The following is a 288358-nucleotide window of genomic DNA, read 5'->3' on the forward strand; positions in this document are numbered from 1 at the left end:
TCCACATAGGGTAGCCGGGCACAGAGTATGAACAGCTAATTCCTAAAGGCTATTGTGTTGTGCTTACATCACTCACTCACAGTAACCCGGCGCTCTACCACTAAAAATAACGACACTATACCAATTTAGGAAAATATGGGCTGTTTTTATAAAATTCTCTTTGTGGATTCTCCTGGTTTCTTAGCAATGTTTAGATTTTGTTCATAATATATCTCTGCAATTGATGGTTAGCACATTCACATTTAACTTCCAGAACTATTAAGATTTCATTATCACATTCTGTTTCAGAACCTTATTCTCCTTTAACAAGAATTCAGTTATTCCTTCAATTGCTTTAAATTCTGATCAGCCCTTTTCTGACTCAAATTACCACTTATCTGTGGATACACACCCACTTCAGTTCAGAAGAGCAGAAGCAAACAATCTTAAGCCCTGTGGAACATTTGACACTCCCCATACATTATGAATAGAGATTTCATTGGCAGTTATGGGCTGGCTTCACCCCTGAGCAGATGCAGATATACAGTAAACTCCAGCAACAGTACACATTGGTGCGCATTCCCTGTGAAGCTCTAACCACAGGTCTACTTGAGAAAGCGCCAGCATTTACACTGCGAATTACAGCTCACTTGCCCCAGGGTGACAGTCTTTTCCATCCAAGCTCCCCTGGTCTAGTTTTAAGTTTCCTTCTGGTTTTCACAGTAGGTTTCCTTCACTGATTTCCGAGGTGATACCTCCGCTTTATTATCCTTCCCCAGCCCCCCAGATCCCAGCTTACTTGCTGTGACTTGACTCGGGTTCAATGTTCTGGGGCAGCCGGCAAGCTACAATTGACGCGCTCACCTCCCTTCCCCAGCAAGGTCGTTTCACCTGACAGGGCCTGCGCTGGGAGAGAGACGCTTCCTTCAATCCACGCTGCAGAGTTCTCCTCTAGCCTCCAATGCGCCTGCTCCTCACCGTAGAGCAGCCGCGGGGTAATGAGGCTGCGCAGGAGAGGCGCGTCTGAGGCTCGGCGCCGCCCCCTCAGAGCAAACCTTCACGATCTCCACTGGGCCTGCGCCGCGGAGAGAACACTTCCTGTCAGCGCCTCACTTCAGCGAAGCCTCGGCTGTCACCGGCAGCCAACCCGCTACCAATCCAGTTCCCTCTCTTCTCCACCGGACAGAGTCTCCTCACCCTCTATCAACTATCTCCTCCTGTGGGGCTCCAGGATGCTGCGTGTCATGCTACCCTCTCACTTATGTCCCAGCCGACTCTCCGCAGTTCCGCACAGGCGTCAGGACCACAGGCAGCGTTTTACCTCACCGCCGGTAAGACGGGGCAGGCTTCCCGGGTTATCTTTCCCCAGGGACTCTATCACTGGGACGGACCCAGGGAGATGTTGGGGGTTTGGATTCTTGGACGGCCCGCCGGTCAGTCCACACTCCTGCAGGCCAGCGTTGCAGATGGAATTAAGTGGCTTGGGCCTCACAGTTACACCGCACAAGTGTGAAGAGGATAAGTTAAATTCTCCTTCCTTGATATTTTATAAACAACAGGACAAAGTCAAGGTGGAAGCGTGGCAGGGTCAGGTCTCGAAGTATGGGGCAGGGTAAGCAGAAGGGAAGCCACCACTGGGAGAAATCAACCCTAAGCGCCCTATCCCCCTGATACCTCAGCCTGAACTCCAGCTAGCCTCTGGTCACTTCTAAAATGGCCGCCCTGGTTCTGACCCTTATATAGGCTGGCCTCAGGCAACCAGAACCAGCTGGAAGGTTTTGGAGCTTTTCCCATACTCTCCTATGGCGCCAGTTCCTGAGGTAATCAGTTGTGGCAGTTACCAGCCACCATTTTGTGTGACTAAATTGTCACCCTAATAAGGGACACCTAGGCCTCAAACAATTATAGGGACAAGGAAGCACTTAACCCCTAGGACAACACCAAACATTTCCAGTGAACATAAAAAAAATGAAAAGTACTAGGAGGCAAAAAGGGACAAAATAAATAAATAATAGGAGGGACCACCCAAAGGGCTGTCAGGTCTAACATGAGGTATGAGCAGCTTGTTGCTCCATCGTGAATGGAGCGCTGTGTGTTCAGCATGCTCCTGGTAGGAGTAGAGGATGTGCGTGTCAACATTTGAAAAGGGGTCTTTACCTCTGGGATTAAATATTAACTAGTGGCTGTCCTAGTACAAACAAGTCTTGAGGCATGCTGATGGGAATAAGGCAAGCGCTCACAGATCAAAGAAGCCTTGTTGTGCACTGAGCAGCTCTAGTGCAAATTACCAAATGTATAGAAACTGAATTTGCCACAGTCCATAGCCATATTGAAGGTACCTTTCATCTAGCCATCACTTCAATTTAGACCAGCAGGAGATGAGAGGGTAAAATAGTGAAAGCTTTTGCCATTAACAAAAAGGTAGTGTCTTGGTCTTCATACTACAGAGCTCCAGAGACCACTAGTGTGTGCAGAAGAACATTGATGATTGGATGAAACTCATTGCAATTTGATCAAAGGGGCATATTGTTTTTCCCTCCCAAGTTGAATATTGATGGTTTAAGTGAGATACACTATGGAAAAATGAGGTAGTGCTATCAATCAATCAATCAGGGGTTTGTATAGCGCAGCTACTCACCCTCGCACTATTCCACACACACCCACACTCACCACTGCGGCATTCCTCTGAAAAGATCTCCGCCAAAGAGCCTGGGTAAGTGGAGCACAGCAGCGCCACCCCACGAGGAGCAATGCCCAATAATGAAGCATGACACTCTTATGGGTGTATGGGCACTTCTCTAAACAGGAGGAATCCCCCCCCCCTTTTTCTCTTCATATCCAACCATTAACCCATAAAAGAGTCAGGTCTCCTTGCACCTACACTTTATGCGACCAAATGGGCAAGCTACTTTATTAGGAACAGTTACCCTCCAGTGATAGCCTACAAGTTGATGTCAGGAGACAGTTCTTTGAGCAGGTGCCAAGCAGTATGTTGAAGCGCTGGGAATTGGCTGTAGCCAAGTGTGATTAAATGGTGTTGGCAGGGGAAGGGGAGCTTGTATCATTATCGTACTGCTGTGTTCCTCAGCAGTCTGGCATTTATACTTTTTTCTCTGGTTGCATTTGCCTTATCTTTGTCTACTGTGATGGCTGATTTAACTTCAGTAATTCATCTTCCAGACAGACACTACTTTGTAGCTGCTTGATAGCCTTTCCTGGCTTTTCCCCTGCCACCTAGAGTCAAACTAAGAGCTGGATATTCAATATTTCTAAGCGTAGACAACTGGGCCATGAGTAAAGGCTACTGAGGGAGTAGGACATAGTAAATAAAGGGTTGTAAACATATATATTTACTGTTGGGTGAACATTCAAGGAGGCATGATTGCAATGCTTCATATTTCACTTTTTGTTTAGTTTAATCCAAGTTTGGCCCTTAAAGGTTACACAAGCATTGATTTGGTGTAGAGTTCCCGGATCATCATTTGGGCTGGCAACTTTCATTACCTGCAGGATCTGGTCTTGGATTGGTCCAGAGTGGAAGGTAGCTCATTTGGGTAAATCTTCATTAATGTCCCAGGTTGTCCAGGACAACTCAATTTACTAGAACAATTGCTAACATTGGAAACTAAGGGACTCTCTTTGGCTCCATCATCTGGACTTGCCATAGAGGTGTGTGAATAAAACTTGTATGTTCTCTCAAGCGAGATATTTGGGTTGGTCATTATTGGAGCATGCTGCTTCGCAATGTGGCTGGGCCCCACGGGTGACATCCTGTCCATTCCTGCATAGGTGCTGGCAAGTGACCGCGGTGGCTGATGCAGAATCTGGTAGAGCAATTAGGAAATTGGGAATGAACTTGGAAGATAGTAAGGCTCTTTGGTTAAGCTGCTCGACGGCAGGAGGCCTTTAATGAAACCCTAAGATTTAGTAATACAACATACAGTGTGAACAAAGCTCTTGTGTGAAGAGTGACCCTCGCAGCTAATATAGTAAAAGTGCTGGAAAGAGAGCAAACTGGTGAGGTCCAGGTATATGTCAATATTTCAGAAAAAACCCTGCTAACTTGCATTCTGTACTGATTAATGGAACGGGGCGTCCTGGCGCTGTACTCATACCGCTGTGGAACCCTTCCTGGCTTTTCCCTGTGAAATGTCCATTCCTGGGCACCCCCAAAGTGAAGCCAGGCATCCCAGCGCTGTTGGGGCCGTTGTGGAGATTAAGCAAGCTATTGCCAGAGTTGCAGAGTGGGACCCATGATTAGAATAGGCACCGAGGCGAGAATTATCAGGTCCGGGGAAATTGAGCCCAAGACCCGCTGAAGCAGGAATTGAACCCTGGTCCCGGGCCAGACCTCTGCATCAGGGTCTGCCGCTCTAACCATTGAACCACACATCCCCACTGATGAAATAGGCTTGACTATAACATATGCACCAGGCAGCAACATAGGAAAGTTTTTAAAATGTGTAGAACCCTTGCTTGGTTTGTGAAGAGAGACAAAGGACACAAGCTCCATAATGGTGATCTGGGACAAGGATAGAATAGTTGTGTGGGACCATGGCGGGCCTAACAGAACTTTTAGACTTCCTAACTAGGAATTTATGCCCAACAGATACACCCTAAAGCTGACCACATAGTGGAACTTCTTGAAGAGGAGCAACTTCCTGAACCCTTTGATGACCTCAGACAAGTTGCAGCAACTCTGGTGAGCGTGGATATAAGGTAGGCGCTGGGCTAGATAGGTAAAGATGGGTGGAGACGTGCTGTCGGTTGAATTATGTAATAATTTATAAACTTGGAAGCTCCTACATTGCTGGTGATGTACAGTGTAAGTCTTAGTAGACAATAAGATGTTGTTAGGGATTATATTGAAGGTAATGAAAATGCTGGATTAGAAGATCAGACTGTGAGGCTTTTTACACCACTCACACTCGCCCAAGTTGGTGGCCGTGTTCTCTGTTGCCCCCTGGAGCCCAGTTCTTGGGCGCCAGGGAGGAGGCGCCCTGCTTTTGGAGCGGCAGGCGCACAGAGACATTTTTTGAGTTTCTAATGTAGTAGCCTAACTTTCTGCTCCCTCTTGATGTGCTGCACTGTGTCTCCATCTTGGGACTAAGAAAGGATTTAAATTTCGTTCTTGAACTGCACTCCATTCCTGAAAATACTGTAGAAAATTTGTGCCTCACCTACTATTATTATCTGTTTCTTACTAACCCAAGATGACGAAAAGGAACTTCCGGCTCATCGCCTCATTTTTTGTGACCTTAGCGCGAATATTTCCATTGCTACGCCTGTGTTGGTAATAGGCGATACCGATGTTAGCGACTGCTTTCAGTTGCTAACAGGATGGGTACACCCACTTTGCATGTCATTAGCGATAAATATCGCTGACATGCAAAGCAGGCCCCAAACCTCTCGCTATCGCCTACAAGCTGCCGTTAACTGCTGTTGGCGACAGCTTGCTAATAGGGCGATAGTATTATCGCCGCTTAGCGGCCGGCGAAAATTGCCTATCGCCCCCCTTGATAATATGACCCAGGGATCCTTGGGAGGCCACCTCTTTTTATATTTACCTGTATATTCACCACAGTCATAGTGAAGTAAACACGTATTCAAAGTGAAGAAAGATTAACCATGAACATCAGATTAGTAGAAGTTTACCTTATTGCAAAGTAGAGTGAAGAGATTAAACTCGAAACAATTTCTCAGACCTCATTTTAATAGTGATGCGGGGACAGGCGCTACATGTATCAAAGGTGAACACAGAAGGAGAAAATACATTTTGTAAATAGGGTTTTGTTCCAGTTTCCTGTTGAAGTTAAATAAACAAAGTAGAGCTTTACACTCAAAGGAAATAGTGTGGTCAGTTGTTATTGCTGTGCATCTTATCTTTGGAAAGAGTGTCTGTGTTTGTCTCGCATTAGATGAACATGTAGACTGGCCATAAATAGGTCACCTCTGCCACAATGTGTTCTTTCCGGTGTATCACCCACATACTCTTTAGGAGGTCCCTAAAGATTCATCTCGACTTGCGCTCAGTCATACTGCTGAGAGAGCGAGTTACCTTCTCCTGACATTCACAATGCAGCACACATATGTAAGAAAGAGGGAAGGGTTATGTTCAGATGCTCTGCCTGCAAAGTGCTAAAAGAGATTAAGGAATGTGTTGCAAAAAGCAGAGGTCCATTAAAGGACATTCCAGGTCTGGAACTGTCCTATGTCCCCGTGCCATGGATTCACACCGTACATGTAGTACAACATGCAGCTGCTAGACTGGTTTTGAAACTCCAACGTAGGTTATCAGAATCAGAAGCTCTGAAAACTCTTCATTGTCTCCCGCTACACAAGAGAATTCGATTCAAACTCTTGGTCAATACCTTCAGAGCTACCCGTCAAACTGGACCAGAATATCTCTCTAGGAGATTCACACCGTACACCACAGCGAGGACACTTAGATCTACATCTGCTAACCTCCTCAAATTGCCTGGCTTTAAACTTAAAACCAGGGGAGGGAAGACTGCTACAGTATTAGGTGTAACAGCTTGGAATCTTATGCCTAACAAACTGAGAACAATGGAATAAGTGATTAATCCTGCCTTGCCCTTATCTAGGCCCTAACTCCTCACTAGTTTTCCCGTTATCTGTATAGCGCCAGGGGGCTCCTTTGGGAGCGACAGTTTGGGCTCTATAAATGCCACATTTCATTTCATTACTAGTTAGTAAAGACTAGGATGGCAGGACTTCCCACCTCGTTGTATGGGTTTGGACTCTGTTAGAAGAGTCAAAGGAAGCTACATTTGCTTGGCTCAGGGAGTGACTCTGTCCCAGGCAGACACTACCAACTAAGGGCCCTTTAATGGGTGTTATGGGGATGCTAGCTCCTTGAACAACCCGTCTATCCAATTAGGCATAACTGCACTCCTACCAGACAACGCTACATATTACACCTGGTTATTACAAAGTCTCTTATCTTCAGTATTCCTCTAGAATGCTCTATTGCTGCCCGGAGGGACGTTGAAGACGCTATCATCATTCCCCCAGGTGCTTCAGACCTTGGTCAAGCTCTTCTTTCAGACCGCTGCGTCTTCACCAGAGGAAGCGGAGCTTGGCCTTCATAGCCTCGACCATCTCTGGGCTCAGGGGTTCCCTCTTCATATTCATACAATTCAGCATGGGCTTGTGCGTCTCCTGGAAGAGTTCGGTGCCAACAGCTGCTACCACTCGCCCATGCCAAGCGTCCAGATTTGGGCGGTCTTTGAAAATGTCCACTCCGGCTCCAACAGGCTGCAAGAAAAACAAAAAGGATTCAATTCTGGATCAAACCGCCCATAATGTGCATGGGACAAATGCAAAATTTGGTGGCGACTGGTGACTTTTCAAAGTAGTGAGGCGTAAAAGTGGGGTGAGTTAAACTGAATCCTGTTAACCTTAGAAATGCCAACAAACAGATGTTATTTTCAGCAATTTAAAAAATGTGTCATTTGGCGCTACTCAAATACCATACAATTGTTATAAATAGTGACAGTTTTCTACAAATACCTCACAAAAATGTACCCGCTTGAAATGTGTAGATGTTGGCAGATGTCTGAACATGTTTCTAAAATGATGTCCCTTTCTTTGTAAAAAAAATAAAACAATCACACAAGAGACACAGAATGAAGGCATACCAACAGGCAAGTGACGGGAGAAGGTGCAATTTAGGCTTAATTTATTTACTGACATACAAGTCTACAAATCCTGTAATGAATTAAACTACATACTTTTTAGACATAAGCCTCTTATGAGTTCGAAGAATCAGCATTTCCTACTTTGCCTTACTTGTTTAGCTTACTGAGCACTTACCATTGCAGTGTCTTCACGGGAACGCATGGTCCAAAATGTAGAACTGTGCCTTATCAAACTCCAACCCTGTCACAGCTGTGGTCTGAAATGACCTGACACCAGTGCTTTAAATGGAAAAAGAGAAGTGCTGGTACTCACCAAATTGATTGGGGTGAGCCTGGAAGGGGCGTGGCTGGGGGCGTGGCTTCAAGGCAGCCTTGTACACTATCGGCATTTTCTTCTTCAATGTAAAGTGCCCCAGTGCCCTTGGCCAAGTTCTTACACTCAAAGGAAATAGTGCAGGGTTTAATTGGTGTTTGTTGAAATTATATATATCGTGAACTTAGCCCGAGGGCATTAATGTGGGAAACAGAAGTTTTACACTAAAGCAGACTTTTTTTTATGGCACAAGGAGAGTTAAGTGATTTGCCCTGGGTCACAGGATGTTGAGAGCACATCAGCATTTCACCTGTGCCATAAAAACAAAAAGTATGCGTTCATGTAGAACTTGTGCTACTCATGTAAAGCACTTTAATGCACTCCTGCCAAGTTTGCGCCGTACATAAATGCAAAAAATGGACCAATGTGTCCTGCACACACGAGCTGAACTTGACCGAAGGGCGTGAGGCGCTCTGACAGACAATGGCGCTGCAACCTTTCCCTATAACTGACAGCGCGACAGTTCCAATGTCGAGAGCTCTAGTTAGCAAAAACACGGGTGTTTTCCTGTCCTGTCACGCTGTCAGGGTGTGAGCAGGGCCGGCCTGTTTTAACACCTCATTGTCCCTTTCTTCTCGCTCCTTTCACTGTCTCACCCCTCCTGACACACACACCAACAGACACACCACCGTGAGGCAGCTAAGCTATCGGTGATTTAGGTGAGCTGGGGAGGTGCATAGGCGTTTGGGTTCAGGGGGCAGTCACTGCTCATCCAGGGACTGACCGGTCTACTCAAAAAGGACCCCCTGCTGCCTCATTTCAGTCTCTATTAGCAAGGGGCCAAATGTCTCTCCGCCTAAGGCGCTAGCTTAACAAATGCGGGCTCTGAGTGTAGGGCTGCAGCCGCAAATTAGCGCCGGAATCCACTCGACACCAACTGTCACGCGCCCATAACCCAGAGACTGACCACAGCATACTAGGAGTGCCGGTACTGTCTTAACACAAGGAGAAGTCCCGGTACTCAATGGAAGAACACGGAGAAGTGCCGGTACTCAGTACCGGTGAGTAGCGGCCCATTTAAAGCACTGCCTGACACTGCCTCAAATACAGCAGATTTTTTTCTGTTTGTTACTTCATGCCACACTATTTAATATATCACGTATGTCTCCTTACACATGCCCTCTCAAACCGCTGACCCTTAGAATAATTTCTTCGGTTTACAAGCCTTTGTCCAGTCTACGGGCGTTCAAAGCCTCAGATTTGTCTGCTACATCATACCTGCTTGGCACACTCGAAACGAATAAATCCTGGCTCCTGGCACAGTAAGATGTGTCTGCCTGCACTAAACATATGCCCCTCACCTCTCAATGCCCGTGTGGCACTGGGAGGGCGCATCTCTTTACAGCAGGGAGTGCCAGGCCACAGATAGGCAAGGGGTGGGTGTCTCCAGGAAACAGGATCTCACAGAAAGGCTCTGTCTGCTGACTCAGCACCATTAGCCAACTTGCCGTCATCACCTTTTCTGCTGCTACTGGGCACACGAAGGGGGTATTAGGTGCCTTTTCATTAATTTTGAGTGACACAGACTTTCGGAGCTTGCATCCACCTTCAAATCACCAGGTGTGGGCCGTTCGAGATTACGTTGTCAAACAAACCGTGGACAAGAAAGCCTGGATATTGTTTGTCACGATAACAGCTCTAAGGAGTGGTGTCCCTTGCACCTTTGACAGAATTACGCATTGTTTGTTATTGCAGACGCACATCCAATAATTCCTTTCACAATTACAGCTGCTGAGGCAGCTGCTGCTAGGCTAACGAGTTCTATTCACTGCGGTACACAACTAAAACTCAGGCACAAAAAGTGCTCGATTAAAAAGGTGCTTATTTCTGTACACTGGCCCCTAAACCATAACGGAAGATTTGCAATTTTAATAATAAACCTCACAGAAATCTGAACCTTTCGCAGAAGCCAAAAGGTGTGTGATGGTTGTGGCTGTTCCACTCCAAGGCTGACATGGCCTGTATGTTTCGCCTGAAATCTGATGCCATTTGTTGTCTGGAGGTGCATGTTGCAGCATCCCTATGTGATTGTCACCTTATTTGTGCCTGTGATCATTTCCTGTATCCTCTCTAGGCCTGTGACCCCCGAGCAGACGCCACCCCTGGGCGCTCCTGTCCCTGAAGAGGTCACACACAGCGCCAACCGCCATCTAGGCGATATTCAGCCTAAATAAGAAAAATAATGTAAGGCTCCTTACATTTTATCTGCAGGTGGCATATGCCCCGGCCATAATATCGGCCACACTAGGGACGCTCCGAGCTTGACCCCAGGCATCTGTCCATCTGTGAGGAGGCCAGTCTAAGTGAACATTTACGGGCACCCCACTAAATTTTGCAAAGGACGGGAGTCATTGTTTTGTGTTGCACCACAATGCAGTATCTCAGACACAACAGTTCATACGTTAATTTGTTTTGTATAGAAACACAGCAAAAAAATAAACTGTTCAGTGTAATTTGCATCACCTCTAAAATTCAACTTAGGGCACGGGAGCCCGTTGGATCGCACACATTTTTATTTTCTTGTGTTTCCAAGCTTCTTTTTTAAGACAGGCTGAGGCTCTTCCTTTACAAGGGCTTTTTTACCAAGTCTTTGAACTTTGTCTCCTCAGTCATTAAAAAGAAATAAAAGACTATTTACCTGCCGGCCACTGCCTCTGTGCCCTTCTGCTCCTGTCTGCCTCCCGGCAGTCCATGGGCTGGTACACTGGTTCTCAGACTCCCCTACACCAATCCAGATGCTGCTCTCATGCTGGTAATACTATTACGACGAGATTGTTCTGAGCGGGCTGGTTTGGCTTTCGCTCAGAGCCTGTGCCTGTTCTCAACCCGACTGTGCAAAACAGCTCGGGTTTTTAGAGATTTATTGTAGAGGTTTGTTATTATGTGTTATGAAGGTTTGCATAATTTGGTTACAAGTGTTTATGCATGCTAAAGTGTCTGTTTAAATACATTTTGTTCCTTAGAACTTTCTCCCGTTTTCAGGTCATCTATCGTGGTATTTATTATTATACCTTGGTCAGGCGGTAAGGTCATGATTGGAGAGCAGTTAATTTAAGGTCCTTAGGGGGGCGGCGCCATTCTCGAATGGGGTCGCCCAAAGGGAGAGACAAGTGGTCTCTCATAGAACTCCAGGGGCAGGTACAGCCTGTTGGGTACATGGGTGCGGGGGAGACAGTCGCGCTTTCTCTAGGCTCTTTGGCCACCCGCACATGCACAATGACGCCAGTAAATGGCGCAGAGATGCAAGGGCCCCCTTTAATGGAGTTAATGGAGCGTACGGGGTAACCGGGGGACCAAAGTACCCTCACGGTAAGCGGGCCCTCTGCCCACGCGCACCTCTATGGGAGGGCGTGGTCAAATAGGGCGTACGGGGGTAACCGGCGAGGGGACATGCCCCCACAGTAAACGGGCACCCTGCGCATGCGCACTCCTTCGGGGGGCGTGGTTTAGTGATAAGGATCTGACACCAGTTATTGACCTTGCCTTAGGCCCAAATAGGTACGCAGAAAAGTAACAAATGAATAATGTGAATTGATATGTTAGTTTCGGATAGGAAATACCTTGTACTAGAAATATGTTAAGGTTAGCCATCTGAATACCTGTATATATCAATTGTAACATTTTCTGCGTAATTGTAATACTGTTTATTTCAATTTTTGATTTATTTTGTATATTTTAATAAATACGGCCGGGGGGTCGAAAGATACCCCGCCTTCCAAAGAAAGCCCTCTCATGTCCTGTTAATAATGTTATGTTGGTTAACGGAAGGGTGGGGGTCCTCCGGCAGTCCCTGGCCATATTAAGGGCGCATGTCGGTTTGGTTGTCCCAAGGCTTGCAGTTTTACAGTGCCTGTGCCCACCACTGATCTTCCCTGCTGCAGCTGCTGTCCATCCGGGTGGCCCCGCCCGCCCTACTCGGCTCGGCTGGAAGCCTGCAGGATGGAAAATAAAATGATAATACATTTTTTTTAGTATCCCTTTATGTTTCATGTTTGAATCTGCTGGTTCTCAGCCGGGGAGCGACGCTTTTATGCCTTAACGGAGGAGCCGCCAGTAGTAATAAAATGAGTATCATTGTGGTTGCAACAACTGCAATTGTTTAATCACTTAGGGACACCTTGTTGCAGGGTGAATTCTGGGTAATGGTAAATAATATTTTAATGATTACTATATTATGATTATTACGTTAATGACGATCATTAGTATATACATTATCATTATTAGTAAAATTATTATTGTGATTATTATTGTACAGTCAGATACAAAAATGTTTTCTATACATAGTCTAAATGCTATCTGCACTTGACTGTACTTACACATTTATGTCACTGCATTCTGACATTGTCCGCATAGACTAAAACCAGCCCATGCAACAGAACTCTACCGTAGCAAAACTCTCAGAACTATCCGGGATTAATGTCTCCCCAGGGACATCCTAAGGATTATGGGGGGGCCTGGGCAAAACATATTTTGGAGGCCCCTCTTCAGGACATCTTTGAATTTATGATACAATTTCAGCTCGCTCATGCCCAGTTGCTCTGGTCACTGACAGTCACAGGCACACTCATCCAAATTCCAAATGTGTTTACATCTAATATTCAGGGTTAGTGGCGTGTGTTTTCAATATTGTAGCACAGCATATGCATACTAATATTACTGCAAATAGTCTCTGTGACACTCTCCCATTTCTCATATGTGAGATCCTGTTTTGATCTAAAAAAAACTTTTTGTAAGGATGTTGCATAAAACACAAACATAACTTTTCTCTGCAAAATGTCTGTAATAGACTCCACACCCTCTTTAAAAATAAGGGAAAATAAGGGAAAATTGTATTTAAACCTATCTGTTTAAGAATTATTTACAGGAATCAGGGCAAGACTCTGCATAATAGAGCTTACTCAATCAGGTTGGGGCCCTGGGCGAGATGATGGTCAGAATGTTGCACATTGGCAAAACATTCACCCCCAATCACAGATCTGGGTTTAATCTATCGTTATTTTGCTCACCACGCCACCCCAGTTCAGACATGACCATATGCAAATTAGTCTTGACCCTGTGCCTCAGGGGAACAGTCCAGCCCGAACTGCCAAGCCATGTCTTCCCTGGACCGGAATCAAGCATCCTAGGACCGGTTTCTGGCGATCAGCCTTTATCAGCCAGGATAGCTTGACTCCAGTGGCGTAGTGAGCACGGGATCCACGTCTGGGCATACCCTACCCACATAGAGCGAACAGCAAAACACATAAGATGATGGACGGAATGTTGCAGAGCCCACTTTGCCCATGCCTTATAACGTCTCTATGTCTACCAATATGAGTTGAGTGTCCAGACTTCACAAAGGCTCCAGTGGAACTTTTGAAGTGGAAGTATTTCGCTCCAAACTTCTGGAAGTTGGGAGTGAAAAAAAGTAATTCTTATTCCTGGTGAGTGTTGTTAAGTGGGCCAAAATACAGTTTTCATCCATAGGCAGTAGTTTTTCTGCAATCCTACTTACCTGGTTGCTGATAATTTACACAGAAGATGTAACTTTCACCAGAAGACCGCTCATGAGAACGGGCATTAAGGGTAGGGTAGCATTTGAGATGTACACGTGGATCTCAGGGACCTGGACGTACCACTAGAACAATGCAGACAGAGGCTTTTGTAGACACCATTCTTTCAGTTATTCCCTACTTCATCTGTTTAGCTTCACAATAGGATGTAAAACATGTTAATAAGTCACTTATCCAGAGAGCTACTAGCCCCTTTTCGAGGGTTTAAATAATAAAATAAAACATAACCCACCTCACTTCCCTCTCACCTGCATGAGCTCCACGATGGCCATCAGGTCAGCCATGGAGATCTCGTCCCCAACGATGAAGGGCTTGTCCTGCAGGAACTTCTCCTCAAACTGGTCAAGGGTGGTGTGTAGATCCTTCAGGGCAGCTTCCATCTTCTCAGGGTCAGTTTCTTTACCAAAGAGGATGGGCATCATGGCCTGCAGAAAGAACAGAGCATCAGTGCTTGGGTAACTTCATCTGCTGGAGAGGGGAGTTCATCTGCTGAGAAGGTGGAAAGATGTATTATTGACTTATTTATTCCTCTTGAGACAAAAAATAAAAAAGTGTGGGCACAGAGCAGGATGAGATTGCTGATGAGGGAGGGCGGCCAAGGCCCTCTGGTGCTCAGAAATACAGGCTATACGTGTCTACTGCTAAGGAAGGAGGGCTACAAATTTGCTGAGGAGAATCAAGACTATCACCTATCGCTTCAGAGAAGCCACTGCTGCAGAGGAAGGAAGGCTACCACCCTCTGCTGTAGAGGAAAGAAGGCTACCACCCTCTGCTGCAGAGGAAGGAAGGCTACCACCCTCTGCTGCATAGGAACGAAGGCTCCCACCCTCTATTGCAGAGGAAGGAAGGCTACCACCTTCTCTTGCAGTGGAAGGAGGGTTGGAGCCCTTGGCTAAAGAAGAAGTGAGGCTACCACCTACTGATGCAGGAAATGGGTGGCTATCGCCCTCTGCTGTAGAGGATGAGCAGCTAGCACCTCCTTCTGCTGTCATTAAGCAGACATCCATGATAGTGGGTGCCCATAGCCAACCACACGCCTATCTTCCTTTCCCTTCAAGGCTCTCCAAGAAGTGCATTGTCTCTGCTGCACTTCTGTATGAAGCAGAGATATAACAAGGCACTCTATGAATGAGAAGGCTATAGTTCATGTACTCCGAGGCATCTGAGGACAACCTACCTTAAAATAGCCTGCAGGTGCTGCTGTGGTTCTCCACACTGGCCTCCTTAATACAGGGTGAGGGGGAAAAGGAGCGAAATATAAACCCTACTCTGAACACAATGAAGCATGAACCTGGTGCTGTGAGGAGACATGTTGCAGAAAAAGGAGTTGGAGCACAGTCATGATGAGTGCCAGGACACCTCAGGGTAACAGAGCGCTTTAAAAATCCCAGTAACATAACATAACATCACAAACGTTTAAGAAGACTTGAAATAACTATGTACCACGTTTGAAAGATTCTTTTCAGAAGAGCTCTCCAGACAGTAGTGTGTGCTGGAGGTGGTCTCAGCGGCCAAATGCAAGGACAACCATACAACCCCCTCTTCTGCTGTACTTGAGAGTCCTTATTGCATCAGGGCTCCAGGTAGCCAGGGCCCAAAGTCAATGCTAATTTTCACCTGGCAAACCTTTCTCATCACCCAAGTCATGGTGGGACCATACCACACAAGTATGTCCCATTGACCAACACCCTCCGTTGCTTACCTTGTAACAGAAGACCCTGGAGCTATGCATTCGCAAAGTGTTGTGCTGCCAGGACAGATACTCGTCCACACGAGCCCGCTTCTCCAGGTCTGCTGGATACCAGTGGTCCGGGGTGTCAAACTTGCGGGCAAGATAGAGAAGGATTGCAATGCTGCAAGGTGATGGCAAAGGGAAGTTAGATCCAAGGTGGACAAACACACGGGGCTGTAATATCCTACATTCAAAAGTCACAACATAGCAGCAGTAGAGCTGGACATTATTAACCACAGCGAAAACACATACTGGAGAACTGACGAGGAGTAGTATGGAGATCCCTGCTTATGTCAAGATGGATAACCATTCATTTGGACTATTCTTTTGGCAAATTAGGACTAATGTGATGTCAATTTTGGACTCACAATCTGTCCTGATTTAATTTAGTTAAAGTTAGGGGAAGTCTTTTTTCATAGATTTTATTAATAGTTTATAATTCACAATACATTAAAGTGGTGTTGTATTTACAGGCCATACATACAGATTATATATTCATTTGCAATGCGTACATAGCAGAGGGCAAGATGCATGGGATTCCCAGGAATATATCTGAATTTCATCATTCCACATATACATGTGAGCGTGCTGATGATATCTTATTGACCATTCTACATAGATAATGTGCCGTGGGTCTGTGCTGTGCAGGACAACCCTTGGTGTCAGTGTCTCGCATCCCAGTAAGTGTGATCGAGATCAGCCCGCATCATTTCATTATAGACCCCCACGGTTCCATCGCTAGCACTGGCCATCTCATTAGTCTTCATGGTCGATGGTTTTGTGTCTGGCCATGGTAGTCTATCTGTTTTTGATAGATTGTCTCAAAGGCAACCCCAGATATCTTTTGGGCGGCGTGAGCGCGGGAGAGGAGTTGCATCTACATCAATGTTATCATCACAGTACACTAGGACACAAAACCAGTTTTTGACTGTAAGAAGTGGATCACTTCCCAAAATAATATCTACCCTGCACTTGACCAAGAAGAATGCAATGGCATGATACGTCATCTCAATATGGTGGAACTTCTCTTACATATCCGAGCAGAACCATCAGTGGGGAAGGGGTGAAAGATCCGTTCATCATCTTAGACCATGACAAAGTTTTAATGAAAATTGTTACTTGGCCTAGGACATGACGCTGGGAGATGTATATATCTGGCCACTAGGTACTGAAATCAGGAATATTTTGGATCACCATCTATGCCAAATAACTTTAGTTCCAGTGGAGTATAGTACAACCTGTGGGTGTATCTAAGGCAGATGTCTGTGTTTGTGTCTGAGGGAGATTACCTTAATTTGCACACAGCAGTATGTCCTTTTTGCATCTATTAGTGGAACATCTAGGTCCCTGTTCCATTGTTGCATGGTTCCCTTTTCAACATTCGTTTTATAAAGCGCAAACTCGAGCTGAAGGTATCAGAGCGCTTTTCATGAGCGCCTGTTGTGTAACAGATGGAACATTCATTTTTTTAGACACAGGGAGATTCAGTGATTTGCCCAGAATCACAGGATGTTGAGTGTCCCTGCCGAGACACGAACCTAGTTCCCCGCTTCGAGGGCAAATGCTCTAGCCATTAAGCCACAACCTCTCCCCTACTTACAGTGCATGCATATCTCTTATATATAGAGACTGAAAGAAGTAAAAGTATGCCTCTCTTAAGTATTTATGAAGTAATAAGCTGTGTGCCTTTGTTTCCCCTCTATTGCATTTGCATTTAGGTGTGAGGCTCCAGACAGCTCCCAGCCAGGACACTCAAATAAAAAGAGGCCTAATGGCCTCTTAAAATCTGCCTTTGTTTTGGGCCCAACTGGAATTTTAAACAAGCATTGGAAATGCAATAGGTCTCGCATTAGAAAAGTTGTAGCTATTGGTCTTGTAAATGAAAAATGTTATTTATGTGTTGGTTTTTAAAATAGCTAAATTGATAGCTTTGTCATTTACAATGCCAATAGTTATAAATTTCGCGAATGTGACACCTATAGCATTTGTAATGCAACATGTTTTGTATTTACGTCACTTAGATGGCAGCTCTGGTCGTTAGGCCACATCTGCGGTTTACCTGCAGCACAGAGTACTACTACATTAAGTGGTGTGACAAGCAGAAGTAAAAGAACTCCAGTTTCTCTTGAAATCAGAAGCACGCTAAAGGGGGAAACAGTAGTGAAAGGACACGTGCTCGGTGTGTAAAATGTATTTAGGACTCGATGTGTATATATTTTTTTTTAAAAATCACAACATCTGTGCTTAATTCTCAGTTGTTTACATACAAAAAAGGAGCAAAACTGAGGGAAGTTGGGCTTCAATACTACACATTTTCCGTTACTTGGAAATTTTAGAATATGTAAAAATATAAGCCAGCTTGCCATTCCCTCTTCCCCGCAACCACGTATGTTATGAAAACTGCGACTGGTATAAAAAATCGGAGCATTCAGTGGAGGCTGGTAGGGGACAGGGGGTGGGGGGTGGGAGGGTGCTAGGAAAACAAGACGGAGGGAAGGAAGAGAAGGGGAGGGGGGAGGAGAAAAGCGACACGGCGGGCAGGGGATGGGGCGGAGCGGGAAGAGCCAAAATCACAGAAATGCAGCTTTCCAAAAGCAATAGACGAAGTGCTGCAGAACTGGAAGCTGCCGGAGCTGCACTCAATGCACATTAGGACTGGAAGGAGAAAAGCGTAACTTCTCACGAGCCCAGTTACTTTCACAGAACAATCGGAACATTCAGTGGAGGCTGGTAGGGGACGGGGGGTGGGGTGCTAGGAAAACAAGACGGAGGGAAGGGAGAGAAGGGGGGGAGGAGAAATGCGACACGGCGGGCAGGGGAGGGGGCGGAGCGGGGAGAGCGGCGATGAGGGTGTGAAGCAGCAGGGGCCTTTGAAGTGAAGCTAAGCTTCACTTCAAAGGTGTGGGAGGAGTGCTGCTGGGGAACAGATGGCGATTTGATGATGTGCACGCGCATTTTAGGTCAATGCGCTTGCCCATTGACCTAAAAGCGCACGGGCACAGCATCAAATCGCCAGTCTAGGTAAAGCTATTTAAGCCCCTATAGTCTCGCTCTGCTCAATGCGCATGCGCATTGAGAGGCGAGACCTAAAAAACAAAGCCCCCTTGCACGTTGCTGTTCAGAACGATATCAAACAACGTGCAGGTGCTGCTAAATGTGTCCCGGTGTCTGAAAATTATACCGGGGCAAGTTCAAAATATTTCTGTGTGGCCCAACTTCTTAACAGCTTCCGCCCTGTGAAAAGAGTTGGTACCCACGTGTACCCTCGACTTGTGCGCTGGGGCTACTGGCACTTATCTTTGGAGACCAGCACTTTTCCTCCTCAGGCATTTACGGAGTGCAAGAGAGAGAAAAGCACACAAAGTGGAAAGACGGAGTTGAAAAAAGATCGGGAAAACCGTCACAAAGGAAGACAGCAGGAAACTGCAAAAGTGAGATAAAGGGGCAGGAGTGTCTAGAAGTGGATTAACAAGGCTTGATGTGGACTTTGGCACCGCTGCTTTGGTATTTGGTGCGCCTGTGTCGCTATAGGCTGCTGAATAGAGCTTTGGGCACCAGCCCTTATTCTTCTGCAAATTAAGCATTGAGTTAGGAGTATAGGAATGTATTTCGTTGGGATGCATTAACCATTTCTTTGAATTGTGTGAGCGTAACCATTAACATGAAGGCTCCCCATTATTGTCAGTCCCAACCTCACAAGTTGTTGTTGTGCCTTTTACTTTGACGTGATCACTGGTCTGCGATTATTTATGAGGGGTAGTTCCAGTGCATAAAGGTGTTTGAAGCTGCTATGCGCGAATTAATGAAAAATGAAAACTGAGAAACCACATTGAAGGAAACCAAATCATGGAAAAACGTTATTAAAGGAAAGAAAATTTCAATGAAATGCAAGACAATCGAAAATTAAAGGAAATATTTTAAAGGAAGTATAATTGTAAGGAAAAATACAAAATGACATTAAACGTGGGTGGAGTTTAGGACTACTGGGAGGTTTTTGGATCCATGGATGGGTAATGTTTAGGTTGATGAGGATCAGGAATAATTGGATTTTGGGCATAGAAAAGGGTTTTAGTGTTTAGGGATGGGTAGAGTGTAGGGGTGGTAAGGGCTTTTTAGGATTCACGAATGAGTGGTGTTTAAGTGAGTGAGTTGTTTTCAGTTTTATGGGACGGGTGAAGTGCAAGGGTGTTGAGGGGTTTTAGAGTTCATGGGTGGACCGAGTTTAGGACTGGTGAAAGTTTTTAAGGTTGAATTATGGGTAGCGGCTGGGATGGTGTAGAGTTCTTAGGGTTCAGGATGGGGTGGAGTTTTGGGTGATTAAAGGTTTTAAGGATTTAAGGATGGGTGTAGTTTAGATATAGAAAGGGTTTTTTAGGGTTCAGGGATGCAGTTTAAGGTGACAAGGAGTTCTTATGGGTCATTGATGGCTGGTGCTTATAGGTGGTGACGTTTTTTTAGGGTTCGGGGATAGATGGAGTTTGTGTGTTCTGAGGTGTTTTAAAGGGTATGGGAAAGGCATAGAAAGGGTTTTTTAGAGTTCACTAATGGGTGGAATTAGGGGCAGTGAGTGATTTTATGGTTCAGGATGGTGCATTTTCGGGGTAGAAAGGGCTTTTAGGCTGCAGGGATATGTGTTATTTAGGTGTGGGGATGGGTTTAGGGGGCAGGAATTAATTACATTTAGGGGTTGTGAGGGGTCAGTGATGGATGGTGTTTATGAGTGATGATGGGTCAGCAAATTAAAGGATCAAAAGCAAGATATAAATATGAAATAATGTCCTCTGAAGTAAAGCACTGAAATAAAACTGTTTCTGAAAGTAAGGCGTGCAACCATTGCATTTACACTTAAAAAATAAGCATTCAAAGCCAAATTTGATCAAAAAGACATTCTATTACCGACTATAGTTCATTGCAAAATGCCAATAAAAATGTTATAAAAAAAAGACATTCTATGAATTGGTTTCTAGGAACAGGGAAAATGCATTGTAGTCTGACAATTTCCATTAAACAGGTTAGATTAAATGTTTTCTCAGTAATGGTATTCCATGAAATCATTTTCCTATGAAATTCCATACAACCCGTGCTCAGCATCCAGCGATGCCACGCCCCTGTACACCATCATGTTCACCTTTGTTATTGGATTGGTCATTGTCATGTTTAAAGGGCATGGAGAGACCAGTACAGTGTTGCTTTCTATTTGGGCCACTGGGGAATCAAATATACAAGTAGTATGCAACTGCACTCGCTCCACCCAGAAATAGTACTCCAAATCCAGCATGGGGAAGATCCCATTTTTGTATGGCAAGCACTTTCCACTTTAGTTGAGGTTGCTTCCCTAGCCTCACCAATTTGATTAGTAGGATTTTGCATAGTTGTTGAGAATGACCTAGGAAGTGGAATGGAAATATTCACAAAAAGGTCCAGTAATTTCTGCAGAACACTTATTTTGTGGAGCCACTCTTCCTGCCACCAATAAGAAGGCACTATCCAATGATCCATTTGCGTCCTTAATTTAAGTACTACTGGGTTGTAATTGTCTTGGTAGCCCATATTGATGTCAGACTTAGTGTCTTATGCATTTAGGAATGTAGAATTAAGCTGAGGTGATGGGTCCGTGGTGGTTCGGTTTGAGCTATGAATAACCGTTTAGGAATAATTGCTGATGTTTAGGGCTTTAAGCATAATTTGGGATTTTATGTGTATGGTTGATTTTACCTTAGGAGAGGAGGTGCTGGGTGTAGGCTTAGGTACTTTAGTTAGGGCTGTGGGCTGGGTTTACCTCGGCTTTTATATTGGATTTAGAGGTTAGCAGTAGATCTAGGCTTTGGAACTAGGGTAGATTTAAGGGCTGGGCTTGGCTTGGTGCTTGGAGTATGGTTTAGGAGTTAGTTAGGGATTCGTTTAGGCTTAGCAGTTTGATCAGTTGTTGACGTTAGGTTTAGCAGTTAGGTTTCGTCCTCGAATCAGTTGTTAGGTTTAGTCAGTTGGGTTTATTTTAGCACTTTGGTTTCATGGTTGGGGTTATGTTTAGGGTTAGATATTAGGAGTGGGGTTTAGAGTTTGGGTTAGTCCTCAAATAAAATCAATATGTCCAAACACATTGTAGATGAAAGGGGTCCATATTCACAGCCATTATAGAGACCCCTCTCTCTGCAGATGTAAAAGTTTAAAAAACTGCGGGTGAAACACTGTTCTAAGATGCAGTGTTCTACTGGTACTGGGAACATTTGGCAATACAGGAGATCTGCAATATTATGACGATGTTATCATTAACAAACATTTATTTTTTAACACATTTATCCAAGTACCTCATATTATGCATATGTATATATTTAAGACCATCTCTTACTTGATCAATGGGCCATTTTTTATCAACAGTGAAATGATGGGCAGCTCACCATACCCTAATTATTTATTTGTTTATTTATTTGAGAATTTTGTAGAGCCCGCAGCGGGCCCAACGGGGCGTCCCGGCGCTGAGAACTCTGAAAATAGAGGTCATAGGGTCAGATGTCCAGTTTTTAAGAGGAAAATAGATGCGTTTTCAGGGATTTGCGGAAAACTAATTCTGTCTGGCAGGTGCGTAAGGCTAGTGGAAGTTTGTTCCAGCGCTGAGAGGTACAGACCTCAAAGGTTTTTCCGCCTGCCCGAGATCGTTTAAATCGGGGGGTTTCCAGGAAATGGAGGGTATTGGACCGTAAAGCCCTGGAGTTGGCGTAGGGCCGAAGGGTGTTTTTGAGATGTGCCGATCCACTGCCTTTTGATGTTCGAAAGGCCAGTGTCATGGCCTTGAACACACATCTTTTAGCTATGGGCAGCCAATGCAATTTGCGGAGGTGAGGAGTAATATGGTGTCTGGCCGGAATTCTCTCCACCAACCGGGCGGCGGCGTTTTGGACCGTCTGGAGTTTATGGCAGAGGCCCGCTGTGATGCCAAGGTAGAGGGCATTGGCATAATCAAGGTGGGATATGATCAGTGCCTGGATCACAGTCTTACGGCAGTCCGCCGGCAGGTAGTTGATCAGGCGTTTTATGGTTCTAATCTTGGCGAAACAGGAGGTTGCAACTGTTTGTACCTGATTTTTAAAGCTAAGTTGAGTGTCCCAGCGGACTCTGAGATTTCTCACCGAGTCTTTAAGGGTGGGAGCTAGGCACAGGTCTTCTGGCCACCATATACTAGAATCCAGGGGGGAAGGTGTATTGAAAAAAAGGATCTCAGTTTTTCCGGCATTGAGCCGGAGGGAATTGGCAACCATCCAGCTCGAGATGTCCCTGAGACAAGATTTCAATGGATCAAAAGCTGAGGTGGAATGGGAGTCAAAAGTAAAGAGAAGCTGGATGTCGTCGGCGTAGGAAGTAGATTTGATCCCCGTCTGTGCAATCAGCTTGGCCAGGGGGGTGAAATACACATTGAAAAGGAGCGGGCTCAGGGAAGAGCCCTGTGGGACTCCCCATTTAAGCGGTCTGGCAGGAGAGGAAAATGGGGGAGTGAAGACCTGCTGTGTGCGGTCCGAAAGGTAGGATGAGAACCATTTCAGGATAACACCGCCCAACCCAAGGTCCTCCAGTCTTTCCAGCAGGATTTTGTGAGAGACGGTGTCGAATGCTGCCGATAGATCTAGCAGCACCAACACCGCCCTCGACCCTTGGTCAAGCGTCCACCTCACCGAGTCAGCCATTTCAATTAGGGCCGACTCGGTGCTGTGGCCCGATCTAAAACCGTGCTGGGAGTCGTGGAGAAGCCCATTGATTTCAATGTATTTTGACAACTGGGAGTGTACCAGTCTTTCCAAGATCTTAGCTGGGGCAGGCAAAAGAGAAATAGGCCTGTAGTTACTGGGGTTGTCTGGGTCCAAATTGGGTTTTTTGAGGATGGGGACTAAGGAGGCATGTTTCCATTTGGCAAGGAAACAGCCCGTTCTGAGGGAATCGTTCCAGATGAGATTAAGGTGAGGGTTGAGAAGGGATGCATGTTTTTTATATTGCTTGGCAGGCCAAGGGTCTTTGGGAGAGCCTGATTTGCATTTGATAAGTTCGGCCATAGAATCTGCTTCTGATATGTTATCAAATTCGAGTAGGGTGGGCTGCGGAAGCGAGGGGGTAATGAGTTCCTTTTTTCGCCCTACAGTGTTGAGGAGGGGGAAGGAGGAATAGATGGCCTCAATTTTATCCTCAAAGAATTTAGAAAGTTTGTCGCAAAGCGACTGAGAGGCGGGCTGAGTACGAGTCAGCGCAATGGGGTTTGTGAAGGATCACACAATGTTAAAAATTTCCCTAGGACCATTGCTGGCAAGTTTGATTCGGGATGCCAGAAAATCACGTTTGTGTTTTTCGATCATTCTCCGGTATTCTTTAAGGGCTGATTTATAAGTGGTTTTGCTGTCCAGGGAGAAGTTCTGTCTCCAGAGGCGTTCAAGGGATTTACAGGAGGCCTTTTTCTGCCGAAGCTCATCAGAGTACCAAGGTGCGGAGGGTGTCGCCCTGTAGGTTTTTGTGGGTTTGATAGGAGCTAGGGCGTCCAAGGCCTGAGTAATCCATGAGTCCAGGTGGTCAATCTGTATGTCCGGATCGGACGACAGACAGGGAAGAGAGTTTTTTAGATATCCCAGGAGCGATTCAGGGGTGATGCGGCTCCAGTTTCTGCCTGATGATTTAGGGATGATAGCGGGTCTGACGTGGCAGAGAATGTCGATCTCAAAAGGGATGAGGAAGTGGTCTGACCATATAACCGGGATGGGAGTTGTGACCCGGATAGATGGTAGGTTAGAGCAGATCAGATCTAAAGTGTGACCAGCTTTATGCGTAGGTAGGGTAATTATTTGGACTAACTTGCAGGCAGCTAGCGTCGAGATGAAATTGCTGCTGTCTGAGCAGGATTCGTTATGGACGTGGAGATTGATGTCTCCTAGGGCGGTGAAGTTGGCGTAGCGTGAGCTAAGCTGAGTGAGATAGTCCGCCAATGCCAGTAAGTGAGATACATTGGAATGAGGGGGGCGGTAGATAAGAATTCCAGAGCAAGAGGAGGTCGGGGAAATTTGAACATTGAAGGGGAGACCTTCAATACTGTCAATTTGATCAAATGGGGGGAGGGTAACCGTCCATTTGGTTTTATGAATTAACGCAACACCACCCCCAGATTTACCATTGGGTCTGTTTGCACAGATGATGTTATAGCCCTCCGGCAGTGCGAGGGTGATGGCGGGATTCATGGTGTCATTTAGCCATGTTTCGGTTAAGAAAAGCAGGTCCCAGTCGTTGTCCCGAAGGGACTGCCAGATGTCAATGGCGTGTTTACTCAGAGATCTGCAATTGATCAGGGCAGCTCGGAGGGTAAGGGAGGGTTGCGCTCCGCGCGAGGGGGGGGAGGAGTTCAGGGCGTGAGTCATCCTGATGGTGTAACCAGGAGCGGGAAGGGAAAAATTGCAGACAGTGCAGGCATGGGCAGGGCCTTGAGCGTCAGAGGAGGGGAAAAGGCAAATCGCGCACTGGGGGGGTTTCAGAGACAGCAGCTCATTTCGGGTGTAAGTAGCGGTGGTATGGCTGGTGAGTCGGGGATGTCTACCGGCCCCGTCCTGATCGCGGACGAGCGCAGACGAGCTTGCCTTAAGCGCGCCTTCGGCGCGCCCGCTGCGCTCGTCCGCTGCGCCTCCGGTACATGCACATTTTTATGAGGATGTGAAGGGGGGGGGGTGTGGCCTCGTAGTGGGCTTGGCCCAGTCAGGGCATGGGAGATGGCGGTTTGTGAGAGATCGCCGATTTTAGCCTTTCCAGTGCTCGTTTTGCTGGGGAAAGGGGTGCCTGCACACAGCAGTCGTGTGACAGGAAGGGTAAGTGCAAATTTTAAAAAAGAGTTTCCAAATTACAATTTTTAAAATAACAGTGCTACAAACACGATCTTTCAATCTGCTCCCGGCTGTGCCTCAGGAGTTTTGCAAAGTTGTCTGCGCGCTAGCGAATCAGCGCGCCTTTTAAGACATTCAGCAGGGGGGTGTGGCCTCGTAGTGGGCGTGGCCCAGTCAGGGCGTGGAAGATGGCGGGTTGTGCGAGATCGCCGATTTTAGCCTTTCCAGCGCTCGTTTTGCTGGGGAAAGGGGTGCCTGCACACAGCAGTCGTGTGACAGGAAGGGTAAGTGGAAATTTTAAAAAAGAGTTTCCAAATTACAATTTTTAAAATAACAGTGCTACAAACACGATCTTTCAATCTGCTCCCGGCTGTGCCTCAGGAGTTTTGCAAAGTTGTCTGCGCGCTAGCGAATCAGTGCGCCTTTTAAGACAATTAGCGGGGGGGCGTGGCCTCGTAGTGCGCGTGGCCCAGTCAGGGCGTGGGAGATGGCGGTTTGTGAGAGATCGCCGATTTTAGCCTTTCCAGCGCTCGTTTTGCTGGGGAAAGGGGTGCCTGCACACAGCAGTCGTGTGACAGGAAGGGTAAGTGCAAATTTTAAAAAAGAGTTTCCAAATTACAATTTTTAAAATAACAGTGCTACAAACACGATCTTTCAATCTGCTCCCGGCTGTGCCTCAGGAGTTTTGCAAAGTTGTCTGCGCGCTAGCGAATTAGCGCGCCTTTTAAGACATTCAGCTGGGGGGCGTGGCCTCGTAGTGGGCGTGGCCCAGTCACGGCGTGGGAGATGGCGGTTTGTGAGAGATCGCCGATTTTAGCCTTTCCAGCGCTCGTTTTGCTGGGGAAAGGGGTGCCTGCACACAGCAGTCGTGTGACAGGAAGGGTAAGTGCAAATTTTAAAAAAGAGTTTCCAAATTACAATTTTTAAAATAACAGTGCTACAAACACGATCTTTCAATCTGCTCCCAGCTGTGCCTCAGGAGTTTTGCAAAGTTGTCTGCGCGCTAGCGAATCAGCGCGCCTTTTAAGACATTCAGCGGGGGGCGTGGCCTCGTAGTGGGCGTGGCCCAGTCAGGGCGTGGGAGATGGCGGTTTGTGAGAGATCGCTGATTTTAGCCTTTCCAGCGCTCGTTTTGCTGGGGAAAGGGGTGCCTGCACACAGCAGTCGTGTGACAGGAAGGGTAAGGTATGGTGATGCCTTAAGAGATGCAAGACTTTGTCAATTAGAACCCTCACCTCTCTGCCAAAGTGAAGTCTCCATCCTTCAGGGCTGGCACGGTCCGCAGTGGATTCACACTCTTGAACTCTGCACTTAAATGTTCCCCTAGAAGAAAAAAAGAGTTTGCATGATACAAGTATAACTAAAGACCACATTGCAAGCCTGAGGACTGTCTGTCTAGGGTAGAAACATTGATAAATGGAGTAAAGTAGTATTATATATGTGAGCTACGACGCCTCCAGGAGATAATAAAGAAGATGTTGCAGGCGTATAATAAGCATCATTGCAGGAGCTCTTCTCCTTTATCTCCTGTATCTTCAGACGGTTCTGATTGGTCTGTTTCCTCTCTGTCACTTTTTGCTAGGGCAAACCCAGACTACAATGGGTACTCTGGTACCGTCAGTAATTGCTCATTCTAAATCCTCTAGGCAGTGCTGCAGCTGTGTTGTTCTGTAGGTAATTCTTCATTCTTAGTCGTCTAGCTAGTGCTGTAGCTGCTTCTCTGGTCCCAGTGGTAAATCCTCATTCTTAGTCCTCTTGGCAGTGCTGCTACCTGCTTCTCTGGTTTCATCGGTAATTCCTCATTCTAAGTCCTCTAGACAGTACTGCAACAGCTTCTCTAGTCGCAGTGGTAATTCCTCGTTCTAAGTCCTCTAGACAGTGCTGTAGCTGCTTCTCTGGTCTCAGTAGTAATTCATCATTCTATGTTCTACAGGCAGTGCTGCAGCTGCATCTTTGGTGCTGTCAGTATTTCCTCATTCTAAGTCCTCTAGACCGTGCTGCTATCTCTTTCTCTGGCCCTGTCGGTAATTCCTCATTCTAAGTCCTCTACACAGTGCTGCTACCTGCTTCTCTGGTCTCATCTGTAATTCCTTATTCTAAGTCCTCTAGACAGTACTGCAGCTGCTTCTCTGTTCCCAGTGGTAATTCCTCGTTGTACGTCCTCTGGGCAATGCTGCAGCGGTGTTTCTATTCACGCATCCACTACACTCCAAACCAAAAAACATTGGTAAATGACATTGTCATTTACAATGCCAATAGCTCTTACTCTAAAAAAATGTGAGACCCATTACATTGAAAATGCTTGTTCTTTTACTCATCACCTGTAGCACAGATTCTTCAATGTGTACTTCGGCCTCATTCACTCTCATGAGATCCTGGCTTGCCTTGGAGTTCTTGGCATAGTATCCCGTACATGTACTCACTCTATAAACTATTTTCCATGCTGGACAATCTTTATTGTTGGCCATGTGCCCTATACTGCCTCCTCAGTAAGACCTCCCTTGCAGCTTCTGTGTGCGTGGTGCACTTTGTGTCGATCTAACCACGTATACTGTCATATTGTCCTCACCATCCCTTCTTATCTGCTCCACACTTGCCATTCACTGTTCCATCTTTTTTTGCTATTGCTATGACTTCATTAAGTGTGAAAGCATCCTTTTCTCATAGTTCCTCTTTTATCTTCTCACTATTAGTCCTCAGCATAAATGGATCCCTTAATCTTTCTTCTGCATAAATTCCAAATTGGCATGATGCAGATGATTTCCTTAAATTTGTTATATAATCCTTCACTGGTTTTCTGCCTTTTTGTATCAGGTTTCCAAAATAGAATCTTTCAATTATGGTGTTGGCCTTAGGTCAGTAAGGTGAATCGCGCTTTCCGTCCATCAATTGTTTCTTTTGCCTATTTGCCCTAAGTGGGAAGGGTATGCCCAGACGTGGGTCCCGGGCTCACTACACCACTGGATTCAAGCTAGCCTGGCTGATGAAGGGTGATGCCCTGAAACCGGTCCCAGGATACTTGTTTCCGTTCCGCTTTGCTTACTTCATTTGCCCATTAATTATCACTGATTTATTTATTTTTGTATTATTTTTGTGTTTTTGACCTCACTGTTTTATTAATTGGGTGTATCCATTCTCTCTGTTGTGTAATGATTTATGTTGTTGTACCGACCATAATCTTGAATTGTAATTTTTAAATATATATATCAATATGAAGGAAAAAAAAAGATAAATGAATTCATAAAAAATATTTTTCTATATATATCAGTCTGGTCGTGTTTAATTTAATCATGATCATGTGTCACTTTACATGTTAATTTTGTAGTTCTCCTAGGCGTTGGTTATTGATGTATTATCAGTCACTACTGTTTTCACTTTTCCAAAATAATTATTGTCAGTCCCTACCAGTAGTGATTTAATATTAGTAGGGGTCCCCTGTTTTTTCAAAATTCCGTTCCAGGGAGGACCTGGCTTGGCATTTCGGGCTGGACTGTTACCACAAGGAACAGGGTCAAGACTGATTTGCATAGGCTCGGTCCAAACTAGGTTAGTGTGTGAGCAAAAGAATGATGGATTAAACCTATATCCTTGTGACTGGGGGTGAATGTTTGCATTGTCCAGCATTCCGTCCATCAATTGTTTCTTTTGCCTAGATCGTGCTTTCTAATACATATTTCATATTCATTTAGACCATGTTCTTACTCTGCAAATATTTCTGGCGGATTGTCAAGCTCTTCCTGTCCAGCAGGTCCCACAAAGTGTATCAGAAAAAGTTATATTCTCTTTATCTCACTCAGTCTCAAAGCACACACCCTTGCATAATATTATGAATTAGTTGAAACTGCTTGACTTGCTGGTCTGTTGTAACTTTCCAAGGCTAACAAATGAAACATTACACGTACAAATCTGCTGCATGTTTTGGCAGAAGTGCAAATGTTCTCATATTGTTATATTTTATATTGTTCTTTGTTACAGCCTGAAGTATGTGCATGAAAATGCTGTGCAAACAAATTAAATAATCAAATCTACTTTGAAATTAAATAATCAAATATACTTTTAGTTGTTATTAGTGGGGGCTGGTGAACTTTTACAGAGAGGTGAGTGTACATATGTTCCTGGAATCAGAGCAAGCGAGCAAGGCTAACACTGTAAAAAGGAGGGTTCAGGGTGAGGATTCTATCCTGCAAAAACATTTTGAAAATACAAGGCCAAATGTGATATTTTACTGTACAATTTTACGTAAAATGTTTAAAAAGCCAAAGGTGCTGAAGGAAAGATCCCAGTGCTTTTTGTGGCGTGCCAGGCAAGTGCTACTCCTTGCCAGGGTGTTGGAGTTCAACTTCCCCAAGACAACTGTGAAAAAATGGTGGCAAATAGTAAGTTTTTCAGCACAATTTTCCTTTAAAACCATGTAGAGAGCTGCATGTAATACAGGGAGTAAAAAATGGCAGCGCCACATCATAAGGCCGATCATTTATCAAATTACACATTTTCCAACTTGCTTCTTCACAATTGGAATTTGTCACAAGTATGAATGAATTTCTGCATGCAAGAGCTTTGCCAGAATACCTGGAACTAGCACTCCTAGAAGCACACCTTGAAGTCAGCTGCAACACAAATGCAGGTAAAATAGACGACAGGCAAGCTGACACAGTCCTGGTACATCAATAAAACAAAATACAATAATAGTAATCAATAGTCAGCAGTGGAATGCATTGTCAGTTACTGTTGGAAGACACCCAAGGTTCACAAACACCCTCAGAATAGTTATCAGTGCTCAAGAGGCTGTGCGTGGTGAAAGAAATAGTGATCACCCAGCTGCTAACAAACTCCCCCTGTGCCCTGTTTCTTCCAGCCTTTCTTGCTATTTAACCATGCCAAGGCTGAAGTACAGGTTTGTTTATTGCATCCATATGGTTATCATGGCACCCTGGCACCATGCAGGATTAGAAAGTGGGAAGATTGGTTGACTCCTCTCCTTAATTAAACCAATGGGTATGTTTGGGTGTTGGATTCTGAGAAGAAGTGAACGGTGATGATAGATAGAATATATATCACCACTGAAAGCTGAAGGCTGAGGCCTGGCTCTGGCTTAAATCAAGGTGCTGTTGAAACCTCAAGCCCATAACAAGCCGCGGTTTCAAGTGGATTCTGCCAATCACTCGCACTCTGCCCAGGATGTGGCATTATGGTTAGAGCTGCTGAGTTTGGAACTGGGGAGCCAGGTTTGAGTCTCAATGTCGGCTAAGCCTCCTGTGATTATGCATAAATCACTTAGGCCCAGATTTACTAAGGCTTGCGTTGCCCTTTTTTCACGCAAGGTGATGGAAGCGCAACGCACGTCTTTAAGTGAGATTTACTATGCCCCGCAGAGCCATCTTTAATGGCTCTGTATGGCATAGTAAATCTGGAGTAACGCAAGGCAGCGCAAGTTGCATTACTCTGCCCTGGGAAGGTGTTCCATGGGTGGAGTGTAGGTGTTCCAAAGCAACTACCAATGGTTTTTGTGCATTCTCAGATATATACAAACAATAGCAAACCCAGGAAGTCATCAAAATGCTATACCTTCCCAGGGGAGGTGTAATGAGGAGAAATATATTTACTTCTCATTTTTTCCTCATTCTACATGCACTGCATTGTGTAGCGCACCTACAAGTGGGTAAAAGCTTCAGAGGATTGTTTTTGTTTAGGAAGGTATCCCTTCCTGCACAAAAACAATCCATCCTACAGCGCAGGCACCCTTGCACCATGCTGCGAGGGTGCCTGCTTTGGCACTTGGTAGCCAATAGTGTGCTAGAACAGAGCGAAAGCAGAAATGAACCATATCGTACTAAATATTGCTCATTGCTGCCCTCTCCCTTTGATGCAGTGCAGCAAGTTGTCCTGCTGTGTTGTGCTGCCTCAAATAATAGTAAATCTGCCCCTGAATCTCCCTGTATTTTAAAAAAATATGTACCTTGTGTGATGTGAGTGGAGCCTTCCATGGGTTGAGTTTGCGCTACACAAAAACTACAGAAACAGGCACAAAGAGGTAAAAACAAAGGGTTAACATAAAAAGGAAAGACAAATAGATACCCATTTACTGGCTGATTTGTACTCAGAAAACCTTGATAAATCATGGCTTCCTTGCTCAAATTGTGTGATCCTAGGCACCTAATTTATTTGAGCAAAACTCTTTTATTTTTATTATCACATATGAAAACACTTTCAAATATGTGAGTTCAGAACACCAGTTATGCAAAAAACTGCTTGATTTTATAGGCAACTAGCTTACCCATCGCGCGTTGCTGCAATCTCCGAAGAAAGGAAATTCAGGGAAACTCGTTATGATAACATTCAATTTACATTGTGTCATTTTTATTGAAACGTATTCATTTTAATATGGAAAACATTTCAAAGTGTCGTTTTAATTCTATTTATTTATTCGAGTGCTTGTGGATACACGATTTTTTGTTTTTCCGTCTGGTGCGTACATCAGTATTCGAAAGATTATGAGGGCCCTGGGGGGCCGATATTTAACAAATGTTTATGCCAGAATCCTTCGCGGAGTGTACTCAACAACTTCCCAAAGTTTCCTGGCGATCGGATGAATGCTGTTTTAATTCTATTTATTTATTTGAGTGCTTGTGGATACACGATTTTTTGTTTTTCCGTCTTGTGCGTACATCAGTATTTGAAAGATTATGAGGGCCCTAGGGGGCCGATATTTGAAAAATATTTATGCCAGAAACCTTCGCGGGAGTGTACTCAACAACTTCCCAAAGTTTCATGGCGATCGATGAATGGTGTAGTAATGCATAAAGGACAAACAGACAGACAGACAGACAGACAGACATTCGTTTTTATATATATAGACTAGCTTACCCGTCGCGTGTTGCTCCGATCTCCGAAGAAAGGAAATTCAAGGAAACTCGTCATGATAACATTCAATTTACATTGTGTCATTTTTATTGAAACTTATTTATTTTAATATGGAAAACATTTCAAAGTGTTGTTTTAATTCTATTTATTTATTTCTTGTGCTTGTGGATACACGATTTTTTGTTTTTCCGTCTGGTGCGTACATCAATATTAGAAAGATTATGAGGGCCCTGGGGGGGCTGATATTTTTAAAAAATGTATGCCAGAAACCTTCGCGGGAGTGTACTCAACAACTTCCCAAAGTTTCCTGGAGATCGGATGAATGGTGTTTTAATTCTATTTATTCGAGTGCTTGTGGATACAAGTTTTTTTGTTTTTCCGTCTTGTGCGTACATCAGTATTCGAAAGATTATGAGGGCCCTGGGGGGCCGATATTTAAAACAATTTATTGGAGAAACCTTCGCGGGAGTGTACTCAACAACTTCCCAAAGTTTCAAGGCGATCGGATGAATGGTGTTTTAATTCTATTTATTTATTCGAGTGCTTGTGGATACACGATTTGTTGTTTTTCCGTCTGGTGCGAATATTCTGGGACACGTACAGGGGTTACATGTTTAAAAACTTATGATAAGTATTTCTCAGTGCAGTGCTATAATGTGTTAACGCCAAACTTCCACATGCTAATTAAATATACTTTTTTGAAATTTGAGGATACTTTATCATATTTACCTGATGTTTTGTTGTATGATTTACATAGCAAACTTTTTTAGGGCTCATTTAAAAAATGCTTATGAATAAAAATGCACTCACATTTGTTTTTCTTCCATTAACAGAGACACTACAGACTTGTAAATCCACTCACAGGCATACTTTCAAACACCCAAAAGTAAACTTACATAAATACATAGAAACACTTGCATGCACACTTTCAGAAACCCACACATTCTAGGGTTGGAACATACGTCATCTAACACTCTCTGAGCTGCATCTCCTGCTTGACTGGCTGGCCTACAAATCTTGAATTTTGCACCTCCTACTTTGGAAGTTGCCCATCATATTAAGCAGGGCCGGCTTTAGCGCTGGTGGCGCCCTGTGCGACAATCACTTTTGGCGCCCCCACGTCCCATGACCGCCTCCTCAGATTCTTTCACTACCACATGTAAAAGTGCCCCTCATCTCTACTATCATAGGATATTGCCAAGCGCCAAGCACAGCGCCCCCCTGAGGTCACAGTGACACCCTTCACAGGTCATCGCCCAGTGAGGCCGCACCAGTCGCATTGCCCTAAAGCCGGACCTGAGAGTAAGACAACTTTGAAGCTGACACTACAGCTTCTCTTTTTTATTCATATGCTCTCTGCCATATCAGAGGCTCTGATAGGGTTAGAGGCTGACCTTCCTTCGCTAACTCAGCTTCTGATAGGGCATATGAGCGTATGATAGACAAGCCCCACCAAAGCTCCATTCGCTGATGTGCTGCACAGCCAGAGGTTTGTGAAGCCAGTCAGCTATGGAATGAGCAGTGCTTAATTTGAGGCAGTGGTTTCTGGTGCTCAGAACCGGCACTTAATCATTCACTGGTGCTTTTCATGAGCACCAGTTAAGGACACATTAATTTGCAGGGAGATTAATTAATTTGCCCAGAATCACAGGATGTTGAGCTGACACCAAGGCTCGAACCTAGTTCCTCAGCTCCAAAATCGACAGCTCTGGCCATTACGTCACATTCTCTCCTCACTGTCAGAGTAGTTAGGTCTGTTTTAGGCGGAGCTAACAGGAGAAATGAGCTGGTGCAAGCTGCCTCCTGACGAGTCCCCCAGCACTTATTTGTTTACAAATTAATCACCGGGAATGTGAATGAGTGGAACCGGGCTGTAAAAGCCAACCCTCTCACACATGCACAACACCAATGGGCACGATGGAGCCCCTTCTGGCGCTAACATGATGTTGCAGCTTTTTACATGAGAACAAACGATGGTAAGATGGTTTGTTATCCTGTAAAATATGCCAGATATCGCTTGAGTATTTAGAGGAGGTGGATGATCTGTGAGGGGCATTGTCCTGGCGCCCCCATTGGTAAGCCACCTCTGGTTGTTATTTCCCCCAAAGAAAACATATTTAGGGCAAATTAATAGAGCATAGCCAAATAATTATACTGATCAACAGAGTGTGTCACATGAAAAGACCAAAGTGTGCTTAAGTGTGCACTTGCCAATAAATCTGAGCCTTCTTAATGGGTTTTGAATAAAACAAACAATTTTTGTATCAGTAATTGATGTAATAACATTGATAAGGCATATCTCAACCACAATGCTCTCAGATCATAAGAACCAGCAACGTGTGCTCATCTCCAATATGATAGTGAAATAGAACATGCTACGTGAAAGGCAATGGCATGAGGAGAGAAGGCGCGCATCAGCGTGCATAGGTGCTAAACATCCGGCAGTCACACCATAGGCAGTGGTGGGGCCAGGGGAACGGGCAGTGGTGGGGCTCCTCCATTAGGGCGGAGAAGTGTCGCGCCACAGCTTTCTCACAGTGCGAGAATCAGAAAACATAAAATGGTATTTTAAATACCATTTTATGTTTCTGATTCTCGCGCTGGGAGAAAGCAGAAAGTAGGGTATGCCTGATTGGGGGTGGGTGGGAATGTATGCCTGGTTGGGCGGTGGCTGGGTGGGCGGGTCGGGGAGGAGTGGCTTGCCGACCAAACCTGTCATGCGCACTCTACATTTTCTCTATGTAGGCTGCATGCAGCCTACATAGAGAAAATGGCCTCCCTACAGGCGCCAGGTGGTCGCTGTCCGCACCAATCAAAACGCTGCCATTGCAACATTGTGGTAGGCTTAAGGGAGGGGAGGGAGGATACATGCTTCTGGTTCCAGGAAACGGGACCTGGCCAGGAGCCGAGGGAGTGCGGGACACTCTAAGGTAAGTTAAAAAAAAATATATATATATTTAATCCCCCCCTCCCAGTGAAGCCCCGCGCGACTCCCCCTGCGACCCCATCTGCGAGTCATGCAAGCGGCAACTTGGTGTGAGTGATGGAAGTCCAGTGGGCATGTGGCTGCTACCAGGGACAGTCCAATCTGGGGAGGCCACGGAGATGTCCCTCTGCCTCAAAACAGATAAGAAGGGCTCCCAAATTTCCTTCGGGCGAGAGCGCACTGGCATCTATTCCTAAAACGTGAATAGTTGTTCCTGGCAGTACGCAACGGACTGTAGCCAGGTGACGATAGTGGTAGCGGGTTGTGAGCCCCAGTGTATGGCTACTCTACATTTGAAATACAAGGTGGGTGACCCAATAAACCCTTGCGAGCTTGGGCTGAAATACAGTACGATTAAGGTGCTTACAAGGGAATTTTGTTTAAAGTTATATTGCAGGTATTTGATCGCATATATATATTTATGTTTTAGATCAACTCTTTTAGAGACCTGATATTCTTGTAATTCGTCCTATAAGTGTGGACACAGTAAACAAAATACTTAAGAAAAAAAGCTACACGGATTTTCAATTTGTTATGACAGTGTCTTTTTATATACTTGTTTAAAAAAAGGGTACTGTTACATTGGGTAGAAAAGCAAATTCATCAAAAACAAATGGATAAGAAACAACTAAATTATCCTTCACATCCACTTGCGTTGTGGTCCACTCTGGAAATCTTAAATTACAACGAATCTTGCATAGGCCTAAAACAATGATTCAATTGTCTCTTTCATTAGAGTATATGAGATGTGGACTAAAAGTCGACGTTTCGGCCTTCTGGTTGTTATATCCTTAAGACCATCCTCAGGACAATACAATCTTTAGAGAGTAGAGACCCCCTGTGAAAGATACAATAATAATGTTGTTATCCTTCTACAATAACAAATAAAAAGTTTAAAAAACGTGTGCTAAATGTAGCTCTGAAACCAGTATTATTGTATCTTTCACAGGGGGTCTGAAGTTGAATAATGTTAATTTAACTACGAATCCCAGAATGCAATGCATGTCACATGTGTATAAAATAAGAAATGAAAAAGGGACTAATTTTCTAAATACTTGCCGTGATCAAGAACGCTCGGTTCGAAACGCATAGACGATCACAGTTGATGAAATAAAATCTTGAAAATTCCCCGAGTGGAGTGCCATAATTCTTTTTGAAACAATTGAACTGTGATATTCATGTTTACATGTTGGCTGGTGGGAGGAGCGGGTCCTCAGGGTCACACATGCCAAATGGTTGCTTTACATTTCCCACTATTGGCGCTACATCGATGATGTGTGTATTTTTTGGAATGGTACTGTAACAGAGGCTAGTACTTTTGTTAATGAAATCAACAACAATGAGTTAAACCTAAAATTCACGGTATCTATCAACAAGGATGTGGCAGAGTTTTTGGATGTGCAAATGTATGTGGAGAATGCTGAATTAAAAACTAAACTTTTCCGCAAAACAACTGCAGGAAACTCCATATTACATGCCCACAGTGCGCATCCGACTCACACTATCAACAGCATTCCATACGGCGAGTTCATTCGAATTCGGCGTATTTGTAGTGACACAATAGCAGCTAACGCATGTTTGGATTCCTCTGTAGAAAGATTTCTCAGAAGGGGGTACACTAGAAAAACATTGGAGCAGGCTCTTGTTAAGGCAAAATCTTTAGATCGTAAGATATTACTGGAACCTAAACCTGTTCCAGACGTACAAACGGAATGTACGATCAGACTAATAACCACTTTTAGTTCACAAGAAAGGGCTATCCGCCGTATTATCTGTTCCGAATGGCCAATTGTCCTTACTGACAATATCTTGAATCCAATGTTACCCACACTGCCATCTTTTACATTTAGACGAGCACCTTCAATGCGTGATGCCTTAGACAGAACAATGCCGGAAGTTCTACCGAAAAAACCATGGTTCTTTAAAACTAGCTTTTTTAAATGCACTTCGTGCCGAGCCTGCACTTTTGCCTGTAATTCTACATACTACACATCGGCTTTTAGTGACATAAGAATTCCTATAAAAGAACATCTGACGTGCAGGTCAGACTTTGCAGTTTACAAACTAAGATGTAGCTGCAATTTGGAATATATTGGCAGCACAAAACTTCCTGTGCATCAGCGTATACTACAGCATATACGCGCAATTGTGAACAGCAATAGCGACTATCCTGTCGCTAGACATTTTAAAGCTGTTCATAATAATCAGTTGAAAGACCTCGAGTACACTGTCCTATGTTCTGTACCAGTCCCCGGCCGGGGTGGTAATCCTGAATGTTTATTGAGACAAAAAGAAGCACATCTTATTCTTCTACTCGATACTAGAGCTCCCAACGGTCTTAACCTTATGGAAGATTTACATGTCTTCCTGTAATATATGGTATCCGAACTGTACATGTAAAGGATTGTTTCTTTTTGGTGTCTCATGAGATACTTTGAGTTTACCTTTGAATTACTCTCTAACGCATTGATTTACTTCTTAAATTTTGAATGTTCTAAAAATATACTGTAATCTAGAGTCTTATTACTATATAAAATATTGGCTACACTCAGGTTCTTTTTCTCTATGTCTCTCTGCTGCAGCTTTTTATTAATAGTTTTTAGATATTATTTAATTATTGATTTAGCACGCTCTAGTCATGTTATTCTTTTAAAATTATATTTTTTGTTTATATTTTAGGCCATATTTCACTACACGATTATCTACTGTCAACTAAACCTGTTGATTTCCGAAAGAAACAAATTCTCATTGGATTACATCTAAAAAGTTGTACCACAAAATGAATTACTTGATGGACTCTATTATGGACTTGATCTGAAATGATTATTTACTTTTTGCTCCTTTATATGACGATCACTATAATGCACTTTTAATTATGACACTTGTCGATTATTTTCAGTTTTTCATCTTTTGATATTTACAAAAGTTGCGAATTTGAATCATTAATCAATACATATGATCTAAAATGTACTAAGATAAATGACACTGGTCGGTTATTTTTTATCTTTTACACATTTTTGCATTATTGGTGATGAATTATGAACATTGTTCTTGATGAAATGAGCAAATTGTTTTTCATTAATTTAAGATTTTTGTAATTATGTTGAGATCAATATGGTATTTTACACAGTTGTACTTGTAATATGGCGCTTTCCATAGTCTTTTTTCTATTTTCACTATTGCACTTTTTTCTGTGTTTGAATCAACATCACCTGTGTACTGATTATAAAATGTGGTTAATCTACGGGGTGCGTTATGTGAACAAGCTCCTTCTGGGAGTGAAACGCGTCATGGACGACACCATGTCTGTTTATTTCATCTTTGTGAAATAAATATATACTTCACTGGATAATATCGTTGCTGCCTTTTTACATCTTCTTTGATTTTAGAAAAAAAAGTCACGTTAAGAGGTCCTTACCTGATCGTTCTTTCACCTCGGATTGGTGAAACAGGCACATTGTTTTATATATATATATATATATATATATATATATATATTTTTCACAAAGTTCCCAAAGCATTGAGAGAGAACACTACAGTGCTCCACCATCCGGCAATTAGATGCAGCTTGCTTCCTGCGCCAACTCTTTAACATATGCCAACGCGTTTCACGGTCTTGCGCCGCTTCTTCCTGGGCTGCTGAAATCACACAAACAGGCAAGCATTACCTTCATTTTCATTCAATTTATTCATGCTTGGCCACAATGGGCGTGTGCTGTCAAGTCTTTCATAGTAATGCATGATGGGACATTGAGTTCCCGAATGCGAGCAAATTCAAGTTCAATGTGCATTTCAATTTTTAAGCTTTGTAATAACCTTGAGTAGGTGTCGGGGCATAGATGCAAGTTTCATTAGCATTTCGAGCACTGTGCTTTCATGATCTCGATAAGTTCGAGTTCAAAGCCTCAGTCAGCTGGCTGAGGTGTATCACCAACTGACGATGGTTCCTCTCTCCACGGCAGGGATGCCGTGTAATTAAGTAACTCAATATCCCATCATGCATTACTATGTAAGACTTGACAGCACACGCCCATTGTGGCCAGGCATGAATAAATTGAATGAAAATGAAGATAATGCTTGCCTGTTTGTGTGATTTCAGCAGCCCAGGAAGAAGCGGCGCAAGACCGCGAAACGCGTTGGCATATGTTAAAGAGTTGGAGCAGGAAGCAAGCTGCATCTAATTGCCGGATGGTGGAGCACTGTAGTGTTCTCTCTCAATGCTTTGGGAACTTTGTGGAAAACTTAATTACACGGCATCCCTGCCGTGGAGAGAGGAACCATCGTCAGTTGGAGATACACCTCAGCCAGCTGACTGAGGCTTTGAAATCGAACTTATCGAGATCATGGAAGCACAGTGCTCGAAATGCTAATGAAACTTGCATCTATGCCCCAACACCTACTCAAGGTTATTACAAAGCTTAAAAATTGAAATGCACATTGAACTTGAATTTGCTCGCATTCGGGAACTCAATATCCAATCATGCATTACTATGTAAGACTTGACAGCACACGCCCATTGTGGCCAGGCATGAATAAATTGAATGAAAATGAAGATAATGCTTGCCTGTTTGTGTGATTTCAGCAGCCCAGGAAGAAGCGGCGCAAGACCGCGAAACGCGTTGGCATATGTTAAAGAGTTGGAGCAGGAAGCAAGCTGCATCTAATTGCCGGATGGTGGAGCACTGTAGTGTTCTCTCTCAATGCTTTGGGAACTTTGTGGAAAAAATAAATAAATATATATATATATATATATATATATATATATATATGTATATATATATATATATATATATATATATATATATATATATATATATATATATATATATTCACTGAAAAAACCATAGGTTATAGACCATATATAGTTAGGAATTAGCATTTGCAAAATCTTGAAAATTCACTGAAAAAACCATAGGTTATAGACCATATATAGTTAGGAATTAGCATTTACAAAACCTTGAAAATTCACTGAAAAAACCATAGGTTATAGACCATATATCGTTAGGAATTAGCATTTAAAAAACCTTATTTTACCCACACAAAACCATTGAAATTCCATATATAGTTAGTTGCACTAACTATATATCGCGCACCCGCAATCCACTGCTGATGATGTCACATATTACATCATTCATGACATGGTCAGTGACATCACTGATGACATCACTGATGACATCTCAAATGACATCACTGATGACATGACTGATAACAACATCCAGTGATTTGGTGTTTCTGTAAAGTTTAAATATGTCTTACATATTGAAGAATGAGTGGATGTGTAAGTGTCTGGACGAAGGATTTAGTAGGTGCATGACTGACTGTATGACTGAGTGATTAAATGTGTCTCACTGAGTGCATGGGTTAGTGACTAAACTGTCTTAATTTGTGCATCATTATGTCTGTTGTTCTGTAAACTGCTGCATGTGTCGATCAGTAGCTATATGAGTAACTATATGGGTTATTGATTGATTGCCCAAGTATTTGTATGGGAGACTGAGTGTGTGTGTGGCTGGCTGGGAGGTGTGTGACTCTGTGCAGATCAATGTGTACTTGTATCAATGATTGTATAAGAAGGTAAGTATGTGTTAGTATATGTTTGAAAATGTAAGGTGCTCTATGTTTAACTGTATAGACAAGAAAATGGAAGTGTCATTGATTCTTTACAGGACTGACTAGGTGTGTGAGTAACTCCATGGATGAGTGGCAGACTGTGAGTGTCTGTATAGGTGTATGAGTGCATATGATAGTGTTGTAAAGATGAGTGATTGTATGTATAAATGATTGTATGGGTGAATGAGTGAAGGTGTGTGTAGACGTAGGAATCAGTGAGTGCGTATGTAGTAACTAGTATTGGTGTGTCAATGGTTTCAAAAATTATACTCTGTATTTAACACTGGGTGAAACAGAGGTTATATTAAAATGTGAGGAGATGCATTGTATTGTCACATGAATGATATCATCAGTGATGTGGTCATTGATGTCAAATGAGATGTCATCAGTGATGTCATCAGTGATGTCATTTGAGATGTCATCAGTGATGTCATCAGTGATGTCACTGACCATGTCATGAATGATGTAATATGTGACATCATCAGCAGTGGATTGCGGGTGCGCGATATATAGTTAGTGCAACTAACTATATATGGAATTTCAATGGTTTTGTGTGGGTAAAATAAGGTTTTTTAAATGCTAATTCCTAACGATATATGGTCTATAACCTATGGTTTTTTCAGTGAATTTTCAAGGTTTTGTAAATGCTAATTCCTAACTATATATGGTCTATAACCTATGGTTTTTTCAGTGAATTTTCAAGGTTTTGTAAATGCTAATTCCTAACTATATATGGTCTATAACCTATGGTTTTTTCAGTGAATTTCAATGGTTTTTTAATAGCAAATATCATAAGCTGTCGAATGTCAAGTACGTGGTAAGTAAAAACATTTTCGTGTTTATGCACACTGATCTGCTTTGAATGCTGCCCCCCCCTCATTTCTATTAGGAGTACTCTCTCTTTGCAGATAGTGAAAGGTAGTTAACGCAGGCCTTTGCCCCCGTTGTAATACGTCGTGCCTGCTTCTCTCTCCATTTGATTGATTGTTATCCAAGCATTTACTGTTTTAGAATTGGTTCTCTTTGGTTCATTCTCTATTTACAAACAAACACAGAGTCGCAATACTCTGTTTAGTCTTTGCAGATAACGAAAAATCGTGTAAAAAAACAAAAGGAATCGAGCAAAATCAGTAGGCCACTAATGGGATCTCTTTTTGACCTCGCTAAAATAGAAACATTAGGAACAACCCCTCATGACAAATACGAAACTAGTGAGATGAACTGAACTCCACACCATGATGGCTGCAATACAGGTCGGCTCCGCCACCCACCCCGCCCAAAATAACGATAAAGAGCGGCTGCCATGATTGCTTGCGGAATGGCCACGACGGAGGTACGAAATGGTGGTGCTCTCATGCTAACCCCAGCTTCAGTCTGAAACATCCAGAAACACTGTAGACTACCAATTCGATCAGTTCCGGTAGCGCCCCAATGTAACCCGGTAGAGAAGAACTAGCCCTCCCCTCTTTGACTGATGGTTCTTGTTGCCTGTCCCTTCTGTTGTCATTTAACAGAACTATTTAGCCTGCTGAAAGGGGTTGTGTTCCGACCGCTGGTTGGTGGAGACATTTTGACTATATTCTGGACCTGCGTTGTCGCGTAATGCGTCATATGACGCGCCGCGTTAGCGCATCCGGAAGTCATCCGGGGCGCGACGCGCAGCGCGTAACGTAAGCATAACAGGTCATGTGACTTGTTAATAAAACTTTTCATTGGTTCATTTTACTTTTCTTATTCTAATGATGAAAGGCTTGGTCATATGACCTAAAAATTACGCTTTTTATTACTTCCGAACATTATTTTTTCTTAAATATATGTTATAATGTTCCAGGCTAATGTACTTTCCCGGAAAATTTACAACTGTCCTGCAAGTAAAATATATTCTTTTTTCGAGAAAAAGGGCGTTTCTTCGTCCCATGACGGAGCCGTTGAGCAAAAGAGGGTCGACCTGCTGTCTTAGTCGCCGATACGCCTGAATATGAGATTCTTATTGATCACTTTATGTTGCAGGAGTAGAAAACACAACAGCCCTTGACCATTTATCTTTACTGCGTTCCTGCGTATTATACCTTTTACCCTTCATGTAATTGGTCTGCTTTATTTCACTTGCCTTTTAATGATTCTAAAACAGTGACTATTATTAAAAACTTTACCAATGTATATACTACTACCATGTTTTCTTTTAAAAACCTTTATTGTGAAAATTTCATTATACAAATACGAGCCTATAACCACGTGGGCCGGCCACGGAGCAAACTGTAATCGTATATGATGAGTAGACATTTACACTGTAGAGGAACGTAACGGGCGGGCCATTAGGTTGCAAGAACTAAGGTGTCGAACAGTTGCGGAATCGGTGGACGTACATTTTATAATTAAAATACGACAGGGCCAGTTACAATAAAATTATCTAGATATACATTTGCGGGCAAGTATCATGGGTGACGTTAATTCGAACTTTCAATAGTACAGTAATCAATAACACATCAGAACTTAATATCAATAGGGATGTCGAAATACTCAATCAATTCTCGGCCCCGCCCGCCATGTGCTTCAAAACTGCATACGTATCTCGTGATTTCAAGGTTCTGCAACCAGTACACAACAAGGAGTTACGAGTCCCATTTATTCCGGCGCCATTTTGGGCGAGGACGGGCAGGTCCAGGATATAGTCAAAATGTCTCTACCAAACATCGACTATGATGATGTTCATATGCTGTATTTATAGAGTAACACTCATCTGTCCACATGAAATTAATTTGCCACAATCTAAACATGTCATTTTAATCTTTCCAAAGTTCTTCTAAATATTTGGGGCCGTTTCCCTTGCCTCTGATGCTGTCAGTGCCACTTCTTTGATGAATGTACTGGCAGGTCGGGGGTTCTCCTCCAAATCTCTCTTTTATGCAGCACTATAATTAATTGGTGCCACCTCTCCATATGACGATGCATGGTATAGTTACCATAACTATATTTTTTTTCGGTTCCTCTGGAGAGTACATCGTGGCAGATGAAGCGTATAACGTACCGGGCATTTACCTTTTTTTGCATGTAGAGGAAAGGAAAAAAAAATCGAGCGTCCGAGTTCTAAGGTGTCCCAGGGCCATTTTAGTGGACCAGGCCCAAATCCAAAGAACAGGCCGCCATTTTGAGAGTCCTGTTGCAGCCGCCTGTCGCTGTAGCATCAAGAGCGTCCGAAACTCAGCTGAATGGCAACTGAAACGGTAAAGGGGCGCCCCACTACAGCAGACGAGCCTCCACCTAGGAAGGCCCGTTCACGCCGCCTCCCCCCCCCTTCGGGCACCCCACGCCGTTATTCGGAGCAGTATTGTAGGATGGCCACACCAGTGCAGCAACTTGCTAGACACCACCTCGGTGGTAACCGAATCTCAGCGCCTTGTGGTGTCTTCTATTCAGAAAACATTGTTGTGCTGCCTTCGACCTATTCGCCGCAAGTGCGCACGCAACTCAGCTGCATAGCTTGCTAGACACCACCTCGGTGCTAACCGAATCTCAGCGCCTTGTGGTGTCTTCTATTCCAAAAATATTGTTGCGCTGCCTTTGGCCCCATTCGCACATCGGTCCGCTACTGACGCCATCTCACAGGCCAACGGGGCGCCCCACGCCGACTTTCAGCATTGTAGGATGGCCACACCAGTGCAACTTACTAGACACCACCTCGGTGCCATCCGGATCTTGGCATCTCAGCGCCTTGTGGTGTCTTCTATTCAGAAAATATTGTTGCGCTGCCTTTGGCCCCATTCGCACATCGGTCCGCTACTGACGCCATCTCACAGGCCAACGGGGCGCCCCACGCCGACTTTCAGCATTGTAGGATGGCCACACCAGTGCGGCAACTTGCTAGACATCACCTCGGTGGTAACCGAATCTCAGCGCCTTGTGGTGTCTTCTATTCAGAAAATATTGTTGCGCTGCCTTTGGCCCCATTCACACATCGGTCCGCTACTGACGCCATCTCACAGGCTAATGGGGCGCCCCACGCCGAGTTTCAGCATTGTAGGATGGCCACACCAGTACAGCAACTTGCTAGACATCACCTCGGTGCCATCCGGATCTTGGCATCTCAGCGCCTTGTGGTGTCTTCTAGTCAGAAAATATTGTTGCGCTGCCTTTGGCCCCATTCGCACATCGGTCCGCTACTGACACCATCTCACAGGCCAACAGGGCGCCCCACGCCGACTTTTACCATTGTAGGATGGCCACACCAGTGCCACAACTTGCTAGACACCACCTCGGTGCCATCCGGATCTTGGCATCTCAGCGCCTTGTGGTGTCTTCTATTCAGAAAATATTGTTGCGCTGCCTTTGGCCCCATTCGCACATCGGTCCGCTACTGACGCCATCTCACAGGCCAACGGGGCGCCCCACGCCGACTTTCAACATTGTAGGATGGCCACACCAGTGCGGCAACTTACTAGACACCACCTCGGTGCCATCCGGATCTTGGCGCGTTGTGCTGCCTTCGGCCTATTCGCACATCGGTCCGCTTCTGACGCGAACTCACAGGCCAACGGGGCGCCCCACGCCGACTTTCAGCATTGTAGGATGGCCACACCAGTGCTGCAACTTGCTGGACACCACCTCGGTGCCATCCGGATCTTGGCGCGTTGTGTTGCCTTCGGCCTATTCGCACATCGGTCCGCTACTGACGCCGCCTCACGTGCCAACGTATTTTCTCCGCATTTTATACCCTATGCCGCATAACAGGTCATGTGACTTGTTTATAAAACTTTCCATTGGTTCATTTTACTTTTGGTTTCCTAATGATGGAAGGCTTGATCATATGACCTAAAAATAACACTTTTCATTGGATGAAAACTTTTATTTTCCCCAAACGATGAAAGCCCCACCTTGTTTCTGGATGTTTCAGACTGAAGCTGGCGTCACCATGAAAGCACCACCATCTCGTGGCTCCGTCGTGGTCATTCCGCGAGCAATCATGGCAGCCGCTCCCCACCAGAAGCCTGCAGGAGTCGGGGGCCCCCAAAACTTTTGTTGAATCCTCAAGGCGGAGGGGACGCTTTCGAGAATGGGGTCCAAGACCTAGCAGACAAGCGTCTGATTTCCAAGGTGTCCCAGGGCCATTTCAGTGGACCAGGCCCAAAAAGGAAAGAGCCTGCCGCCATTTTGAGAGTCCTGTGACAGCCGCCTATCGCTGCACCGCAAGAGTGGGCGCAACTCAGCTGAATTGCGGCTTTTGACACAGTGGACCAAAAGCGGACGGAATGGCAACTGAAACGGTAAAGGGGCGCCCCACTACAACAGACGAGACTCCACCTGGAGAGGCCCGTTCACGCCGCCTCCCCCCCCCCGGGGCGCCCCACGCCGTTATTCGGAGCAGCATTGTAGAATACCAAAACCAGTGCGGCAACTTACTGGACATCACCTTGGTGCCATCGTTCTGCTGCCTTGGAACTATTCGCACAACAGTTTGCTACTGATGACCCACCCCCCGCGACGCCCCACGCCGGATGCCGAAATCAGTGCGGCACCCAGGCAACATCACCTGGGTGCCGTCCAGAAATCTGGACGTTGTGCTGCGTTGGGACTATTCGCACAGCCGACCGCTACTTCGTTGTTTTTCCCTAAAAATGTTTAAATGTTTTTACTGTTTTTGTTTTGTTGTATATATTTATAAGTTATTAAAGTTTTATAATCTTACTACTTTGTTGGAGTGCTATATATTTTTAATGTGACACATAATTGTAAAAACGTTGATGTACAAAGAGTCATCCCTGGAATCTTCCGCTTCAGGCTCGGTCCCCTCCCCAATCACAATACAGGATGGTTTTCAGATAGTAGGAACGCGTGTGCTGTGACGGATCTCATCGAGTGTGGGTCTTGATCTACTATAACTCCTTTGAAGAGGGGTGATTCTTTACAGCTGGGGCCATAAACTACATCTGCAGGGCTAGCTGATAGCCTAGGACCGGCCTGGACAATCGGACACAGAGGAAAAGGAGTGTAAGAGGGTGCGGTGGTGAATAGGGCGAAAGGGAGGTGTCGGACGGGCACAGGGTGTGATTCTCAGGGAAGAGCAGCGCAGATGGGGGGAGGTTTATTACCCATGCATAAGACAGAGAACGGGGGTGACCAGTGCCTGGGGGAGATGCTTGCGAGGGTGGGGAGCCATGCTAAGGATCGACAGCGTGCAGAGAGTGGGTCTGGTCAAGGCATCTAAAATGACTGCCGTGCACGACAAAAGTGTGGCATTTGAAAAAAGGCAAGATGGCGCAGACAATGTTTTTCAACACTTCCTGATTTCCTTCGAATCGAACGTTAACAGACGTTGGGGCATATTACCAAAGTTAAGCGATATTTATCCCTAACGATGCTTAGCAACGAATTTTTTACCGCTAAGCATCGTCAGAAATTATCGCAGATAAACCTTGCTATTATCAAGGTTTATCGCAAATGCGATAAAAAACGACCGCAATGCATTAATATCGCTGAAAACTCAGCGATATTCATGCATTACCGAGCTAATGCTCTTAGCCATGTTATCCACCTCCCATTGGATAACATGGCTAAGAACTGCTCAGGGCAGGTGGTAGCTTTTGGAGATATTCGCGCTTAGCGCGAATATCTCCAAAAGTTGGTAATAGGAGATAGCGATGTTAGCGACTGTTTCCAGTCGCTAACATCTTGGCATGCCCACTTTACATGTCATTAGTGATAAATATCACTGACATGCAAAGTGGGGCCCAAGATGGTCGCTATCTCCTACTAGCGGTCGCTAACTGGTGTTAGCAACAGCTAGGTAATACAGAGATAATTTTATCTCCGCGAAGCGGAGCGCTGTTACAGATATATATCTTTTTTTGAACGTTAATTTCTCAAAATCCACTGAAGCACATATATTGAGACCTAGCAAAGGCACATCGAGCTACCAGTCCCTACAATTTTGCCAAGTTTCGTGCAAATCCATTCAGCCGTTCGATTATTATTATTATTTTTTTTTTTGCCCCGCGGGGCCCTTTTAAAACCTCCACATCAAACCTAGGGGGTCAGGGAGGATCTACTATGCCCCCTTATGGTCATTTGCCCCTTCGCTTTGGACTCCTCTTGTCTCTCGATCCTACCGAGAGACAAGATGGCGGCCGCTACGGACTGTTTGGAATGTTTACAGACGCCGGAGAACCAATCAGCTTCGCAAAGCTCCGTTACGCGAAAAGTACGCGAAGCGGAGCGCTGTTACAGATATATATCTTTTTTTGAACGGTAATTTCTCAAAATCCACTGGAGCACATATATTGAGACCTAGCAAAGGCACATCGGGCTACCAGTCCCTACAATTTTGCCAAGTTTCGTGCAAATCCATTCAGCCGTTCGATTAATATTATTTTATTTTTTTGCCCCGCGGGGCCCTTTTAAAACCTCCACATCAAACCTAGAGGGTCAGGGAGGATCTACTATGCCCCCTTATGGTCATTTGCCCCTTCGCTTTGGCCTCCTCTTGTCTCTCGATCCTACCGAGAGACAAGATGGCGGCCGCTACGGACTGTTTGGAATGTTTACAGACGCCGGAGAACCAATCAGCTTCGCTTCACAAAGCTCCGTAACGCGTAAAGTCCGCGAACCGGAGCGCTGCCTGGTCCGCTGTTACAGATATATATCTTTTTTTGAACGTTAATTTCTCAAAATCCACTGGAGCACATATATTGAGACCTAGCAAAGGCACATCGGGCTACCAGTCCCTACAATTTTGCCAAGTTTCGTGCAAATCCATTCAGCCGGTCGGGCTAAAAGTGAGGCCAACCGCCCTATGGAAAACTCAATGTTAAAAACACGTTTTGGGACCCCCCTTTTTTCTCGGCCCCCCCTTGACGAACCCCCGCAAATTTTCAGGGGCTGCTCAGAAACAAAATGTTCCATTTTCCTGAAAATTTCAGCCAATTCCGTCCACAAACGCCAAAGTTATTAGACATAGAATTTTCAAAAATCCCATAGAGAAAAAATCCTAACTATATATTACCTACTGGGTGTCCGATTGTCCAGGCCGGTCCTAGGGTATCAGCTAGCCCTACAGATGTAGTTTATGGCCCCAGCTGTAAAGAATCACCCCTCTTCAAAGGAGTTATAGTAGATCAAGGCCCACACTCGATGAGATCCGTCACAGCACACGCGTTCCTATTATCTGAAAACCATCCTGTATTGTGATTGGGGAAGGGACCGAGCCTGAAGCGGAAGATTCCAGGGATGACTCTTTGTACATCAAAGTTTTTACAATTATGTGTCACATTAAAAATATATAGCACTCCAACAAAGTAGTAAGATTATAAAACTTTAATAACTTATAAATATATACAAGAAAACAAAAACAGTAATAACATATAAACATTTTTAGGGAAAAACAACGAAGTAGCGGTCGGCTGTGCGAATAGTCCCAACGCAGCACAACGTCCAGATTTATGGCGTGGGGCGTCGCGGGGGGTGGGTCATCAGTAGCAAACTGTTGTGCGAATAGTTCCAAGGCAGCAGAACGATGGCACCAAGGTGATGTCCAGTAAGTTGCCGCACTGGTTTTGGTATCCTACAATGCTGCTCCGAATAACGGCGTGGGGCGCCCCGGGGGAGGCGGCGTGAATGGGCCTCTCCAGGTGGAGTGTCATCTGTTGTAGTGGGGCGCCCCTTTACCGTTTCAGTTGCCATTCCGTCCGTTTTTGGTCCACTGTGTCAAAAGCCGCAATTCAGCTGAGTTGCGCCTACTCTTGCGGTGCAGCGATAGGCGGCTGTCACAGGACTCTCAAAATGGCGGCAGGCTCTTTCCTTTTTGGGCCTGGTCCACTGAAATGGCCCTGGGACACCTTGGAAATCGGACGCTTGTCTGCTAGGTCTTGGACCCCATTCTCGAAAGCGTCCCCTCCGCCTTGAAGATTTATGAAAAGTTTTGGGGGCCCCCGACTCCTGTAGGCTTCTGGTGGGGAGCGGTTGCCATGATTGCTCGCGGAATGACCACGACGGAGCTACGAGATGGTGGTGCTCTCATGCTGAAGCCAGCTTCAGTCTGAAACATCCAGAAACAAGGTGGGGCTTTCATCGTTTGGGAAAAAAAAAAGTTTTCATCCAATGAAAAGTGTTGTTTTTAGGTCATATGATCAAGCCTTCCATCATTAGGAAACCAAAAGTAAAATGAACCAATGAAAAGTTTTATAAACAAGTCACATGACCTGTTATGCGGCATAGGGTATAAAATGCGGAGAAAATACGTTGGCACGTGAGGCGGCGTCAGTAGCGGACCGATGTGCGAATAGGCCGAAGGCAATACAACGCGCCAAGATCCGGATGGCACCGAGGTGGTGTCCAGCAAGTTGCAGCACTGGTGTGGCCATCCTACAATGCTGAAAGTCGGCGTGGGGCGCCCCGTTGGCCTGTGAGTTTGCGTCAGTAGCGGACCGATGTGCGAATAGGCCGAAGGCAGCACAACGCGCCAAGATCCGGATGGCACCGAGGTGGTGTCTAGTAAGTTGCCGCACTGGTGTGGCCATCCTACAATGTTGAAAGTCGGCGTGGGGCGCCCCGTTGGCCTGTGAGATGGCGGCAGTAGCGGACCAATGTGCGAATGGGGCCAAAGGCAGCGCAACAATATTTTCGGAATAGAAGACACCACAAGGCGCTGAGATGCCAAGATCCGGATGGCACCGAGGTGGTGTCTAGCAAGTTGTGGCACTGGTGTGGCCATCCTACAATGGTAAAAGTCGGCGTGGGGCGCCCTGTTGGCCTGTGAGATGGTGTCAGTAGTGGACTGATGTGCGAATGGGGCCAAAGGCAGCGCAACAATATTTTCTGACTGACACCACAAGGCGCTGAGATGCCAAGATCCGGATGGCACCGAGGTGATGTCTAAGTTGCGGACCGATGTGCGAATGGGGTCAAAGGCAGCGCAACAATATTTTCTGTATGGAAGATACCACTAGGCGTTGAGATGCCAAGATCCGGATGGCACCGAGGTGATGTCTAGCAAGTTGCTGTACTGGTGTGGTCATCCTACAATGCTGAAAGTCAGCGTGGGGCGCCCCATTAGCCTGTGAGATGGCGTCAGTAGCGGACCGATGTGCGAATAGGCCGAAGGCAGCACAACGCGCCAAGATCCGGATGTCACCGTGGTGGTTTCATAGTTGAGAGGCACTTCATCTGCAGTGGGGTGCCGAGATCCGGATGGCACCGAGGTGATGTCTAGCAAGTTGCTGTACTGGTGTGGTCATCCTACAATGCTGAAAGTCGGCGTGGGGCGCCCCATTAGCCTGTGAGATGGCGTCAGTAGCGGACCGATGTGCGAATGGGGCCAAAGGCAGCGCAACAATATTTTCTGAAGAGAAGACAACAAAAGGCGCTGAGATTCCAAGATCCGGATGGCACCGAGGTGGTGTCTAGCAAGCTATGCAGTTGAGTTGTGTGCGCAAACGATGGATTTGGGCCCAGATCTTTGGACTGGGGTGAATGTGTGACATTGATCCACATTCTGTCCATCATTGTTGTGTTTGCAGTTACCGCTCTAAGTGTACTGGGGATGCTCAGACGTGAGTCCCAGGCACTCCACACCACTGGAATCAAGCTAGCCGGGCTGAAGAGAGGTGTTACCTCGAAACCGGGCCGGTCCTCGGATGCTTGTTTCCGTTCTGGGAAGGACACGGCTTTTGTAGTTCGGACTGGACTGTTCCCATGGGGCACAGGGTCAGCGCTGATTTGCATATCGCCATTGTCTAACCCAGGGTGGAGTGGAGTGGAAAAACGATGGATTTGGGCCCAGATCTTTGGACTGGGGTGAATGTGTGACATTGATCCACATTCTGTCCATCATTGTTGTGTTTGCAGTTACCGCTCTAAGTGTACTGGGGATGCTCAGACGTGAGTCCCAGGCACTCCACACCACTGGAATCAAGCTAGCCGGGCTGAAGAGAGGTGTTACCTCGAAACCGGGCTGGTCCTCGGATGCTTGTTTCCGTTCTGGGAAGGACATGGCTTTTGTAGTTCGGACTGGACTGTTCCCATGGGGCACAGGGTCAGCGCTGATTTGCATATCGCCATTGTCTAACCCAGGGTGGAGTGGAGTGGAAAAACGATGGATTTGGGCCCAGATCTTTGGACTGGGGTGAATGTGTGACATTGATCCACATTCTGTCCATCATTGTTGTGTTTGCAGTTACCGCTCTAAGTGTACTGGGGATGCTCAGACGTGAGTCCCAGGCACTCCACACCACTGGAATCAAGCTAGCCGGGCTGAAGAGAGGTGTTACCTCGAAACCGGGCCGGTCCTCGGATGCTTGTTTCCGTTCTGGGAAGGACATGGCTTTTGTAGTTCGGACTGGACTGTTCCCATGGGGCACAGGGTCAGCGCTGATTTGCATATCGCCATTGTCTAACCCAGGGTGGAGTGGAGTGGAAAAACGATGGATTTGGGCCCAGATCTTTGGACTGGGGTGAATGTGTGACATTGATCCACATTCTGTCCATCATTGTTGTGTTTGCAGTTACCGCTCTAAGTGTACTGGGGATGCTCAGACGTGAGTCCTAGGCACTCCACACCACTGGAATCAAGCTAGCCGGGCTGAAGAGAGGTGTTACCTCGAAACCGGGCCGGTCCTCGGATGCTTGTTTCCGTTCTGGGAAGGACATGGCTTTTGTAGTTCGGACTGGACTGTTCCCATGGGGCACAGGGTCAGCGCTGATTTGCATATCGCCATTGTCTAACCCAGGGTGGAGTGGAGTGGAAAAACGATGGATTTGGGCCCAGATCTTTGGACTGGGGTGAATGTGTGACATTGATCCACATTCTGTCCATCATTGTTGTGTTTGCAGTTACCGCTCTAAGTGTACTGGGGATGCTCAGACGTGAGTCCCAGGCACTCCACACCACTGGAATCAAGCTAGCCGGGCTGAAGAGAGGCGTTACCTCGAAACCGGGCCGGTCCTCGGATGCTTGTTTCCGTTCTGGGAAGGACATGGCTTTTGTAGTTCGGACTGGACTGTTCCCATGGGGCACAGGGTCAGCGCTTATCTGCATATCGCCATTGTCTAACCCAGGGTGGAGTGGAGTGGAGTGGAAAAACGATGGATTTGGGCCCAGATCTTTGGACTGGGGTGAATGTGTGACATTGATCCACATTCTGTCCATCATTGTTGTGTTTGCAGTTACCGCTCAAAGTGTACTGGGGATGCTCAGACGTGAGTCCCAGGCACTCCACACCACTGGAATCAAGCTAGCCGGGCTGAAGAGAGGTGTTACCTCGAAACCGGGCCGGTCCTCGGATGCTTGTTTCCGTTCTGGGAAGGACATGGCTTTTGTAGTTCGGACTGGACTGTTCCCATGGGGCACAGGGTCAGCGCTGATTTGCATATCGCCATTGTCTAACCCAGGGTGGAGTGGAGTGGAAAAACGATGGATTTGGGCCCAGATCTTTGGACTGGGGTGAATGTGTGACATTGATCCACATTCTGTCCATCATTGTTGTGTTTGCAGTTACCGCTCTAAGTGTACTGGGGATGCTCAGACGTAAGTCCCAGGCACTCCACACCACTGGAATCAAGCTAGCCGGGCTGAAGAGAGGTGTTACCTCGAAACCGGGCCGGTCCTCGGATGCTTGTTTCCGTTCTGGGAAGGACATGGCTTTTGTAGTTCGGACTGGACTGTTCCCATGGGGCACAGGGTCAGCGCTGATTTGCATATCGCCATTGTCTAACCCAGGGTGGAGTGGAGTGGAAAAACGATGGATTTGGGCCCAGATCTTTGGACTGGGGTGAATGTGTGACATTGATCCACATTCTGTCCATCATTGTTGTGTTTGCAGTTACCGCTCTAAGTGTACTGGGGATGCTCAGACGTGAGTCCCAGGCACTCCACACCACTGGAATCAAGCTAGCCGGGCTGAAGAGAGGTGTTACCTCGAAACCGGGCCGGTCCTCGGATGCTTGTTTCCGTTCTGGGAAGGACATGGCTTTTGTAGTTCGGACTGGACTGTTCCGATGGGGCACAGGGTCAGCGCTGATTTGCATATCGCCATTGTCTAACCCAGGGTGGAGTGGAGTGGAAAAACGATGGATTTGGGCCCAGATCTTTGGACTGGGGTGAATGTGTGACATTGATCCACATTCTGTCCATCATTGTTGTGTTTGCAGTTACCGCTCTAAGTGTACTGGGGATGCTCAGACGTGAGTCCCAGGCACTCCACACCACTGGAATCAAGCTAGCCGGGCTGAAGAGAGGTGTTACCTCGAAACCGGGCCGGTCCTCGGATGCTTGTTTCCGTTCTGGGAAGGACATGGCTTTTGTAGTTCGGACTGGACTGTTCCCATGGGGCACAGGGTCAGCGCTGATTTGCATATCGCCATTGTCTAACCCAGGGTGGAGTGGAGTGGAAAAACGATGGATTTGGGCCCAGATCTTTGGACTGGGGTGAATGTGTGACATTGATCCACATTCTGTCCATCATTGTTGTGTTTGCAGTTACCGCTCTAAGTGTACTGGGGATGCTCAGACGTGAGTCCCAGGCACTCCACACCACTGGAATCAAGCTAGCCGGGCTGAAGAGAGGTGTTACCTCGAAACCGGGCCGGTCCTCGGATGCTTGTTTCCGTTCTGGGAAGGACATGGCTTTTGTAGTTCGGACTGGACTGTTCCCATGGGGCACAGGGTCAGCGCTGATTTGCATATCGCCATTGTCTAACCCAGGGTGGAGTGGAGTGGAAAAACGATGGATTTGGGCCCAGATCTTTGGACTGGGGTGAATGTGTGACATTGATCCACATTCTGTCCATCATTGTTGTGTTTGCAGTTACCGCTCTAAGTGTACTGGGGATGCTCAGACGTGAGTCCCAGGCACTCCACACCACTGGAATCAAGCTAGCCGGGCTGAAGAGAGGTGTTACCTCGAAACCGGGCCGGTCCTCGGATGCTTGTTTCCGTTCTGGGAAGGACATGGCTTTTGTAGTTCGGACTGGACTGTTCCCATGGGGCACAGGGTCAGCGCTGATTTGCATATCGCCATTGTCTAACCCAGGGTGGAGTGGAGTGGAAAAATGATGGATTTGGGCCCAGATCTTTGGACTGGGGTGAATGTGTGACATTGATCCACATTCTGTCCATCATTGTTGTGTTTGCAGTTACCGCTCTAAGTGTACTGGGGATGCTCAGACGTGAGTCCCAGGCACTCCACACCACTGGAATCAAGCTAGCCGGGCTGAAGAGAGGTGTTACCTCGAAACCGGGCCGGTCCTCGGATGCTTGTTTCCGTTCTGGGAAGGACATGGCTTTTGTAGTTCGGACTGGACTGTTCCCATGGGGCACAGGGTCAGCGCTGATTTGCATATCGCCATTGTCTAACCCAGGGTGGAGTGGAGTGGAAAAACGATGGATTTGGGCCCAGATCTTTGGACTGGGGTGAATGTGTGACATTGATCCACATTCTGTCCATCATTGTTGTGTTTGCAGAATAGGTCGAAGGCAGCATAACAATGTTTTCTGAATAGAAGACACCACAAGGCGTTGAGATTCGGTTACCACCGCTGTGATGTCTAGCAAGTTGCCGCACTGGTGTGGCCATCCTACAATACTGCTCCGAATAACGGCGTGGGGTGCCCGAAGGGGGGGGGGGGAGGCGGCGTGAACGGGCCTTCCTAGGTGGAGGCTCGTCTGCTGTAGTGGGGCGCCCCTTTACCGTTTCAGTTGCCATTCAGCTGAGTTTCGGCTGCTCTTGATGCTACAGCGACAGGCGGCTGCAACAGGACTCTCAAAATGGCGGCCTGTTCTTTGGATTTGGGCCTGGTCCACTAAAATGGCCCTGGGACACCTTAGAACTCGGACGCTCGATTTTTTTTTTCCTTTCCTGTACATGCAAAAAAAGGTAAATGCCCGGTACGTTACACGCTTCATCTACCACGATGAACTCTCCAGAGGAACCGAAAAAAAATATAGTTATGGTAACTATACCATGCATCGTCATATGGAGAGGTGGCACCAATTAATTATAGTGCTGCATAAAAGAGAGATTTGGAGGAGAACCCCTGACCTGCTAGTACATTCATCAAAGAAGTGGCACTGACAGCATCAGAGGCAAGGGAAACGGTCCCAAATATTTAGAAGAACTTTGGAAAGATTAAAATGACATGTTTAGATTGTGGCAAATTAATTTCATGTGGACAGATGAGTGTTACTCTAATAAATACAGCATATGAACATCATCATAGTCGATGGTTGGTAGAGACATTTTGACTATATCCTGGACCTGCCCGTCCTCGCCCAAAATGGCGCCAGAATAAATGGGACTCGTAACTCCTTGTTGTGTACTGGTTGCAGAACCTTGAAATCACGAGATACGTATGCAGTTTTGAAGCACATGGCGGGCGGGGACGAGAATTGATTGAATATTTCGACATCCCTATTGATATTAAGTTCTGATGTGTTATTGATTACTGTACTATTGAAAGTTCGAATTAACGTCACCCATGGTACTTGCCCGCAAATGTATATCTAGATAATTTTATTGTAACTGGCCCTGTCGTATTTTAATTATAAAATGTACGTCCACCGATTCCGTAACTGTTAGACACCTTAGTTCTTGCAACCTAATGGCCCGCCCGTTACGTTCCTCTACAGTGTAAATGTCTACTCATCATATACGATTACAGTTTGCTCCGTGGCCGGCCCACGTGGTTATAGGCTCGTATTTGTATAATGAAATTTTCACAATAAAGGTTTTTAAAAGAAAACATGGTAGTAGTATATACATTGGTAAAGTTTTTAATAATAGTCACTGTTTTAGAATCATTAAAAGGCAAGTGAAATAAAGCAGACCAATTACATGAAGGGTAAAAGGTATAATACGAAGGAACGCAGTAAAGATAAATGGTCAAGGGCTGTTGTGTTTTCTATTCCTGCAACATAAAGTGATCGATAAGAATCTCATATTCAGGCGTATCGGCGACTAAGACAGCAGGTCGACCCTCTTTTGCTCAACGGCTCCGTCATGGGACGAAGAAACACTCTTTTTCTCGAAAAAAGAAAATATTTTACTTGCAGGACAGTTGTAAATTTTCCGGGAAAGTACATTAGCCTGGAACATTATAACATATATTTAAGAAAAAATAATGTTCGGAAGTAATAAAAAGCGTAATTTTTAGGTCATATGACCAAGCCTTTCATCATTAGAATAAGAAAAGTAAAATGAACCAATGAAAAGTTTTATTAACAAGTCACATGACTTGTTATGCTTACGTTACGCGCTGCGCGCCCCGGATGACTTCCGGATGCGCTAACGCGGCGCGTCATATGACGCATTCCGCGACAACGCAGGTCCAGAATATAGTCAAAATGTCTCCACCAACCAGCGGTCGGAACACAACCCCTTTCAGCAGGCTAAATAGTTCTGTTAAATGACAACAGAAGGGACAGGCAACAAGAACCATCAGTCAAAGAGGGGAGGGCTAGTTCTTCTCTACCGGGTTACATTGGGGCGCTACCGGAACTGATCGAATTGGTAGTCTACAGTGTTTCTGGATGTTTCAGACTGAAGCTGGGGTTAGCATGAGAGCAGTACCATTTCGTAGCTCCGTCGTGGCCATTCCGCAACCAATCATGGCAGCCGCTCTTTATCGTTATTTTGGGCGGGGTGGGTGGCGGAGCCGAGCTGTTTTGCAGCCATCATTGTGTGGAGTTCAGTTCATTTCACTAGTTTTGTATTTGTCATGAGGGGTTGTTCCTAATGTTTCTATTTTAGCGAGGTCAAAAAGAGATCCCGTTAGTGGCCTACTGATTTTGCTCGATTCCTTTTCTTTTTTTTTTACACGATTTTTCGTTATCTGCAAAGACTAAACAGAGTATTACGACTCTGTGTTTGTTTGTAAATAGAGAATGAACCAAAGAGAACCAATTCTAAAACAGTAAATACTTGGATAACAATCAATCAAATGGAGAGAGAAGCAGGCACGACGTATTACAACGGGGGCAAAGGCCTGCGTTAACTACCCTTAACTATGTGCAAAGAGAGAGTACTCCTAATAGAAATGAGGGGGGGGGGCACCATTCAAAGCAGATCAGTGTGCATAAACACGAAAATGTTTTCACTTACCACGTACTTGACATTTGACAGCTTATGATATTTGCTATTAAAAAACCATTGAAATTCACTGAAAAAACCATAGGTTATAGATCATATATAGTTAGGAATTAGCATTTACAAAACCTTGAAAATTCACTGAAAAAACCATAGGTTATAGACCATATATAGGTAGGAATTAGCATTTAAAAAACCTTATTTTACTCACACAAAACCATTGAAATTCCATATATAGTTAGTTGCACTAACTATATATCGCGCACCCGCAATCCACTGCTGATGATGTCACATATTACATCATTCATGACATGGTCAGTGACATCACTGATGACATCACTGATGACATCTCAAATGACATCACTGGTGACATCACTGATGACATCTCATTTGACATCAATGACCACATCACTGATGATATCATTCATGTGACAATACAATGCATCTCCTCATATTTTAATATAACCTCTGTTTCACCCAGTGTTAAATACAGAGTATAATTTTTGAAACCATTGACACACCAATACTAGTTACTACATATGTACTCACTGATTCCTACGTCTACACACACATTCACTCATTCACCCATACAATCATTCATACATACAATCACTCATCTTTACAACACTATCATATGCACTCATACACCTATACAGACACTCACACTCTGCCACTCATCCATGGAGTTACTCACACACCTAGTCAGTCCTGTAAAGAATCAATCACACTTCCATTTTCTTGTCTATACAGTTAAACATAGAGCACCTTATATTTTCAAACATATACTAACACATACTTACCTTGTTATACAATCATTGATATAAGTACACATTGATCTGCACAGAGTCACACACCTCCCAGCCAGCCACACACACACTCAGTCTCCCATACAAATACTTGGACAATCAATCAATAACCCATATAGTTACTCATATAGCTATTGATCAACACATGCAACAGTTTACAGAACAACAGACATAATGATGCACAAATTAAGACAGTTTAGTCACTAACCCATGCACTCAGTGAGACACATTTAATCACTCACTCATACAGTCAGTCATGCACCTACTAAATCCTTCGTCCAGACACTTATACATCCACTCATTCTTCAATATGTAAGACATATTTAAACTTTACAGAAACATAAAATCACTGGATGTTGTTATCAGTGATGTCATCAGTGATGTCATTTGAGATGTCATCAGTGATGTCATCAGTGATGTCACTGACCATGTCATGAATGATGTAATATGTGACATCATCAGCAGTGGATTGCGGGTGCGCGATATATAGTTAGTGCAACTAACTATATATGGAATTTCAATGGTTTTGTGTGAGTAAAATAAGGTTTTTTAAATGCTAATTCCTAACTATATATGGTCTATAACCTATGGTTTTTTCAGTGAATATATATATATATGTAGTTATAAAACTATACTGCCTTTTGGATCACCTTTATTTGTATGCTTCGTACACTATTGAGTAGAAATTGACTGAGTTGACTGTCAGATCCTATGGGCTAACTAAATGAAATAGTGCACACCTTTACCCTTGTGTTAAAGACATTTTTGCCCTTAACACCAAGTCGTGCGTGAGGGTGAAGGTTGGAAATGGCCAAAAGGTGGCAGAAGATAGAGACCTCAATGGAACTCTGAAACAAGGGAGCTCAGTGACCCCACTAATGTTCAGCTGCTACACTGCCAACAATTGGGGAGAGGAGTTGGCCTAACGGCTAGGGTAGTTGACCTCGAATCTGGGGAACTGGGTTCAAGTCTCGGCAATGACGCTGAACAGCCTGTGATTCTGGGAAAATCACTTAATCTCCCCGTGCCTAACAAACAAGTGAGTGATTCTGGGCAAATCACTTAATCTCCCTGTGCCGAACAAACAAGTGAATGTGTCCTCATGTAATGCAACTGGTGCTATGTAAAGCGCTCCGATACCTTCTGGTCAAGTTAGCACTATATAACATTTGGTTAAATTTTTTTTTTTTAAAAAGGTGAGGGCTAGTCTAGAGCAAAGTCTTATTCCCTAAAAGAACATCTCCCCCCATGGAAACGCCTAGAGTCCAACCCCAAGTGTAGGCTCTGCGACAATCCAAAGGAGGACGTTCTGCACTTGTTATGTAGCTGCAAAGCTTTAGATAGAGCCTGCAGGGGCCAACTAACACAGCTCTGTAACCAAAGTGGTGTGCGAACTCACAGACAAGCTCTGCTGATCAGCTTTAAGGGAGAAGATATCCAACTAGCCTGCAGACTAGTGCGCTTCATGAAAACAGTTAACACGACCCAAAATCCAGCGGCTAGTGACTGAACTTGATTTAAAAAGATCTGCTTTCGCACTTTAAGATAATTCTCTTTTGATTACCAAAGACTCAGTAAATGCTGAAAGGCTTTTTTATACAAATGCACTGTACTGTACCAGTTTGCACAGTTCTTTCTTCTTCATTTTTAACTTTTCTACTGCTTTTATCCGTTTTTGTAAAACTCTTAATCATGTATCTCTTTCATTTTTTTTTTTTAAAGAGTAATTGTAAAGATTTTTATTAATTGTGCAATTAAGTTTATTATTATTATTATTCCCTAACATTGACCCACAAAAGGGACAGATACTCCACTGTGCGGACGACTTGGTCATATTAGATCAGACAGAAATTGGCCTGCAGCAGGCCTTGGATCAATTAAACAAATATAACCTATGTAACTAACTGGTGGCACAGGTTTCAAAGCAAAGGATACAGTCTTTGGGAAGTACAAGAGAAATTCAAAGAAAACATGACACTTTGCCCAGTTTACCTTGGGTACAATCCATAACAGAGCTATTTAGGTGATTGATTACCAGAGACAGTTAAAGCACAAACTTATTAACCCACATCAAGGAAAAGCAAACACTTTAATTCTTGCACTGTTGTTGCAATATTAAACGTGATAACATCAAAGAGCCTGATTCACAAAGGTAGACTTACACTTTTGTGTAATTTTACGATTTTCTGCAATTCACAATGCAATTTTATGAGTAGTATATTTACTTTTTTTTATTTCAAGTGAATTTTATTGAGAAAGAGTTTTATATACAAGGTACAGTATACAGGAGTACAGTATAGGTCGCCCGAGGGGGGAAAAAGCTTGACAACATTATATGCCGGTTGGGTTACATACGGCCTTTTGTGAGAGCATGCGTGCTACATTCGTATACTCGGTGTGAGGCGTTATCAGTGGCCTGTGTATGTACCCCCAGGTGACGGGGAAAGGAAAGTGGGAAAAAGAGAAAGTGAGAAAGCGGGAGGAACACATTGTTCGAGTGTCGATGGAGTTGGCCAGGCTTTTCCGCCTGTGGTGTGTGTGGGTGTGTTATCCCCCTTGGATGACAACCTAGGGGGGCTTGTGTGAGGACAGGTAGTTGTTTAGGGGTAGTATATTTACGACTGCCTATCATTTTTATGTGTGGAGTTTCTGCCACGAGTGAGGAAAGGCCGCAGTCGCACAGATACTACTTGAAAAATTCCTTTGTGACTTGCAAAAAATCATAAACTTATACAAAAGTGTAACTTTACCATTGTGAATCAGGCCCAAAGTTTTTACCCACAATATCTTATGCACATCAGGAGATTCCCACCAAATTGGCAAACATTTTAGAAGAGCTCATCTGCCTCCATTTACTTGTCGAACTTAGATACATCCGGAATGTTGGCTGTTGATTCATGATTTAGGAAATAGAGGGCTTAATAGGGGTGCTTACAATTGACTCGCCGCACTCAGACATGTCTAGAATTTTTGATGTTTGTTCAAGATTTAGCATGTAAATCTGCTTTCATTAAATCTCATCCGTTTGTGATGTACCCAAAACTGGATTCTCCAAAAACATATTTTCACAAGGGATTCTAGGTCCAATAATAACCCTAGAATTACGTATCATGTCACTGCTAGCAAAGACCTAAAGATTACTATGATTACATAAAATCACACATGTGGATGGGTCACACACTGCTTTAAAGAATAAGTTAGAGAGGAATCTACATACCATATCCTGGGCTGCAGATCTAGACAACTTTGAGTCATCAAGCAATGTAGAATGAATTGAGAGAATCAATAAGCAGGGCCTGCAGAAAGAATATGCTGGGGGTGGGCTTCATGGTTTTTCCCAGATGGGCGAAAACAGTCCAGAACGGGAGGCAGGGGACATACCTACCCTATTGCGTGAGCAGAGACAGAGGTCTCAACCGACCACCAAGACAACGCATAGCCCACAGATCTCGAAGGCATGCTGAGACGTGGGGAATCCACCCGCAGTGAGTACAACAACCGCACTAAGGGGGAGAAGCTGAGGGGGCGAGCCACCCGTCGGGTACAGCACCACCAGGCTTGAAGAATACAGCCTGTCTGCACGAGGCCCTGGCGGAGCACGCACCGCACAGCGAGGGAGGCGATTCTGTGCCTCAACAGAGCCCCTCACACCAGCGCAGACTGAGTGCACAGGGCAGTTCCAGAGGGGAAGAAGAACTACCAGAGAGACGCATAGAAATGTGCGTCCAGACATCCCCGCTCACGACACCAGTCCCATTCCCACCCAAACCTGGGGATCCCTCAATGAAGTGGGAGGACTGGAGGGAATACTTTATGAACTATCTGGAGGCCCTAGAGGATGAGAATGGGGTGGCATTTCCCAGCAAGAGAAGGAAGAGAATATTACTTTATAACCTAGGCCCGGAAGGCATCAGAGTTTCCCAGAATCTGGTCCCCACACTGCGACAAGAAGCAGATGACAAGGTGTACCAACACGCGATCGACGATCTGAACAACCACTATAGACCGGCGGTGTGCACATCCATAGACAGGTACAACTTCCAACAGAGAAAACAAGCAGTGGGAGAGTCCATAGATGAATACGTAGCAGCAGTAAAGAAATTAGCAGTCACGTGTAAGTTTGGCACCTTACACGATGAATTCATCAAAGACCAAATAGTCATGCACACCACAAACATGGCAATCCAAGACAAACTGTGGGTAAATGGTGATGCGACCCTGAAGGGAGTCATAGCCATGGTAAAGAAAGCAAAACCATCCAAAAGGTGTACAGAGGCGGCAAAAAGGGAAACAGTTGCGAGGCCCATGGTTAACAAGGTTTCCGAAGCAGAACCACCGGAGAGGGGCAAAGCAGCAGCTGGGGACATGAAGACACAGGCCAAGTGGACACTCAGACCAGCACAAGAAAAGAAACCCATCAATCAGTGCAAGAATGCGTGCTTTAGGTGCAGCAGCCTATCCCACGCGGCCTACGACAAACGTTGCCCGGCCTTCCGCGTCAAATGATTGTTCTGTGGAATTGTGGGGCACTTTGAGAAAGTATGTCGCCGCAAGCAGAAGAGACCGACAGTCAAGTACGTTGCACAGGAGTCAGGAGCGGAAGGAGATGGTGAAGAAGAAGAGGAAAGCGTGTTGTTCGTAGAAGAACACATTCTGGGAATCGACTGCCCCGCTCCAAGAAACCACAATGTGACCTATTCATAGGTGGAGTACCGTCTAAGATGGTGGCGGATTCAGGGTCCCCTTATACCATAATACAATGTACGGTATGGGATGAACGCTTCAAACACCGCCTAGGACCTCACCTGGAAACTCCAGATATTCGACCAGTCACATTCACTGGAGAGCCCATCCCTATGGTTGGATATCGTGTCCTGAAATTAGAATTTAAGGATCGCAGAGCAGAATGCAAGTTATACATGGCTGAGAAAGGTCCTTCAGTTCTAGGATGGGTAGACCAAGGCAACCTAGGCATACAGCTGAACCCAGGGGGCACCATTCAAGTTGTGATGACCAGCCCGGAATAACAGCCTGACATCACCAGAATGAAGGAAGACTTTCCCACAGTGTTCGGTGGGAGAGTTGATAAATTGACAAAATTTACGCACAAGATTGACCTCAAGGCCGACGCCAAACCGGTGTGCCACAAAGTGAGAAATATACCGTTGCCAATCAGAGAAGTGGTGCAACAGGAATTACAGAGGCTGGAAGACAATGGCATCATTGAGCCGATTAATAGTGCTGAGTGGTTGGCCCCGCTGGTGGTGGCGATGAAACCCAATGGCAAGGTCCGCCTATGCGTAGACTTGAGGGAATTGGATAAGAACATAATAGTTGAAAAGTTCCCGCTACCCAGAATAGACGTAATGCTAGCAAATACGAATGGAATGAGATGATTTCCCACCTTCTAGCTAACCTCAGCATACCAACAAATAGCCCTACACCACACGTGCCGCCAGCTGACATCATTCATAATGCCGATCGGATGCTACCAGTTCCGCCGGATACCGTTTGGACTGGCATCGGTGGCAGCCGTTTTCCAGAAGCTTATGCACAAACTGTTCAAGAACGCGCATGGAGTACAGTACTTCCAAGATGACATCTTGGTGATGGGCAAGGATCAAGCAGACCACGACAGAAAGCTGTCTGAGGTACTGCATGTCTTGGAACTAAATGGGCTCATGGCAGAATGGGAGAAGTGCCGATTTGGAATGTCGTCTGCCACCTACTTGGGCCATGAGATTAGTGATCACGGCATCACGCCCAAACACGCCAACGTCAAAGCCGTATGTGAGGCACCTCCTCAGAAAAGCAAGGAAGAAGTAAGATCATTCTTAGGGATGGCCGAATTTTATAGTAAATTTGTACAGTACTTCGCCACAAAGACACACCACTTGCGCCAACTCCTATGAGACAAAACATCCTTCGGGTGGACGGAAGAGACACTAGAAGAGTTTCAGGGGATCAAGGAGGACATTAGCAAGGCAGTTCCTCTACAGGGGTTTGATCAGCAAGGGAAATCTATACTAACAACAGATGCAAGTGAAAAGGGACTGGTAGCAGTCCTAATGCAGGAGAGGAAGAACGGGGAAATGGCCACTATCAGCTTTGCGTCCAGGTCACTGTCACCCACGGCGCAGAAGTTCAGCGTAATAGAAAAAGAGATGTTAGCTGCAGTCTGGGCCATGGGGAAGTTCCGCCAATTCCTTTGGGGCACGAGATTCAAGCTCAAGACAGACCATAAGCCACTTGTCAAAGTACTTACGTCCAGTGGACATGCAAATGCTACCTCTGCACTACCCTGAAGAGGATGACGTCAGTGTTGCGTTCATGGAAGATCAAGAAAAAGTAATAAGCGGGCAAGAGTGGAAAAAAGCCTATGAGAATGATTCGGACATCACAGAGGTCAAGCGCTTCATATTGCAAGGATGGCCGAAAAAGAGTCACATGAAAGCAGAGCACAGGAAGTTCTTTGAGGTGCGGGATGAATTATCCATCGGAGACCAGGGGACCTTCCTATTTAGAGGAGATAAAGTAGTTCCCCCCACTTCCTTGGTGCTGCACTTACTTGCCATCCTACATGAAGGGCACTTAGGCATTGTGAAAATGAAGCTGAGAGCGAAACAGATGTACTGGTGGCCGGCAATGGATAGCCTGATTGAAAAGCATGTTCGGGAATGTGAACAGTGTAAAAATGTGGACAAGTCACAAACTTTGATGCGCCCTTCGTTGGGGAAGTTCGACAACCCATCTAATCCGTGGGAAGAGTTGTCAATAGACATCCTTGGTCCAGTGCTGGATGCACAGGGAGTACCGAAATATGTAGTGGTACTCATGGACAGGTATCCCAAGTGGCCAGAGATAGACATCCGAGAGTAAATGGACACAGAGATGGTACTGAAGTTCCTTACCGCCACCTTCCACTGGGAAGGTATTCCACGCTCCATTCTAAGTGACAATGGACCCCAATTCACGTCGGAACAACTACATGGGAAGAAACGGCATAAAGATTAAGCACACGTCAATATATCACCCGGAGGGCAATGGCTTAGCCGAAAGATTTAACCGAGTCATCATGGGTTCCATACAATCTGTGATAGGGGCAGGAAAGGACTGGGAAAAGGAAGTGAGGAGTACATTGTGGGCCTACAGGATCACCCCAACCTGCACAGGATACAGTCCTTTCCACTAAGGACAATCTTGCGTGGAAGGAACGTACCATCACGAGCAAATGGTCACCTGCGGTAGTTCACCACAATTTGGAAAGAGCACAGCAAATATATACAGAACATTTCAACAAAAGGCGTAATGTGAAGGAGACAGAGTTAGAGAGAGGAGAGTGGGTCACAGTCAAACTGGCCCAGTTGAGAAGAAAGGGGGACAGCAAGTTCAGTGCGCCCTTGCAAGTAAAGGACCACAGTATATTTAACAAGGGGACCCAATCAGGTAGCTTGGGACCTCGGGTGATTACTTATTTTAGAGAACTCCAGCTACCACGCTGTAAGGAACGGAAGACTTTACGCCTCCTCAACGTGACTCTATTGAGCTCATCGTATCTCAGCAGCCATTGCTCGCTGCTTAGAGTCCTACGTGCTCCAATTGATGCCATGATCGGCCGGTAGCACAGAAGATACTCGCATCCTCAAAGACAACGATCTATATCTCCCACACCAAGGTGATGTAATACCCAGGGTACTGTTGTCTTAGGGCATGTTACACAATGTGCCCTCCCTCCAGGCGTCCAATTCCAATCAGGCAATTATTCACTGTTTAGTCCTGAGGATGATCCTAATGTACTAGTTATAGAGCGCGCAGGTCACCCGACTATTATTTTACCATATACGTATCGGGCCCATAAACATTCTATTTACCATATTCATAAATCGGGTAACCTTACACTCTACTACCAGTAACCCTGTTCCTTCCTATTATATTTCCAGGGTACCCGACTTACCACTCCACTGCTACGGGTACCTAATGACCACAATGGATCAGGGAGCTAGCTGTAAAAGAAAGGCAGACACCAAAATACATATACTATATATTCTATTTGCACTCATATAATAACCAGAGACACTGGAAGTTTTAAAACCTTTATCTAAAGTTCATCAGTTTCATTAAGCATTAGGTTTACAGCAAATAAACTGTCAATAACTAAGATTATAAAGAGCACGTATCCATAGAGGAAATAAATCAGGCCTACCATTTAGAAAATCTAAAGGAAGGTAAAAACAGGGAACATGCTAGTAAGACTTTCAGAAATTTAGACTAGTCATGGAGTGACTAAAGGACGGGGAAAGATAAGGAACATACTAGAATGTATACCCTTCAAGGTGGACACAGTACGAGAATTTTGTCAGTCTAAGGAGACTCGAAAAGTAACATGTGACTATAGGGAAGGTAAAAGTGGAACACGCTAATATTTCAGTGCAGATTACTTTAATTTGCTAAAGGAGGGTAAAGAAAAGGAACATCTAAATATCCCGAACTGTATAAAGGAATGTACTTAAAGGATGGGGAAAAAATAGGAACATGCTAGAATAACAACGATAATATATGACCTTTTCATTTAGCAGTGTGAAATGGAAAACATGGAAAATCAATATGCAAGACCACGTTTTATTAAAGCAAAGGAAAGAATGAAAGATGCAGAATAGATTTCCCAGCTCTATATTTACCTAGAACGGTGTGAAGACCAACCCTGGCCACGGGTCAGTTAAGGACAGGAGAAACCCCAAGGAAGGACAGTCGCCAGTAGGTCAGCAGGTACGGAATGGACACCCCAGGACAGGACAGGAAAGCCAGATTAGGATCAGGACAGGACCACCAAGGAAAGACCAGCACCCGCAGTTCGGTAGCAACGCCTGTGCTACACCCTCTCTGCAGCTATCAGTCAGAACCCCGATTGGGTTATCGAATTTTCCAGCAAAGTGCTCCGCCAGCATTTAAGGTTTCAAAACCCCGCTTGGGTCTGTGGAAATTACGGACAGAGTGCTCCGCAGCTCTCTGTATCAGTCACCTATTGAGTGCGTTGGGTCAGTGACAGGTCAGCTAATCGGACAAGTCGGACAATTTCTCTAGCTAAACCTAGGCTAGTTATACTGTTTTCGGGTCAGTGTACCAGCCCCCAAATGTTGCAAGTGTAAGAATTCCCAATTACGATTGGTCCTCAAGTAGGATAGGTCAACACACCAACCAGAATTCATTTTCACAAGTCCTAATTTACATCTTTTGGGACCGCCTATTGAATTTGGGGTTCCCATGACTTGGGTCACAATATTACAATAGCGTATCTATGAATTATGATACATTTAGTACATGTCAGCTTCTTCTGCTAGGCGAAGGTGCATCTTCCCAGGCACATCTTGGCTGGGACCTCGGGTTGGCAAGTGTTCAATGCCATAGAGTTCATCCACTTGCAGAAGACTGTCATGCGCAGAAAGGCTGTTCAATATGGAGTATTCCCATCCCTCATGCCCACGGATTTCGATACATGAAAAGTAAGCGAAAATAAATTACAACACAGAAAATAAATGAATACACTGTATACCAGGAATCCCTATATGACTCCCCTTACTTTATACTAACTTATAGCATTAATATTAGAGCAAACGAACAGAATTGCAGAAAGTGGCAGGGCAAGCTTCGGCATGTGAGAACACAAAGCGGCCATCTTAAATCAAGTGCGCAAGCGCAAAGATTCCCACCAGAACTGCGAGTACGTCACGTCACGTGATTGTGACCAATGCATGTGCAGAAGAAAACCCCGCTAAGCAGCGGCCATTTTAGGGGCAAGCGTGTTAAGGTTAATAAACACATAGGCAAGCATCACTCGGATACCCAAAATGTCAGAATAAATGGGAAATTAGTAAGACAAACATGTTGGTTATATTTTATTATTGTTATTCGAGGTTCTTGAATACAAGCAAGACGCTTTACGTGCAAATTCTTGCTCCATCACTAGGAGCTAGGTATCGAAACGTCGTCGACATTTCAGACAGTACCGCAATTTATCCACTGTGAAAACTATATTGTGGTCACTGTTGGTTTGAGCTTACTTAAAAACTGTATTGTAGAGTAAGCCACCACTTGCTCCAACGTTGTTGCCTGCTACTTTGTTTTCCTCTTATTTTCCATTCTTTTCTCTTGTATGCTCGGTACAGGACTGTGCCCGCGTTTCACCCTCCTTGTTGCTTTCACTTTCCTCAAATCCTTTTGCATTTGCCCTAAATAAATGTTCCTCTGTCCGGCTGGACATTGGAAAGACCATACATAGTTCTCATTGAAGTCTATGTTGAAATGTCTTCACTACCTATTGTAGTAATGAAGAAACGGTGTGGGTAGTTTGAATACTTTAATCCATGAAGTAGAAACCTTCGGATGCCGTCAGCTTGTCAACACGGGACTCGGCTGCTATGTCAACATTCGATAGCATGCGCCGAGCTGTCAGAATGGACTATACCAAAGTGCTGGGGAGGAAAGGGGGAAATGGGGAAAGGGCGAGAGGAACATTCCAAGTTACAACACATCATCCTCCCTAGGGGAAAAGGAGGAGAGGGAAAAGGGAAAGAAGAAAAAAACCGGGAGGGCCGGGGTGGGGATAAGAAGGGAAACACCCCACCCATAATCCTGACCCATGGTCTTTCGCAGAAGACCCTCAGTAACTCAAAAATACTTTGTGTTCACATTGCAGATCACGATCTCATTATGTATTGTTTGTGCCAGTGAGGGGAGATCCTAGGTCTATCATTCTTTCTGTCTTGTCTGACCTCTCCATTGATGTTTCCACCCTCCATCCTTCTTGAGCCTGACCTAGCTTCTTCCCCCCCTGTGGGCACCACCCGATCATGGCTCCATAATCTTCCATCCTCCATGACCACTGTGTTCTTTTTTGGCATTCTGATGGTACTGGGGGCATAAAACTTGTCACCCCCTTTTCTTAGTCTCTCCGGTTTCCTGACGTAGACATTTTGTCCTCGCTGGAATTCTCTCTCCTTGACTCCCCACTTCTTGTCGTACCATTCCTTGTATTTCCATTGATTGGTTTCGATCCTCCTCTTGATCTCTTTTGGATCGGTCTCTTCTATTTGCTTTCTTCCCATCCAATTGGGGGTCAGCTTCGTTCCAGCTTTCCTCCCTCTCAGTAACTCGAATGGAGTGCATCCTGTAGTAGACTTTGGAGTGGTGTGGTATGCCCATAGCATGTCTCTTATGGCTTCCTCGATGTTCTCCCCCGCCTGATTGGCCAACTGCATGCACTCTTTCAACATGCGGTTTACTCTTTCCACCTTGCCATTTGCCTTGGGGCAATACAGTGGCGTGCGGATATGGGTTATGGAGCAGTCTTTCAGAAATTCCTTCATCTCTTCAGAGATCAGCTGCACCCCATTGTCCGTTACCAGTGTTAAAGGGATTCCTTCTCTCGAGAACACCTCTTTAAGGAATTCAATGATCGCCTTTGTGTTCACATTGTGGACAATCTTGCAGGTTATCCAGCTTGAATAGTAATCTACCAGAACCAGTAGGTACCAATCGTGGGGCCCTTTGCCATGGATGGGCCCGGCTATGTCGAAGCCTAACTTGTCCCATGGAACTTCAGGAACTTCCACCGGCGACAATGGTGCTCGTCTAGTGACTTTAGACTTGTCACTCAGGCTGCATGCGTAGCAGTCTCGCACTTTGTCCTCCATCTCACCGTCCATTGCTGGAAACCAGTAGTCCATACGTAGTTTAGCTTTGCTCAAACTACGGCCCAGGTGTCCTTCGTGCGCTAGTTCCACGATCTGGCTCCTTAACGCTTCCGGCGGGACCAGCTTCCCGGACTTGAGTATGAAATTTCCTTCAACTGATAGATCTTCCCGCACATTCCAGTACGGTTGGATCTCGGTCTCCATATCCTTGCACTTCTTTGGCCATCCTGTGAGGATATGTCTCTTCACCTTCTTCAGTACTTCATCTTGTTCCATCTGGGTTACCCATGCATTCTTTTCCACCGCAGCTAGACTCATCTCCAGGATTGAGTCACCATTCAACTCTTCGTCCTTCTCTCCTCCTGCTGGTGCTCTCGACAAAAAATCTGCAACCCTATTTTGTTGCCCTGGAATGTAAGTCACTCTGAAATTATAGGCTTGCAGTCCTACAGCCCATTTAGCTATGCGGGGCGTCATGCTTTCCACGTCCTTCTTAGTAAAAAGTGAGACCAGAGGTTTATGGTCAGTTTGAACTTCAAATGGAATACCCCAGATGAAAAACTTGTAGTGACGGATGGCCCAATAGACCGCAAGTGCCTCTTTTTCGATGGTCGAATAGTTTGTTTCTGATGAAGTGAGGGTTCTTGATGCAAAAGCCACCACTTTGACTTTACTCCCCTCTCTTTGCGCCAATGTCGCCCCGATTCCTCTGTTGCTGGCATCAGTCGAGATGATGGTGGCTCCATTCCGGTCGAATTTCCCAATAAACGGGGCTTCAATAATTGCCTTCTTTATGCTCTTCATGGACATCTCTTGTTCCTTCCCCCAAACAAAGACACTATCTTTCTTGATCAATTCTCTTAGGGGCTGCGACACCCTGGCAAAGTCCTTGATAAACTTAGCCATGTACTCAGCAAGTCCTAAGAACGATAGTACCTCCTCTTTGCCATTGGGTGTGGGAGCGTCTCTCACTGCTCTGACCAAGTCGTACTTAGGCTTGATGCCATCCTCCGATAAGGTGTGTCCAAGGTAGTCCACCGAGCTTACTCCTAGCTTGCACTTGCTTGGTTTGGTGGTGAACCCAACCTCTTTCAACTTCTCTAACACCTTCTTTGCCATCTCATTGTGTTCTCCATCGCTACCACCGTAGATCAGAATGTCGTCTTGGAAACAGATCGTGTTCCTGCAGTCTTTCAGCACATGTTGCATGACTCTTTGGAAGGCCGCGGCCGCTGACGCCAAACCAAATGGCATTCGCTGAAACTTGAAGTTGCCAAAAGGGGTGGTGAATGCCGTTAGGATTTGCGAATCAGGATGTAGCTTGATTTGGTAATATGCAGAGGACAGGTCTAAAACACTAAAGTACTTGGCCCCCTAGATCGTGCTTAACATTTCACTGATCCGGGGAAGGGGAAACCTGTCCACCAGGATATTTGCATTTAGATCTCTTAGGTCCACACAGAGTCTTATGCTGTTCCCTCTATCTTTTGCCGTGATCACAATTGGGGCCAACCATGCTGAACTCTCAATTTCAGTGATAACTCCTTGACTAACCAACCTTTGCAGTTCCTGCTGGAGGGGTTCTCTCATGCGCAACGGTATGGATCTTGTCTTGTGCACTACGGGTACTGCCCCCTCCTTTAGAATAATCCTGTGCATATAGTTCTTAAATACTCCCAACCTTTCGCTAAATACCTCCTTAAACTCCTCGGTGAGGTCCCCCGCTATGCCTACCGGGTTAATCAGTAACACCTGCTCTTTGTTGTTCGGGTCTAATTTCATTCCCAACTCCTTCTGGTGTTTCCAGCCCAATAGAGTCGAGCCACTAGTGGATACATACACTTTCCCCACTGTGTGCCTGTCCTTAAATGAGATTCTCATCGTCACCATGCCCTCTAATGGGATTCTCCCCTTGTTGTACCCCTTGGGACTGATATCAGCTTGCATCATTTTGACAGGATGGTTTGCAAATTTATCCTCAAACACACTTTTGTCCACCAATGTGAGGGTGACCATGAATCAGCATACATACTGAACTTTACACCATCAAGTAAAACATCACATTTGGGATAGATGTCATCATTATTTTCATCCTCATCCCCCACTTGGAAAATTAAGATTTCTCCCCCGCCTCTTCCTGGGGAGACTCCTCAATGGCGTGTACCGCTTTGCTAGGTGCCTTACACACCTTGGAGTAGTGCCCCCACCTGTTACACTTCCTACATTGTACATTTCTCACCGGGCACTTCCAATTGTTGGCCAAGTGATTGGGACTACCACATTTAAAACACACCATAGTACTGGTCTTACTGCGAATCATCTCTTTATTCTTGTCCCCTACTTTACAAATGGTTTCTCCCTCAGTGTGGGTCTTGTTTTCCGCCCTCTCTTTGTTTGTCCCCTCCTGTGGTTTCATTTCCCTCATACATCGCGCGGTGTGTTCTAGGCCCTTAGCTATGTTGATGGCCTCCTCTAAGTTAGGGTTCTTAGTGAGTAATTCCTCTTGTGTTTTGGTATCATTTGTGCATCTCACAAGTTGGTCTCTAATCAACGAGTCAGTGAGTTGCCCGAATTCACATGTTGCTGATAAACCTCTCAACACCGCTATGTAAGCACTCACCCTCTCCTCACTCTTCTGCCCCCTCTTAAAAAACCTATGTCTTTCCATCACTACATTTATTTTTTCTTTGAAGTGAGACTCCAACTCCCTTAATGTGCTCTCATAGACGTTGATACCCTCCCCTACTTCCTCTTGATCATCCTCCACCAAACTCCCTGTAATATCTTCATATATTTTCCTCCCATGTGTGCCTAAATTGTGGAGTTATATGTGTTGTTTCCGTATATTTGAATAATTGCTACCTCCTATGGCAATGAGATACAATTTAAATATGCCTTCTCACCTCTTCCAGGGAATAACTGGTTCTCCTAATTCATTCAGGAAAGGAGGAGGCTGACTCATACCTGCACCAGCCATTGCCATGTACTGCCTTTGAGTTCCTAATTCACCTTTCAAAGAGGAGGAAGTAGAGGAATACTAGGTGAATCTGGAGAGGTGTACTCAGAATAAAGTTTCAGTAAAACTACAATATACCCCCAACAGAAACACAGTTTCCTACATTACGATGTAATTTCAGCAAAACCCAATGTTGTTTCGGAAGCCCCCTTTCTTTTACTACTGATTCTAGTCAGAGTAACCAATAGAAGTGCAAGCCCCCTCCCCTTGTTGGCGGGAACTTCCTGTGGAGAAGTCTCTTTGGAAGTAGTTCCTGTCAGGACGGAGCTGCTTGAAGAAAGGATGACCCTTGGAGAGCTGCTGTGGTAAATACGTTGTGCTGACTCCTAATTTTCTTTACATTAGAAATGTTTTGCCTGGATTCCTGATAGAATGCTGTGGCTGCTCGGATTAGGGGAAAATACGTCGGAGGAACTGCTATTCCTTCGCCTGGGAGCCTGCTGGTTATTGCACATGCCCTGCGCAGCTGTTACTACCAAGGTGACGTGTCTCCAGAGTGAGCGCAGACCACAGATCTGAGCGCCTTGAGGTGACAGAAGTGCAGCGCATGTGTTGAAAATCAGTCAATAGATCCGCAAACAGCCCCTTTACTCGCCACTCAATAACGCCAAAATGCGCCACCTCAGTTTGTTTATAATCTTCCCTCGACGCCACTAATACATGACAAAATACCCCCTGTGCCCGACCTGACACACGAGTAAACCTCCTTCCACACAGATCCTTTAGTGCTTTCACGCAGCTCCTCTCATAGACTCGCTTTCTCCCGAGTCAACATGTACACGGTATCTCCTTCACAGTATTCCTATTCACTCCAATTATTCACGCGTCAGACCACTGCAGTAATATCACTTAGCTCTCATATGCTAATCACCGTGGACTCCGTGATTCTTCTGTTGACAAGTAATTAATTCACTCCAGGGGAACGGCATCCACTGTCCCTGGCACAGTCTCCTCACCTCGTCGCCATAAAATGTAGTAATGAAGAAACGGTGTGGGTAGTTTGAATACTTTAATCCATGAAATAGAAACCTTCGGATGCCGTCAGCTTGTCAACACGGGACTCGGCTGCTATGTCAACATTCGATAGCATGCGCCGAGCTGTCAGAATGGACTATACCAAAGTGCTGGGGAGGAAAGGGGGAAACGGGGAAAGGGCGAGAGGAGCATTCCAAGTTACAACACCTATTTTTAAGGTAAAGACCTTTGTTCTCTAAAATAAACTTGCAAGTAAAGGAAGTATACAACAGAGCCGCATTGCTGAGTGATGGGAAAATGTGGTCCCAGGATCGGATGTCCAAGTGCAACAAGATTCTGCAGTGGACTAAAGAGGAAGGCTCGCAGGCTGAACACCATCATGATCAACAAAACGACATTGTTCCATCGAGGGAACGTGAGATGAACTCTGGAGTAGGAGAGAGAGAAGAAAAGTTGGAAAAAGGGGATAGTCAAGTCGATCGAGAACATCCAGGAGGTCCAGGCGAAATACCTCGGAGGGAAAATCCCATGGGAGCTGGAAGAATGGGATTACGAACTCCTGGGGAAAGTACTGAGAGTCCCTCTGCTACCCCGGTGAGACGTGCCCGTGCTCGGAGAACTGTGGTAAGACCTGGGAAGTACAGAGACTATGAGATGAGCGAGGTGAATGAGATAGCAGGCAGATAGACTTTGAGACTTTCATCTCTGTTGTGTGTCAATCAATAAAGAGGGGAGATATGTAGTGATGCGCTCTAGTCGTTACACGGCTGCGTGATGACGTAGAGCGTAACCGCCATTTTCAGAGTGAGCGCTCAGCCCGTTTAGAGCGCGGACGTGTTCCCGGTGCTCTTCGAGAGTATTAGAATAAAAGTAATTACTTACCTTCAACCTGTGTAGAGCCAGTCATTTGGGGGAAACAGCAACATTACAAGAATGTTTATCAGAAGAGATCTCGAAGGAGTTGTGTTCAAAGACATTACCATGGACAATGGACCGGCACTGGGAGTGGATGAAGATATTTTGAGCGCCTTAATCTACTCTGTGAATATTTGTGCCTTCAGGAGTCAAAGCACAAATGTTGATCATGTAACCTTCTAGATTCAACAGCATTATTATATGGTGAAGAAGTCTGTTGAACCTGTTTATGTTATGACAGCTAGCATTGAATAGTGGTGTCTGTAATGCATCTGCAAGTTTCATAAAAAGCTTTTTAAAAAAAAAAAAAAAAAGAGGTCTGTCCATGTCATGAAATGGAATGGCAAGATCAAGACCAGAGTTCCCAGTAGCTCAGAAGTCCATAACAGCCTGGGGGAAAGAGCCAGAGGCATTTTTATAAGGAAATGGCAAAGCACTGCAGCAAATTTTACAGCGCCACGCTCCGCAATTTCCAAAACGCAGAGCTGCTCTGTATTTACAACAATGTGGCACACCCCTGTATTTTCCCTAGCTCTGGCGCTAAAATAGCTATCTAGCGCCAACACAGACACCCTTGCATAGTGCCAGGGTGTTTGCATTGCAGGGAATGGTTCTTTATGTGAAGGAAGGTGTCGCTTCCTGCACATAAACAATCAATATTGGCGATGTGTTACTTGTATGTGTGCTGCATTCTGCAGCACGCTTAAAAGTAGCAAATCGTCATAATTTAATGATTGTTTATGTGCAGGAAGCTCTTGAAAGCAAAAACACAGAGAAATAAAAGTATTTCTCCTCTTTGCGCCATTCTAATGCCTGCTATTGCATGCCGTTCATTTTTGGCGCTGCCTCAGATGTACAGATCCTTGTAAATGTGGGGCAGTGTCAAAAAGCAATGAGTGTTGCAGTAGAACACCCACAGCAACACCCATTGCACACCCCTTTCATGCAGATACCTGTGTGAAAGGATACCATATTTCTTAATCAGCGTTCCGCCACAAAATGTGGTTCAATGCCATCTTGTAAATATGGTGTAGGGCATTGCGCCTCCGGAACGTCGATAAAAAAGATGTTCCGGTGGCGCAATCCCCTTGTAAATATGTCCCCGGGTTCCTTTCAGGACAGACAGAAATCAAGTGAGAGCTTGAGTGACCCAAAGGTATTGAAGCACTGTACAAAAGCACCAGTTACAGTATACAAGGTCACGTTAATTGTTTTGTGTTTGGGTGCATCGAGATTCAGTGATGCTGACACCATCCCTGTTTATTCATTGCTTCCCGTCTACCTGACAAATGGGAGCATTTTGTTGTTGTTCCAATGTCCAGTTCTCCTATACCCAGGGGACAAGGACAGAGGATGGGGCTGGAGGCTTGCTGGTAAACAGATGGTGCAAGCAATATGTTCAATGGAAAACTCTGGAGAAGGGTGCCTGGTGAGTCGAGACCGGGGGAGGAGGGATGTGACACCTCTGCCATTGGAAAGTACTTCACTGCTTTTTTATTTTTCATAAGCTGATTAATACTTTAGTGATGCAGTCTTACACAGAATGTTATAGTGCTGTTGACATGCATCAAGGCACTTGTCTTTCTGTCTGTGTGTTAAAAAGTCTTGTAATGTGTCAATAAAGGTTTCCTGAATAACACTGCATGACCTAGTGTGTGGTAATTATATAAATTTTCAATCCCTGGCAGCACAGCACCCAGACAAATGTTGCCATGGATAAACACTTAGGGGCAGATCTACAAGAAACTAACGCAATGCGATGCAGCAATTCATTTTGCTGCGCCGCGCTGCGTTAGTTTAGAAGTACAGGGAGGCAACATATTTACAACAATATGTCACATCTCTGTGCTTCCCCCAGCGCTGGCGCATAAAACTGCTGCTATGCGTCGGCACAGGCATCCTTGCACCATGGTGCAAGGATGCCTGCGCTGCGTCATGGGGAGATTGTTTTTGTGCAGGAAGGGGCACCTTCCTGCACAAAAACAATCAATTGAGGTTATTTCTTCTTCCAATGTGTGAATGTGGCACGCATTGAAAGAGGAAAGAAACGAGGAGAAATGAAAACATTTCTGCTTGTTCCACCTTCCTATGCCACCGATAGGGTGGCGTAGCATTCTGTCGCATTTCCAGATTTATGATTTCTCGTAAATCTGGAAATGCATCAGTAGACATGGGTGTTGCGTGGGAACACCCATGTCCCGCCCCTTACATGCAAAGTGTTGCGTGAACAGGGGCGATATTTAAAAGCACAGGTTAAGTCACGCAGGGTGACTTTACCTGTGCTTGTAAATATCACTCAGTAGGCTGCACCACTGGTGCGTTACGCAACGTGATGCACTGGTGGCGCATGGGGCTTGTAAATCTGCCCCACATTAGGTCCCAAAGGCAGACCTATTGGCTAGGCCAGTGCTTGTTACCTCTGGAGGCCAGGTTCCTTAATCCTTTGAGAACCACCTCCAGAGTGTGGGAACAAGGGAGAGCAGAATCCAAGGTTTTAACCCTCTCCCAGGCAGATGTCAGACACCAGACATCTAATCCCCCATGTATGTGTCTTCTGCAAGCCAAGTAGTACTCTCAGGTGAGGAATGCCCTAAGATATAGGGTCAAATTTACAAGGGTTTATCGCCACAAGAACATCACTTTTTATGGCGTTCTGGTGGCAATAAGCCCTTCATCTTATTTAAAAGGCGGCATTATCGCCACCTTGTAATAAGGCACCTTTTGACGCAGCACTTAGCGTGAAAGGGATGGGCTATGGGTGTTGCAGTGGGCGTTCCGCCGCCACACCCATTGATTTTGAAGCTGCCTCCTATTTATAAGGGCGGTGTAAAAATGGTGCAGAGCCATAAATAAGACCAGGGAAAACTTGGCTGTAACCTGGTGAAACGAGGAGAAATTATTATTTTCTCTTTGTTTTTGCTGTGTCTATGTGTGCGGCATTACGCGGCACACATAGAAACAGCAAATCGCCATTAGTGATTGTTCATGTGCTGGAAGGTTTCCCTTCCTGCACATAAACAATCATTTTAAAATGACGAATTCCAACTTCTATGTGTGCTGCACAAAGCAGCACACATAGAAGTTACAAATCATCATTATAGATTGTTTATGTGTAGGAAGGGACACCTTCCTGTACATGAACAATAATTCCCTACAACGCAGACACCCTTGCACTATAGTCCAAGGGTGCCTGTGTTGACACCAGCAGAAATGCAGGGGTGTGCTGCATACTTGTGAATACTGCGCTTCCCTGCATTTTTATACTGACGAAGCGCTGCGTTAGCAATTTTGGAGCTAGACTGCGCTCTACAGTTTATTGTAAATATGCCCCTTAGTGAGAACTCAGCAGTGGTTGTTATAAGGCCTGGATTATCCTTACTAGGTTTCCTCACTGAACCATTCTCTATGTTTCCAAAATTCCTCTACCTCATGGCTTAAACTATCCCAGAAATCCCAACTCTAGTGGGTTTCTGAATAAGCAGGAGGTTGTCTCAGCTGCTGGCTCTTGTCCAGGCCACTCATGAACTTGCCTATTAAAACAAAGTACCTCTCTTTTCCCACTGGTGGAAAACCTACTCAAATTAGTTGTGCTCGCATCTCTACCCCATGTGAGAACAGAGTACTCTCACGGCCGGGCAGACCTTGGAGCGGGCCTATTTCTTGGAGTACCTAGGACAGGTATTTAGTGTGCCAGAGCATTGGGCCCATGTCTGAAGGTATTTCAAAGGGCAAGGGATAGATCAACTAGTGGTGAGCCTAACTCATGGGCATGACCACCGTTTGGGACATGGCACAATGTTGGCACCAATCTCGAATGTAGGTCAGATCAGGAGGGTTGCCTCCTGCTCTGGGGCTAGGGCTGACTGGAAAAGGTAGGCTGCGCTCTGAGACAGGATAGGTGAGAAAGGATGCATCCAGCTATGGGGCAAGAGCAGGCCACAAAAAGTGGGACCAGTTCTCAGGTTAGAGACAACCGAAAGGTGTGGTATCAGATCTAGGTGTACAGCAAATTACAAAGGTGGCTCCAGCTCTGAGACTAGAGTGTACCACAAAGGGGTGGTCAAGTTCTAGTTGTAGGTCTGATCACAAATGCTGGGCCCAGCTCTGGGAGTACAGAAGGCTACAAAGGGCGGGCCCACCTTTGTGGAGGGTGATTGGTGTGGGTACACCTGTGGGGAAAATAGCTAAAGAGGGTTACAATAGTAGGCCCATCTCAAGGGATGAGGGCTGTGGCATAACACATGGGAGGGCCCAGCTCTAAGGGTAATACATGGGGTGCTACACCATTGTTTTGCATATTCGATGCAGCGTAATACATGGCAGCACAAGGCACTGCATTGCATTACTCTGCTGCTGAAAAGTGACGCAAAGTCATGAAAAAGTCGACGTGTGTGGCTTTGTAAATATCACGTCAACACTTGTGTTGCTTTGTGTGGCGCAAGGACAACGCAAGTGCTTCCTAAATCTGAGCCAGACTCTCTCATCTTTGGAGTGATCCTAACATTGATGATCCCCTTCCTGTTACATGACCTACTACACTGGAAAGGTACAATAACGACTCGAAAAGCAAAAAATAAGGAATCTCGGGGCATATTGCCAAGCAATAGCGATAATTATCGCTATTGCTTGGTTAGAGACAAAATTTTACCGCTGAGCTGCGGCGATTTTTATCGCAGATCGCAAATGCGATAAAAAACGTCCGCAATTCATGAATATCGCTGAAAATTCAGCGATATTCATGCATTACCGAGCTAATGCTCTTAGCCATGTTATCCACCTCCCATTGGATAACATGGCTAAGAACTGCTCAGGGCAGGTGTTAGCTTTTGGAGATATTCGCGCTTAGCGCGAATATCTCCAAAAGTTGGTAATAGGAGATAGCGATGTTAGCGACTGTTTTCAGTCGCTAACATCTTGGCACGCCCACTTTGCATGTCATTAGTGATAAATATCACTGACATGCAAAGTGGGGCCCAAGATGGTCGCTATCTCCTACTAGCTGTCGCTAACTGGTGTTAGCGACAGCTAGGTAATAGGGAGATAATTTTATCTCCGCATTCTTGGCTTTTAAAGCCAAAAAAGCGGAGATAAACCCCCTTGATAATATGCCCCCTCATTCGGTACTGAGATGTCCTTTGCTGCAGAGATAAACTATAGTTAAAAACAGAAACAACCAACTTAATGGGTAGGTTCGCAAAGGTACAGAAAGGTTGCCACATTTTACAGGCCAACCACTTCATTGAGAATTAAAGAGTCATAAATTATCGATAACGGACTATTGCAACATCATCGATGTGGGCTTACAAAAACCTCAGAAGAAACCCAGAATCAGGCACCAGAAAGAGCATGAATCTTAAAAAACATACAAGCGCCCCATATGCGATGGTGCTTCCTGGCTTCAAGTACAGAAAAAGATTTAATTCAAGGTACTATAAGCCAAGGATTTCAGTTGAAAGGGTCCACTCTACCTGCAAAATAAGGCCCCCACCATACTAACGCACAAGGAATCGGAAGTCTGATTAGTGTCAAAGTACACCTAGATGAATTGAATTGAATTTGAATTTGTAAGGTGCAGAGCTACCCCAAGGGGTTTCCCGGCACTGGCCAGATGGGAGAGCAGAGAGCTAGCAGAAAGGTCTAAGAATTGAAGAGCCAAGTCTTCAAGTTTTTGCGGAATAAGCCATAAACGGTTTCCTCATGTAGTGAGACCGGTAAAGAGTTCCACAAGGTAGGTACTAAATAAGAGAAGGACTGACCGCGCATGTGGGAGAATTTGAATTTTGGGTGCGAGAACCTCATCTGATGGGTAGAGCGCAGAAGACGCAGGGGTTGGTAGCACTGAACTACCTTTTGTATATGGGGGCCACTCCAGTTTTGATTTTAAACATGTTGCAGAGGGCTTTACATTTTATACGATTCTCCACCGTCAGTCAATGATGGTGCGAAGCAAGTTAGAGACTGATGAAAATTTTGGCACCTGACAACACTTTTATCAGAATTTTCATGAATTAACCACTGAGAAAGATCTCTGAAATTACTGAGTGCTTGCCTTTGTAACAAACTAGACCAATCCTTATGAGGGTAACACCACCAGGCAACACCCATGGAACGCCCCTGTCACACCGTTTTCTGCATGAAGGGGGCACATATTTATAGGGTCATGAAAAGACGCGCAACTGGGCTTTACGTGGCCTTATAAATATGCCAGTGGCACATTGCGCCACGGAAAGTCATAAACAATGTTTTTACTTCGCAAGGTACACAAAATATAACAACTGAGAACCAAAATCCAATGGATTGGAATGGGGGGGGGGTGAATGTCCTAGTATACAGCACTGATGTAACCCGAGAAAGATTCAAGAAAACAAAGTCAATGGTAGGAGTCACAGCTGTGCTGATTCACTCTTGCAAAAGAAATCTGTCATATAATAAGTCTGTTCGTGAATATTACACAATCTATGGTGAACATGGTCTTGTTTTTGAGGCAGTAAGGGGGGAAATGCGTTGAGGTTTCAGTCTCTGTTATAATTAATAAGATAGACCATACTCAGGACAATGATTAGAGTATAATTTTTTTTGAAACCCAATGTTTCTAAATAAAAACAAAATAAGTATGTAATATCCACCTTATGACAAGGAGTGAGGGGTGCCTGCCAACAATGCAAACAGGGAAATCATGTGTGACGAAAATGCTGTGGTGTTTACAAAGTGAGTCAAAGTCAAGTGTGCTGAAAGATTACCAACCAAAAGAATGAGATTGTGTAACATGCACGACTAAATATGGAGTTTAGGTCAATTATGCTCTTTTAGCATGGCATACAAATAAAATATATATCACCCCTCCATAAAACTAAAGGAAGATGCTTATGTCAATTAGAAGCATGTCAGCAATGGACTTATAATGGACCAAAAATCGCTGTATGAAAAATTCTATTTTTAAATTTGCCACAAATCGTTATGCCAAGTTCCTATATATTAATCTATTTATTATCATTATCTGCATTCTTTTTAAAGCAAATTAATGTTTGTATAGTGCACAACATTTGTGATAGGGATTATATGCCTGTCACTATTGCACTAAGGTCTATTTAAATAAACTAATAAAAATTATTGAAACTAAACTAAATTCATCAAAAAAACCAGCAAAGTAATATGACAACTTACCCATAAGGAATGTTTAGAAAGGGAAATTAATACTGCAAAAAAAGAGAGAGTGAATACATCGGTGTGTATATGTGTGGGAAATAATACCGACTTCCCAGCCAAGGAGGAGGCATCACGGTTTATCTAAATTCAAGGTGAAATGTATCAACGTCAAGAATCCATGGAGAGATGCTCTAGAATCCCTGAAACAACGTACAACTGCAGCCATGTTTCGGGTTTCTATAAAATGGTGCGCACTAATCCTCTGTTGTTTAGACCACAACCATAAGGTTTAGGGCATGGCTATGTTGAAATAGTAATTCAGAGAACCATCACCAGAACACTGTGTCTGTGAATGCTTTTAAATAAAGTAATTGTTTTTTTTTAAATGCAGCTTGCTTGTCTTAAAGGAAAATGGGATGTGTTTAAAAAAAAATAAACGTCTTGCAAACTTTGTTTAGTCGTAATTAGTCAACCACTGCCTACTCTTAAAAACTTTTTTTCACCATTCACAAAGGGCTTGGGGTCCCATGGGGACACCCTCACGTTTGCAAATCAGTTACCACTACCTTTGTGTAGTCACTAAGGGCCAGATGTTGGAAGCGAAATACCGATCGCAAATGAAGAAATTCGCAGAATTTCAACGTTTGCGATTGCAAAAGAGCCCTGTGAAATGTAGAAAGGGAAAAAGCCAAGCGCAAATTAAGGAATCGATAAAAAAGAAGAGAAGTCAGTTAGCGATTCCTTATATTGCGAATTTGACCCACCGACTCCCAAATTGCGCCTTGCAATTTGCAAAATCGTAAAAAATCAAATCGCAATCCAATGTAAGAAAACTCGCAAATATCGATTTCTCTCAAAATCGCTATTTGCGAGTTGCAAATTACCACCAACTCGAAGCAGGTGGTAACCAGGTGCACTGCATGTAAACAACCCTCACAAAGCGTCTCACAAAGTTGCCTGTCACACTTCTTCAACACCTTCCTGGATGCCATGCTTCAAAGAATGCACCATTATATCCGGTTTCCCACCACACAAATGGAACTGCATAAGACCAAGATGGATTTCTATCAGATGGCCCAGTTCCCACATGTCATAGGGTGCATCAATGGGAAACATATTACAATCTGACCCACTCTGCTACTGAGTACATATATCGGAACAGGAAATCATATCATTAAATCAACGTTCAGGTTATTTGTGATGCGTCTCACATCATAACTGATATAGTAGCAAAATTCCCAAGGAGCACGCATGACTCCTACATCTTCAGGCAAGGTGGAATCTATACATGTCTGGCTGGGGATGAATTTGGAGAAGGATACCTGCTAGGTAAATGCATGTGAAACACCCTGATGTATACCTTGGATGTATCTGTTGGTACCTGTGATTGATGTTTCATCCTTTCCCACTTAGGTGACAGTACATATGCAGTGTGTGCATTCATACTCACCCCATTCCTCAACCCATCTACCCCAAGTGAGAGGAGATACAATGCTGCCCATAAGTCTACACGGAATGTGGTGGAGCAGACATTTGGACTCCTGAAGAGCAGGTTCCGCTGCCTCCACAAAAGTGGAGGTGCACTGCAGTACCGCCCCGAGATATGCTGCAAAATCATTGCTCCCTGTGCCATGCTACAAAACCTGGCCACAAAGAAGGGAACCCCAGTTGAAATCACAGATTCAGACTCAGAGGATGAGGAATGTCCACGGCCACTGAACAGCGCAGCAAGTGTTGTAGGGGCGGCAGATGGGAGACACAGACGTGCTGAGATCACACGCAACTATTTCTAAGTAAGTAATGACACAAAGCGGTTCATGACAATTGTTCATCTGTGTTTTATTGTCCTTACATCAGGCAATATGTATGCACACCACCTGACCATATTGGCCTCTTTCTGCCTTGAGTTGCCCAGTGTGGCATTACCACACTGCATGCACATTGTTATATCCACTCTCACTGGGTCACATGGGTTACCTCACCCATCAGCGAATGTCAGCAGTAGCATGGACTTATTTCCTGCGGCCACGCACAGCAGTGCTTAGCTCAGTGTGCATGCTTCCCTCCCTTGAGGACTGTTCTGGTGATGGCCCTTGCCTTGAACTATGCCGTCTCGGCTCAGCAACAGGTGGAGTTATGCTGATGCCCTCCTCACGGTCCCCACCATCCCCAGACCCTGTGGCAGCTATGTTGGCTGTCTAGAGCAGTACAACCGCAGTGGTGACTTGCACCAATCACCTAGCAACATCCTGGCTGCAGTGGGCCATTTCCAACTGAATGTCCACTGTGCGTCTGCTCAGGACAGATGTGGCATTGCATAAGCAGTTGACCGCCTTTGTGTGTCCCTCCATGCACTGTTTTTCCCTGCGTTCACTGTCCAATTTGCTGCACAACTACCTTAGTGCCTCAGTCATATCCCGCACGCCCTCAGCAACAGTGGTGTTCAGTCCATTGATGCCCTCCTTAATCTCCCTCATGTTCTTGTTCATGGACACCATCTGCTGTTGCATTAATCACATTGTCTTCCCTTGCAGCAGCTGCACCTTCACCATGGTGCCCTCAAGACCTGTGAAGACACTGGATTCATCACCCTACTCAGACGGACTGTGTGCCCTTGGTCTGCGTCAGAGACCACTGGTGTGACTTTGCTGCATTGGTGACTGTGTTTTAGGAGACTGTGCTGGCTCTTCAGGCATGGTCTGTGGAGCTCCTGTGCTCTCCTCCTCTGCCCCCTCCATCTCCTGTAGGGTTCCCACTGTGTACCTCCTAGGTCTGGAGTGTGGTGTTGGTGTGACATCTGTGGGTGTCTGGGACTCTTCCTCCTGGATATGTTGTTGTCCAGGTGCCTCATGTGTCTCCCTCTCTTCTGTCTAGGGCGCAGGTTCACCTGTGGATACAGAATGTCCATTTACTGACTTGCCTTGCAGCATTTGTGTTACATTAAATGACATGAGTTGCTTCACACTAACAGTGCTCCGCTTGGTTATTGACTGATTTGAGGCCCCTGCAATTGTGTTTGCAAATCTCACCGATATGCTATATGGGTTTTGGACGACATCTCCTATGATTCATTGCTGGTTGTTTGCAAAATATGGACTGGAGTGGAACTCTGACTTGCTCATGGGGGATGATTGGGGATTGGGGGGGGGGGGGGATTCAAGCCATGCTGGGCATGCATCTTACCTTGTCTGGTGCTGTCTCGGGCCGAGCCGTCCACGTCTCCTATGCCACTGATGGTCTCAGGCTGGAGGGAGGACTCCACTAAATCCTCCAGGGGTGAGGTTGCAGGCGCTGTGGATGGTGGCCACCTGTCTTCTTTGCTTGTTTCAGCCTGTCTGCTACCCTTTCCTTCGCCCTGGAGTGCAGGTCATACCAGTGCTTCTTCAGGTCATCGATGGAGCGCTGGGTGACACCAACGGCATTGATCTTGCCTTGTATTTCCAGCCAGATATTTCTCTTCTGGCATTCAGGGACATGCAGGAATTTCTTTCCAAATAACTGGCCATGTGTCTTCACCACCTCTTCAATTAGAACTGCCAACTCCTTCTCACTAAATATCTGCTTCCTTTTCCTCTCTGCAGGCTCCTTTCCCTTCTCCTGTGTGTCCTTCCTGTAAGTTGGTGTCTGCCTGAACACTCCTATGCAGCTCCTGGGTGAGTGCTCCTGCTCTCTGCCTCTCCCACAGCCTTATGCACTGAGAAACAGCATGGGTGTGGCCACTTCCTGTGTGTGATGTTATCAGGGTGCACCTGAATAACAGATTAGCAAATTTGCGATTTTTTTAAAATTGCGATTTCGCTAGATGGGGGTTTGCGTGTTTTAATGAATCGCTATTTTTTGCAATTTTTTTATCGACATGGCAGTTTGCGAGTTCTTAATAGCGATTCTGTAAAAATGCTAATTGTGTGTGCTTTCTTAAACTCGTTTAGCAAACCACAAAAAAAGTTTCTGAATCGTTAAATCGTTAACTGCATTTAGTGCATTTGAAAAAGGGTTTAAGTGTTCACTCAATCAATGATTTACCGAATCAGAGGGTTTGTGAACACTAAAACCCTTTGTATATCTACCTTCTAGTGAACAGTGAGGTGAAGCATTCCAGCTTAATGTGTTGCCACAAATGTGTTTCTCAGAATATTTGGGCCTTTTTAAGTCCCACAACATCCCATGTGTAACACTGCCACCTACCTCTACTATGAACATACATCTGTACCTCTCCTGATCACGGAACCACTACCTATACCAGCATCCCTACCCAATCCACCCCAGAATTTCTGCATATCTACACACACACACACACAGACACGCACTGATGGAGCGAGATAGAAAACAAAATTTTGTTTAAACTCGCAAAGTCACATTTCCATAACATGAATAAAATTATTAATGATTTGTGATATGTCGTGCTAATACAACTTAGATTAAACTTTACACGTGGGGGGACTAACATATGTGCTCATAAACGTGCATAAATGTTGCATCTTTTTGTTCGTACAAAATAATAAAATAATTTATTGTTTTCGTTTTTGTCATTACTAATTGCTGCAAACTTAAAAGAAGCATGTGCTTGTTTTGCTTTTCTTTGTCTGTGTGATGTCATTTCTACTATTCTAGGTGCATATGGGTCTCATGGAAAAACGGAGACTGGTAGATATAAACGCTGCTTTATTTGTTTGCAATGGCTAGGTAACATTTTGATTAATCGGGTGGGTTAATTAATTAGTAAACCATGGGGTGGATACAGAATCTACTTTATTTCTTACATTAATACCTTTCTTGTGTTTGTTTTATACTAGAAAACATAAGTTGCCTGCTTTTGGGCCTAGTCATTTGAACCGCAGAAAAAGAGCTGACATATAATTCTGCAGAAAGTCACGAGACGCCCATTCTGAATTAAAACGTTTATTGAAGCTGCATTCACAAAGCAAAAACTGATGAGCTGACATCATTCTGTCGGACATGGCCAAGGTCGAAAGTGAACATTTTGTCAGTCCTTAACTTGGCATCCGCGGAAGTTGTATTGAAAGTCTATGGACGCTGCGAGAATGACTTAATACATTTGTTGCAATCTCAGGAAGCTTCTGGCTTCACGTGGAAGAGACAATGGTCTTTATGAGACATGATTTAATGGAACTTTTTGAGAAACGGGTGACATGTCACTTGTCACTCTCAGCCAATGGGACGTCGAGGATTTCTGAAAACTTTCCTTTGCTAGTTTAGTTAGCGTAGAAAGGTATAAAAAGTCATACCCTTAGGGTTGGGCTGGCTGCTGCTTTCTGACTTTCCGATGAGGGTGATGTGCTACTGGACTTTGCGTGGAGCACGTAAGAATCCTCAAAGAACTTTACTTTAAATTCTATCTATTTAGCTTAGTTAGGGAATTAGGTTTTAGAAATGCTAAACTTTATATATTTTCTTTAAAATTGTTTCAATTGCTTAAATAGTAATTTTCTCATATTTCATTATAATCATGCTTGTATTATTGCTAATAAATTTCATTTATAAAACTTTCAACTTATATACCATAATTTAGTAAATAAAATCTTACTTTTGACAAACAAGCTGGTCTTGGTTATTCAGAAGTGTAGGTTACTATTAGCTAGATCACGTCGCCTATGGTGGTCATTTAAATGGTTGGGTTTTATTCTAATGACAATATTCTTTCTGCAAATGTATAAATATGTATATAGTTTGTAGATAATGTGTATATAGATTTATTCTGACCACCTGATTCAGTAGGCCCAAAATATATCAGGTTTATAAATGGGTCCATATTTAGTTTAGAATTTTGTTTATAGGTTATGAAGTTGGGTAGCATAGTTTATGATATATTTTCTATAGCCCGCTGGATCAATTCTCTGGTAGCAGAAATTGATGGTTGCTAAGAGGTAACCAAGGTAATATGTTGGTTGCTAGGGGTTACATTATGGTATGGAAATAGGATCGATGTTTTAACACATGTTAAGTTTGTTTTTCGTGCTATCTGTAAGCTATACCGGTATAGATTGTGTGGCGAGAAATTAGTCACGCAAGCCATCTGTTCTGTTTGTAGTGATATCGCCGAGTATCACAAGAGGTATCGCCGTGTACCATAGTGTTGTCGCCGAGCAGCACAGTTTTAGGGCTAGGTCTGAATCTTGTATAGTGAGGGTTTTCTAAGAAATCAAAGCAGCATGAGAATAGGGACAAAGCGCCTTCCATAAAACTCACTGCGATGAGAGTATTAGTTATATCCGAGCTTGAGTGAAGGGTAAAATTAACGTCGGTGCATGATTATCTATAAACAGGTTAGAGTCCTGTACGGGTACATGTTTCATATCTATAAACAGGTGAGAGCCCTGTACGGATAACGTCGTTATTTTGCTAACGGTGCATGATTTCTATAAACAGGTGAGAGTCCTGTACGGATTTCATGTGTGTTTGAAATTAGGGAATTTTCCGTGTAAAAGTGTGAGTTTGAATTGTATTTTATGTTCAAGTGGAACTCTTAGAACTTTCACTTCGCGGTGGGTTCAGAGCAAAGCGAGTTCATAATTATACTTGTTAGAAGGGTGGGGTAAGGTTACTCTACTGACAATTGAATATTATCCTTAGTGTGAATAGCGCCGTCTATTCCGAAGTGTGGATACTTGAATGTATGTAAACTATCCTAAATAGTGAAACGAACAGATGTTGTCTTTATAGTCATTGTTAAGAATTAATTTACACTGAAAAGTGCCCTTAAAATGGCGCTGTGAAAAGATTTTGTGAAGGAGGGGTAAGCGCCAGGAGTGAGAAGCGAGAAACCGCAGCTGCTGTGTACGTCACAGAGCCGCGCTGGGATTGGGTGACCTACGTCACAAGCTGTATTCTGATTGGCTCTTAAGTCTCTGACGGCCTGTGAGCTGATTGGTTATTCGGAAAAACTCCAAATTTATTGGTTGAGCAGAAAAGTGACGTAGCTCAACTGTCATTGGCTTGTTGGTGTGTTTCGCGCACGGATTGGTTGTTTTGCGGAACATCCCGGAAATATTTTACGAACGATTTTGTGAATTAAATTTAACTTTTAAAAATGAGTTATCATTTTAAACATGTTGAGAAAAAGACAACATTATTTCAGAAATTTAAGAATTTATTTTCACCTGACAAGAAAATCGAAACGCGAGGTGGTAAACTACTTCATAAGTATAAAACACCTGCAGCGTATATGGAAGGTGAATACGGATATCATACTGTCTTATGGTTCGACAGTTGGAAACGCTATACTAAAAACGACGGTGTTTTAGCTTGGCCTGATGATGGTTCATTTAATGTAAGAGTTTTAAGAAATTTACGAGAGAAAATGAATGCTCTTGTTCCAAAACCGAGACCAACTCAATTTGAAGCTTTAGTTGAGTGGGAAGACGAGATGTATCAGTTACAAAGAGAAGCTAGTGGAATTAAAAGACCTTCTAAAAATCCATCTTGGAAAAGAGAAACTCATGAAGATAGATTGCGAATGTGGAGACAGGGAAACATGAGTGAAGGATTGTATTTAATTCATGAAATGGTAATGGGTTCTCCTACAGGGAAATCTATGGAAAGTGAATCTGAGGATGCAGTTATGGAAGAAATATATACAACTACTAGAAAGAATCAGCCTAATCAGCCTTTGAGACCTCCTAGATCATGGTCTACTCCGGTGGTTTCTACTGAAACTTCACCGAGTGCACCTCCAATTAGTGAAGCTCCTAAACTTTATCCAAATAATTGTGAAATCACTGAAACTCCTAGAAGATCAGAATTCGAGAATGCTCGAAATGAAGGTAGACATTTTACAATGACTCCAAGAGCAAGGGAACCTCCAAAAGATTATGCAAGAGAGACAAGAAATGTTGAAGATGTTGATTATAATGAATATTTAAGATCTAAAGAAGAATTAATTAAAAGAATGACAAAAGGCATGGAAGCTGTCACAGTTCCAGTAACTATTGGTCCTGTTCAGCCTGTATTTGATCAAAAGAATACAAACAAAAATGGATTAACTATTCCTTTAAATACAGAAATTCAAAAGGCTGCTGAAAAATTTTATTCAGATTTAACAGAATTAAACACTTCTAAATCAAGAATGCCTGATTTAACTTTTAATGAGGATTTATCTCCAAAAACACCAATGGGTGCTATGTCAGATATAGGGAGTCCTGAAGTCAGAGTAACCACACCAAAACTTGATGTGGCCAAATTAAAAGCGAATATCGAAGAATTAATAATTGGAACAATTGGCCCAGATAGTTTAAATTACTATCGGGATGATGAACTACTATTCATTTGCAAAAGCATTCAGTGGAAAACGAAAAATAAATATGATCAATTAGAGGATCTAGCTGCAGAACTTGAAATCGATGTGAGTAAACAAAAGAATTTTGCAAAGCATTACAGATTAGACTTTTCAGAAAGTGACATTGAGAGTTTGAACTCAATGGGAAGAATAGTTCACATTAAAGATTTGATTGTCTATATCAAAAAGCTAGGAGAACTGAATAAATGGAGAGTAAAATGGACGAAAAAGAAGGAAGATGAAAGATTGGATAAATTGTCAAAACAATTTCCAATGAGAGAAGTTGCAGGTGGAGGATATGTTCATATCCCGTGGTCGAGACAGGACATTCTGTTATTTACAAATGACTTTCCAAAATTGAGGGAAAAACCAGTCGAGTGGTACAGGCAAGTTGATAGATTTATCAAAGTGTCAAAAGTTCTGTGGATTGATTTAGATGGATTTTTTGACATTGTAGTTCCATCTGATCTTTGGACAGAATGTAAAATATCTATTAGTTGGCCAAAAGCAGAACTTGAACGAATCAAAGAAACAGGCGCTCCAAATCCACTTGTAATGGATTTTTATGAGAAAGTAATTGTTTGGATGAAAAACAAAATTCCACCCAAAGAAGTTGATTGGGTTAAAATAGAAAGAACAGAACAGGAAACAAAAGAATCAGTTCATTCTTTTTATGAAAGACTATTGTTAATCTTTAAACAATACAGTGGTTATGAAAAATTAGATGAAAAAGACATGAGTCATTTTGTCTATAGATTTGTTTATGGACTAAAACCTGAAATTGGAGAAATGATCAGAACTAGTATTGTCGGATGGCAATCACTATCTGTAGATGATATTCTAAGAAAAGCAAAATATTGTAGCGATGAAATAGAAGTAAAACAGAAGAAGCTGAAGGAGAAAGCCATGTGGGCTCAGGTAAAAGTGGCTGAGCAACAGATTGCCAGCATGGGAAATAAGAACACTAATTTTGTTCAAACTGGAAATACAAACCAGATACAAGGAAAGTTTAAAGGTAATAATTTCCCAAAGAAATTTAGCCCAAAGATAGAAGAGCTGAAACAAAGATTACCTTGTTTTAATTGTGGCGAAATTGGACATTGGAGGGACGAGTGTCCTCATCCTCCTAAAAACTTAAAGAATCCCTTATTGAATCCACAGATGCAGAATGGTGTTAACCTGCAGCAACAGCTACAGATGCAACAGGGGTTAAACGAATTTAACATTCAGCGACAGTTACAACAACAGCAACAACAACAGGTGAATAATCGTCAAGACCAATTGCCACAACCACCTTTTCCGAATAGTGGGGGAGTTCAAAAATATAATCCAAACGTGGGATTTCAGGGAAGTGAACAGGTAATAAAACCACAAAAACAGCAAAAGCAGCAAAGGGTTCAAATGCAAAATGCTTCACAACAATTTTTATTAGCAGAAAGTCAAGACAGTGATTCTGATGATTATTGCTGACGGTGCCCGAGAGAGGAGGAAGAGTGTGTTGTTGGAGCCACTCTTGAGGTTGACCAGTCTGGTCCTTATGTAAACGGGAAAGTTAATGATGTAGACATCACTTTTCTAGTGGACACTGGTGCTACCCGTTCTACTGTTAGATCAGTGGAAATTGAAAACCTACCTCTCTCTGGGGATACCATCCAAGTTGTGGGAGTAAGTAATCAGCAAATTAAAACAGACTTAACTGATCCAGTACCAGTTGAAATTGGAAATTACAGAGACAAACACAGATTTGTGGTTTGTAATAGTAGTCCAGTAAATCTATTAGGCAGAGACATCCTATGTAAAATGAATTGCAGAATATATTGTTCTCCTGATGGAGTTGAGTTACAAACAATGGAGGAAGATGGTTTATACAGGATGACAATGATGATGATGGAAGCAGAAGAAACAAAATTGTTTCCTGCATTTGAAGAAAAGGATTTACCTGAAGAGCTAAAAGAAACAGTGAAATCTGAAATATGGGATTTTACTGGGAATGAGATGGGTCTAATGAAAAACGTAGATCCTGTAAAAATTGCATTGAAACAGGGAATAGAATTTCCAAACACTCCACAATATAAAATGAAAACAGAAACAATTGAAGGTATTACACCTATAATTGAAAAATTAATCAAGCAAGGTGTATTAAAGGAAATGAAGAGTAGCTCTTGTAATTCACCAATTATGGGAGTTAAAAAGTCTAACGGAACATTTAGGATCGTACAAGATTTGAGAAAGGTTAATCAAATTGTCATTCCATGTTGTCCTGTGGTTCCAAATCCAGCAGTAATTCTATTTCAGATTCCACATGATGCTGAATGGTACACAGTCATTGACCTTTGCAATGCATTCTTTACTGTTCCCTTACATCCAGACAGTTATGAAATCTTTGCTTTCAGATTCCAAGGTAAGACCCTTGGATGGACAAGAATCCCTCAGGGCTATACAGAAAGTCCTTCAATCTTTAATGAATTGTTAAAAAGATCATTAGAAGATTTAGACTTACCAGGTAGGTCTACGTTGGTGCAGTATATTGATGATTTGTTAATAGCTGCAAAGACAAAAGAAAATTGTGTAACAGACACAATAATTCTGTTAAATCGCCTTGCAGAAGAAGGACATAAAGTGTCCCCAGCAAAACTACAGTTTTGCAAACAAGAAGTAAAATATCTTGGTCACAGAATTGCAAAAGGAAAAAGACAAGTAACAATAGAGAGAATAAAAATGATTCAAGCAATGTTACCGCCAAGAACACAAAGACAGGTCAGAATGTTCCTGGGAATGGTAGGTTACTGTCGACAATGGATAAGTGGATTTTCGGTAATTGCAAAACCACTACAAAGATTGACAAAGTCAGATGTAAAAGATCCAATTATTCTCAATGATGCTGAGATGGAATCTTTTGAGAACCTGAAAAAGAGCTTATGCCAAGCTCCTGCTTTAGGTATGCCAAATTATGAGAAAGATTTTGAACTGTATTGCAGTGAGAGAGAAGGATGTGCATTATCTGTATTAATACAGAGACATGGAAATTTAAAGAAACCTATTGCATACTTCTCTGCAGTTCTTGATCCAATTGCAAAAGCATTACCAGGTTGTTTGAAAGCAGTTGCAGCTACAAGTATCAGCCTCGAACAAAGTGAAGGAATCATTATGGGATTTCCTGTGAAAGTTTTTGTGCCTCATTCAGTTGAAATATTACTGACAAGAGGTAAGACTCAACATTTAACAAGTAGCAGATTAACAAAGTATGAGAAAATCATACTGGGAGCAGATAATGTTTCGATTTCAAGATGTTTGAATCTGAATCCTTCTACATTACTGCCTGATTCTGAAATTGTTGATGACATTGAGACAGAACATGAATGTTTAGATGTCATGGAATTCTGCACTAAACCAAGAAAAGACATCAAAGACAGACCTTTGTCTGAATCGGATTTTGTCTACTTTGTAGATGGCTCATGCTTAAGATCCGAAGGAGGTGTCTTGAAAGCTTCATACTCAGTTTGTACAGTTGTAGATGTTGAAGAAGCATCATGTCTTGAAGGAGTTCGTTCAGCACAAGTGGCTGAATTGATTGCTTTAATTCGTGCATGTGAAATATCAAAGGATATAAGAGTTACCATCATTACTGATAGTCAGTATGGGTACGGAGTTGTGCATGATTATGGACAACTCTGGTCACAGAGAGGATACATGACATCAACAGGATCACCAATTAAAAATGCAGTTTTCATTAGAAGATTAATTGAAGCAATACAATTGCCAAAAGAAATTGCCATTGTCAAATGTGCAGCGCACACTAGAGGAACTGATTATATTTCCAAGGGAAATGCCTTCGCAGATGAAACAGCAAAGTACTGCGCAAGGAAAAATTATTCATACAATCGGGAGAGGAGTAAAGAAACTGATTCAAATTCATTAATGCTAACAACTGTTGTAGAAACATGGCATGAGATTAGAGATTTACAAAACGAAGCAGATGATGAAGAAAAAGACCTATGGTTAAGATCAGATTGTAGACCACGTGAAGAAGATGGAGTGTGGGTTTACAAAGATGGCAGAGTAGTCTTACCAAATTGCTTGATTGCTGACATGGCCAGATTATATCATGGTCCTGCACATCTAGGAAGAGATTCTATGGTCAGACTTTTTAGAGAAACATGGTTCAATACCAAATTTAGAACCATTGCTGAATCTTTTTGTCAAAGGTGTTTGTCATGCCAACAAATGAATCCAAACAGAAAATCAGTGGTGGGGACAGGAATAATTGGTCGAGAGGGTGGTCCCTTTACCAGGTTACAAATGGATTTCATTGAAATGCCCTTACACAACTGTTTGAAATATGTACTTGTAATTGTATGCTTATTCTCAAGATGGGTAGAGGCTTTCCCTACACGACATTGTGATTCAATTACAGTAGCAAAACTATTGCTCAGAGAAATCATCCCAAGGTACGGTTTTCCAGTCACTATTGAGAGTGATGGAGGAAGCCATTTTGATAACAAACTGATGAAGTTAATTTGTGAAGCTTTGAGCATTGAGCAGAAAATACACTGTGCATACAGACCAGAGGCATCAGGTGTAGTTGAACAAATAAATGGAACAATCAAAAACAGAATTGGAAAAATGTGTCTTGAAACAGGTATTAAGTGGACTGATGCTCTTCCACTTGTTTTGATGTCATTAAGAAGTACACCAGATAAAAAGACAGGTTTGAGTCCTCATGAAATTTTAATGGGAAGAGTTATGAGGCAAGCTTTTGTACCTGTAGGTAAACTGTTGAGCATAAATGACAGTGCAATTTTGGATTACTGTAAAAGGTTATCTGATATGGTAACTTCTGTGTCTAATCAGGTGGGAACTGAAGCTCAATCAAATGAAAAAGTTTTGACTCATGATCTGAGACCTGGCGATTGGGTCAGAACGAAAGTACATCGGAGAAGGAATTGTCTAGCTCCTAGATGGCAGAAACCTAGGCAAATAATCTTGATCACTACTAATGCTGTAAAGTGCAGAGGATTGAAACGTTGGATACATCCTAGTCATACTATTCCAGTACCAACTCCTGAGAGTTCTGATGTTGAAAGTGATACCACAGATGATTCTGATTCTGAAGCAGAAGACAGAACAGAAGGTGAAGTAATTCCAGATTCTGAAGATCGACAAGAAAGTCGACATCTGGAAACTGTGCCAGTGAATGGAAATCTGACAAGAAAAGACTTAGAAATAATTGAAATAGATTCTGAAGGTGAAGAGAATCTGTTAAAGGGAAAGATAACTGAGGATTCGGTTGTCTCTATTGAAGACAAAGAAGCTGAACCAAAAGAAGTTTCAGACCAGGAGAGTATCGAAAGGCAGAGAACAAACTCTGAAGTAAGGAACAAAAATCCGAAATCTGGGAAGTTAGAGGTAATTGAGGAAGAGGAGGAGAACGAATTACCGAGTACCAGTAATGGAAGACAAAGTGAAGTTCCTGAAAGAGTGAAATTGCCGAATAGAGAAGTTCCTGAGTCAATTGAAATTTCAGACTACGAAACTGAAGAAAGTGACGTGGAAGGTGGAAGTGAAAACGGAAAGAAAAGGACTTGGAAGTCAGAATCAAATAATTCTGAACCAAAGAAGAAGTACGTGAGAAAAGCAGACTACTGGCCAGGTGGAAGATTGAGAGTCAGATTGATCAAAAAGCCAATAGAACAAGTAGAGGAAATAAGTAGTCAAAAGAGTCCAGGAAAAGAAGTTGGAGTTGGAAGAAAAATTGAAGTGATATCGAGAAAAGGGAAGAGAATAATAAGACCAAACCAGAAATACAAGTCTCCTGAGTGGACTTACTTAGTAATTCCACCTGTTATTGACATATATGATAGTAGTGAAGAAGAAAACGAAATACAAGAAATTAGTGACAATGATTGAAGTACAGAATTATTAAATTGGCAAAAGGCTGAAGAAAATTTGTTAGTTGACACAAGGTCGAAGAAAAACTGTTTAGTTGAAGAAAACTTATGTATGACATAAGGTCGAAGAAATCTTGTTTAGGGTTATAAAAGAAAAATATATTTTAAAAGGGGGGTGTATATAAATTTTAACATTTATTTTTATTTTTGAGGCTAAAACTAACCTAAAAATGCCTTATGTTAAGGAGAGCACTTCAAAGTGTTCTGTTTTTAAAAGATGCTGTAAGATGACTCTGGTATGTCTGCTCATTTTAGTTCTGCTCTGGTTGGTACTAGCTGTGATTATCCCTTTAGAAATGAATAGAGAATTACACAAAGTTAACATAACAAGCAAAGCTCTGGTTAGCCAAACTAAACATAGTACAACTGCAAAAGTTATTGATCATCAGCCTAACATTCATCAAGATAAATCAATAGGTGATTTTTCAAGTAATACATTCACAAAGCTATTGAGTGAATATGTAAAGGTAATGGATGCAAAAGACTGCTATGTCTGTGTTAAGTTACCTGCTTCTGTTTCTGAGGGAGTAACATATAATATGCTTCCTCTCACTTATGCTGTAACATGTAGTGTATTAACTAGTTTATTTTATCAAACTGGTCGTTTAGAATATTACTATTCAAATTATGATGAAATTTTTGCTAATGTTAAGATTGACAATGCTTTAAATAAGCATAAGAAAGCAAAACAAATGAGAGAATATTTCCTTGTTACTAACGAACTCACTTACGAGTATGCTTACAAGAATAATCTAACATGTAAATTAAGTGCTGAAGGAAAGAAATTCTTGAATATGGTTGAGGAGAGAAGAGCAATTTATAAGAGAAATGAATTAGTCAAGCAGACTAAGTCAACCTTCTGGCAAAAAGAGGATGAGAAATTAAATGGCAAAATGCTTGAAAATATTGCAATTCACATAGACAAACCAGTTAGTGGAAAGCTTTGCATTAGAAGAGATAATACACTTTTTGATAATTATTTTGTAGGTGCAAGTAACTGTGAAGATACTTATCAGATTATGGGAGGTTGGGGATTTAAAGGTGGAAAAGATCCTATCTTTCCTGGGATTTATTTTGTTTGTGGTGACAAAGCCTACTACAACCTTCCAGACCATTGGTATGGAACTTGTTATGTGGGAATTGTTTTTCCTAAAGTGTTTCATGTTGACAGAGATTCAGAAGGATTGTTTAAAATTCATAATTATGTAAATAGAGCTAAAAGAGAAACTTTTACCGAAGTTCTGGGAGATATTTTTCAAGCTGTAATACCTTTTGTTGGTATAACCCTAAATGCAGGGAGAATCAGAAAATTGTCCACTATAGTTGATAGATTATCAACTGACACTGCTGATGGGTTTCAATTAGTGAATGTTGAAGTTATTGCAATTAGATCCATGGTAATTCAAGATCGTCTTGCTTTAGACATACTCCTAGCAAAAGAGGGAGGAGTCTGTGGCATTTTACATGTCCAACATTGCTGTACATATATACCTGATGAAAGTAAGAATATTGAAATGTATATTAAGAATATTACACAAATGCATTCAGAGATAATTCCTTTAGAAGAAGAAGATTTTACAGGGAAACTTTCAAAAAGGTTTCAAGCAATTAAAAACTGGTTTCATAATATCGGAAGTTCAATTCTTGGCAAGATTCTGGCACCTTTGATTATAATAATATTCATTTTTATTTTGACCAAATTAGGTTGCCTGTTACATAAAAGAAAGAAACAGTTGAAAGAAAAGAAAAGAATCTATAAACTCAGAAAAGAAGAAGAAAGGGAGATCGAATTACAGGAGTTACATAGAGAGCGTCATGTTAATTGCAAAGATTATGCAGAAACAGACTTTTAGGTTTACTGATACAAATGAATTTGAATCGATTTCTTAAAAATTTAATTTACCAAAATTTTGAGTGCTGGTGTGGTGATTTGTTAATCACCAGATGAGGGAGTTGATGGAGCGAGATAGAAAACAAAATTTTGTTTAAACTCGCAAAGTCACATTTCCATAACATGAATAAAATTATTAATGATTTGTGATATGTCGTGCTAATACAACTTAGATTAAACTTTACACGTGGGGGGACTAACATATGTGCTCATAAACGTGCATAAATGTTGCATCTTTTTGTTCGTACAAAATAATAAAATAATTTATTGTTTTCGTTTTTGTCATTACTAATTGCTGCAAACTTAAAAGAAGCATGTGCTTGTTTTGCTTTTCTTTGTCTGTGTGATGTCATTTCTACTATTCTAGGTGCATATGGGTCTCATGGAAAAACGGAGACTGGTAGATATAAACGCTGCTTTATTTGTTTGCAATGGCTAGGTAACATTTTGATTAATCGGGTGGGTTAATTAATTAGTAAACCATGGGGTGGATACAGAATCTACTTTATTTCTTACATTAATACTTTTCTTGTGTTTGTTTTATACTAGAAAACATAAGTTGCCTGCTTTTGGGCCTAGTCATTTGAACCGCAGAAAAAGAGCTGACATATAATTCTGCAGAAAGTCACGAGACGCCCATTCTGAATTAAAACGTTTATTGAAGCTGCATTCACAAAGCAAAAACTGATGAGCTGACATCATTCTGTCGGACATGGCCAAGGTCGAAAGTGAACATTTTGTCAGTCCTTAACTTGGCATCCGCGGAAGTTGTATTGAAAGTCTATGGACGCTGCGAGAATGACTTAATACATTTGTTGCAATCTCAGGAAGCTTCTGGCTTCACGTGGAAGAGACAATGGTCTTTATGAGACATGATTTAATGGAACTTTTTGAGAAACGGGTGACATGTCACTTGTCACTCTCAGCCAATGGGACGTCGAGGATTTCTGAAAACTTTCCTTTGCTAGTTTAGTTAGCGTAGAAAGGTATAAAAAGTCATACCCTTAGGGTTGGGCTGGCTGCTGCTTTCTGACTTTCCGATGAGGGTGATGTGCTACTGGACTTTGCGTGGAGCACGTAAGAATCCTCAAAGAACTTTACTTTAAATTCTATCTATTTAGCTTAGTTAGGGAATTAGGTTTTAGAAATGCTAAACTTTATATATTTTCTTTAAAATTGTTTCAATTGCTTAAATAGTAATTTTCTCATATTTCATTATAATCATGCTTGTATTATTGCTAATAAATTTCATTTATAAAACTTTCAACTTATATACCATAATTTAGTAAATAAAATCTTACTTTTGACAAACAAGCTGGTCTTGGTTATTCAGAAGTGTAGGTTACTATTAGCTAGATCACGTCGCCTATGGTGGTCATTTAAATGGTTGGGTTTTATTCTAATGACAATATTCTTTCTGCAAATGTATAAATATGTATATAGTTTGTAGATAATGTGTATATAGATTTATTCTGACCACCTGATTCAGTAGGCCCAAAATATATCAGGTTTATAAATGGGTCCATATTTAGTTTAGAATTTTGTTTATAGGTTATGAAGTTGGGTAGCATAGTTTATGATATATTTTCTATAGCCCGCTGGATCAGCACCTCTTACTCTGGGCTATACACGCAACTTCACCCCTAATATTTCTTTCACCTCTTTATCTTTACCTAACCTCATCATTACAACGGTTCCTGTACTTACAGCATCCCTTCTTATACTTGCCTGTGCACCCCCACACCCAGAACTATACAAGCCTATAAACCTGCAGTTAAACCAGGCGCTGCCCTTCTGTTCTTTATTGCTGCACCCCAACCTCTAGTTAAGCCAGCTATTGGAGTCCCTTCTATACATTATTGTAAGTCTACCTTTAGCCACGAATGCGCCCCAAATCCTATCTGCCACTATAAACCAACCTGTACCCACCAATATACCCCCAAATCATTTCTGCCTCTTCAACCATACCTTCACCCACTTCTGCACCCATAAATAAAATTTTCCATCGGAACTATACCCACCAGTACACATTCCCAATTTATTCCACTGTGTACCTTCCTGTCCATGCAAGGCACCTACAGATATGCTCACTGCAACCATACTTATACCAACCAATGCAACCCAAAATCACATCTGCCACTGGAACTCTACCTATACCCACCAACGCAACACACAATCACCTGTGCCTCTGGAATCCTACCAGAACTCACCAACGCAACCCAAAATCACTTCTGCCACTAGAATCCTACCCGTACTCACCAATGCAACACAAAATCACATCTGCCACTGGAACCCTACCTATACCCACCAACGCAACACGGAATCACCTGTGCCACTGGAATCCTACCTGTACTCACCAATGCAACCCGAAATCACATCTGCCACTGGAACTCTACCTATACCCACCAACACAACACAAAATCACCTGTGTCTCTCGAATACTACCTGTACTCACCAACGCAACACAAAATCACTTCTGCCACTAGAATCCTACCTGTACTCACCAATGCAACCAAAAATCACATCTGTCACTGGCACCCTACCTATACCCACCAACGCAACACAAAATCACCTGTGCCACTGGAATCCTACCTGTACTCACCAATGCAATCCAAAATCACTTCTGCCACTGGAATCCTACCTCAACTCACAAATGCAGCCCAAAATGACATCTGCCACTTGAACCATACCTATGCCCACCAATGCAGCTCACAATCACCTGTGCCACTAACCCTACCTATAGTCACCTATGCAGCCCAAAATTGCATCTGCCACTGCAACCCTTCCTTTTTTTTAATATTTTTTTTTATTTAAGCAACACCAGTTAAAACATATAAAAAATAGACATATATATCAGCGAACAAATATATACATTCATGATAAATGAATAAAGGCTTCAGTACTATACACAAATGCAGCATCAAAAGGAACCATAGGCAATCGAAGTAAACAATGAGTTTAAAATATTTTAGAGACAGATCATTCATTAAGAAACATCATTAAGAAACATATTTATACTGATGCGGTATTCTTACGGCCCTCTTGCATCACTAATCCAGGCCGCAATTGGTGACCAGATCTTATAGCCGCGCATTCTAGAATGTCTGCCTCTAGTGGAGTAGATGGTTTTTTCCTGGTTATACACTCCCTAAAACCTAACTAACCACATTTGAAAGGTTGGGGGATCAGCATCCTTCCAATTAGCTGCCAATAATATTCTATATACCGCTGTCCCAACAAATAGACATGATTCCTCCTCCAAGCTAAGCCCCAGAGTGCTATCATAGCCAAGAATAAAAGGTGTAGATGATTCTGCCACACTATGCCCAAATACCTCCTCCCAAAAGTCAGACAGCATCGTTTTAAGTGATGTTAATTTAACACAGTTGTAAAACATATGGGGCAAGGTAGCTGGCCCTGATCCACACCTGGGGCAGGAATCATTTATTCTTTTCCCCCATGCAAACAACTTGGCAGGGGTAAAATATAGATTAAAGATAGTTTTATGAAGCTGGGCTTTTAAGTTAGAGGATAGAAGTATTTTTGATGTTAAAGATAGACTCATATCGATGTCAATATTGGAATTAGCTAGTTTGGCAGCCCAGGACGACTTTGTATGTTCCAAATCATCAGGGAGTTTTTCAAGGAGCAAGCCATATACTGTTCCAATTCTAGTTGAATTCTTGACTATGATATCAAAAAATTTGAATTTTTTCAAGTATAATCCTTGGAGTCTTTAGGCTAAGAATAGTATTGGCCTGGATACATTTAAAATAATGACTATTAGGGATTTCAAAAGTTCTCTGTAAAGTCAAAAACCAAGAGTCTGACTCTCCCCAAAAAAGTCCCAAATTGTTCTTAAGCCCATACTTTACCATTTTTTAGCCATATCGTCATTCGCCTGTGAGGGTAGTAAAGAAGAATGCCAAAGAGGAGTATACTTGTTAAACTTCAGAATTGCCATGAATATAGAAACCTTCCTCCAAACTTTCCAAGCACTGGTGATTACCTTGAATTTAACTTTTTTGTAGTAGCTTGGCTCTAGTTGTTTCATTAAGAGCCCTTGAGCATTCTTTCCAACAGATAGCTCATATATGGAGGATATTTCTGTGTCCGATCTATTATCATTTAGGGCCGTAGTATTAAAAAGAGGTGCCATTTGATGGAGAAGAGCTGCCCAGTAATATAGCGTTATATTAGGGATTGCTAGGCCACCCTTATTTTGTGGTAGGGATAGATATTTCAGCGACCTCCTAATCGTGTGTTTTTATGATATTATTTTTTACAGTTAGTGGGTGGCTCGAAACAAATATAAAACCCTAGGGAGTACATTAATTTTTAAGAAGTTGCCCCTGCCGATAATTGATAAGTGTAAGCTATTAACTCTCCTAAGATCCTTTCCTATATTCCTAATTAGGGGTTCATAATTCAAATTGGTAATATTTTCAATCTTTGGGCTTAAGCATACCCCAAGGTACGTAGCCTTATCTGTTTTCCTGGGGTCATCAAAATCAATATTGTCAGTGCATAAGATAACCGTTTTATCTCTATTGAGAGATTAGCCAGAGTACCGAGCAAATTGCTGAGTAATCATCTATATTTCTAAAATTGCCTCTGTGGGGTTTGATGTTAATACCGCCACATCATCGGCCTACGCTAGTATTTTGGTTTCATATGTACCAACAATAACTGGGTTAATTTTCTGGGTCTGTAACAGTTTAATAATCAATGGATTGATGGATTGATGAATAGGGCAAACAATATCAGAGAACAGGGACATCCCTGTCTCGATCCTCTTGATATATTAATCGTGCAAGATTCTATGCCCATTAATTCCAGCCTAGCTTTCGGTTGTTGGAACATAGCTCTGATTGATTTAATAAGCCCGGGCCCAAATCTGTTTAGTTCAAGCACCTCCCGTAGAAACTCCCATGAAACCCGACCGAAGGCTTTTTCGGCGTCAAGGAGGATCATTGACATCTGGCCCCCTGTCCCGGACATGATATCAAAAAGCGAGATGACTCTCCGGGTATGATCCGTTGTACCCTTACCCGGGATGAAACCATGTTGCCAGGGGGAGACCAGATGTGCAATGACCCTCCCAAGCCGATTAGCCAAGATTGATGCGTAAAGCTTAGAATCAGAATTAATCAGGGATATTGGTCGCTATGAAGATGGATTCTCGACAGGTTTACCCTTTTTAGGAAAAATGATTACATTCGTCTCTTTCCAAGACTCTGGAGGGGTGTCACTTAATTGTATTCCAATGAAAAAATCCAGTAATAGGGATAATATTTGTGTTCTTAATATTTTATAGAGTTCTAGGGGGATTTTGTCGGGGCCTGCAGCTTTCCCCGAGGCTAACCCAGACAGGGCTAATTGTACCTCTGTAATATTAATTTCTTTTTCAAGATCTTCTCTAATTGTATCGCCTACGGCCTTATCCCATCCAGTATCTCCTCTAGATTCCCTTAGAGCTTTCTTAATTTCATCAGGGTCAGCTAAGGTGTCATTTTGATATAGCTTTTGGTAATATTGTTGAAATACTTCAGCAATAACATTTGGATTTGTGTATTCCTGGTCATCTATTTAAATAGAAGATATCGTATTATATGAGATCTTCTGCCGAGTGCGTAAAGCTAACTGCTTGCCCACCCTCTCACCATTTTCATACATACTGTTACGGTGCTACTGAAATGTCTCTGCTGCTTTCTAGGTCAGCCGGCTGTTTAGATCTGTTTTTAGGATCAATATACAGCACAACGTATGTTCCCCAGCCTTTCCCTGAGCTATCAGTAAGACATGTTCTTCTCCAGCTTTGGCCACATCTTGCATCAGTAGATGATTTTTAGTATCATGCTGTTTTTTTGCCCTAGCCACATAGCTGATTGTTTCCCCTCAAAGGGCAGCTTTAAAACAGTCCCAAACGCCCCCCCTAGATGCACTGTAGCGGTTCATGTCGAAATAGCTTTGTGCGAGTTTCTTATTAATTTTATATAATCTTTGTTTACCGAAAGCTTTCTATCATACGGCCAATTTGTGCAGTGTCTGGTAAAAGTGGTTACATATAATGTCAAAATTAGAGGATTATGGTCCGAGATTGTTTTCGGAAGTTTCATAACTTTCGCTTGGCCAACCAAATCACTTGGCACTAATATATAGTCTATTCTGACATATTTATTGTGAGGGTATGAAAAATATGTGTACCCGGGGTCAGGTTGATTTTTAACATCCCAAATATCTACCAGATCATAGCTATCTCTGAGTTGACTGATAGCTCTATATACCCTTGGTTTCCGTCCTGAATATCTATCGTGTTTGTTTCCTAAATGCAAGCCCTAAGGAAATATTTAAATTGCCGCAAAAAAACAACGATTTTGGCCATGAGGAGAGCTCTAATTCTAGATCCTCAAATATCTGTGGGTCATCTTGGTTCGAGCCATAAACCGAACGGATAGTTACGCCAGATGTCAATTCTATGATAACCCACCTTCCCAGAGTATCTACTGCTTTACGCTTAGCTAAACCTAAAAATGTTCAGGGGCGTAACACAGGCCCAGGCAGCCCCCGCGGTGCGGGGGATGCCTCTAGCTCCAAGGGGCCCCCTCGGCACTGCACTGTGGCCAGAGAGCTCCTGATTGAGCCCGGAGGGGGCCCCTCTGAGTACCGTGCAGGGAGGCCCCCTCACTCTTTGTTACGCCAGTGAAAATGTTTTGGCTAAAATAGCTACCCCGCGAGTGTTTGATGTTTGTGTTGTGCAGGTAAGAGTATTATAGCCCCCAACCCTTAATAAATCTTTTTTTTCCCCAAGGCAAGTGTGTCTCTTGTAGACAGATTATATCCGGAGGTTTTTGTTTAATTATTTCACCAAAGCGAGCCCTCTTACCCCGAGCAAATTGTTATCTTCCCCATTCCAGATTACTACATAGTTCCAAGGCTCCTGCCAACCTAATCTTAGAACCCTTATAAACTTTCAAAATACATCTTGCCTTTTGTTTTCCATTTATCAGTATTACCAATTTCATTATATCAGTATTCTTACTGAAGCCACTGCAACCCTTCCTACACTCACCAATGCAGCCCAAAATCACAGCTGCCACTGGAACCATCTCTATACCCACCGATGCATCCCAAAATTCACCTCCTGTACTGGAACCCTTTATGTAATCAGCACTGCACCCCAAAATCACTTCTGCCAATGGAAACCTCCCTATACTCACCTACACAGAACATAATCACTGCGGCCACTGCAACCTTAACCTTCACTTGCTCCCACAATCACCTCTGCCACTGCAACTCTACCCTTCACTTGCTCCCAAAATCACTTCTGCCACTGCAACTCCACCCTTCACTTGCTCCCATAATCACCTCTGCCACTGCAACTCCACCCTTCACTTGCTCCAATAATCACCTCTGCCACTGCAACCCTACCCTTCACTTGCTCCCACAATCACCCCTGCCACTGCAACTTCACCCTTCACTTGCTCCAATAATCACTTCTGCCACTGCAACTCCACCCTTCACTTGCTCCCATAATCACCTCTGCCACTGCAACTCCACCCTTCACTTGCTCCAATAATCACCTCTGCCACTGCAACCCTACCCTTCACTTGCTCCCACAATCACCCCTGCCACGGCAACTTCACCCTTCACTTGCTCCTATAATCACCTCTGCCACTGCAACTCCACCCTTCACTTGCTCCCATAATCACCTCTGCCACTGCAACTCCACCCTTCACTTGCTCCAATAATCACCTCTGCCACTGCAACCCTACCCTTCACTTGCTCCCACATTCACCCCTGCCACGGCAACTTCACCCTTCACTTGCTCCAAGAATCACCTCTGCCACTGCAACTCCACCCTTCACTTGCAATGCTCCCACAATCACCTCTGCCACTGCAACTCCACCCTTCACTTGCTCCAATAATCACCTCTGCCACTGCAACCCTACCCTTCACTTGCTCCCACAATCACCTCTGCCACTGACACTCCACCCTTCACTTGCTCCCACAATCACCTCTGCCACTGCAACTCCACCCTTCACTTGCTCCAATAATCACCCGTGCCACTGCAACCCTACCCTTCACTTGCTCCCACAATCACCTCTGCCACTGCAAGCCTATCTATTGCTATAATCGCGCCCATCCTAGCAACCGTCTCTCTACCCATACCCACCCAGTGACATTGTAAGAATTCTGGGGGCCTAGGGACAAACATATTTTGGGGGCCCCTGTTCAGAACAGCTCTGAATTTAGGATACACTTCAACTCTTTCATGCCCTCTGTGGTCGGGTCCGAATTCTAAATGTGTTTACATCTAATATTCAGGAATCGTGAGGTGTGTTTTCAATATTGTAACAGAGCAGCAGTTCACTAATAATACTGCAAATAATCTCTGTGACACCCTGCCATTTCTCAAATGTGAGGTTCTGGTTTGATATAAAAAAAAAACGTCTTTTATGGATGTTGCAAGGAAGAAACACATTTTTCAAAAAAAATTCTGTAAATAGATTCTCCCACATTACAAATAAATTAAAGGAGAACCTTAATGAAAAGCATATGCTTAGGCATTATTCAAGGTAAGGCAGGGTAAGGACTCTCTTCAGAACTGGCACTAACTGGGGGCCCTCCTGAAAAGCTGGGGCTCTGGGCCAGAGCCCATTTTGCCCATGCCTTAAAACGTTTCTGTACCCACAATTGAACCCCAACAACTACACCTCCATTTACATCACTGGCAACCCTTCTGTGGCTGCCTTATCTCCAGCTATGCTCATTGCAGCCACACCTGTGCCTGTCACTCCAACTCTATTTATACCTAACAATGCACACCAAAATCATATCCGCTACTGCTACCTTAACTTCATACATCACTGCAACCCTGCCCACACTGTGCAGTGCAGAGCAGTCTCACCAGAGATCACCTGGAACCCACACTGGTAAACAATTCGCGCTGCAGGCCCCAGAGGCGCGCGCCAGCTGCTCCCTCGCAGGCCTCGGGGACCGGCTGTTTCCAGTCAAGCGATGCGCGTGTGCGCGTGCTGTTTGTTCATCCACGCGCACCTGCAATCCAGGAACAGGACAAAACCACCCGTCATCTAAGAGGGGGGTTCCAAACGGAGGCCCCATGCCCACCTTTATCCCACAGTGTGCCAAACACAGCGTCTAGGGCAATGAAATGAGAAAATATGAACCAGGTGAGTGGCCGGGGCTGGTGTATGGCAAGGCAGTGCCAGGCAGGCTCTAGAATGCTACAAGCGGGGGTGGTGCTGGACTACCCCAAAAAGTAGTAGGTCTGGCCCCATTGCCAGTGGAGGGGCGTCAAATGTTTCTTTGCCCAGGGTGCCAGAAGTCACTTCTTTTGGAAGCACAACTTACCTATAGGTTTCTTTACATTAGCAAACCTTCTTATGACCCCCATTGGTCGTCTAAAGAAAATGTCATTCCGCAGACTGTGAGCCAGGAGGGACCCCAAATTGAAGGAATTCTGTACCCGCGTTCCCATGCAAGTGATTTGAAGGACACAAGGGTGCTCTGATGCAGGTGGCATTGTGGTCATATTTCCCTGTGTTTTTACTCATAACACCTAAAGAGGGAATAGCTTGCAGTGCACACCTATGCTGTTTATCATTCTGAGTGGGGGAACATCTGCTACATCATACAGAGGGGAGTGGCCAGAAAAATACTCCGTTACACATTGTCCCCGTGGACAATAAATGATGGATCAAAGGGAGTGATCTCAATGTATCCTATGAAAGATAGTAAATATTGTTGGCGTAAGAAAACTTTGTAAAGAAATGGTGCAAAATAATACATTTTACAACCTGTTTTTGAAGGAATTTGGTTAAAAACTGCATATACCTGTAGTGACATCTGTCTTTCATTCTTTACTTCTTTCTATTTTTTGTTTTATTTTTATTTTATCCTGTCCTGTACATCTCTCTTGCTTTCTGGTATTCTTTTTACTTCTTCCCTTTCTATCTTTCATTCCGTCTGTTCATCCTTCTTTCGTTCCACCTCTCGTTGTTGCTGTCTTTCTGTCCTTCCTCAGATTCCTATTTCATTTTCTTTCCTTCTTTCCATCCTTCTTCCAATTCATTATTTTCTTGCTCCTTCCTTTATCATTCTCTTGCCCTTCCTTCTCCTCTTCATTCCATCCATTTTGTACTCCTTTCATTTGTTAATTATTTTTCTTCTTTCCTTACATCATACTTCCTTCTGTCCCCTATTTTTTTTTTCTACTGCAGCATTCTATTTTCAACCTCTCCTTCTTTCTTTCCCGCCTTCAATTTTTCATTTTATTTGCTCCGTCCATCTTTTCTTCCTGCTGCCCTTCATTCCTATTGGACTTGGTCCTTTCTGTAGGTCATCCCTAAACTTTTTTTCGTTCATCCTCCTGTTTTCTGAACCTGTTTTTGTTGGCTTTTAGGACTCTGTGCACTTTAACACTGCTGACCAGTTCTAAAGTGCTTATGCTCTTCCTTAAAACATAGTAGGATTGGCTTTACCCAAGTGATATATTTAATTTACGTGTAAGTCCCTAGTCCCTGCAATTGAAATGCTACTAGTGGGCCACAGCACTGATAGTGCCACCCACACAAGTAGCTCTTTAAACGTGTCTCAGACCTGGCAATGCAGCTTGTGTGTGTACAATTTTAAACTACCAAGTCAACCTGGCAAAATAACTTTTTTTGCCAGTCCTGACCCTTCCTTTTTAATACATACACGTTACCCCTAAAGTAGGCTCTAAACAGCCCACATGGCAGGGTGCAATGTATTTAAAAGGTAGGACCGGTACTTTTAAGTTTTACATGTCCTGGTAGTGAAAACTTGTAAATTCATTTTTTGCCACGGCAAGGCCTACCTCTCTCATAGGATAACAACAGAGTTACCTAATTACATTTAATAAGATATGATTTCCAAATGGGAACAGGTAACCAGTTCATGTTTAGTGTCTTTGAAATTGTAATGAAAAATCATAACTTATGGTGAATTTGGATTTTAAATTACAATTTTGAAAATGCCACTTTTCCAAAGTTGGCAGTTTCCTGCCCAAGCCGTTTAGTGACTGTAGCCTGTCCCTGGGTCACATTACTGGATGTAGTTAACAGTTGAACTTTGTGAATTCCTCTTAGGCAGCCACACACACACAATGGGGAGCTTAAGTGTGTCTGAATGGGCCATCACTGGCAGTATGGGAGAGAGGAGCTGGGCCTATCCCCACGTACACTTGAATAGGCTGTGTCTGCCTCCACACAAAAAGCTACATACCTCCTATAATTAGTCTGTAGCCAGAGAGGCAGGGCACCTGTACACTTTAAAGACATGCCTCTAGAAACTTCTCCCCACTTCAAAGTACAACAGGGTATAAATATTGGACCTCAGACAAAAACTCTTCAGTACACTTCTGGACCTGTGGATACTCTGCCAGGAAAGGATGACTGCTGTGCTGCTGAAAGGACTGCCAGTCTGCTGGACTGCGGCTCTGAAGGAACTGCAGACCTGCTGTGCTGACCTGCTACCCATGAAAGTGGTAACACTTTGTTTCAAGGTGTCCGCCTTGATTGATAAATAATGGGGCTGAACCAGCGGTAAACTGGTGTGTACCATTTGCTTATTAAAAACAAAATCTAATGATAACTTCCCATGTCACATGAAACAATGAAGTGCAGAACAAGAGAACAGGTTGACACCATGAGGTTTTTGTAAATATGTTTAATCTAAGACTTGACTTCTGCCATGTGACAGTTGAGAGAAGGTGGCTTTTACGGTAACTGCTTGCACCATTTCAGCGACTAGGATGTGAGGTCTTCTTGATTAATCCAGCCCGCCTCAAGGTTAAATCCAAGGGAAGGACATGGACATTTTTGTCAGAAATAAAAGCTCAAGAATTTTTTTAAAGAGATTTTGGTCGGGGCTGGCCCAGACTGATGTATATGGATGCTTCCTGTATTTGAATTCCCCCCCTTCTTTTTTCTCTCTGTACTTGAGGTGATGGTGATCGTATATGTATTTTGAAAAAGGGGTATTTTGAGTGGGTTTCTTTATCTGGCTTCTCTGTAGGAATCAATGGAGGGATGGGACGGCTGGGCTGGAGCCGAGGGGGCAAGGGTAGTATGGTACTAGGTGGCATCACCAGGGTCATTGCTGAGCCGTTTGCTCTTGGTAAGGGATTGGATAGGGAGGACTAGGGTGAGGCACAGGGTTTGGTTGGAAGAGTTTTTGGGAGGGATATTTGAAGGGGGGTGGGCTTCCAAGCAGCTCAAAGGATTTCTGTATCTAGTAAGGTTTAGAGCAGGCCATGGTTTACACAGAAAACAGATGAGTAAATTGAGAATAGCCTCAGTTAATAGTTGTAATTTAAATAACCCTCAGAAGAAGCAAAGGGTGAACGTACACTTACAATATTTAAAAGCAGATATTGTGTGCATGCAGGAAACCCACAGAGGCACACATGGCAGAGTACTTCCTGCTCCTGTATTCCACCACCACAGAAGAACACATGGCAGAGTACTCCCTGATCCTGCATTACACCACCACAGAGGAACACATGGAGGAGTGCTCTCTGCTCGTGCATTCCACCACCACAGAGACACACACAGTAGGGTACTCCCGGGTGGGGCGGAGGCCCCTGGAGCTCAGGAAGGTGGAACAGAGCCGGAGGCCGCCAAATCCCTGCCAGTGGCCGCCACGCAAATATGTATCCATCCTCAGAGGATTATTATATTAAGGATATATTTTGGCGTGGCGGCCACTGGGGTTTGGCGGCCCTGTGCAGGTGCACAGCTTGCACATGCCTAAGGCCGCCCCTGCCCTGGGGGTCTGCAATGCTCACTCAGGGTCCGCGACTCTTTAGGAAACTTTATAACACTGGCAGATTAATAAAGTATATATAAATAAAGAAGCAAAAGTAAAATGGAAACAATAAAAAGTTATGAAATGTGAAGGTATTCGAAATTGAAGTCTAAAAATGAAGTTGATATCCATGTTTTGATTCTTGAGAGCAGCACAACTACAGTAAACAGAGTCTAGTATGGAGGATAGGTGGTCCGTGGCCTCAATTGAAATGCTGACATGAAAGAGAGCATGCATTTGGGGCAAAAAGCACACAGTAAAAAGCCCTGGTCTAGCATATGCTGTCATCTTGTAGAACAAAATACCAAATTTAGCAAAGCTCCAACCTTACTATCAAAATCTATACTGGTTTGTGAATTAAATAACATGTTTCATCATTTGTGAGTTTATTTGATGAGGACCTGTTTCTGTATTTGTGTGTATTGTTTTGAGGTTAAAATCGTAGAACTTCCTTTTGCCTGTGTCCCTGGGTTCCTGTAATTATACAGTGTGGGTCCCTGCATCTGAATAATGATTCAGTGGGGGTCCACAGCTGTCAAAAGGTTAAGAACCGCTGTTCTATATCATCTATCTCCTCCTCAAGTAGTTATTGCCGAGAGGTAGTGCAACAAACACTGATACCTAACAAGTTGAAAAGTTGTTCTTCTGGCTGGCTTACTTACAGTGCAGATCGGTGTGCGATTGATTGGTTTTATGAGGAACAACTGAGGAGAGTTGTAACTGGTTGGTAGTTTGATAAGGAGTAGCTGAGGAGGGTTGTGATTTGTTGGTGACTTGATCAGGAGTAGCTGAGAAGGGTTATGGTTGGTTGGTAGTTTGATCAGGAGTAGCTGAGGAGAGTTGTGATTTGTTGGTGGCTTGATCAGGAGTAGCTGAGGAGGGTTGTGATTGGTTGGTAGTTTGATAAGGAGTAGCTGAGGAGGGTTGTGATTTGTTTGTGGCTTGATCAGAAGTAGCTGAGGAGGGTTGTGATTAGTTTGATCAGGAGTAGCTGAGGAGGGTTGTGATTGGTTGGTAGTTTGATCAGGAGTAGCTGAGGAGGGTTGTGCTTGGTTGGTAGTTTGATAAGGAGTAGCTGAGGAGAGTTGTGATTTGTTGGTGACTTGATCAGAAGTAGCTGAGAAGGGTTATGATTGGTTGGTAGTTTGATCAGGAGTAGCTGAGGAGAGTTGTGATTTGTTGGTGGCTTGATCAGGAGTAGCTGAGGAGGGTTGTGATTGGTTGGTAGTTTGATAAGGAGTAGCTGAGGAGGGTTGTGATTTGTTTGTGGCTTGATCAGAAGTAGCTGAGGAGGGTTGTGATTAGTTTGATCAGGAGTAGCTGAGAAGGGTTGTGATTGGTTGGTAGTTTGATCAGGAGTAGCTGAGGAGGGTTGTGCTTGGTTGGTAGTTTGATAAGGAGTAGCTGAGGAGAGTTGTGATTTGTTGGTGGCTTGATCATGAGTAGCTGAGGAGGGTTGTGATTGGTTGGTAGTTTGATAAGGAATAGCTGAGGAGGGGTGTGATTTGTTTGTGGCTTGATCGGGAGTAGTTGAGGAGGTTTGTGATTGGTTGGTAGTTTGATCAGGAGTAGCTGAGGGGGGTTGTGATTGGTTGGTAGTTTGATAAGGAGTAGCTGGGGAGGGTTGTGATTTGTTAGTGGCTTGATCAGGAGTAGCTGAGGAGGGTTGTGATTGGTTGGTAGTTTGATCAGGAGTAGCTGCGCAGAGTTGTGATTGGTTGGTGGCTTGATAAGGAGTAGCTGAGAAGGGTTGTGATTGGTTGGTAGTTTGATCGGGAGTAGCTGAGAAGGGTTGTGATTGGTTGGTAGTTTGATAAGGAGTAGCTGAGGAGAGTTGTGATTTGTTGGTAGTTTGATAAGGCATAGCTGAGGAGGGTTGTGATTTGTTGGTGGCTTGAGCAGGAGTAGCTGAGGAGGGTTGTGATTGGTCGGTAGTTTGATCAGGAGTAGCTGTGCAGGATTGTGATTGGTTGGTAGTTTGATAAGGAGTAGCTGAGGAGAGTTGTGATTTGTTGGTGGCTTAATCAGGAGTAGCCGAGGAGGGTTCTGATTTGTTGGTGGCTTGATCAGGAGTAGCTGAGGAGGGTTGTGATTAGTTTGATAAGGAGTAACTGAGGAGGGTTGTGATTGGTTGGTAGTTTGATCTGGAGTAGCTGAGGAGGGTTGTGATTGGTTGGTAGTTTGATAAGGAGTAGCTGGGGAGGGTTGAGATTTGTGGTGGCTTGATCAGGAGTAGCTGAGGAGATTTGTGATTGGTTGGTAGTTTAATCAGGAGTAGCTGAGGAGGGCTGTGATTTGTTGTTAGTTTGATCAGGAGTAGCCGAGGAGGGTTGTCATTGGTTAGTTGTTTGATAAGGCGTAGCTGAGGAGGGTTGTGATTTGTTGGTGGCTTGAGCACGAGTAGCTGAGGAGGGTTGGTATTGGTTGGTAGTTTGATAAGGAGTAGCTGAGGAGAGTTGTGATTTGTTGGTGGCTTTATCAGGAGTAGCTGAGGAGGGTGGATTGTGATTGGTTGGTAGGTGTAGGAAGGTGGATATCTGACTATATGGTTACCCCAACTTTTTTGCCTAGTGTTTAGCTGGTTTTCGACTTAGTTGGTCTGGGATCCTGCTAATCAGGGCCCCAGGCTATCTGCTCTCACTGTAAAATGGACTCCATGGACTTTAGGTACATCTCTAATTGTATGTTGGGTCACCTTTGTAAGCCCCTGTATAGTGTACCATAGGTACCCTGGGCATAGGTGCATCCAAGGCCTACCAGGGGCTGCAGCATGAATTATGCCACCCCTGGCTGGCCATCCAAATTGAAACAACTGGCTGATCACTCAGCTGGGGCAAGGTTGTGTAAGCACCCCTTGCGTAGGTATAGTATTCCTATACCTACCATTATATATAGACACATATATACCTATAAGTCACTCCTATGGCAGGCCTTAACAATGCTGGAGGCAGGGTGCTTGGTTTTATGTTAGATGGTGCTCTAGCATGAGCTGAGCCTGTCTGCAGCTTTCGGAACCATGTCCTTATAGCTGTTCTATGATATAGCCATACCATATACTCTTAAGTGCATTATAATTAGGGCTCCTGGTTTTATGGTATTTATTTTTTCTACATTTCCGTCTGTATTTATCCATATTTATTTTTAGCAATTTTTTTCTGTATTTATCCATTTCTATTTTGTGTTTTCTGTATAAATGACGCTGCCATGGGTATTTTTCCACATTTATTTGACTGATAAATGTATACTCGCATTTAAATGTCCAAAAGGCTTCAGTAGTATACAGTGCAATAGCGCTATCTGAAAACACTTGCATTGTAGAATAGCATCAATAACTGTAGATCTGCACTTAATTACGCTTCATTAGGAAAACTATTGTCTTTCTCATCTCCCCTACCTCTCAATCTATACACCTACTGACCTGGTACTCATGATTTACAGTAGAAAAAAAGATCCAAAGAAGACATATTTTCCGTATTTTTCTGTATTTAAAAATAAATACAGACAGGAAAAAATTGTTTTCTGTCTGTATTTATCTGAGGATATCGAAACTCCTGAGGCGGAAGCCGGGAGAGATGTTTGTGTTTTAAAACTGTACTTTGTTGAATTATTGCTCTTACCTGACCTTTTAATCTTTGCTGGGCACTTCTCCCCTAAGCCCTGTTGGATATTCCCTCGCAGCGGATGCAAGCGCTGACGCGGGTAGGTGAAATTGATTGCCGCCATCACTCCCCAAGCCCTCAGGCCACGCCCACTCACGCGAGGCCACGCCCCTTTTTAGAAAAAATCATAAAAGCCACGCTGAATACTAGCTCGCGCCAGAGGATATCGAAACTCCTGAGGCGGAAGCCGGGAGAGATGTTTGTGTTTTAAAACTGTACTTTGTTGAATTATTGCTCTTACCTGACCTTTTAATCTTTGCTGGGCACTTCTCCCCTAAGACCTGTTGGATATTCCCTCGCAGCGGATGCAAGCGCTGACGCGGGTAGGTGAAATTGATTGCCGCCATCACTCCCCAAGCCCTCAGGCCACGCCCACTCACGTGAGGCCACGTCCCTTTTTAGAAAAAACTCATAAAAGCCGCGCTGAATACTAGCTCGTGCCAGAGGATATCGAAACTCCTGAGGCGGAAGCCGGGAGAGATGTTTGTGTTTTAAAACTGTACTTTGTTGAATTATTGCTCTTACCTGACCTTTTAATCTTTGCTGGGCATTTCTCCCCTAAGCCCTGTTGGATATTCCCTCGCAGCGGATGCAAGCGCTGGCGCGGGTAGGTGAAATTGATTGCCGCCATCACTCCCCAAGCCCTCAGGCCACGCCCACTCACGTGAGGCCACGCCCCTTTTTAAAAGAAAAAACTCATAAAAGTCGCGCTGAATACTAGCTCGCGCCAGAGGATATCGAAACTCCTGAGGCGGAAGCCGGGAGAGATGTTTGTGTTTTAAAACTGTACTTTGATGAATTATTGCTCTTACCTGACCTTTTAATCTTTGCTGGGCACTTCTCCCCTAAGCCCTGTTGGATATTCCCTCGCAGCGGATGCAAGCGCTGACGCGGGTAGGTGAAATTGATTGCCGCCATCACTCCCCAAGCCCTCAGGCCACGCCCACTCACGTGAGGCCACGCCCCTACTCTCGCCCCATAACAATGTGCAACCCTCGGACGCGCAGCGGGCGCGCCTAAGGCGAGCCCGTCTGCGCCCGTCCACGGCCGAACGGGGCCAGGGGCACAGCACTATGCCCATTTTGCCTCTTATTCCCCTGAGACACTGTGCACCTACCAAGGCCCTTGGGATCTGAAGCAAGCAACACTGGACCTTATCGTCGAGGCCGGAATCTCAAGTCCTCTCCCTTTCCCCTCTCTACCATCTAACCTACCCTCATTAGTTCGACCTCCCGATCGTATTGACTCTTCCACCTCCCAAATAACCGACACATTGATCATTTCTGTCTTTTTGTTGAACACTGGGTCAGCAGTAAAACACCACCTTGATCTGTTTATCCTTTTGGACACTCAGAAACCTAAATTACTGTTCCTCACGGAAACCTGGTTTTGCCAGGACTCCCTGCCCAACTTGCTTGCGGCTTTGCCCTCTTCCTATTATGCTCTCCGGGCAGATCGCCCTCCCGGCAAAGCAGGAGGGAGAGAGGCTTTGATCATTCGTTCTGATTTACATTTCCAATTATTATCCCATCCTCCCATCTCAGGGGTGGACTATCTAGTCGCACGCTCTAACTCCTTTCAGACACCAATTACATGTGTTCTGATGTATCGCCCTCCTAACAATATGTCACATTTCCTCCCAGCCTTCCAGGACCTGCTTGCTACACTAGCCGTGAACAACTCAGCGGTCCTGGTACTTGGAGACTTCAACTTTTGGCCATCAGATCCGGCTGAAGATGCCCCCTCCAGAGATTTTACGTAATCACTTCTCAGACTAAATTTCATTTCTCACATTCACACCCCTACCCACGTCCAGGGTCATACCCTGGACCAACTTTGGTCCCCTAACATTCCTATTCATGCCCCTATTGTTACCCCTTGCCTGTGGTCTGACCACCATCTGATTTCCTTCTCTTTGGATTTAAGTCTGACCACAAAACCTCCCCTGCCCAAAAACACCTGGGCTCGTAACTGGGGCAAAGTTGATATTCCAGCACTCTGCTCCTCCTTACTAGCTTCTAGTCCAGCCTTGGAGGAACATACCACACTGCCTTGGGCAGAAACCCTAAATAAATGGCTGACTAACGCCTGTGATCAACTGGCCACCTTAAGACGCATCAGGGTAAGACGTGCTCACGACGTTAACAAATGGTTCAGCCCAGAACTTAAGAAGAAAAAACTGGCTGTCCGCCGTGCCGAACGTGCTTGGAGACGCACCTACGGCTCTGCCTCTAAACTATTGTACTCCTCTACTCAGGCAGAGTACAAAAAAGCCATCTTAGACGCCAAAACCTCTTATTTTTCGAATAAGATTCTCCGGGCAGAGAACCAACCCAGAGAAATCTTCGCTACAGTCTTCGAACTGGCCTCTTCAGACAGGACCACATCCAAGCCGGCACCCTCCCAGCTCTTGTGCGACTCGTTGAACAACTTCTTTATTAATAAAATCACAGACATCAAGGCCAACATTCCCTCTCCCTCCCCAGCATTCCTAACCCCCGATCCCCCACCCAACACTTGTCACCTCGACCACATAGCCCCGCTGTCTAAAGAAATCTTTCTCCCTCTGCTTTCTTGCGTCAAGTCGGGATCTCCCTCCGACCCTTGCCCGGCCCACATCTTGCGAGACATCTTTTTAACTTGTCCTTCCCCTCCCCTCACTTTTCTTAATGAGACTCTTAAGTCAGGTACCGTCCCTGCGTGCCACAAAGAAAGCCACCATCATCCCTATTCTAAAAAAACCAGGCGCAGATCCTACAGCGCCTGCAAATTTTCACCCGATTTCTCTTCTTCCTTACCTAGCCAAAGTCCTCGAACGCCACGTTACTAAAGTCCTCAGTTCTTTCAGAGGACAGCGGCTATCTTGCACCTTGCCAAGCCGGGTTTCGCCCTCTCCATTCCACTGAAAAAGTGGTGGCATCTGTCTTAGACACACTTAGGGAGGGGCAAGACACGAATCTCCCCCAGGCACTGGTTGTGCTTGATTTGTCGGCCGCCTTCGACACGGTGAACCATACCATCCTTCTCTCCCGTGTCGAGGCGGCAGGCATTGGAGGCTCTGCCTTAGCCTGGTTAAGATCATTTTTGAGCGATCGCTCACAGGTGGTCAATCGGGCGAACTTTTCCTCCCAGCCCGCAAAGTTCAATGTGGCGTCCCCCAGGGATCTTCTCTTTCCCCCCTTCTTTTTAATTTATATGTCTTTCCGCTCTTCTTTGCACTGGAGAGGATGGAGGTCACGGTGTTTAATTACGCCGATGACCTCCAGCTCATCTTTAACCTCTCCGATTCCCCTGACTCTATTTATAATTTTCAATCAGTGATGGTCTTTGTCAGGGATTGGATGAGCTTTAACCATCTTAAGCTCAACCCTGACAAGACCGAGCTTCTTCTCACTGGTGGCAAACTTAACCCCTGGTCTCCCACTTTCTGGCCCCCCTCTCTTGGTCCCTCCCCTTCTCCTTCTCTCTCTGTTAAGACCCTGGGGATCACTCTTAACCATCAACTCACTTTACACTCCCAGATCAGCACAGTGGTTTCTTCTTGTTTTTTTATCTTGCGCACTATTCGGAAGATCTCACGGTTCTTTTCTTTCTCAGCCCTTAAATTGATCATGACGGCTTTGGTCCTCTCCCGTTTAGATTATGGGAATGTCCTGTACAATGGCGCCCCTGCATACTCCATCCGACGGCTTCAACTGGTGCAGAACCAAGCCGCCCGCCTGGTACATGGTTTACCCAAATCACACCACACCACTCCCCTTTTAAGATCCCTCCACTGGCTCCCTATTAGAGAAAGGGCCTTTTTTAAGATTGGATGCATGACGTTTCAGGCCCTTGCGGGAACAGCTCCCTCTTTTATTAGGTCTAAAATCGTACCCTACATCCCCAGTAGACAATTGCGTTCTTCTTCTCTGTCCCTTTTGGTGGTGCCCAGGTTTAAGAAGAGCAGAATGGGAGGTTCTAAGTTCTCCACTCTGGCTCCGCAATTTTGGAACTCTCTACCTCTCCAAATGAGATCAACACCATCTTACCTGGAGTTCCGCCGCACCCTAAAAACCCATTTTTTCTCGCAGGCTTTTAAAATCTAAATCCTTCCCTTTCACTCAGGAACCATTCTTTCTCCTCAATAGCGCCATGAAACCGCCTGGTGTACGTGCGCTCAATAAAAACGTTCAAATTCAAATTCAAATTCAAATCTGTGAAAATCAGTAAAAACGGAAAACTGGGAGCCCTAATTATAATCCTCGCGGTTATTGCTAACTTTGGTTTGGCTTTATCAAAACATGTCGTGTAAGGTGTCATACGCTTTGGAATACCACCTCTGGAAATTCCACCCTTCTAGAGGGAGAAGACATTTAGTTGTAGCTTTACCCGGTTAAAGTTAAACAGAGCCTCAGCATCACAAAATGGATGGTGCTGCCACAGACACAAGTCTGACCTCCTGCAGCTGGGAGCCCTTCCAGCGAGGGAGGCCTGGACAATAGGTTTCCTGCCTTGGGAGGTGCTAGCACCTCCCCAGACAGGCTATAGTGTATTGGGGCAGTGTGGGTTGAAAGGAATGAGACACTGCCTGGGGCACACAAGGTGCTCCATGCATAGCTCGGTTCAAACCAGTTGCTGGGGCACTCCAGCCCCAGCTCTGGCACGAAACTGGATAACGGGTAAGGGGTGTAACCACCCCCTTCCCTGGTCCCACTCATAGGAGGGACCTAGCGGGTAAACCACCCCCTTTAATTCGAATAAAGCTAGAAGCTGAGTCTAGAGACTTTAGATTATCCTGAACTGAAACTCAGGAACGAAACTCTGGACCTTCGGCATTCTACTGCAACTAGAAGACTGGAGAATCTCCATTGTGGTCAAGGAGTGACCACCCTGTGCAAACAGGCACCACCAGTAACTTGCCGGTTTGCTTCGTTGCTGCTCCCGACAGAACCCTACGACCTACCGACGCAGTCTCTGGACTTCCAGACTTCGCTGACCCGACCCATATCCACAGCAAAGCTGAGACCCGTGGCGGACACGAGACATGTGGGACGGACATTCTGCAGTACCTGCTTTTTGCTAACTGTGCAGCTTCTGAGGTGTCCTCGAAGTTGTGCATTGACCCTGAGAAGTCAAATCCCCGAGCAGTAAGTGCACCGAAGCTCGGCCCTCCACACTCCACGAGTGCCGCGTGGGGCCTGTGCCTGCATTTCTCCTCGACGCGTCTTTGCGGTTGCTAGCCCGTTGGCTAGTGGCCTTCTTGAAGACTCTATTTTGAATCAACACTGCTTGCCTGGTTGCTCTGGGCTTGCTCCCGCTTTCCTGCAAGAGGGAAGCCCCTCAGACCTTGCTGATCTGAACAGAAGCCGATCTTCACATCCTGCGTGGGTTGCCTTTGCCAAGGCTTGTTGACTCTAATCCGGAAGCCAACACCGCCAACAGCGGGATCGTTTGTGGGACAGTCCGTATCCAGCTCCTGGTCATCGTCGATGCCTCCTGGTCTACGTGGCTGCAGAGACAAGCTTCACAACATCACCTGATCGCATCTCGACATCGCCTGGTTCCTTCCTGGTTCCTTCCCGGTCACTGGCTAGTGACCCAGACTCTGTCCCCTCTGCTTTTAGGGTCTTCACTTCCTCGATTCACCCTTGGATCCCCCCGGACATCTTCCTCCTGGTCACCTGAAGCATCTTCTTGCAGCTCTCAATAGAATTCGACAACGAAACCCGACGTAACTTGACACCTATGCACTCAGCTTCCCTGGGTGAGGTAACTCGAGTTCTCCGGTGCTCCCGTGGGTAATAACTATCCAAGTGTCCTACTTTAACTGGGTTTTCCCGTAGTCCACCCAGAAGGTCCGAAATCAACTAGTTTCTAAACTTTACGTTCCCAGTGAAAGTCTATGAGAACCCGCGTGTGTGTTTAGACACTGCACACGCATCCTGTGGGACTCCTGCTTCCTAACCTTCGGGTACTCTGTGTAGCCCCACCGATTTCCAAGGCCCTAGGCCTGTTCACCTGTCCTGAAGTGGTTCTTATACCACTTCTTTAGTATATGGTTTACGAGGCACCAAGGGCAGAATTGTATTTGTGCAACTTAACGTATGCTTAACGTTACTTGTGCTGTATCTCGAACTCTGACCTCATAAAGAGTGCAGAGGGGTTTTGTTAGAAATAAATACATATATATTTTATATATACCTTGTTTGGTGTCCTTTCATCTGGTATTCAAGGGGTTATTATTGGTAAAACAATTGGCTTCACATGCTCTCTGAAGTGTTAGCCTAAGACTGCTTTGTCCATGTTACCACTAGGATAGCTGGTCTATAAGGTTGACTTTACAACCATCACCATAAGGGTTGTTTGGACTGATACAGGGTGCCTACTAGAATAGTGTACATCACATATCAGGCCAACTTCTCACATTGGTGGCAGCGGTGGGATAAGAGCTTGCTGATTGTTTTACCATAATATCTTGAGATATTTGAAAGATCACATTAAGGTACCTATAGGTACATATAATTCAAGTCTTAAATACTTAAGTTCTACTGAACTTAGTTGTTGTAGAGGAAAGGGCCTAGCACACCCTGACTACAACTCCTAGAGAGGTTTAGTAGGTAACACTTAGTGTAGGTAGGTGCACACACCACACCTCACTAGATCATGTCTCTGAGAGCAGAACCAAGTGGATCCCTCCCAGTGGAGGTATATCCTTTAAGGATACCTTCCAGATATGATACCCTAACTTCCCATGATTTAAGACACTTGTGCACATCTAGAAAGTTAAAACAGGGTTCCAACCCTACCCTCAGACACCTGATTGAGCTCATGGAAGAATATGATGCTCTGAAGGCCTCTAGCACAGTTCTGTCAGTTAATACAGATGAGGGACAGCCCTCAGCAGAGGATTTCCCTGATACTAATCTTATTGATGAAGAGGATGTAGAAGAGGAGGACTCTGAGGAGGATGCTGATAGCCAGGTCAAAGTGGGAGTACTTAGCCAGGCCAACCTAAGCCTACATGGGGCTGGAGGGGGCATAGCCTCATACAGACCCCCAAGCAAGCTTAACACTGAGCCCAGGAGGAGGAGATCCCTATCCAGGGAATCTCACCACTCTGGTGCCTCATTAGGGTCAGATGTTGTTAGGAGAATGTCTTCCCCTGAGAGAAAAGAACATCAGGCCAGAATGAGAGAAGTCAATCTGAGGATTGAGAGGCAAGAACTTGCAATCGCCAAAGAGAGACTTGCTCTTGCAAGAGAGCAAAAGTAAAGTGGATTAGATTCCACTGGTGGCAGCAATATCCCTAAGGATAAAGATAGGTCCTATGATACTAGAAACCTAAGCAAGATTGTCCCACCCTACAAAGTTGGGTATGACATCCACAAATGGATAACTGCTTTGGAGAGAGCTTGCAAAGTACAGCAGGTACCCCAAAGTCAGTGGGCAGCAATCTTATGGCTCTCCTTTTCAGAAAAAGGTAGAGACAAGCTCCTCACAGTTAGTGATGAGGATGCTAACAACTACACAGTCCTGAAGAGTGCTCTGATTGATGGGTTTGGCTTAACCACTGAACAGTATAGGTTGCTGTTCAGGGATACCCAGAAGACACGGACTCAGGACTGGAGTGATTTTGTAGATTGTACTACTAAGGCTCTGGATGGCTGGGTATTGGGCAGCAAAGTACATGACTATACAGGACTGTATAATTTGATTATGAGGTAGCAGATCCTTAGTAATTGTCAAAACCAGCTTCTACACCAGCACCTGGTGGACTCTGATCTGACCTCTTCCCAAGAATTGGGTAAGAAGGCAGAGAAATGGGTCAGAACCCGGATTAAGCCTAAAAATCAGGGTGGTGACCAGAAGAAAGATTCTACCAAGCCTCAAGAGAAATGTGGGGATACATCTAAGGACAAATCCACTACACCGCCCCAAAAATCCTCTGAGGGGGATGGGTCCCAAACTCCTTCCTCTAATGTCAAGAAACCTTATTGCCATGTATGTAAACAACCTGGTCATTGGAAAACTGACAGCAGTTGCCCAAAAGCCAGCAATAAGGAAAACATTCCTCCAAGTACTATTCCAACACCTCCTGTTACTACTAGTAGTAATCCCCCAGGTGGTGGGAGTGCTCCCAAGAATTTGGCTGGGTTTACTTGGGGAACTCAGGTGGACTCTGGCCTAACCAGGTCCCCTACCATAGCTACTCTTGTCTGTGAGAATGGCATGGGGTTTGCCAACTTCACTGCTTGTCCCAACACTTTGGGCAAGTACAGACAGGAGCCCCTCATCAATGGTCAGAAAGTTGACGCCTATAGAGACACAGGGGCTAGCATCACTGTGGTGACTGAAAGCCTAGTCCCCTCAGGACAACTTTTACCTGGGTTCACATACCAGGTGGTCAATATTGATGGAGTGCAGAAAGATCATCCCATGGCAGTAGTACATCTCAGCTGGGGAGGTGTCACTGGCCCCAAGAGAGTGGCAGTGTCTACAAACTTGCCTGTAGATTGTCTACTGGGAAATGATCTAGAGATATCAGCTTGGGCTGAGGTAGAAAAAGAAACCATTCCAAAATGGTAGATCCTCCTGGAAAGGTTAGTGGGGCTGTGATGGCCACAGCCCCAGTTCAAGATTTCCTCCCTGAAAAGGTTGGTAGGGCTGTGATGGTCTCAGCCCAATCTCAAGCAGACTACTTCCCTGAACAGGTTGACAGGGCTGTGCTGGTCACAGCCCACACCCAAACCAAGTTCCTTCCTGAAAAGGTTGGTGGGGCTGTGATGGTCACAGCCCAAACTCAAACAGATGTTTGTGTTGCGAAGCCTGAAACTATGGATTACTCCACACAGACAGAGAGTATTGGGGAGGAAGAAAAGTCTCCCTCCCACCAGACATTAGGTGAGAGTCAGCCTCCTTGGGGAACTGTCCCTACCCCTTGTGAAGGAACTGCCCCAGAGGTAGTCAGGCCTAGCCTAGCAGAGCCCCAGGTGTCAGTGGACCCTTCCAAGGTGGGACCCAGTCTGGAGCAGGTAACCTGCCCCTCTCTAGCCTGCCTCAGTCAGCCCAGAGCTGTAGAGATCAGGGAGGCCAGTGTACCCCAAAGGGCCCCCTGTCCACAGGAACCCCCCCCCCCATCAGCAGATAAGGAGCACCAAAGCTAGCAGCCCTAGCAAGGTGAAAATTCCAAAACCTCCTGAGGGATCTCCCTTACTCTTAGTTAGGAACCTCCCCCAGATGGACTCTGTTGGGCACAGCCAAACCTGGGACCTGGTGGCCCCAAACCTGACCTGTCCCTCCAGTAAGCCAACAAAAGGGACCCAGCCTCCAGCTGTAGGTAGCCAGAGGTTGACCCTGAGAGCACAGTGCAACTCAGTCATGGAAAGAAAGGCACACATGGTGGAGAGTGATTGGAGGAAGCTGAGCCCCACATTAGAGGAGCCTCACTTCAGTACTCCATCCCAACACCAGCCTTTTACTTTGCCAAAACACACCACAGGTAGAGATTCCCTATGGTGGAGACCCTCTGATACCCCTAGGGTGACGGATTGCTTAGTGGACCATGAGACAGGGGGTAACCATGCTAGTGCAGGTACTTCCTTATATGGCCACTTAGGAAATATAGGCTTATCTCCTTTCGTTGGGGGGGGGGGGGGTTGTAGGAAGGTGGATATCTGACTATATGGTTACCCCAACTCTTTTGCCTAGTGTTTAGCTGGTTTTCGACTTAGTTGGTCTGGGATCCTGCTAATCGGGCCCCAGGCTATCTGCTCTCGTTGAAAATGGACTCCATGTACTTTAGGTACATCTCTAATTGGATGTTGGGTCACCTTTGTGAGCCCCTGTTTAGTGTACCATAGTTACCCAGGGCAATGGTGCATCCAAGGCCTACCAGGGGCTGCAGCATGAAATATGCCACCCCTGGCTGGCCATCCAAATTGACACAACAGGCTGATCACTCAGCTGGGGCAAGGTTGTGTAAGCACCCCTTGCTTAGGTATAGTATTCCTGTACCTAACATTATATATAGACACATATATACCTATAAGTCACTCCTATGGCAGGCCTTAACAATCCTGGAGGCAGAGTGCTTGGTTTTATGTGAGATGGTGCTCTAGCATGAGCTGAGCCTGTCTGCAGCTTTCGAAACCATGTCCTTATAGCTGTTCTATGATATAGCCATACCATATACTCTTAAGTGCATTATAATCCTCGCGGTTATTGCTAACTTTGGTTTGGCTTTATCAAAACATGTTGTGTAAGGTGTCATACGCTTTGGAATACAACCCCCCCCCCCCCCGCCAGTTCTGTGGCGGCGGGGGTAGCATTCCACCCTTCTAAAGGGAGAAGACATGTAGTTGTAGCTTTACCCGGTTAAGGTTAAACAGAGCCTCAGCATCACAAAATGGATGCTGCTGCCACAGACATAAGTCTGACCTCCTGCAGCTGGGAGCCCTTCCAGCGAGGGAGGCCTGGACAATAGGTGTCCTGCCTTGGGAGGTGCTAGCACCTCCCCAGACAGGCTATAGTGTATTGGGGCAAGGTGGGTTGAAAGGAATGAGACACTGCCTGGGGTGCTCCATGCATAGTCCGGTTCAAGCCAGTGCTGGGGCACTCCAGTCCCAGCTTTGGCACGAAACTGGACAAAGGGAAAGGGGTGTAATCACCCCTTCCCTGGTCCCACCCATAGGAGGGACCTAGCAGGTAATCCAGCCCCTTTAATTCGTATAAAGCTAGGAGCTGAGTCTAGAGACTTTAGATTATCCTGAACTGAAACTCTGAAACGAAACTCTGGAACTTCGACATTCTACTGCAACTAGAAGACTGAAGAATCTCCCTTGTGGTCAAGGAGTGACCACCCTGTGTAAACAGGCACCACCAGTAACTTGCCGGTTTGCTTCGTTGCCGCTCCCGACGGAACCTGACAACCTAGCGACGTAGTCTCTTTTCTTCCAGACTTCTCTGACCCCGACCCACATCCACAGCAAAGCTGAGACCCGTGGCAGACACGAGAGACATGGGACCGGACATCCTGCAGTACCTGCTTTTTGCTAACTGTGCAGTTTCTGAGGCATCCTCGAAGTTGTGCATTGGACCTTGAGAAGTCCAAACCCCGAGCAGTAAGTGCACCGAAGCTAAGCCCTACACTCTCCATGAGTGCCATGTGGGGCCTGTGCCTGCATTTCTCCTCGACGCGTCTTTACGGTTGCTAGCCCGTTTGCTAGTGGCCCTCTTGAAGAATCCATTTTGAATCAACACTGCCTGCCTGGTTGCTCTGGGCTTGCTCCCGCTTTCCTGCGAAAGGGAAGCCCCTCAGACCTTGCTGGTTTGAACAGAAGCCGATCTTCACATCCTGCGTGGGTTGCCTTTGCCAAGGCTTGTTGACTGCAATCCGAAAGCCGACACCGCCAACAGCGAGATCCTCTGTGGCACAGTCCGTATCTAGCTCCTGGTCATCGTCGACACCTCCTGGCCCATGTGGCTGCAGAGACAAGCTTCATGACATCACCTGATTGCATCTTGACATCACCTGGTTCCATCCTGGTTCATTCCCGGTCACTGGCTAGTGACCCAGACACTGTCCCCTCTGCTTTCAGGTTCTTCACTTCCTCGATCCACCCTTGGATCCACCCGGACATCTTCCTCCTGGTCGCCTGCAGCATCTTCTTTCAGCTCTCCATAGGATTCGACGACGAAACCAGACGCAACTTTAAACCTATGCACCCGGCTTCCCTGGGTGAGGTAACTCGAGCTCTCCAGTGCTCCCGTGGGTAATAACTATCTAAGTGTCCTACTTTAACTGGATTTTCCCGTAGTCCACCCCGAAGGTCTGAAATCAACTAGTTTCTAAACTTTACGTTCCCATTGAAAGTCTATGAGAACCCCTGTGTGTGTTTAGACACTGCACACGCATCCTGTGGGACTCCTGCTTCCTAACCTTCGGTTACTCTGTGTAACCCCACCGATTTCCAAGGCCCTAGGCCTGTTCACCTGTCCTGAAGTGGTTCTTATACCACTTCTTTAGTATATGGTTTATGAGGCCCCTAGTACAGAATTGTATTTGTGCAACTTAACGTATGCTTATTAAGTTACTTGTGCTGTATCTCGAACTCTGACCTCATAAAGAGTGCAGAGGGGTTGTGTTAGAAATAAATACATATATATTTTATATATACCTTGTGTGGTGTCCTTTCATCTGGTATTCAAGGGGTTATTATTGGTAAAACAATTGGCTTCACATGCTCTCTGAATTGTTAGCCTAAGACTGCTTTGTCCATGCTACCACTAGGATAGCTGGTCTATAAGGTTGACTTTACAACCATTACCATGAGGGTTGTTTGGACTGATACAGGGTGCCCACTAGAATAGTGGACATCACATATCAGGCCAACTTCTCACTGTAGTTTGATAAGGAGTAGCTGAGGAGAGTTGTGATTTGTTGGTGGCTTGATCAGGAGTAGCTGAGGAGGGTTGTGATTAGTTTGATCAGGAGTAGCCTAGGAGGATTGTGATTGGTTGGTAGTTTGATCAGGAGTAGCTGAGGAGGGTTGTGATTGGTTGGTAGTTTGATAAGGAGTAGCTGGGAAGGGTTGTGATTTGTTGGTGGCTTGATCAGGAGTAGCTGAGGAGGGTTGAGATTGGTTGGAAGTTTGATCAGGAGTAGCTGAGGAGGGTTGTGAATGGTTGTTAGTTTGATAAGGAGTAGCTGAGGAGAGTTGTGATTTGTTGGTGGCTTGATCAGGAGTAGCTGAGGAGGGTTGTGATTGGTTGGTAGTTTGATCAGGAGTAGCTGAGGAGGGTTGTGATTGGTTGGTAGTTTGATCAGGAGTAGCTGTGGAGGGTTGTGATTGGTTGATAGTTTCATAAGGAGTAGCTGAGGAGGGTTGTGATTTGTTGGTGGCTTGATCAGGAGTAGCTGAGGAGGGTTGTGATTGGTTGGTAGTTTGATCGGGAGTAGCTGAGGAGGGCTGTGATTTGTTGTTGGCTTGATCAGCAGTAGCTGAGGAAGGTTGTGATTTGATGGGGACATACCTGAAAGCTGCATTGGGTGTTTGCTGTGTCGAGGAGCTCCAGCGAGTCCCGCTGATCCGGGGACCAACCCTTGTGCGCCCGCTGCTACCGCTCGCCGCACCCGCTTCGCAGGTGCCGCTTCGCGGCTCAAAGAGGGTGGAGGCTGTTTTCTGGCGTTGGCGCTCCAGCAGGGACTCAAAGATCCAGGAGTCCCTGCTCTTACAGGTGCGCTAGGACGCGCCCACCACCAGCCACGCCCCCCGCCTGTAACACTCTCCTATTTCACGCTGTGTCTGGCGCTCCGCGGGACGCGAGCGGGACGCCGAGCGAAGCCCGGGCAAAGGGCGGGCCCTCTACGGCCCTCATCGGCCTGAGGAGGCTGGGCTGGGCCAGAGGTCCTGGTTCCTGATCCCCGTAAGTTGCACTCTACTTTATTCCTGTCCCCGTTTATCCTTTCTAACTTATGATGGCAACTGCTGCTACTAGTCCTGTCTTAGTGGGAGCAGAAAAAAATGTGGCGATGTTAAACCGTACTTTGGATGATTACTTCCTGAAACCAGCCCCCGAGGGAAACAAGGAGCTGCTGTTAGCAGAGAGGAGGGCAGATCGCCGTCGTTCAATAGAACGCATAAAAAACAGAACTTTCTCGGAACCCACAATGTCAGTTACTTTGGATGACGATCTGATTATTAGCTCAGCAGACAACTCAACACTATTAGCTAGTGTGCCCTTACTCCTGCAAGACTGTTTAGCCCCAGCAGTGTCACCTACTCTCAGTCAACAGGACTTATTACCTGTGTTGAATGTTCACAGTAACACTCCTAAGAACTTGATCTCACCCACAATCAGATCCGGCAAAGTTGTAAGAGGTAAATGTTTGCGGCCAGTGTCCCTCAAAATAATTGGGCCCCCACCGCCTAAAAGGAGACGGAAAACAATATCAGTAAATAAGCCCAAACTAAGCCACTCAGAGTTTGGCAATAAAGCAAAGATTGACTCTATAACGTCTTTCTCCGCCCCCAATAACTTTATCTCAAGCAACCATAGAACCAGACACTGCCTGTACCCAAATGGAAAAAGACTTACAACCAGCCTCCTCTAAGTCTCTTTTGGACAATATTGAGCTGATTGTACGCACTTACACACTTGCATTGGCTGAAAGATTTAAAGGGCTGGAGTTAAGGTTGGGTAAAATAGAGGAGGACCTGATCAAGCGAGGGAATTCAGTCCAGTCAAAAGGGCTTACAAAAGTGCAACAACAAAAAGTTGTCATAACAACGCACCCTCCCATTAAAAATGTTGTTGTCCCTACACCTCCAATACCTCTTAACGCCAACAGCCAGGCGGCTGTAGCAACCCCAGCTGCCCCTAACTGGCTACATGCGGCCACGATAATATCTGACGGCATCAGCTCAAATAAATCTCTGCCTATAGAACCGTTACTGGTTCAGGGAAGATCAACTGTTGCAGGCACAGACAGTAACGCTGCCCCCACAGTTAACGCCCTGACTAGAGAACCTAGCTCCCTTCCGGATAGACACCCGAGATCCGTTGTGAATGTGATCAACCGGGGGAGAGGGGAACAAACTAGGGTACCACCAATGGAACTTCCACCAGAAGCGTTGCCGTATGTGGTTGTACTTACTGGGGTCCCGGAGCTGATGACAGGAAAAAGAGAGGGCTTTTTTCAATTAAAAAACAAAATAACGCACTGGCTTTCGCTGTACAGACCTAAACCTAACCTAGTAAATGGTGAAATAGTTCATGTACGGCGCATGTCTTGGCTGGGGGGCAGAGTAAAGGATATAGGGGGAGACATTGTGGTCATAAACTTCAGGGATATAAAAGCTGTACAACATATACTGAATTGGCCTTATGCCAATGAGAACAGTTGCATTGTACCACGTCCTCTGACGTATTTTTACCCCAGATCTGCTGTACTTCCCCCTCAATACTCAATTAACGGTACCTATTTTCCCTCCCAGTCACTAACTTTGGAGTCCGCTTTGAACCCCGCATATATGCCCTATTTAGCTCCGCCACCTGCAATGCAGGGGTGGAATACGATACCATTAACCCATAAAATAGATGCAAAGGGTAGCATGTCACATTTGATGCCATTTACTCCTCTAGAGCTTTATAACAGATTTGAGGCCTTTAGTGGTCTTGAGGAATGCGACTGATGTTTAAAGTGTGTAGAGGGAGCTTGGGAGGGTGAAATTGTTCCCTGTGTCACAACGTTACAGGAAGAGAAGGGTACCAGCTGCGATGTAACAGAAATACACACTGCTGTAACACATGCTGATATGAATGATGGTTCACCTGCTGTTTCACTTACAATGTCTTATAGATCGAACGCGGTGTCTCCACCATCTTTACCTGCTATTGTGTTTAATAATGGTGCTCTAGTAAATGATGTTATTAAGGATACATGCACGAAAAATTGCCATGACGATCTTCCTAGCACATCATTTGTACCTTTGGACCCCTCACCTGTAGATACCAACTCTTCTGTCTTGTATGGGGTTCATGCTCTGACTCGAGAGCCATTAGTTTCGGCTGCAGCAAGCACTGTGGACACGGGGATCACTCACCCTGAAACACCAACCCCAACTCCCGTACCATCTATCAGTGAAAGTCTCACATGTCCAGCATTAGCCGACTGCGTGAATTTAATTTCATGGAATATAGCTGGCCTGGCCGACAAGTTATGTGACCCAGCCTGGCTAACATTTATTAAAAAAATTTCCATTGTATGCCTTCAAGAGACGTGGTTGGAGGATAGAAACATCCATATAGAAGGTTACTTAAGCTTCATCATCCCAGCAGTTGCCTCGACCAGGGGCAGAGCAAAGGGGGGATTGGCCACCTTTATAAACTCGGGATTGCTCTGCAATATCAGCACATATCATACTGATAATTTAAACATTCAGATGCTCGATTTAAAAAATGGTAAGAAAGCCCTGACTCTGGTCAACTTCTATAACGCTAGTGGCTCTGGTGGCTGTGACATTATATTGCTAACAGACCTATTGAGAAAAAACATACACACTACATCCCGGAACCTGTTGATAGTAGGTGACTTCAATGTTCACCCTTGTGGTAACCCAGGCTCCACCCCAATGGGCTCCTTGGGATGCAATAGCGTCGAAGGTTTTCACTTTTCTCACACTAGGGGTGGTAAGAGCCTAAACGATTTAGTAAACGGGAATAACCTAACAGTAGCTATGTCTATGGTTCCTGACACAAAAATCTTTGATATTCCGACTTTTAAAGGACATGGTCAGGGATCTTTTATAGATCACATACTCCTATCCTCAGATCTTGTACAACGGGTCCTGCAATTTACCATTCTCCTCAGTGTATACAGTGATCACAACCCCCTATCTATTGGCATGGGTGGGCTTTTGTTCACCAAACGACCGCCTGGTATTGGTCGAGGCACGCTGAGTTGTATAAATGGTAGACGTCGTATCAAATGGACATTGATAAATCAAGATAGTTTATATTTTAATATAAACAGTGCATGTGAGGAGGAGTTGATAGCATGCTCATCTCTTGATTCATCCCCTATGAATATTTTGTCAGGGTTTGCGGGTATGGCTTCTAAAATTGGCGAAATGCTATCTGCACCAATAAAGGGGCAAAGTAGAAAGCAGGTCAAATGGTTTGACCACAACTGCTCAAAGGCAAGTAGAGATCTGAAGAATGCTTTAAAAACTAATCCTAGACATCCCGACCTGATAAAAAGTCTTCGTGTGTCTTATAGGAAAGCTTTAGCCGTAAGAAAAAAGGAAATTAAGGCTAACACTATAGAATCCCTCCTTGATCCTACAGTGCTGGGGAATAGTAGTAAGTTTTGGCAAATTATCAACAAACCATTGTTTGATAATCCAAACGACACAGCTTTAGGTACAAGTATCTCAGAAGGAGAGTGGGTGTCTCACTTCAGTACAATTTTTAAGATTAATGAGCTCAGGGCAGAAAACGCCTTTTTAATATCACCTGTAAACCAATTATGCTTTACAGTAAATGAGGTTGTAAGGGGGATCCAGGGTCTAACCAGTAATAAGGCCCCGGGCCCGGATGGTTTACCACCGGACCTGTTTAAGTCTAGCACCTCTTTTTGGGCTCCCGTCCTCACGGCTGTAATAAATGCAGCTGCTACAACGGGGTGCCCAAAAACATGGGGCCTATCGACCATAGTCCCCGTTTTTAAAAAGGGCGATCGCAGCAGTCCATTATGTTACAGACCGATATCCTTAATAAATTCAGTAGTTAAAGTGGTAGGGGGGGTAATACTTAACAGGTTATCTACATGGGCAAAAGACAATAGTATCTTGTCTCCCATACAATATGGGTTCAGGCCTGGCCATTCGACCATCACGCAATGTCTGAACCTATATCTGATTTTAAGTAAATACACCCTGGCTAGACAAGGTACTGTCTATATGGCATTTATGGACCTGTCGTCCGCCTTTGATTGTGTGGACAGAAGCTTATTATGGGCCTCTTTGCTGAGAATGGGTGTGGAGAGGAATCTTGTCAACTTCCTAGCCGACATGCACTCGGATACCAATGCCAACGTCCGTTACACTCAAGACCTTAAAGTAACGGACGAATTCAGAATAAATCGGGGAGTTCGACAGGGCTGTATTCTGGCCCCATTCCTCTTCAACATGTACATAAACGAACTGGAGGAATTTCTTTTAAATACAGAAGCAGACTACCCCCGTGTTGAACACAAGGGGGTGCCTGTGCTCCTTTATGCAGACGATGCAGTACTTATATCTAGGACAGCAATCGGTCTCCAAAAATTATTAAATTCCTTCTTTAAGTTTATGGAGTTACGTGGCCTTAGCATAAATAATTCCAAGTCCTACGTCATGAAAACAGGAATGGGCACCCGGAAAACTGACTCCTTTAGTATAAATGGGGAGAAAATTCCCGTAACCAACTCTTTCTCATATCTTGGGGTCCTCTTAGACCATAAATTAATGTGGGGCCCCGCAATATCCAAAAAGAAGGGCGAAGTAACAAGGGTCAATGCGGCCATTCTTGGCTTTGGGAGAAAAATTGGAAATTGCCCCACGGCCGCACTACTCAAACTTTATCAGGCAAAAAGTGTTGCTGTTGCCTGTTATGGTAGCGAGCTCTGGGGCTACCGTAGGATGAAAGACCTAGAGGTCGCAGAAAACAACGTCCTGAAAAAGATACTGAGGTTGCCAAGGGGTACCGGGACCTTCTCCGTACATGAGGAGTTGGGGGTTCCATATCTAAGCGACAGAATAGCAGTCAACCCGGTTTTGTGCTGGCTGAATTGTTGGCTTAACACCGACATTCCGCTTACACATGCCTTGTTGAAAGATGTCTTTTCCCTAGATGGTAGGCTTAAAATTCCGTGGGTGAAATATATAAGGGATTGTCTGTTGGCAATAGGCCGTTCTGATTTGTTTCACGACCCTAACCTAATTACAAAACCCGATGTTGTCTTAGTAAAAAACGCCATACTACTGGCAAGATGTACCGATAGAGAAGAGGCGGAGATACAGAAGGGTAGTGTTAGGAAACATTTATTACTCAAAACCTGCCCACAAATGGAGCCTTATTTGACATGGCCTATGACCAGTTATGAACGGTTTCTGTTAATAAGGTTCCGTTTTGATTTATATCATCTTTTACTGGCGGTACCAAGTGGGGCACAACGGGGAGAAGTGTTGCCAGCTTGTGGCTGCGACAGTAAGTCTCCTCAAGATCTGGCACACTTTCTTTTTATCTGCCCTTATTACTCTATCCCACGGAATTTATACCTTAAACCATGTCTTAAAAAACTGAATTTTTTACAAATTAAGCCCGCACTTTATTACCTACAACTACAGAATTGTGATTGTACCATATTTGTCTGTAACTTTTTTTAAAAAGCTATCTGTTTTAGGAAAAGTATGGACGGATAATTATGCTGTGAATATTTTAGGTGTTTTTTAACCAATATAGTAATTTATGTTTTTAAACTTATAATGCTCATGCTCATAGCACCCGCTGTACCTTCTTTTTTTTGTACTGTATCCTGTGTCCTTTATTTGCCATATGAAATGTATTGTTTGGAAATGCTTTTAAAATGTGTATTTATGAATTGTACTTTTATGACTGTTTGTTTTACAGTCGAATAAAGACTTTTGAAATTGATGGTGGCTTGATCAGGAGTAGCTGTGGAGGGTTGTGACTGGTTGGTAGTTTGATCAGGAGTAGCTGAGGAGGGTTGTGATTGGTTGGTAGTTTGATAAGGAGTAGTTGAGGAGGGTTGTGATTGGTTGGTAGTTTGATAAGGAGTAGCTGAGGAGGGTTGTGATTTGTTTGTGGCTTGATCAGGAGTAGCTGAGGAGGATTGTGATTGCTTGGTAGCTTGATAAGAAGTAGCTGGGAAGGGGTGTGGTGCATAATTGTCATCTCTCCCCACCCACCCTCTCCAGGTCTGGTAGGCTGATAGGTGTGTAAAGTATGCTTTTACTATTGGATTTCTGCTGGTTGTCGTCATATTGAAACCTACATGCATCTATTTTAAATGATGTTACACCTCATATGCTGCCAGCGTGTATTTTCATGTTTCTTTTTCAATTTTTTTTTAGCAACTTGCTTATGACTGTGGATCTTGTTATGGTGCCAACTCTAGGTCGGGGAGCTGTTGCCACACTTTTGTTTCCTTTGTCCTGGTAGTGTTATTCTTTGCCCCCCTTGGTTTATTTGTGTATGCATTGTAAGTACAATGGTAGCCTTTGTGTGGTACATGGCTTACTTCAAGGCTGGGTGAATGCAGCTTTGAGAACGGATGGCCCGTAATACTTCATGAGTATCCTTCGTAACTTGAGCCTCACGTGCTTTTGTAGGTATGTGAATGGATTTGATGATGCTTCCTGCTCCCCTCCTTGAGTTTCTCCTTTCCTTACTGACTCTAGAGAAGATATTCCCCATTTTAGAAGCCCTCCTCCTAACCACTCCCATATTTACACGTTACGAGTGAGCTTTTGTATTCAGATCTTTTAATAATGAAAATGTATTTCTGAGTGGACCTTGGTCCATTGCTATGACGAGTGCTGTGAACACACTCTTAATGTGTTATTCCGCATTCTCGCAAATGGTTTTGTGACCTGTCCTAAGGTCTTGGTTTCCTGTATCTATAATAGAAGGTAGAAAACTACAGGTACCGGGATGAAAATTTAAAAAGACGGCACTGCATTAGATGTGACCATCTGTTGCATTTGGGAACATGAGTTACACAATGTGACAGAGGATATGAATGGTTCTGAACCTCTGTGTGTCCCTAATTCAGCCATCACATCTCCTTGAAATGGAAACAGAGTGCAAAAGTGTATAAGATGCAAGCATCGGATCACAGAGTGTATTAGATATGAGCTCCCCTATAATATAATGTAATGTAAGGTGGATTTGTAGAGCGCTGCTTGTCACCCTTGAGTGTATCCAGGCGCCTTCGTACTTGAATGATATTTACTTAGTAAGATAGAATCCTAGAAGTCAACTTTTAAGGAATGACAGGCTCAAACCAATTATGAATTAAAGATATGTAGGACATCTAGGCAGTAGGGATAGCCTTGTAGTATGAAAGCATTTGCCATGATGTATTTTACCCCCGCACCTTCTCTACTCCTTTACGTATATTACAATGTAGATTCCACCATGACCATCTGATCACATCAGGTGACCTCTTAGATTCTTCCATATGATCTTCTTGAGCTCTGTCTTCCTTCTAGAACCAGGTGGTCTCTCTGATCCCTTCTAAGTGGTCATGTTGATCTCTGCTCCCACATCTCACCTTCCAGATCCCTGCCCCTTGTGATCTCTTTGATCCCCCTTGGTGTATTTAGAAACAGAAACAAATAATTGCCCGTGCCTGAACTGCAGAATGTTCCTGGGCTTCACTCCCAGCTTCCCAACTTGGCCAACGTTTGTGATTCTGGGCAAATCATTAACCTTAACTGCAACTTTGTTAAAGCAAATATAGGAATCCATACATGAATCAATCCAGACTTTGCACTGTAAACAAGTTTCAATTTACACATCTATTAACATACTATTGTTATCAACTAATTGCCTAGCATGCATCAACTCTCTCTTAGTTCACCAATGGCTACACCACCCCATTACATCCTACATCGTTATAATATTTATGTTTAACAATTGTGACCTGTACTAGAAGTTTCTCGATTAAATAATGTGGTTGAATATTAGAACATTCGAATGTCCAGAGCTCATTGAAGACAATGGAGTAGTTCTGGGCTTATAATGGCTGTTAGAAGCCTGGAGTTCCAACATTCCAATGTTGGTTTTCCTGTTTCTTCCTTTTTAATTTAGAATACTCTACCCTTAGTGGGTGGAATCTTCTACTAGCTTTAGACTATGGGATGTTAAAGGAGCTCACCTTGTTTTAGGTCCGCGCCAGCGGCAAGGGCCCAGTAGCGGCTCGCACAGGTCAGAGCAAAGGCGCAGGATGGTGGAATGCAACACACCACGGGATAAGTAATATTAAATAAACAAAACCACTTACTTTGCGATCGATCATTGCGGCATCAGTGATTAGCACAAAGTAAGTGGTTTTATTTATTTAATATTACTTATTAATAATAATAATAATAAAGTCCACATTTGTAAAGCGCACAATCACCCGTAAGGGTCTCTAGGCGCTGGGGGCTGTCGGGAAGATTAAGCGAGCTATTGCCCAGAGTCACATGGTGCTGGGCTAACCTACTGCCGGAGCCGGGGATCGAACCGTGGTCCCCAGATTCCAGCTTCAGTCGCCCTGGCCGCGGCGCCACACCTCTCCCTTATTCCACCATCCCCCACCCCACACCCTGCCCACATCACCACTCTTAACTGTGCAAGCCGCCAGTGCAAGGGCCTTTAACAACTGGTACAGCCCTCGACAGCTGGCTATTTGGCTATATAAACCTGAGACAGATGTACATGAACCGACTTTTAATTGCTAATAATATCGTGGTTTCTGCTGCTCAGGTCTTCCGGTGGCTCGGTTGGTACCCAAGCCCGGGCCAGGCTCTCCCTGGAGGGCTGCCCCTATCGCTATCCACTCTGCCTCACTCACCTTTAGAAAGCTCCACCAGCTTGAGCTCGAAGTCGATGTTGTTCTTCTTGGCGAAGATGTAGACGCCGCGGCAGGGCTGGGACGCCAGGTCCAGGTACAGCTGCAGCATCCTGGGGGGTGAGGAACTCCTGAGCGGAAAGGAGCTGGGAGAAGTGTGCGCGCGTGTGGGGGCGGGAGGGCACCTTGTGGAGGTAGAGAAGAGACCCCCTGCGGCGAGAGAAGCCGGTGAAGGATGGATAGGACACAGAAGGGGAGGAGAGAATCCCTGGGAGAGAGGCTCCAAAGGGAGGACGGGAAGAGGCAAAGGGGCGAGTAGAAAAGGATGGAGACAGAGGAGAGGTGACAATAGCCCGGTGGAGAGATGCCTGAGGAGGAGAGAGATGGCTAGAGCCTGGGAGAGGAGAGAAGGGCAGGAGACGAGAGCCGGGAGACCGCCGCGGAGCAGAGTGCAGTGTTGTGCAGTAGCAGCACACCCTCACACATACACCTCCAGAGCAGAGTGAGGTGTGAGGCGAGGGAAGCTGACAATGGTGCCCTGATCGAGGCCACGCCCCCGCATTCACCGCACCCACACACGGATGCATTGTATGCCCATCCGCGCTTCCTCCTCGGCCCCGCCCCATCACTCATAGTTTGTTTGTTTTCTAAACCTGAAGCCTCGGCACAGCACTTGAGCTGCGCCCCTGCAATGCCACCCTCTCAACACTGCACTCCCAGCAATGCACCCCTCACCCAGCGCTGCGCTTGTCCATTAGCGGTGCCACTGCACCCTTGAACTGGCGCTGCGTCGTGCACCTAGCAACACCGCTGTCCCTCAACACTGCACCCCCGCAGGACTGCACCCATGGTACAGCACTGCGCCTGCCCCCCTAGCAGTACCGGTCACCTCTCACTACTGCACATCCTCCTGAACTGCACCCTTGACCCGGCACTGCAGCGGTCTCCCAGCACTGCCACCCTCTCAACACTGCACACCTAGAACTGACCCCTCACCCAGCGCTGCAACTGTCCACTAGCGGTACAACTGCACCCTTGAACTGGCGCTGCGTCGTGTACCTAGCAACACCGCTGACTCTCACACTGCACACCCGAAGCACTGCACCCTTAGCACAGCACTGGCTGCGCCTGCCCCCTAGCAGTAGCGCTCACTTCTCACCACTGCACATCCTCCTGAACTGCACCATTGACCCAGCGCTGCAGCGGTGCCCCCGAAATGTAATTCTACTCTCAACACAGCAAGCCCCTCCACACTTGACCCAGTGCTGTACCTGATCCCCTGCAACGCCACCCTCTAACACTGCATATTCCCCGAAACTGCATAAGTATCCCAGCAAAATCACCACTCTCAAAACTGCACATCCTTCTGAACTGCACCCATAACCCAGCCCCCAGCAATGGACACTACGCACCCCTCAAAATGCGCCCTTGACCCAACCCTCACCTGCTCCCCTTAAATGCCACCCGCCTTTAAACCCTGCACACCTCTCAGCTCTGTACACTTGACCCACCACTGCACCTGGCTCAAGCACTGCCTCCTCTAACACTGCACACCCCCCAGAACAGCACCCTTGACCCAGCACTTCAATTGTCCACTAGCACTGCCCCCCCTAACACTGGACATCATCCTAAACAGCACCATTGGCCTAGCACTGCTGCGGTTTCCCAGCACTGCCGCACTCTCAACACTGCACATCCCCAGAACTTGTCCCGGTACTGCAGCGGTCTCCCAGCACGGCCACCCTCTCAACACTGTTGTTCCACAGAACTTGTCAGTCCCAGCACTGAAACTGTCCACTAGCACTGCCTCCCCCTAATACTGCATATCCCCAGAACAACACCCTTAAACCAGCCCCCAGCAATACAGTACTTTCTCAACACTGCACACCTCTCAAAATGCGCTCTTGACCCAACCCTCACCTGGTCCCCTTTAATGTCACCCGCCTTTAAAGCCTGCACACCCCTCAGCTCTGTACACTTGACCCACCACTGCACCTGCACCAAGCACTGCCACCCTAGCACTGCAGATCCCCCAGAACAGCTCCCTTTTACCCAGCACTGCCACGGTCTCCCAGCACTGCCACCCTCTCAACACTGCACATCCTCTTAAACAACACCCTTATTCCAGCTCTGCAATTGTCCACCAGCACTGCCCCCCTAACACTGCACAGCCCCCAGAACTGCGCAAGTGACCCAGTTTTTCAGCCTGACAATGGATGCCCGTGTAAACAGGTTACATTAATTACATTTCATCCTCGGTCTAGCAATAAATGTTTGATCTTCAAAGCGTTTTCATGGACCGTGTTTCATGCACTGTCTGTTTCTTTGGTGACGCAGCTGTCTCACTGTATCTGAGAGGCCTGCTAGCTTGATGTGTTTTTTTTCTTTAGTTTTACTTCAAAACTTCCGTTTCCTTGTCGAATGTGGGAAGTGGGCGGGCCCAGCATAGACGGAACAGTGTGGGAGGCCCAACCTCAGCTCCATCCGGAAACAGGTTGAAATGACTTCCGTTATTCTTTGGAGATTGCTAGGATGACTAGACTACCTGCATGCAAGGGAGATGCTGGGCCATATTTAATATTATTTCGCGGAACGCAGCAAGACACCTTCCTGCGCTGTACTGTGTGAAAGGGGGACGACAGGAATGTGCTACATCTATCACAATATAGCGCATTGCTGCTCTCTGCCTGCGCTGGGGCACAAACTGCTGCCTAGCGCCAACGCAGGCACCCTTGCACCATGGTGAAAGAGTAGTGACTGCGTTACAGACAGGATTGTTTTTGTGCAGGAAGAGGTACCTTCCTGTGCAAAAAAATCATTTAAGGGGCAAATTTGTTTGGGATTTGGCATAGGGCAGCGCAGAAAGTTACCTTGCTGCGCTGCCCTACGTCAAAGTGAAAAGGCAGGAATGCACCGTATTTATCCACTACGGTGCATTCCTGTCCATTTCTCTAGCGCTGGCGCTGGTTTGGCAGCCTAGCACCTTGTTAGCTGTCTCCAACGGTTCCCAGGCAGCCATCAGCCATAGGTTACTGATGAGCCTTGGCCTGTTCACAACTAACCACAACTCTCTGTGGAATTTCTGAGAGCCCTCAAGGCCCAATTTTTCTAACATCCCAGCCTGAAGTTTTCTTGCTGTTGTTCTACTGGTGCCCACTTTCTTTCCTCACTTCAGTCCTGATGAAGACCCCACGCCGAAGGCGCAAAGTTGGCTGTTCTATTTAGGGGTCGAAACATGTAATGTAATGTAAATTCACACTTATATAGCGCTACTACCGCTCCAAGGAGCATCTTGGCGCTCAACACCCAACCCCGCTGGAAAAGGTTGGTGGACAGAAGGCAACTTCAAACGCATTACAAGCTTTACACTAGTGCCCTGCAGGCCACATCGGAGAGTGAGAAGATCCATGTCTTCAAAGATTTCCTAAATTCACTCTCCTTAACTATACGCCAAAGCTGAGCTGGCAATTTATTCCAGGCTCTCGAGCCTAGTACAGAAAGAGATTTCCCCCCTTTAGTGGCCAATCTAAATCTGGGAGTTACCAGAAGATTTTGATTGGCGGACCTCAAGCAGCGTGCTGGCAAATAGCGTTTAAAGCCATTTAACAAATATCTCGGTCCTTGTGACTGAAAGGCTCTAAAGGTGATAACAAGGACCTTGAATAGGACACACTTATGGATGGGTAGCCAGTGTAGAATCTTAAGCGCAGCCGAGGCAGATGACCTTCTCGGCCAGTGAAGTACCAGACGGGCAGCAGCATGCTGGACCATCTGCAGCCTGTGAAGCACTACTTTGTTGGTACCTGCATAAAGGCTGTTGCAGTAGTCCAGTCTAGATGTTATCAATGCTACTGCCACTGTCTTCCTGGCTGCAAGAGGAAGAAGGTCCAAAAACTTCCTCAATGATTTGATGATCTGGAAGCATGAGCTAGCCACGCCTACCGCTTGCTGCTTAAATGATAATTGGGCATCAAATTTGATGCCGAGATTTCGGGCAGAGGAAATAGTGTTAGGGGGGGCTTCCGCATCCTCAGGCCACCATTGTTTAGGGGAAAACAGATTTTGAGATCCAAAGGGTAATATTTCTGTCTTCCCTGAGTTACATTTGAGGTGATTGTTATTCATCCACTCAAATGTAGCCGTGAGACAGTTCTTCAGGTTTTCCTCAGCCCCAGGCAGCTCCCTATCCAGCACCAGGATCAGCTGCGTATCGTCAGCGTACGATATGACATTAATCTGGTAAGAGGCGATTAGCTCAATCAGGGGTACCATATAAAGATTAAAAAGTACAGGGCTCAGACTAGAGCCCTGTGGGACCCCTGAGCTGATGACTTTTTCTTCAGATTTGAAGTCGCCTAGTACTAAAACCTGACGTCTCTGGGAGAGGAAATTTGTAAGCCATGCCAGCACCACTCCTCCTATACCTGCGTTATCCAAACGGTCAACCAAGATAGAGTGTGAGACCGTATCGAAGGCCGCCGATAGATCGAGTAAAATCAAGACGGCCTTCTTCCCTTGGTCCAATGCCATTCGTAAAGTCTCTGCCATAAACAAAAGGGCAGATTCAGTCTAATGTTTGGATCGAAACCCTGATTGATTGGAGTGCAGGATGTTATTCTCCTCAAGAAAACTCGTAAGTTGATTATTAACAAATTTCTCCGTCAGCTTAAACACCGCAGGGAGTAGGGAAATGGGACGCAGGTTGGACAGAGTGGTTGGATCTGGTAGGGCTTTTTTCTGAATTGGCATAACCGCTGCATGCTTCCAGTCACCTGGGATTACTGCCGTGGCCAATGAAGAATTAATAATACTGTTAACGGTTGGGTTTATCTCCTCAACCAGAGTCCGCAAGATCATAGGCGGACAGGGATCAAATGGAGATCCAGATTTTATTGCTAAAATGGCCTGATGTGAGTCCTCCAGGGAGATGGGCGTAAATGAGTCGAAGCGAGGGATGTTAGTTGTCACAGAGCCTGTCCTCATTATTTCCACATTTGTCGGAGTAGGTAGCATAGAAGGGAAATCCTTAACAATGTCAGAGATTTTCTTCTCAAAATAATTAGCTATGGCATTGCAAAGCGGGAGGGAGGGGGGAATTTTCTGAGAGAGTGCTGTGGGGTTGGTGAAGCTATTAACTATCTTAAAGATCTCTTTCTGTCCCTTGTCAGAAGAAGAAATGACCTCTGAATAGTATGTTTTTTTTGCCAGCTTAATTGCGGCATGGTAATTCCTACGTGCAGATTTATATATATCTCACGGGCAGCCGCCTCGTAATTTCTTCGCCACCTTCGCTCAAGTGATCTCACTACACCTAACTCAGTTTTTAAAGCTAATGAAAACCATGGGGCACTCTTTCTATTTTTAATGCAGCTTGAGTTTTTATGCTTCTTCATTGTGTCCAAAGACGACCCAAATGTTGCCAGCCACTCACAGTATTGCTGATTATCTGTTAGAGTGTGACCTGTTAATGCGGGTTTACTAACTCTTAATTTCACCAAAAGATCAGGCCGTGTGAAGGCGTTTATCCAATCCGGTTTACGGCTGACAGAGCTTGTTTTCGTGCATTTCACCGGGGCCTTCTGTTTTACAAGGAGATCAAATGGAATGAGTTTATGGTCTGACCAAGTTAAAGTGTATGGGGGTTTAACCATCAGGCCATCAGAGTTAGAACAAATGCAGTCCAAAACATGGCCTGCTGTATGAGTGGGTTCCAGCGTTAGCAGAGTAAGACCAAGTATATTAATAATGTCCATAAAACCACTGGTGCCTGATTCCTTAGGGGAATCTAGATGGAGATTAAGATCTCCCATCACCGTGCAACGAGCGAACCTAAGTGTAAGTTCGCTCAGCGCATCTCCAATGCTTTCCAAAAAATCAGTGGGTGGACCAGGTGGGCGATAAATCAAAGCACCAGAGAAAGAGAAGGAATCATGGATGGCAAGGCAGAAGGCCATAGCCTCAGCTCCTTTAATGTCTGGCAGCTCAAACGTAGTGCATTTAATTGCGCTGCGATGAATGATTGCCAGACCACCTCCCCGTTGTAGAGGTCTATCTAATCGCTGAATTGAAAAAGTATGTGGGAGAGCCACTGCTAGGTCCGGGTTGCACCATGGACGAAGCCAGGTTTCCGTAACAAATAGCCAGTCTAGGTCCATTTCTATAATCAGGTCATGGATGTGCTGTGCATTTTTGCACATCGACCTGGCGTTATTAAGTCCCCCTCGTAGTACAGTTGAATGAGTATCGACATGGGGGCCCAACGCAGAAATAAACTTCATCTTGCAGTGAAGGCAACAAACTGAGCCGTCCCACGTATCTGGGAATAGGGTATTGTGGCAAAAAGAGGAGCACTTATCAAAGGAGCCTAACCACTCCCTGGACTTAACTAAATTATTGACCCCAGGAACAGCGTACCTTGCCTCCACCGCAGCCTCATCCCGGACGAGCGCAGACGGGCAGGACTCTGGCTTGACTCCGGCGTGAGTCCGGCGCACCCGCTGCGCCTTACCGCTGCGCGTCCTCATGGCAGGTTTAAGTAGGGCAATGGTCAGCCCGCCTGAAGACTAGGGCGCTCACCAAAATGGCGCCGCGATACGGTCCTGCCTACCCCCAAGATGGCTGAAAGGAGTGTGTAGCAGTAAGTAACCCGCTAAAACAGCGGTGAGGTTACTGATTATGGTGCAAGTAAGCGCTATGTGTGCTAATTAAAATAGAAGGCTGAAAAACGATTTATTAAAATAAAGTACAACAAGTTTTTTTTAAAACGCGCGTGCTAACGCGATTTGACTAGGCTAAAAGCGCTTCATGCAAAACACAGCGCTGCGTTACAGAAATGATACCTTTGTCCAGGGTCGCCAGTGTCTTTGCTTTAGTGTCAAACATAGATGACAGAGAATGTATATCTGCATCTAGTTAATATTGTTATGATTTGTAATTCATGTAGATACCATATATCTGGCCGGATAGGTTGTTTTTATTGAATTTTGATGTATATATGTGCACTACTGTCCCTTCTCACATCACCTTTCACAAATCCCTCCCATGCACTTATCATTCCACCCTGTGTGCACCTGTCTTTCTTAAAAAAAAAAATCGAAATGTGAAATACATTGTATCTTATGTTTTGATCTATGTCAATAGTGTGATAAAAATAAAATCACATCCATTTTTGGTTTAATCTAGTGGTGGTGCCCGACTATGTTTAGATAACGTAGACCATTTTCTGTTTTTCTTTATGCATCATAATTAGTTACCACTGTGACATTACCTTTTGTACCACAATTTACCCGGGTCCAGTGGCCTTTCGGGTTACCCCATTGATCCATAACTCTTAGCACCAACGCATGCACCCTTGCACTCTGGTGCAAGGGTGCCTGTGTTGTCGGCAGGATAAGTGCAGGAAGGGCACCTTCCAGCACAGAAACAATCAATTGAGGCGTGTTCCTCTTTCTATGTGTATTGCATTTTGCAGCACACATAGAAAGAGGAATAAACAAGGAGAAATAAAGTTATTTCTCCTCGTTAAGGTTTTGGCGCAACTCCAGGTTTACATGGTTTTGTAAATCTGGGGAAGCGTCAACAGCCATTGGTGTTGCGTGGGAACACACACGGCAATGCCCATGGAACGCCTCCCTAGCGCAGACTAAGGTCATGCAGTGATTTGCGCTGCCTTGCCTTACTCCATATCTATGTAGCTATTCAAAGCTAAGCATAGTGGCTTTGTGTGCCCTCATAAATATGATTGTTGTGTGTTTCCTTTAGGGCCCACTCAGTTTGCTCGTATTTTAGTTTGTTTGCGCATTTAGGCTGCTTTGCCCTGCACACGTTACGCTTGGAACGTTTATCTTTGTGCCACAACATTATTTTAGAAAAGCACTGCACATATTTTTGTTATTTTTTTCAGACTGTATGAACATCTTGTACAAAAACATGTGCAGTGCTTTTCTAAAATAATGTTGTGGCACAAAGATAAACGTGCCAAGCGGAACATGTGAAAGACAAAGCAACCTAAACGTGCAAACAAACTAAAATACGAGCAAACTGAATGGACCCTAAAGGAAACACTAATTTATTTGGTTGTTTGCCCTGCCGGAGCATCATAAAAAGTGACGATATGGCTGTGCAAGAGGCTCATAAACATGCCCCTAAGAATTGTTTCCTCTTTCTATGTATGCTGCAGCACAAGTAGAAAGTGTAAAAAATGAGGAGAAATAAAGATATTTCTTCTTGTTACGCCTCCCCTGGTAAGGTGTAGCATTCTGATGCATTTCCAAGTCTACCAGCATTAGTAAATCGAGGAATGCCTCAGAATCTATTGGTGGATGTGCGGGAACCCTCACAGAACTCTGACTTGCGTTACTCCACATTTACCAAGCCATGCGGGGCCACGCAAGATAGCCTTGAATGGCTTGATAAATCTCATTGTAGGTTTTGAGTTGCTATGCGCCCCCTTGTGTAGCACAAGGGCAACACGAAACCTTGATAAATATGTCCCTAAATTTCTAAGCAACTCGGCTTCTGAGCTAGGGCCAGCAGTTTTGGCACATTTTCAATAAAAACAAGCATTGGCAAAGTCAATGACAATGGTCTTGAAATGTTGGTGCAAGGATTACATATTTTAGTTTTCTTTGTTGGAAGCATTCCACCACTCAAATATAGAGCCAATGCTTTCAATAAAATAATGAATCATTGGTACGAGTTTAAAAGAACAGTACTGGTTTTAAGTAACATGCAAGTGAGGTTAGAACAGGTATAGAAACTGTGTTTAGTTTTAATGCTCATAACATGAAAATAAAGGCCCATATTTCTCATTCTTTCATGCAGCACAGTGCAGAAAGACAACTTGCTAAGCTGTGCAGAGTGAAAGTAATAGGGCAGGAATGTGCCACATCTATCAAGTTTCGGCACATTCCTGTCCTCTGCCTGCACTGGTGCCAAGTCAGGCACCCTTGCGTCATTGTTTTGGAGGAGAAAGGGACACCCTCCTGCACAAAAACAATCTGTAGAGTCCGATTACTCTTTCAAAGTGTGCTGCAAAATACAGCAAACTTAGAAAGAGGAAACAACAAGTAGAAATAAAGATATTTATCCTTGTTGCTCTTCTGGTGGGAAAGCGTACAATTCTGACGCATTCCCAGGTCTACCAGTACTGGTAAATCTGAGAATGCCTCAGAATACATCAGTGAGTGCATGGGAACGTCCACGCTCCACACCTGTAACCCCCCTACCACATAGTGTACCTCAAGATAGCGACTTACACTGCCCTGCATTACTCCAGATGTACCAAGCCAGCAGGGTCATGCAAGGTGGCCCTGGAGGGTTGGTAAATCTCTTCTAGGTTTTGTGTCACAAGGATGACATATAACTTCGATAAATATGACCGATAACTGTTATTGGCACAAAGATAAATGACTGTAGTCTTTGAAGTACTGCAACCTGAAGACATAGTTTAAACACACAAAGGTGACTAAAAATAGAAAAGTATAAAGAATAGAAACAAAATAATACCCAACAACGTAAACTATTGGCCTACCAGCAGTGGCGGCTGGCATGTATGGAGAGTGGTGAGGCAGGTGGGAAAATAAAAATAAATAAGTATAAAAATAATGACACTTATCTTCCTGGCGCAAAATCCTCTTCGCTCGGGTCTACTCCAGGCAGGCAGGTTCCAACTTGGAACCCAGGAAACTGCAGTAACCAACGTTGGCATTGCTCTCATGCAGCAAGAGAAAAGTACCCGGATCTGTTGTGCTACAGGGATACTGAATGCGCTCATAGCTACCATACACTGTGCCTTCAACACACCCTTGAGTTTAAACCATTGCCGTAGTATTTTATTCTGGCCCTCGTTTGATCTTTACCATTATGAGCATCGGCTTAAAAGTCCTGCTTGTAAAGTGATTTTAGATAAAACAAGCATTTGCAATGCAATAGGTCTCGCATTAGGAAAGTTTGAGCTATTGGTATTGTAAATGACTAATATTTTATTTATGTGTTGGTTTTGAAAATAGCGAAATTACTAGCTTTGTCATTCACAATGCCAATACTTTTAACTTTCGCAAATGTGACACCTATAGCATTTGTAATGCAATATGTGTTGTATTTACGTGACTTAAATGTATTGATATTACAAATAACAATGTCTTAATTTTTTAATAATTAATATTTAAATAAAAGTTATTGTGATTTATAATGGCAATAGCTTAAACTTTTGTAAATAACTTTTGTGAAGAAAAATAAGGCAGAGAAAGATAGGATATGAAAATAGAAGAAATAAATGAGGATAAATAGATATAGAAAGGAGCAAAAGAAAGGCAGTGAAGGAAAAAGATACATTAGAAGAAAATTAAAGGAAGAAAAAACGAAACAGTGAAATGAATGAATGAAAGAAGAAAAAAGAATGACAGAACGGCATAAAGAGACAAATAAGGAAATCAGAATTGAGAAAGAGGAAAGAAGGCAAGAGAAAAAAGACAACAAGAAAAGGATGTGGTGTAAGGCAAGAAGAAAATGAGAGGTACAAAGGCAAAGAGAGAAGAAGTTAAAATAAAATGGGAAAGAAAAAAAGGATATATTATATTTTGGGAGTTATTAATGTTTTGAGTAGATGTTGTTTCTTGCAGTTATTGTAATGATTTAAATACATCTGTTATATGTATGTGTTAAACAACATCCTATATAGAAGACACGGCTATGATCTAAATATCAAAAGATGATGCAGATATTGAAAATACCACTAGTTACATTAATCACCGATATAAGAATATTGATACATTAAAATAGCGTAATAGGTTATTGTTGTTGGATAGCTAGGAATGTAATTAAAATAAGAATGAACCTGGGCTAAAAGCATAAAAAGTCAACAGTTTGTAAATGTCAGTGTCTTTTACTCTGCATCATGTTTGAAACTGCGGAAAGTGAGAGGTGTCTGCCTTATAGTGTAGAGTCTGCAGCAATTATGACGGTTTTGTCATAAACAGCTTTGCATTTAAAATATACAAGTCCAGACCAGCAGTGCGCAACAACTTTTAACTCCTTACAGAGTCAATAGATTTCACGCTAACAATTTTTTTAAAAGGTCAAAAGAAAAGCCGAGCGCAAACATTTCCTGAGCCTATTATATATTGGGGTACTTTGCACATCGAGGTTGAATGATAGGGTAAAAATGCGTGAGCTAAGTAGTACTATGCACAAAGTGGAACGAAAGTGTCTATTGTATTGTCTATGTCCTTTTCCCATTCAACAGACACGTAATGGGTGTGAAAAGTGTGGTGTGGTGAACGTAACCCCAATGATCGGATTGCGACACAAGTATAACTCATGTTACATGAAATGACAAGTTTCACATAAATACGTTCACCATTACATTTTCTTACACAGACCAAAGAAATTAAATCTCAAATACTGATTATCCACGACAGATTAACAAAATACACATGTCAGTTAATACGTCCCTATTAATACACATTTGCGGGGGGGGGGGGTTGTGTTGGGGCGCGCGGCCGCTGCCCTGTTCGGATTTCACGGTTTGCTGGCCTGGGGGCAGAACGGCTGGTGGGGGTGCTGAGGGCGGCAGGGTGCGTGCCGCAGTGAGTGCATGGGGATAGGGTTCGCGTGTCCGTAGGGTCGGGTTGTCTTTGGGAGGGGGAGGGGGGGATGAAGCAGCGGTGGAGTAGCGCGCTTAGGAGGCGCTCCTTGCTCCGGCAGGCTGCAGGCATTGTGCGGGGGCCTCCGGTTGTTTCGGCGTGTCGGGGGTGGGAGGTGTTGCAGGGGTGGCCTTGGGGGGTCCCGGCTTCCGCTTGCGGTTTGCGGGCTGCGCGGTTTTGCAAGGACGCTATTTTGGACCTTGTAACATAGATGATGCAGGCCTTTCTTCAACATTCTCGGCACAAACGCCTCAAATAATTGTCCCAGCTTCCGCTTGCAGTTTGCGGGCTGCGCGGGGCCGCGCGCTCTCCGGCGGAACACAGAACAGAAACAGAAAGCAGCCCGGGCTGAGTGAGAGGGCGGGGGCTGCCCGCGCATGCGCGTTCCGAGCCCCGGCGCCAAAGCGGAGTGCGGCATCTGAAGTCCCGGATCCCAGGGGGGGGCTCGGGTGAAGACCAGCGCTGCGGAGGAGACACGGAACACGCCGAAAGAGCCCGGTGAGTGGTGGGTGGGGGGGGTGTACTCGCGTGTGTCTGTGTGTGTTCGAGTGTGTCTGTGCGTGTGTGTCTGTGTGCGCGTGGGTCTGTTTAAGGGGGAGTGCGTGTGTGTCTGCAGTGTGTGTGTGTCTGTCTGTGTATGTGCGCATGCGTCAGTGTAGCGCGCGCACCGCGATGCACGTTACAAGCAGCCAAGACGCCAAAGCGCGCCCACGAGGTCAAATCTCCAGCAGGAGAAGCGCGTGTCAGTCTGCTGTCCACATTCCCTCAAAAGTGATAACATAAGCTGTCTCGCTATAGACAGCAAAAGCTTCGCTTTTGCTTTCGTCTAGGCTCGACCTAAAAAGCCAGGACTAGCCGTTTGGTGAGGGAGGCTTTCACTGCTGCCTCCCAAGCAGTCCCTGTTTTGTCTAAGCCATGCCTGTCCGATTCCATGTGCAAGTACTGCATGCAGTCCTAGCTTTTTATTAATATTTTGGTACCTTTCATCCTTTTCATTTCAGTCCAAGTTCAAGACTTCAGGTACCAGAATGCAAAGAAAACACCCTGACTGGATAGGATCCTCACACATGGAACTGGTTAACGCGAAAGCTCTGGAGACCTGAGTCATTTATACTGCAGGGTGCACAGGGGCGTAGCTTCAGGGGGGTGTATTGGGTGTCACCCCCCTAAAAAATGTATTCTGTTGTAAATAGTTGGCTATAAGTGCTTTCACTCGGGTATGGCGAAGTGTCCTATTTCATCTGGAATTTTTACATGCCCACCCCAACAAAAACACACACTTGCAGTGCACACTCTCTCTCGTCTCTGTTCTGAAGGCCCTAGAAAAATGTTGATTAGTTTTAAAATATTGAGGCATATTTACAAGCCCCTTGCACCGCCGCAATGTCACTTTTCCCCGTATTAAAAGTGGCGCACCGGCGGCGCAAGGGGCTTCTAAATAAGCCCGGTTTTGTTTTAAGATGCCCTAACTATATGGCCTCCTCTCTGTTTCCACTGCCTCTTACGCCTCCATTTCCCGTTTCTCATATATTGTGTTTTATCAAGATATCCCATCGTGATGATTGTTGGGAAGTCTGCAGCTCTCCTCCCATTCACCAATGTTATTGACCAAGCTACGTCCCCGTGGGTGCATTTCTGGTACTCTTTACGGCAATTCCTGTGCTTGGGTCAATTGAATACACTACTGGGGATAATACTTAATACTAAGAGAGATGTTTCACTGTGTCACGAAGTAGCATTTGAGGTGTTACGCATAAACCATAACAATGTCCCACTTAAACACAATGCAAACATAAGTAGGCTGGAAACCTGTTGGTCTGTTAGTATTGTAGTGTATATTTATGCACACTTGCCACACAAAAATGCAGGTGCACAAAATGCGAATTTTACGAGTGTTTTTCACAAAAGCTTAAGTGAAAGAGAGAAAGTCAACGAGGGGGCAAGACGGAAGATATAGTGTGCACTATAAAAGTGATCATTGCTACAAGGATCAAGATATTACTTTAAATATGTGTTGTACTTTCTATTGTCACCTATAGAGGTTGGAACTGATGGTCACAGACCAAACCACCAACCCATGAAGACTGGAACCTGCCAATATATGGGACAATAGAGAAGTAGAAAAGGAGAAGATCCTTGTCTTACACCACTCCATAGCTTTGGTGGAAATGTTCACCAGACTAGTTGCAAATGGTTTATAGTGGATTTAGATGCAGGCCCGAAGGTTTTTGCGCATCTGGTCTGCAGTAGTGGAGAGAAGTCAAATTGATTCTGGCTGCAATATAGAGCTGAGTATTAGTGTCGGTAAGAAATTGGATTAATATTCGAGGTGGTCACTGTCCACTTAAAGGAATGATCACAGCTCTTGTCAGTGTTTATCCTCAAAGTCACACAATTAACTTGAGGCCAACCCCTGGTAGCTTTGGCACAGAGCAGACAGGGTTAACTTATGCAAAGTATGTATTTATATAGTCCCAAAACTGATTGAATTACTGCTAAAGGATTATAAGATTGTGATCATTGTAAACACGTTTTGCAAAGATGACTTTTAAATGAATTTTTATGTGCATAGTAACTTTTTAACTTGTTTTAAAAATTTGTCTGTATGATTGACTATGGTTCTGTAGCATACTTTTATGATTTTAAAACAATCGAATAAAGTGTTTCTGACTTGACTTGACTTGACTAGTCCCAAAACTGAAATAAAGTAAAAATGCAAAACGATAAAAACCCCAAATCAGATTAGAGAAACACAGTAAAATGTTATAAACAAAATCACACCAGAATGATATACATCCAATAAGGGGACCGGAGATATGAGTTTTAAGGATTTATGGGAAAATATTTCCCACTCTTTAATTCGGAAGCGCAGTCCAATGGCCAAACCTTTGATGGCCCTTTCTCCATCGGGCCTTTGGAGGAGTGTATCAGCGATGGAGCCAGAGTAGGCTCCGTCACCGACATACGGTCTGCCCGACTGTAAATCAGGCTGGCGAACCTTACGTTTTTCAGAGAGGGTACTCCATCACGACGGCATACATCCAATAAGCAAGGGTGCCTGTGTTGGCGCATAGACACCCAATTGAGCGCCAGCGCAAGGAAAGAGGACAGTAATGCGCCGTATCTGATAGATATGGCGCTTTCCAGGCCCTTTTCTTTTGCCGTAAGGCAGCGCATCAGGAAGACTTGCGGCGCTGCCCTATGGCAAAATATTGTAAATGTGGCACATCGTCTGCCAAAAACCCTTGAATCTGGTGGAAGCACACATCCTGGCGGGCCCACAGGGCTAATTTGGCAGAAGCATACATCCCGGCGGGTGCACAGCGCTAAAAGGCAATGCAAATGTCATTTATGCGCTATACAAAAGGTGTTAATGGTGGCGCTGACCGGTTATCAAATAACAAGAAATAAGAAATAGGTGGCGTGAGAGGAGTGGTAAATTTGTGCAATGCAAACCCTTGACTCACATATTCCATATAAAGGGCTATGTAGTAGAAAGAGCTGCCCGTTTTATACAAAAATAGAGAAAATATCACAAAATGTGTATATTATCCAAATCTAAAATCTAAACCTAACATCTAAAATACACAGAGTTTTTATATCTTTTTTAAAGTTTTTGCTGGGTCTTCAAATGCTCAACTTTCCATCTGTCACTCTTGAGCTTTCCCCATGCATCCCTTACTTGCCTTATTATACCCCAGCTACCGTTGCCTTTTAATTGACTACTTCTCAATCTATTGTACTTTTCCCTTAAATAGTTGCATTTTATTTCTGGTACACAGACATAATATCGACTCCAAAATATCGTTTGGAGAAAATATCGACAGGACAGAATATCGACAGCCAAAATATCGTTTTTAAGGTAAGTGAAGTAATATCGTTTTTAAGGTAAGTGAAGTAATATCGTTTTTATTTTTAGGGTTCAGGGTCAGTTTTGGGTTTTTGGGTAAAGGGGTATTTTTAGGGTTCAGGGTCAGTTTTGGGTTTTTGGGTAAAGGGGTATTTTTAGGGTTCAGGGTCAGTTTTGGGTTTTTGGGTAAAGGGGTATTTTTAGGGTTCAGGGTCAGTTTTCAGTTTTTGGGTAAAGGGGTATTTTTAGGGTTTAGGGTCAGTTTTCAGTTTTTGGGTAAAGGGGTAGTTTTAGGGTTCAGGGTCAGTTTTCAGTTTTTGGGTAAAGGGGTATTTTTAGGGTTCAGGGTCAGTTTTCAGTTTTTGGGTATTATTTTATTATATTTGATTACTATATATATATATGTTTAATAAATATGAAATAAAAAAATATTTATTTAACTTTCATTAATTATTTAATTATTATAAGTTAATTTAAGTAATTTAAAGTATATTTTAGTAATTAATTATTAATATTAATTTAATTTAACACTGTTTTTAGTAAATACGATATTTTTTACAACTATATTTTTGTAAACGATATTTTGTACTCGATATTTTTGTACTTACCTGTTTGTACATACAAACTCGATATTTTTGCTGTAGATATTTTTTCCTCGATATTTTGGGTAGTCGATATTTTGGTAGTCGATATTCTTTCAGTGATCCTTTATTTCTATCTATCTTGCCCAAATATTTTGATTTAGCTTTAAATTAGAATATCAAAAACAGTTCAGTTTTTTCAATTTCATTTAATTTCTTCTTGGTTTTTTGGCTTATTTGGACTAGATACCAACCTTACTTTCATTTCTTCTAATGGAAGAGAGTTCGATTCCCACTGAAGATAGTAACCAGGCAACTAACTCCATGATTCTTAGAAGGCACTTAGCAAATCAGGGCCTTTTGGGAATTGGAGTGTCTGTTCGCTTTAATTTAACCCACTAAGCTACATCAGAAGAACAACCACTGCATTTAGCACCTACATTAAAAGAATGTCAACTTTCAGTGCGAACACCACAAATAAAGACATTCTGCGTTATCTGGTTCATTTTGTTTTTAGGCCATTATTGACCTAAATAAATATAATCTGCTGTAGCTTCTGCTCAATAAAAGTAATTTTTCTAAAGTGTTAACCACCAGTCTCCTTTCTTAGATGGCACTGGTCTTTGGAGCGTGAGGATTTGGGATCCAGGACAGAAAAACAGTAGGCGCAAGACGCAGGAGCCACCATCACCTGGGACCACAGCCGCTCCCAGCTGCACATTACCCACGCTAACAAGGCTTCCATGTCAAGGAACTGTCTCTAGGGGAAATGTCACCACCTGCGGCCCAGATGTTTAGAGGTTGTTATGATGGAAATTCTCCGCCTGCACCTGCTCTGCCAGGTTTCTTGCCAACTTTCACATTTGTAAATGTATTTTAATGCAGCGGAAACGATTACAGGGCATCTATATGCAGATGAAACTACCAGTGCAAGAGAGGCTACTAATACATTTGAGAAAGCAAACAAATCAAGGGTCAGATTTACAAGAAAGTGACGCATCTGTAAAGATGTGTCACTTTCCCTGCACCACCCTGAGAAACCCTTGCGCCACCATGGGAGCGCCGTATTTACAATACGACGCACAAAGGCGAAATGATTGATATATGCATCAGAAATTCTGATGCATCTGTTGGCCCAAAAGTCACACATTGCTGGAGTTGTGTCGCAAGCACGACACAACTCCAGCAATGTATTTTGAGGCCTATACTTATTGCACTGTGTCAATCCTTACGCCTGCTTCAAGCCGGCATAAGGTTTTGACGCAGTGGCGTCCTAGAAGTGACGCAGTGAAATCTTGTAGATTTCACTGCGTCACTTTTACGAGGCTTTCCTGCGTGGGAACGCCCACCCTTCATACAATATACCTGGCACAGGTATAATGTCATGCAGGGCTTTACAACGGGACGCATCTCCCTAGATAGGTCGCGCTGTAATTTGGCCATATTCTTTTACGCCGCCGCTGCATCACAAAAGTGACGCAACAGCGGCGTAAAAGTGTTGAAAGGGGCTTGTAAATCTGCCCCCAAGAATGCTAGGTAGCAAGACGGTGGAACAAAGGGTTGTATGGGTGGGGCCGGGCTCCCAGTGTGCACAGAATAATACAGTGATTGGTCAGGTTTCCCCTTCAGCCAGTTCCTACGCTTGTGCAGGAACTGTACCAGCATCCAAGAATATATGAATGCAGAACATCTTAAGAATACGTTTTTGGTTACAGGGGACCCTAGACACAGCCATGCCTCCTACAGTTAAGAGCAGTGGGGTGGTGGGGCCGAGTGGGGTGGGGAGGAGGGGGGTTCGCAAGACGACGACGATGAGGGAAAAATAATTAGTTACCTGCACGGACCACGGCTGCTTAGACGACTTATTAGAGATTCATACAAAAAGGCAAAGTACTACAACAGGGAAATATTATTTCAAAATAAACCCAAGACAAGTGAAGAAAGACTGGTTTGTGGTACCCGACACTCCAACCTCAATAACAAAATCAGACAGATCATAGGATCACAGTGGCATATTTTAAATACCGGAGCCCACACAACAACTAATACTTCCCAAACCAGTATATGTGTTCAGATGCAATCGTAATTTGAGAAACTCGTTGGTTAAAGCAGCCTGTGAGGAGGAAGCATGGTTTCTTGTAATCATAAATGTGGTAGCTGCCATGCCTCTGCCAATGCCATTGTATTAGACACTTTAACTTGGGGAAAAAGGAAAACTGAACTCTCTGAAATGACCTGTTAAAAAATTAATGGAAAAGCACGTTCTTGTTCCTTCTTGATCATTTACTGTTGTAGATTCACAAATTCTGTCGATGGATGAGGGCATTGGGCAGTCCCCTACCTAACTAGCTCTGCATGGAGATGCCCTATAGCATGGAAGGGAGTAAAGCAGACGTAAGATAGCTAGTAAGCAGTTCGACATCGATTCCTTTGGGCCCTTGCAGCTCACTTAATAGTGCAGGACCCCGCAGTTTGTTGTGCCCAATTATCTGATAAATAACGAAGATGCTGTCAGAACATTAATCCTGCTATCGTTGCCTGTATTTATGTCTGGTGCCGCCACCCAATAATTATTTTGCTAGAGAGGGTGGCAGTGGCGGTTGGTGACATTTGAAAGTGGTAGGGCATAACATTTGGGACGAGTGTCCAACGAGCATAGCGAGCGAGCCCAACTGTCATAAGGAGGGCTGGAGAGGGGTCTCCCCACGAGAAATTTTTGAAAAAAAAGAGTGGGCAAAAGGTGCATTTTCAAGCATCTATGCAAAGCTCTCCTTCACTTGAGTTTGCGCCATATAAAACTGTTAAAAGTAAAAAAGGCAAGAGACCATTAAGTACACTGGGCATCGGGGAAACTGGCAGAACAAACTGGCCTGCCAGGCTACACCTATCGCGTCATATCGTCTGCGTGGTCCTCACTACTCATCCTTAACATCTTTACAACTAAACCCTCATCTGAGCTATCGCAGGTGTAACGTGAAGACGTAAAACCAGGATTCCTCAAAGGAATAGGACAAGGGGTCGGAATAAGTGAACAATACCTCTTATTCGACTAAGGGGCTTATGGAGGCAGCGCATGGAGCTGCACAAAAAGAAGGTGCCCCCTAACTAAAATACATTAGAGGGGCGATAAAATCACTTCTGCTGCATACAAATCTGCATTATTTCCACGACTCAGTGGCATTAATTTTATCCACGATCGAGGGAGAAAGATTGAGCTGGCTTTTTACAGAGGAGGATCAAATTATGCGGCAGGGTTGACTAAATTATGCAGCAAGGAAAAGCAGAGTGTGTAGCATAATGCTGCACATTTTGCGATCATATTTTGCCATTTTTACACTTGTCTGCATGGGAACAGGTCTCACCTTTTTAGGACCAGTTTAACACCCAACAATAGTAATGAGCAACAGAAAGGTAATCAGTCAACCTATGCGAAGGGCGCTGCGTGGCAGCACGTGTTGCCCTGTTTTTAGTAACTTGATTCTTATGAGCTCGAAATTTGTTTTCAATCTGCAGATTATGCCGCAAATGATAGCTAATGTGGCAAATCAAATTATATGGACAACCTGGCAGCCAAAAAATAGCATAATTTTAGTGACCCAGACAATAGGCCAATCCGACCCTGAACAATGAGAGCAGCAATTCAAGGCATTCGTATTCCTGTGCTATACGTTTCTTACTCTTTTTATGTCAATGATTTGCTTTTGCATTGGAGTTACACACCTCTGTTTGATTCCCCTGCGTGCCCAGAGGCTAGTGCTGCCTCTGCAAACATTGGATATTTCTCAGCATCACAGAAGTGGGAGCCATGGTCAGCCTGGAGGCTGCAACTGCCAAAGATACCCACCTATTACCAACTAACTCTGAGCCAGTGTACAAGCTGCTCCCCTGCTGTTTGTCAGTAAGCAGCATCTGAGCAGGCCAAGGATTGGCTGGGTCAGGCGAACCCAGCGCTCCATAGGAGACTCGGGGGCTGTTGCTTTAATCCCCTGGGCTCCTAATATTGTGCAAAAAGGAGAGGGTTCAAGTGTGCATGTCCGGCTGGGCACAGCAAGGCATCTGTCCATTCAGACTTGTGCACTTCACTCTAAGACCCAGCTGTCACTCTGAACCTGTGTAAAATAAGCCCCATCCCCCACACATCCACCCTCACTCATGCTGAAAGGAAACCCGTTGAGCTGCAATAAAACAAGGAGTGCACTGCTGCGGCTAGTAAAAAAAACAACAATATTGAATCAAAACATTTATGGAACCTAGGTGCAACAAAATATACGGGGACAGCGCCCCTACACCTAAATAAAGAAACCGCCCCTGGAGGGTGGGTTAGTTTTCCATCAGTATAGGCTAAGAGGCTCCACTTTGTTAAGACAGCAACAATGTTCTTTTCCCCCTTAATTTGGGGGAGGGTGCGAAAAGGTAAGGCTGCCACTGGGACCAGACATTGGGTAGACTAGGCCCCCTACTAAAGAAACCACTTGTCGACCCCAGCGACCTCAAAAACTATCGACCGATCTCCATGCTACCCTACAAGCCAAAGTACTCGAGAAAGTAATCAACCAACAGCTCACGGACTAGCTTGAACAAAACCACCTACTCAATGTCTCACATTCATGATTCTGTGCTAATTACAGCACTGAGACAGCGCTGATCACTTCCACAGACAACATTAGAACTCTTCTTGACTGCGGAGAAACTCGGCCGCTCAGCTGTGTTCAAGACAGTCTCCCACCACACCCTCCTCAACAAACTCCCCACAGTCAGAATACAGCAAAACGTCTGCAAGTGGATCCCCTCATTCCTTAGAAGACGCACACAGAGCATGTGACTGCGTCCCTTCACCTCTGCACCCAAAGAGGTTATATGTGGTATACCCCAAGTATCATTCCTTAGCCCCACCCTGTTTAACATCTACATGACTCCCCTCGCAGTCATCTTCAGATCCCATGGACTCAAAATAATCTCCTACGCAGAAGACACTCAACTAGTCGTCTCGCTCACCAAGGACCCCTCCAATGCCAAAACCAACTTTTGCAATGCAATGACCAATGTAGACAAATAGATAAGGAACAACTGCCTCAAACTCAACTCCATTAAACAGAAGCACTGACTTTCAGGAAGAACTCCCCTGCATGCGACCACAGCTGGTGGCCAGCAGAACTCGGGCCAACACCCACACTGACAGACCATGCAAGCAACCTGGGCATCATCCTCGACAGCCAACTGACCATGAAACGACAAGTAAATGCAGTCACCTCCTCTTGCTTCCACACACTTCACATGCTCGGCAGAATCTTCAGATGGATCCCAGTCAACACCAGAATGATTGTCACTCAAGCTCTCTTCACCTGCCGCCTCGACTACAGCAACACTCTCTATGCAGATATTTACACCAAGACTCCAGACCACACAGAACACTGCAGCCAGACTCATCTTGGACCTCAGCAAACAAACCCACATCCCCCCCACCTCAGAAACCTCCACTGGCTCCCCATGCAGAAGAGATGCCAGTTCAAGATCCTTGCGCACGCCTACAAAGCTCTACCTGACTAAGGACCATCCCACCTCAACCATGGGCTGAACTTGCATCTGCCCACAAGACACCTTTGCTCCGCCTCTCTCACCCTTGCACACACACCCTGCATCTGTCGCAGCCAATGCTTGGGCTGCTTCTTCTCCTACATCGCTGCCAAGACCTGGAACAACCTGCGCCTTCTCCTCCGAACAGCACCCTCCCTGGCTGACTTTAGAACGAAACTCATGACCTGGCTTTTCGTTGGAGACTTAGCACCCTCAGTGTCCAGATACCCCTAGGCGGGACAGTGGTGCGCTCTACAAATGCTGATTGATTGATTGGTGAGCTATGAAGCCAGGGAGCTGGGGGGTAGGGCCCAGCTTTACCATCCTTGTCCTGGATGAGGGGGGGGCAATAAGGGTCCATAAAGCATGTGTAGCTCCTATCTGACTGTATGAGGTGTAGAATCCAGATTGGTTGTTGAAGGTCTGAATCGACCATTTCCCCCTGGAATGCACTCCATTTTTAGATTTGGCATTAGACTAAACCTTTTGATTTTACTAAAATTCTCTATATCTGATACACTTATAGAGGCTTTCAGCAGCCCTCTTCGTTCACTGGCCCGTCAGTGAGCCATTCCCATTTTCCTTTCTCCCACTACAGACAACAGCAATTGGTGAGCCCACTTAAGCCATTAAGATAACTTCACTGCAAGGGAGAACATTCTTCTCTTTCACAAAGAGCACCTCTACAGAAAATTATTACCCTTCAATGCCAGGATCTGCTATGGCAACGCATGCTTTTTTGAAGACCAAAATGTTTTTTTTTATTTTCACCCAATTTATTTTTTAATTGGAGAGAGCCTGTAGCTTCAACACAATAACGTTTAATAAAAGCTGTAAGGGAAAAAAACAACAATTGAAAAACCCAAAGATTGGAAGCCAGTGCCAGAGCCATTGGCTTTGCCAGTGCTTGTTTACAATCGGAGTGCAACATGCACCCATCTGTGTATTTCTCGCCTGCCTAGAGAAAGGAGTTCTGCCTGCATTGGGGAATGGTGACACTCTTCATTGACAACTATCACCAAGGTTAGAGGCACGAGGCATGAGGTTTCTTTTCATGGACCACTGGGCACTGCTGCCACCCACCAACCCCAGGTATGGGAGGCCCTCTCCTGTACGCACAGCCTGCACACTTCTTTGGTCGCACCTCGGTGGAGTTAGGGAACCACACCATGCTCTTAGCCCTTCATTCCATTCAGGAAGTCTGAGGAGTACTAAAGGACTACAAAACCAATGAAATTCCCTCCCCACTAAGGAACTTCCCAGACTGATATATTTTCCAGAAACATGCCTAAATACCTGCCCAGTTCTCCTTTTCAAGGCCTCAATAGTTCAATAATTAAAAATTCTTGCGGATTTTCCCCAATACAAAAAGTACAATAATTGACATGTTTATGCCTGTCCTTTTTAATTTTTTTTTATTTTATTTTAATTCCAGACTTCCAGACACATGATAAATATTTTTTAAAAAATGCTCCTAAAATGGAGCTCTGTGCATCAATAACAAAGTACAAGAATTAAATTAAATACAAATATTACATAACAAGAGAGTTAAAGCATCAAAGAAAAATTAAAATAAAATTATAAGTATCCTCTATATATAACGTGGGGATTAGATAGTCTAGATAACCCCAAGTCAGAACATGCAAGCAATTGCCTTCCATCACTCATCAAGATACCCCAATGATATATACTATCATTTAAATCCACCATACGTCTTGTGATACAAATCATAGATCCATATGTATTTCCATAATAATGCCCTCAATTGTTCATATGAGCTAAAAAAAGGTCCCAAATCATAAGCCCCAATTTCCGTTTCCTTACCCCCTTTAAAGTCTATAAACTATATTCCAAACTGGCTATTCTATACATTTTCGCCCTGCAAACCTCAAACCTTGGAGGTTCAGGACATAACCAATCCCCCGCTATACATAAGCGGTCTACAGTCATTGCTACAAATAAAAGCAATCTATGTTTATACATACACCCCCCCCTTTGAAACAGACTGGCCCATCCCTAAAAGCATCAGGGCAGGAGTAATGCGGACGGGATCCCCTAAGATATTGGATAAAAACTGTTCCATATTTTGTAAAAACAAGTTCAATTTAACACAACTGAAAAAAATATGTCCTATGTCCGCATTTGCTGCAGCACAGCGAAAACAATTACCGTTGTAACGACTGCCCCATTTTTTCATCCGCGCGGGTGTGTAGTATAATCTAAATAAAGTTTTAAAAAATTGTACTTTTAAGTTAGCTGACATAATGACTTGGTTAGATCTAATAAGTGCTTAATCAATTGAAATATCAGATTCATTTTCTCCCGAAATTTCCACCCATTGTAGCATATGCCTTTCCAAATCATCCTTTTTGCCAGAGCTTAAAATTTTGTATAGCCCTCCAATTTTGCTCTGAGACTTTAAAGCCTCCATCAAGGGATTAGAAATTAAATTCAATTTTCGTTTTACTAGGAAATCCCTAAATTGTAAAAACTTGAAAAACTGTGACTGTGGTAGTTTATGAGCCTGTAATAAAATCTCAAACTGTTTAATGGCTTCCCTATGATCGTACAAATCCCCTAATAACCTAATGCCTCTTCCTTGCCAAATCCTCGCCATCCTATCCCCAAAAATGGATGGGAGCAATTTTACCGCATTCATTGGGGTATAATACGAAAGAACTCCTAAATGAATCAATTGATGCACTTTCTTCCATGCTTTACTAGCTGCTGCTACAGTCTTGAACCTGGTTCTTTTAAAATAGCTCCATTCTATCTCCCTAAATAAACTCCGGTTAGCTTCCCTTCCTAGGGTTAAATGGTAAATAGAGCTTCTAAGGCTTGATGTTGTTGTATTGCCCTCATCCCCTCCAAGCAATAAAGTGCTTATTCTTTGAAGAAAACAAGCATAGTAATATAAAACAAAATCAGGCACCCCTAGCCCACCCCTGTCCTTGGATAATGTCATTAACCTCATAGCTCTCTGCGGCTTACCAGGGGTCCATATGAATCTAGAGCACAAAGCCTGTAGCTTCTGGAGTTGAGCTGGTAGTATTTCTAATGGCAATGCTCTAAAAAGATATAGTACCCTTGGCAATATGTTCATTTTTAATATATTTGTTCAGCCAATTAGGGTGAAATGCAGCCTCCCCCACCTCTCCAAAGAGTCTGCAATGTTTCTATATAGTGATCCCCAGTTTGCCTCCACTACCTCAGACATAACTGCCCTTATCTTAACTCTCAGGTAAGTTGCTTCTGCAACAACTCTTGGGTCATTAACTCTCACCGTCTCAGAACATACAAGCTGTGTTTTCATGGCATTTAGCTTGAAGCCAGACAAAAGACCAAATTTCTTAGCTAGCCGTTCAATCTCTATCAAGGTGGAGGCAGGGTCTTCCGATGTTATTGCAATTTCGTCAGCAAATGCAAAAACTATGTGGGGGATATTGCGTACAAAAAAGGGTTTAATAACCTTGCTACTAGAAAGCAATAAAATAAAAGGATTAATATATAATGCAAAAAGCAGGGGAGAACAGGGGCACCCCTGTCTTGTGCCTCTGGTAATCTGTACTATTTCTGAAGTTGTGCCCATGGATACTATTCTCGCTATCGGTGACTCATATAAAACTTGCAGTGCCATCAAAAAATGTCTACGAAATCCCATACTCTCCATTAGTAGCTAGAAATATTTCCATTCCACGCGATCAAACGCTTTTTCTGGGGCAAGCAGAATCAGCCCCATATTGCGTTTCTCTACCTCAGCGATATCAAATAAGGTAATAACTTTGTTTATGTGCGCCACCGTTCCTCGGCCGGGAATAAAGTCGTGTTGGTCAGGGAATACTAGAGAAGCTATTACTTTAGAAAGACGATTAGCCAAGATCTTGGAATATATTTTCCCGTCACAATTTAAAAGTGAAATGGGTCGATATGACCCCGGGAGTTCAGCCTCTTTACCCTTCTTACTGAAGACTACAATGATAGCCTCATTCCATGACTTTGGCGCTAGTCCGGTTTGAGCTGCCCTAAATGTATCCAACATCGCCTCTTTTAGCTCCTCAAAAACACTTTGTAGATCTCCCCTGGTAGTTGGTCAGGGCCCGATGCTTTCCCCATTGCCAACGTTTTTACTGCATTGGTTAACTCGTCCAGTGATATCGGGGCGTCCAACAAGTCAGCCGCTAGCGGTTCTAGTTTAACCAGCTCCCCTAATGCAGTAAAATGAATTCCTCCATGGCACTTTGCTCCGTTGTATATAGATTAGAGTAAAATTCATGAAGGATGGGCAAAATTTCTTTGGGATCCGTCTTTAAAACCCCAGAGTTGTCTTTCAAAGCTGGTATATTGCGACTAGCTTCGTTCATACGTAGCTTTAAAGCTAAAGATCGTCCTACTGCTTCCCCATACTCATGACAAATTTTCCGCTGTGCCAGATATTTTCTCGCATTCTCACTATCCCATACTCCCAACATTTTTGCCCTTTTCTTTTCCACCTCAACCTCTAAAATATCTATATTACCCCGGGTGGCTATCCCCCACGTGAACTTCTCCTCGGCGGCCTGTAATTCCTGGTAAAGCAACTCCACCTCTAATTTTAGTTTTTTTTGCCGAGCGAGCCCAAAACTTAAACCCTCTCCCCTAAAGCAGGCTTTGAAAGTATCCCATACAATGTTGATGTGGGCAGTGTCCCTGTTGTTAGTAAAAAATTCCTTTAACCACCTTGTCATATATGCTATAAACTCGTCGTACAGACACAATTTTCAGTCAAATATGAGTTTCCTTACAGTACCCTGTGCCCCCCATCCAGGTAATCTTAAAACAATAGGTGAATGATCTGATGCAATTTTCGGATAAATCTGGATTTTAACTTTAGCTAAGTAGGGCACGTCCATAAAAAAATAATCCAACCTCACTTTCTTTTTATGGGGGTGAGAATAAAAGGTGTATCCAGGGAACAGAGTGCTCCAAACATCCGCCAAGCCATAATTCTTTAGTAAATTAAGGAGCGCCCGATATACCTGTGGTTTCCGGCCTTTGTAGCCCTTTACCCCCCCAGCAATATCCTAGCCGGTTAAGTTGATATTCATATCCCCGCAGATAATTAAGGGGGTATCCCAAGTTGCAAGCTCCATATGGAGCTCTTCCAAAATTACAGGCTCATCTAAATTGGAACCATAAATATTACATATAGTAAAGTTCCCCTGTCGCCCCACACATTCAGCTATAGCCCATCAGCCGGTTTTGTCTGTTAATTTCCGCCACACAGTGACCAAGTTCTTTTTCACTAAAATAGCAACCCCACCAATTGTTCCTGCTTGTTGAGAGGAAACTAGGACAGAAAAACCCAATTCTGCTAGCACCTGATGCTTATTCCATGGGAGGTGGGTTTCTTGAATACGCACCATATCCGGGGACACATAACGTAACTCAGCCGCTATTCTTCTCAGTTTGTTGAAATTATTTAACCCTGAAACATTTAAGGAGCATATTCGAATGTCTCTAGCAGCAGCCATATGTCTCAAATGAATTTCCCCACCAAATTTTAGCACAAATTAACATGGCTACTGCCACACAAAAACCTTCTGTCCCACTGCATACCATGCTTTTTATTAACTCTCTTTTCAATATATTATCATTTTTGACTGAAAGTGTGAATTTTTTTCCTTTAAACCCACCACCAAAAACCCCCCTAGCACCCATTCCCCCCAGATCCCCCCATCCCCTCTGTCCCTCCCCACCCTTCCCAATAACGAGGCGTTAGGACTTATGGTCCTGTAGATGTCAGCTGACAGTTTCCTCATACCCACCCACAAGACCTCTACTACACTCATCAATACAAAGGGAAAGAAAACCTCCTCCCTAACTGGAGGGCTATATATGAACGAGAGATACTTCATTTACCCCAAAAATTCAACAGAATAGTAGCAAACCTAATACACAAGGAAAATTTGAAAAAACTCAAGCGATAGCTTACACATAACTCTTGGGCTAAACCAGGGGCGTAACACAGGCCCCTGCAGCCCCCGCGGTGCGGGGGCCCTCACCCTCCACCCTCCAGGGGGCCCCGTCAGCACCGCACTTCAGCTGGGGGGCTCTAGATTGAGCCCGGAGGGGGCCCCTTCACGTACCCTGCAGGGGGACCCCCTCAAGGTTTGTTACGCCACTGGGCTAAACTAACCTATTGACACATTTTGTTGCCCAAATCAATCCACTATAGAGCCAAACAAGCTTCCCCATATTCAGCCCAAAAAACTATATTTCTAAATCTTATTCAAAAATTCCTTGGCCAGCCCTACATTGGTAAAGAATTTTGTGCATCCTTTATGTATAATCTTCGGTTTTGCAGGGTTCAGAAGATACGCTTGTGCTCCCTTGGCCTGTAACGGGGTGATTAATTGTCGGAGCTGCCAGCGATTTTCCATAGTGAATTTACAAAAGTCAGGGGTGACAAAAAATTCAAAGCCTGGGCCAGGTCACCGCTTATCTGGTCTTGCAAGTTTGAAAACGTCCTCCCGAGCTAAAAAACTATTGAAGGAGATTAGTAATACCCTAGGTCTGCCCAAGTTTTTATCAGCTGATTTACCGGTTGAATGTCCCCCCGCATATTTAATGGGAAGCGGTGTGCACTTTCGATCTCCCTGTCCCAATCCCATGTGGTTAACTCCGGGAAGGCACTATTAAACAGTTCTACTACAAACTTGAGTGGATCCTGACCCTCTTTGCCTTCAGGGACTTGGAGAACCCTCAAGTTATTACGGCGAGCCCTGTTTTCAAAATCAGAGTGTCCTCCTTTATGCCCTGCAATGCCTCTGTCACTCCTATCTGTTGCTCGACCAAACCTTCAAGGTTGGAGATGCGGGTCTCAGACTCATTAAACCTGTTTACAGAGTCTGCCTGTGACTTTGCAATCCTCCGCACTGAATTCTGGAGCTTACGGCATAAGGTTTGTACCCTCTGACTCTCCTCCCTTGTCTCATCGCGCAGCGACATTATAGACTTGTAGATCAGGGCCAGTGAGATATCACTATTTGCTACCATAGGGGAGTCGTCCTGAGATTGACATGCCGGGCCATCTTCACCTGTGGGGACTGAGGATTCAATCGCAAAATTACAGACGGTAGATGGACTGTCCTCCGTAATATCCGTAGAGTCGTCGAAACACAGGCTACTTGTTGGGCTTCCTCCTTCCATACTCATTTGCTGAGCATATTGTGCAGCTAAATCTTCACAAGATGAGGGTAAGGATGTTTCCGACATTGTATAAAAGTCCCCTGACTCGCCATCCTGTTGTAAAAGCAACTCTTCATCCCCTCCACTGGCTCCTATTGCCGGGGATACACTATTCCCATCAAGAGGGTTCTCCCCAATTTGTTGAGTCTCACCAGTATTAGATTTAGGATTAGATTTAGGATTAGATTTAGTATTAGGGGAGGGCACCTCTGTTACTCCTTTTACAAGTCCCCCCTTCGATTTGTCCTTCCCTAATGCAGCGGCTGCAAAGATTGAAGGGATCACTATATTTTTATCTGCCCCCACTCCCATTGCGTTTGGCTGCACTCCCTTTGTTTTTACTGAATCCGGGGGTACTTTAGAGTTTTTGCCAGTTGGCTGCCCAGGGACAATTACAGTCTTGTTTACCTCACTGGGGGCGCCACTCTCCCCCTGTTTCTCAGGAATCCGCGGCCTCCGCCTTGTAACTTTGGGCGGCATGATGACAGCTTCTCTTAGCTTTCTCCGATGTAACTGAAAAACACCTATCCGCCTGCCTGCATACCACCACACAGCGCTCTGGGCCAGGTGTGCTGTTTGTCAAGAGCTCTTCACTCCAAAAGCTGCTCACCGACGACGATCCGCGACTCTCTGCACTGCTTGCTCCAGCACAGCAGCACACCCGCACCATTCCCCCGCCAGATCCCAGGTCTTAGGCTCCCGACCAGGTGTGTCAACAGCCGCTCGCCGGGAGTCCACTCTTTCAGTTTTCTCCAAGCTTTCCAAGCTTCTCGACTCTCTTGGTTCCCTCCGCCGAGACCACGCCGCACTCCCAATCAGGTGCGGCGGTCCGCCATACCTCCGGCAAACACCAGCGCCAAACTCCAAATGTGAGATCCTGCCGACCGCTGCAACCAAGACCCGCGTACTCCTGATGACCACGGCTCAATATCAGCGTGGGTCTCACCAAGACCTCACGTGTTGCTGTAGAGGCCGTAGTACCCGACACTTCGCCTCTCTCGCCGCGTCTCTCATCTCGACTTCACGGGCTTGCAGGTGAGTTGAGGAGCGGTCAGCCTACACGTCCACTCGCGTGGGCGCCATCTTGCCCCCCGAAATGTTTATGCCTGTCTGAAGTGGTTTGGTAAGCTTTACTTGGGTGTTTTTATTTAGAAAACCAATTTTAAAAAATGGATAAAAAGAGTACACAAATGGCACAGCATGACCATTGGTTCACCTTTATTCCCCGTGTTCAGGGACAAGGATACTCAAGAAAACATCTTCATATTTCTGTGTCCGGTGCTTCTCGGGAAAACAGGTTTATGCATATGACCTTCTTTCACCATCCATGCAGGCGATCCTCCAGGAAGTGCGCCAGGGTTTCACAAACATGGCAGATAAGATGGATACCCTATCCACATGCATGAATGCGATAGCCCATAAAATGGTTTCTGTTCACTCTCCTGCCCTGTGTCTGAGACCCCGTCACTTCCTCTGAGCCTGTGTCCAGCTGTCAGGAAGGGCTGCGTCTGCCCCTGGCTCCAAGGATAAATCCACCCTGGTGCCATAGGCCACTCTCACTTGAACCTTCTCTGTGCCGCCCTTAACCCCTCTCACTTCTGATCTGATGTTCAGGAGGAGGAAAGTCCACCAGTCTGTGCCTAGGAGTTTCTCCTTCTTCCTGACATCATTCAGAACCCCCCCCCCCCCATTTTCAAGTGTATTATAGTTGCTGGCTCACTCCCATCTATGTGGCTGGTTCCTCTGCTTCCTGGGTGCAGTACATACTTGTACTTTGAACAGAGAGATCATTGCAGGGCAGATGCATTGGTGACTGTAGCCTCTCAAATAAACAAGCATTGTAAATGCAATAGGTCTCGGATTCATTTGAGTTAGAGCTAATGGCATTGTAAATGGCAATGTCTTTTAGCCATGTGTTATGGAGTGTATGCATGTGGTGGGTAGTGGAATTATGTGGGTAGGATTGGAATTGTAGTAATGGTGGCATGCTGCGCTTTAGATGAATATGTTTAAAAGTAAAGTGCACAATACTGCGATTGCTACAATAGTTAATTGTGGATGCGTTAACAATTGATGTGTGCACTGATGGCTGGTGGTGTGTGTGCTTGTAGAAATTTTGCACTGATGGCTGGTGATGTGTGTGCCTGGTGGAAGCGTGCACTGCAGGCTGGAGGTGTGTGTGCTTGGTAGAAGCGTGCACTGACGGCTGGTGGTATGTGTGCCTGGTAAAAGGGTGCACAGACGGCTGGTGGTGTGTGTGCCTGGTAAAAGCATGCACTGACGGCTGGTGGTGTGTGTGCCTGGTGAAAGCGTGCACTGACGGCTGGTGTTGTGTGTGCTTGGTGAAAGTGTGCACTGATGGCTGGTGGTGTGTGTGTGTTTGGTGAAAGCATGCACTGACGACTGGTGGTGTGTGCCTGGTGGAAGCCTGCACTGACGGCTGGTGGTGTTTGTGCCCGGTGAAAGCGTGCACTGACGGTTGGTGGTGTTTGTGCCCGGTGAACGCGTGCACTGATGGCTGGTGGTGTTTGTGCCCGGTGAAAGCGTGCACTGACGGCTGGTGGTGTGTGTGTGTGTGGTTGTGTGTGGTTGCGTGTGTGGTGGTGAGTGTGTGGTGGTGAGTGTGTGGTGGTGAGAGTGTGGTGTGAGTGTGTGTGTGGTGGTGTGTGTGTTTGTGTGTGGTGTGTGTGTGTGGTGTGTGCGTGGTCTAATGTGTGTGGTCTTATGTGTGTGGTGTTGTGTGTGTGTGTGGTGGACTTAGTTCGAGTTTTCTTCCCCTGCACACTCACACACCGCCCCTACACACTCACACACTGCTCACCCTACACACTCACACAATGTTCACCCTGCACACTGACACACTGCTCATCATGCACACTGACACACTGCTCATCATGCACACTCACACACTGCTCACCCTGCACACTCACATACTGCTCACCCTGCACACTCACACACTGCTCACCCTGCACACTCACACACTGTTCACCCTGCACACTCACACACTGCTCACCCTACACACACACACACACACACATTGCTCACCCTACACACTCTCCCCCTGCTCACCCTGCACACTCACATAATGCTCACCCTACACACTCACAAACTGCTCACCCTACACACTCACACAATGTTCACCCTGCACACTCACACACTGCTCACCCTACACACTCACACAATGTTCACCCTGGACGCTCACACACTGTTAACCCTGCATACTCACACACTGCTCACCCTGCATGCTCACACACTGCTCACACTGCACACTCACACACTCCTCACCCTACACACTCACACACTGCTCACCCTACGTAATGCGAAAAGACCTAGCTCTGCCCTTTGGCCTGTGTTGTATTCGTACAGTAGATCGTGAGTAGTTGCGCTTGATTGGTTGGGGGCAGGGCGTCCCCTCCTTGCTGCTCCCCTCACAGAGGGCTGGCTGCCTCCATGAAGCTCCCAAGACACGTGTTCAGCTGTTCTTTGTTTTAGCTCCTGTGTGTCAGTGCACTGTGTAAGCGCACAAGCATACCCTGCTCTCTCTGGAACACTCACACTGCTGAGTCTCTCTCACTCTGCAGTCACTCTCACTCTGCAGTCACTCTCACTCTGCAGTCACTCTCACCCATGCTGTCACTCTCACTCTGCTGTCACCCATGCTGTCACTCTCACTCTGCTGTCACTCATGCTGTCACTCTCACTCTACTGTCACTCATGCTGTCACTCTCACTCTGCAGTCAATCTCACTCTGCAGTCACTCTCACTCATGCAGTCACTCTCACTCTGCACTCATGCTGTCACTCTCACTCTGCTGTCACTCATGCTGTCACTCTCACTCTACTGTCACTCATGCTGTCACTCTCACTCTGCAGTCAATCTCACTCTGCAGTCACTCTCACTCATGCTGTCACTCTCACTCTGCTGTCACTCTCACTCTGCTGTCACTCATGCTGTCACTCTCACTCTGCAGTCACTCTCACTCTGCAGTCACTCTCGCTCTGCAGTCACTCATGCTGTCACTCTCACTCATGCTGTCACTCTCACTCATACTGTCACTCTCACTCTGCTGTCACTCATTCTGTCACTCTCACTGTACTGTCACTCATGCAGTCACTCTCACTCTGAAGTCACTCTGCAGTCACTCTGCAGTCACTCTCACTCAGCAGTCACTCTCACTCTGCAGTCACTCATGCTGTCACTCAATGCTGTCACTCTCACTCTACTGTCACTCATGTTGTCACTCTCACTCTACTGTCACTCATGCTGTCACTCTCACTCTACTGTCACTCATGCTGTCACTCTCACTCTGCAGTCACTCTCGCTCTGCAGTCACTCATACTGTCACTCTCACTCATGCTGTCACTCTCACTCATGCTGTCACTCTCACTCTACTGTCAGTCATGCTGTCACTCTCACTCTGCAGTCACTCTGCAGTCACTCTGCAATCACTCTCACTCTGCAGTCACTCTCGCTCGGCAGTCACTCATGCTGTCACTCTCACTCTGCTGTCACTCATGCTGTCACTCTCACTCTACTGTCACTCATGCTGTCACTCTCACTCTGCTGTCACTCTCACTCTGCTGTCACTCATACTGTCACTCTCACTCTACTGTCACTCATGATGTCACTCTCACTCTGCAGGCACTCTCACTCTGCAGTCACTCTCGGTCTGCAGTCACTCATGCTGTCACTCTCACTCATGCTGTCACTCTCACTCATGCTGTCCCTCTCACTCTGCTGTCACTCATGCTGTCACTCTCACTCTACTGTCACTCATGCTGTCATTCTCACTCTGCAGTCACTCTGCAGTCACGCTGCAGTCACTTTCACTCTGCAGTCACTCTCACTCTGCAGTCACTCTGCAGTCACTTTCACTCTGCAGTCACTCTGCAGTCACTCTCACTCTGCAATCATTCTCACTCTTTACACCCCACGGACAGTAAGCGACAGGCAAGGACAGGAGAGGAGACCAGATCAGTGGCATGCCTTTACACTCCCATGCAGTAGGGTGCAGGAACGGACTGTGCAGTAGCGGAGTGCACACAACATCAGCATGTCTTTAAATGCCTGCGAACAGTAAGGATACCCACGAGGGGGACACCTACCCACACAGCGACAGTGAGGGGCCCCACTGAGCGTACAGGTGCAGAGGATCACAGCTCATCCTCACAGCCCCGCGAACTTGGCTTCGCCCCAGCTCTGCCCTAGATTCCTGCTCCCAGCGCACACGGAGCGCAAGGGAGGCGCGCGGCATATTAATGCACCGTAGGTTCAGCAAAACCAGGACATCACAGACTAGACCTGCCCCCATGGGAGGCACGCGGATCAGAAGTCAAGGCACAGCTGGAAGAGGCGAGAAATCACCCGAGGGAAGAGTTTAGCAAAACATCGTGGTGGGGTGATTGCACATAAAAAGGCACTGGATAAACATGATTATAGAAGATGCAGACATCATAGTGAGGGCAGAGAAGTGCGCAGGGTTGTGTACAAGATAGCACATTCACCATAAATAACTGTGCACAAAGTGTGGGAGCGTGATAGCCAAATCCACAGCTCAGGCTTGTTCACGAATTGTTCAAGTTAACTTTAATTCCCAATATAAATGCGAACAAAGCCACGCCCCAAGGAGGTGAGAAACCACCCAGTGTCTCCCAAATACACGCATACACACTTCTTTTAGAACATCATCGGGTCCGGGTACACGGGTGAATTCAAACTGCAGAAACCAAAAGTATTTCATACAGGGGTGAATCAAATTTAGGCAAGGCGCGAGTCCACTTTAATGCTGCTGCATGCTTTATCCATGGGCCATGGGCAGACCTTAGCGTTCGGTCTCCAGCTTTTCACCCAGGGACTAACGTGAAACGACCATGGCGGCTCCGGGCTGAAAGCGAGTCAGGGAAACCAAAGGCTGCCACAGAGGGCACTGCAATTAGATGAATCCCGGGTTCACGGCAGGCGCTGCTGGAGAGAAGAGCAAATTCTCCAATATACAAGAAGTACCGGTTTATGTGGTTCAATGCTGGACCAGTCTTTATCTAATGAGACAAGCAGCAGTGAAAGCGATCGCTTTCGCAGTTGCAATTGTAAAAAAAAAACGGCGAGTGGCGAACGCGCCACTGCCAGCATACGTCTTCAATGAAGATATATGGCCTTTGGTGCGCATAACAGACACCTATAGCCCATGGGCGGAGCTACGCGACCACCCATGGTCTATTGCGTGTTCTGTTTCAAAAGTACAAGCACGCAAAAGCCAATGAAAATGGACCTACGAAATAACACGTACGAGCTGCGTGGAATTTCTAGGTCCATTTTCTAAACCCCCGGGAAAATGACTCCTGCTGCGCGACACTGCTTGCGCAGTGTACGCTAGGCCCGAGACCTAAAAACCCTTCACAGACCCCGCCTCTTCTGTCAATTCCCAGAAATGTTGCGCTGCTTGAAGGCCTCGATTTAAGCACTTAGGGGCATATTACCAAGGCAGGCGAAATGAAATTATCGCCGCTTTTGCGGCCATTTTTTGGCCGCAAAGTGGCGATAATTTCATCGCCCTATTAGCAAGCTGTCGCTAACATCAGTTAGCGACAGCTTTTAGGTGATAGCGAGCAGTTTGGGGCCCGCTTTGCATATCGCTAATGACATGCAAAGTGGGCGTACCCAATCTGTTAGCAACTGAAAGCAGTCGCTAACATCGCTATCTCCTATTATCAACGCAGGCGTAGCAACAAAAAAATTCACGATAAACGCGAATATCGCTGAAAACTAACGCCTGCTCAGACCAGTTTTTAGCATGTATATCCAATGGGAGGTGGATATTCAGTCCCTATTAGCGATAATGCCTGAATATCGCTGGATTTACAGCGATATTCCAGAATTTTGCCACTATCGCCGGATATTTTATCGCTTTGGAGATAAACATTGCTAATAGCACGTTATCTCTGCGATAAAATATCACTAGTTGTTGATAATATGCCCCTAAATGCTTTATTTCATTTGTCAATTCTCCTTACGCTTTCTCACTTTCTTAATGTGTTTCAAAGTCCCATAAATAAGAGCCTGTTGCAGAGTCATTTCATGGACATCAGTTAGGGAGAGCAACGGGTAGCAGGTGCTACCCGTGCCTTGCTTGACCTCGGTACGCCTGGCACATCCCTTGCTAGCCTGGGGGACAGCAGCAGGAACACAACTCAAACAGGTTTAAGAATCATGTTTACTCTTTGTAGTTTGCACTTCTTTCCCTTTAGCTACTAAGCAGCCAACAGAAAGGCACAAAGACTTCCAGGGGTCACAGCTGTGTGATGTTATTGGAGGGGTCAAAGGCCGGGGGATGTCAGATTCGCTCCCCCTGTTATTTTGATCAATTGGCATCCATGGTCCTGCTGGTCTTCACCCCATTCGTAGTCGCCCAACCAGTGCATTTACACTGAGATGAACTGACCTTACCCTTGACCTTGACATTGTCTCCTTCATTTTTGTGGCATCTCCAGGATTTCTGCATGGAGGGGCAGCTGCGGCAAGGGAGCGACACATTTTGTTCTCTCCATCCTTCATTTTTGTACCAGGAAAAAAGACTGGGTCTGTAGTCCCTATGGGTTTGGGAAAATGGATGCTCGGATCCTCCTGATTGCTTGTTTTCCTCCAAAAAGAATGGTAGCCAAGATTTTACTTCTGTTGAAACTGATTTATTTATTTATTTACAAAATCTTATAGAGCACATTGCTACCCAACCGGAGGGCTTCCCAGCGCTAATAGGAAACGTGAGGAATGACATGCTGTTCAAGTAAAGAAATGAGTTTTTGGTTGCTTTCTGAAACTGAGCAAATTGTTATTGGCTGTTAGGCCAAGTGGGAGGGAGTTCCAAAGCTTGAGTGCCAGATAAGCAAAGTATCACCCTCCGCAGGGGCACTTGGTGGCTCACGAGCGGAATGGCCGCCATGGTGTGAGGCTCCCGCAGCCTCGTGCAGACATCCTGTAATTATCCTCGTGCCAAAGCTGAAAATCGCCCGGAATGCAGCGACAAGTGTAGCCCAAAGGTTGGAGCATCAGCGCTCCAAGTTTGAGAACGCTCCGGTGCGGACTGTCGATGCTGCAGCTGTTTGTCTGGACGGCCGAGACGGGGCATTGAGCGGCCTGGAGCTGTCCAACGGTGCTGATCACCACGCAAGCACTGCGGCTCCCACGTGGCAGCTGGGCCGCACTGGTGTTACGGAGGCGGCGGGGGAGCGGTGAGTGTATTCCCAACAGCACTGCTGCTTGCGTGCCCACATTGAGGCGAAGGGCCTGAAGTGTAGCGCTAAATCCTCCAAGAACTGTAGGGAGGAGGCAAAGCAGATTACAGGCCTGAATCGGCGCACGAGTGGCGGATCGGCCATAGTTGGAGGCAACATAACGAGCGCACATTGCGGATTGCACTGAGCTTGGTGCGGAGTGCGGAGTGAGACACGCAGGGGCAGACACCACCTCAGACAGCGTCAATAGCGGGAAAAACAACGTAAATACTGCCTCAAACCACGGAAATACTGCAGTACACCCGAGTGGAAGGGCCGCAGTGGAGTTATTGAGAACTTGGGGGAAGGCGGTGCGCGAAGTCAGGGAGTGCGTGTTACCGATCTCCCAGCTGCTATGTACTCCTGATGTAAATTCCTCTCACTGGTTAATGGAGACCCTAAGGTGAGGTACTAGCCATCAGAGGAATAACTGCATCCGTGAAATCTAGGCAGGCACACAAGTTGCATATTGACTCACTGCTCTCACGTTTGGCATAGTTTCAGTGACTTGCGATCCACATTCTTTCCAACTGCGTCGCTCAGCATGGGTAGAACAGATGCGCGCCAGCCGCACCTTAACTTTATGGCGAAGAAAGGCACGCGTCTACAGACAACAGGGACTGATATTGGCGCAGAAGGCCCGTCGCAAGTTTTGCAGTCCATACCGTGTAACGATATGCAGGCGATCCTCCAGGAAGTCCACCAGGGTTTTGCAAACATGGCAGATAAGATGGATATCCTATCACACGCATGAATGCGATAGCCCATAAAATGGATAAACAGGAGGAGCGTATAAAAGATGCAGAACACAGCATATCAGAGACTGAAGACAGTGCAACCCGTATCCAAACCACAGTAACTCAGATGGAAAAGTTGCTAAAAGTAATAGCCGCAAAGAATGAGGACATTGAAGCGCACAGTCGGAGGAACAACATTTGCATGCTAGGAATCCCGGAGAGTGCCAATACTGGCAAAATGGAGGAGTACATTGAAAAGTTATTGTTGGAAGTGGAAGTGGTAGGTGCGGAATTGCTATCTCCTAATTTCATCGTTGAGAGGGCCCCTTGGACTGAAACCTCCTCCTGGAAGTACCCATAGGCCCATCATTGCACGCTTATTGAATTATAGGGACAGGGATGTGGCCCTAATGGTGGCGAGAGAGAAGAAGCAGCTACACTTTGAGGGAGTACCTTTCACTACGTATCCGGATTTTACCACCCACGTGCAAGAGGAGCGATGTAAATTCCTTCCTGTGAAGTAAAAGTAAAGACAGGCCCAAATTGATTATGCTCTCTTGTACCCTGCACGCCTTCGAGTTACCTACCAGGGTAATCAGATGTTCTATACCAAGCCTCATCAGATGAGGAATTCCTAAAACACCTTAAGATGGATTAAACCCAGATCTGTTGACTGGGTGTGAGTGTTTGATTGACTCAGATGCTCCGTCCATCACCACCCCCTTTTGTACCGCTTTTGGCCGCCATAAGTGTGGCAGGGTATGCTCAGACGCGAGTCCCTTGCTCACTTTGCCACTGGATTCAAGCAAGCCGGGCTGAAGACGGCTGGAATGCCAGAAACCGGTCCTCCGAAGTTTGTTTCCGGTCCAGGGAAGGCATGGCTTGGCAGTTCGGGCTGGACTGTTCCCATGAGGCACAGGGTCAGACTGATTTGCATATAGCCATGTCTGAACTGGGGTGGCAGAGTGGGCTAAAGAACGGTGATGGATTAAACCCAGATCTTTTGACTGGGTGTGAGTGTTTGATTGACTCAGATGCTCCGTCCATCACCACCCCCTTTTGTACCGCTTTTGGCCGCCATAAGTGTGGCAGGGTATGCTCAGACGTGAGTCCCTTGCTCACTTTGCCACTGGATTCAAGCAAGCCGGGCTGAAGACGGCTGGAATGCCAGAAACCGGTCCTCGGAAGCTTGTTTCCGGTCCAGGGAAGGCATGGCTTGGCAGTTCGGGCTGGACTGTTCCCATGAGGCACAGGGTCAGTCTGATTTGCATATAGCCATGTCTGAACTGGGGTGGCAGAGTGGGCTAAAGAACGGTGATGGATTAAACCCAGATCTTTTGACTGGGTGTGAGTGTTTGATTGACTCAGATGCTCCGTCCATCACCACCCCCTTTTGTACCGCTTTTGGCCGCCATAAGTGTGGCAGGGTATGCTCAGACGTGAGTCCCTTGCTCACTTTGCCACTGGATTCAAGCAAGCCGGGCTGAAGACGGCTGGAATGCCAGAAACCGGTCCTCGGAAGCTTGTTTCCGGTCCAGGGAAGGCATGGCTTGGCAGTTCGGGCTGGACTGTTCCCATGAGGCACAGGGTCAGTCTGATTTGCATATAGCCATGTCTGAACTGGGGTGGTAGAGTGGGCTAAAGAACGGTGATGGATTAAACCCAGATCTTTTGACTGGGTGTGAGTGTTTGATTGACTCAGATGCTCCGTCCATCACCACGCCCTTTTGTACCGCTTTTGGCCGCCATAAGTGTGGCAGGGTATGTTCAGACGTGAGTCCCTTGCTCACTTTGCCACTGGATTCAAGCAAGCCGGGCTGAAGACGGCTGGAATGCCAGAAACCGGTCCTCGGAAGCTTGTTTCCGGTCCAGGGAAGGCATGGCTTGGTAGTTCGGGCTGGACTGTTCCCATGAGGCACAGGGTCAGACTGATTTGCATATAGCCATGTCTGAACTGGGGTGGCAGAGTGGGCTAAAGAACGGTGATGGATTAAACCCAGATCTTTTGACTGGGTGTGAGTGTTTGATTGACTCAGATGCTCCGTCCATCACCACCCCCTTTTGTACCGCTAAAACACCTTAAGAAGCACAGGGCAGCATCTTCCTCACAGCCGGACTCACCGAGATCACACTCACCGGCTTCAGAGTGATGACTACTTGAGCAGCTGCATAGCCCATATGAAATTGGCCAATAAGAATAGACATTGCACTGTGAAGACGAGGGAACTGCCTCCCATATATGGCTTCATACTGTTGGGGCGAATGATGGCAAGGATAAGAGTTCTTACTCATAGGGGACATGTAGATTGGAAAAGACCAGGCACCCTCGAGGCCCACTAAGGGACATGCTTGATGACACAGGCATTCCCCGAACGGCAATGGGTACCACTGGACCACCTAGCAGTATTCCCCCCTACGGGTGATTCCCCTCTTGTTTAAACACGCTCTGGTTGTTGATCGGGAAAAGTTACAAGAATGGTTTGTTTAATGGGCACTAGGGACGGGGGGATGAGTTGGACGGCATCGGCATAATTGGGATGCTTCAGTGGGTGGGGGAGGGTAGTGTGTGGATTGACAAATATGTTTACAGGTATCTTTTATGGTATGGATTTTTTAAATGTGACTCTCTTGCTGTTCGAATATCGTTCTATGTAGCTCTACCTTGTTTCAGTTATTACAATGCACAAGAGTATGGTGGACATGGTGGATAACAAGCAACTGACTATCATGTCCTGGAATGTTAGGGGCCTGGGGGATCCGTGAAAGCGCAGGCAGATATTGTCATAATTTGACCGTCAGCAGATAAGTATAGCATTGCTTCAGGAAACCCATATAGACCCAAGGTCCATGGGTGTGCTCGCTGGCAAATGGGCGGACAGCAGTTTTTTTTTGTCATACTCCTCCTATGCCCGCGGCACAGCCATTCTGATAAAGAAACAAACGTCCTTTGCATTGGCGGGTGTAATGACAGACCCCCAGGGACGATATGTAATAATATGGGGCCAATTGGGCAGAGATTCCGTTACAATAGCTAACTGCTACGGCCCTAATATCTACACACCTGACTTCTTTAATAACATCTGGGCAAGATTGCGGGTGTAGGGTCCACACATATAATATGGGGTGGGGACTTCAATGTAGCCCTTAACCCGACCTTGGATAGGTCTCATACTGCAGCACATCACTATACCAACTTGCAAGTAACAGTGCATGGTATACTGGAGGAGGGGGGATTGATAGGTAGTTTGGGTTATACACACACCCTGGTAAAGGAGGGCACGCACTTTACGGCACATGCAGGGACGTGGGCACGGTTGGATTATTGTCTGCTCTCCACTAGGACAGGCTATACGGAAGGTGCTTCATTCTCCCAGAACCTTTTCTGATCACTGCCCCGTGAAGCTTGTGCTCACACTTTCGGGATATGACACACCCAGATCGAGCTGGAGGCTGCAACCTACTGTCCTATTAGACACGGTCTTTCACACTGAACTGGGGGAAGAGATTTAAGATTTTTTTGTGCTAAATAAAGGTTCAGTGGAAAGTGTGGAAACGATATGGCAGGCCTTCAAGGTCACAATAAGAGGGTTTTGTATATCAAAACGTTTTGGAGTGCTCAGGGATATTCAAACAAGGCTCAGGCAACTGAAGCGGGACTTGAGGGCGCTTGAGGTGCGGATGAGTGATGGGGAAACAGGCCAAGTGCAGGCTAACTTCCAAGAGAAATTGTCAGAATATGAGGAAACTGCAGCGCGAGAGGTGATATTCAGGGGAAGATACTGGGTGGCCCACAGATACGGGGAGGGCGAGCGGCCAGGTAGAGCGTTGGCCAAAGTACGCCCATGCTTTTCCTCACACATTTTGGAAATCACAGGACCGGGGGAGGTAGTGAATCAAGACACAAGTGACATACTCAAAGCGTTCACCTCACACTATAGCACGTTGTACACCATGCAGCGCAGCGGTTCTCTAGATATGGATGACTTCTTGGGAGATGTTGCGCTTGGGTGGTTAAGCGACACACAGAGAAAATTCTTGTGCCTTCCGTTCGAACTGGACGAAATCAGAGAAGCAATAATGCAGCTGAAAAATGGGAAGGCACCTGGGCTAGACGGCATACCCGCCGAATTCTTTAAACACTACATTGACATTATGGCCCCAGTTCTGAAGGAGATATACGAGGAATCCTTAGAACAGGAAGTGCTCCCCCCTCAATGAGGGAAGTGCTAATCACATCCCTTCGGAAGCCGGGTAAACGCCCGAGTCGTGAGACTCTTACAGACCGCTTTCACTTATAAATTGCGATACGAAAATACTGTAAAAAATCTTGGCTAATAGGTTGACCCTTTTAATGGACAAACGTATTCTCCCTGACCAATCGGGATTCGTCCCAGGCAGAGCCACAACTCACAACCTTTGAACCTTGTTCTCTCTACTTCAGAATGTGGCGTCTGAATTCCCACTAACTGCATTTTTTTTGGATGCCACTAAGGCGTTTGATTCTGTGGAGTGGGAATATTTATTCAGCGTCTTACAGCGCATGGGTTTTCCCCTTCTGTTTATCTCCTGTATTAGGTTGTTATATGAGCAGCCTACTGCCAAGATGTTGTTTAATGGTAATCTCTCTCCAGTGCTTTCCATTCCGAGAGGCACACGGCAGGGTTGCCCGCTATCTCCACTACTTTTCACTCTAGCGTTGGAACCGCCGGCATCCAGACTCTGTCAACATTACCGTGAGAGCGTGTTCCGCTGCTGTTTGTGTCAAATCCTGATATCCCTATACGCAGACGACATTACGTTGTATGTTAGAGACCCACAACAAAATGTAAACCCTATATTACGGGAATTTCTCGTCTTTGGTGGCTTTCAGGGATTGGTATCAATTGGGGGAACCCTCGTTTTTCCCTTTAACACCTGTGGTCGCCAAATTTACACTAGACTTCCCACTGGACTGGTGTGACACTGACTTGAGCTACCTAGGTATGCAGCTTGCCAGGGACAGAACACTGTTGTACGTCTCAACTATGGTACAGCCATCACAAAACTTGCATACAATGTTACTCGCTGGATATCGTTGCCCCTCTCGCTCGCAGGCCGCGTGTCCCTCATCAAAATGGTTGTTCTCCCGCAATGTTTATATTTATTCATGAATATACCTTATAATCCTGGCCCACATTTCTTTAAAACTCTACGTCCTGAGCTGCTACGACTTCTGTGAGGAGGTAAGCAGCCGCAGCTCAAGTGGTCTAAACTCACAAGGCCCTATGCTCAGGGAGGTTTTGACATACCTGACTTTGAAGTTTATTTTCTCAGTGCACAGGCCCACTATGCATAATTTTGGGTTAACCCCCCAAGATACATGCCGCAGGTCGCTATGGAGGACTGGCTTGCGGACCCTCTCCCACTGACCGGTCTTATACACGCCACAGCTCGTACGCGTGCGACACCAACCACCACGGTCACAAGTAAGGTGGATGCATGGAATCGAATTATGGGCCTCCTTGATGCTCCCCTGTTGTACTCCTCGAGGTTGCCACTGTCTTATCATCCCAGCATACCGCTGCTGCAGGAAAAAGGCTTTCACAAGTTGTGCCAAAAGGTTAATGTCGCTACATGGGGTGATTTGTTTCATGACGGTGTATTCCGCTCATCGGACCACTTTTTCATGAGGTTCAGCCCTCACCTCTGGATTTTTTCTTATACGTTAGATTACAACAGGGGATACGTTCAGTCGTCCCTGATTTCCCGCAGGAGCTTATGAATCTTGTACCCCTGCACCTCATGCTGGGATCTGTGGATGGCAAGCATCTAGTGTCTGGATTATATAATAACATACGTATGCAGCAAGTGGGTGCTCCTAGCCCAGCCCAAGCGCATTGGGCTGCAGAACTAGGGAGGAAGTCACTGATGAGAAATGGACATACTGTTGTCTCAAGACCTCAGGGATTTCTGCTAGTTGTAGATTGCGTGTAATAAACTATGCATTTTTACACCGCCTGTACTACTCTCCGGTTAAAATGTTCAGATATCAGCTGTCTGATAATGATTGTTGTGAGAGGTGTAGGAGGCCAGCAGCTGGATTTCTCCACTTAGCATGGGAATGTCCAAAGGTACAGGAGTTTTGGGAGCAGATCCATGTGGCGCTTGAGAAAATGACAAATAGCACATTAGCAAGGGATCCCTTGGTGGCGCTCTTAAGTTACACTGCACAGATACCCAAAACACATTGCAAATTCCTAGCTGTATCTTTTTTAAACGCAGAGTTGCGTGACGATGGGGCTCGGGGAGAGCTCCAAAGTTCAAAGACTGGTAGTGAAGAGGAAGGAAGAGATAGTGAAAAGGGAAAAGAGAGAGAAAGAGGTTGAACAAGGAGTGAGCAGAGAGATTAAGTGAGAGTTCACTTTGTACTTGCACGTCAGAGCTTTCAATACCCACATTATACTTTGCTGGGTCAGCTGAGAGGGAGAGTCCACACGTTGCAGATATCTTTGCTTCAGGGTCTTGCAGAAAGGTTACAGTGGACAGTTTGTGCTGGTCTCGTATAGTTCTGCACGTTTAGACAACAAAAACTATGGGATTGGTGTCCAGACTGATTCCAAACACCCCCACAGGATATGTTCGCCTGTAGACCAGCTAGCTCACAGTGCCACTATAAGCCCCCACAACCTTACCAAGGAGCGAATGGTTTCTGGCAACTAATAAAATATGACAACCCTGTCCCCTCAGGGATCGTAGAAACAGTACAGTCCTTTTTGCTCAGTCACTCATGCTCACTTTGTCTCAGAGAGATATACAGAATAAACTATGGGGACGTTTTCAATAAATATTTATTGAACCAGCGTCATTCTAGCTTAAAATACGTGTGCTGCAACAACCATGAGACAGAAACAGATATATACGGTTATAAACACCAACAGAGTAAATAAAAGGTAGAATTCTACCATAGTGCTAAAACATTGAATATATGCAGGTATATAAATATATGACATTAGTAATACGTGCCCCTACGATGCAATGCTAACTAGATGTACCTAAGTGTACCTAGCATGTATGTAGATGTATAGCTAAGAATCCCCCTAGGAAAGGGCCAACCCCATTACCTGATGTGAGAGAGCATAGGACCCAGTCTTGGTCTCCAGGTGAACACCCCGCGAGGGATGTCAGACCACTGCGTGCTGGAGTATCTGCATGTAGGTACTGCAGCGTCCCGTGTCAGCATGGAAGTCTTTCTCCTCTGGTTTTCTCAGCCAATATGTGGTGCTTATATTCCCAAAGGTATCCTCAGGGGTTCTATCTAGATGCATCATGGTATTGTGGACATGTCGGCCAAAAGATGGCGATCGTGATGAACCTTATACAGAGTTATTATGAAGAAGTTGGTAATCCTGCTGTGATACTGAGAATCCTCATGCATAATAAATGAGGCTAGTTTTCAGAGAAAACCACACAACATTTATGCAGCACCTAACTAGGGAAAAGGTTAGCACCAAACCCGGTATGTGGAACAATGGTAGGATGAATATAGGTAAAAGGTTGTGTAACTACCTAGACCTAAATTTGGGTACATTGGGGTTCATAGCACTGGGAACAACATTCCCAAACTTTCTGACTTTTACCAAAACAGATTCCAACATTTTGTCTAAAACAACCACTCCTGAACAGTTAACCCTGACTTTTAGTAGCCTCAGACTGCAAAAGTAATAGACTGTCTCCAATGGTGTGAAGTGAGAAGAGGGACCGGCAGCTAGAGAAGAAACAAGCCCTCTTTGCAGGGTGGCTGTTACCTGACACAAATGTAAATGTATGCAATTAGTTAATCAGCAAGTCTAAAAGCTGCTGGCTTATGTGTGAAGTACACTTATAGGGCGAGCCTGGCAAAGAGTTCAAGAATTTACAGGGGCTTACAGACTGCCATTGCTTACTTTTGGTTGCCTTTATTGTCAGTCTCATTTGCTTGCCTCTATTTCAATGTCCCAACTTGTCCATCTTGTATATTTTCCTCATTTGCAGCATAGCATGCTTATCATTTATCTTATTGGCTGGCTTCTACCCTTCCACTGATCACTTTTAGCAAACTTTTTTCCTTTGAGGATGAGTATTCCATGAGAGTGCGTGTTTTTTTCACTCCTACCTTCCTGCCTCTATGTGCTTGTCCCAAATTCCCATCCCTATGAGATGTTTCACTCTTGTGAACTTCTCATCCACCCTGCTCGCACTGTGTTGTTCTCACCCTCGTGTGCATTTCTTCCCCTGCTTTTGATGCTATCATTTTTGCGTGCTTCTCGCTTTTTTCTTTGCTTCTCCCCCTGTGCTCCGTGTTCTTCTCTCCCCTGTACCCTAGCGCTGTGTTCTTCACTCCTTCTTTGTTTCTCCTCCAATTCCAGTGTTGCTCACTGCTGTGTGTGATGCTTACCCTTCCTCATTCCCATTCTCGCCTCCATTTTGACAACCACCTGCATCCCCAAAAAATGTGGCATACATTTGCAGATTACAGCCTTTCATGAAGCTTTCCTTGATTAGTATAAGGTGATGAATTATGGGAGAGCTTTGTGGAAATAGGCCTTTTATAAGCTAAATAATTACAAAAAGGGGGTGGTGATGGACAGAGTATCTGAGTTAATCAGAACACTCCTACCCAGTCAACAGATCAGGGCTTGATCCATCACCGTTTTTTAGCTCACTGCACCATCCCAGTTCAGAACCTGGCTATATGCAAATTAGTCTGTCCCTGGCCCAGTGCATCATGGGAACAGGGCAGACCAAACTACCAAGCCAATTCTTCACTGGAAAGGAAACAAGCTTCCGGGGACTGGTTTCTGGCATTACAGCCGTCTTCGGCCCGGCTTGCTTGAATCCTGATGGTGCAATGAGCAAGGGACTCATGTCTGAGCATACCCTTCCACACTCATGGTGGCCAAAATAATTACAAAAAGGGGGTGGTGATGGACAGAGTATCTGAGTTAATCAGAACACTCCTACCCAGTCAACAGATCAGGGCTTGATCCATCACCGTTTTTTAGCTCACTGCACCATCCCAGTTCAGAACCTGGCTATATGCAAATTAGTCTGTCCCTGGCCCAGTGCATCATGGGAACAGGGCAGACCAAACTACCAAGCAAATTCTTCACTGGAAAGGAAACAAGCTTCCGGGGACCGGTTTCTGGCATTACAGCCGTCTTCGGCCCGGCTTGCTTGAATCCTGATGGTGCAATGAGCAAGGGACTCATGTCTGAGCATACCCTTCCACACTCATGGTGGCCAAAATAATTACAAAAAGGGGGTGGTGATGGACAGAGTATCTGAGTTAATCAGAACACTCCTACCCAGTCAACAGATCAGGGCTTGATCCATCACCGTTTTTTAGCTCACTGCACCATCCCAGTTCAGAAGCTGGCTATATGCAAATTAGTCTGTCCCTGGCCAAGTGCATCATGGGAACAGGGCAGACCAAACTACCAAGCCAATTCTTGACTGGAAAGGAAACAAGCTTCCGGGGACCGGTTTCTGGCATTACAGCCGTCTTCGGCCCGGCTTGCTTGAATCCTGATGGTGCAATGAGCAAGGGACTCATGTCTGAGCATACCCTTCCACACTCATGGTGGCCAAAATAATTACAAAAAGGGGGTGGTGATGGACAGAGTATCTGAGTTAATCAGAACACTCCTACCCAGTCAACAGATCAGGGCTTGATCCATCACCGTTTTTTAGCTCACTGCACCATCCCAGTTCAGAACCTGGCTATATGCAAATTAGTCTGTCCCTGGCCCACTGCATCATGGGAACAGGGCAGACCAAACTACCAAGCCAATTCTTCACTGGAAAGGAAACAAGCTTCCGGGGACCGGTTTCTGGCATTACAGCCGTCTTCGGCCCGGCTTGCTTGAATCCTGATGGTGCAATGAGCAAGGGACTCATGTCTGAGCATACCCTTCCACACTCATGGTGGCCAAAATAATTACAAAAAGGGGGTGGTGATGGACAGAGTATCTGAGTTAATCAGAACACTCCTACCCAGTCAACAGATCAGGGCTTGATCCATCACCGTTTTTTAGCTCACTGCACCATCCCAGTTCAGAACCTGGCTATATGCAAATTAGTCTGTCCCTGGCCCAGTGCATCATGGGAACAGGGCAGACCAAACTACCAAGCTAATTCTTCACTGGAAAGGAAACAAGCTTCCGGGGCCCGGTTTCTGGCATTACAGCCGTCTTCGGCCCGGCTTGCTTGAATCCTGATGGTGCAATGAGCAAGGGACTCATGTCTGAGCATACCCTTCCACACTCATGGTGGCCAAAATAATTACAAAAAGGGGGTGGTGATGGACAGAGTATCTGAGTTAATCAGAACACTCCTACCCAGTCAACAGATCAGGGCTTGATCCATCACCGTTTTTTAGCTCACTGCACCATCCCAGTTCAGAACCTGGCTATACGCAAATTAGTCTGTCCCTGGCCCAGTGCATCATGGGAACAGGGCAGACCAAACTACCAAACCAATTCTTCACTGGAAAGGAAACAAGCTTCCGGGGACCGGTTTCTGGCATTACAGCCGTCTTCGGCCCGGCTTGCTTGAATCCTGATGGTGCAATGAGCAAGGGACTCGTGTCTGAGTCATACCCTTCCACACTCATGGTGGCCAAAATAATTACAAAAAGGGGGTGGTGATGGACAGAGTATCTGAGTTAATCAGAACACTCCTACCCAGTCAACAGATCAGGGCTTGTTTCCTTCCCAGTATAAGAATTGGCTTGGTAGTTTGGTTTGCCCTGTTCCCATCATGCACTGGGACAGGAACAGACTAATTTGCATATAGCCAAGTTCTGAGCTGGGATGGTGCAGTGAGCTAAAAAACGGTGATGGATCAAGCCCTGATCTTTGGACTGGGTAAGAGTGGTCTGCTTAATTCAGGCACTCTGTTCATCACCACCCCCTTTTCTGAATCATTTTGTCCACCATAAGCGTGGAAGGGTATACTCAGATGTGAGTCCCTTGCTCATTGCACCATCAGGATTCAAGCAAGCCGGGCCGACGACGCCTGAAATGGCAGAAACCGGTCCCCGGAAGCTTGTTTCCTTCCCAGTATAAGAATTGGCCTGGTAGTTTGGTTTGCCCTGTTCCCATCATGCACTGGGACAGGAACAGACTAATTTGCATATAGCCAAGTTCTGAGCTGGGATGGTGCAGTGAGCTAAAAAACGGTGATGGATCACGCCCTGATCTTTGGACTGGGTAAGAGTGGTCTGCTTAATTCAGGCACTCTGTTCATCACCACCCCCTTTTCTGAATCATTTTGTCCACCATGAGCGTGGAAGGGTATACTCAGATGTGAGTCCCTTGCTCATTGCACCATCAGGATTCAAGCAAGCCCGGCCGACGACACCTGAAATGGCAGAAACCGGTCCCCGGATGCTTGTTTCCTTCCCAGTATAAGAATTGGCTTGGTTGTTTGGTTTGCCCTGTTCCCATCATGCACTGGGACAGGAACAGACTAATTTGCATATAGCCAAGTTCTGAGCTGGGATGGTGCAGTGAGCTAAAAAACGGTGATGGATCAAGCCCTGATCTTTGGACTGGGTAAGAGTGGTCTGCTTAATTCAGGCACTCTGTTCATCACCACCCCCTTTTCTGAATCATTTTGTCCACCATAAGCGTGGAAGGGTATACTCAGATGTGAGTCCCTTGCTCATTGCACCATCAGGATTCAAGCAAGCCGGGCCGACGACGCCTGAAATGGCAGAAACCGGTCCCCGGAAGCTTGTTTCCTTCCCAGTATAAGAATTGGCCTGGTAGTTTGGTTTGCCCTGTTCCCATCATGCACTGGGACAGGAACAGACTAATTTGCATATAGCCAAGTTCTGAGCTGGGATGGTGCAGTGAGCTAAAAAACGGTGATGGATCAAGCCCTGATCTTTGGACTGGGTAAGAGTGGTCTGCTTAATTCAGGCACTCTGTTCATCACCACCCCCTTTTCTGAATCATTTTGTCCACCATGAGCGTGGAAGGGTATACTCAGATGTGAGTCCCTTGCTCATTGCACCATCAGGATTCAAGCAAGCCCGGCCGACGACACCTGAAATGGCAGAAACCGGTCCCCGGATGCTTGTTTCCTTCCCAGTATAAGAATTGGCTTGGTTGTTTGGTTTGCCCTGTTCCCATCATGCACTGGGACAGGAACAGACTAATTTGCATATAGCCAAGTTCTGAGCTGGGATGGTGCAGTGAGCTAAAAAACGGTGATGGATCAAGCCCTGATCTTTGGACTGGGTAAGAGTGGTCTGCTTAATTCAGGCACTCTGTTCATCACCACCCCCTTTTCTGAATCATTTTGTCCACCATAAGCGTGGAAGGGTATACTCAGATGTGAGTCCCTTGCTCATTGCACCATCAGGATTCAAGCAAGCCGGGCCGACGACGCCTGAAATGGCAGAAACCGGTCCCCGGAAGCTTGTTTCCTTCCCAGTATAAGAATTGGCTTGGTAGTTTGGTTTGCCCTGTTCCCATCATGCACTGGGACAGGAACAGACTAATTTGCATATAGCCAAGTTCTGAGCTGGGATGGTGCAGTGAGCTAAAAAACGGTGATGGATCAAGCCCTGATCTTTGGACTGGGTAAGAGTGGTCTGCTTAATTCAGGCACTCTGTTCATCACCACCCCCTTTTCTGAATCATTTTATAAGCTAAAGGCCAGTAACATTAGATAGGTCCTGAAACTGCTGCTCATTCATGGGTAGTGCATGGGCGCTCCAATGCATCTATCCATGTATCTTGATGTAAACCCATATTTACAAAGACTAGTTAACATGGGTTTGTGATTGAATGGTGTGCCTATTTGAGGCTGGCGTAACGAGGGGAGATATCTTTATTTCTCCTTGTTACTTCCTCTTTGCATTTGTCCTGCATTCTGCAGCACACATGGAAAGAGGAAATAGCCGCAAAGGATAGGGTTCCCTTCCTGCACAAAAAACGTACCTGACCACAATATTTTGGCACAAGACAGTCAGTTACAAGTGCCCTAGTGCTAGGAGAAAGCAGAACTGTGCCCATATCTTTGAAAATATGGTGCTATTGTGCTCTTTCTGTTTTAGGTAACTTCAGTTGCTGAACTGAGTTGCATGAAATGTTAGTAAATATCCCCATTGATAATTTGGGACAGGTGTCCAGAAATAAATGTTGTATTGGGCCTTGTACAGCGCTCTACTGCCTTTTTAGCTAGAGTCACACTACAGTAGTAACATATTTCATACATACATACAAAAAATCAGTTGGTTAAGAAAAAGGGATATTTTCCATAGAATAAGAACGAAATGTATCCAAGGATCCAGCTCCGAGTATTTGTCCGGCAGGTTACAGAGGGGCACTACATGATTTTGGGATTAGTGCACACCAGCTTTGTTATGTTTGACATTTCTAACTGTGCTCTTTGTTCTCCATTAACTGGAAACGTTGAAATAAAAACTGTACAGAAACACAGGTTATAATAAAATAAAATCCCTCAAAGGCTATTCCTTCCTACTAGTGCTTCCTACAATCAACTCCTGAAGGGCTTTTACCTCAGGTTCAGGGGTACAGTACAGGCTGTAGAAATGATAGCTATGGCCCTGGTAGGGCCGGCTTTAGGTATGGTAGCACACAGTGGGACAATCTTTGTTGATGTACCCTCCCACGAACAAAGTGGCGTAACGCAAAATGGTGAGGGGACTCCGCAGAATTAGATGAAGGCATCATAGTTGTACATTGGCCTTGGGCTGTATGGGGGCTTCCTGAAGGTTTGTGTTTGGGGTTCTCTTGAAGGGTTGGCCCCCTTCATTACAGGGGCTACAAGGGCCTTGGTATGCCCCTGCACCAAAGACCTCCTTCTGCAGAGAATCCTTCACTATCAACCTCCAATAGTGCCCCTCATCTCTATTTAGACCCTCTCTCATGTGTATTCCATTTCTTCTGTAGTGCTACTCATCCTAATGTAGAGTGTGAAGAGAGCTTTACCTCGCACACATTATTCAGAGACAATAACTCATATAGGTGTGCAAGTCAATGTATAGGAAATGTTACTTAACACAATGAGGGCTGCAAGGTGTAGGAGTCATATGGCACCCATACTGTTAGGTATGATATGCAGGGCCACTGGAATTATGCAGCAGAGGAGAGCCAAAATATGCTGCAGAGTTGACTATAAATTAGCGTCAAGAAAAGGGAAATTATGCAGCGGAATGTGACAAACTTTGTGATAGTAATACTAAAGTATTGTCTCCTTTTTACACTTGGTAACGCTTTCTGGGCATAGGTTACCCATCATTAGTGCCAGTTTAACACCCAAATATAGCAATATGCGAAAGAAAGGTGACCAGTCAATCTTTGCAAAGGACCTTTAGCATGTGTCACTGGGCAGTGAATAACAACTTTTGAACCATTTGAGCCAGAAACTATTTTAATTTTTAATTAGAATCTTCCGATTTTGCAGCAGATGATGGATTATGTGACAAATGCGGCAAATCCATAATTAGATGAAAAACGCAGCAGCCGCACAATTGCATAATTTCAGTGGCCCTGACTATATGTTAAGAGTGCTTACCTTGGATAAATTCAAACTCAGAATTTCAAACATCACATAGTAGTTAGGATTGTCTTTACTAATTAATATTTATTATTATCCAAATGAATTATTTTATCTGCATGTTACACTTTGTGCTTTGCAAGAGGCGCATTATCCCTCTGCGCTACTTTATGATGAGGCAAAACTGAGATTAGGCAAAACTCAGATCTCTCCAAGAGATACATTAATCACCAGAGTTAAAATTCACATTTTTGTTATGACCTGAAAATTGCAGGCATACAAAGAAGTCTTTTTTTCATTTCAGAAATATTTTATTATGCATTTTTCAAAAAACAAACAAACAGGGGAAAAGAAACAGTGGTATAACACATGGGTTACATTTAGAGGAGCTCAGGTCTGATATGCAAAGCCCTGGATGGATAATTGGGACCCGATGGTCTAATATATAAACAGAGTTCAGGAGCACGTAACCCATAAGAGTATTTGCCTTTCAATCTGTCGAACATTTAGAAAGGCAGCATAGTTTACTAGCATGGCTCCTTGACAAACGCAGATTGCTGTGCCCTAGACCGATGCAGGAGAAGGCACACCACATGCTGTAACAATGGGGTCCATTGTCATTCTGTATGTGACAATCAGCCGCAGACACAATGGCCATGTGCCAGTCCACAGTCTGTGTGAAGTCGGGGAGGGGCTGCTGCAGCCTCTAGAATTTAAAAGAGAAGTGCAAGCTGGCCCTACAGTGAGTACTTTAAAACTCTTGGGGCTTCTCGCAGGGGAACTGCACAGCTTGAGGAAATTCCCAAAATTGCGGACAAAACGGGTCCTTGAAAGGAATGATGGCGGACAAAGCATGTGACACCCAAAGAACGGACGGTCCGTGAAATGTATGGACGGGTTTTCACCCTAGGAGTGCAGTTGTAGATGCCAGATTCCCAGAGGTTTGTGGTTTGTGATCATGTTGGTTTTATTAGTGCTGGTAAGAGGCTAATCTGTTGTGTGAACTAACAGCAAACATTCAAGGGAAAATGATTGCACCCTTCACAAACACCATGTATTCCCACTTACAATCGAACAATAGCGGGAGGGGTAGTGAGAAGACTAAAGGCAGAGTCCATGCCGCTGTAGGCCTCTCCAGTCGTGGAGCGGCCGTGCCCGTGGTGGAGGTCGACAGCAGGATTCTTTTGTTCACTGGCGGTCTCCAAGAAGAATTACAGGTGGTGTCACCAACAACCACTGCCCAAATTAAATGCTGGTCATACATGACTGTTGCAAAGCATCTCTTCCACCAGCTGGTATTTCCTTACTTTATAGAAAACCTCACAACATTGATAGTTGGGGCCAATGAATGACGGGTAGGTGTCCGCTGGTTTAGCATTTTTCTTTTTGCTTAAATTTGCACACAGATGTTTAGGTGTGTGATTGAGATGTTTTGCACAATGAGGCTTGTTCATTTGTGACATTTAACACTTTATGGGAAGCACGGTGCATTTGTTGTGAAGATGTTAGTATTGGAATCACTAAACATACACACTACACTCTCCAGGGTGTAGGTGCATGCTCTTGAGCAACACCATGAATTTATGGCACCAATTTGACGGTGAGGGAATAAGCCTGAAAAGTTCTTACATTTTTTTTAACATAGTATGGATAAAATCATGTATTATTTGCTATTGTAGAGTTTCCATGATAAAGGGATTTCTGAAATACACTGGAAACACGCCACAGAAAAAACCTCATGTGAAATTCATAATGTTATGAGTATATTAATAACTTGTATAATAAAGAAGACACGGGAAACGTGTCAATACAAACTTGGCTACTGTTGTTATTGTTAGCATTATTAGTGAGCACATTGTTTTACTGCCGGTGCACTGGCTAATAAGCTAGAAGGATAAAATTATATAATAATTGAATTAGAAATCTTGTGAAATAACATTGCACCATATGGGCAAGAGTAGTGCACCTTGATGCATGTGACAGAGTCTGTACACATCGATTTGTTGATACTACACGATGCAAACGCCGTGAAGCAACCGCCCGGATCGCTGACCGGCGATGTCTGACTACATTTAGTGGGTCTACGCTTTCTCCCTAAAAAACAGGAGTTTGGCTGCCATTGCTTCTCGCCAACATTGACGTTTCCACGATTATTCGTTCTGGGAACCCTTTATAACTAACAGGTCCCGTGGTGCGGAATTCTCCAAATTGACCACAGGCACTGAGGGATGCCGAGTGGAATAATATAATTCAGGTCCTTGACCACAGATACCGTACCATTGTCCGAATCTCCTGAGACGCCCATTCCATCAGACCTCTGATTCAGTCCTTGGGCGGCCAGACGTAGCGTGCCGGATCTCCCTGATCTCGGCCGTGATTCCCTCGTACTCAGCACTCCTAATCGAGACAACCCTGTCCTGAAGATGGTCCACATTGGCTAAGGACCGAAACGTCATCGACCCTCCAGCGCAAATTTCAGGCGCATACTATTGTGACTCCAATTAAACTTTGAAATTATAGACTTTATTATAGATTGTCACTGATTTTATGTCACTGTTGAGCTACTCACTGTAAATATTTCACCTTGCTCACCTTGCGCCGTTCACCGGTGCACACGCTGTTGAAAATTAGTACGTTTTGGTGAACATTATCTGCGCCATCTTGCCTCTTCCCCTGATGCCACACTTTTGTCGTGCGCGCCCGCCATTTTTTAAGATGCCCCGATCAGAACGAACCCTTTTGCATGCCGCTGGCCCCTGACATAGCCCTTCGCCTTCACTAAGCCTGCACGCTGACCACCCCCTGCTTGCACCTGCCTTGAGTCATAAACCCCTCTTCGGCGCTGCTCTGCCCCAGGCCCTCATCCTGTTCCCAGCGCGACACCTCCCTGCTTCCCTTTCATGATCTCCGGCCCTTAGATGCAAACCCCTTTTTTCCCCGTGTGCCCGTTTTGTCTTCCCCGTTCCCAGGCCGACACCCAGCTCTGCCGATACCATCCCTTGCCCCTCCCCGTACAATAGAAAGCTTCCCCCATCAAAGGATCCCCGGGTTGATCAAAGCCCCCACTCCATGAGACCCGATCAAACCCCCCCACATTCCGTGAATCGGCGGAATATCCAGCTGCGTGATACTCATCACCTGTTGTGACTAGGGTGGGGACTTCAACTGTAAATGTGTGTGGGAACGGGCCCAAAGGGGAGTTCCGGGAATGTCTTTTCCATACATCAAAGCTTTAACATGAATGTGTAATCTACAATAAAGTCATAAACCAGTGTATAAGAGGCCAGGCCTCAGAAATGTATCTAGAGCACCTCAGAACGATACCTTCTGTCCGTTTCGTTGTGTTCTCCTCCGGAGAAAATAAAAACCTTGTTTCCTGCTTTCCAGTCTCCAGCGCCTGCCTCTTCATTTGACTAAATAACTAGAGGGTCACAGAGGCAATACCGCCGGGCAAATATCGATTGTCCCCGACCCGACCCAGGTTTTAACAATTGGCGTCCCAAGCGTGGGGCCCATCAGCGACTCGTGGATCCAGTGGGAGAGGTCCCGACGACAGAGTGAACGACTGCAACGATCGGGAGAGCTCTTGCCCAATAGACCCTCGTCTGGCAGCCGATCATCCGAACTTCACTAGTTCCGAACAGACCTCTCTCGAGTGATCTACGGTCCTGACTGGGGACCATCAGGAGTGCCGTGAGAAATACGAGAAAAAGAGGACGATCGGGCGCTGGATTCGGAAGACAAGAAACTGTCCACATGGTCCGGGTAAGGTCGTGCAATCACGACAAGTTGCGAAATAATTGCTTGATTGTTTGATTGTTTAAAAATACTAGTATTGCTCTTTATTTATTTGGAGATTCACTGTCTGCAAACGGAGAAACAACGGGCTCTCTCTTTGCAAGCAGTGGAGGATAGGTAGGGCAGCAGCCGTGCTTATTTTTTCTCCCCCACTCAATAATTACTTGAAACTGAACTGTTGTTCGCAAAACTATTGTTTCCTGGAGATTCCCTGTCTGCAAACAGGGAAGAGACCACCCTTTTTGCAGATAGTGAAAAGGGTAGGTAACGCAGATCTTTGCGGACCTACTCATTCTCCCCATTGTTATTTATTGGTCTTTTTTTGTTATTTTTGATCCATGAGGTATTCACTGCCTGCAAACAACGTTGAATAGAAATATTCTGTCCAGTCTTTGCACCTAGTGATAAGATAGGCAGTGCTGACTTTTTAGTCCCTCGTTACGAGCCGTCATGTCTGTCTTCTCCCCACTGATTAATAGCCTGTTTAGCCCGGACCGTGTATTAGAGGTGGACCATATAGCTCCACTAGAAGGCACCCCTAATAAGGACATGTTCATAAACTATGGATTAGTCACCATAGCCTATAATAAATTGTGGCACAGGTATACCGAAGAGAGTCAAGACAAACAGTGGCCACTGGCAGGATCCTTTGACAATGATAAAATAGAAACGTTAGAAATAGCCCTTCGAAATAATAAGACAACGCCAATTATGCTCGACAGTCTCGGTATGTGGCGCAGAGAGGCTATGCAACGACAGAGAAAAGACGAGGACAAACCAAGTAGAGAAATATACCGACAGGACAACCCCAGGACACCGCTACCCACAACTTATCCCCCGACACTATGCAAAAGACGACCAGACTTAGGGCCAGACCAATGCGCTTTTTGTAGGTATGTCGGACACTGGAAAGCCCAATGCCCGACTCTACTGAGCGTGAGTAAAGGCAAAGGGCCGACAAGAACGACAGACCGGCAGTACGAGAAAAAGCGCGAGACAAAGAAGAACCCGACTTACATAGACAGACCAGACAGAACCACCACGTTTGATTATGCCCGATGGCACAGATTTCGCCAGGACAATTTCAGCGGCATGCTCAAGTTCTCCTAGGTCGGGCAACGTCAAGACGGGAACCCAGCCTCGTTTCAAATTCACAGACGGAAAGAGATAATTATGACCGATAACTGTTTTATATTCGTCTTGGGTCTTTGTATGTCGTACTTGTACTGTCCCCCGTCTGAGTTTGTGTGTATGTAATGTACAAATCTGCGTCATCCCTCTACACGTGTTTCAGAAACTTAGCATAAAAGCAACCTGAAAAGAAAGAAATGGTAAAACAAAATCCGTAGACCATTAATGAACTTGAACTTTTAATTTAACACAACAAACAAGGAATAATAACGGTAAACTGTAGAAAATGAAAGTCAAACAGAACATTCGCCCCCCCCCATTCTGGAACCTTCCAAAGTAGGGCAGGGTTACGGCTACGCCCAACCAACGGCAACCCATATAAGGCGGGCCCGGCCGCCAACTCTTGGTCAGGAGATCTTAACGTATGGGGGAGCCGGAGGAGAGGCAGGAGCCAGCAGCCCGGGCAGTTGTAGGTAGTCCCGCTACATGTCTCCTCAGCCAGCCGCAACGGGCCTGGATAGACTTAAGTAGTCCCGCCACATGTCCAGAGAAGAACGAGGCACCTCTTCCTTTTCTCTTCCGTGACAGCCGCAGCAGCTCTGGACGGCGGGATGTCCTGCACGTACCTCCACAACAATTTGTCCAAGTTGGGCTGGGAGGGAGAGGCGACGCGGACGAGCCTCTCCCACCTCCACCGATAGGAGGTTTCCCAGCCCCGGCCCGACGCCGAACACCCCCAGTCAGGCGATGGTGCCAATACTTCCACAGCACCGAACACACCATGGTGGCACCCCAGTACTTGCGCAGCACCGAACGTGCAATGGTGGCCATATTCTCGGAACACCGAACCTGCAATGACTGCACTGATACTCGTGCCGCGCCGAATGCGCGCCACAGGTGGCCATACTCCCACAGCACCGAGCACAGGACTTGGGGAACACCGGATGTGGAGAGGCCTTCATGCGGGGCGATGAAAAGGAGCGGCATGGAGTGCACCGGGAGAAGGAGACGATGCGGACGAGTCTCCCTCGCCCCCCAGGTGGGGGCATCACAGCTGCACCCCAGCCGAACGTCCCGCTTTCACAAAACAGAGCCCTTTTCCTTTCACTCCGAAGGGTCTCTTCCACTCTTGCAAACTCGACGAGAGTGGCCCCTGTAGGGCCTCAAAATGGCGTCTGGGTCCGCTGGAAGGCGGGCCCCGGCCACTAGAGTAACTTTGACCAGCAATATAACTCGAACATTTGCCCCCTGGAGCACGAGCCCCCATCTCCGACAGCATCTCCGCAGCCTTGAAGATCCTACAAAGGTCCCCGGCGGAACCTTCGGCCTTTGCAGGCTTCCGGTAAGGGACGGCTGCCTTGATCGCCAACGAAACAAACATGACATTGCCACTCCTTCTGTTAGCATGAATTCTAGAACTGCCGAAAGGGACTCTGGTCCAAACTGCCAGTAATGGGAAACATTTCCCCCTGATGCTGCTTCCGGACTGAGCCGGCCCCGCCCAAGATGGCGCTGGTATCAATCGGAACTTACGAACACCTCGTGGTGTTCTTTCGCACTAATATAAACTTGATGTTCTGAGATTTTATATGATCCTTTGTACACTTGGCTAGAAAAGACAAGGAGAACTCACTCGACGAACAGTATGAAAGGATCCCCGTTACAAATGTTGATTACAAATGTACAATGTATTATATTTTTTTAACTGATGTGAACCTCATTTGCGACGCACACGTACGGTATGCATATAGGAAATCTGATTACGACTATTATGATTATGCTTCTAAATTATGAAAATAAATGCCCCCGAACCCCCAGCCAATTAATAGACGTTTTAGTTTCTTACAAATGAATGAGTAAAACTTTCCGATGTTTTTATTGCTGCAAACGACACCCCCCACTGTACGCACTTTAGCCATTGCCACGACCGGCCAAATACGACCGCACCCCTCATAATCCACATGCTGAAATGATTTTGCAAAATAAAGTTTTTTTGAAACTATGGACGGGTATTGCATGCTTTATTTAAAAAATGTGGGATCGGTGGGAAAGTTCTTTTCTGTGCACCCTACTCTGCTCTCTCTTTAAGGTTAAAAGAAGATGGTTGCCCAGCCCTGGAGGACGGATCGGATCGACAACACGACACTCCGCCTTCCAAGTACGCGACTGACCCATGAACTCTCGCGTAGAGGAAGACCTTGACTTCCAAGGATGGGTAAAACGAACGGTGTAAATGAGGGAATGTAAAAGGAGGGTGAAATGAAATAATGTAAATGTTATAAAGTACAACGTTCCAAAGTATCAGGGAACGGAGCTGACCCAAGAACCGAAGAACCTTAGAACGCCACAGCGTTGAAAGAGGTTTAAGGATCCCGATAGTGAGATACATCCTTTGACTAGATACCTCGCACTAAGCAGCTCTGGTTTCCTTTTTACGTTTCCCCGCACACGACCTATATGGACACTACCCCCCCCGACCCCAGAAACCATATCCCCGGGGACCCTGCCCCGAGGAGGAAAGACGAGTAAGAGGTAAGTAAAGGACTTATGAATCCATGTATTTGAATATGCGCGAATGCTGTCTCCCCCACCCCCTTTTTTCCTCCCTCTGCAGGTTACATCAGAGATTACAGCCGAGGTGTGGCGAAGATCTGAAGCCTTGCCATGTCTAATACACGAAGCGGACTAGCGCCGCAAGGTGGTGTCTAAGCACGCCTGCAAACTACTCACGTATCGAACAAACCCGAAAAATTAGCACGACCTGATAAAAAGTGATCACCCTTAAACCAGACCGGACGAATGAACCCATGTCACGTATGATGCGAAACTATGAGGGAATGTGTGTGTGTGACTGAGGCGTTGACCCAACTGGTCGAAGGACCGAGAATGCGAGAAGTGCGACAAAATGGTACCTCCTTTCTTCTTTCCTTTTTCTCAAGGCACGTCCCCTCTACCCTGTCTAATGCTCAAACTGCATGATTACAAGATTCTAACGCAGACCCGTGAATGCCCTTTACTGTGTAATGCACTAAATAGCCTTTCTTGAATACACCGCCACCCTCTCTGTTGCACGTGTACTATTTAGCCTGCCGTTGCTCTCTCTCTCTCTCTCTCTCTCTCTCTCTCTCTCCCTCTCTCTCTCTCTCTCTCTCTCTCTCTCTCTCTCTCTCTCTCCCTCTATTTTTGCACTCCCACTCTTCCGAGTGATTAGCCCCGAAATTGGCAGACTGCCACCCCTAGCACACCACCTAATTGGCTTCAAATACCGTCAGTATTTGCACAAAAAAAACTTGTCTTTAATACAATCACCCTGAGGCCGCGTCATTACCTCTCCTTTTCCGCTAGAAGTCAATGAACCGAGATTGGGCCGTAAGGGAAAGGACAGGTAAGACGACAGAGGTTCCCTAATCTGACCCGAAATAAGGGAACTACATGTCAACGGCTCCTATGGTATAAAACAAGGACCTCAGAATACGCGACCCTCCCCTCCCCGAATTGTCGCAATACCCAAACCGGAAAAATGATCACCCCTGTTACCTCCCCTGTATCAGCCGCCCAAAAACTGGAATTATGAAACTACCCCTCATTTCCGGTTGTGAGAGATGGGTCGATTTATGCCCTTACCACAAGTTTCCTATGTCCCTGGTTGTTTCCCATAAAACCCCTGTCCTTCCTAATTAAGTAATTGGGCTGTAAAAGGTTACGTAGGATCCAGAATGATGTTTTACAAGGTTAACAGACTAGTCCAAGGTAAAGAAATCATCGAAATGAACCCCGTAGTAGTTGAAAAGCAGGATGCATCAATAGAAAGGAAATGTTTAGCCATGTTCGTCTCTCAGCAAAATACCTGTGTAGTAAATAATTGTAAAGGAAAGTCATAGTAAATCCAACAAGCCCGTCACCGGTCATTCATATGCCAGTTGTGAACACTAATATAACGGGCATTTTCATTCTTTGCCTGGAGCTGGGAGAGAAATAGACTTTTTGATTATCTTCATCTGCAAATTCTCTAAAGACTGTCTTTTCAAACTTGTTTAAGGGTACTGCTGTTGGAGGAGAGAAGGACCGGATGTGGGAGCACGAGGCCTGACTGCAGACTAAGGAACACCTGCGACATCAGCCAAGGCGAGACCACGACAGAAAAGAGCTGCAGGACGAGGCACTGTTTTCGACAACATGAGAAGAAAGGGTCGACCTGATGCCCCTGCTCGATGTCCAGTGTCTGTCGACAAGTCCCCGCTCTCTGAATTCGGTCACACGTTCGCCTATTTGAAGTCTCTCGTTCCCCTAGTTTGTTCCTAATTTGGCCTTGCTCCATCCCCCTTTTCCTCTGACCTACCCTATGGACTGTTTTGTACGCTCTTCTTCCATCTGAACTTTCTGACAATCACCTCAAAGGACACAGGGCGAAAAGGACCTTTCCGACCAGAAACGCGAGGAAAGGGTCGTGCCCTGCAACGCAGAACTTAGAACAGAGCTGGACTTGTAGCTCCACCGCCGGTGCTCAACAGCGCCAACGAAAGGCAACAAAGAATGATGAGAACTCGTTAAACTTCGTACATTTGACATCCCCAATCGCCGTTTCTGCTAGACCTCATTTCTCTCCCAGCCGCCATTGTATTGATCATGCTCCAATCCGAACCTGATATATATGTAATAACCTGCCAGTTCACGTTATGATATGTACTTGCTGCTCTCACTACAGAACCGTTTTTTGTATTACATTCCTATGACTTTCCTGCTGAACAAATTGATCAAAGTTTATCAAATAGGCCCACCTCCTAAAAACTAGAAATGTTAAAATGTATTGTTTACGACTCTTTTTATCTAGGGTTCCTACCGTTTTCTTTCTCATGCCCACCACAATAGAACCGAGTAGAAAATAAACCAGCAAGATGTCTTGAATATGTTAAAGGGAGGACTGTTGAAAATTAGTACGTTTTGGTGAACATTATCTGCGCCATCTTGCCTCTTCCCCTGATGCCACACTTTTGTCGTGCGCGCCCGCCATTTTTTAAGATGCCCCGATCAGAACGAACCCTTTTGCATGCCGCTGGCCCCTGACATAGCCCTTCGCCTTCACTAAGCCTGCACGCTGACCACTCCCTGCTTGCACCTGCCTTGAGTCATAAACCCCTCTTCGGCGCTGCTCTGCCCCAGGCCCTCATCCTGTTCCCAGCGCGACACCTCCCTGCTTCCCTTTCATGATCTCCGGCCCTTAGATGCAAACCCCTTTTTTCCCCGTGTGCCCGTTTTGTCTTCCCCGTTCCCAGGCCGACACCCAGCTCTGCCGATACCATCCCTTGCCCCTCCCCGTACAATAGAAAGCTTCCCCCATCAAAGGATCCCCGGGTTGATCAAAGCCCCCACTCCATGAGACCCGATCAAACCCCCCCACATTCCGTGAATCGGCGGAATATCCAGCTGCGTGATACTCATCACCTGTTGTGACTAGGGTGGGGACTTCAACTGTAAATGTGTGTGGGAACGGGCCCAAAGGGGAGTTCCGGGAATGTCTTTTCCATACATCAAAGCTTTAACATGAATGTGTAATCTACAATAAAGTCATAAACCAGTGTATAAGAGGCCAGGCCTCAGAAATGTATCTAGAGCACCTCAGAACGATACCTTCTGTCCGTTTCGTTGTGTTCTCCTCCGGAGAAAATAAAAACCTTGTTTCCTGCTTTCCAGTCTCCAGCGCCTGCCTCTTCATTTGACTAAATAACTAGAGGGTCACAGAGGCAATACTACCGGGCAAATATCGATTGTCCCCGACCCGACCCAGGTTTTAACAACGCCTTCACTTGAGTTGCTACACCTCACTTGTACATATAGTGCACCAAGTTTTTCTTTGGGTTGTCACCCTGAATTTTGGTTTATGTTCTGTATATAACTTTATGTATCGAAAAAATTCTTGCTGAAATATAAAATAACTAAAAATGTATTTTTCTAAAACTAGTTGAATAGGTGTCTCCTTTCAGTACTCCGTGTAATGCTGATTGCATACTATGTAAATTGTCCTTATATTTACACCTTCTGGGATATTGTCTTACCTCTATACTACACATGCGGCAGCATTTAAATCAAGCCCTTTTGAACTGCAATTGTGACTGCATGTATAGTAGTAAAATATAGCAATATTAGGTGTTTAGCGGAGTTCTGAAAACTCTTGGGCCCAATGCCACTACACCTGCTGCACAATTCAAATCATGGCCCTGTTGTCTGCAAGGTAACTTCACTTGTGACTGCCAGTTTAGTTTTAAATGTTAGCAACTATCTGGGTTTAGTGGGGTCCCTAGAGCTTTTGACCCCAGTGCTACTACACCTGCTGGATGTATGACGTTACAACGCATACTTTTACCACGCATACCATTACAACGCGGTTTTTACCACGCATACCATTACAACGCATAGCGCTTTGGGGTGCTGGATAGTGAATAGTTTAATTTACTATTCCAACTCCAGTCCCCGTGGACACTAGGGAAGGTTATTGGATAGTAAATTAACCTATTCCCTATCCTAGAGCGCCCCCCAGCGCAATGCGTTGTAATGGTATGCGTGGTAAAAACCGCGTTGTAATGCTAGTGCGTGGTAAAAAATGCGTGGTAAAGGTTGTATACCACACCTGCTGCACCATTGAAATCGGGACCCTGTTATATATAAGGTAACAACACTTGTGACTTCCAGTTTAGTAGTAAAATATAGCATAGCTCTTGTATATTACCTTTATTTTTAATGCGTAATGTTTGCTACAACATTTAAGAATTTGATCATAATGACCAAATAGATGACGTTGAAAAAATCTATCCGATAATGCCTACAAGTGCAAAGAAAGGTACTGAGGCATGACTAGAAATGCCACAAACGTTCTAAGTCTGAAGCATCTGCCTCACACAACTAAGTAATAGAAAACAAGCATTCCAGCATACTGTTAGAAGCTGTCTGCCTGGTCCGTGGGAAGAGATCTTATCTTGACAGTGAATGGGGCTTAAACAGTGTGAAGAGCTTCAGTGAAAGTTCCGCAATGCGTGCAGCCCGGGGATGTTAACACAAAAAAAAAAAAACACAAAAGCGAATGAACACAGTAAGTTGGCTATGGGAACTGATAAGATCCCACTTTTAACATATATTAAATACAAGAGATTTGACAAGCACAGCGCAAGTGCTGTGCAGGCGAAACCTAAACAAGCATTTGCAATGCAATAGGTCTCGAATTAGGAAAGTTTGAGTTATTTGTCCTATACATGACAAATTTGTTATTTATGTGTTATTTTTTAAAATTGTGAAATTAATAGCTTTGTAATTTACAATGGTAATACTTTTATTTTTTGAAAATGTGACACCTATAGCATTTTTAATGCAACATGTTTTGTATTTACGTGACTTAGAAGTATTGATTTTACAAATAACAATGTTTTTAAAAAAAATATTACTACTTAAATAAAAGTTATTGTAATGTATAATGGCAATAGCTTAAACTTTTGTAAATAACTTTTGTGAAGATTATGTTCAGTGTATTTTATAGTGACTAAAATATAAGAACAGAAGTGAAATATCAACATTTTTTTGTGACATTTGTAATAAAGCTTGAAACATTGAGAGAATATATTTGAACCAGTTGTTGTTGAATGTTTGCACAGATTAATACTGTGGTGGTGCTGAGTGATGTTGTGGTGGCGACAAGTGATGCTGTGGCGTTCAGTGAGGCTGTAGTAGCGCATAGTGATGTTGTGGCGCCCCTGAGTGATGCTGTTGTTGTGCGATAGATAGATAGAGTGAGGGCAATAGATAGATGGAGTGAGGGCGATAGATAGATAGAGTGAGGGCGATAGATAGAGTGAGGGCGATAGATAGATGTGTGTGGTTGTGTGTGTGTGGTTGTATGTGTGTTGTTGTATGTGTGTGCGTGCATGGTTGTATGTATGTGAGTGTGCGGTTACAGGAGGATGTATGTGGAAGAGAGCTGCAGATCAGCATATTATAAAAGAACAGGGAGTTAAAGAAGGATGTGTGTTGAAGAGATCAGCAGTTCAGCACAGGAGACGAGAACAGGGAGTTAGAGAAGTTGGCGGTGGAAAGGAACAGCAGATCAGGCGGGGGAAGAGAACAGGGTTTTGGAGAAGGAGGCGGGGTGGAAGAGAGCAGCAGATCAGCATGGGAGAACAGAACAGGGAGTTAAAGAAGGAGGCGGGTGGAAGAGAGCAGCAGATCAGCACAGGAGAAGAGAAGAGAACAGGGAGTTAGAGAAGTAGGCGGTGGAAGGGAACAGCAGATCAGCACGGGAGAAGAGAACAGGGTTTTGGAGAAGGGGGCGGGGTGGAAGAGAGCAGCAGATTAGCACAGGAGAAAATATCAGAGTTAAAGAAGGAGGCGGGGTGTTTAAGAGCAGCAGATCAGCTCAGGTGAAGAGAACATGGAGTTAAAGAAGGAGGCGGTGTGGAAGAGAGCAGCAGATCAGCACAGGAGAAGAGAACATGGAGTTAAAGAAGGAGGCGGTGTGGAAGAGAGCAGCAGATCAGCACAGGAGAAGAGAACATGGAGTTAAAGAAGGAGGCGGTGGAAGAGAGCAGCAGATCAGCACAGGAGAAGAGAACATGGAGTTAAATAAGGAGGTGGGTGGAAAAGAGGAGCAAATCAGCACATGAGAAGAGAACAGGGAGTTAAGTAAGGAAGCGGGTGGAAGAGAACAACATATTAGAACAGGAGAAGAGAACAGTGAGTTAGAGAAGGGGCGGGGTGAAAGAGAACAGCAGTTTAGCACAGGAGAAGAGAAAAGGGAATTAAAGAAGGAGGCGGGTGAAAGAGAACAGCAGATCAGCACAGGAGAAGAGAAAAGGGAGTTAGAGAAGAAGGCGGGTGAAAGAGAACAGCAGATCAGCACAGGAGAAGAGAACAGAGAGTTAGAGAAGTAGGCGGATGGAAGATAGCTTAAAGATTATCACAGGAGAAGAGAACATAGAGTTAAAGAAGGAGGTGGATGGAAGAGAGCAGCAGAACAGCACAGGAGAAGAGAACAGGGAGTTAAAGAAGGAGGTGGGGGGAAGAGAGCAGCAGATCAGCACAGGAGAAGAGAACAGGTAGTTGAAGAAGGAGGCGGGTGGAAGAGAACAGCAGATCGGCACAGTAGAAGAGAAGAGAAAAGGGAGTTAGAGAATTAGGCGGTGGAAGGGAACAGCAGATCAGCACGGGAGAAGAGAACAGGGTTTTGGAGAAGGGGGCTGGGTGGAAGAGAGCAGCAGATCAGGATGGGAGAACAGAACAGGGAGTTAAAGAAGGAGGCGGTGGAAGAGAACAGCAGATTAGCACAGGAGAAAATAACAGAGTTAAAGAAGGAGGCGGGTGTTTAAGAGCAGCAGATCAGCTCAGGTGAAGAGTACATGGAGTTAAATAAGGAAGCGGGTGGAAGAGAGCAGCAGATCAGCAAAGGAGAAGAGAACATAGAGTTAAAGAAGGAGGCGGGGTGGAAGAGAGCAGCAGATCAGCACAGGAGAAGATAACATGGAGTTAAAGAAGGAGGTGCGTGGAAGAGAGCAGCAGATCAGCACGGGAGAAGAGAACAGGGATTTAAAGAAGGAGGTGGGGTGGAAGAGAACAGCAGATCAGCATGAGAGAAGAGAAAAGGGAGTTAGCGAAGGAGGCGGGTGAAAGAGAACAGCAGATCAGCACGAGAGAAGAGTTAGAGAAGGAGGCGGGTGAAAGAGAACAGCAGATCAGCACAGGAGAAAAAACAGTTAAAGAAGGAGGCGGGTGGAAGAGAACAGCAGATTATAGCACATGAGAAGAGAACAGGGAGTTAAGTAAGGAAGCAGGTGGAAGAGAACAACATATTATCACAGGAGAAGAGAACAGTGAGTTAGAGAAGGGGCGGGGTGAAAGAGAACAGCAGTTTAGCACAGGAGAAGAGAAAAGGGAGTTAGAGAAGGAGGCGGGTGAAAGAGAACAGCAGATCAGCACAGGAGAAGAGAAAGGGGAGTTAGAGAAGGAGGTGGGTTAAAGAGAACAGCAGATCAGCACGGGAGAAAAAAAACTGGGAATTAGAGAAGTAGGCGGATGGAAGATAGTTTAAAGATTATCACAGGAGAAGAGAACAGGGAGTTAGTGAATGCCGCTGGTGGAAGAGAGCAGCAGATCCGCATGTGAGAAGAGAACAGGGAGTTAGAGAAGGAGGTTGTGGAAAGGAACAGCAGATCGGCACATGAGAAGAGAACATGGAGTTCAAGGAGGAGGTGGGGTGGAAGAGACAAGCAGATCAGCACAGGAGAAGAGAAGTGAACCAGGATTTAAAGAAGGATTTGGGGTGGAAGAGAGCAGCAGATCAGCACAGGAGAAGAGACCAGGGAGGTAAAGACTGAGGCGAGTGGAAGAGAGGAGCAAATTAGTACAGGAGAAGAGAACAGGGAGTTAAAGAGGGAGGCGGGTATAAGATAGCAGCAGAGCAGCACAGGAGAAGAGAAGAGAACTGGGAGCTAGAAAAGAAGGCAGTTGGAAGAGAGCATCAGTTCAGCTCAGGAGAAGAGAAGAGACTAGGGAGTTGGAGTAGGAGGTGGGTGGCAGAGAGCAGCATAACATCACAGCAGAAGAGAACATGGAGTTAAAGAAGGAGGCGGGTGGAAGAGAACAGCAGTTTAGCACAGGAGAAGAAAACAGTGAGTTAAAGAAGGAGGCGGGGTGGAAGAGAGCAGCAGCTTAGCACAGGAGAAGAGAACAGTGAGATAGAGAAGGGGGCAGAGTGGAAGAGAGCAGCAGATCAGCATGGGAGAAGAGAAGAGAACAGGGAGTTAGAGAAGGGGTTGGGTGGAAGATAGGAGCAGATCAGCAGAAGAGAACAGGGAGTTAAAGAAGGATTTGGGGTGGAAGAGAGCAGCAGATCCGCACAGGGTAAGAGAACAGGGAGTTAAAAAGGATACGGGTGGAAAAGAACAGCAGATCGGCACAGGAGAAGAGAACAGGGAGTTACAGAAAGAGGCGGGTGGAAGAGAACAGCAGTTTAGAACAGGAGAAGGAAACAGTTAGTTAAAGAAGGAGGCGGGGTGGAAGAGAGCAGCAGATTAGCACAGGAGAAGAGAACAGTGAGTTAGAAAAGGAGGCAGAGTGGAAGAGAGCAGCAGATCAGCACGGGAGAAGAGAAGAGAACAGGGAGTTAGAGAAGGAGGTGGGTGGAAGAGATGAGCAAATCAACACAGCAGAAGAGAACAGGGAGTTAAAGAAGGAGGTGGGGTGGAAGAGAGCAGCAGATTAGCACAGGAGAAGTGAACAGTGAGTTAGAGAATGTAAATGTAAATGTGTGGGACTTGTAAAGCGCACTGCTGCCAGTAAGCGTCCTGGCGCTGAAGACCGCTGGGGAACCCGTCCTGGCTTTCCCTGTGAGATGGTCCGTTCTGGGTATCTCCAAGGTGAAACCAGGCATCCCTGGCGTCTGTGGGGGGCCGTTGTAGAAATGAGGCAAGCTTAATGCCCAGAGTTGCAGAGTGTGATCCCTGGTAAGAGTAGGCACCGAGGCGAGAATTATCGAGTCCGCTGACCCTGGTCCACGACCGTGCCGCGTCAGGAATTGAACCCTGGTCCCGGGCCGTTCTCTGCTTCCGGGTCTGCCGCCTCTAACCAGTGAGCCACACCACTCCAAGGAGGATGCGATGTGGAAGAGAGCAGCAGATCAGAATAAGAGAACAAGGAGTTAAAGAAGGCGGTGGGGTGGAAGAGAGCAGCAGGTCAGCAGAGGGCTAAAAGAAGAGAACAAAAGTTAGAGAATGAGGCGGTGTAATAGAGCAGTATATTAGTACGGGAGAATAGAAGAGAACAGGGAATTAGAGAAGGAGGTGGGTGGAAGAGAGCATCAGATCAGCACAGCAAAAGAGAATAGGGAGGTAAATAAGGAGGTGGGGTGGAAGAGAGCAGCAGATTAGCACAGGAGAAGAGAACAGTGAGTTAGAGAAGGATGCGATGTGGAAGAGAGCAGCAGATCAGCATAAGAGAACAGGGAGTTAAAGAAGGAGGTGGGGTGGAAGAGAGCAGCAGGTCAGCAGAGGGCTAAAAGAAGAGAACAGGGAGTTAGAGAAGGAGGTGGGTGGAAGAGAGCAGCAGATCAGCACAGCAGAAGAGAACAGGGATTTACAGAAGGAGGTGGGTGGAAGAGAGCATCAGATCAGCACAGCATAAGAGAACAGGGAGTTACAGAAGGAGGTGAGGTGGAAGAGAGCAGTAGATTAGCACAGCAGAAGAGAACAGTGAGTTAAAGAAGGAGGCGGGTGAAATAGAATAGCAGATCAGCACAGGAGAAGAGAGCAGGGAGTTACAGAAGGAGGCAGTGTAAAAAACAGCAGATCAGTAGAGGAGTAGAGAACAGGGAGTTAGAGAAGGAGGTGAGTGAAAGAGAACAGCAGATCAGTACCAGAGAAGAGAAAAGGGAGTTAAAGAAGGAGGCGGATGCAAGAGAGCAGCAGATCAGCACAGGAGAACAGAACATGGAGTTAAAGAAGGAGGTGCGTGGAAGAGAGCAGCAGATTAGCACAGGAGAAGAGAACAGTGAGTTAGAAAAGGAGGCAGAGTGGAAGAGAGCAGCAGATCAGCACGGGAGAAGAGAAGAGAACAGGGAGTTAGAGAAGAAGGTGGGTGTAAGAGATGAGCAAATCAACACAGCAGAAGAGAACAGGGAGTTAAAGAAGGAGGTGGGGTGGAAGAGAGCAGCAGATTAGCACAGGAGAAGTGAACAGTGAGTTAGAGAATGTAAATGTAAATGTGTGGGACTTGTAAAGCGCACTGCTGCCAGTAAGCGTCCTGGCGCTGAAGACCGCTGGGGAACCCGTCCTGGCTTTCCCTGTGAGATGGTCCGTTCTGGGTATCTCCAAGGTGAAACCAGGCATCCCTGGCGTCTGTGGGGGGCCGTTGTAGAAATGAGGCAAGCTTAATGCCCAGAGTTGCAGAGTGTGATCCCTGGTAAGAGTAGGCACCGAGGCGAGAATTATCGAGTCCGCTGACCCTGGTCCACGACCGTGCCGCGTCAGGAATTGAACCCTGGTCCCGGGCCGTTCTCTGCTTCCGGGTCTGCCGCCTCTAACCAGTGAGCCACACCACTCCAAGGAGGATGCGATGTGGAAGAGAGCAGCAGATCAGAATAAGAGAACAAGGAGTTAAAGAAGGAGGTGGGGTGGAAGAGAACAGCAGATCGGCACATGAGAAGAGAACAGGGAGTTAGAGAAAGAGGCGGGTGGAAGAGAACAGCAGTTTAGCGCAGGAGAAGAAAACAGTGAGTTAAAGAAGGAGGCGGGGTAGAAAAGAGCCGCAGCTTAGCACAGGAGAAGAGAACAGTGAGATAGAGAAGGGGCAGAGTGGAAGAGAGCAGCAGATCAGCATGGGAGAAGAGAAGAGAACAGGGAGTTAGAGAAGGGGTTGGGTGGAATATAGGAGCAGATCAGCAGAAGAGAACAGGGAGTTAAAGAAGGATTTGGGGTGGAAGAGAGCAGCAGATCCGCACAGGATAAGAGAACAGGGAGTTAAAAAGGATACGGGTGGAAAAGGACAGCAGATCGGCACAGGAGAAGAGAACAGGGAGTTACAGAAAGAGGCGGGTGGAAGAGAACAGCAGTTTAGAACAGGAGAAGGAAACAGTTAGTTAAAGAAGGAGGCGGGGTGGAAGAGAGCAGCAGATTAGCACAGGAGAAGAGAACAGTGAGTTAGGAAAGGAGGCAGAGTGGAAGAGAGCAGCAGATCAGCACGGGAGAAGAGAAGAGAACAGGGAGTTAGAGAAGGAGGTGGGTGGAAGAGATGAGCAAATCAGCACAGCAGAAGAGAACAGGGAGTTAAAGAAGGAGTGGGGTGGAAGAGAGCAGCAGATTAGCACAGGAGAAGTGAACAGTGAGTTAGAGAATGTAAATGTAAATGTGTGGGACTTGTAAAGCGCACTGCTGCCCGTAAGCGTCCTGGCGCTGAAGACAGCTGGGGAACCCGTCCTGGCTTTCCCTGTGAGATGGTCCGTTCTGGGTATCTCCAAGGTGAAACCAGGCATCCCTGGCGTCTGTGGGGGGCCGTTGTAGAGATGTTTCAGAAAAGGGGGTGGTGATGAACAGAGTGTCTGAATTAAGCAGACCACTCTTACCCAGTCCAAAGATCAGGGCTTGATCCATCACCGTTATTTATCTCACTGCCCCATCCCAGCTCAGAACCTGGCTATATGCAAATTAGTCTGTCCCTGGCCCAGTGCATCATGGGATGCACTTGTTGTAAATATGTTGCAGAGATGAGGCAAGCTTAATGCCCAGAGTTGCCGAGTGTGATCCCTGGTAAGAGTAGGCACCGAGGCGAGAATTATCGAGTCCGCTGACCCTGGTCCACGACCCTGCCGCATCAGGAATTGAACCCCGGTCCCGGGCCGTTCTCTGCTTCCGGGTCTGCCGCCTCTAACCAGTGAGCCACACCACTCCAAGGAGGATGCGATATGGAAGAGAGCAGCAGATCAGAATAAGAGAACAAGGAGTTAAAGAAGGAGGTGGAGTGGAAGAGATCAGCAGGTCAGCAGAGGGCTAAAAGAAGAGAACAAAAGTTAGAGAATGAGGCGGTGTAATAGAGCAGTAGATTAGTACGGGAGAATAGAAGAGAACAGGAAATTAGAGAAGGAGGTGGGTGGAAGAGAGCATCAGATCAGCACAGCAAAAGAGAACAGGGAGTTAAAGAAGGAGGTGGGGTGGAAGAGAGCAGCAGGTTAGCACAGGAGAAGAGAACAGTGAGTTAGAGAAGGATGCGATGTGGAAGAGAGCAGCAGATCAGCATAAGAGAACAGGGAGTTAAAGAAGGAGGTGGGGTGGAAGAGAGCAGCAGGTCAGCAGAGGGCTAAAAGAAGAGAACAGAGAGTTAGAGAAGGAGGTGGGTGGGAGAGAGCAGCAGATCAGCACAGCAGAAGAGAACAGGGATTTACAGAAGGAGGTGGGTGGAATAGAGCATCAGATCAGCACAGCATAAGAGAACAGGGAGTTACAGAAGGAGGTGGGTGGAAGAGAGCAGCAGATTAGCACAGGCGAAGAGAACATGGAGTTAAAGAAGGAGGTGGTGTTGAAGAGAGCAGCAGAACAGGACGGGAGAAGAGACCAGGGAGGTAGAGAAGGAGGCGGGTTGAAGAGGGCTGCAGATCAGCTCTGGAGAAGAGCAGTGAACAGGGAGTTAGAGAAGTAGTTGTGTGGAAGAGAGCAGCAGATCAGCACAGGAGAATAGAACAGGGAGTTTGAGAAAGAGGCGAGTGGAAGAGAACAGCAGATTAGCATAGGAGAAGAAAACAGGGATTTAAAGAAGGAGGCGGGTTGGAAGAGAGCAGCAGATCAGCACATGAGAAGAGAAGAGAACATGGAGTTAGAGAAGGAGGCAGGGTGGAAGAGATCAGCAGTTCTGCACGGGAGAAGAGAACAGGGAGTTAGAGAAGGAGTTTGTTGGAAGAGAGGAACAAATCAGCACAGCAGAAGAGAACAGGGAGTTAAAGAAGGAGGTGGGGTGGAAGAGAGCAGCAGATCAGCACAGGAAAAGAGAAGAGAATAGGGAGTTAGAGAAGGAGGTGTGGTGAAAGTGAGCATCAGATCAGCAGAAGTTAACGGAGTTAAAATGCAATGCAATATGTTTCTCATTTGGAAAGTTTGAGCTATTGCTATTGTAAATGAACAATTTGATTTTAATGTTTTGTTGTGGAAAGTAGTGAAAGTAATTGCTTTGTCATTTACAACACTAATAGTTATAACTTTTGCAAATGTGACACCTATAGCATTTGTAATGCAATATGTGTTGTATTTATGTGACTTACGTGTATTGATATTACAAACACTGGTTTGGATTTGGAGGGTGGAGTTGGATTTGGAGGGTGGAGTTGGAGGGTGGATTTGGAGGGTGGATTCGGAGGGTGGAGTTGGAGGGTGGAGTTGGAGGGTGGAGCTTGCTTTTGATTTGGAGGGTGGAGTTGGAGGGTGGAGTTGGCTTTTGATTTGGAGGGTGGAGTTGGCTTTTGATTTGGAAGGTGGAGTTTGAGTGTGGAGTTGGAGGGTGGAGACGGAGGGTAGAGTTGGATGGTGGATTTGTATGTAGGATTTTGATTTGGAGGGTGGAGTTGGCGGGTGGAGTTGGAGGGTGGAATTGGAGGGTGGAGTTGCATTTTGAGTTTGAGAGTGGAGTTGGAGTTTGAGGGTGGAATTGGAGTTGGAGGGTGGAGTTGGAGGGTGGATTTGGATTTAGAGGGTGGAGTTGGAGGGTGGAGTTGGAGGGTGGATTTGGAGGGTGGATTTGGTGGGTGGAGTTGGAGGGTGGAGTTGGAGGGTGGAATTGGAGGGTGGAGTTGCATTTTGAGTTTGAGAGTGGAGTTGGAGTTTGAGGGTGGAATTGGAGTTGGAGGGTGGAGTTGGAGGGTGGATTTGGATTTAGAGGGTGGAGTTGGAGGGTGGAGTTGGAGGGTGGATTTGGAGGGTGGATTTGGTGGGTGGAGTTGGCGGGTGGAGTTGGAGGGTGGAATTGGAGGGTGGAGTTGCATTTTGAGTTTGAGAGTGGAGTTGGAGTTTGAGGGTGGAATTGGAGTTGGAGGGTGGAGTTGGAGGGTGGATTTGGATTTAGAGGGTGGAGTTGGAGGGTGGAGTTGGAGGGTGGATTTGGAGGGTGGATTTGGTGGGTGGAGTTGGAGGGTGGAGTTGGAGGGTTGTTTTTGCAGGTGGACTTGGAGGGTGGAGTTGGAGGGTGGAGTTGGAGTTGGAGGGTGGAGTTGGAGTTGGAGGGAGGAGTTGGAGGGTGGATTTGGAGGTTGGAGTTGGAGGGTGGAGTTGGAGGGTGGAGTTGGAGTTTGAGGGTGGAGTTGGAGGGTGGAGTTGGAGGGTAGATTTGGATTTGGATTTGGAGGGTGGAGTTGAAGGGTGGAGTTGGATTTGGGGGGTGTATTTGGAGGGTGGAGTTAGAGGGTGGAGTTGGAGGGTGGAGTTGGATTTGGAGGGTGTATTTGGAGGGTGTATTTGGAGGGTGGAGTTAGAGGGTGGAGTTAGAGGGTGGAGTTAGAGGGTGGAGTTAGAGGGTGGATTTGGATGGTGGGGTTGGAGGGTGAAGTTGGAGGGTGGAGTTGGAGGGTGGATTTGGAGGGTTGATTTGGAGGGTGGAGTTGGATCTGGAGGGTTGAGTTGGATTTTGAGGGTGGAGTTGGAAGGTGGAGTTGGAGTTGGAGGGTGGAGTTGGAGTTGGAGGGAGGAGTTGGAGGGTGGATTTGGACTTGGAGGGTGGAGTTGGAGGGTGGAGTTGGAGTTGGAGGGTGGAGTTGGAGTTGGAGCGGAGGAGTTGGTGGGTGGATTTGGATTTGGAGGTTGGAGTTGGAGGGTGGAGTTGGAGGGTGGATTTGGAGTTTGAGGGTGGAGTTGGGGTGTGGATTTGGATTTGGATTTGGAGTGTGGAGTTGGAGGGTAGAGTTGGATTTGGAGGGTGTATTTGGAGGGTGTAGTTAGAGGGTGGAGTTGGAGGGTGGAGTTGGATTTGGAGGGTGGTTTTGGAGGGTGTATTTGGAGGGTGGTTTGGAGGGTGGATTTGGCGGGTCGATTTAGAGGGAGGATTTAGAAGGTGGAGTTAGAGGGTGGATTTGGATGGTGGATTTGGAGGGTGGATTTGGAGGGTGGAGCTAGAGTGTGGATTTGGAGGGTGGATTTGAAGGTTGGAGTTGGAAGGTGGATTTGGATTTGGAGTTGGGGGTGGAGTTGGATTTGGAGGGTGGAGTGGGAGTTGGAGGGTGGAGTTGGATTTGGAGGGTGGAGTTGGAGGGTGGAGTTAGAGGGTGGATTTGGAGGGTGGAGTTGGAGGGTGGTTTTGGAGGGTGGATTTGGAGGGTGGATTTGGAGGGTGGATTTAGACGGTGGATTTTGGAGGGTGGATTTGGAGGGTGGATTTGGAGGGTGGAGTTGGAAGGTGGATTTGGATTTGGAGTTGTAGGGTGGAGTTGGAAGGTGGATTTGGATTTGAGTTGGAGGGTGGAGTTGGAGGGTGGAGTTGGAGGGTGGAGTTGGATTTGGAGGGTGGAGTTGGATTTGAAGGGTGGAGTTGGATTTGGAGGGTGGAGTTTAAGACTGTAGTTGTAGTTGGAGAGTGGAGTTAGAGGGTGGAGTTGGAGGGTGGAGTTAGAGTGTGGAGTTGGAGGGTGGAGTTGGATGGTAGATTTGGAGGGTGGATTTGGAGGGTGGAGCTAGAGAGTGGATTTGGAGGGTGGATTTGAAGGGTGGAGTTGGAAGGTGGATTTGGATTTGGAGTTGTAGATTGGAGTTGGAAGGTGGATTTGGATTTGGAGGGTGGAGTTGGATTTGGAGGGTGGAGTGGGAGTTGGAGGGTGGAGTTGGAGGGTGGTGTTGGAGGGTGGATTTGGAGGGTGGGTTTGGAGGGTGGAGTTGGAGGGTGGATTTGGAGGGTGGATTTGGAGGGTGGAGTTGGAGGGTGGAGTTGGAAGGTGGATTTGGATTTGGAGTTGTAGGGTGGAGTTGGAAGGTGGAGTTGGATTTGGAGGGTGGAGTTGGAGGGTGGAGTTGGATTTGGAGGGTGGAGTTGGATTTGGAGGGTGGAGTTGGAGGGTGGAGTTGGATTTGGAGGGTGGAGTTGGATTTGGAGGGTGGAGTTTGAGGCTGTAGTTGTAGTTGGAGAGTGGAGCTAGAGGGTGGAGTTGGAGGGTGGAGTTAGAGTGTGGAGTTGGAGGGTGGAGTTGGAGGGTGGAGTTGGAGGGTGGATTTGGATTTGGAGGGTGGAGGTGGATTTGGAGGGTAGAGTTGGAGGGTGGATTTGGATTTGGAGGGTGGAGGTGGATTTGGAGGGTGGAGTTGGCTTTGGAGAGTGGAGTTGGCTTTGGAGAGTGGAGTTGGAGCGTGGGTTTGGAGGATGGGTTTGGAGGGTGGAGTTGGAGGGTGGTGTTGGATTTGGAGGGTGGAGTTGGATTTGGAGGGTGGATTTGGATGGCTGATTTGGAGGGTGGATTTGGAGGGTGGAGGGTGGAGTTGGAGGGTGGAGTTGGAGGGTGGTGTTGGAGGGTGGTGTTGGAGGGTGAATTTTTAGTTGGAGGGTGGAGCTGGATGGTGGATTTGGAGTGTTGAGTCTGAGGGTGTATTTGGAGGGTGTAGTAGTACTAGGTGTGGTTTTGGACGGTGGATTTTGAGGGTGGAGTTGGAGTGTGGAGTTGGAGGGTCGTTTTGGAGGGTGTATTTTGAAGGTGGAGTTGGAGGGTGGATTAGGAGGGTGGGTTTGGAGGGTGGAGTTGTAGGGTGGTGTTGGAGGGTGGTTTTAGAGTTGGAGGGTGGAGTTGGATCGAGTGGTGGGCGGATCGAGTGGTGGTGGATCGAGTGGTGGCGGATCGAGTGGTGGCGCTAGAGTGGTGGCGAAAGAGTGGTGGTGCTAGAGTGTGTGCGCTAGAGTGTGTGCGCTAGAGTGTGTGCGCTAGAGTGGTGGTGCATAGAGTGGTGCATAGAGTGGTGGATAGGGTGGTGGATAGGGTGGTGCCGAATAGAGTGGTAGAGTGTTGGTGGTAGAAGGCTGTATTGTGTGTGAGAGAGAGAGAGTGTGTGTGTGTGTGTGAGAAAGTGTGAGGAGCGTAGAACTGGGGTGCAATGTCGGCACTGGTTGAAGCTGAGCAGCAAATTTGACACAAAGGAATGCATGTGCCACGAGCGCTGTGAGGGGGCTGGGCAAGCATGCCAGCATTCACAAGCAGATGGTCCTGTTTATGACCTGCGGAGCGCGTAAAGTGCTGGTGGCAAATGGACTCAAAGCGGCCGGTCGCTTTGATGTTTTTGGCTTGTCTTGCTTGGTGGGAGGGGAGGGGGAGCGGATTTCTGTGCACGCGCATTTCTCACATGAACTGCATGGATTCCGCAGTGTTTAGAGTTTTGAAAGTCGCTTACTATATATCTCGCCGAACAGTGCTTACGCATTGCTTCAACGAGACCTAAAAAGGGGACTGAGTGAAATAAATATTTGTCTAGACTCATGTAATTTGGTTAAGCAAGGAGAAAAGATTGATCCCAGGTTTTCTGGTTTCACTTTGTTCAGTTCAGCCACTAAATGAGCATCTTTTTCTTTCGCCCCTTTACATGAAATGTCAATAATTTGTCTTTCATTCTTGAAGTATGCATTAAGAGCATTAGTGGCAGGAAGATACCACATGAATATTTCAATTGTTTTGGGTATAAAGTTCCTGTAGTGTGCTACCGGCTATCACGGACCCCTTATGATGTCAAACGCAGCCTGAGGTCCGGGCTGGGTTAAAGGAATTAATAAACAAGGCGGAGACCGCTCGGTGTCCTCCAGTGGCCCCAACCCACTGCAAACCACACAGGAAAAAATAAAATGGCAATAAGAAGATATCATTGCCAATGTATTTTTACTGGCGCAGTGCGCACTGCAGCAGCGCCAGCCCCAAGTCCAGAGACATAGTGGGTGTGTCTGCAGCAGAGGAGAACTGAAGCAGGACTGACTGGGCTCTCCAAAGTGTGCATGTCACATGCTCACTTTGAAGCTCTCCACATAGCTGTCTTAAGACAGCTGGGTGGAGACTAAGCACAGGCCTCCAGGGCCTGAATGAGGGTCCAGCCAGCCCACTCCATCCAATCAAGGCGCTTCTCTCATGCTGTTTAGCAGCATAAGAGCAGCGTCTGGATTGATTAGAGGAACTCTTCATGCACGAGAGAAGGAGAAGAAAACCAAGGAGGATGCTGTTTTATTTTATTTTATTTGATATGTGTAATGCATGTAAGTGTAGTGGTTGTTTTTTATTTTGTAGTTAGTATACATTTTTATTTGGGCTTTTAGAGGAAGAGGGTATTTTATTTTGGTGTTTTGGAGGGAGGGGTGGTTTACTTTGGGTTTTCGGAGGGAGGGGGTGTTTTTTGGGGGGGAAGTGGTGGGCACTTCACTTCCTTCACCACTTTTAAAGGGTACCAGCCGCCCCTGGGTCTTCTCCTTTAGCAAACACCTCTGTGTGCGCGTAGTACATCTCCGCTGATGGGAGATTGCTGAGACAGGGCCTCTGCCTAAAGCACCAGAGTTCAAACAAGTATTGGCAAAGCCAATAGGTCTTGCTTATGCAAGAGCAATTGGCCTTGCCAATATGTTTTAGCCATGTTGTACACCAGTGTGGTTGCTGTTCAGCATGGCCTAAAGTTAGGGGCGTAGAGGAGACTGCTGTCAAGAGGAGAGTCGTAGAATGGAGTGGCGAAGAGTGAAGTAGACTGGTGAAGAGTGGAGTAGAGTGGCGAAGTGTGGAGTAGAGTGGCGAAGAGTGGAGTAGAGAGGCAAAGGGTGGAGTACAGTGGAGTGCTGTGTAGAGTGGAGCTGTGTAGAGGGGAGGGGCATAAAGTGGAGGGGTATAAAGTGGATGAGCATAGAGTGGAGAGGCATAGAGTGGAATAAAGTGTTGTAGAGTGGGGTGTTGAATAGAGTAGAGCGTTGTAGAATAGAGTGGGATAGAGTAGAGTGGCAGAGAGTGGAGTGGTACAGAGTAGAGTGGCACATAGTCATAGAGTGGCATGGTGTAGAGTGGAGTAAAGTCGTGGAGTGGCATAGAGTGAAGTAGAGTCATAGAGTAGAGTGGAGTGGCATAGAGTAGAGTGGAGTGGTGTACGGTGGAGTAGTGTCACCTAGAGTGAAATGGCGCATAGTAGAGTGGCATACAGTGGAGTAGAGTGGAGTGTAGTAGCGTGGAGTAGAGTGACGTAGAGTCGAGCAGAGTGTCATAGAGTGGAGTGGCATAGAGTGTCATACAATGGAGAGGCATAGAGTAGAGGGGCGTAGAGTAGAGGGGCGTAGAGTGGATTCAAGTGTATTAGAGGGGAATGGAGGAGAAGAGTGGAGAAGTGTAAAGTGGAGTGTAATAAAGTGTCATAGAGTGGAGTTGTGTAAAATGGCATAGAGTGGCATAAAGTGTTGTGGAGTGTTATAGAGTGGCATTGAGTGGAGTGGCATAGAAGAGAGTGGCATGTCATATAGTGGAGTGTCGTAGTAGTGTTAAGTAGAGTGGCCTAGAGTGAAGTGGTATTGAGTGGCCTGGAGTGGAGTGCGGTGTAGTGGAGTGTGGTGGAGTGGAGTGTCGTAGAGTGGAGTTAGTTGCCATAGAGTGGAGTGTCTTAGATTGGAGGGGCATTGGGTAGAGTAGAGTGATGAAGAGTGGAGTGGTGTAGAGTGAAATGGCGTAATTTGTAGTATGCATGGTGTGATAGTGCACTGCCATTGCAGACAACACATTTTCAGTTGCAATTACCATTATATTTGCACCCGCAGTTTTACTGATACAACTATATTGTGCACAAACGATATTTTATTTGGAAATGGCATCATCCAGAGTACTGATTTGCTTTGATCATATTAAAATATTTGTTTCCACCACACTTACGAATTACAAAAAAAGTGCTTCATTTGTTCTTTCCTAATTCTGATATATTCTAAAATATTTGCACAGTTCATTTACAGACATTTCAATTTTGCTGTGTGCTAGAAAATAAACATTTTCTTTCCCAGTACCGGGCAAGATTGTCACATAAATCCTCTTATTTTGAAGTCAGACAAAGAAAAGTACATACCAAGCTCCCTCGGAAGACCGAGCCTGACATTTGACCTCTGTCTTTGAATGTGCCGCAAATATGATAAGATAAGAACAAAATGTAAAGGCCTGTTTATGGAAAGGAGGACTCATGGAAGATTACAATGAGCGATGATGACCAAACTTTGCTTCACTGGAGGGATGAAGACATGCTGGGCAGCCTAACACAAATAAAGTCAGCAAATTGAAAGGCAGAAGGAGGGGCGTGGTTTGGACGCCGAGGAAGATGGCAGCCTAGTGCGTATCTCCTCCCGTGGCGAAATACCAAATAAGGGACTGGGACCCCTTAAACCAGTCAGAAACTGCTTCTGACAATAAATAAGTGGATCGGAAGGTGAGGGGTATCCATGGAGGCTACTTGAAGGCGTGTGGACCCCCTAGAAGTGCCTTCAACATGACGCCGTGATCACAGCCGGCGCAGGATAAGGGCGGAGATCCGGTGGCTCCGGCGGCGGCAATTTCGGCGGCTTTCGTCGGATCTAGCGGCTTCAACGGAGTAACAGATCAACTTGCCAGGCACGAAGTGACACCTTACAGTAACAGTAACAGTGAGTACAGCCTGCCCCTGCTGCACACCGACATTCCGAAATCGGGACGAGGAGCAAAATACAAAATGGCGGGCGCTACTCCTCCGAGCTTGTAAACAACACGCAAGCTATATCGTGCAAACAATGAACAGTCAGTTCCCTGCAAGCTAGGCAGTGCCATTGAGCTTAAGCGGTGCTCACTAGATAATGAACATGTCTCATTCAACCTGACCTATGCGGGGAGCATACAATCGAACCACTTCTCGGGGCAGGCACACTCACCTAAAATGGCGAGCGCACCCTCCACATAGCGCAAGATTGATCTTGGTGCGCAGAGAAAATCGTCTAGGTGTTAGACCCGTTTATGCTATGCCATGATCCCACCTTATAGGCATTTGGTATTACGGGATGACAGCACTGAGAGGTGGCACTAAGAAGCAGTCAGTAAGAAGCAGTGGCTAATACAACCAGCATATACAGCCAGTGCAGACAGCAGTGTGTGGATAAAAGAAAGTCTGAGCACACAGTGTAGCCTTATTCGAAGCAGTGCCAGCAGCGATTACAATAGCCTAGTGAAGTCTAAAATGGTGACAAAGTGAGTACACAGTCCTGCTACTTGCTACAGTTCAAGTGCACACTAGCTGTGGGAAGCATATTTACTGCAAACCGGTACTTTCTGCAACCGACTGTGCTATCTACTATACTAACTACTGTGCTATCTACTGCGCTATCTACTATACTATCTACTGAGCTATCTACTAATCTACTGATCAGGCGTCTCCATCTCCAGTTGCACCATGGGGGACAAGGAGCATTCGAAGAGTCTCAAGAGACTCAAGGCTGAACAATCAAGTCCTCTTAAAGGCAGACAGGAAAAAGGTGATGCCATTGACATGATACTGAGCAGATTAGACGAGGTAAGAGACCTAGCAAGATCAACCAGAGACGAAGTCGTAGCCATCAGACAGGACATAAGGGACACGAATATACGATTGGCGGAAGCCGAGTCAAGAATTAGCCAAATAGAGGATACACAAACTACAACATGCAGAGCTCTCAAACGATTGTCTATAGCCTCAGATCAAACCACGAGAAGACTGTCTGAGTTGGAGGATAGGAACCGGAGGGGGAACCTCCGAATTTTCGGAATTCCGGAGGGATCTGAAGAGTCTCACAGCTCTTGCGTACAGTTTCTAGAAACGTGGTTCACACAGGCCACAAACATCACTTTTCATCAACCGCTTGAGCTCGATAGAGCTCATCGTGTCCCAGGCAGGATAATGAAAAATCAGAAAGGCCCCAGGCCTATCGTCTGTAAACCGTTTTGATACCAGCATGTGGAACAGATCCTGGCATTCATCCGGAAGTCCAACCACATACTGTGGAAGAACACGAAGGTCTACATCTCACAGGATTATTGCAAGGAAACGGTCGAATTAAGGAAGGCGTTCCTGGCCCTTCGTCCACAACTTCAAAAGAGAGGCTACCAATATGGATTCGTCGGCCCTTCCAAATACAGAGTGTCATTACATGGAGCCACACAGATCTTCACGGATCCACTAAAACTTAAAAGACTCCTGGGCGTCCAAGATAACCAGGATATCCAAGACATGGACATTAACGGTCCAACTGTTGGGAATGCCCCGGCTTCCTCCTCAGCTTCTGCTTCAGCCTCAGCTACAGCTTCAGCGACTACGCCTGCGACGGCATCCGCTTCTGCCTTGGCCTCTGCTTCAGTTCCTGCCCCACATTGAGTATCCTTTGTTTTACTAAGCATCATGTACACACATTCTTGTCAATAACTTTGCCTAAAGTCGTGTACACCAATGTCTGGTTGTTAGTACTGGTTGTCAGCACCTACTACATATATGATATATGATATCATATACATATACATATACATATATATATGATATGAGGGAGTCTGCTATTAGCAGATTCAAAATGTGGTCATGTTCCCATAGAATAACTGCATAAAATAACTGCATAAAATAACTGCATGAATCCTAGGCTCCACAAACTTTTGCATAAAGGGAACGGTCTCTAAAATCTATGTGTTGTCGTCACGGTCATGGACACGTTAATTACAATGTTTCGCTTGCAAAACTGCCTTCTATTATACATAGTCTATTGCAAGACTCTGTTGCAGTATGTTACACTATATATTCTGCTATACTATGTTAGCCTGTTAGCCTGTTACTATATTAGGCCTGCCATGTCACTGTCAGGAGGCTAGTAATAGTTTGTTCAAAGTTATGGTCACACCTGTTGTGATAATCTGTTATGATTGGTACAGAAATCCAGTTCCAATAATTGTAAAGTGCATTATTACCCATGGGAGGATAATGCTGTTGTTATTTTTCTCTAGTCACCATGCCTACTAGTTACTTTTGGGGAGGGGTGGGTGGGGGGCTCAGGGGTTGGGGTATATGTGGGGTGATTTATCTTTCTCATCTTCTTCTTTTTCTTTCAATTCTTCTTCTTTCAATTAATGTCCTAATTTCAAATAGTGGTTGCATTCCGTCGTCAGTCTATGCATGCTTTCCACACGCTGTCACATGGAAGGGTTGTCCGCTTGCATATATTCCTCACATGCTGTATCTGTATATCCAGACTTGGATCATTCATGTACCATATCTGTGTGCCCAAGCGTCTACTCATGGTTTCTATCAATTTGGTAAGCTACTTCTTGGGATTCATAATGCACTCATGATACATGTAATAGTATAAATGTTACACTCTACACTCACCACTCCGCTTGGAATGACCTCACTTGACCAGCTAAAAATTCTGTCTATGAATGTTAAAGGTTTGAACCAACCCATAAAAAAACAGAAGATATTAGACTATGTGCGTAGGCAGAGAGGGGACATTGTTCTGCTGCAGGAGACCAAACTGGACACTAAACAGTTCTATACTCTACGTAATAAGTTTTATTCGGAGGTTGTGGGGTCAAGTGCACTTGGTAAAAAGAATGGGGTTCTGGTATTGTTATCGAAACGATCCAAGATAGAACTATTGTCTTCATCATCAGACGAAAAGGGACGCTGGGTCACAGTAAAGCTCGCCAGAGACAACACAGAATTCTTTGTCACGAATATTTACGCACCTAACACTAGTGATCTGAACTTTTGGCAAGACTTAGTCAAACAGATTGAAACAATACCTGACACGGCGGTACATATACTAGGGGGTGACTTTAACCTTCCATTCGATCCTGCCCTGGACAGAGATTCGAAGTGTGTGTTTAAACCGAACAAATCACATAATGCTTTCATTAAATTGTGTCAACGCTTTAATTTGGTTGATACGTGGAGAATACAAAACCCTACTGAAAGGGACTACACATTTTACTCCTCCCCTCACGATTCGTACTCTCGCATAGACTACATCCTCATTACACAAAATGGAGTTGCAAGGATAGAGGATACATCAATAGAACCGAGAGTATTGTCAGATCACTCCTGCATTTCCCTTTCCATCAGCAACATTAAACCCTCCCCTAAACAGACATCATGGAGACTCAATGAGGAAATCTTAAATAAAGAACAAAATAAGGTTGCCATTCAAGCAGCCATCCGGTCGTATTTGGATATAAACAAGAGAGGGGACACTTCAGATCTTGTGCGATGGGAGGCTTTGAAAAGTACCTTAAGGGGGGTGTGCATCAAAATCCGTTCGGGAATGAACAGAGATTGCAATGCAAAATTAGAAGCGTTGGAAACAGAGATAGCTAATCTAGAAAACAAACACCAATTGACAAGGGACCGGGAGACACTTAATACCATGACTAATAGAAAATACGAATATAACAAGCTGGTGAGCGAAAGGGCGGGAGTGTGGCTGGACACAAGGCGGAAATTTAAACTCTGCGAATCTAACAAAGCTGGTAAAAGCCTGGCTGCATACCTAAAGTTCAAAGTGCAGAAAAATTCCATTAATGTCATAAAGGACTCTACGGGAATAAACCACTCTGACCCCCAAAAAATAACTGAAGTCTTTAAAGACGTTTATGAGGGCCTGTATGCTAAAAATGACTTGGTTGATGAGGATAAAATTCAAGGGTATTTACAGGAGTGTGATCTGCCAAAGCTAAGGCCGGAAGAACAACACAGCCTTAATGAACCGATCTCGATTAGTGAGGTGGAGAAAGCAATCAGAGGGTTGAAATGTGGGAAGGCACCTGGCCCTGATGGCTTTACAGCTAAATTCTACAAAAGTTTTGCAACAGATCTAATTGAACCTCTTCTGCACCTTTTCCATGAATTCACGGAGTCAGGGGAAGTAAGGGGCACCCTGGCAGAGGGGACTATCGCAGTTCTACCAAAGGATGGCAAAGATCCATCAGCACCAAAAAATTATAGGCCGATTTCCCTGATTAATTTAGATTGTAAGTTGCTAGCCATGATTTTATCAGCCCGGTTACAAAAAGTTCTCCCCACCCTCGTACACCCATCTCAAGAGGGTTTCTTAAAACACAGACTGTCTAGCGATAACACCAGAGTATTAGCCCACGCCTTAGAAAAAGCAAAACTTTTGAATACCCCCACAGTGGCAATCACATTAGACGCTGAAAAAGCCTTCGACAAGGTAGATTGGACCTTCCTTGAGGCAGTTTTACACGAATTTAATCTAGGGACGACATTCACTAAACTTGTAATGGCTCTGTATGCCGGACCTATAGCTAGGGTTAGAGCGGGTGGCTCCTTTTCTTCATCCTTCTGCTTGAAACAGGGAACAAGGCAAGGATGCCCATTATCACCATCTCTGTTTTCACTAGCGATAGAACCTTTTCTATACCATATCAGGAATAATGAGGCCATTGCTGGTGTTCCGTTTGATGACTGTACTGTGAAATTGACTGCATACGCCGATGATGTGCTCATTTTGACGGAGAAAGCTGGCGAGGCTATCCCGGCTTTAATGGACACAATTGACGAGTACTCTAAAGTTTCAGGGTACAAGCTGAATAAGGACAAAACAGAAGTCAAGCTGCTAAATAGCATCGGGGGTAGAGAAATACTTGGTTCATCTGGCCTCACCTGGCAGCCAAAAGCTTTTAAATATCTGGGCTTAGATTTTGAGAAAGACTTAATAACAACCCTGAAGGTGAATGAGGACCTAACATTAAAAAAGATCTCTGCGTTATTAGATAGCTGGTCGCCCAAGTTTTTGTCCTGGTGGGGTAGGGCTGAGACCCTTAAAATGATGTGCACGCCTCTGGTTAATTACCTGGCTTGCATGCTCCCAATGACTTTTTCGGACGACTTCATCAAAAAAGTGGATAGGTTGTTTGGAGAGTTTCTGTGGCGAGGGAAAAAAGCCAGGATATCATTGAAAAAGTTGCAATTGGCAAAAGAAAAGGGCGGCCTGGGCCTACCCTCGTTCAGGAACTACCAAACGGCTTTCCTTTGTAAGCAGGGGGCTCTTTGGCTAGTTGATTCTACATCCTATACTCCAGTATGGCTATCTATTGAGCGATCATTAATGGCGCATGCACCCCTCTCGGCTCTCCTCAGCATGGACTTGACCCATTTACCTCACTCCAAATATATCCTACTAAATACCAGAAGGGCACTCCTCAGGCTTGACCAGTCCCATAAAACTGATTCGGTGATTAAGAAATCTACCCTACTCTCGATATGGCATCTATGTTTCGGATAGAGGGGAAAACCCTTTATTGGGAGTTGTGGGCTAAACATGGTATCCATTTGGTGAATGACCTTTATGAAAACGGTATGCCCATACCTTTTTCGACACTGCAAGAGAAATTTAATTTGCCACCCATAGAATTCTATCAATTCTTGAAACTGAAAGCCGCTGTCTCTAGGCGTGCCCTCACTACAGATTCACCATGGCTATTGACACGTCTCCGGCTACTGTACCATGCTGACCATTTTGTATCCAGAATATATAAATTGCTCCTCCCCCTTCCCAAGAAACCACATAAGTTAACGGAAAGCAAGTGGGAGTCGGACCCTAACTCGACAGGTATATCAATTGATTGGGAGGTAATACATAACACTGCACTATCAAATAAGGTGTCCCCGATTCTATGTCAAACGAAATACATGTTGCTGAACAGAGTGTTCTGGACCCCTCAGAAGCTGTTTAAATGTAATCTGAAGGATACGCCTGATTGCTGGAATTGCCAGGCAGCACCTGGAGACCTGGCGCACATGCTTTTTGATTGTTCCCTATTAAGATCATTTTGGGGAAAAATATTTGCATATATTCAACAAGTATTTGGAATCACACCCGTTCAGGAATTTGTATATGTCATTTTGGCCCCTTTAGAAGCACAATTACCTGACATACATGACCGACAACTGCTAGATATCATGTTGACATTGGCGTGCAAGGTCGTTCTCTGTAATTGGAAAAATTTTGCTGCAGTCAACTTTAAAGTATGGCTGGAATGGCTTTCCTTCTTGAGAGGTGCGGACAATCCGGCACTACAGTCAGCCACATGGAAGCCTTCTAACAAGAAATTGTGGTCCTCCTTGGACGCGTCATCCTCCCACTTTGAGCCTCCGTGATACAAACTTTAACAGATTGTCTGTATTTATGGAATTCAGTGTCTCTGTTGGACCACATATTTTCCATGTCTAAATGCTTTCCACGCTTCAATGCTTTACTGTGTACTTACTGTTGACTGCAATGCGACCCATGCTTCTGTAAACCGATTGCTACTGCTATATTGATACATCTGTTCTTTCTCTCTTCTTCCTCCTTTCTCTCTTATTCCTCCTTCCCTTTCCCTACTTTTTCTCTGTTCATTTGATTATTGTAGGCGTCATTGTACCAATACTGCATCCATATATGTATTGGAAGATTTATTGTATTGTCCTTGCTTTCATTTTCTCCAATCTTCAATAAAAAGGATTTGAATAAAAAAAAAAAATTGAAAGGCAGAAAATGGTAAGCAATAAGTGGAATGCATTCCCAGGGAAGCTTTCAGAATTGCCACAAAACTTTTTTTGACAACCAGAAAGCTAGACTGTCTGGTAGGCTTCGACATAAAAAGAGCTCGAGCTGCGCCAGGTATCTTGCTCGACCTTTCAGTGGCGATCCTAGTGTTGATAGCTACACACTTATGGACAGTTCTGCACTACTGCCCTCTGCTGGCCACTGTACAGAATACTTTTTATGAAAAGTGCTCGAGTTTTACAATTACCAAACATCGGGGAATAAAATCCACTACACACCAACACGCACAAGAATGATCAAGGTTACCTCTCCTTAGAGGGTCCACTCTCATCAGCAGCACTTGATATGGCAAGGAAGGTACCCTAGACAGATTTGAGGGTCTGGGGATAAGTGCTAGCACTGTAGATGAAACATAGAGCAGCATCAATGTACCGCCTTCTTTCCTGGCTGTGGACAGTCTCACTGGTCTGCACATTTCCACCATTATTAGAGATGCTGGGCTGCCTCTTTGTATCACACAGCACACTAGAACACCTTCCCCACACTGCAGCGTCTTGTCATTTAATAACTGCCAATTGTTGCTAAAGATACCGGTGAGGGGGCTTAGGTCATTATTTTTTATTATTGTGAATGTCTAGCGATAGACTTGTCTGCGCACCCTTCTTTTATTTTTTGTATTGACATTTCTTAAATATAGCATACAGTTTACACACAGCAAAGTCATATTCTAAATGTTCCAGCAATAGTAACGTGCAAAAACAACCATGACATGCTTCCATTTTGTGTACATTAATTGCCGTATACATTGCCTGCTCCGCAGGTTGGGAAGGATGAAGTGAGTTAATCATATGATATACAACTATTGCAGTCCCCGACACCCAGCTGCAAGTCTTAGGGACAGGGCCGGTCCTACGATTTGGGTGGCCCTGGGCTAAAGAGGCAACGTGCGAGGCCCCCTCTAATTTACATAAGTGGCCCCCTGCAAGGAGACTATTCAGAGACACTGCGGGAGGCCTATTGTCCAGCATTTTTGCGCCCCCACAGTTTTAACTTTTACTCCACAAGCATTTCTCACACCTTCAGTCCGATAGGTGTGAGAATTGATTGTGGTCTAAAAGTTAAAACTGTGGGGGCGCCAAAATGCTGGACAATGGGCCCCCCACAGTGTCTTTGAATGGGTCTCCTTGCGATTGAGGGAGCGTCTCCCTCCCCAATGCCTCCAGACAGACACCCTCCCTGAGAGGCCCAGGGAGGGGGCCCCCTCCAATGAACCTTAATTGCTAGGCGACACCTTTTTTAGGTCGAGCAGACGTACTCTCAATGCGTGAGCATTGAGAGTGTCTGTCTCGACAACTATTGTTGCCCGTTAATGGGAATGTGGACACCGATGTGGACGAGCGTTTCCTTCGCAGTTTTCACCGCGGGAGTGCGCGTCTCACCCGCGCATGCGCAGAGTAACTCAGCCATTTTAAAAAAAAAAAAATTTCCCCAGCCCCGAACCGAATCAGGTATCAGAGCGCTTTACATATAGGCAGCCCCCACCCCTCTGCATGCGTACACACAGGCGAGCGCATGCACACGCAGGCACACACATACAGGCACACGGCACAGACACTCGCTCACACACACCCCCCTCCCCCACAGTCACACACACGCACTCCAGACACATACACACACGCACGCACACACACATACACAGCCCGCCCCCCCCGCACTTGCGCACACATGCTCCCCCCCCCACTCGCGCGCGCACACATGCTCCCCCCCCCGCCCCGCTCAGCAACACACTCACCGGCTTCATTCCTCAGCTGCGGGGCCCGGCAGCAGGACTCTTCTTCCCTCCTACGGCACCCGCAGGGTAGGCTCCTGCCAGCTCCGGTGCTTCAAACGCGGCTCCCATCGCGGCTCTTCCGGTGGAGGCGGGGTAGGCTCCCGCCCTCCTACTTCCTGTTTCCTGTTGTCGCGCCGGCCTGCCTGACTTCCTGGTCGCAGGCCGGCAGAGTGACGGCGGTGATTTGCGGTATTCATTAATTTAGTTATTTATGCATTTTTATATAGTGCGGACTTTACACAAAGGCGTTATTTATTTATTTTTAATACAATGTGTGCTTTTCAAATTGTGTTTTTATTTCGTGCCTGTAATATCTCTTTGTATCAGTGCAGGCTTATTGTTCAATAATAGCACCTGGGCTGCATGCAGCTTTCCATGAAGCAGAAATAGCACAACATTTGAGCACAAACAACTCGCACGGTTTTGAGATCTGTGATCTATTTAAGACAGACAGCTGTTTCCTATCTGCGTGTTAACTCCTCTGGCCTGGAATCATTTATTTGCCTGCAGAAAGCATACATTATCATTATTCTTAGCATTTACAGCCATTAGGCAGTGATGTGCACGTTTGCTGTATTTTCTGGATTGTAGGTCACCCGTGCGTATGGAGGCACTTTTTAGCAGTTGTCTACTTAAAGATACCATTCTCATTTAGTTATTTTGGGAACCTTTTCTTATACTAAGAGGAAAAATTGTGAGCAACCAAAATACATGAGGTAGTAAAGGTAATAGTGACAATCGTGAGCAAACAAAATACTTGAGTAAAAATTGTGAGCAACCAGAATACATGAGGTAGTCAAAAGTGCACAAGAGGAAATGAAAGTGACAAGTGTGCAGTTATAAGAGAAAACAGAGTATAATTAGAGGTATAGTCCTGCAATAAGTGCTACACACTCAGGCTCCAGGCTCAGGAACAAGCGTTACATGGGCAAGGTGGCACTTGTGCAAGTATCAAAGGTAAAGACATGTGAGAGGTAGCAGCCGTGTGTTGCAAGGGCAGAGTGGTGTGTGCATGTTACAAAAGGGCACCGAACACCAGTACATGGAAAATACTGCAAAAAGGCAGACCCTCCAATCACAGGCATACACTGGGAAGGCACTTCCATGGTCATGGAAAGTAGAAATTATCAGTAGTGGGAAGTCTTCCTCACAAATAGCAAGAGGACGTGAATTACTTTTGGAGGTGTCTCTGGAGGAGGAGAACTTTGAGGTCCCTTTTGAAGGCCTGGGAGGAGGCGGTGGTCCGGAGCTTTTTTTTGTCCTCTCGCGGTTTGTAAATACAAAACATATTGCATTACAAATGCTATAGGTATCACATTTGCGAAAGTTATAACTATTGGCATTGTAAATGACGAAGCTATTAATTTAGCTATTTAAAAAAAAAAGAAACATAAATAAAAACTTTGCCATTTACAATACCAATAGCTCAAACTTTCCTAATGCGAGACCTATTGCATTGCAAATGCTTGTTTTAAATAGATCTCCAGGGAAACAACAGGACACATCAGTAGTGCGTGGCCCCATGCTGGTGGGCTAAGCGCGAGGCCCTGTGCAGCCGCCCACGCTGCCCATGCCTAGCGCCGGCCCTGCTTAGGGAGATATACTATACCCAAAGAGGGGTCATGTATATTTGAGGACATGGGTCCCGAGTTGCGTGCATTACTGGCACATTCCACCTAGTCAGTGGGGGTAGGGGGGCCCTTTTTGCCGCCGGGTGTGCAAGCATATATGCGTGCTATGGGTCCCAGATGTCCCCAGAGCGTCCGTAAATGGTTCTGGTGGATTCCGTCTCACAACATTTGCGTTCACCATACTCAGTATGTAAGTCACCGAAAAAGAACTAAAGGAGACGGCACAATAAGTGCATAGATGGCAACATTTGGGAGTAAAGAAGATGGTGATTTATAAAAATAAATGTTCCCATTGTCTTGCATGTATGTGAAAGATTTTCTGAGTGGGAGTAAGCTGAAAATTGAATTTTGGTTTAAAAACATGTGGGCAGATGTACTAAGAGCTCTTGCTGCCTTTGCGTCATGCAAGTCGATACAAGGCGACGCAAGTCCTTGAGTGGGATTTAAAAAGCCACCTTACCTGCATACACCCATGGATTTTGACGCAATCCCAAATTTACATAATTCAGTAAACCTGGGACTGTGGCATAATGGTACCCCTTCTCAAATGAGGCATAACAAGGAGAAGTCTGTATATTTCTACTTGCTATTTCCTCTTTTCACGTATGCTGCTGCCTTGGAATTCATACTACACCCTTCGATAGTGCCGGAAATGGGAATCTGAGCAAATCTCTGGGACCTGATTTTCACGCCTCTCGCAGCTTGCAGCAGCTCGTAACCCGCAGTGGAAAAGGACGCCGACATCGCCCGCGGCTTTTTCCGACTTTTCAACCTTCTCAGTCTCACGACTCCCGGACCCCCAGACGCCCGGACTTTCTACCAGGGGGTCCAGCGAGGATTCCTTGAGCATTCTTCGAGCGTTTGAGTGCTCCCACGCAGGCTCGCCTCATCAGCTTCATTAGCCCCATTTGCTGCCCCCCCCTTCCCTGCTCCTTCCATCTCTGCCCCCTGCCTCCACGGCCAACAGACAACAGATAACGGCCCCCTCCACAAGAGGGCCGCGCAGGGGTGAGCAGGTGAGTAGGGGTCGGGGTCAGGGGTGCCTCAGGAGGTGGAGGTACAAGTGGCGTGGCAGCCAAGCAGTACGAGGCGTGGCAGCAAAGCAGCAAGTGGTGTGGCAGCCAAGCAGCAAGTGGTGTGGCAGCCAAGCAGCACGAGGAGTGGCAGCCAAGCAGCAAGCGGAGTGGCAGCCAAGCAGCAAGCGGAGTGGCAGCCAAGCAGCACGAGGAGTGGCAGCCAAGCAGCAAGCGGAGTGGCAGCCAAGCAGCAAGCGGAGTGGCAGCCAAGCAGCACGAGGAGTGGCAGCCAAGCAGCAAGCGGAGTGGCAGCCAAGCAGCAAGCGGAGTGGCAGCCAAGCAGCACGAGGAGTGGCAGCCAAGCAGCAAGCGGAGTGGTAGCCAAGCAGCCAAGCTAAGACACAGGCAAGTGGGAAGGAGCGCTGGTGGGTCACTGGTGGGTTCTCCAAAGTGTGTAGAAAGGCGAGCAGGAGGAGGCCCCAGACTGAAGCACCAGCGAGACCAGCGACCCGTTTCCCTTAACCCCCGCCACCATCTGTCATCACTGACATCATTGCCACTGCAACCAACTGCCATCTGACCACGTTGCCACTGCACCACAGAACATAGAACCCAGTTGCCTCGCACATCCCGTGCAACTTGCATCCCCTCCTAACTCCCCCTATCTAATCGCACCCAAATCCATAACCACTCCCTCCCCAAGGGGTGGTGTAACGGAGGATGCGGTCAGGGAGAGTAAGAAGCACACCTCCACCAAAGAACAAGGAGAGAGCTAAAGCGGCAGCAGCCAAAGAACCCCAATGTATGACCTCCCCCGGCCCCTGTCCTTCCGTCAAAAATGAAATACATCAGGGGCCAGAACTTGGAGCCTCAATAGATAAGCAGCCACTGCTTACTAAAGCAAAAGCAACAACTGCAGCAACCACAAGCAACTGGTTAACTGCCGCACTAAAAAAACCTAGAGTGGCGACTCCTGTAGCAAAACGGGGCGGCAGCACCAAGAGCACTTCGATAGCCCCACCAAGGCACCACTCAGTACTAAACAACAGTAAACGGGCACTGATCATGGACTTTTTAAAAGTTGTAATAGAATCCACCTCATCTAACCGACTCCGCAGTAACCCCGGCGCCCCCAACACAAGAGGCGAAACCAGCATCACCCCAGCGAGCGAGGTTACAACACGCACCCCTAGTGGGAAAACTTCGAACCTGGAGTGCGGTAGGAAAGGTTCCCAGTCACCAAAACGTCTGGAAGCCCCCCATGCAGCACTTAGTGGCATCCCAAGCCTTCAGTTCCTATCGTCCAACGCCATTATCCCTTTCAAACTCAGACATAAGCAGCACAACCAAGTCATCGAGGCACAAATACATAACCCCCCCACTTCATTATCACAAACATCGGACATCATTTTCTTCTTTCTCATTTTTCCCACTTATAGATGGACCCCAAAGTCACAATGTAGGGGCCCCCGCCAAGGAGATGACCACAAACATCTCGCACTCAACTGGGAACATCTGGGCCCAGGGATTCGCCAACCCCAACCCCATTAACAAGCCTCTCTTTTCTCCACTTTTTTTTTAAGCACAAGCAGAACGGAATCACTCTCAGTCCCCCCGTCAGGTAATCCAACAGGAGGCGCAATCTCCCCTCCCGGCAATGCAGGACTTAAACCTTTTTCAGCAAACACCCCCAACCAGGGAATCACTTAGCAGGACTCCGTCCTTTCTACACTCCCCTCGGTCAGTACGCTCAATACAAAGGAAAAACGGAGTCCAGGCTTCTCCAACCGAACCAAGCAGTAACTCAATCCCATCAGCCTGGCAGCTCTTGCTAGAAACAATGGACACAATTGCCAAAGCAATGTTGTACCACGCAGACAAGTTGGATACACAAGTGGATCTTTTAAACAACATAGCAATCCACGTTCAGGGGGTAGAACAGAAACTGCAAAGTTTCAACGAGATGGTCTCGAGGGTGCAGCGAGACCAGGAAACTACATATCAAACGTGTAACTGCCATTGCACCCAAATAATAGACAAACTAGCGGAGGTCCCCACCGTCCTCTCAGATCTACGTGTCACAGGCAGGGAAGCCACAGAAAAGAACGCCCCGCAAACAGCGCAAGATAACAATGCACTAAGGGCGACTGACCCCGAACCACCCAGCCACGTGGGCAAACAGACACAAAGCGGCGCTGTTTCCATTTCAGAACAATTACAGTCAGACCTCACAGCACCTAGTTCAGCAATTACTGACACCAATCCAAACACCTCAGCCCTTCAACCAACTGAAAATGGGGAGCAACGGGGGGCGTGGCTAGCAGCCGAACATGGCGGCCGCTTAACCGAGAAGCTCCAGGAGTGAGGCGGCATCCCACGGCAATCCTGCATAAATACCCGGAAAAATATTAACTCCGAAGGGGCGAACCGGGTCGAGGACCGAGCGTTGCCCAACAGAGCGAGTTTGGGAGCCGTAGGACACCGGGAACCGTGAAAGTGGAGCTTTGCTGGGTGAGGCCTAGAAGCGGCCGCAGACAGCGGATTATTTCACAGGAGCAGGCCGGGCGGAAGTGGAGGTGCAGCGGGACGCAGGCGCCGGAAGTCGGTGCGGAAAGCAAAACCGCAAGTGAAACCGGTGTCGGAGGGGAGTGAGCACAACCTACAGCCGGGCGGAAGATCACCGGAGGCGGCGTTCATTAACGGGGACCCAGCGGGCAGCAAAGAGGCGACGCAGCGGCACAAAGGTATAGGGACCGCGGAAGGAGTGCCACACAACACACGCCAGGTGCAGGGGAGGACCCAGCGGGAGATCGATAAGCAACAGGGGGTAGCGGAGACGTATTACTCCCCCCCCGCAAGATATCCCCTGCAGACAGCGGTGAGGAGGAACACGAGGAGGCCGGCGACGCCCTGGCAGCAGAGGGCAGAGGGAAACCGCCGCATGCACTGTATGGGCGAATTCAGAGAGGGACGCCCCACAACCGACTTGCCAGCGCGGGGGGGCGATCAAATATCTGACCCCAGTCATACCAGTAATAGCCAGGAACGTACCGGTGTCGAACAGCAGAGGCACGCAACCGCACCTAACAAACAATGTGGTACATGGGGAGGCAATAGCGAAGGCCAGCAGTGTGGATCAAAAGACCTGCAGGGTGGCGAATATACGTCTGAAGCTACACCGCACAGTGGGGAGGTGGGAGATAAGGCACGGGCAGAGGAGGCCATCGAGCACGGCACATGCGTCAGCCAACAACACTGTAACGGGAGGACAATCCTGGTCGCCCCACATCGCAAGGTCTCAATAATACTGGTGCCGCTCCCCTCCCCCCAATTTTTTACCCCCCCACATGACTCCGAGGGGGAGACATTGGATTGAATAACACCACCACATGAACGCAACTCGTCAAGGGGAACGCTCCCTGTATGCCCTGACCAGGTCCCACAGAGACTGATCACACCACATCTAGCACTGGCAACAGGGGGATATCAGACGACCCGGAGGCTGCGGTCAGAGAGGAGAATAGGCGGGCCGCAGGAGGACCCTCAGGAAACGGTAAACGCGCAGCGCAGGAACGAGGCAGGCTCCGGGAGAAACATGACGGGCAGGGGCTCTAAGCACAACTCAACGCAGGCCAAGCTCGATAAGTTTGCCTATGATAGAAACAACCATACCCAAGCGGAACCCCGAATTTCGACGGGGAAGACACCAGAAGGAGAAGGAGCGAAAAAAGCAACGCTGGACGATGTGATGCGTGCCCTGGCTCAAGTACAAGCCACAGTGGGAACCACAGCCACGGAGGTCACGCTGATCAGAGCAGACTTCCAAAAAATGAATGAGAGAGTGAAACAAGTGGAAGTGGTAACAAAATCCCTGGTGGAGGACGTATCGGACCTGCAAGTGGCGATGGAGAAGATGGTGGCTGAAAACAAATACTTAAGGGACAAGATGGACGATCAGGAAGGACGCACGAGGAGGAACAACGTCCGAATATTGGGAGTTCCGGAGTCAGAAGGTAAAGGTGCCATGGACCTCTACGTGGAAGAACTGATTAAGACACACCTCAACCCCAAGGGACTCTCACACTTTTTTTCGGTGGAACGGGCCCACAGAGTGCCCGGTGGAAAACCGAAACCAGGAGCCCCACCGAGACCGATCCTTGCGAGACTCTTTAATTTTCGCGACCGTGATGCAATTCTACAGGCGGCGAGGATGTCTCCAGCCGTCCAAATCCAAAATTCCACGGTTGCCTTCTTCCCGGACTATACGGCCGAAGTGGCGCGCCGAAGGACAACTTTCCTGGAAGTAAAAAGGGCGCTGCGAGCAAAAGAACTGTCCTACTCCATGCTGTTCCCGGCGCGGCTTCGAGTGGTAGCGGAGGACAAGGTCTGGTTCTTTGACACACCGGAGGCGGCACAGGACTGGCTGGAGGGCTGGAGGACCGCGGGGCAATCCCACCGCCCACACAACAACACACGGAAACACCGAGAGAACAGCCAGGCGGGATCGCAGAGGTCAGGAAGAAGTGGGCTACCTAAGTCACCAACACAGGGCTCCATGGGAGCGGAAGGGGGTGTAGAATCCTGAGCTCCCGGTGTTAAAAACAGTTCTATCCGTTGCAAGACTACTACTGGATGGGTGCTCTTGGACACTGGCCTGGGGAGCACGGAGGAGAGCAGGGTTGCCGCCTGCTCCGGAGGACACTCCACCCCAGCGCGCAAGTAAACTGTTAAAGGGATGGGTTAAGCACTCTGCTATGTTGGGGAGGCAGGCGGTTGAAAGCCCGTTAAGCAGGGAGGCAGGGAGGGGGGATGTGGGGGGGGTTTGTTTGAAAGTTTCTGAAGTTCCACATGTAAGGTCGTATACCGCAATGACGAACATTTATTATATGGGACATGCTGAAGGCAGGTACACCCCGGGAGTAGGACCCGTTTTTCACTACTTTAGATGCAGGTTCGACGATACACGACTGTCATGCACATACACCTGAGGAGGGTTTGGGGAGATCACGGGTAGACCCTCTCCGACTTATGACATGGAATGTAAGAGGATTGGGAGATAAGATAAAAAGGGGGTTGGTGATAAACGCGGTTAAAAGGCAAGGACCGGCTTTGGTGCTTCTCCAGGAAACACACCTCACCGGGGGGGCGACCAAGGCCCTAGACAGAAAGGGATATAGAATGGCGGTGCATTCAGAGTTCACCACGGGTTCAAGGGGCACGGGAATATTAGTTAAGAAATCTACACAGTTTATCATATTAAGCACTAAGATAGACACACAGGGATGCTTTGCAGCACTCCAGGGGCAATGGGAAGGGAGGCTCCTGAATGTGGTATCAGTATACATCCCCCCGGCACTGCACTCGGTAATGCTACCAGCACTGGGAGATTTTCTATTAGACCTACCGGAAGGAGACATAATACTAGTGGGGATTTCAATGCCACGGTGGATACCCGGATGGATAGGTTCCCGGAAGTGCCTCAGAATGGAGGTCCTTCCCGATTTCAGAGATTTTTGACCGCGATGGGCTTAGTTGACATATGGCGACACACACACCCTGCCGCAAGGCAATACACGTACCACTCCACGGTTCACAGTAGCTTGTCGCGGATCGACTACTTCCTAGCGCTGGGTGGCGGGTTGCAACATGTAGATACCATTGACATACACCCCAGGGGAATATCAGATCACTCACCGGTCAAGCTCACGATGTCCACGCAGGAGAAATCATGCAAAAGAATGTACCCAATACACGCCACATACCTCAAAATTCCCAAGGTGCGAAAAGCACTCAAACTGGCGACTTCTCATTACTTTGCTGAGAACTCTGAGTCAGTACACTCCTCCGCTATCCTGTGGGAGGCATATAAGACGGTGTTGAGGGGACAGGCGATAGCGTCCATAACGGGACATAAAAGAGAGCGACAGAGTGAACTGGTGGGGTTGGAGCTGGCTCTGCATGACGCAACGGTGGCACACGAGACGAATCCTACACCTGACACGTCCCACGACATGGTCCTGAGGCAACAACAATATAGGGAACACGTGAAGCAGCAGTCAGTCACTCAGATAACAGAGACGACACATAGAATCTACGACATAGGAGACAAGGCAGGGAAAATGTTGGCCTGGTTAGACAGGAGGGGAGGTAGTGCCAGGGGTATACAGCGGATTTATGATAGGCAAGGGATAGAACGCACAAGCCCTGAGGAGATAGTTGAGACCTTAGCAGAATATTTTCAGGGAGTATACACTCCGACTAATGAAGTGTCGGCGGAGATGGCACGTGCAGCGCTGGGTCGCATCCCCATTCAGACACTGATGCCGGAAGCGACCGCGGAACTAGAGGCAGAACTCACGGAGGAGGAAATACAAAGGGCAATTCACGCAGTGAAAACGGGTAAGGCCTCAGGACCAAATGGTATTCCGATAGAGTGGTATCAGGCCGCGTCGGAGAGACTCAGTGGGCCCTTGCTGGCTATGTATGCGGACAGTCTGGAAAGGGCTGAACTCCCGTTAGATCAACGGACGGCAACTATTGCTGCGATCCCTAAGCCCGTAAAACCGCCGGAGGAATGCACATTGTATCCCCCAATCTCACTTCTTAACGCCGAGGTTAAAATCTTGGCTAAGCTCCTCGCCACCCAGCTGATGGTGCACCTTCCACAACTTGTACACCCAGATCAATCAGGTTTCATGCCACACAGGAATACTGCTCTCAACCTGCGCATGGCACACGGAGTGTTGATTTTGGAAAAGGGGGTGGTGATGGACAGAGTTTCTGAATGATGCAGAATACTCTTACCAAGTCAAGAGATCATGGTTTTAATCCATCACCTGGTTTTTAGCTCATTGCACCATCCCAGCTCAGAACCTGGCTATATGCAAATTAGTCTGTTCCTGTCCCAGTGCATGATGGGAACAGGGCAAACCAAACTACCAAGCCAATTCTTATACTGGGAAGGAAACAAGCTTCCGGGGACCGGTTTCTGGCATCACAGCCTTCGTCGGCCCGGCTTGCTTGAATCCTGATGGTGCAATGAGCAAGGGACTCACGTCTGAGTAAACCCTGCCACACATAGTGTGGATAAAATCGATTTTGGAAAAGGGGGTGGTGATGGACAGAGTTTCTGAATGATGCAGAATACTCTTACCAAGTCAAGAGATCATGGTTTTAATCCATCACCTGTTTTTTAGCTCATTGCACAATCCCAGCTCAGAACCTGGCTATATGCAAATTAGTCTGTTCCTGTCCCAGTGCATGATGGGAACAGGGCAAACCAAACTACCAAGCCAATTCTTATACTGGGAAGGAAACAAGCTTCCGGGGACCGGTTTCTGGCATCACAGCCTTCGTCGGCCCGGCTTGCTTGAATCCTGATGGTGCGATGAGCAAGGGACTCACGTCTGAGTAAACCCTCCCACACATAGTGTGGATAAAATCGATTTTGGAAAAGGGGGTGGTGATGGACAGAGTTTCTGAATGATGCAGAATACTCTTACCAAGTCAAGAGATCATGGTTTTAATCCATCACCTGTTTTTTAGCTCATTGCAACATCCCAGCTCAGAACCTGGCTATATGCAAATTAGTCTGTTCCTGTCCCAGTGCTGGCGGAGTGTTGGCCAGGGCGACCTCATTATCGGACCCGGCGGTTATACTGGCCCTTGATGCGAAGATGGCATTCGATATGGTGGAGTGGCAATACCTATTCGAGGTCCTGACACACATGGGATTTGGCCCAAAGTTCGTTGCATGGGTCCGGCTACTCTACACCAAGCCTGTGGCACAGGTGGTGGCGAACGGCCATATTTCCCGAACATTCCTGCGAGAGCGAGGGACCCGTCAGGGTTGTCCGCTGTCGCCGCTGCTCTTTGCGATTGCATTGGAACCGTTGGCCACTCTGATACGCTCCACCCCGTTACTGAAGGGGATCACCTGGGCGGAGGGGTGGGAGGACAGCATATCGCTATATGCAGATGATATGCTGGTATACCTGACGGAACCGGAGCGCAGTATACCGGCGCTACTGGCGCTGTGCGACGAACAGGGAAGAATATCAGGCTACACTCTCAACTGGGTGAGGACTGCCCCCTGAGGAGGGTGGGGTCCTCCTTTTGCTACCTGGGGGTTCACGTCACTAAAGATGCAAACAAATTATTTCAGAAGAACCTGGCACCGCCGCTGGAACGACTGAAGCAGGATGTTAAATTCTGGGCAGCACCGTCGCTGACATTGTTAGGCAGAGCAGCGCTTTATAAGATGATGGCCCTGCCCCAGTTTTTGTATATCCTAGAAAACATGCCATACCCTGTGACACCGGGATATTTTAGGCGGGTGTCTGCGTTGATGGCCGGCCTCTTGTGGAACAATCGCCCGGTACGCATTGCGCAAGCAAAACTACACAGGGGGTGGTACGATGGAGGTATCGCGCTGCCGAACCTGCAACTGTACTACTGGGCCGCCCAACTGAAACCCATTAATCAATGGCTTCATACACCGCAGGAAGACCCGGCATACAGGGCAGACAGGGCGCAACTGCGTACAAACAACATTCTGGCGCCTCTTTATGACCGGCGAAAAGTACACACACTCACGGGACCCACGAAACTTACCATATCATTATGGTACACAGCACAGACAAAACTGGGATGGAATGGGAGACTCACTAAACTCACCCCATTGTGGGACACGCGGGCACTGGGCAATCTGAGATGTAGTAAGGGGTTCACGCTCTGGGATAATATTGGATTATCCACAGTAGGAGATCTATGGGAAAAGGGCACAGTAATACCCTTCGACCAACTGAGACAGCAGTATGAGTTGAGGCCAACGGAATTGTACCGATATGTACAAGTGCGGCACGCTCTACTAACAGCCATTCCACGTGACACGCCGATCCCGGAGGTATCTCCCCTGGAAGATCGTCTTCTCACAGACTACATGCAGGACAGGGCAACGTCACTCACTTATCGTAAATTACTGAATAATCTACCAGACCCGACAGTAAAACTAAGAGACAAGTGGGTGGAGGACATAGGAGAAATGGACGAGTCCGAGTGGAATGAAGCGCTAGCGTCACCTAAGGAGGTGGGCATATCGTCCAAATTGAGGCTCGTACAGCTTAAAATTTTACACAGGGTGTACTATACGAGGAAGATGCCCCACACAATACAGAGGGCACAACATCCATATTGCCTTTGTGGATGCGGAGAGGAGGGAACACTGTTTCACACAATCTGGGAATGCCCTCGAATACAGGAATTTTGGAGGCAAATAACGCGTACTATGTCACAAACATTTCTGAACCACGGAAATGCTTGCTAAATATATGGGGACTCAACGACCTTTCCAGGTACGGTCAGCAATGGTCCACGATAGGCATGATATAAGCAAAACGCGATATAGCACAAAAATGGGGAGCGATAGAAACCCCCACATTGACACAATGGTGCACAAATATGGACAGGGTCATGATAATAGAGAGGACAGTCTACACTAACAGAGCATGCCCACGTAAATGGAACAAGCTATGGACCCAGTGGAACGTATACAGGGGAGAAATATGTGAACCCCTGGAGGAAGATGACGCATTGACATCAGATGAGGAGGGGGAAGAAGATGAAGGAACAAGACAGTGAGGGGAAGTGGAAGGAACCAGGGGATTGACCAGAGGCAGGAATGGGAAGGGGAGAGGAGGGCGGGCGGAGTGACTTATAATTTATAATTCTTGATTGCTAAACTAACTTGCACGTTTGTGAAGGAGTATGGTAATGACAGACTAGGTGGTCTCGGTAACACTCTCTTATGTTAAACGTTCGAACAATGCAAACTGGAATGGGGGAAACGCACTTGTCACTTGTATGACTTATGACCGAATGTGGTAACTTCTTGTTAAATTTGTTTAAGTTATAAAATATAAAACCAGACCTATGAAACTTCGTATAAGAAACAAGAACTGTATACACATATTGGCACATGGGCTGTGTACTTCTGAACATAATTGCATACATGAGAAAAAGTTGCGACCGGCCCCAAGGGTTGTAGGCAAGAAGCTGTGTACGGGTTCCATGGTAAAATAAAGGTCTTCTAAAAAAAAAAAAGAAAAAAAAAAAGAAAATGGGGAGCAACCACTATCCGAGCCACTCACACCAATCAAGTCACTAACCAAGCGCGAGAGAAAACGCCTAAGAAAAACAAGAAACAAAAGGCAATCTAGACAGGCAACCAACTTATTCCCTGTCCAAACCGATCAGGGACTGAAATAGAGTGACCACAATGCAGCCCTCACTACCCCAGACACAACTCCATATAACGACCAATTGAACCATCCTTCCACGCAACTCACCTACGCAAACCGTCCAAATAACATCAAAAGGGAACTACCGCTGTCAGAGAAAGTATACAGCATATTTAAACCACCATTGAAAGAAAAACACCTTAAACCCACCAAGGCAATACACCCAGAGAACTCTCCAATTAAATTAAAGAAATCTACGACAGACATAAGTACACCAAGTCCACGTATAGCATCTTCAGTTACCGAAAACCTAGGGGGAGACATTTGTCAAACTGACACAGGCAATAAACATAACGCGGGAAGCAACCAAGCAACCCGGATAATTAACCACAAACATCCAACCCAAAACAACGCAGATGTAACCTTGACCACTTCCTTGAGAATAACAGAGTCATCCCTGGCCAATAACGTCTGGGGAAGGGCAGTACATCTAGCGTCGCACCAGGACTCCTTCCCAAATTCCAACAAATTAGACTTCATCCCCCATTATGTATCAAGGGGAACCCACAACATTCTAAATAGAAGTATCCTACTTAAACTCTTTAAAGCTCTGCCCCCCCAAGTCACATAACCACCAGCGACATTGTCAGTATTGCATTTAAACAGAACACGTACTTCATGGGACAAGAAATCACCACAGCCTCGTTCTCAGCCACCTCCTTTATTGAACAAATTTGGCAGCAGAGGGACCAATTCGCAAAGTGGGGCATCGAGTTAAAAAAGATCGACCCCCCCTGCTACCTCCTGCTAGGTGGAGTGGTGTGGCTCACTGGGTAGAGGCGGCAGACCCGGAAGCAGAGAACGGCCTGTGATCAGGGTTCAATTCCTGATGCGGCAGGGTCGTGGACCAGGGTCAGCGGACTCGATAATTCTCGCCTCGGTGCCTACTCTTACCAGGGATCACACTCGGCAACTCTGGGCATTAGCTTGCCTCATCTCTACAACGGCCCCCCACATTCGCAGGGGATGCCTGCTTTTACCTTGGAGATACCCAGTAGGGACCATCTCACAGGGATAGCCAAGACGGGTTCCCCAGCGGTCTACAGCGCCACGACGCCTCAGGGCAGCAGTGCGCTTTACAAGACACATACATTTACATACATTTACATTTTACCCCAACCTGCTCCAACCAGTCTACCAACCAGAGGGCCTGCTAAAGGGGGCAAAAGGCTCAGACCATCAAACTTCCCAAAAAAGAAACGAGTGCACGACTAAGAACATTACTATCACCTTTGCTAAACCAGAATCCATTAAGCCCCTTGGACTCCGGGACCGAATCGGAGCCGTACCATCTCAAGACATGGCATGAATCAACACCTACGCAGCTCCCAATCGACTTCAAGGCTGCAACATCTGCTCCTGGAATGTGTTCGGGCTCAGCACAAAACTTGAAGATCCAGGCTTCATGGAATTTATTTTAAAGCATAAAATTCTCTCTTCCAGGAAACTTGGATGATTAACCCTACCCCCATAACTGGATACAAGGAATTTCAGAGCCCTGCCGAAAAGGCAGGAAAACTAGGGAGAGCCAAAGGAGGTCTTTCAACATTTGTCTCAATCGATATTCCATGGCAAGCTTCAATAATAGACCTCGAATCTTCTTGGCTGTAATGTGTCAAACTCGAAGCCCTGCTTCTAACCTGTCTGCTGATACTTAACATCTATATCCATCCAGCGTTTAGTCAGAAAAAGATATGTGTAGACCATTTATTAGCAACAATGACAACACTAAAACTCGCCCACCGGGACGCATACATCATCCTGTCAGGGGACTTTAACATGAACTTACTGCAAGCCACTAATGAGTGTATACACGCACCTAAACAACGAGATACGCTCAGCAAGAGATGTGCGGCCAGTCGGGCGGAGCTTTCAGTGAGTATGCTAAACGGGAGCAGCCCGACAGACTGTCCAGCTGCACACACCAGGATTACTCACAAATCTGCTTCAACAATAGACTACACTTTCACGGATCACGAGCTCTTCCCCTCTATCACGAACTTCCAAATATTGGATAGGACTGAAAGCGACCACCAACCGCAAACATTCACGTTACTAATTAACACAGACAACCCAGTGCCATCCAGAGTACTATCACACCAAACGCAATGCTTTTATTTAAAACGTCTGGCCTGGAAATCAGATTAGATCAACGACATCATGGGGACCTGCACCAACCTCTTAGAAAGACTTCAAACAGAACCCATAAACACTCAGGCATGGGAGCGCTTTATCCTAGAATTAAATCAAACATTTTGCAAGCAGGCCACAGGAAAAAAAGTCAATAGTCACCAAGAGGCTGAATGGTTCACAAAAAACCTCAGGATGCAAAAACAACAACTGAACAAATACCTCAGGAGATTACGCACTCAGTGCTCTGCTCCCTCCCAGGACCTCCTGCAACTAATCACCAAAGCCAGAAAAGACCTAAAAAAAAGCCATCAAGGCAGCAAAAAAATTGTTCCAAGAACAACTCTGGGCCAAACTCCACCATTCTACCAAACAAAGGGACGCGAGGCAGTTCTGGGCATTAATCAACCAGTTAGCAAATGGCAAGAACCGGCATTACAACTCTGACATCATGGATGACTCCTGGAGTGCCCACATTGATTACCTATATAACGATATGTCAATGGTTCATCCGGCAACTCAATGCTCAGAATCAGGCGAGAAGTCATTGTTGCAGGCCATACCAGAATCACCCCCAACCCTGAAGCATTTGAATATTCTCTGCAAATCCGGAAGGAGCAAGTACTAAAAATAATTAAAAAACTGAGACCCGAGGGAGCCCCAGGACCCAACGGGCTGCCAAACCCTTTGTTCCGGCATAATCCCCTATTTTGGTCTGAACTCCTCACTCCACTTTTTTCTTCAATTTTAGCTTCTTCTTCCATCCCAGACTTTTGGAGGGGCAGTATTCTAAATCCAATATACAAGTCGGGTGCCCGCTCCGACCCCTCCAACTATAGTCTGATAGCCTTAATTGATGTAGTGGCCAAAATGTATGCATCAAACTTGCTGGCAGACCTGGAGGACTGGGTCGGAAGCAGTAACCTCATCCCCTACACCCAAACATAATTCAGGGCAGGGATGGGCACACTCACGAACATCTCTGCGGTTACCCTGCTCGCCAACCAAGCAGTCGAAAAGTCCAGGCCTTTGTATGCATGCTTCATAGACCTGAAAGCAGCCTTCGACAAAGTCCCAAGAGCCAAGCTATGGGTAAAAATGCACAACTGGGGTGTTCCAACCAAACTTCTGGACGCCATAATCAACTTGTATTCCCAGACGTGGGTCCAGGTCAGGAAAGGCGACGGGCATAGCATAACCAAAAAGATTCAAACCCTTAATGGATTAAAACAAGGGTGTGTGCTGACACCCTGCCTCTTTAACATCTATATCGCCGACCTAGATAACCAACTACGGTCAATTCCATCAGACCCCCCAAAACTGGGTAACGTCCCTACACCCAGTCTCCAATACACGGACGATATAGTGCTCCTCGCTCTAACACCTGTAGGTCTGCAGCGACTCATCACCAAACTAGGAGCTTATACCACCAATGCCCAATTAACCATCAACCATCAAAAAACCAAAGTGATGTGTTTTGCCAGACGAGTTAAAACCAAGGCTCATCACAAATTCACCTGGTACTTGGACGGGCAACCTCTGTCCCCAGTAGACTCATACAAATATCTAGGTTTCCTAATAGACTGCAACCTCAACTTCAAATTACAACTGGGGCAAGGCCATACCAGAGCTAAACAACTGCAGTTCACTTTCAGAGTCCTAAAGAAAAAACTTACAGGGTGCTCCACAGGCCATTTGCTGAAAGCTATTTCAGCAAAATTCTTACCCTCGATTTCATACGGCTCTGAATTCCTAAACATGAAAGATGTCATCCCCCTAAACTCAGCACAATCAACCCTTTTTAAGGTGCTGTTCTCAATCCCCCGACACATTTCACCATTCCAAATTCGTCTAGAGTACGGCCTGAGAAACCAGATCCCCGATGGACATGGGGCATTAGTTAAATACTATTGGAGAATGAGGGACGCAGAGGACAACACCCTAGCACACTACTGCTGGAAGGAAATTGAAACTCAATCCAGGCAAAGTAACTCAACGCTCAGTGTACTGAAAGACTTCATCGCGGCATTGCAAGTCGAGGAGGCCTGGCTCACCCTCCCCACTTACTCCAGTTTCAAAACCGTAGTGAACAACCAATCAAAAGGACCTCCCTACTAATGGACAAAAGAGCAGTCTAAAAAAAAAACCATGCCTGGACCATGATTCAAGGCTATCAGCGGCTGAAACCTCAATCATATTTACTTGATAATTTCTCCCAGGAGAGAAAACACTACTTAACGTTATTGCGGCTGGGGTCATTCCCATCAAAAGATCTGACACCAAAATGGAAATACCCCTGGCAATCCAAGGAATGCGCTTATGCGGAGGTTGGGACGTGTCCCTCCTACACTTATTATGCATATGCCCCTCCCTGGTAGTGACCCGAAGAACGGTCCTCCGGGAAGCCTTCAGGAAGGAACAAATACGGACATGCAGAGCTGCTGTCCTCCAATGCATCGAGGGGCTATCAATCCAACTGTCCTGCAGAGCAATCACATTTCTCAAAATGGCAGCAATAGAACTGGAAAAAAAGGAAATCTTACACTACTTTAATAAGTTCCAGCATACCGATTAACGCCATTGTCTCAATGTTTCAAATTCTTTTGTTTTTAAATTTAAAATGTATTTTTACTCATGGTGGTTCCCCACCCTTTTATGATTTTTTTAATGAAATCAAATAAAAGTATTTATGACTGACTGACTCTGGGACCTGGCACCTACTCTTTTATAAAATCAAGCACTGGGTCAAAGGCCCAGGTATGCAATATTGAGCTTTGGGGTAGGTTGAGGGGCAGTTCGCTCACCAGCAAGCAGAGTCCTCTAGTATCTCCAACATGACCTGGATGTTTTCATGGTTCTGAATCTTCAGTTGTTAGTATAGATTAGCTGCATTGCAGGTCTTTATGGCTCCAGAGCAGGATCTCATTTCGAGGTAGTGCTTCACACAGGTCTCAGTGGGCTGGGCTATGGCAATATTGTCCTCCTGGTCAGGACAGCTCATCTTCTTGCCCTTACAAGCAAGGACAGCAGCTTCAACCTTGCTGTCTGATACTGGCCTTATTTCCAGCCTTCAGAACAGTGAAGGGGTGTATTTAAAGGGAAGCTAAGACGCTGTCAGAAAGACAAGGGTTAATCTTGTCACCTTGAAGATGCTGACTGGCTGTGTTTTTGGGAGCGCTGGCAGCCTTTTTTGAGTTTTGCATTTTATGGAATATAAGACTTTCATATTTGATTGCCTCAGAATTGCCTGTCTATGGTCCTTATTTATATTGTGGGTCGATTTCCCTCTTTTGATCTATGGTTCATCTCCACTTTCTTCTCACTGTGACCGTATGTGCATACCATTACAAACAGCTAGTAGTTTAACATACTGGACCACCTGCCCCATTCCATAACCAGAGAATGGCACAATGGGCTATATATGACACGTTGATACTTACATTACATGACAAGATCTATAAGTGAATTTATGGGAGAAACTGTACAACATGTGTCTTCAGGATCCGCAAATGTAGACGTGTGGGGCCTCTATTCAGGGGACCTCGCAAGGCTAGTCGCGCATGTTATGTTATGTTATGTTATAGCTTATTTATATAGCGCACGTACACCGAGTTGGTTTCTTGGCGCGGCTTGGAAAGGTGATGGGTGGTAAGTTTATTCACGTGATTACTCTAATGCCTGTCTAAAGAGCCATGTTTTTTGGAGTTTGCGGAAGGTCATGAGGTCTGTACAGGATCTAATCTCTAGGAAAATGGAGTTCCAGTATCTTGGGCCCAGTGTGGAGAATCTTGATCCTCCAAATCGTTTCTGTTTGAAAGAAGGTGTTTCAAGAGGTGCAAGTGAGTGGATCTCAGATTGCGGGTAGGATTATGTCTGTTGATCATGCTGTTAATGAATTTGGGGTTACTGCCATTCAAGGATGTAAAGATAATACATCCCAGCATGAAGGCGCATCTCTGTGATATAGCGAGCCAGTGTCGTTTTTCAGAAGGGGAGAGACGTGTTGGCATTTGTTTTCCGGCAGAATCAATCTGGCCGCGTGGTTCTGTATCAATTGGAGATGGTGGGTAAGGTGTGCCGGGATGCCATAGTATAGGGAGTTGGCATAGTCAATATGTGAGATCACCATGGCGAGGACTGCCTGGAGATTAGCTTTCTGAGTTAGGATCCTGCTGATTTTCTTTATTTTCCTTAGTTGGAAGAAGCAGGTGGAAATGACAGATCCAATTTGAGATTTCATGGTGGGGTCACTATTGACCACAACTCCCAGAGTCTTGGCATGATTAGATGGAGTAGGGGGTTGTCCCAGTTCTTTGGGCCCGAACTGGGCGCTCCAGGGGTTGAGTGAGCCTCCCTTAAGGATCACTTCTGTTTGATCCGGGTTCAATTTCAGTTGATTACTGTTCATCCAGTCACGGATGAACAGCATTGTCGACTGAAATTCGTGAACGGAGGTTAAGGAGTTATTGATAGGGAATACTAATTGGAAATCATCCGCATAGTTGAAGGTTTGAATATTCCTTTCTTTTAGCACGTGAATCAGAGGGAGAAGGTAGAGGTTGAATAACTGAGGTGAAAGTGAGGATCCCTGGGGGACTCCACAGGTAGTTTTAATCATGGGGGTTGTGAAACCGCCAAGATGGACCGACTGAGATCGGTTTGTAAGGAATGAGCTAGTCCATTCGAGGGCTGGTCCTTCGATACCCGCATCCCTGACACGGTCGATCAGGATGTTATGGTCGACCGTGTCAAAGGCGGCTGAGAGATCCAGTAGCACCAGAGCTTGAGGGAGACCTTTGTCTGCCCTTCTCTCAGAGTATCCAATACTGATAGTATTACTGATTCTGTGGAGTGGGCTGGACTGAAACCTGCTTGATGTGCATCTAGATATTCAGATTGCTCCAGAAAGGCGGATAAGCATTTAGCTACATGGCCTTCAAGCAATTTAGCTAGGTAGAGAAGAAATGAGATCGGTCGGTTGTTAGTAAGGGTTTTTGGGTCAGCTCCTGGCTTTTTTAGCAAGGGGATGATTATTGCCTCTTTGGAGGACTCTGGCACCTGACCCTGGAGCAGTGACTCATTTAAGAGGGCCACAGCTGGGCTTGGGCAGGCAGTAAATGCTTCCTTTAGGATCCAAGGGGGACAGCAGTCCCTTGGAGAACCAGATTTTACTTTAACTAACAGATCTGTGAATGTTTCTTGACTTATTAATGGAAATTGTTCCAGCTTTTGTAGGTTCTTAGGTTTTGTGGACCATACAGGACTCGGACAGCTGGGAATACTATTTTTAATGGTTTTGATTTTTTAAATAAAAAAATTGTTTAAGGATTCACATAGGGATTGAGAGGGATTGGGTTTCACTGTTACTCTATACGGGTTGGATAGCTCATTAATGATTAAGAAGATGTCTTTGGAGCGGTTTGTGGAGTTGATGATTTTGGACGAGAAGTATTTGGCCTTGGTAGCCAATATAGCCTTTTTATAAGTACCACATACTTCTTGGTAAGTGCTTTTGCCGTCGGGTGAGAATGTATTTCTCCATTTCCTCTCTGCATGCCGTAGGTCAAGATAAAACATTTTTAACTATGGGGCGAACCATCTTTGAACTTCGTGGCAACGGGCATGACGTAAATTCTTGAGGGGGGCATGTTTGTTGCTGGCTGTCGTCAGCCAGTCTGAAAGGTCTTTCTCGCTTTGATTAATTAATGGATGAACGGAAGGAATAGTCTTGGTCAGGGACTCTACAAATTGATCTTTATTGATAGTATTCCAGCTTCTGCGTGAGCCAGGACTGTGATGAATTGTTTTAGGGTGAGTAGGGATATATATGGTAAATTTTATAATATAGTGGTCGGAGCAGGGGGCGGAGCTTGCCAGCAGCTAAAATGGCTGCTTGATCCCGGAGCTCCGCCGTGAACTACCCAATATCCTCCAATATCTTCACACAGAGCACCGTTTTTCATCCCAGACTCCCCCCCCACAGAAGCGGACAGGCGCGGAGCTCCTAGCGACCTCGAATTTGCAGTGATTTGACGCCCCGGAGCCCAGCTGTGACCGAGTGCCGAGCCGCGGGGGACTGGGCCGTGAAGCCGCAACCTCTTGTGAGCGCTGCGCCGCCCGACGTGCCCCTGCGTGCGTCAGGGGGGAGAGCGCTTGCCTGGGCGCTTGTGAAGGGGATCAGTCGACTGGCGGGATGCACCTTGACTCGGGTCCCGTGAGGTGGAGAGAGAGGTCTGCACAATACTTGGAGGGTTGCCTCCACCGCTGGTACGCTCGAGACCCGGCGCGGGAGAGACAGGTGCGGCGCTGGCCCCGTAGCGAGGAGGTGACTTGCTACGGCAGAGACACTGCGGCCTGGAAGACTTGGGGGCAAATTCTGACATCTCCCGCTCTCGGCAACCAGACGGGAGAAACCCCTCGGGAGCGCTGGGTGTGTTCCCCTCCCCCCTCAGAATCAGTACTGACTGGTGTCAACGCGGCCTGGGAGCCTGCTGGGGAGTACACGTGCTGCTGGCAGTGAGGGCCTACAGGAGACGAGATTTTGGAGCACAGTTGTGGCCCCGTCGGTCTGGCGTTGTCCCTGGCCCCCGGACGCTGCTTCGAGAAGGGCCCCCCCGGGCACTCATCTACACGTGGAGTAGTAGCCCCTGAGAGTGACCAAGGAAGGCCTGCGCTTTCCGGTGGAGGCAAGAAGCATAACGCGGCAGGGAGGCAAGTCGTCCGATTCACATCGCTGCCGCCCGACCCTCGCTTGGCAGAGACCCAGCAGCACTGAGTGGGCCATAATACGTGGACACACCGAGGCGCAAGGGCAGGCGGGAGAGGGTCCGCATAATCAGTCAGCGATACTTTCGACCACGCGCCCCAGGTAGGCGCAGAGCCTTGACACTGCATCAGGCCCCCCTGGGGAAACCCTTCGCGCCAACAACTGCAGCGTTGCGGCTGTCCGGCCATAGCAATGGGAAAGGGGGACAAAACGCAAAGCAGGCTCCCATTTGCGCAGAGACGATTGCAACTGCAAAGCCCCCCAGCGGAGCATAGGGAACTCACGCAACCTGCGGAGGAACAGACACCTGACTCCGATATCAAGAGTATTCTACGTTCCATGGAACAAAGCTTGCAAACTAGCATATCTGCGCTGGGCACGGCACACAGGAAAATAGATCACCTGATGCGTGCTCTCCAAGACAAGACGGAGGATTTGGAGGCGCGCGACGCAGTAACCTCCGTGTAACGGGACTGCCGCAATCCACGCACACTGGCACGATGGAGCTCTTCGTGGAGAAGCTACTCACTACCCTATTGGGAGATGGAGCGTTCTCATCAATGTTTGTGGTGGAGCGGGCGCATAGGTCCTTGGGCCCCCGCCCGAAGCCGGGAGCGCCGCCCCGCCCGATTATCGCCAAATTGCTGGACTACCGCAACAGGGATACGGCCCTCAGACTTGCTAGGTCAAAGTCTTCCCTACAATACGAGGGGTCGGCCATTTTGATATACCCGGACTTCACCGCGAAAGTACAAGAAGCGCGCAAACACTTCATCCCTCACAAGAAGCGACTCAGAGAGATGGGCCTGGACTATGCGATGCTGTACCCTGCTAAACTGCGTGTCAACAGACAGGGTCACTCGCATATATTCACGGACCCTAAAGAATTGTTGCAGGTTATGAAGTGGTGGTCGAGGGAACAGAGGAACGATGACGCTGAAAAGCCGACTGACGAAGACAACAGCCATCTAGATGACCAGGAATGACCGAGTAACTAGCCCTATGTAAGGCCTTGTACGAGGAGGTCTGGAGTGTCGACTGAGAGTCTCCGACCACTGCTCGGGGGGATGTGACTAGATTCTGGTTCCACTCGCCAGGGGGAAGATCCTGCCAGATAAGTAGTGGAGAGAATGGAGGAATGCTGTGACATTTTGGATATTTATCTCTACTTGCTGTCCTTCTACTGTGGCCTGAGTTGGCACAGTTTGAACTGAGAGGTGTCGGGGTGTGCGGGTTGGGTATGCGCGTGTGAGGGGAAGCTGCGGAAATTATTGAAGGAACAGAGATACTGTCAGGCAGCTCTGTTTCCACTTACGGTAGTGCATGGCGGGAGGAGTGGTGGAAGCCTGTCATTGAACTTTGAGAACATTGGAGGTAACGGGCTGTTAGGCGACCTTGGTCCCCGAGCGCAAGGCACTTCTGAAGTTCTAGTAGTTATGGTGAGGGATGTGGGAATGGGGTGGGGAGGGTTGGAAGGGGATCTGCATGGCCAAGTTGGGGGGGTCTGCTGTGGGAGGGGGGTGGAGGGGTTGGGAAGTGTTTGGATGCTATTTGGTTTGCTCTGTTTGTTCGTCCTACCTGCATTGACATTTGTGATAGCTACTGCCTTACACTGCACTTTTCTGCTACTACGATGGCTGGGTTGAACAATGTAAATGCTGATGGGGAGGCTGCCACGCTCAGAGCATTGACGTGGAATGTACAAGGGCTGAATGATCATCAGAAACTCAGAAAAGTCCTAAATTATTTGCAGCGCCACAATGTAGACCTTGCACTAATCCAGGAAACGCACCTCCCGCTCACGAGCAGAATGTTTCTTAGTAGGGGGCTGGTGGGCCACTACACTGCTGATTGATTCACAACTCATTCTAGAGGGGTTTTGACCTTGGTAAATCCAAAGGCAAAACTGACGTTGTCCTTGCTGAGAGATGATCTGGAAGGTCGATTTCTAAATAAGTGTGGGAAAGGGTCACGATCTGATTGTGGTTAATGTTTACGGCCCTAATTACGATTCCCCTGATTTCTATGGTGTACTTGCTCAGCACTGTCATGCATACTCCACTGCTCAATTGTTATGGGGGGAGGGATTTAAACTTGGTGCTGGACAGGTCTTCAGGCCCTCCTCGCAAACCTACTGCAGCCGCATCGAAGATTCACTCGGAACTCATCACACTAGACCTAGTTGATGTGTGGAGAAGTAGGCACACTAATAGAGGGGGTTTCACTCATAACTCGGCATACCAGGACATACACACCAGAATTGACTACTGGTTGGCGTCATCCTCGCTTATGAGATTCATAAAATCCTGTGCTGTGCTGGCACGTACGCTTTCTGACCACTCGCAGCTTCTTTTGGTTCTTGAGACGCCAGCAAAGAGGATCCCACCTTTCACGTGGCGTTTCCCTCCGTACTCCCTTTTAGATGAGCTCTTTCGAGGCGAACTTGCGGAGGAGATAGAAAAATTCTTCGAAACCAACGTAGGTTCGGTAGACAGCTTCCAAACTGTGTGGGAGGCGTTCAAGGTCTACATTCGAGGCATCGCGATGGCAAAGCATTCCAGTGTACTTAAGGGCATACGCCAAAGATTACTGCACTTGGAGACACGGCTAACTGAGTTAGAGAGGATCCAGAAGGAGGGCTCAGGCGCTGATGTGACAGAGGACATCAAAACTCTCATAGCAGAGTATAACGAGGAAGCTGACAGAGAGGTTCAGCACATGGGTAAATACGCTACAGCTCGGACATACGGTGAAGGAGAGCGCTCGGGCTCCCTTTTGGCATGGAAAATGCGTAACACGAGACGCCCTCAGGTGATATCAGAGTTAGAGACACCTGATGGACTTCTCCTTACAGAGGAAACAGAGAGCGTAGACGAGTTCAGAACCTTTTACTCTGGACTCTACACTTCTCGTGCTTCGCATAATGAGGAGGCCATAGACGATTACTTGGGTCATATACAGTTGCCTTTCTTATCGAATTCCGATCGGGAATTCTTGATGCAACCAATACACAAGGATGAGATAGCGGATGCACTTGCGAGTAAGCGCTCTGACAGTGCACCAGGGGCGGATGGGCTCACAGTGGGCTTTTATAAGTCGTTTAACCGCATGCGCGCTAGCGGTTTTCCCGCTGTGCGCTGGGTTTTTAAAAAACCCACGTTACATGACGAGCTCAGCTCGTCATGAGCGTACGAGCGCCGTAACTCATGACGAGCTGAGCTGGTCATGAGCATCGAAGGGGTTAAAGACAAACTGATTCCTCAGCTTTCCACTCTATTCGATGATATCTGTGTGGAGGGCAGCATGCCACACTCTATGAGGGAGGCTCTAATAGTGACTAGTCTTAAACCGGGCAAACCTGCGCATATTAGTGGCTCTTATAGGCCGCACTCTCTCCTAAATGTTGACGCCAAGCTCTATGCAAAGGTCTTGGCGACTCGCTTGGCATTATTGGCCTCGGAGCTGGTGGCCCCGGAGCAAGCCGGATTCATCCCCTCCAGGAATCTCACTTATAACATTAGGACCATACTAGGTACTATGCAGCATGTCAGACAGGACACCAAAGCCATGGCTGTCTTCCTGGACATGGAAAAAGCATTCGATTCCGTGGAATGGCCCTTTATGCTCCGTGTATTGAGGCGAATGGGACTGGGCAAACCTTTCTTACAAATGGTGGGAGCGCTATATTATCACCCCTCTGCCAGGGTCCGGGTAGGTGATCGGGTCTCGGACTCCTTTGCGATTGGCAGAGGCACAAGGCAGGGATGCCCTCTCTCGCCATTACTATACGCACTGGTGGCTGAGCCACTGGCATGTGCACTCCGGGAGTATCATAGTAATGAAGGGGTGAATTTCCCTACGTACAAGATCGTCATATCAACTTACGCGGATGACACCTTGCTCTATGTACGTGACCCGGAAGCAAATCTCACTTTCGCACTGCGGGAGGTGGTGCGTTTTGGTGCACCTTCCGGCCTCCGAGTAAATTGGTCGAAATCGGTGGCCTTTCCGCTGACCCCAAAGACCTTGCTTTTTGATATCCATTTTAGTCGTGGGTTGGTTAAATTCGGGGAAGGAAGATCTTAATTTCCTTATCCCATATAGAAAAATATATGTAGGCTTTCATGTTTCTGGTGGGAATTTTTCAGTTTTTTGTAATGTTTTAAAAACTATGAAGACTTGTGGTTATTAGGGTTTACTCTTTTTTGCTACAAACATAATTATGGAGATGGTATTTTTCAAATGCTCAAATATTGCAAGTCAATACTGTCTTGAGATACCAAGAAACTGATACATTTATTTTTACTGTCTGGTCTGGACTTATTCCTCCCCTACCTGGGTGGGAGACACTTGCTACACAATTAGTAGATGCATACTGCTACTTACTGTTAGCTATAGGGACTTTGGTGGCAGCAAACTGAGGTGCTGCATAAGAAGCTGCTAAGGTAGCAAAGAAGCTTCATCACCTGCAGGAAATCTTGGGTCATTTGAATGTGCAGTGCATAATGGGAATGAAGTTTATTTCACATTGTTGGGCCGAGTCTGTGGGATTTTGGATTTATTTGAGGAACTCTAAGGGTCGATTTTTACATTGCATGAGGGTATTTCTTTGTTTATTGAAAGCAGCATGGGGACTGTGTTCAATTGTGACTGGGGCTCAAGGCATTTTACCCTTGGATTCAGTGCAGTGCGCCTTATTATGGTGCATTTTTCATCACAGAGTGAAGAGCGCAGCTCAGTATCTTTCCATTAAATGTGGTCAGAGTGGAACAATGCTAAGTGTCGGATTTTCTTTGGGGCACCATAAGTTCAAAGGTTCCAATGTTTTTTTGCACATGGAGGAAGTAGGAATGAAAGTTGACCCCTGGTGGTCATGCAGCTGTTTCTACATCAGTGTTCAGGCTCAGAATGGGTCCATGTGCTTGTTTCTGATGACACCTCACCATCGGCAGCACTTACTAGGAAACTACTGGCTGTACTGTTTACAGCTTATTCACTAACTCAAGAGTATGCACTAAAAGTAGTGCAGTTTCCCCAACCCCATCTCATGGTTCTCTTTCCATTGTGCATTGGCACTAAACATGTTCATGATATGGTTCCTGATCCTTCTATATGAAGGGATGCAGCTCCTGAAGGGATGATTTAGCCCATCAGAATATAAACTGAAGAGCAGGAGTGCTGGGTGTGGTGTTTCATGGGAGGGCATTGATTCTGGAGGCCTCTATGTTTTCCATGATCTTTGTTGCCACAAACATTCTCTCACAAGAGCTTACAGAAATCAAAACTGTCCAGCTCTTAACAAAGGAGGATTGGATCATAGAGGTACTCTTCGCTCTGGACTGAGACATTGTTGAGAGTTCAGCTGCAAACCAGCTGGCCACTGTGCAGCAACTTGCAGCGAATAGTGAGCTGAAGCCAGAACTCTCCTCAGGGACGTAAGTGGCTTAGCTTGGCTCAAGTGAGTGACAGTGAGAGCACCCATCATGGAAAAGAGCGTACAGGTGGGGGTTGCATTTATACTGTTTGACACCAGAGGGTGCCAAAACCAGTTAAAGGGCAAAAAATATGCGTTTTCCGGTTTCTACTGGAAGCCAAATATTCCCTTTGGTGGTGTTTTATTGATTATAATCGATGTTATCTAAAAAACAGACACCCTAAATATATGTTATGTAAAAACCTACAGTGTAGCTTGCTCAATAGAAATGTCCCAATAATGGTAGCTTTCTCCATTTAATCATACATTACAGTTTTTTGCCTGCTGGTTTCAGACCAAACCTATGTGTACAATACTCTTGACTGTGCAGCCCCTTAGAGGTGGGTTCACTCCATCAAATATCAATAAAACCTGTCACACACACAGGCTCTCTCTTTGCCTTTCTCTACCCCCGTCTTTTACAAGGCAGCTGCCTTAACCCACCAGCTAAATGACTGTGATTAGGATTGGAGTCTGTGACCTTGGGGTGAGACAGTATTTGTGGCCTGTGCTCAGTTTTCTAACTGTTTATAGCCAGCATTCCTCAAGCTGTTTTTGTAAGTCACCTCTTTCAGATCTTTGATATTTAATGGTCCACATGTCTGTTGTTTACGTTTCCGAATATTGCTCTTCCTCCCACTAGTCCCTAACACCCTCAACTCATCACCTATATAAAACTCTTTTCCACCAGCTCCAACCCATCTCTCAACCCCTCTCCTCTGCATTCTTTTTTTAGCTGGGCACACAGCAGTGCTTGTTGGGAAATCTCACCCTCATACATTCCTCTCCAGGCTGCATGAAAAAGGGTAAATACACCTTAAGAAAACAATAAAGCCTGGATTCTGCCTACTGGGTAGTTGCATGAGGGTGTACCAAAGAAGGCTTGGATCATGGCACTCTTCCTCCTGGCTCATGAAGTGCGGTAGAGCCCTGCTCCTGAAGAAGGCCTTGAATTCTGGTCTCGACCTAGGTTGATTTGATTCGATTATTTATAGATATCATGACTACCAGATTACTTCATGGCGCATACACAGCTGTATTGTTTGATGATAATGAAAGGCTGACAGATCTTGGGCACAGCCCCAACACCCTTATTAAGGAACCACCACTGGCAATCTGGTTACCTTTAACAATTGATTAAAATGAGATTAATAAGGGAAGTCACCATCTTCTGAGGGCACTGGGATGAGCCAGTAGATATTGTGATTTTAAATCAGTATATGGAGCATAATCATTTACCATGAAAAGATTTTGAATCTTCACTTTTGGGGTAATATCCAGTTCCCAGAAGTTGCTAACACCTTTTTCCTTTACTGATAATTCTTTTAGCTGCCTTCTTTTGTTTACTAAAAATAAAACCACATCAAGTGTAACAAAGTAAAGCTCCCGTATGTTCATTGACTTTCATTTTGTATGATTATTACATCTGCTTAATTGAAGTTCCAAATTTACAAACACTTCCTGAAGTAAGCCTTGACTACTAGTATAAAGGGAGCCCAAATCAAGCATGATGGATCCTAGGCCTTGGGACATCACCACCACACCCATCACCCTTGGCTTGGTCAGCTAGTTGAGCAATGTCAAAAGTGCCTGATAACTTTAGTAACGTGAGGAATACAGTACCACTGCCACCAGCTACCAGAATGAGGCCATCAAGCACAGACACCAGCTCTGACTTAGCTCCCTTTATCAGAGGAAACCCATCCTGGTGCCAGTGACTTAACAAGGTCTACTCCCAACTACAGCACAAGGATGCAGTGGCCCCTAAATACAAGAAAGGTGAATGCCACATCAAATGATGGGTTTAAATAAAAATGCAGAAATAGCCAAGTGCAGTTCTCCACTCAGACCCCTAGACCCCAGTGCCACTGCACCTACTGCACTAGTTATAGCTACTCCATATCCTGGTGTAATCTAGCAATCCAGCAGCTTCCATTCATCATCAGAAGATGGTCAGTTTATGGACACACTCTCAAGCCAATGTCTACCATTTTTCTATTAGAAATACTGCAAGAAGAGGGGCGCAGCGATGATGCTACAGAAGATGGGCAGCCTACCATCAGAACTCTGAGTCAGACGGGGTAACTCTTGTGTCTGGTTTGGGCAGGACGGACCTTTTAATGGAAAACGATATTGCAGTTGCCAATATTCGGGGAATAAGGCACTTTTTGGGTCACTCTTTGAGCATTCTCCTGATTTTATAGATGCTTACACTCTGCTCTGAGGAGTCTCCTGCAGAGTTGGTAGTTTTATCGGATGATTATTATCCTCTCACACGTCTGCGATAGAACTCTTGGAGGTGCTGTACATTCATATATTTTGTTTTTTAACAATTCCGTGAGGTGGATAATCATTATTGACGGGCCATTCTACAGTTGCATGAGAAGTGGGATGCTTTCTATTGGTGGCTTTATAGGTGACATTTTCTTAAAGGAAACCATTGCATTACATCTAACTATTGCAGCTTGATGGACTTCTTTTGGCACACGTTTCTTGCTGGCATTTGATTATTTAATTATAAATCCTTCCTGTACGTCAGCTTGCTATACTACCTTTGCTCCTCTACTGCAAAACCTTTGATCAATAACGACCATATGATTAATATCGTGATTCTTTCCCCCCTGGCATTGGTTACACTCTTCTTTATTCCTCCTTTCTCATGGCACACTGGTGGTGGTTTATTTGGCTGGTCATAATTCATTTTTCTATTTTAATGTCAGTTTTTCTACATTTTAACACGTCAGACATACCACATTCTCCTGTATAGAGAAAATGTGTGTTACCCAGTACATTTTTCTTTCCTCCTTACAGTCAGTGATACTCAGAAACTCACACAGAGATTGCACAAAAATGGAAGATATTCCCAGTCTTGGACATGATGTCTCTGCAAGTAAGAGACCAAAACACGATCCTCCATCTCCAGACAAATGTACTTTTTCTCTATCTCTTGAAGTTTTGTTGGAAGAAATAAGAGCTTTTCGCCATCATGCAGAAAAAACTTTGTAAAAGATTCCAATCCTTGGGTGAGACATGGCCTTGTTTGGAAAAAAGGATCTCAGAATCTGAACTGAGAGTAGGTGATATAGAAGATAAATCTTCTCAAATTAACTCTCTGCAGAAGGAAGTAAACCCTCTCAAAAGGTAAGAAGATGATTTATATAACAGATGCAATAACGTAAAATTGATGGTCTCCCAGAGGAAATTAGGGGAAATTATCTGATTTTGTTTCTCACATGCTTTATCTGTAAAGTGTTATGCCGGATTCTACAATTTTGAATATCCAGAGAGCTCACAAACTACGCAAAGGAAGAGATCAGCTTCTTCCGTAGCCAAACCTAGATGAGTCATTATTCTGTTCCTTGAATTCAGAGATAAAAATAAAATCATCAATGCAGTGAAAACAAAGAAACAAGTATTTTTGTCTCAAAACAAATTCTGTGAAATTTCTGTGAATATGTTTATAAAGTCATCACAAATTGAAGGAAAGAATTTTTGAATCTTCACCCAGCTCTCACAGCTATGAATGTAAGATATGGATTAATTAATCTGTGTTTGTTCAAAATACCCTATAAAATGAGCCTATTACTTATAATGACCCTGCAAAACTCAGATCATTTTTATCTAGTTATACAGGAGATGCAAGGGATATTTATTATGATCACCCTGCTTCCTATTCATGTGTGTTGCTGTGTTTTTCATACATAAAAAATCTATAAATTATTTTTCATTTTTATTTCAGGTTATATAGTACTTGTCTTGTCTCTCATCTCATTATATTGATAGAGATCGCAGGTCACCCGACCAACAATTTTACCATATATGTATCGGGCCCATAAACATTTATTCACCATATACATTAATCAGGTGACCTTACAACTCTACTACCAGTAACCCTGATTCCTTCCTATTATTTCTAGTGTACCCGACTTACCAATCCACCGTTACGGATACCTATGACCACAATGGATCAGGGAGCTAGCTGTAAAAGAAAAGCAGGCGAAATACAATACCGACTTTTATTACCTCTGTATTCATCAAATAACCACAGACAACTGGGAAGTTTTAAAGGTTTATCTAGTTTTCAGATTCGGAAAGTAAGCAATTCACAACCACGAGACAATCAATGATCAAGATAACAAAGATCACATAACCATATAAGAAAAATATAAGGGCAACCATTTATGAGTTATTAGAGGGTAAGAACATGAAAATACGCTAAGCAGGTTTCAGGAATGGAATTCGAGAATGGATAACTATAAAGGGCAAATTTATGCACGTACTAGGAATTTACTACTGGGAAATACTTCAGGGGTAGGGAGAGAACTTAGAAAAATTCTATACACCTATAGGAAGGGGAAAAATGGAGCATGCTAAATTATAGCAACAATTACTTCAAGTCAGCTTGCAGGAGAAAATTATAAACCACATCTATGATTCAAAACAGTATGGAGAGAATGTGCTCTAAAAGGTAGGGTAACATAGGAACATGCTAAGAAAAACAGCAATAACGTATGAGCTTTCATTCAGTAGCTTTGCGAGAGCATGGAAATCAATTATGCAAAGGTATGTCTTTTATTGAAGAAAAGACAGAAAATAAAAGGTGCGGTATAGAGTTCAGCACTATATTTACCTAGAATGGTGTGAAGACCAACCCTGGCCACGGATTAGTCAAGGACAGGAAATACCCCAAGGAAGGACAGTCATCAATGGGACAGCAGGTGCAGAATGGACACCCCAGGACAGGACAGGAAAACCAGATTAGGATCAGGACAGGACCACCAAGGCACGACCAGCACCCGCAGTTTGGAAGCAACGCCTGCCCTCCACCCTCTCTGCAGCTATCAGTCAGAACCCCGATTGGGTTAGCGAACTCCCCAGCAAAGTGCTCCGCCAGCACTTAAGGTTCAGTAAAACCTCCAGAGTCTATGGTATATTTCGGACAGAGTGCTCCGCAGCACCTCTGTATCAGTCACCTATTGAGTGCGTTGGGTCAGTGACAGGTCAGCTATTCAGACAAGTCGGACAATTTCTCTAGCTAAACCTAGGCTAGATATACTGTTTTCGGGTCAGTGTACCACCCCCCAAATGTTGCAAGTGTCAGAATCCCCAATTTCGATTGGTCCTTAGGTAGGATAGGTTAACACACCAATCAGAACAAACTTCTACAAGCTCATATTTGCATGTTATGGAACCGCCTAGCAGATTTGGGGTTCTCACGAGAATACAATAGAGAAATAACAATTGTAACAACTAAGGAACCAGGCAGCTCCATCCCGCTAGTTCATAGGTCGCGTTCACAGGAGCCTCTTGACTGTGGCTGCCAGCTGGCTGAGTTCCACTGCTCAAGGTTGCCTTCTCCCTAGATGCGCGACTTGCGCAGTAGGGACTTTCAAGATGGTTCACGTCTCATTCAGACCCCCAATATCGCGGTACATGAAAAGTAAGCGAAAACAAATTAAAACATAGAAATAAATGAATGTACTATATACCATGAGTAGCCACTTTATACTTCTTACTATAAAAATATACTATGCAATTACGAATTAGTGCAACAGACAATACCATGAGAGCATCAGCGCAAGCTTCACCATGTGAGTATACAGACAGCCATTTAAGAGGTAAATACGCATGCGCACATTTTCCCACCAGAACTGCAACTACGTCACGTCACGTGAGTGTGACTAACGCATGCGCAGTCGAAAATCCACAAGCGGCGGCCATTTTAGGGACAAGGGTTATTCGTATTAGTAAAACACATAGGCAAGCATCACTAATATACACGCACATCCAAAATAAAAGAAATTAGTAAGAAACACAAGTTGAATTACATTGTTACATGGTATTCGAGGTCATGAATTCAAGCAAGTCACGTAATATGTGAAATCTTGCTTCATCAATCCCCTCTTTGATGATATTTACTATCATCACAACAAATGGAACCAGATGCCAACTTCTCTCACACTTTGTGCATCTCAATCTCTTCCAACAGGCGATTCAATTTCTCTTTCACATCTTTGTTAGGGTGAGAATTTTTCACCCTTTTGTAAATTTGATTATTCATTTCTTCCAATTCAAGTTCATCCACACTCCGTTTCACACCTCTCTTATTCACAGCGTATTTCTTTGTGTGTTTGCGGCATTTGCAACAGACAAATATGAGAAATATGATGAAACCTATCACTCCAATTGGCATCAGTACCTTAAACAATAAACCTTTACCTAAATTAGCAAACCAATGACCTACAGCGGAGAGACCATCAGTAAGTCTCTTCCAGGCACTATCAACCTCCAGTGGTTTGAGTTCTGTTTCCAAATTTGTAATGTTCCTTACATATTTTTGGATTTGCACACTTTTGTCCGGAATGTAAGTGCAACAATGTTGCGCTTTCAACATCCGGCAGACTCCGCCCTCTTTCGCTAATAAGGTGTCAAGAGCAAGTCTGTTCTGTAACACCATAGATCTGATCTCAACCATTTCGGTATTGACCAGCAGAAATCCATGAGCTGTGTCAGTAGACAACACATCCAATATTGTGGATAATTTGCAAATTCTGTGTGTGTTCAGAACCACTCCCACTCCAGGTATCAGTGCACTAAAAATACTACCCATTATTTCACCTACGCTTTCTCTTTTACTACGCACTAAGCCATTAGTGTTTTCATTGCTTCCAGCAATTTCATTCACATGGTATATTTTCGGGAAGACAATGCCAAAGTAGCAGCTTCCATACCAGTGATCCGGCAATTTGAAATAAGCCTTGTTTCCACATATATAATAAATTCCGGGAAACACAGGTTCTGACCCATTTTTGAAACCCCAACCTCCAATTACCTTGTAATTGTGTTCACATTGACTGGAACCAATGAAAATGTTATTATAATAACTAGTCTTTTCACGGTGAAGACAGAGTTTTCCCTTCCTTTGGAAATCCAGCAACAAAGCAGGACCACTCCCACCATCTGAGGTGCTTTCCATGTTTTCAGCCCATTTAGGAGTTTCTTGTCTTTTGTCATTTGCCTTTCTTTGGAAACTCTCCCTTCTTTTCTCTGCCATGTTTAAAAACATTTTTTCTTGCTCATGTAATGAACAGGTCAAGTTGTCTCTGTGTGCTTCATTTAGGTCTATGGTACCTATAGTCAGAAAGTATTCTCCCATATAACATGTAACGTCATTTTTGGTATGTACAGGATTCAGATTTCCACGTATTGGAAGTTCAGAAAATATCACGTCTGAGTTAGAGTAATAGTATTGTAACGGTCCTCTTTTGTAGAATAAGCTTGCTAAAATACTACAGGAAATTCCATAGGTCAAAGGTAGGTGATGATAAGTCACGCCTTCAGCTACAGAAGTAGGTAGCTTCATGCAGACATAGCAATCTTCTATTTCCATAGTTTCTACATAATGCACTAACAAGTTTGCGAAAACATTTAAATGAGTCTGGTTCTTAACTCCGTGATAATGTAGTCCTTCCTCATCTGGTGCTTCTAAGTCTCGTTTTATTTGTCGAGTGCCTTTTCACGTCTTTCTACACTTCGTGTTGCCAGCTCTTCAGTATCAGTAGTCACAGTCCGGGTAGGGTCAATATTAGTATTTTTGCTTACCATATAAGGAATGAAAACTGTTAGTCCTATCCAAACTATTAACACTATAGCTACACTACATATACATACTTTACAGCATGTTTTGCAACAACTGCGTCTAGGCCTTCCATTCACACTTGAATCAGACATTTTCGCTCAGAAGAAGTTTTTAACCCCTCTTTGTAATTTTGCACCGGTAGCTTACTCTGCGCAACTTCAGGTTAGTTCGTCTCCTTCTTCCGCAGACTGATCAGCAATCGGATCTCCATCACTTTCGTCAGTTATATCAAGATCCCCAAAATCCTCGAAAAATTAAATATGTCCATTCAGGATCTTGGTATTTTTCGTTCAGTCTTTTTATTCGATCACTCCTTCTTTTGGAGCTTTCTCCAGCTTGTTCTGTAATACGAGGACTTTTTCTTCTTTCTGCAAGTTTCTCTTCTACTGTTTTTATTCTTAGTCTCAGTCTCTTAATATATCTTGGTTCGATATTTTTCTTTTTCTTGAGTCTTTTAGCTGGCACTGTGATTTGACTTTCTTCTAATGCTCTTTTATTTTCGTTTGTTTGTGGCACTTCTACTTCTGTTTCTTCCCTTCCTGTCTGACTAGTTCCAGGTCTTATCTCTGTTTCTTCTGCCTGGTTACTAAGCTGGCCTTGTTCAGGTGAATTCTGGCTTTGGCTTTCGAGTGTCTCTATTTCTGTGTCCTGAACATGTTCTTCTAATTCTATCTGATCCTGTTCAAGCACTTCGATCCCTTCATTTTCTTCTGCTCGAACCTTTTCACTAGTTCTAGTCTGTCCTTTTTCAATTTCAGGAGTTTGTGGAGGTGTGTCAATTACTTGCTCTGTCCCTGTCTGACCTTCTTCTTCCTCAGACTTGACCTGAATCTCAATAATCTGAGGATCTTCGCCTGTGCCTATCTCTTCCTCTCTATCCCACTCTCTGTCTGCTCGTGTTCAACTTCTTGTTCTGATGGGGTCGTCAGTCAGGTCGATTATAGGTATCCACTCATCTCGACTGGTGCTTGGTTGTTCGTCGTCAGCTACTTCAGGACCAACGTCTGTAGACCCCTCAGCTGGACAACCTTCAGCGTCAGTTTTCTCGTCTGGAATCACCTTCTGTGTATGGCTGGCATGGATCCACTTTGGAACGCCTGCACACTTCACCGCTGTCGTGGTCACCAGTATCACCTGGCGTTTCTTTCCCCACCTTGGTGCTAGGCAACTTGAACGAGTATGTTTCTTGAGTACAACCCAGTCGCCAGGAACCAATTTGTGGACTGGAGTTGTTGGATTGGCGACGGCGTCTTCCCCAATCTGGCGAGAGATAGAACGCACTTGGTCACCCAGTTGCTTGCAGTACTCAAGTACCAAATCATCAGAAATGCTTAACAGTTTGTATCCTGGTACCCATGCCTGTCTCATTACTCTTCCCATCAGGATTTCATGAGGGCTCAGGCCTGTTTTTCGGTCTGGAATACTTCTGAGTCCCATCAGAACAAGAGGTAAAGCATTTATCCAGTTCATACCGGTAGATTCGCACATCTTTCCTAATCTTGATTTTATAGTGCCATTTATTTGTTCCACCACTCCAGAAGCCTCTGGACGATATGCACAGTGCAGCATTTGTGTGATCTTGAATGCTTTACAAAGCTGATCGATTACCTCATTCTGAAAATGTTATCCTCTATCTGATTCAATTGTGACTGGGACCCCGAACCTAGGTATTAGTTCTCTTAGTAACAATTTGGCTACAGTTATAGCATCATTCTTTTTGGCAGGGTAGGCTTCCACCCATTTTGAAAACAGGCAGACAATGACAAGGACATATCTCATTCCCTCACAACGAGGCAGTGTGATGAAGTCAATTTGCACTCTTACAAAGGGACCTCCTGATTTTCCAATTTTACCCATTTCAACTACTGTTCTTTTCCCAGCGTTGAACTGCTGACATGTCAAGCACCTCTGGCAGAGTGACTCTGCTACCTTCCTGAACTTCGGATTGTACCATGTCTGTTGGAAAACCAGAACCATGGCGTCCCTACCAGTGTGTGAATCTCCATGTATCAGTCTGGCCATAGAAGCAAGCAGATGTCTAGGCAACACAGGCATACCATTTGGGCCCACAATGACACCATCCTCACTTCTCTGTCGACAACCAAGTTTCCTCCACTTTATCTTTTCCTTTGATGGCACAGCATGCTGCCAATCTCTCAACTCTTCCCAGGTAGGCACCTCTTCAAACACCATAAGTTGGCAGCTGTTTCCAGGTCCCCCCAGTTTAATATTTACAGACATGCGACTTCTGGCACAACGTTTGGCCACCTCATCAGCGAATTGATTTCCCAAAGTTACATGATCAAAGCCAGATTTATGAGCCGCACATTTGACCACTGCCAATTCTTTTGGTAACTGGATTGCCTCCAGTAAGTCTTGTATAACTTTTCCATTTCTGATGGGAGTACCTGAAGAAGTCAGAAACTCCCTCTGTAGCCACAATTGACCGAAGTCATGCACAACCCCATAACAGTACTGACTGTCAGTATATACTGTTATTCTTTTGTTTTTCCCAATTTTGCAGGCTCTTATCAATGCAATCAATTCAGCTACTTGTGCAGACTTCACTCCAAATAAACAGGATGCCTCTTTAATGCTGTCTATAGAGACTACAGCATAAGCAGCACTTAGGCCTACAAGTTCGTGTCTCATACATGAGCCATCCACGAAAAACTCCTCATCTTCCACAGGCAAAGGCATTTCCTTAATGTCTGGACGGGGTTTAGTACTAAATTCTGTCAGGTCAATGCAGTCATGCTCGTCCTCTCCCTCGGCTTCTTAAATCATTGAGTCAGGGAGCAGGGTAGCTGGATTCAGGATATTACACCGAGTAATGACTACATTTGCAGCACCCACGAGAATCCTCTCGTACTTAGTCAGCCGACTAGGGGTGAGATACTGGGTCTTAGTTCGGGTCTGCAAAATTACAACTGCATGTGGAACATACACAGTTACAGGATGTCCCATAACAATGGATTCACTCTGTTCTAAACTCGTGCAGGTTGCAGCTACTGCTTTCAGACACCCAGGTAATCCAGCGGCCACTGGATCCAAAGTGGCAGAAAAATATGCCACCGGGCGTCTAGTCAACCCATGCTCCTGAGTTAGGACTGACAATGCACAATTGTCACGGGTGTCACAGAACAGAGCAAACTCCTTAGAATAGTCAGGCATCCCTAAAGCAGGGGCTGTACACAGACAATCTCGTAATTTAGTAAATGCTGTTAAGCTTTCATCATCCCATTCCACTGGGTCTTTTGCTCCTTTCTTTGTAATTTTTATCAAAGGCTTTGCCAGGACTGCAAATCCCACAATCCATTGCCTGCAGTAACCTACCACCCCAAGGAACATTCTGACTTCTTTCTGAGTACGGGGTAACTGCATCTTTTGAATTATTCTGACTCTCTCTGAGGTGACTTTTCTGATGCCTTTTTCTATCTGGTGCCCCAGATATTTCACTGACTTTGTACAGAACTGCAATTTGTCAGGGGATACTTTATGTCCTTTTTCACCTAGGTGATTCAGTAAAGCAATGGTGTCAATCACACAATCTCTATGACTTTTAGACGCCACCAAGAGGTCGTCTATATATTACACCAAAACAGAGTTTCCAGGTAAAACTAAGGATTCAAGGCACTTTTTCAGAATCTGATTAAAGGTCAAGGGGCTTTCTGTGTACCCTTGGGGGACACGATTCCAAACGTACACGTGACTGTCGAAAGCAAATGAGAAAAGAAATTTGCTGTCTGGATGCAATGGGATCGAAAAGAATGCGTGACACAAGTCAATCACAGTGAACCACTCAGCATCCCAGGGGATCTGATACAGGATTACTGCTGGGTTCGGGACAATAGGACAGCAAGGAACAACGATCTTGTTTACCTTTCTCAGGTCCTGCACTACCCTGTACTTGCCACTAGGTTTCTTGATTCCAATTATGGGTGAGTTACATGGACTACTCATCACTTCTTGTATGATGTTCGCCTCTAGTAATCTTTTTATTTCAATGGCAACTCCTGCTCTCACTTCTGCACTCATTTTGTATGGCTTGGTATTGGGATAAACTGCATCTTCTTTCATGGCTATTTGGATTGGGTCTACATTTGCCATTAATCCTACATCCTTTCCAGTAAAGTCCCATACCTCTGGTTTCACTGTCTTTTGGAGTTCTTCGGGTAAGTCTTGTATAGTCATTTGTTAAATTTCTGAGTCTGGTCTGATTAACATTAGTTTGTATATGCCATCTTCATCTGGGGTTTGAATTTCGACGCCCTTTGGTGAGCAAAAGATGGTGCAGTTCATTTTGCACAACAAATCACGTCCCAGTAAGTTTACTGGACTGGTATCACACACTACAAATCTATGCATTTCTTTGAAGTTCCCTATTGTGATCTCCATGAGCTCAGTAACTGGGGTACTGATCAATTGATTAGACACACCCACTACTTGGATTGCTTCTCCCGAGAGGGGTAGGTTTGGAACGTCCGCTGTTCTCACAGTAGAACGGGTAGCACCAGTGTCCAATAGAAAGGTGACATCATTTCCGTCAACCTTTCCTTCAATGTATGGCCCTGACCGGCAAGGAGGCGCCAAGTACGCACTCCTTGTCCTCCCCTCTCAGGCCCCGTCAGTATTGATCGTCACAGAAAAATGTGTCATTTAACAGAAACTGCGAAGTTGCTGCATTCCTATTCTCATTGCCTCCCCAGATTTCTATATCATCACCCTGTGGCGATTTTCCCTTATAATTCGGTTTTGGCGCTCGGGGCAATTGACTTGCCTTTACCTGATGCTGGGTCTTTCTTGGTTTTTCATTCTGCGTCTGTGGAGTTAAATCAGGGGTTTGGGTATTATCATTCTGTAAATATGGACACTCGTCTCTCCAGTGCCCGATTTCTCCGCACTGGTGGCAGGGAAATTTCTTTTTAGCTTCTTCTCTGCTCATTTTTACTTTGGGCTTCCCCCCACCCCCAGAGCTTTGATTTTGGGTATTCTTATTCATTTTATTCAATTGCTTTTCCTGTTGTTCTGCCAATTTCACCTGTGCCCACATCACTTTCTCTTTCAGGGCCTTTCGCTTGTCTGCCATCTCATCCTCGCAATACTTTGCATAACGCAATACTTCATCCATTTTCTTAGACTGCCAACAAATTTTGTTATCTTTGATCCACTGGCGAATTTCGGGTCTTAAACCGTTTACAAACCTGTAAATGAAGTGGGTCATATCCTTCATCTCGATGTTATCTATACCACTGTATGTTTTAAATACCTGTAACAGTCTTTCATAAAAGGAGTGCACAGTCTCATCCCTTTCCTGCGTGGTTCTATCTATCTTGGTCCAATCAGTTTCCTTTGCAGGCACCTTTTTCTTCAAGTGTAACATGACCTGTTCGTATTTTTTCATTACCTCATCTGAAGGAGCTCCTGTTTTGGAGTCCCTCGGGTATTCCTCACTAGGCCAACCAATGGCAATCTTACATTCAGTCCATAAATCCACAGGAACCACTATGTCGAAAAACCCATCCAGGTCTTTCCATAGGCATTTTTGCACCTTTACAAATCTTTCCACCTGCCTGTACCAATCCACAGGACACAATATCCTGTCTGGACCATGGAACGTGCACATACTTTCCACCTGGCACTTCGCGCATAGGGTATAACTGCTCTGGTTTGTCAGCTTCTTTTAGAACGAATTCAGGAGTCGCTTGTTTGGATCTAGCCTCATCTTTCTTTTTGGCCCATCTGGCTTTCCACTTTTCTACATCTCCCCATTTTTGCAGCACTGTCAATAATTCTTTGACCTGGGCCTTTTTCCCTGACACATTCAGGTTTGCCAAATCTTTGTCTGAGAAATCTGCTCTGTACGGTTTTTGCAATGGTTTTGATTTTGAAATATCTATTCCCATACTAGCTGCAGTGTCTGTCAACTTTTCATGGAGTACTCTGGCATTTCGGGTAAGACTCTTGCAGATAAACAGCAGCTCTTCCTCAGAGTAGGTATTTAATCTGTCTAATCCTACGTTTCCTGCCATCAGTTCTTCTATTTCTACTCTCAGTTTGCAGAGATCTAAAGGTTTCGACTGTGGAGTTTGGTTTTCTAACTCTCGACTCCATCTTTCAATTTCTTCAGGAGTCACCAAGGTGACACTCTTAGTACCCGAAGTCGATTCCATTTGAATCTCCCTAGTGTTGAAAGGATTATGTCTTTTCTGCATCCTTTTTCCTGCATCCCTAATGGGCAGATCCATTAGCGAGACCTCAGATTCGCATTCACTTGTCTGGTCATCTACGATTAAGGGTTCTAGTCTCGGCTGTGCTATAACTGGGGTAATAACTGGAGTTTTTGGACTCCCTTGTCGGTCCCCATACAACGGAACCACTGGTCCGATAGTTACCGGGATTGTCAATGCTTCAGCACTTGTATTTAACTGGGAAATTTTCTGAATTATCTCAGTTCTCTGTTGAGCTAAAGCCTCTCGCTCTCTCTCCTGCAGTAGTCTATCCAGGCTTATTTCAGGTACTATTTGCGGAGTCAATGTTGGGGCAGTTGGATGCGTCATACTAGGTCCTTCACCATAATTAGGTTTCGGGAACAAACTTCCTGTGCTTAAGGATCTTGGTTCTTCCGTATATGGAGGTCTTGAGAACGGATTCTCTGTATTTGGAGGTCTTGCCTCACCTTCATAGGGTGGTCGGGGACTGAAATCTCTCTCACCTGAGTATCTTGACTCCCCACTAAATGGTAGTCTTGAACAGGTATCTCTAGCACCTATGGGTCCTAGGACCTCATTATAAGCAGGCATTTGGCAACTGTCTCTTGGGTTTACAGATCTATTCCCTTCCGGACACGGAGGTTGTTGGGAAGTATTCACTAGAGGGTCTATTTCTTTCATTATAAGGAGGCGGACTTCTCATAAACAGGTCATCTAATAATTCATCATCCGACTCCCCAATGGGCACCCAATGTTTGCACTTTTCTGTTTTCTTCTCCCCCCCCCAAGAGGACCACCCACTGGCATCATTGGAAACAGTCCTTCTATAATCATATTCTGTCTCCACTGTTTCATCTTTTTATCTCGGGTCTCTTGTTTCAGTTTCGGATACCATTTTGTTAAACCTTTATCCATGCGGGGCTTGTCTCTCTCAAAAGCCTCAATCTCCCATTCCTCTAGTGCTTCGTACTGCGTTAATCTAGGTCTGGGATGTAGATCATTCATTCGGGTTCTCAAATTAAATAGAATCCTGCCATTAAATGTACCGTCTAACGGAAAAGCCAAAATTCCGTCATCCTTGGTGTATTCCACCCAGTTTTCCAACCATACACACGAGTGGTACCCTTTATCAAACATCATGAAAGATGCGGGAGTATTCGGTGGCGGAATGACAACACCTTCTCGAGTTCTAATAGGCTTGTCTTTCTTGAAATAATTCTTCACTTTGTTTACAAGGGACAATTTTCTCTTATTTCCGTACATAATGTCTGTTTTATGACCTTTCCACTGATCGTTCTCAAACCCTAACAGTCTTGGATCGGGTCTAGTCGCAGGTCTATACGAATGCCACATATAACTTCCTACAAGCGACTTTTGTTTACAAAATCACTCCCAATCCAAGTGCGTCTTTTATTTTCGTGCGACCAATGAAGTGCACGGTTTCAAATAATTTCGACCAATGGGTGCGCGGCCTTTTCGCGAGACAGTTCTCACGCTTCGGCACTCACCCCTCCTTTACAATTCCAGCTCCGCTACACACCCGCTGCATCTACCAATCCCAGTGCGGCACGGAGTGACGTCAGAGCAGCTTCGCAACTGACTCCCTCCTTTACAAGGTAACGGAAACTTTATTTCTTTCTAAAGTGCTAGTGCTTGGTTATTTAACAACGAATACACATTCGCCACTGTACTCAAGTGTCTAGACAGTAAAGATTTGTTTCACTGCAAGTAAACTACTTCCATTTACTTTTCACACACTACGGATAGATCTCTCCTGCCTACCCTTCACTCAAGCATTAGGGAACCTGCTACTTCTTTGACTCATCCACTTTTTTTTTCCCGGGATATATACAGAGCCTAAAGTTTCACCAGCGAACCCCTTTGCTATCACCCAAGCTCCGATGAACCTGCTACTCCTTCCGGTGCGACCCTTACTAGGTTATATCACAATAGAAGTTTTGCCAGCAAACTCGTTGCCATCATTTATTCAACTATTCATTCAGAAAAAACCCTAATTAGTGCTTCCAGTTCTACCTAACCTGCACCAACTTTCCTGGAGTAGGTGACCTCAAAGCAAGTGGATTCTCTTCACCACTCACTATTCAATTCCCCGGGGATTCCCAACAAACATAAAAACACTTTACTTACGAATGGATTAGTACATTTATCAATATAACAGAAAAAACAATTTAAAACATTTCATAATTTTTCAAAGCAAAGCATTTCACGTGAGTGATCAGTTCACCAAAATGTTTACCTTTTCAGCAGCAATAAAATTTCGTTAGCAGCATCCAACTTATCTAGCTTAACTAGTCCTACCTAACTTTAACTAGTCCCTAACCATTACCTCTGCTACCAGAAAATTACTGATAGAGATCGCAGGTCACCCGACCAACAATTTTACCATATATGTATCGGGCCCATAAACATTTATTCACCATATACATTAATCAGGTGACCTTACAACTCTACTACCAGTAACCCTGATTCCTTCCTATTATTTCTAGTGTACCCGATTTACCAATCCACCGTTACGGGTACCTATGACCACAATGGATCAGGGAGCTAGCTGTAAAAGAAAAGCAGGCAAAATACAATACCGACTTTTATTACCTCTGTATTCATCAAATAACCACAGACAACTGGGAAGTTTTAAAGGTTTATCTAGTTTTCAGATTCGGAAAGTAAGCAATTCACAACCACGAGACAATCAATGATCAAGATAACAAAGATCACATAACCATATAAGAAAAATATATGGGCAACCATTTATGAGTTATTAGAGGGTAAGAACATGAAAATACGCTAAGCAGGTTTCAGGAATGGAATTCGAGAATGGATAACTATAAAGGGCAAATTTATGCACGTACTAGGAATTTACTACTGGGAAATACTTCAGGGGTAGGGAGAGAAGTTAGAAAAATTCTATACACCTATAGGAAGGGGAAAAATGGAGCATGCTAAATTATAGCAACAATTACTTCAAGTCAGCTTGCAGGAGAAAATTATAAACCACATCTATGATTCAAAACAGTATGGAGAGAATGTGCTCTAAAAGGTAGGGTAACATAGGAACATGCTAAGAAAAACAGCAATAACGTATGAGCTTTCATTCAGTAGCTTTGCGAGAGCATGGAAATCAATTATGCAAAGGTATGTCTTTTATTGAAGCAAAGACAGAAAATAGAAGGTGCGGTATAGAGTGCAGCACTATATTTACCTAGAATGGTGTGAAGACCAACCCTGGCGACGGATTAGTCAAGGACAGGAAATACCCCAAGGAAGGACAGTCATCAATGGGACAGCAGGTGCAGAATGGACACCCCAGGACAGGACAGGAAAACCAGATTAGGATCAGGACAGGACCACCAAGGCACGACCAGCACCCGCAGTTTGGAAGCAACGCCTGCGCTCCACCCTCTCTGCAGCTATCAGTCAGAACCCCGATTGGGTTAGCGAACTCCCCAGCAAAGTGCTCCGCCAGCACTTAAGGTTCAGTAAAACCTCCAGAGTCTATGGTATATTTCGGACAGAGTGCTCCGCAGCACCTCTGTATCAGTCACCTATTGAGTGCGTTGGGTCAGTGACAGGTCAGCTATTCAGACAAGTCGGACAATTTCTCTAGCTAAACCTAGGCTAGATATACTGTTTTCGGGTCAGTGTACCACCCCCCAAATGTTGCAAGTGTCAGAATCCCCAATTTCGATTGGTCCTTAGGTAGGATAGGTTAACACACCAATCAGAACAAACTTCTACAAGCTCATATTTGCATGTTATGGAACCGCCTAGCAGATTTGGGGTTCTCACGAGAATACAATAGAGAAATAACAATTGTAACAACTAAGGAACCAGGCAGCTCCATCCCGCTAGTTCATAGGTCACGTTCACAGGAGCCTCTTGACTGTGGCTGCCAGCTGGCTGAGTTCCACTGCTCAAGGTTGCCTTCTCCCTAGCTGCGCGACATGCACAGTAGGGACTTTCAAGATGGTTCACGTCTCATTCAGACCCCCAATATCGCGGTACATGAAAAGTAAGCGAAAACAAATTAAAACATAGAAATAAATGAATGTACTATATACCATGAGTAGCCACTTTATACTTCTTACTATAAATATATACTATGCAATTACGAATTAGTGCAACAGACAATAACACGAGAGCATCAGCGCAAGCTTCACCATGTGAGTATACAGACAGCCATTTAAGAGGTAAATACGCATGCGCACATTTTCCCACCAGAACTGCAACTACGTCACGTCACGTGAGTGTGACTAACGCATGCGCAGTAGAAAATCCACAAGCGGCGGCCATTTTAGGACAAGGGTTATTCGTATTAGTAAAACACATAGGCAAGCATCACTAATATACACGCACATCCGAAATAAAAGAAATTAGTAAGACACACAAGTTGAATTACATTGTTACATGTTATTCGAGGTTCATGAATTCAAGCAAGTCACGTAATATGTGAAATCTTGCTTCATCAATATAAAGTAACATGTCCTTCAATTGCCATTCGCTTGGCTTGTACTGTCTTTCTTTTCTCTTATCATCATCTTTGTTTTTGTCATCTTCCATCTTCTCCCCTTTGTTCGGATGCTTCCTTTCCTCTTGTTTATTTTCTTGTTTCTTATCCCCATTGGTATAATATGTCTGTTTCACATATAGACACTTAAATAATTATAGAACATTTCTGATATTTATATTTTCAAAATTTTGCTATTCAGGATAATTTCTTGGAATATGAAAGGTTCAAATAACTCAATTAAAAGGGAGAGAGTTCTTTTTCATTTTAACAATTTTAAACCCACGCTGGATCTATTACAAGAAACCCATTTATCGGATTTCCAAAAAGAATCTAGATTTGAACTGGAAAACATTATGAACTTAGAACATTAATTAATTCTTCTAACTCTACAGAAACCTTGGACAAAGTGACTAAAGCTAAACTTCTTTTCAACAGGGTGTCAACTGGTAAATCTCCTACATTACTTTTGAAAAGTAGTGTGATATAATATGGAGGTTGCAGCAAATCTGGAAAGCTATTAGCAAATTATTTTAAATCTAGGTTGAAGTGTACTAAAGTGAAGTCTCTGTTGAATATCCCACCAGGGGTCATGGGGATTGTAATATATAATGCATGGAATACAGTCTTAGAGTAGGGCTGAAACATGTTGGTCTAAAGATCTAGAGTCATAGGACCATAATAGTCCACATTACTCACGAGTCTTATTTGAGTTTCCCAACGAATAAAGGGATACCTAGGAGAAGGTGATGGATTTTTAATCTCTAGTTAAACCTGTTGGTCACCCTTATTCTAAGTGCTCTCTGAAACATGGTTGAGCCCACCCTGACCTTTAGGAGTCAGGGTGAACCTGATGATGAAGCATAACACTACTAGAGTGTGTGTGTGAGGGTTATATCTAAAACAAGGATTTCTTTCCTTCCCCGCACAAGTTATGCGGAGCTAGCAAACCCACAAGGGGTAACCCACCCCTCTAGTTTGTATTCCGTGCATTATATATCACAATCCCTATGACCTCTGGTGGGATCCCTTTTTGTTGAATTGAGTTTTCTTGGGAGGGCGTATCCCTCCACCCCCTTCCTATTTGAAGGGTCCTTTGAACCCTACAGATCCAGCAGGTTACTCTTGTCTGGATCCTCTTTCTTTATCACGTCTCTGTTGAACAGCCATGTTTCTCAGATATATAAGGACAATGACATTTTAGATGAGTTTTCTAGGTTTTATGAAGATGTTAACACCCCTGAGATCACATCTCAAAATGAGGCTATTCTTTCTTTTTAAGTTTGATTAAGAAACCAAACAATGTGAATTTAGATTTTCCTGTTTTAGAAACTGATACTGCTTCTGATGAACACAGAAAATCAGCTTGCTTGTTAAAAAAAGAAAGGTAAAGTCCAAGGCTCAGATGGGTTCTCAAAATCATTTTATTCAAATTTTTTGATATGTTATTCCCCAAACTATTAGAAGTCTTTGCTTCTCCTCCTCCAACTTGGTAACTGATGCATTCCTAGAAGCTTTAATCTGTATAATTACCTAAGAAGGTTAACATCTTATGTTTCATAAAAACATTATAGATCAATTTCACTATATATTGATTACAAACTTTTTGATAAAATCATAGCAATGCATTTAGACCCCTTATCATCCAAAATTGTTGGTCGGAAACAGGATTTATTAAGAGCAGACTGTACTCGGACAATACTAGAGTATTTTTCGACATGCTAAGTAAATCTTATGATCTCCAATATCCTTTGAGTGCCATAATTACATATATGCTGAGAAAACTTTCAAAGATTAGCTTGGAATTGTATTTTTAAATCCCTGCAACGCTATGGGTGTGATTCTAAAATGATTAGCTTTATTTCACTAGTTGATATCTTTCCTAAAGTAGTAGTGTTTCTTAATGGTCTAGCATCCCTATATTTTCCACTTAAGAGAGTACGACAAGGCATCGCTTTATTTTCACTTTTATTTATTTAGCTTTAGGACCCTTCTTATCTCAAATTAGAAAATTCCCAGGAATACATGGGTTCTAAAAGGGGAGAAATATGACTATCTGTTTATGCTGATGATATATTTTTGTTTATTTCTAAACCTAATATTTCATTTCCAGCTATAGCCAGAGCAATTTTAGTTGTCTCAGCTCTTCCATGTTACAAGATTAACTATAAAAAAACGGACATTTTGTCCTTAAATACTGTAATAGGCAAATATTCTGACCCTTTTAGTTTTCAATGGAAACCAAAGATAATAAAATGTTTGGGTATTTGGTTAACAGAATCAATTCAAGAAACAATGTAATATCACATTTATTGATAATCCTTGTTCAAATTGCTGGATATTTAATTACTAAAATTGAAAGTTGTATACCATTCTTGGTGGGGCCATTTGGTTCCCATAAAGATGATGCCATCTCCTATTGCTCTCACTATTTTGATGATTACAATAAACATTCCACCTTATTTTTAAAAGATTGTCTTTTTAATGGCTAAGTTGTAAATAAGATGGAGGAGTCAATATTTCCTAATTTTCAACTATATTATAAAGTCTTTTGTTTAAAACAAGCATCATTTAGGTTATCATTTATTGATAATCCCTCTTTTCCTCTTTGGGTTGACACTGAAAAGTCCTTTATTATCCCTTCTCTTTTGGGAATTGTATCACGTTTATAGCAAGAACTCAAAGATTATCACTTTCAGGGTTTTGAAAATACTTTTAAACATTTGGGACCTCATTTATTTAATGGGAATTCACAGCACACGATTTTTTTAAGCCACATATCTGGTACAATAATTATATTAGACTAAATAAAACATTAATCTTCTAGAAATGCTGAAAAGGTAAAGGCGTAAAATAAATCCATCAATTCTTTTAATGATTCTAAATCTATGACATTTTCAGAATTCCAGAAGCATGTAATTGTAGCTATTTATTTAGGAAGAATTTTGATTCTGTTTGAAAGCGTCAATTATATAGGTAGTTAACTACAATGGATGACCCTAGAATACACCTGAACCACTTTCCAACATTTATGAAACATGTAATAATAAACATTTATCTTGTAACTACAATATGAAAGATGTATGGTACATTTTATTCCTGTGCCATTACTCATGAACTTTGGAAGCAAGTACAGAAACAGATTAATTTAATTTTTCAAGTAAAAGTCCCTTTCAAATGCATAAATATTTTTCTTGAAAGCCTAGCCAATGTATTGTTTTCACGATCTTCCAACACTAGATTAGAGGACATGTTACTGGCCATTGCCTTCCAACAATAACTAATAATTGGAATAGTACATCTAACAATTAATTTGCAGTTTAGTGTCATGCGGTTTATCTTGATCATCAATTTAATAGAGGATAGACTCTACTGCCGTCTTTATTTACTAAAAAAACTATTTGGCGTGGCCAGCCCTTGCTTTATTTCTTGATACTGTTAGATTCAACTCTTTGACCATCAGACAATGCTAATTTTAAATCTCTGTAATCTAATCGCCATGTTGTATTTCAAAATATATTGATCCGGTTATATTTGCAATATTTTATAACTTTTAAACATGTGTTGGTCTAAGTTACTTGTAAAAGTATTTTGTTAACTAATGATAATGAATTCCACAAACATAATAGATCTTTCATTTATCTTTATTCCCTTCCCTTGTTCCTTTTTCCTTTAAAGGCCAGCTTTAATAGAGATTATTATATTTTTGTAAGTGATTAATTATTGAGTACTTTGATATTGTCAAGATAATTTCTATATTCTTTATATTTTCTTATCGTTCAACAAAGGGTATATTTTAGTAGATTTGTTAAAAAAAGAAGTGGGCACACAGAAGAAATCATCAAACCTCAAGAGGATAAAAGTGGATCCTCTTTATTGGTACATGTTGCTCAATCTTTAATCAGAATCTAGTCAACACATGTTTCATCACAGATGTGTAACCAGTGACTTCATCAGGGCATTCAGGGGTAGATGTATAAAAATTCGGTTTTACGAGTCCTTAATAGCGATTTTTAGTGAAATGCTATTAAGGACTCGCAAATTGGAATGTAAGTAGGAATCGCAATGATAATTGCGATTCCTTAATATTCCTTAATTGCGTATTGTAAATTGTGATTCGCAATAAACGAAAACCTTCCCATTCATTCTTATGGGCCTCCAGGCCCATAGGAATGAATGAGAAGCCTTGAGACTCATAGGAATGAATGGGAAGACATTCGCAATTTGAGAGTACCAAATAGGTACTCGCAAATTGCGAATGAAATTTCAAAGGTGCAAGGGTGTCAAAAGGACATCACTGCAATATGTATGTGTGCACATGTGGCACAGATACATGCCCAAAGGGCATGTATGCGCACCACATGGCACTTCGAAAAATTCAAAAAAGTGAATTTTTCAAAGAAATCACGAATTACCAACAACTTGAAGATGGAGGTAATTTGCGTTTTTTTAGGGCAAATTCGCACAACTTGGGTGCTTCCTGCATTGCATTTAAGGAATCGCAATTTGCGATTCCTTAAATGCATTAACAGAATAGGGAATTGTAAATTTCGTGATTCCCTATATTGCTAGGGCTTTTTGGGATGATACATCCCAAAAGGCTTTTTCCCGTTCGCAAACAAGCCAATCGGCCCTTTTGCAAACGGGAAAACCATTAATACATTTAGCCCTTAGTAAAGATCATAAAAGGTCCTCCAAAATAAGTAGTCAGGTGTCGTCTTAAAAATGTGTATGCGAAAACAGCAAGTCAATGTCCCCGTTGTTAGGGCAAGATTATATATGTGCGTTTGCAAAGATTCAGAATATCGCCTGCAAAATGTATAAACGCCTCCAAGTGTGATCAAATGTTGTAATGCTATCTAGTTCGATTTGATCTTCTATGCTTCACATGAATTTCTGTAAATACCCTAAGCTGGTTGTCTTGACTACTATGTCTTGGGGTTTTGCAGTCCCTCCCGAGGGATTGATTTCTTTGTAAAGGTATCTGAGCTGAGCTGAGCTGGGGTGAGCAATGCATAACTGCAGAGGGAATCTTTGCATGGAAGCTAGCCAATTCATGTAGACACTCAGTGGACAGAATGTGGTAATGAAGAACAATCAGACGAAGGAGTCACAATAGAGGAATAACAGGGAGCAGTGATCCTGATTCCCCATCATATTTGCTTCATTTTTGTCATTTTAATCGATAACATTGATCTCATTTTGATTTAATTTGTTTGGAACTTTGTGTTTATTTCTTAACTGTAATTTAGTTTTAATGTTATATCACACATAAATAATCTCTGATTTGCCTGAATGCCTGCCTGCTTGTGCTAACCTACCAAGGGTACGTTGAAGTATACAAAAAAGTGATGGATGGAATGCTTGAATTAATTTTAGCCACGGGTAATTAAACGACTGCATCCCAGTCCATCATTATTTTGCACACCATGCCACCTCAGTTTGCACCCAGCCATATGTAATTCAGGCTTGACCCTGCCCCAATGGGAACGGACCAGCCCAAAGTGCTATCAAGGCAGGGAGGCAGATAAGAGATGCATGTAAGGAGCACATATTCACAGTAGGGTGCACAGAACAAGAAGTTTGTGCAGGATGGACAAATGTCTTGCTTACTTCAATTACATTGGTTTGAAAACATTCAAGAATGCTGAAACATGAATGCTGAACACTGTCAGAGCTATTTGACATCCTTTTTCTCGTTAGGTTTGGCATGGAGATTATGTACATTTCACAGATCTTTCCACTGATGTCTGAGGTATTCTCAGCAGATTCTTTTTTTAGCCAAATGGAATTTTAAAATATGTCCATGGATTATTGCAAATTTTTCCACAGATCTGTATTGCCTCTAGCTACAACTGTGCATATTTACCGTTTTGTTTGTTTCAGTCTCTCGCTACTATTATAGTGCAAGCAGTCAAAAGATATCAACTGAGAGCTGTGTAAACCACCTAAATAAACACATTTGTTAATCAGTCCGAATAGACATGTTATGGCAAAAGTTAAAGCAATAAGTATAATGTTATTATGTTCTAGAATTTATTGATTATTAAATAACATGACCAACATTTTTTTAAATAAACCACAATCACAAAGGGCTGTGACTGTAAAGCTCATAAGACCTTTATTATTCAAAGTTGCAGCTGGACACAAATCCATTGTGATATATTTGCATTACAATTCAGTTTATATAAAAATGCATAGCATACAATTTTCAACACAAAAGATAAAAAAATACCACAACGCAAAAAAAAACACAATCAAGAAATAAACAACCTGCTTGATTGAATAGCTATGCTGAATATCTTTCCACAGTATTATAGCGCTAAAGAGTTGTAATAGAGACAAGCGATTCAAAACGTACAAAAAGAACAGCTCAAATCATGTTAGATAAAAAGATATACATCACTTTTATTCAAAATCTTCAATGTTTAACCAGTTCCGTGCTCGTGACGGAACAACTCCGTCATGAGCCACGGGCGCGCTGTGCTAATGACGGAGTGGTTCTGTCACGGCGCGGCCGCCCCGCCCACTCTGCAGCAATTCCGCACCTGCGCGGCGGTTTTAATGAGCGGGCGGGGCCGTGACGGATCGACTCCGTCAGGAACACAGCTCACCCGTGGCTCGTGATGGAGTGGTTCCGTCACGAGCATGGCAGCGCTGCGCGACCCCCCCCCCAGCGCCGCAGCAGAATTACCGCCAGGGCCGGCTTTAGGCATGTGCAAGCTGTGCACCTGCACAGGGCCACCAAACTCCAGGGGCCACCACGCCAATATATATATCCTTAAAATATTAATCCTCTGAGGATGGATACATATTTGCGTGGTGGGCCCTGGCAGGGATTTGGCGGCCTCCGGCTCTGTTCCACTTCTAAACACCCTGACCCCCTCTCCCCTTTACTGACCTGCGCGCTCCGCCCCGCCCGGACCCCCTCTTCCGGGCCCCCTACCTTCTCTCCCTGCCCAGGGCCACCATGAGCCTAGAGCCGGCCCTGTTACCGCCTCGGCCAAGGGATTAATATAAGACATTCAAAGTAAACATAAAAAATTATGGGGTCTATAATGATGGCGGGCGATCACCCAAGGCGGGCCGGCGGTAGCCACCGCTGGCCCGGCGGGGACGATCCGCCCGCCTTCAATGCCTGATTGACCCCCCACCATATTAGTATGGCTGGGGGGTCTGCGGCTGACGGAAAGACCTTCCGCCGCTTTTCCGCCGGTCGACTCATCGGCTGGGTGGAAAACGTGTATAATATGGTGGCGCTGTCTGCAAGACAGCGCCATCCATATTATGATCATGGCGGAGAGCATCCTTTCCATGGCAGCAACGCCACTATGGAAAGGCATGCAGATTCTGCTTTTGGGGGCCCATTGCGGCCCCCAGGGTGTTGGGGGCGTGGGGGGTGCACATAGGGAATTGCTTGCACAAGGTGGCAGGCACTAATCCTAACGGTCGGGAGACGCCAGCGGCTATACTCAGCCCGTCCGCGACCCAAACTCTATCTACTCCGCTGCAGTTCGATGAAAGGAAACACCGGCGCGCCTCCAGAATACGCTGGACAGACCGGGCTCTAAGAGTGGGAAATACTTTTACTCCGCATTTGGGAGTTTTAAAATCATGAGACAACGACTCCTGTGAAATTATACACACTACCATCCTTAACAAAACTACCGAACTGCATATCGTAGGAAGGAAAGTAAACAGCCTAACGAGTGGATAATCAATATTAGAAAAACGATCGGGGAGAACATAAATCTATTGGTGAACATAAATCTATTGACATATACTGACACCCTCTGTCTGATCATAAGTGGAGTGCCTTTATCTCAATACGAAGTATTCTGACCATAGGAAGTCGTATTTCTACTTTTTTGAAATCATTACAGTATAAACTTGTGGCTCCTGAAGAAGGCGTTTGTGGAAATGCCGAAACGCGCGTCGAACAGAATTAGTTTTTGCCACGTTTTTTGCTATTGTGAATATGTGTTTTTTAATTTTATGAATCAGGAACAACTTTAGCTGTCCTCAGTTGGAAGTTTGTTTCATGTGTATATTTTAAACAGAGATTGATACAAGAAGTTTTTATGATTTGTGTTTTTTTGTTTCTTCTTTTTTTAATTATTGTGATGTAATAATTCTCTTTGTGTCGTACATATGTGTATTAATTCCCTCTTTTACTGTGCTTTTTGAATTTTGTAAAAATAATTAAAATTAAGTAATTTAATTTGATATGCTTTGAATCTATTTGTGACTCTGACTATATAGAATGTTTATGAATTTTTGCATTGGGTGAAATTTTCCCAACCAGCTGTCTTAGTTTTAGCAATTTATTTTTACAAAGAGCCACTGCGCGGTGCCAGTCACGTTGTGCATGCAAATGCACGACATGCATTTTTTACATTGCGGCAGGTGCTGCTTACAGCCCCACCTGCCGCAATGTGAAAAATGCAGGATGCGCCCACCAGTGCGGCGGGCGCATCCTAATTTGAATGGCGCATCTATGGCAGGCAATCCCTTTTGCCGTTACGGTGGTGGGCGAACTTTGTCCGCCCGCCATCGTAATAGACCCCTTTATGTATACAGTGTCTCCCAGGGTACAAACATAGCAATATCACAACTAATAAAGAATTGAAAAAAGTTAAACACTAACCCCCAAAAACGACCATCATACCATCCCTCATAATACATACATAACATTCAAACCACAAGATTTGAAGACCAAGTTAACGGCCCCTTTTCCTATATACTCATGGACACTTGTCAAGTAAACATTACAAAGATGTCATACGTTCCATATTTCATAATGGGACACTAAACTCCAAACAAATTGAATTGCTTAAGAATTCTGTTTGTTGTATTCCAATGCTAGGTGTGTGCCTGAACATGTCAGAAAATCCTGTTAAAATAATACAAAATGAAATTCCAGAGATCAGAGTTTCAAAACAATTCAGGAAAATTTCACAACCTTCTTTCCCAGTGGTCCCACTCCTGCGAAATGTGCACTGTACAGCCTTCCACAAGCATGGCATTGCATCACTTCTCGGTAAACCAAGTGTGGATTTCAAATGGTCTCCATTGTAGAGTGTGATTAGAGTTTGTGGGGATGTGCAGTCAGTTGGAAAAGTACATAAGTTTTGACAAGTTGTAAGTACTATATAGGAGTCTGACCAATAGATTGTACCAAATTGCTTATGTATTTCTTTGTCTTTCACGTTACAGGTGCTGTAACACTCTAAAAATTTTGGAGTATTTTTGGAATGAGCATCACGCTCGTCCCTTTTTTAAGCACTTTTTCACCTTTTTAATTTTCACTTTCACGTCCCCAGGTTAGGGTGGGTGATTAGAGAGCCCATACCGCCGGGGTTTAGTCCTGACGAATGCCTTGGTAAATAAAACCACCCATATGGCAGAAACATGTTGACTGAGATTAATATTAGTATTTTCTGAATTTAACCAACCCTTATACCTTGGCAGCTGAATTCAGACACATAATTACTCCTTGTTCTGTGCCTTAGGGATCACTTATTAAAATGTATTATTTTTTGATACCCTTCTAAGGCACAATTAAATCTTCACCTTATTTTATAGCACGCCCTCCCCACACAAACCAGCTCCGCAGTCTTTCTGGCGTCGCAGCACACCAAAGAGGCACTCGGCCTCTTTGGTGGGGCCCGATGATGAAGCATGACACTGACTAGGTCGGTGTGTGAGGGCTTTCTTTACCACCCAAAGTGGGTGTGTGAACTTTGTTTTGACTCCATCTCTTGTGGTTTTCAGAGATTGATCTGACCTCTCTTTTCTTGTTTATTTTCTTTGATTGGTACTTGCTCATTGCCCAGCAAACTTATTTGAACTTCCAAATGGAGCAAAGAGATGATCAGGGTAGTGAAAGACTTGCCTATGTTAGATCTCAATTGCTGTGCAAATCCTTGTGACCCACAGACATTGCAACTAAAGGGAGTTGCAGGTAATTGCTACAATTGCAATTTTGGGTGAGGGAACCATGGTGTGCCGAATAGCAGGCGCCGTCTTGGTTGGGGGGCTAGTGTTTTCACTGCAGGACTCGCGTGCCTACGGCTATATAAGATGGCTGACTCTAAAGCGGGCAGCGTAGGCGCGCAGCGGGCACGCCGGCGGATCGCCGGAGGTGCGCCAGAGGTAAGCCGGTTTGCGCCCGTTCGCGCACAGGACGCGCCGGGCGCCGGACACTCTGCCTGTCAGGAACGTACCGTACCATTGTACTCCCGTGACGATCTTATACGCTTGAATCCTGGCACTCTCCCAAACCGTAGGCATAGATCCATCGGTAGGCACCCAGATTCCATATCCTGTGGCCTGTTGAATGTGAGATCGCTCATTAAGCACTGTGAAGAGATTGCGCTACTCATAGAGTCCTATGATCTAGACGCACTCTTCATGACTGAGACCTGGACCACAACGGCTAGTGCGGTGGAATTGGGAACAGCTTGCCCCCCGGGTTTTAAAATAATACACAATCCCAGAGTAGGGGCTAGAGGAGGCGGAATTGGATTAATCTTCAGAGAGACATTAAACTTCTCTCAGCTCAACATCAAGGCTATCGCTGGATGTGAAGTACTTGGCCTTTCCATCAAGGGTCTAGGAGGTGTGCTATACACGAGGCTGTTATGTTACAGACCCCCTGCGGGTACGCTGTCCGCTGTCCCTGAGCTCATAGATTTAATCTATGACTTGTCTCATTCCCATACTAGGCTGATGGTGCTAGGGGATTCCAACCTTTGGCCAAATGGACCGACTAACTCCGCTTTTGTAGAGCTGGTCCAAGCCTGCCGCAATATTGAGCTACAACAGCTAATACTCTCGCAAACCCACTCTAAGGGTCATATTCTTGACCTGCTTTTCGCCGACGCTGGTTAAGCGTCTCTGCAGGATGTCATACCTCAGGGTTGGACGGACCAAGCTCTCGTCCTCTTTTCCCTCTCATGTCCAGTCGTCACAGCAACGAAAGGTAGTGTGGGTGGTACTAGAATGGGTAGACAATGGTCTAGACTCCTTAAACAGCCTACCCTGCCTACCCTGCTTCCTGACGGGTTCACATTGGGAGATACGGTGGACATGAGCTACGAGACGTTCTGTCAGCAAATTTCGGCCTCTCTGGACTCTTTGGCGCCGATGCGCAAAATTAGAGCTAGGACCAATCTGGCTATGCCATGGTACTCAGAGGAACTCCGGCAGCTCAAGCTTCAGTGTAAACAGGCTGAGCGTGCTTGGAGGAAACAGTATCTGGAACCATGTAGAGTCCGTTTTAAACAAGCTCTGGCGACCTATAAGGTCCAGATTAAGCTGGCCAAGGCCAGACACTTAAAAGAACTATTTCTGGCAGCTGCAAACAAGTCTCAGGCCTTATCTAAGATCGTAAAAGACCTGGCCCATCCAGCTTGTACTAAAAACAACATACCGGCCTCCCAAGCTCTCTGCGACTCGTTGGCACAGGCTTTTGAGGACAAGATTGCCACCATCGGGGAGGAGCTTGGCGGGCATCCGAGATGGCCGCTTGAGCACAGCGCTCTCCGGACCCTCGCCGCTCCCGGCATTTTATCCTGGCTGAATCCTGATTTCTTGCAAGAATTCGTGTAGGGGACGTTTGGCTGATTACCCTGGCACTTTTCAGAAATCGATTTGGATCTCGTATTCCTGAGATATGGTGCTCTGAACTTTTGGGCTCCGCCCTTGAGGTGCGCCCGGGACGGGGTGCGGTTCTGTAGCCGTCCTGCAATTGAACAACAACGGCAGGAGATCTGGCCTTGTGGGTCCCCCCTTCCTAAGTTTCGGTTTCGATTCCGTTCCGACTTGGGCCACGGATGTGGATGTCGTGTTGCGACTGAGACTTGGAGGCAGATCGGCTGTTGGGCTTTCATGTGACCTATTTGCTGGCTTGGCGACCTCTACCCGAGTTGTGCCCCCCTTTTTATGTACTTTTGATCCTGTACTTTGGGTGTCGGGCCCGTCGAACCTGGTGGCTTGTCCTGTGACGCATCTTCAAAATGGCGGGCAGAGGGGACAGAGAGACGCGCAAGACGAAAACACCTCTGCGCGGAGCTCCAGTTCAATCAAATGTCATGGACCGTTATACCCATTCTAAGGGGTCCCCCGGAGCTGCCCTGCCTGGTTCTAGTATAGCGTCCGAACGAGTTTTGGAAGAGTCGGCGGAGCCCTCCCTACAGGATATCATGGGCGCCATCTCGGGTGTGAGGGAATCCATCGGCCTACAGTACGAGGCCTTGGCCCACAAACTTGACACCGTGGCTATTGAGGTGAATCTGATTCGTGCTGATCTCGGCAAGACGAATGAGAGGGTACAATCACTGGATATTAAATCCTCTAGCCTTACGAATGACGTCTCGGAGCTCCAAACAGAGATTGGAAATCTCCGTCGGGGGAACGACTTCATGACCCGTCGCCTGGAGGACTTTGAAAATAGGGCACGTCGCTGCAATGTTCGCCTGGTTGGTGTACCGGAAAACCCTGAACCCCACTCGGTGGATCTCCTGGTTGAGGATCTGGTCTTGAACCATCTGGCCCCTTCTGGTCTCACAAAATTTTTCACGGTGGAACGCGCACATCGTGTTCCAGGGGGCAAAGTCAAGCCGGGAGCCCCGCCGAGACCCATTGTAGCGAAGCTTTTTCATTATAGAGACCGGGACGCTATCCTGCAGGCCTCGCGGGTGAAGGGCCCGGTGGCCTTTGAGAATGCTACGGTGAACTTTTACCCGGACTTTTCCCAACAGGTTCAGAGACAACGTATGGAGTTTCGTGGTGCCAAGAAACGTCTCCGGGATCGGGGCCTACGTTACGCCATGCTCTTTCCCACCAGACTCCGGGTCGAATACAATGAGCGTACCCTTTTCTTTGATCGGCCAGATGCTGTTAATGACTGGCTGGACTCATTGCCTGACCGTCCTCCTGAGACGGACTCCGCCGCTCACCCTGGTGGTGCCGAAGGTGGTGTGGAGATCTAACTGTTCGGCTCTTATGTCTTATTTTGAATACATTCTCAGGAGTGTTGGCCGGCGTCCCTCTACATTGTGATCATTCTGTCTTTCGTTTGTTATTTTTGTTCTTGCTGAGGTCGGGGGGAGGATGGAACGGAGACCTTTCCTCCTCCGGGGTCTTTGTGTAGAATAGGGGTTCTTGGGCGACAGGCACACTGCAGGTTGGGGTGGCTCTTTAGCTTTTTGCAGGGGTGCAGGGTGGGGGGTGTTTCTCTTCAGTTTGGGGGAGGGGGGTTGGGAAGTTTTTTCTTTTCTGTGTGTTGTTTTCAAGGCGAGTTGCTCCTGTGTTTGCTGCTGTTTCTGATGTCTAGCTCATGGACGAGGGGTCTTGGCTCGGGCGGCTGGGATGGGGGGTAGAGGGTTGAAATTTCTTTCCTGGAACGTTAATGGCCTGGGAGATCGTATTAAGCGCAGTGTGGTCTTAAAATGTATACGACGTTTGTCACCGGACATTGTTTTCATGCAAGAAACCCATTTGATTGGTAATGTTTGTTATGCAATGAATAGATGGGGCTACCGCCTTGTGGCGCACTCGGGGTTTACCTCCGGATCTAGGGGTGTGGGTATTCTTGTTCGAACCTCCCTCCCCCTGGCGATCGATGAGGTGATTCATGATGACCGTGGGAGATATACTGTCCTGGTGGGTAGGTATGAAGGCTGCACCCTATCTCTCTTCAATGTTTATGTTCCCCCGGGTTTGCAGGCCTCTACTTTTACTGACTTGGGCCGTGTTTTGTTAGATCTCCCTGATAGCACTCTCTTTCTGGCCGGTGATTTTAATTCGGTGCTTTCCGGCCTTCACGATCGCCATCCCCCTAGAGATACCCCGCAGGCTCAGCAGTGGTTGGGTGGGTTTTTAGATACTTTTGGCCTTGTGGACTGCTGGCGACTGTTGCATCCTACTCAGCTCCAATACACCTTCCATTCTGGGGCTCATGGCAGTCTGTCTCGGCTGGATTATTTCCTGATGCCCGCAGCCCAATCATCGGCGGTTCGTGAGATTATACATTTGCCGAGGGGTATTTCTGATCACTCGCCGCTCTGGCTTCGTTTCGAGGTTGGGGTAGAGGCGGCGGGCCGAGTGGCTCCCATTAACCCTTGGTATCTTTCCTCCCCTGAGACTCGTACCCTCTTGCTCAAGTCCATGGATGCATATTTCCTGGAAAACGAGGGGTCGGTCTCTTCGGCTGTGTCCCTGTGGGAAGCCTTTAAAACTGTGATTCGTGGACAGGCCCTTTCCTTGATTGTTGAAGCTAAGAGGGCGGGGAGGAGGGAGGTGGTGGACCTTGAGGGGGAGATCTCTGCTTTGGAGGACGAGTTGGAATCTGGTGTCACGCCTGAGAAACTCCATGCCCTGGGTCTAAAACAGTTTGCATATAAATCTCTGGTCACTGACGCTGCAAAGGTGATGTTTCGTGAGCAGCAGGGCAGATTGTACGATGTGGGTGACAAGGCGGGCAAACTCCTAGCGTGGTTGGACAAGAAAGAAAGAGTTAATCGTGTGGTGCCCGTGATTCAGTCTGCGAGTGGTGAGAATGTGATTGATCCGACCGCCATTGTTGATCGTTTTGCGGAATATTTCCGTGTGGTGTATGCTCCCGTGTCTGTGAGGGATGTTGCCGACTCCCGCCTTCTTCTGCGTGATATTACTTTGCCCTGTGTCACCGACTTGGACCGTATTGCTTTGGACTCCCCTTTTACGAATGATGAGATAGCCAATGCAGTTCGATCGCTCCGTTCGGGCAAAGCATTGGGCCCGAACGGTTTGCCTATTGAGTTGTACAAATTACGCCCCGATAAGGTGGCGCCGTATCTCCGCGCCATGTTTCTAGAATCTCGTGAGCGGAACATACTTCCTTATGATCAGCGTCTGGCGACAATCGTCGTCATTCCCAAAGAGGGTAAACCGCGTGACCTCTGTTCCTCGTATAGGCCCATATCCCTATTAAATGTTGAACCTAAGGTGTTGGCTAAACTTTTGGCGACCCGTCTCCTTTCGGTTCTTGGGGAGTTGGTCCATCCGGATCAATCTGGCTTTATCCCGCATCGCAACACTGCTCTGAATTTACGTCGCCTCCACGGCGCGCTGGCGAGGGCGGGGCTTTTGACTGAACCGGCCATTTTGGCGTCCCTGGATGCCTCCATGGCCTTTGATACTGTGGAGTGGCCCTATTTATGGGCGACACTTGAGAAATTTGGATTCGGGTGCGAGTTTATTAGCTGGGTTAGGCTGTTGTACGCGGAACCTCTGGCGCAAGTTGTAGTGAACGGTAGAGTGTCGGCCCCCTTCTCCTTGGGCAGGGGTACCCGTCAGGGTTGCCCCTTGTCCCCTCTGTTGTTCGCGCTCGCTCTTGAACCATTGGCGGCCTGGCTCCGTTGGGAACCGTCCCTTAAAGGTATTCGTTGGACCCCGGATTTCGAAGACCGCGTCTCGCTTTATGCGGACGACATCCTCTTGTATCTTACTTCTCCTCGCAAGTCTTTATCTGTTTTATTTGACGTTCTTGCGTCCTTTGGCGCTAACTCAGGCCTCGTCATCAACTGGTCTAAATCCTGTGTATACGTTTTATCTGGTATCTTGCCTCCGTTGCCGAGTAGACTTCCTCTTCAGGTGGTCCGGGATGGTTTCAAATACTTGGGGGTTTTTGTTACCTTGGATCCGTCCCTTCGTTTTGATCGTAATCTCCTTCCCCCGTTGCTTAGGCTCCGTTTGGACGTTGCCCGCTGGCGCAAACTTCCCCTGTCTCCACTGGGTCGGGCGGCCCTGTTTAAGATGATGTCACTACCGCGGTTTCTCTACGCTCTCCAGAATTATTATGATCCTATCCCCAAGACCTATTTTCGGGAGATTGAGAGCCTTCAGAGGCAACTTATTTGGGATGGGCGACCGCGCATTGCTCTCGCGAAACTTTCCATCCCGTGGTACGATGGGGGCATGGCGCTCCCCGATATTAAGAGATACTACTGGGCTTCCCATCTGTCCGCTATTAATCACGCTATGTTCTCGCCGGGTCGTAATCCGGCGTTTGAGATGGATAAACTTCAGCTTCCGGGAGGTGACTTTAACAGAGTGCTCTATTCTCGCTCCGCTGGGCGCCATCTTGTGGGACCTACTTTGACTGCTTTGACGGTGTGGCGTGCTGCGAATGTGAGCCTGGGCTGGGAGGATCGCTTGACGTTGGCGACGCCGCTTTATGCTTCAGAACGTCTGGGCGGTCTTTGGTCTTCCAAGGGTTTTGACCGTTGGGACTTGATTGGGATCTCTAAAGTGGGGGATGTATACTCTAAGGGTTCTGTGCGCCCGTTTCAGGCCCTCCAGGCTGACTACGGTCTGAGTAGTCGGGAATTCTTTCGTTATTTACAGATCAGGCACGCTTTGGTTTCGGTGTTTGCTCCTGGTGAGATTCCGCCTGACTCTTCCCCACTTGAAGACCGTATCCTTGACGAACATCTTCCTGATAGCACTATCTCCC

At 45.5% G+C, this 288358-nt stretch overlaps 1 protein-coding gene across 1 annotated transcript; it reads right to left on the reverse strand.

The window, feature by feature from the left end:
- Window positions 1–5674: 5674 nt before the first annotated feature.
- LOC144792659 (glutathione S-transferase theta-1-like) lies at window positions 5675–137462 on the reverse strand. The gene is made up of 5 exons (XM_078667805.1): window positions 136962–137462; window positions 26375–26462; window positions 15268–15418; window positions 13814–13990; window positions 5675–7257 (listed from the first exon to the last, which is right to left on the reverse strand). Exons 1-5 carry the CDS (start codon window positions 137068–137070, stop codon window positions 7060–7062), a joined length of 723 nt encoding a protein of 240 aa, XP_078523931.1. The 5' UTR covers window positions 137071–137462; the 3' UTR covers window positions 5675–7059.
- Between the last annotated feature and the right edge of the window lie 150896 nt (window positions 137463–288358).

Source organism: Lissotriton helveticus, chromosome 11, assembly GCF_964261635.1.
Source record: "Lissotriton helveticus chromosome 11, aLisHel1.1, whole genome shotgun sequence".
NCBI lineage: Eukaryota > Metazoa > Chordata > Amphibia > Caudata > Salamandridae > Lissotriton > Lissotriton helveticus.

Bases quoted from the DNA above. Each gene is read 5' to 3' on its own strand.
- LOC144792659 (XM_078667805.1), bottom strand. From the start codon at position 137,070: ATGCTGCAGCTGTACCTGGACCTGGCGTCCCAGCCCTGCCGCGGCGTC. The intron at 26,463-136,961 runs GTGAGTGAGGCA...TTTTTCTTCTAG, and splicing joins GCTGGTGGAGCTTTCTAAAG to GGGAACATTTAAGTGCAGAG. The intron at 13,991-15,267 runs GTAAGCAACGGA...TTCTTTCTGCAG, and splicing joins CCAGGGTCTTCTGTTACAAG to GCCATGATGCCCATCCTCTT.